Raw genomic sequence first — 288,358 nt, forward strand, 5'->3', positions numbered from 1 at the left:
AAGAGCCTGATGCTTAACCAATTGAGCCACTCAGGTGCTCCTATTCTGTACTTTTAAATCACTAAAACAAGACTCGCTGTTATTTTTTTTTTTTAATTTTTTTAATGTTTATTTTTTTGAGAGAGAGAGAGACAGAGTACAAATAAGGGAAGGACAGAGAGAGAGGGAGACACAGAATCTGAAGCAGACTCCAGGCTCCAAGCTGTCAGCATGGAACCCACCACGGGGCTGGAACTCACGAACCACAAGATCATGACCTGAGCTGAAGTCGGACGCTTAACTGACCGAGCCACCCAGGCGCCCCAAGACTTGCTGTTCTTATAGATGCCTGGAAGACTTTAAAAAAAATCTAACAGTGGCAGTTCCTCAAAAATTTGAACATAGAGTTACCATATAACCCAGTAATTTTGCTCCTAGCTATGTGTGTACACAAAAGAATTGAAAACAGGTGTCCACACAAAAAACTGTCTATGAATGTTCCCAGCAGCATTATTCATAATAGCCAAGAAGTGGAAACAACCCAAACGTCTATCAACTAGTGAATGGATATGCAAATCATGGTATATCCATACAATGGAATATTATTCAGCCATAAAAGGAATGAAGTACTGAGAAAACTTGAAAATATTGTGCTAAGTGAAAAAAAGCCAAACACAAAGGTCACATATTGTATAATTCCATTTATATGAGACGTCCAATAGAGCACAGAGACAATTGATGAGTGGTTGCCAGGGATTGGGGGCATTGGCAAGTAACTGGGGAGTGACTTCTAATGAGTGTGGATTTTCTTTCTGAGATGATGAAAATGTTTTGGGGTTAGATAGTGGTGATTGTTGCTAAAACTCGTGAATATACCAAAAACCACTGAATCACACACCTTAAAAGCGTGAGTTTTGTGGTATTTGAATTATATCTCAATAAAAATTTTAATCTAATACCAGTGAGAAAGTTATTAATCCTGCCTGAGATTTCACCTGGAGCTGGGGCAAGAACTAGTGCACGGTCATACCTGAAGGGACAATGGGAGAAAGAGCTGTTTTTTAATTGTACTCATGACAGCCCAGTCCCTTCTATGTAATGGTTAACATTTGTGAGAGCTTATCTAGGATCCTTTACATGAAAAACATGTGATCAGAGTGGTAGAAAGGATTAGGGGACTTCAGGTTCAGCTCCCACATGTAAAGAGCTTGGAGTCTGTCATTCCCATTCTTACATTAAGCAAAAACTGAGTCACCTGAAAATCTACTTTTTTTTTGAACCCAGCAGAGAACGAAGTCTGCAGGCAGACCGCTGTAACAAAGATGGTCGTAAACACCAGAAATTTATTTCTCGCAGTGCTGGAGGCTGAAAGTCTGAGATCAGTGCCAGTGTGGGCAGGTTCTGGTGAGAGCCCTCTTCCAGGTGGCAGACTGCCACTTCTCACTGGGTCCTCACATGGGGTGGAAAGAGGGCAAGTGAGCTGTCTGAGTCCCTTCTATAAGGGCGCTAATCTCATTCACGAAAGTTCCACCTTCACAACCTAATAGACTCCCAAAGGCCTACCTCCTAACATCAGCACATTGGATGTTAGTTTTAACATATAATTGGGGGGGGGGGAGGGGGAGATCAATGCAAATATTCAGTCTATAACAGCAGAGCAAACTGCCACCTTGAAATCTAGAGAAACAGGAAAATCCGGAGACACATCTAAGATCTGCTTACCTGGAGCAGAAGCTGCTGGAGCCATAAACCAATAGGAAAATTTAAAGGTAATTTTGATGAATTTCTAGAGAGTGAGTGTAGACTAGCCTGAAAGTGAGAAACTTTGGGGGCCTTCAGTTTTAGGGGGGCTTCACACTTTTGTGGGCTTTACCTTCCATAACCCCATCAGGTTATCAGATGAAGATGTTATAAAAATCTCCTAATGACTCTGGCAGGGGCAGGGGAAGAGTAACCATTGTTACTCAACCCAGAGCGTTGCCCATAACAAAGACTATGCTCCAGGGAGAAAACCTACATCAGAGCCTCATCCCACCTGGGGGAAAGGCATTGCTCCCTCTTCAGCCCCCTCTAACCTCCAGTCTCACTTAGGGAGGAAAATCTATGCCAGTAGAGAATCACTTCTGAAGGTCATAGGCCAGAGGCATAACTCACATGAATGCTGAGCTCTCAATGAGGTCACAGAATGTTCTTCCCTCACACTTTACCACCTCTCCAACAGGGCTCCAGTAGAGTAACTGGAATTATTAGAAAGAGCTGCAAGATACATACCAACTTTCACTTCACAGATGAGGAGTACTTAGGGAAGCCCAAAGTCAAGAGAGAAGATAAATGGCACCTGTAGCTACAGGAAACATTAAACAGAGTCCACCTCCTAGCCAGAAATACATAATCCTCACACTAAAGGCTCAGTCCCTGTTACTCAATACAATATGTCTGGATTTCAACCAAAAATTCCAAGGCACACCAAAGGCAAGAAAAAAGTCTGAAGAGATCAAGCATCAGAACCAGACTCTGATATGACACAGATGTTGGAATTATCAGGCAGAGATTTTAAGATAACCATGATTCATGTTAAAAGCTCTAATGGAAGGGCTGCCTGGGTGACTCAGTCAGTTAAGCTTCTGACTCTTGATTTAGGCTCAGGTCATGATCTTACAGTTTGTGAGTTCGAGCCCTGAATCCGGCTCTGTGCTGATGGCGCAGAGCCTGCTTGGGATTCTCTCTCTCTCTCTCTCTCTCTCTCTCTCTCTCTCTCTCTCTCTCTCTCCCCCCCTCCATCTCTCTCTCCCTCTCTCTCTGTCTCCCTCCCCTACTTGCTCTCTCTCTCTCAAAATAAATAACAACTCAACTTAAAAATAAAAGAGGCTCTAATGGGAAAAGTAGGCAACATGCAAGAAGAGATGGCAAATATAAGAGAGATAGAAATTCTAAGAAAGAATCAGGAAGAAATGCTAGAGATAAAAAACACTCTAACATCAATTAAGATTGCTTTTGATGGGCTTATAAGTGGATGCAACATGGCCAAGGAAAGAATCAGTAAGCTTGAAAATGGGTCAATAGAAACTTCCCAAATAGAAATGCAAAGACAAAACAAAGAACCAGAACAGAACATCTAAGAACCATGAAACAATCTCACAATTTTGAAATGTGTACCAGACATGTAATTGGAATATCAGAAGAAGAAAGAACAGAGCTAAAGAAATATTTGAAATAATGCCAAGAACTTTCCAAAATTAATGACAGACACCAAACCACAGATCCAAAAATCTTGGGGAACAAGCAGAATGAATACCAAAAAAATGGCACCTGTGCCTATCATACTCAAATTACAGAAAACTAAAGAGTGAATCTGGAAAAAGTCCAGAATGGAAAAAAAGACCTTACTCATAGAGGATAAGAACTATAGTCAACTTCTCACCAGAAACCAAGCAAGCAGGAGGAAAGCAGAATGAAATATCAAAGATGTTGAAAGAGAAAAGCCACCAACCTAGAATTCTATATTCTGCAAAATTATCCCTCAATAGTGAAGAAGAAATAGGCTTTCTCAAACAAATAAAAATTGAGGGAATATGTGGCTTGCCAGACCAGCCCTATATGAAATATTAAACTATTTTCTTCCAGCAGTACCTGGGTGGCTCAGTCAGTTGAACATCTGACTTCAGCTCAGGTCATGATCTCACAGTTTGTGAGTTTGAGCCCCACACCAGGCTCTCTGCTATCATCATGGAGCCCACTTCAGATCCTCTGTCTCTCTCTATATATATATCTCCCCAACTCGTGCTTTCTCTCTCAAAAGAAAAAATAAATATTTAAAAAATATGTTCTTCCAGCAGAAGAAAATTGTACAGGACAGAAACTTGCATCCATACAAAGAAGGAAGAATAAATGAAGGTAAAAGAAAATCTCCTATTTTTATTTTTCTTCATCTTAAGAATTACTGTTTAAATTAATAATAATGATATATTGGGTGGTTATAACATATGAATGAGTGAAGTAAATGGCAGCAGTATCCTTGGGGTGAGTGAGATGAATTCAGAGTACTCTGTTAGAATGTGCTTTCTCTGTACAGGAGCTACACAGTGTGACTTGAATGTGGACTGCACTTAGTTAAAATGTGTTTTGGAAACACTAGGGCAACTGTAAAAAGTTTAAAAAGAAATATAATTAATATTATAATAGAGGAGATAAAATGAAACCTTATAAAATGCTCAGTTAAAACCAGATAAGGCAGAAGAAAAAGAAACAGAACAAATGCAATGAACAGACTACAGTTGTAAATGTGTTATTAATCTAGCTCTGCCAATAATCATTTTTAATATGAATTGTCTATACCAATTAAGAGAGAAATTGTCAGAGTAGATTAAAAAAAAAAAAAAAAAAGACCCAACTGTATGTTGTAAGAAACTTGCCTTAAATGTAAAGATTCAGAGAGATTAAAAATAAATGATCTGGTCCTGATATTGTCACTATCTAGCTCTGTGTTCTTAAATATACCTAGTATTTTTTTTAATGTTTTTTAATGTTATTTATTTATTTATTTATTTAATGTTAATTCATTTTTGAGAGACAGAGTATGAGCAGGGAAGGGGCACAAAGAGAGGGAGACACAGAATCTGAAGCAGGCTCCAGGCTCTGAGCTGTCAGCACAGAGCCCGCCTAGGGGCTCAAACCCACAAACCATGAGATCATGACCTGAGCTGAAGTCGGACGCTCAACCAACTGAGCCACCCAGGTGCCCCATAATGTTTTTTATTTTTGAGAGAGACAGAGACAGAATGTGAGTGGGTTAGGGGCAGAGAGAGAGGGAGACACAGAATCCGAAGCAGGCTCCAGGCTCTGAGCTGTCAGCACAGAGCCCAACATGGGGCTCGAACTCACAAACTGTGAGATCATGACCTGAGCCAAAGTTGGACGCTCAACCGACTGAGCCACCCAGGCTCCCTAAATATACCTAATATCTTTAAAATAAGTTTCCTATTTTTTTCTTAAGCTATCTTGCAAACCACTACTTTACAGAAGAATGCAATCTGCAAAGACAAGAAAATGTTTACACACATCATAAAGACAAAAACAATGAAACACTGTATGTTAATTATACTTGAAGAAAGAAAGGGAGGGAGGAAGGAAGGAAGGAAGGAAGGAGGAAGGAAACGAAGGAGGAAATGAGAGAAAGAAGGAAGGAAGGAAATTGTCTCTGCAAAGAGCATTGAGTCAGCTTGTGAGTACATATACCTTCCTATAAAAATTGTATATCCTATGAAGTATAACATGACTAGCTAAAAAAAAAAAGAATGCATAGTATGGAAGGTTTCATCTGATTATTTGGAGCACCTGAGAAATAGGACAGAAGGAAGCATAAAGGTTGCCATGTTTTTAGCATAGCTACCAGGGAGGGAAAAATAATGGGATGGAAAAGATATACTATTCTAACAGTATCCAAAAGAAAGATGTAGGCGCCTGGGTGGCTCAGTCCATTGAGCTTCTGACTCTTGATTTTGGCTTAGGTCATGATCCCAGGGTCATGGAATGGAGCCTGCTCAAGATTCTCTCCCTCTACCTCTCTCCCCCACTTGTGTGCTCTCTCTGTCTCAAAAAGAAAGAAAAGAAAGATATAGTAGCTATATTAATTTCAAACAAAACAGGTTTCAGGACAAGGAAAATTATCAGGAAAAATATGAGACATATAATAATACAGGAGTCTGTTGTCTAAGAATACAAAACAATCCTTAATGTGAAGGCACCTAACAAGAAAGCATCAAAATACATAAATCAAAAACTGATAGGACTGAGTGGGAAATAGACAAATTCACTGTTACAGTTTGTTTGATCAGTACCCCTGTTTCCAGTAACTGATAAATAAAGCAGACAGAAAATCATAAGGACATGTGGCTTGAACAGCATTATCAATCACCTCAATCTATTTGACATTTCTAGAGTACTCCATCCAACAAGAGCGGAATATGCATTCTTCTCAAACTTATGTGGAACATTCACCCAAGACCACATTCTGGACCATAACACCTAACTTAACAAAATAGGTTTGGTATCTTCATGAAGAAACTGCAATACTCTGATAAAAGAAGGCAAAGAAGATCTAGATAAATGAAGAGATATTCCATGCTCATGGATTAGAAACTCAGTATTGTTAAGATGTCCATTTTCCCAGCTTAATTTATAGATGCAATGCAATCCTAATCCAAATCCTAGGAAGTTATTTTGTAGATATAACCAAAATTCATTCTAACATTTATAGTGGAAAGGCAAAACATCTAGAGTAGCCAAAACAATCTTAAAAAAGAAGAACAAAATTGGGGAACTCACCTACCCAATTTCAAGACATACTATAAATCTCAGTAATCAAGATAGTGTGGTATTGGTGAAAGAATAGACATGTTAATTCATGGAACAAATTAGGAAACCCAGAAATAGGCTTACACAGGTAGAGTCAACTTATCTTTGACAAAAAAGGAAAGGAGATCCAGTAGAGCAAAAACAATCTTTTTAACAAATGGCGCTGGGACAACAGGATGTCCACATGCAAACAAAAATGAACCTAGACCCAGATTTACACTTTTCACAAAATGTAACTCAAACTGAATTACAGACCTAAATGTAAAATTCAAAACCAAAAACATCTAGAAGAAAACAGGAGAAAATCTAGGTTTGGCAATGAGTTTCCAGACACAACACTAAACTCGTGAGCCATGAAAGAAAATTTATTAAAATTGAAAAATCTGCTTTGTGAAAGACAACCAGAAACTGGAAGAAAATATTTGCAAAACACACATCCGATAAAAGGCTTGTGTTCAGCATATGCAAGGAATTCATAAGCTCCATCATAAGAAAACAAACAACTCAGTTTAAAATGGGCAGAAGATCTGAGCAGACACCTCAACAAAGACACATAGATGTCAAATAAGCATATGAAAAGATGCTCAACATCATTTGTCATTAGTAAGTTGCAAAATAAAACAACAATGAGATGCTAGTACATACCTTTAGAATGGCAAGACTCCTAGCTGACAATATAAATCACTGGTGAGGGTATGAAGCAAAGGGACTTCTCATTCATTGCTAGTGGAAATGCAAAATGGTACAGCTACTTTGGAAGACAGTCTGGCAGTTTCTTACAAAATTAAGCATAGTCCTACCATTCTATCCAGCAACTGTGCTGCTAGAGATTCATCCACTGTATTCGAAAACTTGTGCACACACAAAAATCTGCATAGGAATGTTTATAGCACCTTTATTCAGAATTACCAGAAAAGGGAAGCCACCACAATGTCCTTCAATAGGTGAATGGATAATCAAACCATGGCACATACATACAGTGGGACATTATTCAGCAATCAAAAGAAATGAACAATCCAAGCCATAAAAGACATGGATGAATCTTAATTATATATTACTAAGTGGAAGAGTCTACAAAAGGCAAAACACTTTGATCAAAAAGAGGTGGTAAAGACATTGGTGGTTGTGAGAGGTTTGGGGGAAATGGAGGAAGTGACACTGGAGACTTTTTTAGGGTGAAGAAATTATTGTATATGATACTGTAATAGTGAATGAATGATACCATGCAATTGTCAAAACCCACAGAACTTTATAGCACAAAGAGTGAGCTTTAATGTATGTAAAATTTTTAAAAAATCATTTAAGGGGGATCCCAGGATAGAATGTAGAATGTGACAAAAGAAGCCTAACTGTTTTACACATGTATGAAGCAACTTCATTGAAGGGGGTGGAAGGAAAAGGTGCTGACCTAAGTAACTTTGGAAATTAGTAGTTTTATGATTATAGGCACAAGAAAGTGTACATAAGCCCTGTACTCTAGTTGATAAAGTTGTTCCCTCTGGGGGTATGGGATAACAATTCTGGTGCCACTATACATATACACTGGATTTGAACAATAAGTAAATGGTAGTTTATGGTGGGGGCCAGGATCCTCACTATTTGAGTGGGAAGGGCAAGAGGGAGGGCCAAGAGAACCCTAAAGAGACAGGACTACTAAATGTAATATGTATCTTGAATGGGATTCTGAAATCAGAAAAGGACATTAGGTCAACGCTAAGGAAATCTGGATGAAGTACCAACTTTAGTTAATCATGAATCAATTTTGGTCGGTTAACTGAGTATACTATATTAGTGTTAGCTGTTAATAATAAGGAGATGTGGAGTGTATGTGAACTCTCTGTATGATCTTTGCAATAGTTCTGTAAATTTAAGTTGTCCTAAAATAAAAGTTTACATTTAAAAAAAATTGTAGAGAGTTCCTTTGAACTGTAATTAGAATGATTTAAGTTTATATTTCATCTATGTATTCTGGTAAAATAATAAGTGAAACAATAATAGTGAATGCTAAAATTTTGAAGAAAGGATTGGGGAAAATTATAATGAGATACCACTGCACCCATTAGGATGACTAACATTTCTTAATTTGACATGAGAGATGATGTTGGTGATGATGTGGAGACACTGGAACTCTCATACAGTGCTGATGAAAATGTAAAAATGATACCTCTTTGGAAAACTGTTTGACAGTTTTTTTGTAAGTTAAACATGATCCAACAGTTTAACTTCTAGGTGTTTCCACAAGAAATATGAAAGCCTACATACACACAAAGACTTGTTCATGAATGCTCATACAAGTTTTACTCATAATAGCCCCAGGCTTGTAACCGCCCAGTTAGGTGGATGACTAAACACATTGTGGTTGGTGTTTTTATACACTGGAATACTACTCAGGATTAAAAGGGAACAACCTACTGACACATGCAACAAAGTAGATCAATATCAAAAATATTTTACTGAGTGGAAGAAGCCAGCCAGAAAAGTACATACTATGTGATTCCATTTTTATGAAACTCAAGGAAAGACAAATCTAATCTATGGTGATAGAAAGCAGAGCAATGGTTACTTGGGGCTGAAGATGGGAGGTGGAAATTGAGATGGGGCAAAAGGGGACTTGTTAGAATAATGAAAATATTCCATATTGACTGTTGTGGTTATACAGGTGTACATGTTTTTGACACTCATCCAACTGTAAACTTAAAATGTAACCTTTTATTGTATATAAATTATTTTGTAATGGAGTTGATTTTTAAAAAAGGAGTAGATGACAAGTTGGAAGATGATGGAATTAAGCTTATACAAAACTGGCATCCCAAGAAGAAGACCAAAGAAATTGAGAGAAAAAAAAAACTTTAAAAATACAATTCCAGAAGTCCTTTTTAAAAAAACTAAAAGCCTCAAACCACAGCCTGACAGACCCTTCATATCCCAGGAATATTTGATGTGGAAGAATCAACACTGAAATTAGAAGGTCTACTGAGCACCAAAGAGAAATAAGAAATATTTGAGGCCTTCCGTGTAAAAAAAAAAAAAAAAATCACCATGATGGGAGAAATTAGGGCTGGCCACATGGTTCTCCACTGCAGCACCAACCTGGGTAACAGCTGGGCAATGCCTACAAATTCCTCAGTGAAGTAAAAAATCTGTACCCTTCCAATTCTTCTTTCAAAAATAAAAGCAAACAAATAATTTTGAACATACAGGGAACATAAGGCCCAGAAGTCTTATTAAAGAAGCTGTAGGCAATCCCAGCCAAATGCAAGATGAACAGGAAAAAAAGACTAGGGGTGAGGACTGAATTTTTTTTCAGGTAGACTCACTCCTGTAACAACTTTAGAAATCATGTACATTTTATTAGCCATGATAACTTAGAAATAATGTAACTCATAAGTGCCTGGAGGAGAAGAGGACAGAAGGCATGGACTAGTTTTGCTGTACTGAGTAGCTCGTCTTTTATAACCTGAGTTCAAACGGTATTAAAACTGAGAAGTCAACTAACAGATGTAAACGGGTTTTAAGGGTATAAAGTTATATAAGGACAGGTAAAGGATATTTAAAGGATATTTAGACATACATGCTAGAAGAGCTAACAACCACAGTACAATACAATTAACGAAAAATTGGTGATAGAAGGGAGAAACTTGATAGGCAAGCTGGGAAGAGGTAGACACATACTAACTTTTTGATTGTACATAATCAAGAATTGATCATTGCTATCTGAAGAAAAAGAAGATTATTTATATAAAATTAAACCACTATGACTTTGAAAACACTAGTCATTAAAATAACTAAAAGTCAACTAAAAAACCTTTCAAATCATCAGGAGATGTGTGACAAAATGAAATACAGAAAACACAAATCACATAATAATAAGATTTTTAAAGGAATGAACAACATATTGTAGTATAAAAGGCTATTAAAAACATCAAGTGAATCAGTTGTTTTGAATAAATTTCAATGGATAAACTTATTAAAATGAAAATACTCAGACAAGATCACAAAGCAAAACTCAGCCATTTGCAGGAATGAGCAGACACAAAACGTGATAACCAAGGAAGTTTAAAATCGAGATATGGGGTAAAATTCTGGGCTATATAAATAAAAAGAAAGAAAAAATTATCACTTAATAGAATTCAGGGCAAAAAACACATTAAATGGGGGCAAATAAAGGCAATTTATAGTAAGGAGAAAACTATCCAAGGAAAGCCTTATATATATTTATATACCAATTACAATACCATTCAAATTCACAAAGCAAAAAATACAAAGAAATAAAAGAGGTAGAAATAGGAGACTTTATCTCAACCTATGACAGATAAAGTTCATAAAATAATAAATAAGCTGAGAGAAGACCTACATAAAATATTTAAGACACATTTCATGCATTGAGCTCACAGAACGGATAGTCAGTATCTTCTCAAGAACCCCACAAGATATAACATTCTCCAGTAGCAGTACATGGAAACTAACAATAAATGACAAAACTAGAAAGCAAAGGAAAACAAGCAACCATCACAACTGTTAAATCAAACAGGAAATCGAAACAAAAATCATAGAATATATAGAAAATAACCATAATGAAACACTTCATATTCAGACTTACGAGATATGAATAAAATAGTGTAGAGAGAAAAATTCATAGCTAAAGACATGAATATTTATAAATACTAGGGGCACCTTGACTGGCTTTTGATCTCAGGTTTGTAAGTTTAAGCCCTACGTTGGGTGTAGAGATTACTTAAAAATATAAATACTAAAAAATGAAAATTAATCTAATTCAAGAAATTAGAAAATAATAGAATAGGGGTGCCTGGGTGGCTCATTCAGTTGGGCGTCTGACATTAGCTCAGGTCATGATCTCACACTCTGTGAGTTCGAGCCCCACGTCGGGCTCTGTGCTGACAGCTCAGAGCCTGGAGCCTGCTTCAGATTCTGTGTCTCCCTCTGTCTCTGCCCCTCCCCTGCTCATGCTCTGTCTCTCTCTGTCTCAAAAATAAATAAAAACATTAAAATTTTTTTTAAAAATAAAATAATAGAATAAACACAAGGAGGGCAGAAAGAAAAACTAATATAGATTTTGATGTATCAGAAAGGAAAAAATTATAAGACGTAAGCAGGGTTGTTTAGGATGAAAAACAACCTAATCAAGAAAAAAAAATGAGAAAGCATAAAAAAGACAAAGAGGAGTGATGAGAATAATCTCAGACTTAGAGAAAACTAAAATAATTATATGTCGTATTTGTTCAGTTTCAAAATGACATAAGATGACTTTCCAGGAAAACATGAATGTCTAATACTAACCTTAGAAAAGAGAGAAATATCTAAACAGAACATTAGTTAGAAAACATTAAGTTTTAAAGATTTAGTCAGCTGTCTTCCACCAAAAAGGCTGACATGTTTTCCCAGGTAGAATTGAACCAAAATGTTAAGGAACTCTAATGCTTTACATTTTTTTTCTGGAAAATTAAAGAATATGGTTCTGAAAGTTCACTCATTGAGGTTCTCCCTTTTTTTCAAGCAGCAATAATGGACAAAATCCACGAACGGAAAGTTTAACAAGCATGGCCAATTTCAAAAACAAATTAAATATCTCCATGCAGTGGGAACACAAGGTGTAAACCTCAGCTACAGAAGCTGGCAAACTGGGCTCGGGGCCTGCCAGGGCAGCTGGGATTTTCTCTTTTGTAGGGTCACCGAGTCTAAGCAGGACCCTATGCAGCCAGGGTCATCACCGGAAAACAGAGGCTGCACCAGGGCTCCTACATCTGTGACAGGAAGGCTGAAAAACCATTGCCAACTGAGCCTGGTACAAGGCTTGCATGAAGCTGTGGTCCTAGGGAGGCAAAGAACACAGCATGGTTCATGACCAGGAATTAAATCAAGCTATCCACTGACAGCCTGACAGCATATTTGCCATTGCTTCAATATCACCATGGGGCAGGAACTGCCAGATAAGACCTGTTGAGGACTAAGAGAGCTGGGTGGATCCACTGGGCTGGCTGGTAGGAGAGTGAAGAAAGGGGGGCAGGGAGGGGAGTGATGACAAAATCGTTTCTATGACACCAAGACTAAAAGAGATTATTATACATTAAATGTGTTCTTTAGCAAGAAAAATGAGGAAAGCTGTGGGGTTCAAGACACGATAAAACCGTTAACTTTTTATGTACAAAAAAAGTGAAACAAATTATAGGAATCAGTATTAGGTGGGCTTTATGTTAATTGGGCAGTTAAATCATGTTAAGATTCTTGTTTTGTGACTAGGCTTTCTATAAGATTAATTATTTCTGCTAAAACTTGAAGGCCAACCATTAGAAAAACAGAAATACAATCAGCACAAAAGGAAGTAAAAGAATGCAGAAAACCTTATCAATCCAACAGAAAGCAGGAAAGAAAATGAAGCAGAAAAAAAGACGGTAAACAAAACACAAAACAATGTTAAATATAAATCCAACTGTCCTATTTATCACAATATATGTAAATAGGTTATATTGGTTTTCCAGGTCTGCTATAACAAATTACCACAAACTTGGTAGCCTAAAACAACTAAAATTTACTCTTTCAGTGTGCTGGAAGCCAGAAGTCCAAAATCAAGGTCTCAGCAAGGTCATGCTCCCTGAAGGCTCTAAGAGAGAACCCTTCCTTTGCAGCTTCCACCTTTGACTTGTGGGTACATAATTCTTCTTCTTTTTTTTCATATTTATTTTATTCATTTTGAGAGAAAGAGAGAGTGCACAAGCAAACAGGGAAGGGGCAGAGAGAGAGGACTACAAGCAGGCTCTGCGCTGCCAGTGCAGAGCCCAACGTGAGGCTTGAACTCACAAACCGTGAGATCGTGACCTGACCCAAAATCAAGAGTCAGATATTCAATGGACTGAGCCACCCAGGCACCCTGTGGCTACATAATTCTAATCCTGCCTCCTTCTCATGGCCTTCTTTCTTTGTCTGTCCCTTGTGTGTCTCTTATAAGGACACGTGTCATTGGGTTTAGGGTCCATCTGGATAATCCAGGATGATCTCATCTCAAAACCCTTAGCTTACATCCACAAAGATCCTTTTTCCAAATGTGGTCACATTCACAGGCTCTGAGGTCAGGAAATGGACATCTCTTTTTAGGGGTCACCATTCAGCCCACTACACAGGTTAATTTACCAACTATACAAAAAGAGACTATCAAATTGGATTTTTAAAATCCAGCTACACACCAATCACAAATGATATACCTAAAGATAAATAAATCACCTATAATGACTGAAAAGGAAGGGAATATATATATATATATGTACATATATATATATATACACATATATGTATATATATATGTGTATATATACGTATATATACATATATGTATATATATACATATATATATACATATATATATATATACATACATACACACACACACACACACACACACACACGCTGAGGAAATGCTAATAAAAAAGTTGATATAGCAATATCAATACAGACAACTTATAACTTGCATTTTCACTTTTTTCTCCAGTGTCTTTGATGAACAGTTCTTAATTTTATAGAAGTAAATGTATCAATATTTTCTTTCTAGTTAACACTTTTTGTTTAAGATATTCTTTTATCTCCCAAAATCAGAATAATATTTACTATATTTTATATCAAAACTTATAAAGTTTTTCTCTTGACCTGTAAGTCTGGGATCCATCTGGGTTAATTATCTGTGGTGTGAGGTAGGGATGAGTTCCATTTTTTTTCCCAATATGAACATTTTTTTTTTTTTCAGATCCATTTGTGGAATAATCCTTCTTTTCACCACTGATCTGCCATGACAGATAAGTGAATCTGTTTCTGGAATCTCTATTCTATCCAGTGTTCAAATTTTTTATCCCTGCCCCTATACCATGTTATCTTGATAACTATAGCTGCATAATAAGTCCCAATTGCTGATAGGACAAGTCTCTCCTCCGTACTTTGTGTCTCTAGAAGATATTGACTTATTTGGGCTTATCACTCTTCTATATAAATTAAGAGACAATAAAGATCTAAATAAAGAAATCTATTATTTTTATGAATAGGATAATAACATAAAGATGCCAGTTCTCCCCAAAATGATTTATAGATTCAATAAAATTATAATCACAATCCCAGCAAGGTGTTCATGGAACTTGGTAAGCTGATTCTAAAATACATGTTCTCTTTGATCCAGCAATTCTGTTTCCAGTAAAATATATTCTACATATACTTGCACATGTAGGCAAAGTGAATGTACAAAGAAATTCACTGTAGCATTGTTTATACCAGAAAAAAAAAAGATTGGAAACAACTTAATATCAACAAAGATGGAACTGATTAAATAAATTATGGAACATCCATACAAAGAAATACCATAAAAACATTTTTAAAGACCAAGCCAGCTCCATATACATATATATTATGAGCTCCCACATACATTGTTAAGTGAAAAAGAGCAGAATATACAGCCGCTCTGGAAAACAGTGTGGAGGCTCCTCAAAAAATTAAAAATAGATCTACCCCGTGACCCAGCAATAGCACTGCTAGGAATTTACCCAAGGGATGCAGGAGTACTGATGCATAGGGGCACTTGTATCCCAATGTTTATAGCAGTGCTTTCAACAATAGCCAAATTATGGAAAGAGCCTAAATGTCCATCAACTGACAAATGGATAAAGAAGATGTGGTTTATATATACAGTGGAATACTACTTGGCAATGAGAAAGAATGGAATCCTGCCATTTGCAGCAACATGGATGGAACTGGAGGGTATTATGCTGAGTGAAATAAGTCAGGCAGAGAAAGACAGATACCATATGTTTTCACTCATATGTGGATCCTGAGAAGCTTAACAGAAGACCATGGGGGAGGGGAAGGGGAAAAAAAAAGTTGCAGAGAGGGAGGGAGGCAAACCATAAGAGACTCTTAAATACAGAATACAACTGAGGGTTGATGGGGGCTGGGGGAGAGGGGAAAGTGGGTGATGGGCATTGAGGAGGGCACCTGTTGGGATGAGCACTGGGTGTAGTATGAAAACCAATTTGACAATAAATTATATTTAATATAAAAATAAAATAAAAAGAATAATTTATTTTTTTAATTTTTTTAATTTTAGAGAGAGAGTACAAAGGGAGAAGGGCAGAGAGAGAGAGAAGCATGAAGCCCTATGCGAGCTTGATCCCATGACCCTGGGATCATGACCTGAGCCAAAACCAAGAGTCAGATGCTCAACCAACTGAGCAACCCAGGTGCCCCACGAGAACAATAATTTAAATTATGCTTTTAAATTATTACTTTTAGTTATTATCATTAATATCACTAGTATTTATGGAACATTTATTATGAGACAGACGCTTTTCTATGTGGCAGAACGTGGATGAGATAGTTTTACCCCAATGGAATGTTGATAAGTGGCATAGCATTCATCTACCACCACCAGGGGGAGGTCAGTGCGATGGAGGCAGTACACACTTATATTTACCTTGGAGAATTCAGCCCTGTGTTCAGGAAGAGGGAGGCAAGCAGGAAGAGGGAAGGCAAGCAGTAAATAGTGTGGAAAGTCCTATTCACCATTCCACTCAATGAACACATGGTCAAAAGGAGATGGATCCATGAAAGAGATCAACACTGAAATAGTAATTAAAAGACATTGACAAGGGGTCTCAAAGGAGAAGAACAGGTATGATAAAAGTCTCTGACAAAAGGGATTATTTATTGGGACACTTGTTTGCAAGTAGCAAAAACAAAACCCAAACTGCCTTAAACAAAAAGGCCAATTCATCGGCTCACACATGAAAAGTCTGTACTTCAGGCATGGTTGGATCCAGTCATTGGGCCTGCCCCTCCGTGTTTTGGTTCTGCTTCCATCCTAACAGGACTCAACCTCAAGCAAGCTCTCCTCTTCAGCTGCCTCCAGCAGATCCAGCAATTTATCCTTCCTGTTCAAACCCTCATTTGCAAGAATTCTGATAGGAGCCCAGGCTATGTTTGGGTCACATGCCCACCCCCTGGAATGGGAATGCAGTTAATTCCATATAGTTCAGCCACATAGACTGAAGTAGATGGAAGAAAAACAGACCTGTTTTTAATAGAATGAGTGTGAAGAGATAGATGCTGAGCACACAAATCCTACAGATGTCTACAATTGGAGCTTAACCTAGCCTGGAAACCCAGGAGTGGCTACTTTGCAAAGTGGAATTTAATATGAAGATTTAGAAAATTCTACCAAATATGCAAAGATTTACCACTCTTCTGAACAAAGATTCTTGGTGCCTTTTATTACTTCTGTCTTTCTGTGACATTAGTGAAGGGTCTCCTATATTGGGAAGTGGCAGAGGAAGAGGCACAAAGCCTTGTCTTTTATTTTTGCCTTTGCCTTACATCTATCCCCAAGTATGGGAACAATGTCTTATTATTATTATATTCCTAGGACTTAGCCCAGGGCCTGGTCTGTAGAGGGGAATTGATAAGTGTTTGACAATCGATGGTAAACTGATGAATAAAATGTAATTTCTAAGAGTATGTTTTGTCATCAGATTGCTAAACTGCATTCTCACAATGAGCTATTTTGTCTTTCCATTACGCTTGCCATTCTTTTTGCTGGTCTCTGGCTCTTCTGCCCCTCAGTTTTGTATCCTGGTTCCCCGTAACCACTTCAGGCTATTTATGTTTTGATGACTCATTTCAACTCTCTGTTAGAGATTCCTCATTCTTCCATTGAGGTTGAACCCTCAGTTTTGATCCAGGTACATGGATGTCAGCTTAAAAAGTAGATTTTCCAACCTCCTTTGTAGCTAATTATGGTCATATAACTTCAGCTTAGTTCTGGATGACAGGAGGTGAGCAGAGGTGTCCCATGACAACTTCCAGGAAATGTCTATGGTTGCTAGCCTCCAAAGATATCTTGCAACGATTCCTCCCCTCCGGGATGTGCATGCCAATCTTCACATCAAGAAGTAGAGTCTGTCCACCACCACCCCTTCCTTGGGCTGGTCCTGGGACTGCTTTGACCAATAGAATGCAGCAGGAGAGACATTCAAGGACTTCCAAACTCAGGCCTTAAGAGGATTAGAGCTTTCAGGAGATTGGCTGCTTTCCAACTATGTTCACGAAGGACTCAGTACTTCCTATTCTTTTTGATGATCATGAAACAAGTGTTCCAGTTTTGGGAATCTTAACATACTATATTAGGAAAATACTCAATGAGAAATAAAATTGGGTCCTAGTCTTGGCTTTTCACCTCCAATTATGTGAATTGATTCAAGACATGTAACCGTTTTGAGTCATCCTTAGTAAAACAATGAGGTTGTACATGTAGATGACTGTTAAGTATCCTTCCTGTGTGAATGTTCAATAACTTAGGACTATAAAGTGAAAAAGTGCATATAAATAAACTCTGCAGTTATAAAACACAGCACAGATGTTATGTTTACCATTTATGATGTGAACTATTTGATGTACAGAAATCAAGTTGGCACTTAAGTTTTCAGGAATATATTCATTACAATGTACAATGTACAATATAATGATCAGAATGGGGTGATTTAAAATGCATTGTTGTATCTTGGATTGGACCCAGAACCAGGAAAAAAAATGACATTTGTGAAAAACTGGTGAAATCGAAATAAAAGTCTGTAGTTATGTAATAGTACTGTACCAATATTAATTTCTTTGTTTTGATAAATGTACCATGGTTATATAAGATGTTATCATTGGGGGAAGCTGAGTAAAGTGTATACAAAAATTCTCTATCTTACCTTTGCAAGTTTTCTAATTTCTAAATTTCTAAACTTATGCCAAAATAAAGATTTTAAAATTAAAAAAAAAAAAAAGAGGATTAGAGCTTTAATTTCCTTCCTCTTGGGACTCTCATGCTTGGAATGATCCTTTTTAAAAAGTTTTTTTAATGTTTATTTTTGAGAGAGAGAGAGAGAGACAGAGTGCGAGCAGGGAATAGGCAGAGAGAGAGGGAGACACAGAATCTGAAGTAGACTTTAGGCTCCGAGCTGTTAACACAGAGCCCAGTGTGGGGCTCAAACCCATGAAATGTGAGATCATTACCTGAGCCAAAGTCCAACACTCAACTGACTGAGCCACCCAGGCGCCCCTGGAATGATCCTTTTCTGAATGCAGATTCCATGTTGTGAGGGAGCTCAAGCAGCTGTGAAGAAGAATGCTCATGAAGGAGAACTGAGGCTTCAGGCAATGGCCCCATCTAAGCTCCTAGCTAATAACCAGTGCCAACTTGCCAACCATGTGGTTGAGATCATTTTGGACCTATCAACTGTCCCAGAATGCTGGTCAACACCATGTAATCAGAACTATGCATTCTGCTCACAGGATCATGATTTATAATAAATCACTGTTGTGTTAAGCCACTTAGTTTTGGGGTGGTTTGTTATACTGAACTAGAAAACAGAAACACATTCCTTAAAATATAGTTATCCTGTGCTCTTTGGTCTTCTTTCCCCCTTTTTCCTTCCTGTTGGCTGGAATGTATACATAATACATAGAGTCAAACAACCATCTTAGACTATGAGTTAATCCTAAGAATGTAGGTCATGCAAGAGAAAAAACTACTTTATATATATAAAAACATATATACATATGCATACATATACACACACATACCCATACCTAAAAGAAAGAAATTTTGATCTTGAATAAGCCACTGTTGTTTTGGGTCTCTTACTCAAGTTGAACCTATACTGACTCACAGGCACCACTCAAATGGTAAGTTTTGCACATTCTCTGTTTCTTCAGTTTCTTGTTCTTCTTTTGATTTTAAAATTATTTTTTGTTTTATCAAAGAGATATGTATATACAGTTTTGAAATCTAAATAATTTGTGAGTTCCAGTTTCTGATAAGATGAGGGATCAGCTTAGCCTCCCTGATTCCTTCCTTCAAGCCCCACCTCATAAATGCCACAAAATCCAGAAGAAAGTTGTGTGAAACTAGCGTAAATATGAGAAGAGTCTCTGGAGCAACAGGAGGTGTTTAGGTCCTGGTGTGAGGGAGAAGTGGAAGCTCACAGCCACACATGACTGAAGGATGGATGGATGGATGGATGGATGGAGATCATGGATGGATAGTCTCCAGGATGGAGACCAGGGGCACTTGGGTTGCAGAGACTTTGAGATGCACCTTGTGCTCTTTAACATTGTCCTGGGCAGATTTTGCCTAGTCTAGTACCACAGTGAAGCAGAAAAGACAGTGGCCATCCCTGTATTGTCAGGACTGCCAGTGTAACATCAGAGTGGGCACTCTAGCCAAGCTGGGCGGTTAAGAACCAGTTAACAGTGTGTGCAGGCTGACTGGCCATCCCCATAGTATTCCCTGCTGGCCCTACTCTGCTTTATGGTGACTCCTGCTTCATGGGCAATTCTTGAAAAAGAGCGGATCCAGGATGGAAGTCTGAATCATAATATCCTGAGATGTGTTCTCACTCTCCCTGCAAAACCCATGTCAAACTTATCAGGACAGACAGAAGCTATGGTTTATGCTTTGGGCCTTCTCATCAGCTCAGGCATCTAATACTTCTAGGATAGGATTTCTCAACCTTGGCTGTAGTGAGGTTTTGGGAAGATAAATTATTGTTGTGAGAGGATTTCTAGTACATTGTCAGGTTTTTAAGAGATCCCTGGCTGTTACCCACTAGAAGCCAGTAGCAGTGCTCTAATACTGCTTCCCTTTTCCTGCAGCCCAGATTGTAGCAACCCAAAATGTCTCTGGAAATTTCTAAATGTCTCCTGTTGTGGCAAAATCACCTCTGGTTGAGAATCTCTATTCTGTAAGAATGGGTATAAGTCCCCTGTGTTGTAGTGTAACTCATAGGAAAAATAATAATTAGCTTATTGAGAGGGCCACTGGGATATGAAAAAAAAAAACCTGGAAAAAATGCAGATGAAGTAAATTTAACAGACCAAAGACAACAAGAAATAAAAATCAGTATATTAAATAAAAAAGAAACGGTGTTGTAAAGGCAAAGGCATAAAGAAGCTCTGAGAGGAATTTCTGAGTATGAAAAAGAAAATGGAAACAAAAGACTTAGTAGGTTGAATAGCAGAGTAAATATAGAATAAATCAAAGAAGTGGAGGATTGGTTCCAGAAAGTATCAGGATGGGTCATACAGCTGAAATATAAAAAAGAAAAGTTAAGAGACATGGAAAATAGAAATGGAAGCAACAACATTCAAATAATGGAAATCTCAGAAGAAGAGGGAAAATATAGAGTGGAATATTTAAGTAATTAGTTACAGAGGAATTCTCAGATTAAAGAAAGTTTTAAAACCTCAAAGTACAAATGCAAGTACTTAAAGAAATTTAAATGAGGAAAAACATACCTAGGTACAGTTTTGTATCATTTAATAGCATCAAGGACAGAGAAAAATTTAAACTCTTCTAGATGCAAAGCAAATTGTCTACGAAGGAAAAAGAATTAGACCAATCTTATTTCTCAACAGCAACATTTGCAGGGAGACTAAATAGCAATATTTTCAGTAAAAACAACAACAACAACAACAACAACACCAAAAACCTTGGGGCTTAAAATTCTATATGCAGCTAAACTCTCATTTAAATGTGATGTCAACATAATTACTGTTTACCATACAAAGACCCTCTTTTAAAACCTCCTTAGAAGTAGTAAGAAGAAAAAAACACCAGGAAGTTGTGACTAAAAATGGAGGTATAAAAAAATAACTCAGTAAGTGTCACTGTGGTAAAACTTATGACAAAATAAGCAAACAAAATTTTACATACACAGCAATCAGTAACTATAATTGATCAGATAAATTGAAATTTCTTTTGCTTGAAATTTTACATTCAGTTTTATTCTCCTGGTAGTTGCTCCTAACTACTAAACCCAAACTTGATGTTTAATTTTCCCCTTGTAATGGCGAGTAACAAGGAAGAAAAGAAAAAAAGGAACCAGAAAAAAAGTGTGATGAATAGAATACATGAAAAAAATGCTGATATGATTTTTTTTAAGAATTTAAATATAAGAATAATGGGAATAAGTAGAAATAGATCTAACTCAGTACAAAAATATAAAGGCTCAGGATTAATGTGTAATATTATCTATAAGAGAAAGTCTTAAAGCAAAAGATTATAAAAAGATTAAAAATATACAGATGGAGAAAGACAAACCAGAGAAATATGAAATTTTTAAGACTATAGCAATGTTATTATCAGAACAAATAGATACAACAAAAAGGATGCTATACTTTTATAAAAACATAATTCTATATGAGCACCTGAGTAGCTCAGTCAGTAAGCGTCCGACTTTGGCTCAGGTCATGATCTCACCATTCCTGAGTTCAAGTGCTGCCTCTGGCTCTGTGCTGACAGCTCGGAGCCTGGAGCCTGCTTCCGATTCTGTGTCTCCCTCTCTCACCCTGCCCCTCCCCCACTCATGCTCTGTCTCTGTCTCAAGAATAAATAAACATTAAGAAAACTTAAAAAAAAACATATTTCAATGGATAAAGAGATCGTATACATATAATCGCCTAAGGATTCTCTGAAATATATATAATATATATTTTTTAATGACCATTGAAAGAAAGAATTAAGTCAGCAAGTATAGTTGGTAGAATAAGATATACAGGTGTAAGCATTTGTCATACTCATGAAACAGTAAGCAAGATCTGTGCATTTTATCGTATGTAACTTATTCCTTGTTTCAGTACACGTCTTCCAAGAAGCAGGAGCCAAACCAAGATGAGACATGTGAGAAATGTATTGAGGAGAAATGCTCATAAAGAGTAATTACTAGGGAATAGAACAGAAAAAGATGGGGAGAATCTTCCCGGCAGTGCATGTTTGATTCCTGTGAAAGGAAAGGAGGAAGGCAGATTGGGTAGGAATTTCTCTCAGATGTCCCCGTGGTTCTAAGAATGTTTCCGTTAGGCAAAGAGGGAGACCTCAAGCCAAAGTCTGCATCCCGTAAGAGTGAACGAGCCCCGTCACCCTGCTGTGCCCAGTCAGTGAAGTGTGGCCTCAGGAGGCAAGAATGTGATGGTGGATTCAGAGTGGTAGCAGCAGGGAATGCCAGTCAACCGTGCTGCCTGCAGCAGGTTCTCTCGAAGGAGACCCGAGTGGCACCTCTCCATGACTGGCACATGCCTAAATAAAATTACAAGAAAATAATGCAACAATGTTCCTCTACACCAGCAATAAGTACATATAAAATATAGCAAACAAGATATCATACACAGCAGCAACCCAACCATAAAGCCTTCTGGAAGAAATCAAACCAAAGCAAAGACTTTTCCTTTTCAAATGTTTATTTATTTTTGAGAGAGAAAGAGAGCATGTGAAAGCCGTGTAGGGGCATAGAGAGAGGGAGACAGAGGATCTGAAGCAGGCTCTGCGCTGACAGCAGAGAGCTGGATGCAGGGCTCAAACTCACGAGCTGTGAGATCATGACCTGAGCTGAAGTCAGACGCCTAACCGACTGAGCCATCAGGTGCCCCGAAGCAAAGACTTTTTAACAAGAAAGTCAATTAAAGAGCACAATTTTTCCAGTGTGACAATTTTGCAGTGTGAGATTATGCTATGTTCATATATGGAATGAATAACATGTAAACCTGCTGGTTCAACTTAAAGCAACTTTAATTTTAATTCGGATCTCGTTAAAATATCTCAAGAATTTTTAGTAAATCTGACAAATTTATTCTAAAATATATATGAGAAAAAACTAGTTCCATGAATAGCTAAATCGATTTGGAAAAGAATGGAAGGGAGACCTTGCTTACCAGATGCAAAGAAGTGTGGCAGGGGCATAGTGATAAAAATCGAGTGGCAACAGGCACTCGATCCAGTGCCTGGATCCAGGCATGAGGAAAAGGCAAACAGATGAAAGAAAAAGACTAGAAGGTATCGGTTAAGGGATGGATAGGGAAATTAATTGTCCAATGGGACAAGAGAAAAAAATCCAAGTGGCTTCAGAGAAGCCTTAAGAAAGGAAGGAAAAGGGACATAATCTCTTTTCTTTTTCCAGTCTTTGAGAAGTGTGTGAGGGAGGCTGTGGTACTTTAGCAATTAAAGCCACCTTGTGATCATGAAGAATGAATGAACTTGTGATCGTGTCCTAATAGCAGAAGACAAGAAGAGCAGGACACTGAGTGTAAGTGGAAAGAACCTAGAGCGTGTTAACACCTGAACCCCTCATCTTCTTAACAACCCAGAGGGACACCATGTGAATCCCTATGTGATACAATAGGAAGTACACATTCATCACCTGTGTGCTATTTTTTGCCATAAACTTGATCTGAACTTGATCAATTCTCTAGACCCAACTAACAATTTACAGGAACTATAGGGGATGGAAGAGCATGTTAAATGACACAGCAGGGATGCAATGAACATATTGCAGAATGCTGGGCACGCAACAGGACAGACAACTTGGCTTTTGTCAACAAATAAAATTAGGAGGAATAAAATAGGGAGGGAAAATCTCCAGACTTAAAGAGACTTAAGAGACATAGCAGTCAAATGCATCGTGTGGATCTGGCTTGATTCAAGCAAACCCACTTTTGCCTGAAAAATTTCAGGCAATCAGGCAAATTTGAACAGTGAATTAAAAAAATTTTTTTTACATTTATTTATTTTTGAGAGACAGAGCACAAGCAGGGGAGGGGCCGAGAGAGAAGCAGTCTCCAGGCTCAGAGCAAGCGTTCAGCGTAGAGCCCAATGTAGGGCTCGAACCCACGAACCATGAGATCATGAGCTGAAGTCAGACACTTTAACTGACTGAACCATCCAGGTGCCCCTGAACCATGAGTTTTTGATGGTTATGGAATTATTGTTGATATTTTAGGTGTGACAACAGTAATATGATAGTGATTTTGTAAAATCTTCTATTTTAGAGGTACATGTTAAGAGTATTTATGGGTGAAAGTATATGATGTCTGGAATTTGCATCAAAATTAACCTATTCGTGGGTGTGGGTGGGAGGGCCATTGGATGAATTACAGATGAAACAGCAGTGACCACATTTGGATTATAATTGAAGTTACCTTATCATTTTGGAGGTTCATGGTACTATTCCCTCTTCTTTTACATTTGTTTGAAATTTTGTAATAATAATAAAAATATTTTAAGTACATGTTACTGAGCCCACTGCAGACCTTTGGAATCAGAATCCCTGAGGACAGGGCTCACCAGTGTGTATTGTTAACAAGTTCTCCAGCTGATTCTGCTGCACACCAACATTTAAGAAACAGTGTTCAATGACTCAGAAGGCAAGAAACCCAACTGCCAACCTTTTCAAAGTCTGCATATATCCATTTGCATTTTCTGACTATAAAAGACAGTTGTGGGCAGAAATTAATTTAGCCTTCAGGTGCTTCTAGAGTGACCTGGGGTGGGGGGCGTCCCTTCCTCCCATAGCAGCCCCAGGCACCTCTCTTGTAGAGCACTTATCCAGCTGTTTTATAGTTCTCAACTTTCTCCTTCACCGAACCAAGACAACTTACCACAAACACCGTCATACCAAACTATTTATCCCCACACCTCGCAGAGGTACATAGAAGGTGCTCAGGCAATGTTTATTGAAATTATTATTTACCTGATTAGCAAATGAATCATTAACAAACATAAGGTTGGGGCTCATGTCTTTACTGTAATAATATAATCTTTACTATATAAGATCCACGAAGGTAGGAATATTGTTTGTCTTAGTTTCTTTGTTTATTGTGTCTCTCAATAGAATGTAAACTCCAGGCGGTGGAGGGGAGAGGAGGACACTTGTCTACCTTGTTCACCTCTGAGCCTTTCAGTACCATGCAAAGTGTAAATCTCACGTCTGGTGGCTTCAGTGCTCAAGAAACCCACCATCCTGTGCTCTTGCGGATCTGTGTCACCTGCTTCCAGTCAAGCCAATGGATGGGCTGTTTGTGGTGGTCAATAAATGCTGTCCGGAGACAGAGGTGACAGCAGCGAGCAAGAAGGACAAGCACCCAGCCCTCCTGAGGCTTGCATTCTGATGTGGAGAGGCATACAATGAACAAGGAAACAAACAATTTTAGACAGTGGTGAGCTGGGTAGAGAAAATAAAACACCAGGCAAGCAATTACAATAAAATGTTAGGCTCGGGAAGGACAGGGCACACGGAGGCTGCAACAGTGGAGGCAGAGGGCATGCCAGGTGATCTGAAAGTGATAAGCCCTGCACTGTCCCCTTCTGGGCTGCTCACGCATCCACTCCGAGGGCTCTAGCAGCCTCCCAGGTCTGTACAAGCAGCGCCAACTCCACGCCTTTGTGGGAACGCCTGCTAGAGGGCTACTCGGGAAGCGTTATGAGCATAAGTCACCTCTGTCTTACTGCCAAATCCCTAATCCTGCCCCTCCCATCACCCCCTCCTCACTGGATGATTTCTGCGAATGGCATAAATAAGCCAAGTCAGAAAACTGGATATCACCCTTCTGTGCCCCTCACTGGCCACATCCAGTCACCACTAAGGGTGGTGGATGAGTCACCTCTCCCTGCCCCCACTACGAAGTCTCTATTTCAGACCATTGTGATCCCTTTCCCAATGACCTCTGCCTCTAGTAACAACCTGCGGGCACCACTTGACCACAAATCAAGTCCTGTATGCTCAGAACCCTTCTGGGATAAATTTCTTAGCATGACCCTCCCAATCTGATCCTCACCTACCTCCCCAAGAAATTGCCCAATACCTCTCATTCCCGTGGGCATGTGTGGCCATGCCAGGCTCCAGTCCTCAAACATACGGCATATGCCCTCTTTCGTGTCCTTACTGCTGTCTGTAACACCCCTTAACCCCCTCACCTGCCTTAGGAATTCGGCTCTTGGCTTAATCATCACTTCCTCTGGGGGAACCAGCCTCCTAGGCTGAGTTTCCTATCTCCTCTCTTGGTCCCCGCCATACCCACACTCTCCCCCACGGCAGGCAGGCCTTGCTATGTTTGCTTTAGATTTTGAGCTCTGGAGAATAAAAACTGCATCATTCACTATTGTGTCCAGGGGCAAGAGAGCTGCACTGAACCCCAGTGGTCCTCCTCTGAAAAGTGCGGACAACAATCTTATGTCAGTTGTATTGTGTGGATTAAATGAGATAGTGCATGGAAATGCCTATCACAGTGGAGGCACAGTCCATACATAAATGGTAGCTATTACTATTGCGATGTTCGCACTGAATCTGAACAAGCATTTTATTGAAGTTCGAAATACATTCAGAAAAATGCATAAAATCCTAAGTGTACGTAGCTCAGTGAATTTCCATAAATGAACACGTTCTTGTTACCAGCCCCTAGACAGCACTGTTTGTAAACCCAAGTGTGTTACCACCTCACAGAGGTCCTCCCCGGTCCCCCCTGCTACATAGCCCTCATCGCTGGACAACCTATAGAATCTAGTTACATATTTTATCTATCGTCTATCTCCCTTCATTCCAGTATAAGTTCCAGGAAGGTAGGGATTTTTTAAAAGTCTACTTTGTTCACAGCTGTGTCCCCAACTCCTAGACTAGTGCTGGGCACATAGTAGGTGCACAGTAAAAATTTGCCAAGGAATGAATGAATACCCGCTTATTTTCATTTCTTTAAGCTCCCAGGTGCTGCAGCACTGTCAGGGTGGACAGCTAGTGTCATCCCAGGTTAGACAGCACAGGGCGGGGATGGCATGCACCAGCCCCCACTGCCCACCTGCCAGTTCTTTCTCCTCACTTTCCTCGCCAGCCCACCCCACCTGACCCCACCTGCATTTTTCATGTATAATTAAAATAAGAATAATAACAACGGCTGCAATAACAGACCGCCTTGGTCCCCCAGCATCCCCCAAGAACTCCCAGGGACACCCAACCCTCCAGGTGGCGGCACCTGCAGGCACTGGTCAAGCTCCCGCTTTTATCTCCCAGGGAGAAATCGAGGGTGCGAGAGAATCCTCCTGTCTTCACCGCCATGCACACCACGATAACGTGTGGTGATCGCCACTGTCGCCTTCGGTCACCACAGGTTTTCATCGCCCGCTTTCCCGTCACCAGCCGTCGCAGCTGGAATGAATGCCAGGCTCTGTTCTGGGCTCCGGGGCTTGTGGCAGTGAATACGGTTCCTGCAGAAACAAACGGGTAATGAATGGGGCAGCGGCCGGAGCAAGAAGGGACCCGCACAGAGTGCTCAGGCACAGCCACTCAGAGGAGGCAACGCTTAGCCGAGACCAGGGTGAGACCAGGGTGGTGGGAAGGAGCTGGCCGCGCGGCGACGTGCTGGGAGGGGTAGATGGTAAAGAGAGCTGCAAGCAGAGGGAACAGCGAGTGTTGGACTCCTTCCACACCCACTGCGTCGTTTACTCTTCCCCCTAACTTTGGGGGGGGGGCATCTTTGCCCCGTTTTACAGACAAGGAAGCCGAGGCCCAGAAGGATTAAGGAATTTACCGAGGCAGAATTGGAACCCAGGACTCTGAAATATGCCCAACCCGGGCTCTGTCCAGCCCGCATCTTGCGCCGCCTCCTTCCTCCCGCGCCGTGACCTTAACTCGGCACGTGCTGGCCCCTTGTGGCCCCCCCTCCCGCATTGTCCCACTTAGTCCTTCTTGGGGAGGGCAGACTGGGGGCCTTTGCAAGGGACCGCGGGTACCTCACCCAGCTTGGGGGCCTGGGTTAGAGACCCCCCCCCCCCTTGCCCTGCGTTAGGGACCCCGCCCGGCCGCCCCGCCCCTTCCGCGGCCGGGCCGGCGCTGCCTCTGTCCATGGTCAAAGCACCCGGGGTAATCCGCCTTTCTCTTCCGCCTGCCGAGCCCCATTCATATTCTAATCACAGCGCTGCCGGCCCGCGAACGGCCACTTTATCGGGGCCCGCGGAGACGCAGCCTGCCCCCCCACTTCCACTTCCAGCCCCCCAGCTCCTCGCCCCCCTCTTTCTGCACTTTAAACTCAGCCGGGGAGGGGGTCCCTGGGAAAACCGCGTCCCCACTTGGACGCCGGTCTTCTCACAAACTTCGCGGCCGGCTGGGGGGCGGAGGCGAGGGCGGGAGGAGGGAGGGAGGCGGGGAGGGAGGGTCTGGGACACAGACAGACTGACAGAGTTACGGGAAGAGGCGGGGAGGGGGGGTGTCAGAGAGACCAAGGGGGATAGAGACAGAGGGGCAGAGTCCTAGGGAGAGACAAAGAGACGTGGGGGCAGGGGCTGGACAGAAAGATAGGCAGCCAAAACAGGAGAAATAGAGGGACACAGAGGCCGGGAGAAGGACAGAGTGAGAGACAGAGACGGGGAGAGAAGCAGAGAAGGAGAGAGATGCAGGGAAAGGGGAGAGACCCAGTGAAGGAGATGGATAAATCCAGAGCAAGACAGAAAGTTCTGGAGGAGACGAGTCAGCCCCTCACATCCTCCCTGCCTGGCGGCCTCCTCACCAGGGGCTGGGGTCTTAGGTCTCCCCCCCCCACACACACCTTTCACCCTCAGCTCGCTCCACTCCCCCACGCGTGTCCGCGGATCCGCGTGGAAGGAAGTCGAGGCATACCTCCTCCCGCATTCCCAGGGCCCCCATCTGACCCGGGACCGAACCGGGAGGGGGGGCACAAGAGGAGAGGAAAAGGAGTGGGGCCCACTCGTGGCCGCTTAGGCGACTCCCCAGGCTCCCCGAAGTCCCCTGCCGCCCCCCCCCCACCGCCCCGCCCGGCCCGATGGGGGAGGGGTGGGGAGGGAGGAGGGGGCCACATCTAAGCCAATTTTGATTTCGCCTATAATGAGTGCCGGGCGAAGGCTGGAGAAGGCCTCTGGAACTTTAAATAAGAAAAACGTTGCTAATGCTATAATAGAAGGGGGAAGTCGGAGGGCTGGGATTGCGTCGCTCTGAGCCCCCCTTTTCGGAGGCGGCTTTTCTTATTCAAAACAGGCCCACAATGGGCTTCACAGTGCGCCTCGCCACGGCCCCATCTGACGAGCGGCCATTCATCAGGCCGGCTGGCCTATCAATGACATTGCTCCCATCGGGGCTCCTATAAAATGATGCTTTTTCCCATGAAACATCCGCAAACATTTTGACGGGTTTGGCTTTGCCCGGCTGGATTACTGAGTGTCCCCTCACTCGCTCGCTCTTTCTCTCTCCCCCTTGTCTGCGCTCTCTCCCTTCTCTCCCTCTCTCTCTCTCCTCTTTCTTCTCTTTTCTTTCTTCTTTCTCTTCCTTTTCCTTTCCTCCTCTATCCTTTCGCCCTTGCACTCTCTCTCTACGTCTCTTTCTCTCCTCACTCCCTTCCTCCCTGGGCATCTCTAGCACAGGGGATCCCCAAACCTCAGGACTTTTGGGGGGCGCCCGTGCTGTCCATGGGAAGAGCATGCATTGTGGGTTACTGGAGGAACCCGACATGGATTCCACAGGTCAGTCCTACTGGTGGGGGTTGGGGGGAGACATGGGGGGGGGGGAAGAAAAGGGAGAAGGGGAACTTCAGAAAGAGTTGCAAAAACTTCAGAAGGGTCAACTTGACAGTGGAACCCCAGGAAATAACGGAGAGCGTGCACAAGTTTTCAATCCGTCGCGATGTGCGATGTAAGTGGCTACGTGGAAGTGTGTGTGTGTGTAAGCGTGTGATTGTGTAAACGTGTGAGTGTGTGTGCGCGCGCGCGCTGAGGAGCGCGCTTTTGCTTGCCCTGAACACAAAGTTACGTAAAGATTCTCTGGCTCGCGGCGAGCTCGAGGTGCCGCTCGCAGAAACTTTGCGGGCCGACCGCCCCCTCCCGGGCCCGGCTCCTCCCCCGGGTTTGGGGGCCCCGGAATAGCGGTGCGCTCTGAGGCTGGTGGCTAGGGCCAGGAAGCCGAGCGGAACTCCCCAGAGGCGGGGGAGGGCGAAGGCTTCGCACAGCGCCTGGGAGGTGGGGACGGAGGCTCCGACTGGTGGAGACGCGCCGCTGGAGGGAGTGGCGGCGGCGAACACGGTGGTCCTAGGGAATCCGCGCGGGGTCGGGAGGTGGGAGCCCCGGGCCGTCCGAGGCGGGGTGTAACCTCCTCGCCCGGAAGGGGCATCCGACCACGCGCTCCGCTGCGCGGCTGTAACTCTGCTGCAAGGGGGGCAGGACGCAGTGCGGCCGGCGAGGCCTGGCGTCCGGGTCTGCAAACCTCTAGGTACTTTGGGGGCTGTGGGCGTCAGGTTTTGGGGTCGCGGCAATCCGTAACAACTGAGAAGGGAAACCAAGGAGTCTCTTACAACGAAAAAGCCCAGCGTCTCCGTTCTCCAGTAGAACTTTCTCCACCTTCCACTTCTAGCACCTTGGACGAGCCGCCAAACTTGTAGATCCAAGCAATGCTCCCTACGCCCCTTCCAGGTGGAAGAAGTTCTCTGGAAGCCCCCCCCCCCCCCCCCCCGAATTCCCAACTGCAGTCCCCAACCAGTCCACACCAGCCGGATGCAGCCTTGGGGATTCTGGGGGGAGGTAAGCCTGGGGAGAGGCAGAAGCAGGGCGGTGAGCGCAGCCTGGGCCGAGGCGGCAGCTTAACGAGATGCTGGGGACCGTGCCTAGGAGCATCTGTGGCTGGGCTTTGCAGCGCGGAGCAACAAGTGCCTTCCAGCCTCTGCATCCCTTAACACACACGCGTCCCTTCCCTGGAGCAAATAAACACCACCAGAATGTTTCCCCACCTCCCTCCGAAGCAGGCTGGAAATGCATGTTGGGTGGGGGTAGGGGTCATCCGGGCCTCGACCCAGATGGTCTTCCTTCGGTCCACGCAGCGATTTCCAGCCCCTCCAGGCTTCTGCCAGAGGCCCTGCTGGCCAGGATACCCACCCCCTCGGGTCAGGGGGATCTTCGGTTTTTCCAGGGCTTATCTTTGATCCCAAGAGCCAAGTCCCTCTCTCGCTGAGTGGGTGTGGGCCCCCTGGGAGTGGGGAAAGGCTGAGCCCCGCGGTCTTCCCTCCTACAGAAGATAACCTAGGCAAGGAGAGGCGTCTCCTGCCGCACGAGCCGGCTGCGGGTAGTGGCGGGCCCTGCCTGCGTACTCTCTGCTGTCGGTAAAGAAGGCACCACAGAAGGAAAAGAGCCCCTCCCTCTATATTTTTATGTCAAGGGTTTGCGCCACTACTCACCTCCCGGCCACCCCAAATTTAGAGGCGAACATCTTTGAACAAAATTAAACCTATGTCTGCATTGTTTGTGGTCAAATATTCACAAGGGGCTCACGTAGGGACTTGGGGTCTCCCGGCACCCCACACCCGCCAAGACCCAGTTGGGGGGCTTTAACTGCCCTGTCCACACGACTGGAACTTCTTGTGCGTTCTGGGGTAGAGCTGTGGGGTTGTGGAAACGTTCTGTTTTCTGTCTTCGATGTAGCTGGTGGTCGCGGAGGCACCTGGTCACTTTTACTCCAACTGCAGACACCCCAAACTGGTTCTGAAACAGCAATCTTTTCCACATCCGCTCCCCTCCCTGTTTTCGAAAATCGGAGACCTCCCCAGATCGCCATCCTGAAATCAAAATAAAAAGTTCTGGGAGCTGGCAGCGTGAAGGAAATGACACGCGGCGCACCAGGTGACATTTCACTCGGAGTTGCAAAACCGACGACGAGGGAAATGCAGCGTCGCGCGGTCCGGTCCAGGAGCCTCCCCTCACCTCCCTTCCAGAGAACTTAATCCAATTAGCTTTTCTTCAGCGTTTCCCTTGTTATGTAAAGGTCCTTTCTCCCCGCTGGCGGAGCCTAGCGCTCCCGGGAGCAGTTCGATTCTGCTCCCTTTCCAGCAGATTGCGTGCGACTGGAACCACGGGTGTTATTACTTAATATTTCATTCTGAAAGGGCTCCAGCAACCGATTCGCAGCAAGTGCTGGGGCGAAGTCGGGAGCGTCCAGATCAGTGAGGCCGGGGAGCCAGGCCTCCGTCCCCTACTCTTAAAAGGAAAATCCCCGCAAAGTGCCTTCGGCCCGGGAGAACAGTTTTGCAGGGGCCGGGGCTCTAGTGGTCTGCCTCGGGGCCACTTCAGCGTGACCTGCGGAAACGCGCCCCTTTGTTCCGCGCACCGAGTCGGTAATATATTCCTCCAGTTTTCCCCAAATACTCCTCAAGTGCGGGGCTAAGACAATGGCCCCGTCGGGGGAGGCCGGCGCGCCGGCGCGCGCCTCCTGGGCCTTCCGCGCGCTCGCGGCGGAGCGCGACAAAGCGGAGCCCCTCTCCCGGGAGACTGGCGGCGCAGCCGGGCTCGGGCGGACGGCGAAGGCCGCAGGCGCGCGCGTGAGGCCGTCGACGCGCCGTCCGGCCCGTGCGCGGCTTGCGGTTGGGGCGGGCGCACGCCCCTCCCGGCCGCCGCCGCCGCCGCACGCCGCGCACCAGCGAGCACCCAGCGCGGGGCCCACCCTCTCCTCGTGAGACAAGCGCGGCCGCCACGCGTGCCCGGCCCGGTGGGTCCGGACCCGGCTGCCCTGCCCAGGCGAGCGTTGCTCGGTTCCTCAAGGTACCCGGGAATTCGAGAACGAGGGAGAAAAGTAGGTAGAATTTTAGGCCACCGAGAACTTGTGCCAGGTGGCCCGGGGCGGGGTCGGTCGGCTACGCAACAGAAGGGTTGTTTCTTGTTAAACGGGATGGCGCCTTAGAGAGGGCACCGCCCAGCCCGAATTAGAAACTTCCGTCTCTGCCACTTTCTGCCCCGAAATCCAGTATCCAGAGTTGGGGCGGCCGAAGTACCCCTGGAGTCGGATTTGAGCACCACGGGCCACAACGGCGGGAAGGCACGCTCGTCTACGGGCCCCGGCTCAGCACAAGGCCCCGACCTGGCTCCTTGGCCCCCAGGTGGGGACGCTCAGTTGCTCTGGCTTGGGGCCCCTGGGGCAGAGAGCGCCCTGGTCGGAACAGAACCCGGGCCTCCTCCTTCCGCTCCCAGCTGCGGCGCTCGGTTAGGAGCTACCTTCTCCCGCCCGGGGACCACGTCTGCGGGCTCGAGGGAGCAAAGGGTCGGGGGTCCGCCCTTTGCTCTTGGACCCAAATCAGACGGTCTCTCCCTCCCCGGGCGTGTGTATGTTCGTGTGTGTGTGTGTGTGTGTGTGTGGCCGGCGAGGGGCATGCGCGTCCCCACTCTCGCCACCTGCCAGAGCGCCGGCGTCCGTGAGTTTGGAAGTAGGATCAAGTGAGAGCTGCGTGGTCTTGGGGTCTCCAGGCCGGTGGCTGCAGCCCTCGCCCGCGCGGACGAGGCGCTCAGGCCGGGTCCGGGGAGCTCCGCAAGCGACTCCGCCCGGCGGCCGTGACAGCGCGCTTTCCCACCCGGCCTGCAGGACCCAGAGACCTGGAAAAGTTGGTAGGGGCCGCCGGGCGGCTAGGCCGGAGGATTTCCTTAGCCGCGCCCGCCCCCCCTCCCCGGCGCGTCGCCATGGTGACCGCTGGAAGTTGGTGGTGGAAAACAGACCCGGCGCAAAGCAAAATATTATGAGTGCAGTTGGGGTGACTTCATGGGGGGGCGGGGGACCGGAGGGCATGAGCGGGAGCCAGAGGCACAGACCGACAACAAAGGACCTGGTGCGAGTTGGAGAGAGTTTGCTCGGGCCTCCCTGCCGCTCTGTGAGCGCTAGACTGACCTGCTCCCCAGAGGCACTGAGGTCTCTAATTTCTCTCCAGCAGCTACACCTTGTCTTGGCTCACCTGTGTGCCCTTCTTCCCACTCCTCCTCACCTGGTTGTCCTGCAGCCTGACTCCCCATCCCGAGGGTTAGGCGCCAGCTGGGCAGAGCGCCCACCTCCCCCCATGAGCCACACTCTCACCAACGTGAAAGGTCCTGGCTTTTCTTCCTCACGACACGTGGGTCACCCGGGATGCATTTCTCATCCTTCCTTCTCAAATCGAATCTTAAAAGGTTGAGGGGATAGGATTAGGCCGGAAAGAGAAGAGAAGGAGTTGCCTGCTCAGAAATCTGAGGACAGAGGAGCAGGGAGTTCCTATCCATTTTTCCCCTCCTTTGTACAGTGGGAAAAAGCTCTGAGTTACAATTCTGACTGAGCCGCTTTTAATGTTACTTTAGGTGAATCTTATAGCTTCTCTTAGATTAATTTTCATTGTCTGTAAAATGAAGGCTTAGGCAGCTTACAGTCTGGGATTTTCTGATAATTACTCGTAAACCTCTTTACGATAGAATCCAGGAAGCATATGTGAGCTGGTTACCACTATCTGAACTGTGACCCACTGTACAATTAGTGCATCTCTCCCCACACTAATAATAACCTAAAATATTTTGATGAATCATCTATTAGGATTTTGAGAGTCAAGAAGAACCTTGGATAACCACTTTTTAAAGGCCTATAATTTCCTATCTTAATTACACCTAAGGTGCATTCCTTAAGACACTGAATTGGGGGGACTGTACCCAGCGTCCGTTTAGGAAGCACTGAAATGCCTCTAGATGATGAGACCAGCATCACAGACCTTCACATACCTGGGAGAGGTATGCACGCTGGCCAGCGTAGAGAAATGTTGCCATCAAAGGAAAACCAGACTCTATCCTCCCTTGCTCAAGCTTTTAGAAAGAAGTGAGGGTCTTCTCACGCCTAGCCATCCCTCCTGGTGGTAATTTGAGCAGAGGAGCCCTTCTCTGATACTCCGTTGCCTCATCTATAGTTGAATGAATTGGATGTAAAGATTGCTATGATCTACCTAAACTTTTTCCATACAATTACATGCCTGTACTGCGTCTGTGGAATCGGAGTACAAAGCCAGGTACTTTGTAAAGTAGTTTTACGGGCACTGGTCCTCACAAGCACTCCATGAGAGAGGTGTAAATGTGACCCGCATCAGACACAGGGTTTCTTTTCCATTTCTAGCAGTGTAAGGTGGTGATTCTAAGTCAGGTTGGTGTGTTTGTTAGCCTTGGTGTCTGCGTGAAAAAGACCGAGAAGGCATAGAATGGTGACATCTATGGATGTGCCAGACAGGTCTCCACTTGCACAGGCCCCTGAGAGCCCACCCTAGGTGTTCTGCAGGTCATTTGGGACACTCTTCAGGCTGCCCCTCCAGAGCTCCGCAGAATGGAAGGGTTGCAGGAAATGTCTGATGTTTTTGCCCCTTCTATTCTATTTGAGATATCTTTGCAATTTTATGAAGGTTAGGGGAGAGAGAATGAACTCAGAGACAGGTGATTTGGAAGTGTCAGGTAAAAGTAAAAGAAAATAGTTTGTGTGAATTTATCGGGGGATTTTTATTCAGTCTCATTCACTGAGCACCTGCTGGGTGGCAGAATGGATAAGGACACACAGTCTCTGCCTTCAAGGACTTTGCAATGTGTTTGACAAGGGAAGGCATGGGCAGGTTGAGAGTGGTCAGGGTGCTAAGGGACACAGAAATAGATTCCTCTTGGAGCCTGAAGGAAAGGATGGGCTCCCTTGTCAATACCTACCATGAGTCAGCCCAGCACTTTTTCACACACTAGCCATTTAAGTCTTAGCGTAATTCTCTGTTGTCCCTTTGTAGTGTGAAAGAGGGTCTGGAACTTGTGTGGGGCTACAGCTTGTATGACACCAGACTGGGAAAGCCTGTTCCCTCGCCCCATGCAGCCCACTTCTTGTGGACCCTGATTGAATACTAGCCTGGCAGGGCTTGGTTTCGCCTCTGGCCTTGAGATGGATTTGAATCTCACTTGGTGAGAAGGGAAACGTATGGACGGAAGTGGAGAGTCATGGAAAGTTTCAGTCTTGGACCCCAGAGGAAACCTCTCTGAAGGAGTCGTGTGATTCTGCATTTGGAGAGGGTTTTCACTGATGGCAGTGATGGGAGGCAGTGTATCATAGTGGTTGAATGATGATTTTGGACACATTTTAGCTTGTTTCCTTCATTCAAGAAAACTACATGCCTCCTTTGTGCCAGACACTCTGCTGGATGCTGGGTTTAACAAAAGCACCAGCAGTGCTCCTATGGAGTATAAATTATAGACAAACAAGTAAACACACAAAAAATAGTTAATTTCAGTGAGTGATAAGCACAATGAAGAAGAAAGCATTATTGGGGGGAAGAAGGTAGAGCATGGTGATAGGAAGGTTGCTGCCTTCTGGATGCCCCATAAAGCTGGATGCCCTTGATCTGGAAGCTTACTATTGCTGAGCCCCAGTTTTCTTAGGGAACTGATCTAAGCATCTGAGAGGGCTCTTGTATGAAATGTGAAGATGGCCATAGGTAACATATAGTCAATACATGTCTCCACTTTGCCACTAAGCATTTTTATTTAAGTGCATTGTCTACGTAATGCTCACAACAACCCTATAAAGAAGGAATGGTTATTATTCACATTTTAAGTGGGGAAACCAATAGGCTAAAGACAAAAATTAAAGCTAGAAGCTAGAGTGTTCAGTGAGTTTCTGAGCTTTAGAAGCTGGGCAGCATGGAGAGCATTATCGATCTTCACTGTGAGCACCTGACTTCCCTGGTGCAGAATCCCAGTGCTAAATCTAGCTTTTTATTTATGTTTTTAAAAGTTTATTAAGTGCCTTTCACATGCCAGGTATGAGCTAAGTGCTTTAAATGCATTATTAGTTGTATTTTAAAACATGTTATGGGTGGGTACTGTTATGATCTACCCCATTATGTGCAGTGGAAGGATACCCATGAAGGGAGCAGGCGGCCTCATCTACGAGTGTCCACACTCTTAGTTGCAAGGCTATACTGATGAATTCTCCTCCTACTCCTCCTCTTTCTCCTTCCCCTCTTCCCCCTCCTCCCCCCTCCTCTTCCTCCCCCTTCTCCTCCTACTCCTTATTCCACTTTTTCTTCTCTTTATCCTTCTTCTCTTTCTCCTTCATCTTTAGTGAAGGAGAAAGTTGTGTTGGAAAGGATGTCCAATAAAGCCTGTATCATTTTATTTTATTTTTAAAGTTTATATCTTTTGAGAGGAGGGGGAAAGAAAGAGAGAGAGGGAGAGAGAATCCCAGTCAGGCTCCCTGCTGTCAGCGCAGAGCCCAGTGAGGGGCTCAATCCCATGAACCATGAGCTCATGACCTGGGCAGAAATCAGGGCAAGGGATGGATGCCTAACTGACTGAGTGACCCAGGCGTCACAAGCATATATGATTTTAGTGAAAGCAAAGGACTTGCTATTTTCTCCACAAATGAGAGTGGCAGGATAGTCCATTAAACTGTGGAGACAAAATTTTTAACTGTTGGCAAAAATCAGGAGATAAAGCATTCACATCTTTACTACAGGTGTGAAATGTATTTTAGTTTTCTTTGGGATTCATTTGGGACATTTGCTTTGTCCCTAAGAATATCAAAGCTTGCTTCATTGCACACAGACATACCTCTGCAAGGTTAAACTAATAAGATAGAAGCCATTAGGTCATGGGTGAGTATACATAGCCTTTAGGTGACTGAACAAACAGTATATTGCAGGTAGAAGTCATCCACAGACATGTGTTAACATGTGACTGGAGGTGAATGTGGTCTGACTTAATGAAAAGAACATGAGGTTTGCTGTCAGTATAGACCAAAGTTTAAGTCCCAGCTCAGCTGCTTGCTAGCTGTGTGACCCAGGGCAAATGACCCAACTTCCCCACGCTCTCAGTTTTTTTCTTTGTGAAAGCGTCTACGCAGTACTTTCCAGGGTTACGAGAATAGAATGAGATCATGCACATGAAGAATGCATGCTCAGTAACAGCACATTTTATTATTAAAAATAATTACCTAGTCTTCCTATGCCTAGTTCTGTGTGTCTAGTTGGGAAAGGGGGAGAAGAATCCTGAAACAAATGTAAACCGTTTCGGCATGCCTAGATGTTGTCTGTACTGTGTAGACAGCCTCAGTGCCAGTGCTAATGTCAAGGTAAATCTTTTTTCTTTTTTTCTGAAGTTTAGACCGAAGAATTAAGTTCATTCTCATTCCCTGACATTTCCCATGAAGAAGGCATCTCATGTGCCCTTATGATGCTTTCATCCTTGTGTCATCCAGTTTGTTAAAGGGAGTAGAAAATGTGTCTTTGTAGAGGCAAAACCTGGTAGCTGGAACTTGAATCCTGGAAGGAGCACTCAGAGAAGACCTATGTTCTACACCCTTGACTGAGGCCCCTCCACAGGTCCTGACACCCTTTGGTTCTGGAATATGAAGGCCTATGTTCTCCGTTCCTGCCCCCCCCCCCCCCCCCCGCCACCTTCTGCTTCTAGGCATTGCTGTTTTAAAGACAACCATTTTGCACTTGATTTTCAGGAATTGGAAAACTCTGTTTCAGATGAACCACTCTCTGAAACTCGGTTGAGCGAGATGCACAGAAAGACTTTAGTTCTTTTGCCTTCCTTGCCTATTTTTTAATGCAAGGAGGAAAAAAAATGTTCATTTGTTCTCTTCCTGTCTTTATAATGTGATCTTTACCTACGTTGTGATTTTTAAATTAAAATTTTTGAAATTTTAAGCCACTTTCTTTGAGAGAAAGAGAGGGGTATTATAAAAAGCAGAAAAGAATGAAATGAAATTGAGCCATCATGTTTTCAGCTAAATATGGTCCAAATATAGGCGACTAGACTGGATTGACCTGTACCAGTAGATTATCTGGGTTTTGTTGTGTTAGATCTCATCCTCAGAGCAGAATTACTTCAAAATATGTATGTAGTTTCCACTTTTGTGGTTGGTTAATCCCCCATAAAACATAAAATTATGCGTAATCTGCTTCTGAGCAATCAATAATTATTAGTAAACAGGTGAGCTTGGACATGATGAATTTGGATTGTCGTGATTGTCTTGTTTTAATTTAAAGGGATAATAAGAAAGCCTTTGAAAAGGCTGTAGCCCAGTGAAGGTTAGTTAGCACTTTGTGTCCTGTGTGTTTTCTGACTATCCAATTGTGCTAAAGGTCAGTGTTGTTTAGACGCAGCCTAAATGAGATTGATGAGTATGGCAGATTTTTATTTAATCGGAATGGAGAATTACCACTTCATAAGCATTGATCCCCTGAATCTATCTTGTTGGAGAAAATGCACTCAGTCAACACAAGCGAACTTACTCTTGAACTAGATTTTGAACTGCCATTTGAATAATCTGAAGAGTGATTAGTGATTGCTAATTACACTAGCAGCAGCTAAATTTTGGGGCATAGCTGCATTTCGTGAAGGAAATTATGGCAACATGTTTGTTTTGAATCTTGTGATTGCTGTGAGCTCATTTCAAGCTAATACTAGACTTTAGAAGACAGAGGTGTTTCTTTGAATGTTACAGTTAATGAAATTATCATTTAAAAAACATGAGCATGAGTGGTTTTTTGAGTCCCACATCATCTTCTTCAGAATGATCAGTCTATATGTAGGATGTTCACATGGGGCATAATGTATTTCTAAATTGAGTACTGATTCTAAATGCTCATGGGTAGGCCCAGGTTCTTACTGAAATGATTATGATTTTATAGAGTTCCAGAATTGGGCCCATGGGCATACACTCAAACTTATTTATGAGGTCGTATTGATTACATTTTGCCAAATTTTCTTTGTGGGGTTCAGTTCCACCTCTGATAATAAATCTGGAGTGGGAGGGGGATTAGGATGCCTCTACAATAGTTTTTTGTTCCACCCAAAAGAAAACTAACTAGTTCTGTGTCATCCTTATATAGCTACTAAAAAGGCTATATTATCTCTGTTTCTAGGAGCTTAATTTCTTCTACTTGACGACTCCTTTTACAAAAGTGATGTAGATTCTCTATAAAAACTTTGACGTCATAGAAAATAAAATAACGTTAGCCTGGGAGTTTACATGGAAGGAAGATTCCAGAGGGCTGGAGACCCTCAGTTAAAACGTTGAAACTCCCAAGCATTGGAAAGATTTCTAAAGTGTTGAGCGGTTGTTATGCGAGGGCCTTTGGTCTCTATGAACTTTTATTTTCAACTCAGTGGGCAGGGTCTTTAGGTTGCTGTGCTTGGGGTAGGGGACCTTTTCAGAAATGCCAGGCTTTTAGAAAAAAACAAAACAAAAACGCAGCTTTTCTTCTAATCAAGGCCCTGTTTTAAAGTTTGAAAACTTTGCTGTGATTAGAAGAATGAATTATTTCTCTGCTTCTTTGGAGTTTCTTCTGGGTGCCTGGGCTTTGGGGCATTCTCTGCCTGAACTACCTCAGGGTTCACAGCTGAAGAGGTGTGTTGGGAGCGGGGAGACCTACTTGGCAGGAAGGCACCGGGCACCAGGGAGCCTCATCCAGAGCAGAGCTGGGAAAGTGCATGCGGGGGTGGGGGTGGGGGAGGTTCTGGAGGGATGCAGAGGGATCCCAGAGATGAGGAGCCTAAAAAAACGGGATTCCCTATGGGTCTGTGTTTTGTTCAGAGGTTTTCGTGGTATTGAGAGACTAAAACGCAAACAAATAAAAAGCTCCAGCAAAGCTGTATGGTTGTAGATAGTACCTGGTGACTATATATTGATACATAGATCACTTTTGAGAAGGGAAGAATGAAGGAAACACAGGGGTGGGAGCGGGAGAGAGGAAGGCAGGAAGAGATGGAGGGAAGATGGGCGGGAAGGAAGAAACTACATTGAAATCATTTTGGTGATTGATGTCAGGCTCACTTAATGAGTTATTTTCAAAATTGTTAGTTATGTTTTGTTTTTTTTTTTTACTAAAGGGACTCCCTTTTGTAGCAATTTTTTTTAATGTTTATTTATTTTTGAGAGAGAGTGAGAACGAGTGGGAGAGGGGCAGAGAGAGAGGGAGACACAGAATCAGAAGCAGACTCCGGGCTCTGAGCTGTCAGCACAGAGCAGAGCCCGACATGGGGCTTGAACTCACGAGCCGTGAGATCATGACCTGAGCTGTAGTCAGACACTTAACCCACTAAGCCATCCAGGCGCCCCAAGGGACCCCCTTTTTGAAACTGGGTAGCAGATTAACAAAAATTTGTAATGTTTTCCAGGCACAGTGCTAAATGCTCATGCTTGTTACTTCATTTAATTCTTATATCGACCCTTTGATATTGTTATCCCCATTTTACGGGTGAGGAAACTGAGACTCAGCCTAGTTAACATGTCCAGGCCAAACAGCTAGTGTCAAGCCAGGTTTTGAACACAGATTATTCTGATTTTGAAGCCAGGCTGCCTCCTCGCCTCCCAACACCTGGAGTTAGAAGGAAAACCTTAGAGATGTCCATGCTAACTCAACTCCTCTTCTACATAAAGAAGTTCAGGAGGTCCAGTCATCCCTGATCCTGGCCAGGGGGTGGGGTGGGGGGGGGGACAGCAGTTCACACTGCAGTTCTTTGGAGCACACTGTCACGGGGTGGCAGTGGGTGTCTGGATGCTCTGGGGACCTCAATGTGACTTTGGCAGCAGGCTGCTGACTGAGGACGCCCACGGGTGCTCCTTCCTGTGGGAGCACCTGGTGCAACGTGTGCCTTTCATCTCAAATCATTTTCCAAGCTTCTAAATTCATCCTGGCACCACCACTGGGTAGGTATCCCCTGCCTGCCAGTTACTTTGACACATTTGACATCTTAGGCACATCATCGGTGCTTAGTGTCTATTTACTTACAGACATGACTTTCTCATAATAGGTTCAGCATAAAAACCGTGTTGTTAAAATAACAGCACCTTGCATTCGCATAGCATGTTACAATTTACAATCACTGATACAATCATTAATGGCTCTGGAATCCCAAAGGCTTGGTGAGAATTTGCTTTGCCATAAGCTGGATGTACAGACTCAACAAGGGAGGTGACCTCTCCGAGTCTCAGTTTGTTTGCCAGCAAAGTGGGGCCATGGCATTGTGAGGATTAAATTTTTTTTTAATGTTTGTTTATTTTTGACAGAGAGAGAGAGAGAGAGAGATGGAGCATGAGCGGGGGAGGGGCAGAGAGAGAGGGAGACACAGAATCTGAAACAGGCTCCAGGCTCTGAGCTGTCAGCACAGAGCCCGATGCAGGGCTCGAACTCACAGACTGTGAGATCATGACCTGAGCCAAAGTTGGACGCTCAGCTGACTGAGCCACCCAGGCACCCCGGCATTGTGAGGATTGAACGAAGTAACGCATGTAAAAGGTTAGGCACAGGGCCTTGGCATGGCATAAAAGCTCAATAAACAAGAGGTGCTTTGAGCGCCACACGCTTCTTAAGATGCTCTAGTAGCTTCCAAGATCCGCCTTCTCCCCCGATACAAGGCCCATACGGGGGGAGAAAACAAAATTTTATGCACACTGCACTGTGTTCAGTTTTTTTCAGTACATGATCCCGTAAACCTGTGAGCTAGGTGGGATCTTTCCCAGTTCATTCTTAGCGAAACTGCCCCTCCGGGGGCTCAGTCACATGCATTGGCTCCTATCGTGAGAGAGTTTCCTCACTGAGGTCAGTTATGTCTTTAAACCAGCCTGTCTCCAAACTAGTTAAAAACATAGGGCTGTAATGAAGGGGCTGGTGGTTCCCCCCCCATGCCCCCCTGCATAGAGCTGTCTTAACTTTGCTTCATTGTGCACTCACCTACCGCACGTGTCTAAAGTGCACGTATTTTCCATCCTCATTTTACGTGTTTGACACTTCTTCGTTTCTCACGATTTTCCCATCTTGTCATTATCTGCTCTTAGCACAGTGCAAAGCATTCACTAGGATGTCTTGCACAAGTCAGTGCTCAATAAATGTGTACTTAAGATATTATAGTGTGAAGAACGCTGCCTCTTTTTGCTTGCTTTCTAGGAAACTTGGCTCATGGCTCCATGCAAACAAGTCCTTGATTAACTACAGATGAGGTGACCCTCTTCTGAGCCCCTACTAGGTGCCAGGCATGGTGCTGGTGTTATTAATTCCTTCCCTTCCGCCCTCTCCTCATAGATCTGCAGTTCTGTGCCAGGTTCTAATTGCAGGGAACAGTGGGGTGAATAAGGTACAGTCAGCTCTTAAGGAGCTTATATTATTTGTCCTAATCCTCATAGTAGCTTCAGGGGGGTAGTTTTTTGTTTGTTTGTTTGTTTGTTTATATATATATACACATATATATATATATATATATATATACGTATATATATACACATATATATATACGTATATATATATATATATACACGTATATATATGTGTATATATATATATATATATATATATATATATATGAAGGAAATTGAGGATCATGAGGTTAAGTAATTTGTCTGGGGTTGCAGAGCTTGGTCACTTGTAAGGGGAGCAGCAGAATTAGTGTCCGTCTGGCTTCCAAGGCTTTTCACTGTACCAAAACATCTAAGAGTCAAACCGAAGGAATGATAACAGAAGAGACTAGAGTGTCAGGCTTTGGGGGTGGGCATGATGTAAAAATTATAATAGCTAAGATTTGCATAGTGCTTATCATGCAAACACTCTCTGTGCCTTGTTCACTTAAACCTCATGCAAACTGCGTGAGGTGCTGTTATTCGCACCCCCACTTTGCAGGTTAAAAAAAAAAAACAATCCTGAGGCTCAAAGAGGTTGAGTCACTCACCCAAGGTCACACAGCAAGGAAATCAGGCTTGAACCTGGCAGTTGAGCTCCACTGTCTGTGTGCTTAACACCTACACTGTCATTAAGACACACGAAGTGCCTCTGACACAGACAGGTACTTGGGAATCACAATGGTTCCGGAACTCACCCTGTGCTGGGCGCTATGCTAAATGCTTTCCACATCTCGCACCATTAAGATGGGGTGGGCAGATTATCATTCTCCACATTTTACACAAGGGGACATGGAGGTTTAGAGACTTTGCCTAAAGCCATTCAACTAGTAAGTGCTAAGGCTGGAATTCAGGCCATTCTCATGTAGCTAGTTACTAAGCCCACATGCTTGCTTTTCCTTCTCCTAGTGACTCGCCAGAAATGATTTGAAAGAGAGAAAAAATATGTACCAAATTGTTCATCAAGACGCTATAAAAATAGGAATATTAGCTCAGGGGAACACTGGGCATCTATCAATGATAGGTATGAGGGCTGTAGCAAAATGAGACAACTCTGCATGATAGAATGTTAAGGGAAAAATGAGGAAGGGTGTGTTCATTCACTGGGGATATAGTTCATACATATGCACATGTGGACATGAGACCAGGCAGCAACACAGATAAAGGACAGATAGTTCACATGTGAGAGGGGTGGGATTGTGGATGAGTATGTCTTTCCTTTCAACACTTAAAAATACAACTTCTACAATAGATGAACACAGGAAAGAAAAAAGCATTTTGCCTAAGAGAAGGATGTTTTGGTGATTCATCTCAAAAGTTCGGGCTAGTTTGAAGTCTCTTTGGGTCCTGCGGTCAGGAGTGCCTGGCTCCTGAGGTTTTGGGGGAAACCTACATCCCCAACAGAGTGTGTGAAAAGAAATGCAGAAGAGGCAAAATACACAAAGAAACTAGAAAAGGCAGTGATGTCAGGGATCAAATACCATCAGATGCTGTGCACAGGGAGCAGCCTTGGCCCCAATAACCTTTTTTTAACAGGCTTTTACACGTTTTAATAAAATTGTAATGATAGAAATAGAAACAAAGTGGAGGCCTGCCGACATTAGGTAGTAGTCGGTATGGTCCCCCATAAACATTGAGGGGAGGTGAAATTTTTACAGCCTGCTTATGCAGTTACACGCATGAATTCTGGCGTTCCCAAGGATGTTTTTAGAGCAGAGATCTGCTTTTACGTGGAACCTATCTTCGACAGGAGGTGGCACTGAACACCTTAGCTTTCACTTTTTCTAGGCTCCGGGACTGTTTGTGAGTTGATGATCTGTTGAGCTAACGGCACTGGTATACCTTCGGGGTGTCCTCATTAATTTTCATATATTGCAAATAATGATCCTTTCATGAATCTCTTTGACCGCTTCAGAGTTTTATGTTTTTGGTTTTCCTAAAGTGAGAAAAGGCAGTAACGTTACCTAGTACCTGTTGTGTATTTGGTATTATGTTAGACGCAGCTCAGTACTCACAGTGAGACTTCAAGGCATATATAACTATGAGTATTATAATATAAGTTAATGGTTAGGTGTAACCGCTGACTTGTTTTTAGTCGAATTGTCATACTTTAAGTATATTCTTTCACCTGGGGGCGCTTTTAAGTTCTATTTTTGTTGTTTGCGTGTGAATCGCGACTTCATGTTTTTTGTTTACTGTTGTATCTTCAGAGCCCAGAATAGTGTCTGATAGTTGCCCAGTAAATGATTTCTGACTTAGGAAAGAATAAGTTCATGGTTAGGTTAGAGTCAGGTTCAGATCCCGGCTCAGCTGCTACGATGTTCATGAAGGTGGTGGTGCTCACACTGGCGGCCACATTCCAGGAGACGACAGGTGGACTCACCTGCATTACACCGTGGTTGAGACCCCAGCTGATGAGGAAGACACACGGGGACAGTGGCCACATGGCCCGGCTGGGAGAGTGAATCTAGTTAGCCAAACGGTAAGCAGAGTGCTTATCTTTTCTCATCCAGGCCTTTCTCTCTGGGCCTTACTTCCCCCATCTACAAAATGAGATAATGATTCCTGTATATGAAGAGGTAAGTGAACAGTTTAGCACAGTGGTACAAAATGGGAACTTAGACAGTGGCGGTTATTGTAACCCTAACAGAGAAACTGGGGCTCAAAAGGTGAAAGTACTTGGTCAGGTTCATAAACTAGTGAGACAGCGAGGCTTAGCAGTCAGGCCTTCTCATCCTTTGCTCTGTACTGGGTTCCCCCGGCCCACAGGAAGGGGCTTCCTCACTGTGGCGATGAGCTCGTTGGTTCAGGCACGGACACTTGCTGGTTTCCAGACCTGCGGGAGAGATTCCCCAGGGTACGAAGCAGGAGCTGGCACAGGCAGCAGGCGCACCTCAGGAGTCTGGAGAGGCAGCTAGAAACAAAAAGAGTGAGTAGTTTGGGCAGATGAGAGAGCACTGAGGCTGTAGGGTGTTAAGGAAGAGTGGTGGTGAATGTAGGAGAAGTAAGATCGCCTTGTGTCACGGTAGCACGTTAGCCTCTGAGACTTCTTCGTACATCACCATCACCACCTGAGGCTGAATCTTCTGAAGCAGGATTTCGTATGGGAGTGATGTGGAAACTGAGGCATACATACGGTGGGAGTTTGGGGAGGATTATTTTTTAAAGGAATATATATTAGAATTGGGAAAGGGATGAAAATACTGCTCAGATTTTTAAGGAAAAGAAGAAAAGTAAAAAGGCAAACTGGTGAGGGTGGTTTTTAGCAAGTACCGTGAGGAGTCAGTGGGGTTATGGGTTGGAATCTCGTCGCTGAGGGTCAAGTGTTCAATTGAAAGAGAAAGCGAATCCTGTCCCGATCTTTGCAAAGAGACAGGCCCAGGCCATACGACGTTGAGCAGACAATAAGTAGGCTGATGTTTCTGTGTCCATAGCATCTGAACATCCTGGCCTCTGTATGCAGTGGGCACCAATCAGCTACAGGGACAAAGACAACCCAGAAGGTACATCCTTAGGCCTGGGGTGGGGGGTTAACTGTGCACAAAGCCATTCACACTCATCTTTGTCCTGGCCACACATCTGTGTAAAGCATACCTTCCCCATCTGTATTGCTGTAATTAAATGAGATAATCCATGTAAATAACTATTGCTGGAGTGTAGTGCTGATGCTCAAAGACTGGGCTCTGACGATGATGTGGATGAAGACAGTAGGAAGTGTCATGACCGTCACCTCCGACTCAACTCCTCTTTCTTGCTGTGACTGAGGCCCCAGCAGATGAGGAAGAGATGTGGGGACCTGGGGACACTGGGTACATGGATTGGCTAGAGTTGTGAGTACAGTTAAGTAGAAAGAAGGCAGAGTTCCTATCTTTTGTCATCTCACCGCCTCTGTCCTAAGCCTCTCAGACTAAATTACACTCTTGCAGTGGCCTCCACCCAGGGGTGCTGTAAAGTCCGGGTTTGCCTGGGACAGTCCTGGTGTATGCTTGTGGTCCTGGCAGAATTATTAATAATGCGGCTTTTCAGTCTCAGAAGTTTGGATGATATGTGATGTGGTTTCCCACTTCCCTTTCTCTCCCCTCTGAGCTTGTGTTTAGCAATGCCAGATGGAGCTGCCCATGGAACGGTTTTGCTTATGTCACACTCCACACAGAAACTTTCAGTAAAGAGTTTCCCAGCCACCTGTTGAATAAAATCCAGACTCCTTAACTCAGTCTAAGTACAGAGGGGGTGGGGCTTTTACGTGCACACGCGCAGTAGCACCTTGCGGAGTGCTAGTCAAACAGGATAGTCTCGACAAATACACGTTGGCTTAATCCCTGAATGAGCGTGGGCATTCAGGCTCAGGTTGCTTGTCAGTTTCTTTTCTCTCTTTTTTTAATGTTTCATTTTTCTAAAGTTTATTTTTATTTTTTTTAACGTTTATTTATTTTTGAGACAGGGAGAGACAGAGCATGAACGGGGGAGGATCAGAGGGAGAGGGAGACACAGAATCCGAAACAGGCTCCAGGCTCTGAGCCGTCAGCACAAAGCCCAACGCGGGGCTTGAACTCACGGAGTGTGAGATCATGGCCTGAGCCGAAGTCGGACGCTTAACTGACCGAGCCACCCAGGCGCCCCTCTAAAGTTTATTTTTATTTGAGAGAGAGGGAGAGAGAGAGAGCAAGAGGGGGAGGGACAGAGAGAAAGGGAGACAGAATCCCAAGGCAGGCTCCGTACCAGCCAGCAGCACAGAGGCTGACGCAGGGCTCAAACTCAGGGACTGTGACATGACCTGAGCTGAAATCAAGAGTTGATGCTTAATTGACTGAGCCACCCAGGCGCCCCTGCTTGTCAATTTTTTGAACACATAATTCTTCAGCCAGCTTTAGGGCCTTTGCACCGTGATGTTCCTTCTGCCAGGAATACTCCTCCCTCTCTGTTTACCTGGGGGAGTAACATGATGCCTTCTTAATCTTTAGCTGTCAGTTTAATCCTACTTCCTCTGAGAAGCTTCCCTGACTCAAGGATTAGACCAGACTCTCCCTTCTCTCTCTCTCTCCCTCCCTCTCCCTCTCCCTCTCCCTCTCCCTCTCCCTCTCCCTCTCCCTCTCCCTCTCCCTCTCCCTCTCCCTCTCCCTCTCCCTCTCCCTCTCCCTCTCCCTCTCCCCCCCCCCCCCCCCAGTCCCTTGGCTCTCTTGGGAATTACATGTCTATTATTTAACAGCTGACTCTCACACTAAACTCTAACCTTCCCTGTGACAGACGCTGTCTGGTTTGCTGCTATGCCCCTGTTGTGTAGCACAGTGCCTGGCGCATGGTACTCCACAAATAGTCGAGAAAGCGGTAGTGAGTGGGATGAATGAATGTGCATCCCCTAGTAGGCTGCGCTTTCCGAGCCAGTGCGGTTCAGGCCACTTGCTTCTTAGCACATTTGGGGTAAGTGTGCAGTTCTTACTATGTCCGGCAAGTGCCTACACACTTTTGGCCCTTCCTACCTCTGCCTCCCATTTCCTGCTGCTCTCACTCATCCTCACGCTCTCCCACATACTGGTTTTCAAGCCCCTTCCTTCTCAGACCTCTGCCCTTGCTCCAACATCACCTCCTCCAGCAGGCCCTCAGCGTCCCGCTACCTAAGACAGCACCCCCATCTCCCATTCAGTAGCTTCATTTTCCTCCTGACACTCATGGTGCCCTGGAGGCACCTTATTTGTTTTTGTCCCATCTCCACCACAGAATACAAGCTCCCTGAGAGCAGGGACCTTGTCTGCGATGTCTGTCACTAGAACCTCAGAGCCTGGCAAATGGTTGGTGCTAAAGCAGTATTTGGTGAACGAGGGAAGGAAGGAATGAAGGGGCAGGGTGGGATGGCCCCCTGGAGGCAGGGCAGGGGCCCCTTCCTGGAACCCAGTGGCCCCTGGGGCAGGGCCTGTGGTGTTGCCATGGCAACCCACTGACCTGAGGCCCACCCCCCACCCCCTGGAGAGGCCACACAGCTGCCCACTTCCTGGGCCCAGACTTTCCACGTGTTCCTGTGTGTCACCACTGTGGGGAGCCCAGGACAGAGGGAAAACGGGGCTGAGAGACAGAGAATGATGAAGAGGAAATCACACCCTGGTGCCTGGGGAGACAGGAGCGGGCCTTGTTGGCATGGTTCCACTGGTAATGGCCAGGGCCCCGGGGCGGGGGGGGGGGGGGGGGAAGGCAGGGGAAGGGAGGGGGGACTAGGGGGCGTGCTGGTACCTCTAGGACCTGGGGCCTGGTCCTCCCTTGGCAGCTGCTAGTGAGTGTGACGTGTCAACTTTTTGATGTAGCATTTCTAAAGCTGTGAGTTCCTAAAATAGGCCCCAGCACAGTGCCCTGAAAGACTGTTGATACAAAGAATATGAATAACGCCTTCTATTAAAACCTGGTGACACTTTCTAAGTCAGGCGGCATTTTCTTCAGGTATTGCATAAGTCAAGAACTCCCTGTTCCCATCTAGTTCCTCAGAAACAAAGCTCGTCGTGTTCACTCCCCCACTGCTTCAAAATGACGGCTGGCTCCCAGCTGCCTGCTGGCTTCTTGGCCTGGTGGGCAAGGCCTTGGCAGTCTGCTCCTCACAGACTCTCCCACCTGCCCCCTGCCCCTCCTCCTCCGGTCACCAGTCAGTGGACTCGTCCCCTGTCCCAGAACCCACTTTGGGCTTTTGACCATGACGTGGCCCTCCTGCCCTCTTTGGTCTGGCAGGTGCCTAATCCTTTAAGGACCAGCTGAAATGCCACCTCCTACGTGAAGGCCAAGATGGAAGCTCCCTTCTCTGTGATTCCGTTGCACCTTATTAGAGTAAGAGACCTGCCCCTGGTTACTGCTGGCTCCTCGAGGCAGTGTGTCCCAGTGAGAGCAAACCAGCCTCAGAGGCAGACAGACCTGACCCAGCTCGGCCACCACCTCACTGGCTGGCTTTACCCAGCTTCTCTGAGTCTCTGTTTCCTCCTCAGGGATCGGAATTTGTCCAGTCTCTGCTTCAGGGTTGCCGTGAGGAGTAGAGAGGAGGCATGTGAAGCAGGGGGACTGATGTGGGAGAAATGCCCGACATAAATGCTGGACATTGCATTACTGTCTGTCCTCATCACTCGGTGTGAGCTCCTGGTGGACGGAGACCATGCTTTCCTCACCTTTCCGTGGCCCACAAAGCCAACCATGTGAAGTGCTTCACCTGTAGTATTTCAGTTAATCTTTGGAAACTTGGAAGGTAGGGCTTTTTGGAAAGCTCAGGAATCATTCCGATGTTACATAGCTAGGAAGCGGCAAGGCTGGGATTTGAAATCCAGTTGTCGTAACTGTGAACTCCACACTCTTCCCAGCCTGCTTCTGTCCTCTCTTTCATCTGGTACTGTTTCCCCCTTGGTCACTCCATCAACCACAGGCCTTCTTGCCGTCCCTTGTCCCATGATTGTGGGTCACCCATGATCTCCCCTCAGGGACTCGGCCTCTGTGGTCCCCTCCCTGTGAGCCTCCCTCACTGTACTCAGTCTGTGCTCAAATGCTGCTGCTTCTCAGAGGCCTTCCTGGGATGAGGGTGCTTTCCTTCCTCCTGTTCTCTCATCCTACTTTACTTCGTCACAACCCATCACCACCAGCTGTGAGCCTGACACTGTGCCAGGCTCTGGGGGACTAAGCATGGAAAAGATAGACATGGTTGTTAGAACTTATATTTTTAAGGTAGGGAAAATAAAGAATAAAACAAGAATACATAAACAAGATATTCTCAGGTCCAGAGACCTTGGTCCACCAGCAATATCTTGCTGTGATATATTGGCTCCCTGTTAAAATGTATTTGTCATCTTCTGTTACAACTTTACATGAAGGCACTTGATAATTATTTGCAAAATGAATGAATGGGTGGATGGATAGCCTAAGCTAGAGTGACTTGTCTGTGTCCAGTATGAATTAGCAAGTCGAATAAGCATAGGCCTTGAGATTGAAGACCTGGGTTTGAATTCTGACTTTGATCCCTCTGACTGTGTGTGACCTCAGCCAAACCACTGTCCTGGTCTGGACTCCAGTTTCCTGATGTGTAAGGTGGGGTGAATTTCTGTCTCATGAGGTGGACTGTGAAGTTCAGATCGGTTTCTCATGTCCGTGCACTCTGTAAACTTCAAAGATTACCTGGCTTTGGACTACCATCTTGCTCAGTTTCTCCTGCCAGACCAATGTTGCTCTGAGCCTGGGGCGTGCTGGGTCCCTGATGCAGATACTTCGTAGTTGTTCTTTGCCACTGCAAAGGGAACCAAACCTTCTATGAAATCCAATTTAAAGTGGGGAGTCATGAAGATCTGCCTTTAAGGAGTGCGGGGTAAACTCCTTGGAAAGTGAAAATCCACAAGTCCTGATTGGCATCCTCCTTCCTGCCCGTGATCCCAGATGAGTCAGATGTAGTGATGCTTCTCAGCCCAGGATCCGACACTCACAGCCGTCAGTACATCCTGTTGGGAACTTAGAACAAGTTTGGTTCTTACTAAAACATCAGATGATTTTTGTGGATCAAGAAAGAGGCAGTTGGGAGCAGGGAGATTAGCCAAGTGTGAACGGAGCTCTCCTCCTGTGTCCCAGGACCCAGTGCCCGTACAGCAGTGTGATCACAGTCTGCCTTGGGTTAGCACCTCTGCTTCAAGCCTCAGTTTTCATGTCTATAAACAGAGATATTAATACATACCACATACTGTTGTTCTGAGATCCCTTTAATTTCAACCACGTATGTGAAAATGCCTTGCAGAAGACCTGGCATACAGTAGGAACTTAATGTTATTTTTCAAAAAAAAAAAGCAAGGCGTCCAATGACACATATTATTGGGCAGTATCTACAGGGACAGTCACAGTGCCAGCCTCTGGGTACAAGGTGGGCAGAAAGGCCAGGGTCCTTGAACTCATGAGTTTGGGGAGTAGCACCCGCCTCGCTTTCTAGATGGCAGCTGCAGGGCAGAAGCCAGTCTTCATGTCTGTTTCACTCACAGCTTTTTATTGTAGCTTTTTCTATCTAGAAGGCACAACACAGACATTGGTTGAAAATTGCTTTCTGTATTTGGAAGATCACCTTTGATGTGTTGTACTATTTCATGCCTTATGTGGTAGGAAAAAAAATTAGGAAATTCTATAGATATGTGGATGTGTCTGCTTATAAGCTGTGCATTCTTTGATGTCATGTGTGTCAATAATGTAACATTTATTGAGACCATCCTATAGGAAAAACTTCATACCAGGTGAAGTGAGAGTCAAAAGCAATAGAGTAACATGGACTTCATTCTTAAGATATTTAGGACCTAAACAGAAGGGCCTGTTATGTATAACAAAGGCTGGCAAAGAAATCTGTGAATGAATTTAGCAAAAATTGTAATATGTAAGTAGGACGTTAGCAGAAGTTCGAACGCAAGGCAGACTGTGATCAGTGATACAGTATTGGCACCGGGTGCTAGAGCCCGTGTGGAATGTAGGAGCGGGGAGCTCAGCCCACACTGGGAGAGAGCATACTGGTTATGGACTAAGTCTGAATGCCGATCTGCCTCTTACTAGCTGGGTGACTTTGGACAAGTCACCTAATGTCACTGAACCTTAATTTTCTTAATACCACCTACCTCAAGGTTGTTATGAGGATTAAGTATGATGGTATACATGCATAATGCTTAGCCCATAAAGACCCAAGGTATGGCAGCCTTTATTATTATTTTTAAATCACATAATCTACAAATAAATTAGTTAGATGAACAATGCACCTTATTAAAAATTCAATATACCTGTCATTCTGGTTGAGTAACTCTTGATCTTTGCAAGACCAAAATACACTGTTAGTAGTTTTAAAGTATATACATTTTACTTCGTATTACTTCTTTTTACCTAAAAAGAAGCCTTCCAGTCATATGGAGCAGCCTGACTTAGGGGACATGAGTTAGAGATGCTGCTGCTGAGAGCCCCATTTGGGAAGAGGACAAAGGTCAAAGAGCACCTGTGGATCCAAGGCCTGTGGCCTGTTTAGACGTCTCACTTTCATGTGTGCAGTCTGGAATGTAAGACCTTTGAATGCTCTGAAAACTCCACATGTCCAGAGCAGCAGAGGTGATGGTTCTGCCATATTATCTTTGGCACTGCTCAGACCATGGTCTGGACCCTCAGAGTTCATCCTGGATGGCACATGTTCAAATAGATATTGATTAACTAGAAGACAGCCAGATGCAGGTGAACTGGATGGCAAAGATGTGGGAACAATTCCTTCTGAGCAAGAGCCAAAACAAGTGAGGTACTTTGACCAGAAAAATGGAGCCATGGTGGCTATCTGCTCACATCTGCCATGTGCAGGACAGACCACACTTACTCTGTGTTGCCCCGGGGAGAAGGACAGGGTAGCAGAGTGGCTACAGGCACAAGTGACGATGTCAGACCTGAGAAGGAGCAGGGGGTGGAGGAAAGGGTTATTTGGTGACATTTATTCTGTTTCTTTCCTGGTGCTTCCGGCACTCTCTCTCTTCTCATAACCCTGCTCTCATCTCTCTCCAGTGTTGGGCAACATGGGGGAGAGGCACATCATCTGGAAAGTTCTTCCTCGACTTGGGCTCTTGTGGGCTGGTGTTGCACTGTCTTGGCCCTTGGTGTTCAGAGCCAGCTCCCCTCCGGAATGTTACCATGAGTTCTTCAGAGACTGTCACACCAACCACTGGGGGTTCTCACCTGCAGGAATAGGCCCTTCCGAGGACTCCAAATTGAACAGGCCTCATCTGGTGCAGGCAAATGGGTGAGAGGGAGAGTGTTTCTCTTAGTTCCCTGTGTCTGCTGAAAAGAGTGTGTGTGTGTATTTGTGTGTGCATGTGTGCATGTGCGAGCGTGTGCATGCCCACACGCATATGAGAGTAACTAGATGTGAATATCTCACTAGGAAGACCAGGGCTGGTCCAGAACAATAGCAATTGCTTTTGGTGGTGTGGTTTGGCGGAGGAAGGGGCTGCAGATTTCAGTAGCTGCCATCCAAAAGCAGCCATGGCTGTTGCCAAGGAAATTGTGCCAGAACTCCAAGGGATTAGAAGATCCGAGTGGAGATATTCTGGAGACTCCTGTAAAGAATTCTGGAGATTTGTATCCAGATGCATCTTTGGAGGCGACGTGATGACGAACACCCCACCTTGCGCCGTCCCGGCTTTGAAAACATCACAAGCCATTTGTTTCTACGTTGCGCGGCTGATGTCTGGAAGGGGCGGTGTTTTCATGTTTTGAATTTCTCTGTTGCTCAGTGTTTCCTCAGAAATACCAGATTTCCATTTCCTCTGAACAAGCTGGCTCCTGTTCCTCCCCTTGGATATTTCCCCTTACTTATTTACCATTTAGGGAGCAGCTTTTAAAAGAGCAGTTTGTTGGGATATAAAACAAAAAACCCAACATGTCTCCCTGCGTCCCCCCCCACCCCCACCCCATAGCTCACTCGTCAGCATCAGCATGGCTTCTTTTGAGAATATGTTTCCCAAGGTGTTAACTAATGATCTTGGCCTTGGCCTTTTGAGCTACGTGGAGTCACATTACTTAATCTAAACTTCAGTTGCTTTCTAGGAAAAAAATGGGAGTGAAAATCTTTTCTTCTGGAAGTTGTTGCCCGACTTCAACAGGATAACATATGTAAAGGGCCTGGCATATTAGAACAGGTGTTCAGTAAATGCCAGCTCCTATATTATAAAGCCGGCAATGGGAGACTGCACTGTTCAGAAGCACATGGCCATAGGTCTAGTCAGCTCTGCTCTAACACCGCATATGCATTCCTAAAGCTCCTAACTGAGCTTGGTGCCCTGCAAAACTGCACAATAAAAACCACAGGGTTGATTAGAAAAATAAACTAGGGGCATAAGACTCAAAACCTTTGTGAGTGACACATTTAAAAAATTGGAATGTAATGAAGACGATAGCACAGTTTTGCACATGTTAATGGTTAAGAGGTACACAAATACAATGAATATGACACTTCACCTTGGAAAAGCCCTGAAAGCCTTGAAAGCCCCCAAAGCCCTGCTTTTGGAAGCAGATGTCAGAAAGGCTGCAGCTTGTGAGTTACTATGAAGTGATAAAACATGGGTTATCCAGGCAGGTGTGGCTCATAACACGTGTGGTGACCTAAAGTAACTGGTAGATGGCCGAGGTGTGAGCACGTGTGGATTCTGCATATTCCTGTGGGCTTCAGTGCAGCTATGTGTGGTTTTCTGCATTCCCCTGATGCTTCTTAGGCAAGAAATTGAGCATAAGCAAACGCGACGTTTGCTCTCTGCTCAAATCATTTCCCAATGTATTACTTGCACTGGAACACATTCTTATTTTCAAAACAAGCATTCTAGCAGAACTGACTGTACTTAGCTGATGTTGAATGCATGCATGCATGCATGCATGTAGCTGGTCCAGACAATGGAATAAGCATTACGCCACAGTGTGGAAAGTACTTTTGTAGACTTTGGAATTGGATTAAAAGAACATAGTCTTTTGAATTTTAAAAGTCCTACGTATCTATTGTAGAGTTTTTAATATGTCCTCCCGCAGTGGCTTTTCGGCCTGTGCTTGGAAGTGCCCCTTCGGGGGTCCCCGGGCAAAGGGTAGTGAGCTATAAGGTTCCCTGCCCTCTTTCTCCACTTTAACCAGAGCCCTCAGGGTTTTATCTGCTTTCCTTTTTGTTTTTGTTTAAATAAAGGGTTCTGCTGCTAACTTACCATCTGCAAACCACCACCAGTGATTTAGTTGACCAAACTTTGTTTTACAAACAACTTCTCAGGAACGTATCTTCTTTGCAAAGACAGATAATTCTCAGTTGGTACTGTTGGGCTGTGAATACTCCAGAAGTAGTAGAATCTGACCAGGAGATACTCAAGTGAGCTTCAATCACCATTTTGTCTCCAACTACTCAGCAAAGGCTCATCAGCAATGGTGGCTGCTGTGGGGCTTCATTGAAAGTCAAATTCCAGTCGGGGCCAGTCTCAGATGAAGGCTGATGGGCAATTGAATCTAATGTGTTTATGATGTTCTTGTCTCTTCACAAACACCAACGGCATTTCTGCAATTCTGTGATTTTCTTTCCTCTTTCTCTCTTTCTTTCTGTTTTTGTTTCTTTTTTTGTTTTTTGTTTTTTTTTTTTTAGAGAGCTGGATTGAAAGATGTCTCAATGAAAGTGAAAACAAACGTTATTCCAGCCACACATCTCTGGGGAATGTTTCTAATGATGAAAGTAAGTGCTTGAAACTCATTCTTCCACAATGTCCTAGACATGGCCAGTGTCCTCGTGGGAGGGATAGTGCTTCTTAAAATGCTAGGCTGGGGCATGTCACCTGGAACAAGAGACTCTGAAGCCATTTATGGAATACGTTAGGCCCTCCCTGGTATGTTCTGTGGTGGGGAGTGTAATGGAGTCAGGTAGCCACAGAAATGGGGACACAGCAGACACTTGCTGTTTACATGTTCATATTGTCTAAGTCCTCAGAGAGACCCGATTACAGTGATGCCCCATTTGGGCAAACGTGGACCCTGGATGGGAAATGGGAAAGGCCATTCTCGGTGTCAGTGTAGATGTGGTATTAAAGTAGGGTGTCATGGCACCGTTGTTTCAGAGTCATGAATGTCCTTGCTCTTTGAAAGTACAGATTTTTCCGGGGTCTTGGACTAGAGAATTGGAGTTAATGGGCAGATATAAACTGCTGTGTTTACACCTTTCCTTGGGTTATGTTAGATTGGGTCTTCTGGGTGCCTCCTATTAAGAGAGAAGACTAAGTGGGACTTGTATTTGCTCCCTAAACACTAAAAAAGGGGACAGCTCATTGTAAATGTAATTCCCAGAAGGGACAGGTGTCCTTCTCCCTTGGCTGGTAACGTGCATCTCCTTAGTGCAGGTTTCTCAAAGCATGGCCAGGGACCACCTGCTCCATAAGCCCCAATGGTGCTTGCTAGATACTCTGAACAGCCTTCTTCTGGAGTCCCTTCCGATATTAGCATTCTGTCATCACGATTTTGCTTCATTTTATAAAGCTGAGATAAATTGAACATAAAATACATAAATCTTATGCGAATGGTCTGATGAATATCCTTTTGCCCCCATTTTGTCTCTACCTATGTAACCATCAGCCAGAAAAGAGATAGAACATTTATAGCACCCTGGGAAGTTCCTTCATGTTTCATTCCTATGAATAAGTACTGTCCTGAATTTTATCACTATGGTTTGCTTTTGCCTGTTTCTGAAACATTATATAAATGGACTTACAGAGTCTGCATTCTTTTGTCTGTGGCTCTTTTCACTCAATGTCTGTGTCATGTAGCCATGCTGGTGTATGTAGTACTTTTTCATTGTCATATAGTATTCCATTGTATGCATATACCACGGTTTACACATCCATTTAAATGTTGATGGTATTTAAATTGTCTCTTTTTTTTATTCTTAACATCTCTGAGCATTCTTTGTTTTACTGTGCTAATATATGTGTAACGTAAAATTGACCATTTTAACCATTTTAAATGTACACTCGGTGGCATTAAGTACATTCACCTTGTGCAGCCATTGCTGCCATCCATCTCCAAAACCTTTTTCATCTTCCCAAACTGAAGCTTTAACAATAACTCCCCATTCCTTCTCCCTCTAGTCCCTGGCAATTACTATTCTACTTTCTGACTCTATGAATTTGACTATATAAAATAGAGGGACGCCTGGGTGGCTCAGTCAGGTAAGCGTCCAACTTTGGCTCATGATCTCACTGTTCCTGAGTTTGAGTCCCGCGTTAGGCTCTGTGCTCACAGCTCAGAGCCTGGAACCTGCTTCAGATTCTGTCTCCCTCTCTTTCTGCCCCTACCTTGCCTGCAGTCTCTCTATCTCTCAAAAAGAAATAAACATTTAAAAAAATTAAAAAATAGAATCACATAGTATTTGTTTTTATGTAACTGGCTTATTTCACTTATTTCAGGCTTCATCCATACTGCAGCATGTATCAGGAATTTCCTTCCTTTTAAAGGCTGGATAACATTCCATTTTATGTATATTCCCCGTTTGGTTTATCCATTCATCCATTGATAGACATTTGGGTTGTTTCCACTTTTTGGCTATTGCAAATGATACTGCTATGAACATGGATGTACAAATGTCTGTTCAAGTTCCTGCTTTCTGTCTTTTGAGTATATACCCAGGAGTGGAATTGCTGGACATATGGTAATTCTATTTTTAATATCTTGAGTTATCACCATACTGCTTTCCCCAGCAGCTGCACCATTTTGTATTACCGTTAGAAATGCATAAACATTCCAGTGTTTCCACATTCTTGCCAATACTTGTGATTTTCTGTGTTTTTTTTAAATAATCATCCTAATGCGTGCAAAATGGCATCTCATGATTTTGATTTGTATTTTATTTCCCTAGTGATTAGTGATGTTGAGCATCTTTTCATTTACTTATTAATCATTTATATATTGTCTTTGGAGAAATGTCTGTTCAGTCTTTTATCCATTTTTTATTTGAATTGTTTTTTTCTTGTTACTGAATTGTTGGAGTTCTTTATATATTTTTCATATTAACCCCTTATCAGATATGTGATTTACAAATATTTTCTTCCATTCCATGGGTTGCCTTTTACTCTGTTACCTGTATAACATTGATGCACAAAAGTTTTTAATTTTGATGTAGCCTAGCTTATCCAGTTTTCTTTTGTTGTCTGTACTGTTGGTGTCAGACCCAAGAAATCATTGCCAAATCCAACACCAGGAAGGTTTTCCTGTATGAGAGTTGTATAGTTTTATCTCTTATGTTTAGGTCTTTGATCTTCTTTGAGTTAATTTTTTATATGGCATAAGGTAAGAGTCCAAATTCTTTTTTTTTTTTTTTTTTTGCATGTGGATATCTAGTTTTCCCACCACCATTTGTTGAAAACTGTTCTTCATTAAGTGGTCTTGACATCTTTGCTAAAAATCATTTAACCATGCATGTGAGGGTCTATTCCTAGTCTCTCTATTCTATTCTATTCTATTCTATTCTATTCTATTCTATTCGTCTGTATGCCTATCTTTATGCCAACACCACACTATTTTGAAACTGTAGCTTTGTATTAAGTTGCGTGTGTGTGTGTGTGTGTGTATGTGTGTGTATGTGTGTGTGATCTTCTTGCCTAATTGCTCTGACTAGGTCTTCCAGGACTGTGTTAAATAAAAGTGGCAAAAGTGAGCATCTTTGTTTGTTCCTGATCCTTAGAGGAAAAGTTTTCAGGCTTTCACCATTGAGTATGATGTTTACCATGAATTAATTGTTCATATAGGCTTTTAGTGTGTTGAAATAGCTTTCTTCTATTCCTATTATTGTTGAGTGTTTTTATCACGATAGGGTGTTAAATTCTGCCAAATGCTTGTTTTGCATCCATTGAGATGATCGTGTGGCTATCCTGTTAGTACAGTGTACTCGACTGATTGATTTTTCTATGTTGAACCATCCTTGCATTCTAGGAAGAAAAAACTGCAGCTCGTCATGGTGTACAATGCTTTAACACACTGTCGAATTCTGTTTGCTAGTATTTTGTTGAGGGTTTTTGCATTAATATTCATGAGGGCTGTGGATCCAAAGTTTTCTTTTCTTGTAGTGTCTTTGCCTGGCCTTGGTATGAGGGTAATGCAGGCCTCATAGAATGAGTTTGGAAGTGTTCCCTCCTCTTCCATTTTTTGGGAGAGCTTGAGAAGGACTGATAAACATTCTTGCAGATATCCTCTTTTGTGATCTGCCTGTTCACATCGTTTGCCTGTTGGTTTCTTTTTAAGTTGTGCTGTTTGTCTTTTCCTTAATGATTTGTAAGAGTTGTTTTTATATTCTTAGTAGGAGATGTTTGTCAAAAGTATTGCAAACATCTCTCAGTTTGTAGTCTGCCTTTCTTTCTCTTAGTGGTATCTTTTGGTGAACAGAAGTTCTTTGTTCGAATAACATCCAGTTTGTCAGTGTCTTTCTTTCGTTGTTAGTGCTTTTTGTTTTGTGTTAAGAAATCTTTGCCTACCTCTGGGTCATTAAGATATTTTTCATGTTATCAATTTTTAATAAAATTGATCTTTTCAAAGATCCAACTTTTAGCCTTGTTGTTTTTCTCAACTGACATCTTTTTTCTATTTCTTTTATTTCTGCTTCTCTCCTGTATATTGTTTTTCTTCCTTCTATTTTCTTTGAGTTTAATGTTTTGTCTTTTTCTAGCTTTTGAGACAGACTCTTAGATCATTGATTTCAACCTTTTCTGAGATAGGCACTTAAAGTTACAAATTTTCCTCTAAGCACTGCTTAAGTGCATCCCATAATTTTTCATACTTCCATTATCATTCATTTAAACTCATGTTCTCATATTTATTGTGATTTCTTCTTTTTACTCTTGGTTTATTTAGAAATCTATTGCTTAATTTTCCAAACATTGGCTGTTTCCTAGTTATCTTTCTGTTATTGGTTTCTGTTGTAATTCCACTGTGGTCAGAGAACATATTCTGCCCAATTTCAATATTTGAAATTGTCAAGACTTGCTTTTTGTCCTGACAGATGGTTTATTTTGGCAAATGTCCATGTATACTCATAAAGAATGTGTATTCAAGATATGGATGAAGTCAGATCAAGTTGTTAATGGTATATCTTTTTTTAATCTTCCTATTTCCAACCTTTATGAATTCAATATTAAGGTTTTTAATATGTGTTTTAAAAAATCCCATATGATAATCTATATCTAAATTGGAATATTTAGATCATTTAATGTAACGCACTTAAGTTAAATTACACTTTTGGGCTTAAATCAACAAACGTAGTATTTAATTTTGACTTGTCCCATCTGTCTTTATTTTTTTGTGCCTTTTTTGAGAGGGATGGTGCAGTTTAAAATTTTTTCTTTGATGTTTTCCTCTGCTGACTTTCCGATGACATAGTCTTTACTAGTGGCTATCTTTGGGGTTACGACATGCACCCCTCCTCTCACGTCTGCCTCACGTCACTCCTTCTCCAGTTTCAAGCCCAGTGCACAAACACACACACACTTGAACCCCATTTACCTCTCTCCCGCCCTCTGTACTGTTGCCTTAATGTATTTTACTTCTACGTTTTAAGCCCCATAAGACATTGCTATTGTTGTTTTAAATAGTCAATATTTATTTTTATTTATTCACATATTGACCCTTTCCAGGGCTCTCGATTCCTATCAGAAAGTCTGTGCTTCCACCGGGGATCATTTTTACTTCAAGCCAAAAAAACTCCTTTCATATTTTGGGTAGTGCAGTATAGTGTAGTATAGAGCATGAAAAATATCTTTATTTCACCTGTGTTTTTAAACATTTTTTTAAAATGTTTATTCATTTTTGAGAGACAGAGAGAGACAGAGTGTGAGTGGGAGAGGGGCAAAGAGAGGGGCAGACACAGAATGTGAAGCAGGCTTCAGGTTCTGAGCTGTCAGCTCAGAGCCCAATGCAGGGCTCAAACCCACGAACCATGAGATCAGGACCTGAGCCAAAGTCAGACGCTTAATTGACTGAGCCACCCAGGCACCCCTTCACCTGTGTTTTGTTAAGTTTATGTATTTATTTTGAGAGAGAGCAAGCAAGAGAGAGCAGGGGAGGGGCAGAGAGAGAGGGAGAAAGAGAATCCCAAGCAGAATCTCCACTGTGTGTGGAGCCTAACATTGGGCTCAGGCCTACAACAGTGAGATCATGACCTGAGCCAAAACCATTAACTTACTCAGCCACCCAGCTGCCCCTCACCTGTATTTTTAAAGGACATTTTTGCTGGATATAGAATTCTAGGTTGGGAAGTGGGTTTTTTGTTGTTGTTTTTTTAACCCCCTTTCACTACTTTAAAGTTGTCATTTGATGGTCTTCTGGCTTCCAAAAATTAGTCATCAGACTTATTTTTACCCCTTTAAATACAATATGTCTTTTTGTCTCTGGCTGCCTTTAAGATTTTTTTTTTTTTTTTTTTTTTTTTTTTTTTTGCTCTTTAGTTTCCAGCACTTTGACTACAAGGTGCAGATACGGTTTTCTTATATTTTTTCTTCTTGGGGTTCACTGAACTTCTTGAACCTGTGAATTGTTGTTCGTAAAATTGGTAAAATTCTTGGCTGCTGTCTGTTCAAATATTTTTTCTGCCCCATTCTCTCTTACCTTCTTCTGGGACTCCAGTTAGATGAATACTAAACCTTTTGGCAGTACCTCATACATTTCTTATGCTCTGCTCTGATTTGTCCATTTTTAACTCTTTGTACCTCGGTTTGGTATTTGCTGTTGAGTTCCCTTTCAGTTCTCAAATCTCATTTTCTGTTCTGTCCCACCTGGTGGTAAGCCTATCCAAGTGACCTTAATTTAAGATAGTGTATTCTTTTTTTCTATGGTAGATGTCCTTTTGATTCTTTTTCTTTTTTTTTCCCCAAATCTCAGTTGATATTTTCCTTTTTTTATCTGTTGTATCCATCATTTCTTCTATCGTGACCATTTTTTCCTCTCTCCTTAGCCATATTAACCATTGTTATTTTAAAGTTTCTGTCTGATAACTCTGATTTTTGAGTCATCTCTGTATTAACTTCTATGATTGGGATTTTTCTATGGATTTCAAGTTTTTGGTCCTGTTTTTCAGGATGCCTTATAGTTTTTGATTTGATGTTGGACATCATGGATGCAAAGATGGAGAGGCTTTGGGTGAATTACATTAACTTACCCCGAAGGGTGTTAAATTTTGTTGTACCAGGCAGGTAGAACACCAGCAGGTCTCCTCAATCCTGTCAAGCTTTGGTTAAGTCTGGTATGTTTTAGTCTTGTCTGTGCTACTAAGATGTGGTCTCTACTCCTAGCTCAGAGCCTTTCTGGGTCATAGCTAAAATCTCTGGGTGTTTACCAAGTTACTTCTACCTGACCTAGCTTGAATTTCAATCTCTGACTCTCCCGCTAATCAGTGATCAGTTCTTCAGTCTCTAAGCTGATGTCTTCTCAGTTTTTTGGTTTCTCACTGTATGAGTGAGTGGGCTAAAAATTTGAGGGGAATTTGAATGCAAGTGTGTGTGTTTCCTCCTCTGTGCGTCTTCTCTCTGGAACATTGTTGCTTAGATCTGAGCCTTTGTCATCCCCAGCTCTGACTCGAGCCTAACAGACCACACTCCTTGCTTGGGTTCTGTTTCCTGGTGCAGCAGTTGAGAAGCATCCCCAGGGAAACCCAGTGTGAATGTGGAGGGCACATCCTGTGTTTCCTTTCTCTCAAAGCCTATGGCTCCTCTAGTCCTGTCTGCATTGATTGCTCTCCAATGTCTTCAAACACTTGTTCTAGCTTTTACAGTTGTTTCAGTCAATGAGTGAGCTGTCTCATCATGGAGAGATTGGAAGTCTGGTTATCGTCTACTTTAGATAGGGAAATTGAGACTTAAATTGGTGAAGTGACTTTCTAAGATTACACAGCAAGTCCATGCCAGGGCTCAGTCTAGAATAGGGGCCACTTGACTCTACCTGGATAAAAGAACAAAAAAGTTACAGTTCACATGTTTTTATTTTCAAAATACAAAAATTACATTAAAAGATAGATCCCCTGGCTTTGAGGCATGTGTGTATATATTTGGAAAGTCTGAGAAAAAATATATGAGGAAGAAAAATAACCGCCTCTAATCTCACTGCCCAGAGGCAACCACTCCTGATATCTTTCTAGTCTTTCTTCCCAAGCATATATTGTTAAGCACACGTCTCTATATGTATATGCTCATAGTTTCAGGGATATATGCCTGTCATCCACTGAGCAATGACAAGTGCTCTAATTCCATTACCTCATTCACATCTCACAACAGTCTTAGGAGGTAGCTTATAATGAGCTTCATCTTGCACATTTGAAAACTAAGGCTCGAAGGAGTTAAGTAATTCGCTCCACATTACATAGCTGGTGAGTGGTAGAGCTAGGATTTGAACCCAACTCTGTACGTCTGCCTTTGAACGTTGGCCATTTTGTCTAGCACCCTTCTGCATCTCAGAAGGCAGTGCTTTGAAGACTTGGCATCAAGGATTTCATAACTTGTCCACAGGAATACCAGGACCAGAGCTAAGAGTGCTCTCAGTGGCTGATGGGTATGTCGGTACTTGTCTGTGTCTTGTCACGTCTTCTACTAGACTGGAGGCTCCTGAGAGCAGTTGTGGGGTTCACTGTTGTATCCCCAGGGCCTGGTACATAGAGGATGGCTTAGGAGGTGGTTGAAGTTATAAAAAAAAATCCACTCTGATTTACTATTTTAAGAATGCTCTGGATTGTGAGAAATCTGACCGTGGTTTAAACAATGTAGGTATTTATTATCTTCTTTAACTAAAAGATGGGAGGTAGGAGGTTTCACGGTTTATTTAATAGCTCAATATCATCCCGGACCCAGACTCTGTGTGTCTTACTATAAAATCCTCCTGAATTGTTGGCTTTTGTCCTCCTGTTAATATCTCATGGTCACCAGCTGCTTAAAAAAGAATTTTCTAAATGTTTATTTAGTTTTGAGAGAGAGAGACAGAGCAGAGCAGGGGAGGGGCAGAGAGAGAGGGAGACACAGAATCCAAAGCAGGCTCCAGGCTTCGAGCTATTAGCACAGAGCCCAATGCAGGGCTCGAGCTCAAAAACCATGAGATCATGGCCTGAGCCAAAGTTGGACACACCAAATGAGCCACCCAGATGCCCTGAGCTATTTTAGATAATAGGCAGCCAGTCCACATTCAAGACAGGTAGATGGAGAAAGAGGAGACACCAGTGAGTTTTCCTTTCATATGTCTCACTCTTGTTAGAACACAGCAGTATCTTTCCCAAGAGCCCCCAGTAGACTTTCCTTATGTCATTTATGTTAAGAATTCTACCGTCTGTAGCTGAAAGGGAAGATAGGCAAGTGAATATTTGTCAGAAGAATAGAAAAAAATATAATTACTCTTCATGGTTGGACAACCCCAGGCCAAGCTCAGCTTGGCTCCTGTTTTTATACAGCCCAGGGTCTAAGATGTTTTTATTTTTGTTTTTAATTTTAAAGAGTGGGGAAAAATGAAGAAGAATATGTGACAAACATCATCTACGGCCTCCAAAAGCCTAAAATGTTTACTGTCTAGCTCTTTATAGAAAAAGTTTGCCATCCCCTGGCTTAGACAAATTAGGATTTTCCTCTGGGCTGTCACATCACTGCCCTGAATAAACCAGGGTTTTTATTAGCAAGCAGGGGAAAAAATGAAAGATTGGCTATTGAGTGGCTAGCTAAAGGGTCTGCCATAGAGTTTGCCTGTGAACCAGTCCAAGTAGGTAAAAATGCCTTCCCAGGGTCATGTGAGGAGAAGTTAACATTCCACCTGCTGACGAAAGATTGTTTTCCTCTGGCCTGAGTGAGAGCTGGGCATTAGTACTGGGAGTCCTGGTTAAAATGAAATGGAGTGGGAGAATAATCAATTTATTAGCCTAGAATAAAAAAGCTAAGCCTCAGAAAAGCGAAGTTATTTGCTCAGAATCATACTTGGGTAGTGTTAGAATCAGAACTACTGTGCACATCTTCTGATTTGTATGCAGTGCTCTTTCTATTACACCCCTTTTATCAGCTCAGAAGACAGGGATTTAATTGATTAACAAGAGGTTCTATGAGCATGAGGAGATGGGACATGAGACATTTTGATGGAATGCAGTTGGGAAGAAAACCCTGGATCAGTGAGGTCAAGCCTTAAATGTCTGATGAGTGAGAGTCTGAACGGGAGTGGGTGGGTTATTTACCATAATTCAGGTTTCATAAATTCTCATTTCCAACCAGAAAAAAATTGCATTTTCTCTCAGGCAGATGTCAGTAGATTTTCATGTTTCTAATGGCATAGTCACCAGCCAAAAGGAAGACTTTGAATGTAAAGCATTATCAAGTCAGAACTTGTTGGCACATCATGTCCAGGGAGGAGAGCCCAGCGGTGTGGATTGAGCGGAATTGTACAAGTAGAATAGAAATTCCTTCAGAAGATTCCCTGAGCACCTACTACATACAGGACTGTATAGAAAACTCAAAGTTATATGAGGAAGGAAAGAGCAGAGAACTGGGCATTAAAATATGAAATATATGAAATATTATTTAGTATTTCCTAATATATTGAATATTATCATATTATATTCAATACCAAGTATATTTAGCATCAGGCAGTGTGCTAGGCATAATCACAGCCACAGTTTTCTTTAATTTCCTGGGAGGGAGGTATTTTTTTAATCCCCATTTTACAGATGAGGAAACTGAGATTTAGAGGTTGTGGGACTTATTCACTTGTCATGGCAAATAAGTGGCAGAGTTAAGACTTGAACTTAGTGCTGTCTGATTTTACAGCTGTCTCTCTTCCTATCACATGAGCATCCTTCTGTGGCTCTGTGCTCTTGTGGAATTTTTAATCTAGAATGGGAGCTCAGGCCCTGAAGAATAATACGAGGTCGTATGTGATCCATGCCATTTGAATGATGCAGGGTCCCTTGCCATACCGGGTGTGCTCCTGGGCTCCGGCACAACCTCATTGGAAGCTTGTTAGAAATGCAGAGTCTCAGGCCTCCTCCAGACCCACTGAAGCATGCTCTGCATCTAAACACAACCCCCAGGCAATTAGAATGCATGCTACCGTTTGGGAGAGGTCACAGGCTGGAAGGTGACTAGGGAAGGAATCTTAGAGGAGGCGGCCTCTGTGCTGAAACCTCCATGTGGGTCCTTTAAGTGGTGATGGTAGAGGGTTGGGGGACAGAAAGCCACAAGGAAGGTTTTGAGCTTGGAGAGTTTTCCAGATTGGCTTAAGCAGAAGTTGAAGGATCATGGGCTGGGAAGGTGAGTTTGGTCCGTATCACTGAGCAACTTGAATTCCAGACAAGGGGTTTGGAGTGTGATAGCTAAGGTGCCTCTGAAGGAGCTGGGTGGAGGAGTGACAAATCAAAGCGGCATTTTCAGAAGATTAATGTGGAGAGTCTGTGCAGGTGCCTTCGAGCGTGGAGGACACTTTGGGGGTTTCCACCTAGTCCAGGTTTGAGGGAATGAGGCTGCAGTCTAGGGCAGTGTTAGTGGGATGGAGAGAGTTGGGGAGATGAGGGCCGTAGGATGGGTCCACACAGTAGGAACCCAGTGAGATTCCTTGGGATTCCTGTTGCCCTCCTTGGGAAAGAGTATAAGTTCAATGTGACCCAGATGTGCCCAAGTCCTCTAGCCTTCAGGGCACATCTAAGTCAGTGACTCCAGCCTCCATCCTATATCTCAGGTGGGAGTCCAGAGTCTGCCCTATATCTCCAAGGGTTACCAGATTGTGTGTGCTGGGAGGGGGGGCGGGTTGGAAATATGGGAAGGGCTGCTGTTTCTCCTGAGACAGTCCACATTGTGTCCCTACCCTCTCTTGGCCATTGCTACCAGTGGCCGCTCTGTCATTTTTGCCTCTCTCTGAATTCAGCCCTTCTTCTGTTACCCTCCCCGACACCTCCCCGACTTGTCATGGTTGTTCCCCACTGTTGGGTGGTGACAGAGAATTTTTACAGCACAAGGAAGAGGAAAGTCGGAGTTCAGTGGCATGATGGCATAGAACTGGGGTCTCAGTGGGTCCCAGCTTCATGTGACGCATCATTATCATTTTAAGATCTCATTGCATCTCAGGGCTGTGTGTGTGAAAGCCACATATCTCCCTCAGCCTAATCCACTCACTGGGCAGGTGTCTCCAGTTTGGGATCTTGTGATCTTCTACCGTGGGTTCCAGAGAAAAGGAAATGTAGCTAAACTTTTTCTCACGTACCGAGTGGTGGACGAAAGCCTCCTGCTGATAGCAGGAAGGTGTTCGACAGCTCCCAGAGCAAGGGCAAGGACTTGGAGTGGGAAGTTCCCAGAGTCTTCGCATGATGGCTTGTAACAGTCGGACTGCCCGTGTGGGGCAGTTTAGTCGTAGCTGGGAACCACAGCGCAAGACCGCTGGCTGGCTGATGAGGCCATGGTTAAAGACAGCCCCCCAGACTGCTCCCCTTCCTCACCCACCCACTCTTCCATCTCAGGCTGCCCTTCTTGTGTCCCTCTGAGTGTCTGTCTGTCCTCTCCTCTTGTGGAGAAGGCGCTAGTCTGTCCTCTGTGCTTGGAGCTCACTGCCAGGGCCCCTCGACACCTCCACTCAGTCCCTCCGTGGGCCATAACTCCCTGAGGGGAAGAGAGAATGTCTTCTGATTGTGTGTCATTTAATTTGATAGGGCCTGGTGCCTAGTAGGTGCACAGTATGTGTTTATTAGGTAAATGGATATTAGGAAAGCAAAACACTGTAAAGCCGTCAGGTTATCAGTATTGGTAATTTGCTTTCGGTTTTTGGCATTCCAGTATCACTTAACCAAGTATAAATAGATTCTTCCTTCAGTTGCTCCCTCCCGAACAGAGGAGTTTTTAATTTGTTCAAACTCAGAGTATTTTGGAATAGATAATGTGTTCGTATGGTCCAAAAATCAGAATGCCTTAAAGGTACTCATTAAGAAGTCTCAGTCCCACCTCAACTCCCTAGTGACGTGCATTTATTTGTTTATTGTGTATTTTTCCAGTATTTCTGGTGCTTTTTGTGCATTCTGCCAGTATTTTATTTCTTTATGCAAATAAAAATTCAAGTATATGTTCTTTTTTGCCACTTCTTTTTTTGAAGATTTTATCTTTAAGTGATCTCTACACCCAACATGGGGCTCGAACCCACAACCCAAGACCAGGAGTCGCGTGCTCCACCAACTGAGCCACCCAGGCACCCCCTTTTATGCCACTTTCTAAGACAAAAAGGCAGCAGCCTCAGTGCATTTTGTTGTGACTTGCTTTTTTCACTTAATACTAAACCCCAGAATGCTCCCTGTCAGTAAGAACAGAGAACGTCCTCATTCTTTTCTTGTTTTCAATCTTTTTTTTTTTTTTTTTCCACAGTTGTGTGGCATTCTGTGAGGATGTAGCATAGTTTAGCTACACAGGTGAGCGCTGAGCTGTTTCTGAACGTTTACCATTCCAGACAAGTTGCGATGCATATGGTCACCTCCCGTGTGTCCCACCCATAGCTGTAGGATCTGTTCCCAGACATGGGACCGCTGGCTAAAGAGCATGTGGGATTTCAGTACATTGGGCCAGATGACCTTCCACATGCGGAGGCACCCTGTCATGCTACCCCCGCAAGGTGGGAGGGCACCTCTTTCCCACAACCTCACGCACAGTTGTGTGGTCGCAGTTTGGATTTTTGCCAATCTGATTGAGAAATGGTACTTCAGTGTAGTTTTCCTTCTCACTAATTGAAATTAATCATCTCTTCACATTTCAAGAACATTTGTATTTTTTCCATCAACTGTGTGTCATGTGCCTTGCTTGGTTTTGTTTTGTTTTGTTTTTTGTTTTGTCTTTTTTTTCCTCTTGGTTCTTAGTCCTTTTCCTTTCAGTTTTATTGGCACTCTGTCTGTGGTGGGGAGATGAGATTGTTGTCTGCGGTATGACTGAAGTTTTCCCAAGCACGGTATTATCTTTCTACTTAAGGTGTGGTTCCCCCACACCCCCACGTAGAAGCTTTGGATTTCTTATGTAGGAAATTTATCAACATTTCCTTTTATGGCTTTTGGGTTTTGTATGAAAATTAGAAAGGCCTTTTCTAACTCCAAGGTTAGGAAGGAATTCACCCAGAGGAGGTAAAAGGAGGCAGGTGTGGGGCCCCCTCAGAGCAATGCCTGCCAACATCACAGTTTTGTTTGGGGCTCAGCCCTGTTCCCACGGGGAGAAGGGTTTGCTGCCAGGGGCTGTTGCCCACTGCCAAAGGCTTAGGTCCAGGCACCCTGATCATCTGCTGGCGTCCTTTGCAGTGGCTGGGAAGAGGTTGGATAAGGGGAAATGAAATGTTTGGCCGGCGCATGTTCCCAACAGGTGAGGTCTGGCCAGGTGCAGCCAGGTTAACATAATGAAAGGAAATAGAATTAGGACTTTGAAGTGAAACTCGAGACTTGCATAAACTTGAACCTTTCCTGGGATCTGAAAAGAAGTAATTAATTTAGAAACGTTCTCCCTTAATATTAAACTCTGCCACACCGGCTCCAGGCAGGAAATATTCTAAAATAGGTTCCCAAATATTGTGAATTCAATCAGCAGCTATTAGGCAGAGACTATGTTCTCTACCATATTTAGTGCAGTACTAGAGGTTGCAAGAGAGACTGAGGCTCAAAATGTTTGGGCTCGGGAAGTTTTCATGTCAACTACAGTGGGTCCTCTCCTGGCTCCCCCACTAGCTGTGTGACCTCAGACAGCTTGCTTCCCACTTCTCTGAGCCTCATTGTCTTTCTCTGTAAAGGGGGATAATACTAGTAATTAGACCTAAAATTGATTAAGCACTAAGTATACATTAAGCACTATATTTGGTGTTTCACATATTTTAAATCATTCACTGTCTTGGGCAGCTGTGAAAAGTAAATGCAGTGAAAAGTGCCTGGCACATTATAAGTCCCCAGTAAAGGTTCTCTGATAGAATTATTATTTGTATGTTTATGAAGATGGGTAGTCTCAGAATTTAATTGTGGTATTATCTTAGCCATTCATCCATTCATTCCACAAATACTTCTTTCTAAAAAAAAATTATTAGAGCAGGGAAGAGGGGCAGAGGGAGAGAGAGAGAGAATCTTAAGCAGGCTCTAAGCCTGACATGGGGCTCGATCCCATGACCCTGGGATCATGACCTGAACTGAAATCAAGAGTCAGATGCTCAACCTACTGAGCCACCCAGGCGCCCCTCCACAAATACTTCTTGAGCCCCTACTCTGTGTGGGTACTGGAGCCACAGTGGTGAGGCAGTCTGTGCCCTACAAAGCTTACAGACTAGCAAGGCAGACACACTGGTGGGCAAGCAGTGACCATACCCTGTGATGAGGTCTTTGCTAGGGGCTAGTTGGGGTGCTGCAGGAGCACAGGGGAGGAGCAAATAGCCGTGTCCCAGGGGCTGGGCTTGCCAAACGCAGCCCCAGGGACAGGATGGGGATCCAGGTGCATGGCCCCTGCAGAAGAGTGACAACTATTATAGTAACAGCGAATACATAGGTAGCATGTATCTTGTGCCAGGAGTGGTTAACTAATCCTTACAGTATGTGCTTGATGCTATTGTTACCCCTGTTTTTCAGGTAAGGAAACTAAGGCACCAAAAGGTTGTTCAAAGTCGCACAGCTGGCAGGTGGTGGAGCCAGTGTTTGAGCCTGGAAATTTGGCCTCAGACTTTCTATCAGGACGTAGATCCAGAGAGGGGAGCAGAGAGTTTCCACTGGGAAATTGACTGAGATTCCCTGGAGCGTGTTTGGAGACATGACTGCAAAGTGAGAGCAGGACAGAGTGGCTGGAAGGCCAGGCAGTGGGCTGCATCTCGCTGGGAGGTTTTAAGCAAACGGCCGCTCTCTGGCTTTGGTAGGATGAGCAGGGTGGGCCTTGAGAATGGGTGGCCCAGCGTGTGCTGTGAGTGCCTCCAGGAGCCTTGCTGGCTGGAAATTCTGCCTTATGGCATGAATCTCATTTCGTTTGTGGCATTTTTGCCTGTTAAAAAGAAAAGGCATTTGGCAGAGTAAAGTTTCTATCAACTGTGGCTATTTCCTTGTACCTAGAATGTGCTCTCCTGTGCTCGTCACCCAGGTGGCTCCTTCTCCTCCTTCAGATACCAAGACGCAGCTCACACCCCACATTTGGTGCTGCTGTAACATCCTGGACTTGCCCTTACATTTTATTTGCTGATAATTTGACTCTGATCTTAAAAGAGCAGAGACGGGGCGCCTGGGTGACCCAGTCAGTTAAACATTCAACTTCAGCTCAGGTCATGATCTTGCAGCTCATGAGTTCGAGCCCCACATCGGGCTCTGTGCTGACAGCTCAGAGCCTGGAGCCTGCTTCCGATTCTGTGTCTCCCTGTCTCTCTGCCCCTTCCCTACTCCTCTCTGTCAAAAATAGAGAAATATTAAAAAAAAAAAAAATTTTTTTTTAAAGAGCAGAGACAATGTCTGTCTGGTCTCACCCTTTAGCCCCTGGCCTAGGGCTGGAACCTAGCAGACGATCGATCGGTATTTGATGAATGAGTAAGTGAGTAACCAGCACTTCTGGCGAATCAGGCTTGACAGCCATCAAATAGGAGGGGCCTGGCTGTGACACACACACCCCTTTTTGGGAGAGAGAGAGGCTGGGCACAGAGTCACTAGGGGTCTAGAAAGGGGCCTGCAGGGGTGGAAGGCACCTCTTTGGTGACCAAGCTGGAGAGTCTGCACTGGTTCCAGCATCGACCAGTTCTTGTCCAAGTACGGTCAGTAGCCACCGTGTGCTGAGCACAGAGTGAAGTCCAGTCTCCATTCGTTGGCTGCAGGGCCTGGTGCAAGTGATTCAGACTCTCCAAAGTTCGATCTCCTTCTTTATGAAATCAGATATAAAACTTCTTCATGGCACCCTTGGGAGGAATACAGTGAGAGAGTGCACGAAAACCTAGGCATGCACGATGCCTGGCTTAAGTACTTGGCCAATAAATGCTATTACTGTTGTGATGGTATTCTTTTTTAAGGTGTCTGGTTCTGAACACACTTAATTTTCAAACTGTGCTTGTGGTATGAGTTATGATTCTTATGTTTTAGGTAAAGGATCCCTGGGCCTTTAGTGGAGTAGCTGCCCAGGGTTCCAACCAGAGTCGAGGGCAAAGCTGGGATTCGCACCCAGGCCTGCCTTGCCCTCAAAGCCAGGTCTCTCTGCATTCGCTGGTACCAGAAACGGGCCATCGCAGAGCTTCACTGGGGAGAGACATCTGACACAGTAGAGACAGGTGTGACCTGAGGCGGGGAGGGCACTGAGACGGAGTCCCAGAATAAGGGACTTTTGTGGCCCCAGCCAAGTGGAAGGTGTGCGTTCTCCCTTGGGCCGCGGCTTTTGTCCTCCAAGACTTTTCGCGTGCTGCTTCCTCCCCTGGAACACCCCCTCCCTCAGCGTCCTCCTCTCAAAGTCTGACCTGTCCTTGTAAAGGCGAAGGGGACAGGCGACAAGCCAGGGTGACTGTGTGGCCCCCACTTGTTTTAAGTTCGGGGTGTGCGTGTCCTTGGGTGTGAAAGAGAACACTGAAAGCAGACTGGAGGTAAATAAGATGAAAACAATAGTTCTCTGTGTTGAGAGGGGCTTAGATTTCCAGAGATTTCTATTTTCTGTCTATTTTCCCAAAGTCAAAAAATGGACATGGATTACTTTTGCGAACAGAAAACAAAGTTATTTTAAAAACCCTGACTGTCTCTTCAGGGCGCAGCTCAAATGCCACCTCCTGTTTGGAGCTGTGATGTCGCCCAGTGTGTGTTTGCCTGGCGGGGTCTCCATCCACGCATTTGTCTTTGTCCCTGGAAGTCTTTCCGAGCAGAAGCGAGCAGAAGCGCGGCCTCCCTGGCCTGCTTCCCACAGCAGCCACGGCTGAGCAGAAGTGCTCCGGGGGCTCCTGGCCGCCAGAGCAGCCGAGGGCGGTCTTTGCCACGCAGCCCTGAAAATGAGATTTGGGAGCTCTTAGCCTGTGTTGAGTTCATTCCACTAATTCCGCCGGCAGCCTTTCAAGGCAGGCGTGCTTATTATCCTCAGTTTAAGCAACTGTCTTGAAGCTTAAACAGAGTTATTACGTTGTCAGAAGAGCCCCTCTCCAGCTCCCTGCACCACGCCCAACCCGCGTTGTAGCCATCTTCCTCCTGGGAGGGGGTCATGAGCTTCTGGGTCCCCTGTCTCGGTCTGTTCCTCACCTTCTCCACCTTCTTTTCCCCTGACTTGGTCCCCCCTTCCTTGCCATCTGGTTCCCATCTCTGGCACACTCAGAGACTTAGCTCACTTATCACTGCTTCTTCCAGTAAGCCTTCCGCGATGGGCTCTGCTTTTTCACCCAGTCTGTGTCAGCAGGCTCCTCCTTGCCTACCCGTGTCATAGCGTTTATCACTTCTCACTGAACTTGGCCTTTCTCTCTGTTGTTTGTCTTTCTCGCTCTCCAACCAGACAGAAGGACAGGAGTTTAATTTCTTTATCCTCGGTGTCTAGCTGGCATAAACCAGCTATTCAGTGAATATTTTTTGAATTAATTAATATAATCCTTTCACTGGCCCTATAAAATGACCATTTACAAATGAAGGAACATGAAGCTCAAAGGTTGAGGGGTTTGCTCAGTCATGGCCAGTAAGTTTTGGCATTGATTCTAGAACACAGGTCTTTTGATATCTAGTCCAGCTTGGCCGAAATGCTAAAATGTAAAGAAGCAGGGGGTGGGGGAGATAGTCTGCCAGTTCTAGTGGGAATGGAAATGTTAATCATGTTCCAGCACACGCCAGGAGGTATATTTAGGTCATTTATGTACTTTTCCTTGTTTGAGAAGAAAATCAGTCATGTGTTTCTTAACATAGTCTTTTATTTATTTTGGATTATTTGCTTAGTATCATTTCTAGGAGTTGGGTTGTGAGGTCAAGTGACTGGACATTTTAGATGGCTGTCACTATTACGGCCAGTTTGTTTGCCAGAACTTTGCATGAGTTAACACTACCTTCAGAAAAATATGTGACTGTCAGTTTTACCATTTACACCCCAGCATTAGGGATTATCATTATTTAAAACTCTCAGTGTTACTCTCAGAGATGTAAAATTGTGCCTCCTTATTATTTCCTATTTGTTTCTTTGTGAACAACTGAGGTTAGTATTTTTTGTGTGCGTCTATATTGTTGTGAGACCCACGTGTTCATGCTCCTTATTGTGCTTTTTATTTCTTTTAAGATTGTTGAAGACGTTTGTGGAAGGCAGACTCAACTGTTAAGTGCCAGGTGGGAGGCACTAGCAAGAGGAAACACAAAAATTACTAAGATATCATCCCTTTCTGAAGTAGGAGTTTCTTAAGTAGGATACTGAAGTTGGAGAGATGGATGTGGCTGTGTACAGAAATAATGATCCAGGTGGCTAAACTGTCCAACCAAGAGACAAGTTATAATCGGTTGTAGAAGAAGAGTTAAGATCAATGACGCCTGACTTGGAGAGTATCAGGGAAGGCTTCAAGGCAGTGGTGTCATTTATTCTAGTTGGAAAGGATGAGAAGCATTTAGAAGGAGCTCTAGGTTGACAAAGCACCGTGAGCAGGTGTCGAGCCCATGATGGACTGGGACACTTTGTCCCTGAGAACATTTCGTGTGAGTGTTTGTATTGGTTAGGATGGTTTTGGTGGTAGGGAAGAGAATACCCAATGAAAAGAGGTTTTATTGACTAAGAAAATTTTATCATCTGACCAAAGAAGCAGCTGTTTGGGGGGTCGGCTGATGAGGCACAACATGACATTTGGAACCCCCAGTCTTTCCACCTTTCCTCTCTGCTGCCTCAGTGTGGACTTCATCCCCAGGCTGCTCTTTTCCCAGTTGAAAGCTTGCTGCCTCACTCTCGTGTCCGCTCAGCCATGTTCAAAACCAGCACAGGCCAGACTCTCTCACCTATTTGTTTGCTTGCTTGCTTGCTTTTGCATAAAACAATAGATACTTGTGTTTTCACAGTTTTGGAGGGCGGAAGTTCAAAATCAAGCCCTTCCATCTCTTCTTATCAGGGGAAAAATATCTTTCCAAGAGGCCCCCAGAGAGCTTCTCTGTAAGTCCTAAAGGCCAGCATCGTGTCACCAGCCCCCCATCATGTCACACCTACCCCATCAGTGGCTTGATGGTAGATAAAACTACTGTGTTAGATTTAAATTAATCAACATTCACCTCTCTAGGGTTTGAGAGGGAATCACCCTCCCTGGACACATGGTCCCCTCTAAATTGTAGTTCTGTTTAGTAAGGAAGAAGCTGAATATGTACACTTGTTGTATAAGCAACAGGAGTGTCTTATGGTGTTTATGAATACACATTTTAATCAGAATCATACCAGTCTTTATACATTTCCATCAAGAAAATGTTTTCTGAACTCAACTTTATTAAGCTAATTTATTTCTTTATTTATTTTAACATTTATTTTGAGAGAGTGGGAGAGCATGAGTGGGGGAGGGGCAAAAGAGAGGGAGATAGAGAACATGAAGCAGGCTCCACACTGTCAGTGCAGAGCCTGATGCAGGGCTCGAACCCACAACCTGTGAGATCATGACCTGAGCTGAAATCAAGAGTCAGATGCTCAACCAACTGAGCCAACCATGTGCCCCTAAGCTAATTTATTTATTTTTAATGTTTTTCCCTATACCATATTTCATTTTCTTCCACTTTCATTTTTGTTTTACTTAAAATATTTTTTGTGGATATACAAATTCTTTTCCATATAAATTTTACACCACAGACTTATTTCTTTGACCATTTTACATGTTCTTAGTAAATTTTGTTGATTATATTTATAGGTTTTGATGTTATTAATTTTCTCTTGAGATTGTTACTCATACTGGTCTTCTTGGGTCAAATTTTGTGGATCAAGAAATTTTATGTTGACTGTTTCTATTAATAATCTTTATTAGGAATTGGATGAGGCTAATTACTATGTATTGTTTAGTTAATCCACGATGAAATTGTGAGTAGTTCTTCATAGACACAAAGATTGATCTATTGTTCAGATTGCTGTGTTGTAGCAATCAGCAAACCAGGACCTCACAGTCCAAATCTTGCCTGATGCCTGTTTTCATAGGGCTGTAAATTAAGAATGGTTTTTACAGGTGAATATTTATAATCTGTTCAATGGTAGAGATGTGAACTTTGAATTCCGGTTAAGAAAAATGTTGCCTCTTCCCCCCAAACAGTTCCATTATTCTTATTAATAGACCTATGTTACAAAAACCGTACTCAATTACTATTATTACATTTTGAATATTGTCAATTAAAGTTTTGTGGAAATTTGTTTTTTCTTTTGTTATATAAATACTATATAATAGTTTTGATTTTGCCTCTTGGCCCCCAGTCCCTAAAATATTTGCTCTCTGGCCCCTTACAGAAAAAGAATTGCCAATCTCTGCTCTGTTGTACTGCTATCCTAATTCTCCCGAACCCTTACACTCTTCTTCCCTTACCTGACACCGCTGTCTATTCCATGGGCGTTACCAGGAGCAAACGGTCAGTGAGGTCTAGAAGTTCTTAGGTCAGAATCTAGAGTCAGGTGTCCAGCTGCAGGTGGGAAAATAGCAAGTCGGGTGAACGCAGTCATGCTGCTCAGTGATAAAGAGAGACAGTTCCTCAACTCTTCACGGGTTAGTTGCATCAGATCAAAATGCAAAGTGATGTAAAAGAGTTTTCTGTGTAAGTCAGTTTCCCCTTTTTTTCTCACTCGAGAAGAAGTCTAACATGTCGGAAAAGCCAAAGTACGGTTGCTTTCAAATCATCAATATTTGAGGGAACTTTGGGAGAGCTGAGAAGCCTTTTACTTTTCCTACTGAAGGTAGCTCCTTTTTCTTTCCTTTAACAGATGAGGAAAAAGAAAACAATAGAGCATCCAAGCCCCACTCCACTCCTGCTACTCTGCAATGGTAAGTTCATTTTCAGCAAGTTCTCTCTTGATGTGGTGCTCGTGTAACTTCAGCTTCCTGCTGATACAATAGGGTATCGCCGAAAAGTTTGACATCAGCATGAGAACTTGACATCCAGGAGCCTAACATGCAGTCAATTTAATTTGCAGCTCTGTGTAAACTACTCAACTTAGGTCCAGCCTGGAGATTGGGATTTTCGTATTTATTTTATTTGGGTGTAGATTTTGTTTTCCATCACCAAGACCCTGGCAAGGACTGGCTGCCATGTGGGTGTTGTTAACTGATTTAATGGAATCCATTGTTGTAGTTAATAAGGATGCAACAAATTATAGTAATGGTGGTCTGTTCACCCCTACCAATGATCCCTTAATGAATTAATCCTTAATTGCAACTATACTACAATTATTTTAACATTAGTAATATTAACAAGCATTATCTCCTTTAGTGGCTTTACTTTTAATATTTGGAATTCCTGGACTTGGTGAAATATTTAATGGATCTTGTTTTAAGTGGTTGCTTTCATGTTTGAGGTTTATAGGTACATTCTCCTCTAAGAGCTTTACTTAGAAGTTTTTTTGTACCTTTGAGAACAAGAGCTGTCTACACCTGAGATTTATTCCTCAAAACTCCATGTCAGTTAGGGCTATGATTCCCCTGGCAGCACAGCCCAGCTAACCTGAGGGGATTAAGGAAGGAAGGGGAGGGAGGAAGGAGAAGTGGGGAGGTGTAGGCACTAAGAGCTATTATGTGCCAGCCTCCTCCATGCCAGGCACTTCCTATAAGTGCCCTGAATTCTCACAATTCTCTGAAGTTGGTATCATTTATGCCCATTTCACAGATGAGGAAAATAAAGCTTAGACAGTTAAATCATTTGCCTGAATATACACAGGGCCACGAAGGGGCACAGGCTGGGTCTCTTTAACTGCAAAGCCCCTGCTTTGGAAGAAAGGAAGAGAAGACTCAGGATGGATGGAGAAGAGAGGACAAATGAGAAAAGAGAGCAGATAGGCTTTAAGGAGCAAATCACATTAGATTCTCCTGACTAATCCATGCACAGGTGAGAGGAAGACTGCATCGGGAGAAAGCATTCAGGAGCGTAACTCAATCTTCTCTAACAAGAGTCTCCACAGTCAGCTTGCTTGGCTGCAAGGACAGCAAAGGTTGTTTTCAAGAGCTTGATTTCCAGACTTTGGCTTGTTTCCATCATTTTGTCCCTGTCTTCTTTTTCTCATTGCATTTGCTGCTTTTCATTTTCTTGAAAATTGTACCCTATTTCCATGGTCAAACCTGTGCCTGCACCCTTCCTCTCCCAAATCATGGCCACACAAATTCCCATAATGCCAGGACATCTAATGAGGTATCAATATAAAGGACTTTGGGCATGAGAATTTCTAGAAATGCAAGGAATCGGCAGACACGCTGACTTTAAAAACCTGAGCACGTTGCACATTTCAGAATAAAAAATTTGAGAGTGAGTAGAAGAAAATCACCTTGTTCGTTCCTAATTTTCTGTGATTCTCTGATATCTGCCTGGCAACAGTGAGTCTGCGGATAGTGCAGCGTCTTAAATCAGACTGCCAGAAATTAACTCCCAGCTGTGTAGCCTTGGGTGCGGTCCTTAACCTCTCTGTGCCTCAGTCTCCTCACCTGTAAAATGGGAATAGCAGTGGTATCAAACTCCTAGGGGTAGTCGTCAAGAGGAAACTGAGTTAGTACAAAGAAAGCGCTTGAAGCATGTGACGTAGAGCCAGCGGTCAGCACACGCTCCCTTCTGAGTCCCCCAGGGCATCCTGGAGCAGGCCTTCCCTCCTTCCTGATGTTTGCAGTCAGTTCACCCCTACTGTACCTAAGTCTGTACAGAATGTCCTTTTCTACGTAAAGCGTCACGTAGATCATTCCAAAAGACATTTCATTTTCCAATTCACAAAGTCAGGCAGGGGATTTTTTTTTTTTTTTTAATTTTTTTTTTTTCAACGTTTATTGATTTTTGGGACAGAGAGAGACAGAGCATGAACGGGGGAGGGACAGAGAGAGAGGGAGACACAGAATCGGAAACAGGCTCCAGGCTCTGAGCCATCAGCCCAGAGCCTGACGCGGGGCTCAAACTCACGGGCCGTGAGATCGTGACCTGGCTGAAGTCGGACGCTTAACCGACTGCGCCACCCAGGCGCCCCAAGGGGATTTTTTTTTTTTAAATAAATTTGCTTTCAAGGCCAAATCAGATTCAAGAATTTTTAAATTTTTGTTGTATTATTATCAAAAGACATCAAGTTGTTCAAAGAACATCAGATTGTCCTCCAATTCCCTTTATATGTATGAGATAGAATTTCAGTCACTAATTGAAGAAATGTTGGCTGTGCACCTACTATTGCTACACCCTGTTCTAGGCTCTGAGAGTGCAACGGTGAGTAATATAGACCAGGAATGATGAGGGGGGAAGTTTTATGATATAAAAGTATCATATGAATGATAAATAAATAAACAAGGAATGCATTAGATACTGACAAGTGCTGTGCCTAGAGTTAGAACTGGCTGACAGGGTAGTGTCTGAGAGGGTTTTTTAGGTTGAGTGGTGTGGGAAAGCTTCCTGGAGGAGGTGACATTTAAGTACGCATTTGTATGACGAGAAGTCCACAACATGACAATGTGAAAATCAGGGGCAGGGAACATTCTAGGCAGAGGGAACAGTTTCTTAAAAGGCTGTACTAATGTAGGTTGGGCTTTCCCAGAGGCAGACTGAGCAGAGATGGGTGTGCAGGTGGTTTATTCGGGCATGCATCCAATATTGACACATGGGGGTGTGAGGGACACTGGGAGAGGCAGAGGGGGTGTCAGGCTGACAGGAGGCTGCAATAGAGTCCTCAGCAATCCTGTGGGGAGTTCTGAGGCTGGGCTGGCCCTTCAGAGAGACCAGAGTCCAGGCATTGGGTCCAGGCCTTTATCCCCCACCTTGCCCATCATGGAATATCGGCTACCCCCTGAAGGGGGGTGAAGCTTTGGGCAAGGCCGTTCCCTTCACATTCTGCTGAGGACAACTCCTCAGCAAGGATTTGACCTCAGCAAGCAGCCCCCCCGGCAGAGGAGAAGGACACCTCGGTCCTCAGGGGTAACTTGGGCACATCCCACAGCATCCGCTGCTCCCTCCAGGGTGGGAGACAGGCTGAGCTTGTTGGAGGAACTACAGAAGGTGGCCAGTGTGGGGCACAGCGAGTGAGAGGAGAAGGATACCGATGAGGTGGGAGAGGGAGGCAGGGGAGAGGGTCTGTAAACAGGGAAGAAGGAGGACATTTCTCTTAAGTAAAACAGTCACGCTTAAAACCATGGTGGAGCACATGTGACCTCCTATATTAACTTCCACATGAGTAGAGTTTTTAGAATGTAGTTTCAGTGTAAATACTTTGTCTCTCAAAAGGAACACGGCCCCCCACGCCCCCCCCCAACCATCTTGCAAGGGAAAGTGAGGTCAGTTATACCATGTTCCCCCTGTGCTCTGGTCGCCAGTGAGTTCGGATGTATATGCACTTTTCCATCTCTTTTGTTTGAATGTCTTCTTTTTCCTTTATTAGCTTTTTAGAAAAAGGCAAGATATGAATACATTCAATAAGCCCTTACTTTGTTTTTATTTTATTTTATTAATACAAGTGATAGGTTTCCTCACTTGAAAACTGAAACATCCTAGATAAGGCTATCGTCCGTTCTTTGTTGTTGTTCGGGGCTCATCCAGAGCGACCCTCTGGCCAGTGGGAAGTGTGTATGTGTGTGTGTGTGTGTGTGTGTGTGTGTGTGTGTGTGTGTGTGTGTTTACAGTGTCTTGCCTATGCTTTTACAAGCATGTGTGCAACAGAAGTTTCTGACTTGTGGATTTTTTAATTTCGGTTTTTTTCCTTTCCAAGAGGAATGCAGACATATCACACTAAGGATACTGTCCTACAACCTCCTGCACTGCGTTGACCCACAACTTGACCTTTCCTCACTGGAATGTCCTGAAGCCATACCCGCGTTAGTCCATAGAGCACAGCCTCATTTTAGCTGCTGCGCATGATTCCACATATGACAGCGGCAGATCGATTTCACCACTTTCCTCCTGCTGGCCGTTTACGTCGTGTCCAAATCTCATCTCCGCCCTTACAGACAGGGCTGCAGAGAGCATCTTCATATGTCCCCTTGCACACCTGTTGGAGTGTTCTCTGTGTTGGTGTCGAGAAGGAGAGCCGGGTACCCGGAAAATATTAATGGGACTAATATTTGCCCCCTCAAATGGCTTTGCCATTTTGTATCTTCACCCACAGTATAAGATACTTAAAAAAAAAAAAAAAAAAAAAAGGAACCTAGCTCCACACCATGGCATCTCATTCTCTGAGACATGTGCATCCTTCGTGCTGTCCGCTCTCTGCAACGGCAGCGTGTAGGCCCTCAGGACCGAGATGTGTAGGCCCAGGAAAGGACATTGGTCTCCCGACAATGCCGAGCTCTCCTGGGACACTTGGTTTGTTTTGGGAATTGGGTTGGGGGCTATTTGCTCCTCCACCTGCTCCCTCCTTGCCACGAGCACCCTCCCCATCGCCCCGGAGACCATCTCCACTCCAAGAACAAACAATACAGTGCCCAAGCAGCCTAAAATAATTGGGGCCACGTGATCTGGAGGCAGTTCCCAGCAGAAAACAGGCAAATATTGTCAAATGCCTTCTGCCAAACACTTTCCAGCATCCTCGGTCACGAGGGTTAGTAAAGCCCAAGCCGCTGGGGACGGGGAGCGCTGCTGGAATCCTGGCCACACAATAACCTCTATTCACGCAGAGGATTTTGGAATGGTAAGCGGCCTGTTCCACCATCCTGGCCTGCTTGCTGCCAGCCCATGTCCCCCTCCACAGCCCTACCCTCTCACACACCTCCCTTGTCGCCTGTGTCACTTCTGGCTCCCTGCGCCAGTCAGGGCAGAGGCATCTCCCCTTTCAGCAGTTTATGGGGTGCAGGGGGAGGCCCTTCCCCAAAGGAAGAGGGTAGAAGACCAAATCATCTCTTTCTTGGGGGGGGGGTATTTTTTTTCTTTCTTTCAAAACAATTAAAAGGAGGTCTTGGGTGATTGATGGCCTTTCAATCCTTCAAATTAATATAAAACAAAAGAAATTTCACGTTTCTCTTTAAAATGTTCTTGGAGGCCGCAGGTAGAAAGCTGGACTGGGTACTGTTCCAAAGAAGTTTGTTGAAGTTTCGGACCAGGTCACAGCTCCTAGACCAGAGTCACAGAGTAACCGGTACCCGACGTTCGGTACCCATCTCTGACTTGATCCTTTATTCAACAGTGACAGAACATTATTCGCTTCCATAATATTAGTTAGGCCACCTTGTTCCAGAAAGGGAGGCTGAACATTTTTAGCACTGAAAACAGCCAGAGATGTCCGATAATGCCTGTAGGTGTGACCGGTGCCCTGCTAGAAACCCTCTACCACAGAGGCAGAAAGGTAACTAAGCAGGACAGTGTGAAGGGCATGTCTCAGACAAGGAGATGCTAGGGTGTGGAGCTATGATCCTTTTTTTTTTTTTTTAAAGTATCTTGTGCTGTGGTTAAGGTGTAATTCTAAGGTCTAAGGGTAAAGCCACTTGAGTGGGCAATTTTGTAGTCCCACTAACATTTCGCCGTGAACACCCAGAACTTCTTCACACCAATATGGAGAACACTCCCACAGGTGTGCAAGGGGGGCTTATGAAGATGTTCTTTGCAGCCTTGTTTGTAATGGTGAAGTAGAACTGAGTAGAGACGGGGAAGGGATGGAAAGAGAATGTTGAGGGGGATGGTTTATGATAAAGAATGGTACCCAGATCACCTCGGCTGTGGCCACCGGAGCTCTGGGCTGCCTACCCCTGGCCCAGCCCTGACAGAAAGAAGCATTGGCAACAGTTGAACTTGTGACACTGTGCTATTATATAGTGCCTAGTTTTTGTCAAAAAAAAAAAAAGCGGGGGGGGGGGTGACTTTAACCAAACACTGAGCATAGGGATTCTTGAACCTGGCTAATTCCAGGCCTTTCTGGAATACCAACCCAGTAGCTCGTGGGCTAAACACAGGATATGGATTAGCAGACTCCAGGTTCTGGTCCGATTCCATCATCACAGTGGCAGCACAAAATCCCCGATTCAGCCCATCACTCTGCATCAGCCAAACCTACAGGTTAAGCAGATGCCAGTGGCAAACCAGGCTTGTGCCTGGCTGGAGACATCACCAGCCAAGCTCTTCTGCTGCTCCCTGTCGAGTTGGCAGGACTGTTACCCCTATTTAAAGAAGAAGAAACCAAGGCAGGCAACTGAACACAACAGAGGGTCACAGTCTCACTCCACCCGAGGGGAGGATTGCCTGATTCCCAAGAAGGCCCTCAAAGGGGAGGGAGAGCCAGCCGAGGCCCTGGGAGAAATACCAGATCCATCTGAACACGTGTTTCTGGTTGGTTGGTCTACATAGCAGCAAGTCGTAGGCTTAAGTGCTGTTTAAAGAAAAATGGATCGGTTTTGTTTCTTTGCTTGTTTTGGCTTTTTATAGATTCAGCCTCAGACCTAGCCAGAGCCAATGCCCACCATTTTGTTCGTGTTTCTTGTCCAGTGAAGTCCTCTCCTTGGTTCCCATTTTCTTCTGATCAATTGTCAGCTTCCTAAAGGCAATGGCAGGGATTACGTGTTGTTGCTCACTGCTGTATTCTACAGTGCCTGGCACACAGTAGGAGCTCAGTAAATGTGTGCCGGCTCATTGACCAAAGGAATGTCAGTCCATAGCACACAGTGAGAGCTTTAGGAGCCTCGTACCTGAGTTCATACTCCAAACCTGGCTTTTCCCAGGAGAGTGGCTTTGGGCAGTCACTTTGCCTGGCCCTCCCTTTCTTCCTCCCTGTCATGGAGATGATGTTACCCATCTTGTGTGAGGAGTGATAGCAAATGTGAATATCCCTGGCACAGAAAATATAAAGCAAATATGTTCATATTAATTGGGGGTTTTTCCTTAATCACCCAGGTCTTAAGGTTAAAAAAAAAAAAAAGTGCTTTTCTGATCTGTGCAAAAGTCTGTGCAAAAGTCCGCTTTCCTTCCTTCCCACCTCCTTCTCTCTTCCTTCTGCAGGGTTGACTGACTGTGTTCAGGGCACAGTAGTAGCAACTGTGCTAACATAAATAGGGATGCTGTTTGGTCCCTGCCTTCAAAGGACTCTCAGTCTAAGATGTAAAGTGTTACCAGAATATTCCACAGTAACCTAGAATAATACTGACAGGTGCCCCTTATCCAGCGTCCCCCTCTGCCACCTAGAGGGCTGTGGGTTGTGCGTGGATTCTTGTTGATCCCCTCAGCAGCCTTGGGAGATGGGTATTAGTATCCTTTGCATCATGTTACTGATGAAAGAGACAAGAATCTGAGGGTTCAAGCAACACACCCGAGCCTGTGGTGCCTTGCAAGTGGTGTGGGCAGGATTTAACCTCAGCGTCCCCTGCCTCTGAACCCAGTGCTGCTTCTCAGTGAGGGCAGTTGGAGCCGCAGACAGATATGAAGGGCTGTGGAAACTCCCAGGAAGTGATGAGAGCTTTGGGGGCAGAGGCTGCGCTTCCTGTCAAGACTTTCTCCTCCACAGATGCAACTCCGTGCCTGGCGGGTGCCCATCACAACACTCGGCATGTTATCGGGTGAATGAATCCATGAATCTGGCAAGGATGAGGAACCAACTAAGAGGCCATGAGCAGATGGGGCTGGGTGGGAATTAAACATAGTGTCAGGGAGAGAAATTTGAGCTGAGCCTAGAGGGGCTCACCTCTTGTGGTGGAATGCCCTAGAACATATGGGGTGGGGAGCATGTGCAAGATCAACAGTCCTTTGGCTGGGGAGAAGTGTATGTGCAGAGCAATGGGTCGAGAGGAGCCTGGAGAAGTAGTCAGGGGTCATATGGTGGGGGCCTTACATGCCAAGGGAGGGAATTAGAACTTCTCCACAGAGGCAGAGGGGAGTAACTGATGGGTTTAGATTACTGTCTGGCCTCTGCTTAGCAAGTTTGTTTTCATGTATTTTTCAGTCTCTGGGTCAACCTGAGTAATAAGTTACTATGTCCTGCAAGGCTTTTAAAAGTCCTGCTGTCTGATCTTCTGGTAAAATAGAAGAGAAAGTTTCTGTTGTAGACATGTCCGCAAAGACCCGGGTAGTGGAGACTCTGAACTGAAATCTCACACGTACAGAGAAGAGAACAGGTTTCAAAGGAGAGCAGCAGGAACAATTATGCTGGGTGCTGAAACATTTGGTCTTCATTGTCAAGTGCTGATACGGAGCTTCCTCCCCTGCCCTGGGTTGCTGCGGCCAAAGCCTCATGAGGAGATCTTTTTCAAAATGTATACCGCAGATAATGACTCCTGTTGGCTAGTAGACTGAGTTCATTATCTCCCCATAATAGGATAGGTTCAATTCAAATATGATCAAGTTATTAAATAGAAGATCAGAAAAGTGGAAGAAGTGGGGAATTTTTTGGTGATCATTAAAAATATCCAGGTATAATGGAGTATTGTTCACCATGTCAGACTAATGATGTCCTCTACAAGTGAGGAGAAGGGGAAATTTCATCAGATATGAAGAGAAATAATTAACTGCCTTTCTTTCTGCCATGCCTTGGTCAGCGAAGCAGACATTCCAATTAGCAACTTCAGTACACGCACGGACCCTCTGGATTTTGTAAGGAGGTTTGGGGAAAGGTATCATGACGCTATTTCTGCGGAAACTCATCGAGCGTCAAAGTTGCCCTTAATGCCAGTTACATCTATTCATTTGTAGAGCTTATTAAAATGCTTCATAGTCATAAGCCACCTAGATACCTTGAGGCGAAGAAGCTCTGGGAAGAGGAACAAAATGTGGGTAGCATTGTAGTTATTTAGAAGGCTCTGGCCTTTGGCAGGTAACCGCTTAATTAATTCAGCCTGTGTGAACCGGGACTTACACTCATCTGGATTCAGATAGTTTGTTGCTGCTATGGGTTCATTTAATGGGATGTATTTTAACCCTGCTCTTCTATTTTAATGCTGATCCCTTGGCCGTACTCAGTGAGCTAGCGAGCCACAAGAATATCAAATATAAACTCAGGCACGGGGGGTGGGGGGCTTAAGCAAAATAGCTAATGGTAAGGGGGAGCCAGGAATCCACCTGGGAGACTGTGCTCTCTAACACCACATGATCACCGCCCTCCATTACTCCCTTGCGGTTCTTAACCATGAGGAATGGCGCCTCCAGTCATCCTCCAGTCCAGTTAGGAACCTGAGAGCTTGCCTTGGTTGGTGCCATCCATCTCACATCTATCTGGCAGCATAAGAACCACACGCACTGAGTGTTATCCCTGCCCCCCACGGCCACTCCTCCAATTTATACCCCATCACTTTTTGCCTGAAGTCTTGTAGTAGCCCCTAACTGGTCTCGTTTGTTCATTTATTTGTTCAACAGATTACGAGTCAGTCGCCGTGTGCCAGGCCTTACTAGTCAGCCTTGTCCTCCTACAGTAGAGGTGCCAGAATGACCTGCCAAAGAGTGAATCTGATCATGCTGCAACCATGCCTAAGAAAACTTAACTGGCCCCCTAGGGGTGCCTGAGTGGCTCAGTCGGTTAAGTGTCCCACTCTTGGTTTCGGTTCAGGTCGTGGTCTCATGGTTCATGGGTTCAAGCCCCATGCTGACAGTGAGGAGCCTGCTTGGGATTCTCTCTCTCCCTCTCTCTCTGCCCTTCCCCCACTCTCTGTCTCTGTCTGTCTCTCAAAATACAGAAATAAACTCAAAAAAAAAAAAGAAAAAGAAAAATGGCCCTCTATCATTTTAAAGGGTCATATGCCTTTTGTAAGATGAACTCTGAATGGCTTGAAATGCATGTATATTGAATGTACCTATGGATTTTTCTGGCCAAAGTTAATTTTAGGAAATGATTAGCAAGGATAAGCAAAAAGGGATACTTTCTCCTCCCCACAGCTTGTCCTGCACAAAATTGCAGCCATCCAGGATGTGTGTGTGTGTGTGTTAGACTGGAAAATGTTCTACCATAGTCTACAGAGTTGAAATCAAAGCTTTGAAAAGAAATTGCTTTTTTTTTTTAAGTTTATTTATTCATTTATTGGAGCAGGGAGGGGCGGAGAAAGGAAGACAGAGAATCCCAAGCAGGCTCCACACTGTCAGCGTGGAGCCCAGTGTGGGGCTCGAACCCACGAACTGTGAGATCATGACCTGAGTGGAAGTCAGGAGTCGGATGCTTAACCGACTGAGCCACCCAGGTGCCCCTGAGAGGAAATTGCTTAATGGGACTCTCAGTAGTCTAAGATGAAACCAAGGAAACTTGGATGTTTTTTGCTTTTATTGTTATATTCGTTTACAATCAATCCGTTGTTGGCTAATAGAACATAGTAAGCTTTAAATTCATATTAGTGACTGTTGTTATTGATGACATTATTTCTACAGCATCCCAGAAACGCTCTGGTCTTCCTGCCTCTGAGTCTTTATTTTTTCAGTTCACTGAGTACTGCTCCATCGCCTCCTGCAAATGACATTTCTGCAGTAATTCTTGAACTCCGAGGGTTGCCAAACTTCTATTCCAGGCCATATTCTCTTGGGGGCATTGGAAGATTCTCCATACCCCCTCCCCCTTTGTTTTTTTTTAAAGGCTCCTTTGCAAGCCCTTTCTCCACTCGGACCATTGTCTCCATCATCCAAAGCACATTGTCTCTCCCCCTTGCTGTTCTCCTTTGCCTAGAATCCCCTCCATCTACCACAGCAGGACACTGTAGTGGGTTAGAGGAAGACTCTCCCATTTACTGCCTGCGCGACCATGGGCACATGAGTTCCACTCTCTGAGCCATATAAACCTACCACATAAGGTAGGCTTTATACCCATGTATCCAGTTTCCTCATTGGACACATGGGTATAAAACCTACCTTATATGGTTATTGTGAGGATGGAAAGAGATACCAGATACCCAGTGCCTGGCACCTGGGAAAAGAGCAGCAACTGATGCTAGCTGTCACAAAATTCGAATCCCACTTCATCCATGAAACCTTAATTACCTCTTCTCATCTACACAGGAATCTCTCTGTTCTCCCACCTTTGACTGCTCTTATAGTAGTTAATTTTTCATATTTTGATGCATTATTCTTCCCAGATAGACTGCAAAGTGAACCAGGACATAGGTCATGCCTTATGTCAACACAAGAGGCTACAGGAGCCAGACAAGGAACAGAAAACAGATTGGTGTCAGAAAAGTAGGGAGGAGTGAGGACTCTGGCCAACTCGAGGGCACACCTACCTCTGGCCAATTATTGTCATGCGGGAATATGGGCCCAGCATTGCCAGATCTCAGCCTTTTCACAAGAAGCCAGATTCTTAGGGGAAATGTCCTGAATTTTAAAAGCCAGGCCAACAATATTGAGGCCAAGCAAAGCATGTCTGTGAGACCCCACTTTGTGAAAGCTGCCGTATTTGGATGGTCCATACAAGTTTGTATGTAAACTGGTCATGTGGACCTCTGAACTCACTTTTACAGAGAAACAGTGCTGTGAATGGCAGTTAGGGGTCCAGGCTAAGCTAGAAGGCTGATTCCCATTCATACCAGACCTGAAGCTTAGGACAGTCCCAAGAAATCTCATCTCTATGTGAAAGCATTTTCCCACGGCGAGCCACGTCCAGTGTTTGTTCTAATTTCCGATGTCAGGGACATGTATACTAGAATGTAAGCCCTTTCAGGCCAGGGCCTTTGTTTTGCTCTCTGCTATTTCCTTAGTGTCGAGAGCAGTGCCTGGAACTCAATAAATATTTGTTGAATTTTAAAGATTACCTGTATCTCTATCCATCTGCCCACCATTTAATCTATTCCCTACGTGCAAACAAGGACTATCTTGCGCACCAAGTGCTCCCCAGCACTTGGCAGGTGGTAGGAGATCAATAAGTATTTGTTGAATGAATATATAACTGCAACGATCCATCCACCAGACACTTAATTGAGCATCTGCTGTGTACCAAGGAATATGTTGGCCTTCAAGGATGCAGGAGTGACTCAGACACCATGCCAACCTCAAGGAATTAGGTCACCCAGAAAGGATTGCATAAACAGTTTCCCGGAACACTTCTAAAAAATGATCAGGAGTTACTCAGTGCTCCCCTTCCCAGAAGAAGGGGGACTAGGTGAGGTGATGAGACCACTCAGCACCAGGCTTCTTCATTTATCTGGGCGTGCCTAGGGTTATATTCATTGGTAAGGTTTGGATGTGAAATGATTCAATTGATTTTCTTTTAACCACATGCTGGAATGAGCACAGTGAGCACTGCCCTTTCAAGTGGCCACCTCAGGAGGCCGTGTCCTCATTCTGCTTCACAGTCACGGCAGGACTGGACCACTTCTTTGGCAAGTGCCCCTGAGAAGTTAGAAGCCATCTGAGGATATTTATTTCACTGCTCTAGAATCTTGCCTTATTTTTGTCTCTGCCCCCACTCCCCACCCCACAACAAATGTTTGAGATGAAAGGGCTATTCCAGTCACTTTATTCCTCAAACTTGGTTCCAAATGACTTTGGGTCGTTTCCAAAAATCCAGTTTGTGATCCAGAAAGAAATATCTTCTGTTCGTGAGTTAATTGAACAGTGTGTGCCCCAGGCTCTGAAAGCAGCAGGCCCAAAGAGACGTCCCCAAGTTGTCATGTGCCCTGGCAGTTCTGCTGGAAGAAGTGTTCTTAAACCTTTCAATGTGTCTATGAAAAAGGGGGCAGGATTCTTTTTGATGCCTACACTCTGGTGTTTAGGTGAAAGAGGGGAAAATAGGATAAACTGTATCTAGTTTATTTTTATATCCCAAGATCTAGGACCCATTCAGGACATATGGGCACCCAAAGATGTTTTAAGGAGAGGATAGTTGTATGATGGTGAGGTCCAACACCTACTAAGTGTTTATCGTGTTCCAGGCACCATGCCTGCACATGTCACACGTTCGACTGTCACAACAGCTTATGAGGTGATCACAGCCAGCACCTCCAAAAGGAAACCCTACCTAAGGGTAAATAACTTGCTCAAGGTCACCAAGCCAGCAAGTGACAACAATGGGGTTTGAATCCCCATGGAAAGTCCCTACCCTAAACCCTTAACCTAGGGTCATTACGAAGGTGATGGGTATAGAATCGTAATTCCAGCACAGCAGAGGAGATCCTGAAGAAACCAGAGGGTTCGGCTCCCACTGGGATCCTAAAACCTTCCTTCAGTCAGTGGATTACTGGCTGTCCCACTGTCTGGTTTCTCCTTGGGTGTTTGTTTTCCCACGGCTATCCCACCGCACTGCTCTTGTTAGCAAAGACGCTCCAACACTGGGACACCTGTTAGAAATGGCTACATGAGTGAGTGTGTGGTTCGAAGCTCGGCTGACTGGGGCACCTACGGGATCCTGTGTATCACTTTGGGAGTTTGGGGGAACCTGATCCACCCAGAATGTGGCCAGACCAATGGCAGCATGGAAGAGAGGGACTGGGAATTTGAGCTGAAAGTGATCCGAGGTCACACAGCCACGGGGGCTAGAAGTCCGATCCTGCCGACCTACCAACTTCACGCGTGACCATGTGGCTTTGTCCTCCTGGGCTTCAGTTTCCCCATCTGTAGGAAGACTTCTCTTCAAGTCCTCCTCTGGAGGAGAGCTAGAAAGACCATGCCCTTCTTGCTTGAGGCTTGCTCATTGGGCATTCATTCCACAGGCTGGAGGAGAACTATGAGATCGCAGAGGGGGTCTGCATCCCTCGCAGCGCCCTCTACATGCATTACCTGGACTTCTGCGAGAAGAATGACACCCAGCCTGTCAACGCGGCCAGTTTTGGAAAGGTGAGTCCAGCCTCCCCAGGCTTATTCCTATCCTTCCCCACTTCCCAGTAATTTATGCACAGTTCTTAATCATTTTGAACATCTTAATTGCTTTTTTTTTTAATTTTTTTTAACGTTTTTATTTATTTTTGAGACAGAGAGAGACAGAGCATGAATGGGGGAGGGGCAGAGAGAGAGGGAGACACAGAATCGGAAGCAGGCTCCAGGCTCTGAGCCATCAGCCCAGAGCCCGACGCGGGGCTCGAACTCACAGACTGTGAGATCGTGACCTGAGCCGAAGTCGGACGCTCAACCGACTGAGCCACCCAGGCGCCCCTTAATTGCTTTTTTTTAAAGTTGCTTTGGTAACTTAAATACTTTGGTAACTTTGCTATAATACTTTGCTGTAAAAAGTCCAAAGGCTTATTCGCAAGGTAATACCAAGCCCAATACCAAAACAAAGTAATACCGAAGTATGAAAACTTCCACACGATTCAGACAGGTCATAGAGTAAAAAGGGAACACCTAAGTGGACTTTCCTCAGTACTCAATTTGCAGGAAGTGACTTCTTTCCTTCCGAGGGACAAATATTAGACTCCCAAGTGTGTTCCGTGTCTGTCAGTGAGTCTGGGGCAGGCAAACTGCTTGCGTCTGTAATGTGAAAGCCTTGGAGAAGCTGGAAGATGGCCTTATATCATTAGCTTAGAGATCTGAGAATCCTCTACTGGGAGTGGTCTTATTTGCAATATTACCGCAGGCTTGGCTGCTGTCTGTCTCATGACAAAAACATTTTCCACACTTAGGACTATGTCCACAAAAACTCATTGTCACTGATCATTCACATTTAACAGGCCAAGGAGGGATGTTGGAGCACTCTTTCTTTTTTTTAATGTTTATTTTTGAGAGAGAGAGAGAGAGCAGGGGAGGGGCAGAGAGAGGGATACATAGAATCTGAAGGAGGCTCCAGGCTCTGAGCTGTCACACAGAGCCCGATGCGGGGTTTGAACTCACAAACCGTGAGATCGTGACCAAGCCAAAGTCGGACGCTTAACCAAGTGAGCCACCCAGGTGCCCCAGAGTACTTTTAAAGACTGATCATTTGTCTATTTGATAGATAAAAATATGGATTTTTACACCTGCAAAATACCCAATTTAATTTGAGACAATACATCCGAACTGTTTCTCCTTAGCTTCTTTTTCCTATGTATAGTTTTTTACTGCATCCACTAACAAAAAGATAGGCAGGCTGATTTGGCACCACTGTTCCTCACCAGTTTTCTGAGTGTGGGCATAACACGACTGAACCGGCAAAAACAAGTCACTGTTTAAGTTTCGGGAATTCCCTTTTCCCAACAGATAAAATCATCAGCAGGAAAAAGAGAAAAGAGAGTAGTGTCAGCTCTGAGCCCACCCCCCTGGAGGGTTTAAAACTGAGTGGCTGGAAATTGGCTCCACTCAATAAATGGGAAGATGCTCCGTGGTGACTTAGGGAAGGGCATATGTTTTTGTGATGCATTAACCCTGTTTTTCATACGTGATAATAATTTTTTTTTTTACGTCAGTGGAGACACCACCTTTGCTGTTTCTTCCGTTTGTGTCTTCAGTCCATCAGTGTTGGCTGAGATGGGCTGCGTGGGCGGCACTGTGTTCTGGGGAAAATGAGAAGGGAATCCAGTATGGGTCCCGCTTGTGGAGAGGCTCACGGTCTAGGGAGGGAGTCGGTGAGCTCCTCAGCAGGTGGGAGACAGAAGAGCACACCCGGAATCCAGGGGATCCTGGAGCTTTGTCACACGTCTGGGGTCCTGGGACATTCACTCGCATCCACACTTCCTCATGGCGGCCACAGTGGAGAGTCCAGGATAGGGCCTCAGATGGAGGGACAGGTGGGGTGAACCAAGAGATCAAGAATCTAACTCTCCTGGACTAACCGCTTAACTTCTCTGAGCCTCAGCCCTCTCTGCTGTGAACTGGGAATCAACCCCTCCCTTCCTCATGGGGATGCTGTAGGATTCAAGGGAGATGATTGTCAGTGGATGATGTGTGGTATATGTATGTCCCTGTCCGGGGCAGGCAAGTGGCTTGGCTTGTAATGCAAAAGCCTTGGAGAAACCAGGAAATGAATCTTCAGGTACTATTCCCTCAGTCATCTGATCAGGTCAGGTACAGTGACACCCACACGTGCCATTGCAGTTGTTGTTACGAATTTCCCCATGAGCTGTTTGTGCACAGATTCTGGGGTGGGGGAAAGACCATAAAAACACAAATCCTCGCCATATCTAGAAACTCCATTTTGCCCAAATAAGGACCTTTTCTTTCCTTTTTCTCACTTCTGTAACACTATTGTCAGCTCAGGGTTTCCTTGACTTTGTGATCTAGGTAAAATCGATTTAACTCAGCCCCTCCTCTCCACTCCCTGGGTGTTAGCTTTCTCAGACCCACCTTGACCTGAGACTCTTTTTTCTGTCTACACCACTTCTCTCTACCTGTGCTGTTCAAGACGGTAGCTGTGAGCCACATATGGTTGTTCAACTTAAACAGAATTAAAAATTCAGTTCCTCAGTCACATGAGCCATGTTTCAGATGCTCACTGGCCACATGTCACTAGAGGCTGTCGTATTGGACAGTGCACATAGAACATTTCCATCATCACAGAAAGTATTCTTGGACGGCCCTGTTCTGAACCACCATGAGCCAAGGATGAAACTCAGAGTCCTCTTTGATTTGCACAAGACAGCCCGCAGAAAGCATTTGTGACCCCAGTAGACTGAAGTTTGAAGGAGGGATTTACATCCCGGACAGCATCTAATGGAACAGACATCCCCATTCCAGAATGCTCTCCCACCTCCATACCACACTAGAGGCTCCCTGGGCCTCCCCCTGCCAGTTCCCCACAGCCAGTCCCAGCCCCCTCTGCTCTGCCACCCCCCCCTTTCCCCTTCTGCCACCTCCCACTGCTCAGCCCCCCTTCCTCCTCGGGACAACCTCCACCAGATCTCCTCTGTTCTCTAATCCTTGGTCCTACTGACATCTATGTCCACAGGTCTTACTTTCAAAATATTGTTTTCAAATAATAACTTTTCTCTCTAAGAATTACAGTGCCAGCTGCTTCCAAAATAGTCATTAAAAAAAGACATCCAAACTCAGTCCAAAAGCAATGACATACTCTAATGGTATTAAAAGCACAAATGCAAAAGTGCTTTGCAGGTACCTTGCCATTGATTTCAAATGCACTGGAAATTCGGGCTGTCCTTCCAGCCACAGAGGACAGAAGGAGCCCGCTGAGGGTTTCTACACTGAGCTTGTTGAACTGAAATCCCGGCCATGCTCGCCCTTCCTAAGGGCTCCCAGCTGCAGCTGCCATCCCCCCGGAGAGAAAGGGACTGGTTGTTCTGTAAAGCCTGGGGTGTAATTGTGGGCAGCCTTCCTTTGAGCAGATCCATCCAAACTTGCTGCTATTCATCTATGAACTTTTAACTCTGCGTAGGCAAGGTTCAATATTTCAGCTTCATTTTTAGAGAAAAATTTGGTGATAGTCTTCCACCACCCGCCTCCCCCGCCCCCGCCATCCCGGCAACCCCCCACTCTCCTCCCCAGCTTGCAAATGGGCTGAGGTGAAACAGCATCAGCGGTGAGGCTCTCCGTCCCCCCTCCCGTGTGGCCTGGTGGGGATACTGTCCTTGATAAAGCGAGTGGACGGCAGCAATGGTTTTGCTGCAGGGAAGAACTGAAAGAGATCCTCTTTCCAGCACTGTGGCCAAGCCCCATAAGCACTGGCTTCCAGTAAGCCCGTATTGACTTTGGGTCCCAGAATTGATTGAGGCATCACAGAGAATGCTGAAGCTTCAAGCTGTACTGGGCTTGTGCCTGCCTTTCTGTTGGCTAGGGTAACGAAAGGTCACCCGGCTTGGAGTCACTTCACTTTCCTGAGCTCCCATTTCCTTACCTCTAGACGGGAATAATCCCTCACAAATGACTCTAGGGATAAAATGAGACGCTGCTTAGGAGAGCATTTTTAACATTGTAAGGCATTCTACCAATGGAAGAAGCCACCGTTATCTAAAACTGGCCTCACTCCATCCTGTTTCTTCTGTTTCCTACCATGCTTTTTCTTTATAGCACTTATAACAGTCTGAACTGTTACATATGTGATATAACTAATATATTACATGTTATATGTATAATTATCTGTATGGCATCATTGCCTGTTATTCTACCTCAATATATTACAGATAATATTCATATGACATAATATGTATGTACATATATATGTTAATCATATATATATGTGTGTGTGTGTATATATATATATATATATATATATATATATATATATATCTGTTAGTTGCTTGTGTTTTATTTGCCTCCTTCTCTAGAATGGAAGCTCCATGAGGCCTTTTTTTTGTTCACTATGCATCCCTAACTCCCAGAATAGCGCCCGGCACATAATAGACCCTCAGATATTTATTGAAGATTGAATGACTTGTGTTATTGCTATTTGCCAAGGACGCTGAAATCATTTGATACACGTGAATGTGTTTTAGCCTGTATGATGCCCATATGAAACAGGCATTGTATCAATTTTCCATTACCCATTTGCTGGGCACGGATGAACTTGTCCAGGTACCAATGGAAACTGGTTGTATTTTCACTTACTTTGAAGGGCTACCTTCAAAGTCCTCTGCTCAGCTGTCCTGCTCTGTCCTCCGATGACATCACAGGGAAACCCCACAGCATCCCAACCATGTTCAGCCATCGTATTGGTGTTGGTTAGAAGATTAACTCATTTTCAGCTATGAAAAAGTCCCACTCGGTCCAGTTTAAAACGTCCATCTCCCATGCAAGGCAGAGCCTCTCCCTTCCTGGGGCTCAGAATTTGCTCTGTCAAAGAGGGGCAGGGTGGGTGCTTCCTTCCTCTCTCTGTCTTCTGCCTTCTCCAGGGCTGGAGCAGAGGGGCATCAGAGGAGGGTGAAAGAAGGAAAGTCAGCGGGACTCATTTTGAGGGCTCTTCCCGCCAGCGCCCTCTGCTGGAATGGCCATCCATCCGGCTGCAGGAATGAGTCCAGTCATGGATTGGGGGGAACCCCGTGGATCTCCATCCACAATGGCTGAAGGGATGTGCTCTCCAGCTGACTTTCCACCACCCACCCCCAGGCTGCTCTTGCTCCTCCGCTGAGGATCCCCCATCCGGCTCCGTTCTAGTGTTGGAGGGTTTTAACCAGCTCACTGCATACCTGCTCTTACACCCTGATTCTTAGAGATGCCCAGATGAGCCCCCACAGATGTAACCGGTGTGTGGAACGGGACAGACTCAGCAGTGTACACACATAAAGTGATTTGGCTCACACTATGGCCCAGCCTCCTTCCCTGACCCCCCGTGGCTTCATGGCAGGCTTAATTGCTGTTTGATTCTTGATTATAAAAACAAGCCTCTTTTCAATAATGTAGGCTCTCTGTTAGACATTGAAGTCTGGTCCAGGGCTCCAATCAAAACCTGCAGCCTCACATCCACTTGGAAACTCCTCCCAGACTCGCAACTCAGCCCTGACCACGTGTGGCCTGAGGACCTGCAGAGGGGAAGCGGGGCATGTGGTCTGACCTCCTGCTCTTCCCTGACCTTTTTCTCCTGCTGCTGGTGCTTACAGGCTTGCCAGGTTGAGAAAAAAAAAATACTTCCAAAATGGTAACCCCATTTCTCTAGTAAAAAGCAGTAAATTTTTAGAGAACAGTGAGTGGAACTGTAAATTGAAACAAAATCATGGGGATCAGAATTGGCCTACACGTGACATCATACCCAGCTAAATTGTCCAAGCTTTTTTTTTTTAATGTTTATTTATTTTTGAGAGAGAGAGGGAGACAGAATCTGAAGCAGGCTCCAGGCTCTGAGCTGTCAGCACAGAGTGGGGCTTGAACTCACGAACTGCGAGATAATGACCTGACACTTAACTGCCTGAACCACCCAGGGACCCCTAGATTGCCCAAGCTTATTAATAGACCATTCTTTTTAACAGATGTTAGAGAGCTTTTTATAAAATTAATAAAAATAGCAAATACCTAGGGCTTTCTATGACCTGGCACTCTTCTAAGCATTTTACATATATCTGCCTCCTCCAAACTACTCTATGAGGTAGGAACTTTTGTTATCCCCATTGTGTAGATGGGTGAACTGAGTCCCAGAGAGATAAGGTAATTTGCCCAAGGCCACACAGACAGTAAATGGATGTGAACCTGGAAAGTCTGGCTCTAAGAGTGCATGCACTTCAACTTATCTCAGTTGCCCCAGGGCAAGTTATTTTGGGGGTAGGGTATGTATGTGGGGGGGGGGCTGGAGGTAGGTGTATGTGGAGAACAAAATACTGGGCCTTTTGACCTTGGTGCAGTCGTTAGCAACCACCTGGCACCTGTTAGATGATGGAATTTGGGACTGAAATCTCGGCCTGTCTCTCAGAGGCATGAGTGCTGGTATCACAGTTGAGAAATGCCCCCTCAAATCTTTCCCCACCCAGGTGTTCTGGGCACTGTGAACCCTGCAGCCAGTATTTCCCATGCTGGTTCCCCCTCGACACTTGTGTTCCCCCACTTATTAGATACTCATTTAGCTCGATCCCTTGTGGCCCCAGCTCTGTGCTGGCAGATGGGAAGTAGGGTGAAGAAGATAGTCTGTCCTCGAGGGGAGTGGGCTGCAGAAGGGACACGTGCCCATGAGAAACCGCAGAACAAGATGGCAGATGTACCCCTGAGCTGGAACACCCATGACTGGGGGGGACAAAGGGAGGAGACTTCTGCCTCCTTAAGGGTGGGGGGTGACTGGTGGCCTGAGAATGAGGTCAATCTGGGAAGAGCCCCAGGGATGCACTACTGCCCTCTCCCGACCTGCAGCCTTGTGGGATCCACGGAAGCTGAGGAAGGTGTTTTGATTTCACCAAATACTTCTCTCTCCTGCATCTCCCCTTGGTTTTTTTGGGGGATCTCTAAGCAAAAGCTCTGCCTTCACAAAGGTGGAGCATCTCTATGTTTAGCAGCAAGCTAAGCTTTTTCAGAAAGAAAAACCGGGCCTCAGATTTCTGAGCCAAGAGCACATCTCTGACTTATAAGCAGATTGCTTTCCACTTATCTGTCACATGCATTGCAGAGAGGTTGTGAGGCAAAAACTTGTCTCCCTCAGCAGACCTTTACTGAGGCCCCACCATGGGCATTGGCCAGGAGTTTCCAATAATGCCAGGTTTTGAGTCCTCAACTTGAGGATCCGTTGCCCTTACTCTCTCTGTGACCATGGACAGGTCCCTTTCCCTCTCTGAACCTCAGTCCCTCCATCTATCAAATGGGGAAGTCAGTCTACAAACATACGGGGATCTTTACTGCATTAGTTGGAAATACTTCTCAGTTAGAAACTGGGATGGGCAGTGACGCCGATTCTGTGCCAAGCCCTCTGCACACACTATCTCGTGCAGTCCTCACCCAGCCCTGTGAACTGGATGCTCGTTTTGTTCCCTTTGAACAAAGATGGCATGGCTGACTCCACGGCTACTGGAACCTTCCCTGGGAAGTTAATTCTGGGTGGAAATCAGAAGGTGGATCAGTTAGGAATTGTATTGTGGGGCTGTGGGTGAAAAATGCCCCTCTCCATCCCCAAACAGTGACTTAAATAAATGAGTGGTTTTCCTTTTCTTCACATTAAATATAAAAGATGATAACCCAACACCAGCATAACAGCCCTTTAAGAGGATCGGGAACCTGGGCTCCTCCTCTTTCTATGCCCTGACATTTGTAGCGGATGGCTTCCAACTTCTGTATCACCTCATGGTCCAAAGTGGCTGCTGGACAACAAAGGCTTATATTCCAGGCCAGAAGGGGGAAAAGGCGGTAAGAAGAGACAGGTCAAAACTCCAGCCAAATCGGCTATCTTCAAGAGCCTTCCCGGAGCCCTGCCCAGTGATCTCCCCTATATCTCACTGGCTGCCCTTGGTTGTCAGGGAAGCAGGAAAATGTAGACCATCGCCTCCTGGAATAAAAAATTAGAGTTTGGTTAGCAAGGAGAAAGGGGTAAACAATGAACCATTTTATCCACATATGAGCATTTTAGAAATACGTGTATTCATTTTTTTTTAAACATTGAGCTATAATTAACATATAACATTGCATTAGTTCTAGGTGTAGGGCATAATGGTATGATATATGTGTATAATGTGCAACAATCACCAGATAAGTTCAGTGAACATCTGCCACTACCCAGAGTTATAATTTTTTCTTTCTTGTGATGAGAACTTTTAAGATCTACTCTCTCAGCAGCTTTCTTTCTTTTTTTTTTTTTTAAATGTTTATTTATTTTTGAGACAGAGAGAGACAGAGCATGAACGGGGGAGGGTCAGAGAGAGAGGGAGACACAGAATCAGAAGCAGGCTCCAGGCTCCGAGCTGTCAGCACAGAGCCCGACGTGGGGCTCGAACTCACAGACCGTGAGATCATGACCTGAGCCGAAGTCGGAAGCTCATCCGACTGAGCCAGCCAGGCGCCCCTCTCAGCAGCTTTCAAATGTACAGCACAGTATGAACTACGGTCACCATGCTGACAGGTGATGTCCTCAGGACATTTTTTTATCTCACAACTGGAAGTTTGGACCTTTTGACCCATTTCCCCCACATTGTCCCTGTGTGTCCTTTTATAAGTGTCACAACAATGAAATGATGGAACCCAGGATTCTGAAAACATGTATGGAATACTGTCAGGTTAGGAGCCCAGGAGAAGGACACAGGTGGCACAGAGTGATCACTTAAAGACAGTGGGCAGGTAACGTGATTTATAGTCAGCTCGTCAGCAAGAGGCTCTCGTGGATGGGCACTAGACAGTCTAGCTAGGAGATAGTGCCATTTGAATACGTGGAGAGGCCATTTAGCCTCGAAACTGTGTGTCCCCTGAAGGTTTTGTTGATTTCCGGAACCCTCCGTTCCTTTGATTAAGTCCGTAAAAATGCAATTAGAACAGAGCGGGATGAGTCATTAATATATATCGGTTACTGACATACCAATATAAAGGAGTTTAATCTATTTCAGGGACTTGGAGATTGGTTGGTGAGACCCCATCATTTTTTAGCTGAGGGAATTGAGAGGAATTGAGTGGTTTTCCCCAGGTCACACATGGAGTGGCAGGGCTGGATCTAAGGGGTGGGGGAACACGGGATGCCCGCTGTGGGGCAGGGAGACCAGGAAGCAGCAGGGAGACCAGAGAAGGGGAAGCTGGGGCGACAGATGTATGAATTGAATGTATTTATATGCTGCCTTTTCCTCGTGAAGACTTGTAATTGGCAGTTGGGACTGTGGGTGGCTCCTCCTTGAATGCTTGGCTCCTTCCTCACTGCCGGCCATGCTCAAGCGATGCCAGAAAATGCCAAGTGTGTTCTGGGGACCGGTGCTTGGGGCAGCTGCGTATACCTGGGGTAGGAGCCAAAGATCCTTCTTGCTTGACGTGCCTGCCCTCTTCCTCAAGAGTCCTTCCATTCCCCTCACTGACCCCAAGTCACGTGCAGGGCCCTGCGAGGGCGCAGGAAGATGAAGGTGCTCTTGAGGCATCAGGATCCTTCAAGAATGCTCTGTTTCCAGTTTTCAAAGGAAAACGCTAATTCCATTGATGGAGTTCCCTGCAACTTTAAATTCCTGCGTGTGTTTTTCTTCACCTTGAGTATCTGCTGTGGGGTGTCCACGTCAGAAGGTCTGCTTTCGTACCCGACCCCACAGTGTGTGATTTCAGGTGTCTGTCTCTACGTGTCACGCAGTGCCCAAGCTCAGAAGTCAGACTGTCTGGGCTCGAGTCCCATCCCCACCAGTTACCAGCTGGGTGAGCTCAGACGATTTCCAAACCACTCTGGGCCTCTCTCAGTTTCTTCATCCAGAAAATGGGAACATGGCAGGAACCGCGTGGAGAGTTGTTGTCATAATGGCTATTGGGGGAGGGGGCTTCCTCAGCTCAGTGCCTGGTAAATGTAAACACTCCGTGCATGTCAGCTATGATTATGATTTCAGTTCACCATGGCAGCACTCCATGACTTTGATACATCGTGTTTTTAATATATCACCGCTAACATCGATGTTTTGGCTCTTCCCGCTGCTCTTCCTTCTGAACAATTTTGAGAACAATTGTTCTAAAAATGTCCTGCCTGGTGCGCATGCTGCCATTACCACCCTCACCCGCTCCTGTTGTCGCTTTCGGAGTTATTCCGGTCTTGACTTAACCTGTAGCTTATGTAACTCACCTCATTCTAGCTAAGCCCCTGTGTGAGGACTGTTTCTTCTTGTACTTAAACACGTGACACACCATCCAGGCAGCCTCAGGATGAGACTGGGCTCACATATGGGTTGGGGGCTTCTCAGAATTGTCATCCACGGTACCTACCTCTCAAGGGACAACACGTTAGCTGTTATGCTTGCAGCTCCGGGAGTTTTCACAGAATCCTTCATCAACCCATGCACGGGATTTGAAATTCCATTTCTGTCTCATCGCACTGGATAGGAGTTTCTCGTAAATATGTGAAATTTCTCTCGGGGGAATTTCCTGCAGCCACCCCCCACCCCCTCCCAGCACCTGGCACCTAGTAGGTGTTCCCAGAAAACTCTTGAATGGCCAGAGGTGCATCAAGATAGTGTAATCGCTTTGGCAAACACCCATTTCAAAGTGAAAGCATAGAGGCAGGCTGTTTCAAAATCCTTATTGATACCACTAACTTAATTATATTTTCTTCTCTGCTAAAGGGGTGAGGTCTCTCGTCAACAAAGAAAGTGAGTAGTACGTTTCTCACTTTCACACTTGAAGTTGTGACAATTAGAATCCCTTGGAACAACCTCTTTTCTTAATCATCTCTTTCTCGTGTTCAAAACAATTGTGCGTGTGTATTTTTAAGAGAAGGCACAGGACTTTTGCAATACATAGTTACAAAACAACTTGCCCTTATACTGAATTTCTCACCTCTTGCTATTTGAAAAGCCCCTCTACTTTTCCCACACCCAAAAAACCTCTCAACTCAGACCCACAGCTCTTATTTTTGAACTGTTCTGAGCGTACTTGACTCCTTATACACATGAGTTTGTCTCTTTCAAAGTGTGGGAGGATGTGCACTTATCCCATTACCTTGGAACTCCTTTTGGATCAGTCCTTGTTGGTGGCAAATCGTTGCCTCCTGAGGGTGGATTGAATTTTTGGAAACAACCACAGCCTTTTTTCAAAGCCTGTCCCTGATGACTTAAGTTTGGAGATCAAGCTAGATCAAGATCATACACTTTGAGATCAAAATCAAACAAAGCCTGTCTGTAAGAGTAACAAGACAGAGTGGCTTTCTGGAGTGGCTGTAAAGGTGTCCCGAGGCGGCATCTAGACAGGACATCAGGGTTTTCACACACAGTTAGTGGACCCCTTGCTGGCTCCCATGGGTACCAGACATATTGAAGAAGAGGAGAGACAGTCGAACTAGAGTCTGTGAATCTGAGGAGGCTTGAACAGACGTAGATCCTTGTATCTCATCTGTGAAATGGGGATCACCATATTTTTCCCTCCAGCATCGTCTTTAGGATGAAATCAACGTTGCATGTCAAACACCTCATCCAGTGCCTGGTTCTTGCTGATGCTCAGGGTGGAGGCTGCTCTTCTTTCCCTCCTTCCCTTCCTTCTCTTAAAGGCGGTGGGGGGGGGGGGGCGTGGTTTGAATATGTCATTTCAGAAACACGTGCCTAAAACTCACATTTCTTGAAAGGCTGTGCCCACAAAATCATGTCAGGAGAGCCCACGTGTGGAATTGCCTTCAGCCTACAGCCACACGTGGTTGACCGGGGAGAAGAGTGGACAGGAGAGATGGATAGCCTGGCCACCACCACCTAGAAGAAATCTGGCAGCTCCAGGGAGGGGAGTTCTGCAGGGCTGCTCTGCTTCCCACCCCTAGCCCCATGGAGCCCCCGGCCCTGGCTGCCTCGGCTCAAAGGGAGAAGGGTGGGATTCCCGAGTAATTAAAGGGAATTTGGAAGGCTGGGATGTTGCGGAATGTTAGATCAGTAGCTAGAACAGCATGTGGTGTTCTTTAGGCAGGCTTCATTGAATCCATACAAAAAGAGAAAGAGGGGCTGCCTGCCGCCTGCTCATTTATCAAACAGCGAAACTCAGCTTTCACAGCTCCACAAAAGTGTTTGACTGTTTGCTGAGTCTTGCTGCAGAAATTAAAAGCTGAACAGCCTTAGTGGGGCTGAACCGACCCTGCATTTTGAGACTCAAACTAAATTGTGCTGGGCTTTCAGATTCTGGGACCAGCTGATTATTTGGTGACAAGAGAAGAGAATAATTTGTAATTTGCAGCCCGTAAGAAACACTTTAAAAAAAAAAAAAAGGCAGCAAACCCCCTTCCCACAGGTTTTTGTTGCGGCTGGAAGGAGGGGTGCAATCTGTAACAGCCCTTTCTTTGCTCAGAGTGGGAAAAGTCTTGACCTCCGTTTGGGAAGAACGTGATGCTGTACGGCGTCCCCCACCCCCCACCCCCTACTCAGCAAACGTCCCTTCCTCTTAGTTCCCTGTTTGAAATCATCTTTCTTTTCGAGAAGGAGGAGGAGAGGATTTGTCTTCCAGGATTTCTAGATAAAATGTGTTGTCACAAAAAGAACTAAATATTCTAACCGCACGAGTAATATTGCTTGGGAGACCAGGATATACCACAGAAGTCTGAAAAAAAAAAAAGGAGTTCAATGAGGATCCTCCGAAAATCCGTCAAAGGATCTTACTAGAGGGTGCCAATGAAGAGAACGGGCTAGAAGAGGATGAGGACCATGGAGACAGAGCGGGGTGTTAACACACGTGGACCCCTCTGCTTCAGCGCCCTGCCTGGAAGCAGGTCACTGTCCTGTGCAGTTTTGAAAGCGCGCGGAGGCAGAGCTCTTACCCTCCTTCCTGCTCCCATCCCAGGCTGATGCGGCCCAGGAGGCAGGGCTGGGCATCCATTCCCTAACTCCTTTGGTACCCCCGCAAGCCTGTGAGATTAGCTGAGCCAGTGTTTTATCTCTGTTTGATAGACAAGAAACCTGATGCTCAAATGGAAGGTCTCTTTTGGCCCTTCAATTTAGCACATTTTTTAAAGTGATAATAGCCTTCTGCACTTCATAGAAAGCAACTGACGGTACCTCTCACAAACCTTGAAATATTTCTCCCCTTTAATCAGGCAGCTCCATATTTGAGAAACTATTATAAAGGGGGAAAAAAACCAAAATACTGGCCAATAAAAATAAAAATCGGGGCACGTAGGTGGCTCAGTCAGTTAAGCGTCCGACTCTTGGTTTTGACTCAGGTCATGATCTCACGGGTCGTGAGACCAAGCCCTGTGTCAGGCTGTGTGCTGACAGTGCAGAGCCTGCTTGGGATTCTCTCTCTTTCCCTCTCTCTGCCTGTCCTCTGCACGCGCTCTCTCTCTCTCTCTCTCTCTCTCTCAAAATAAATAAATTAAATAAAAAGAAAAATCATTATCCAAAAGGTACTGCTTATAGCATTATTTACGTTAATACAATATTAGAAACAACTTCCGTGGCCAGCCAAAGAGAGGGGCTTCATTTATTCTTTGATTTATTGAATCAATGGATTAAGGTACTGAGCCATAATGTCTCCTGCCTGGACTACACAGTGGCCTTTTCGTGGTCTCCCTGTTTCTACCCTTGCCCCCTGACGTCACTTTTCCATCCAGCAGCCAGGGCTGTCCTTTGGAAAGGTAAGTCAGACTTATTCCCCACTTTCCTGCTTGGAGCTCCCTAAGGTTTCCCCATCTCATTGTGGGTAAAAGCAGAAGTGCTCATAAAGACCTACAAGGCCCCACATGAACCATGCTCCACCAGCCACTCCCGACCTCCTGTTCTCCTGCTCTCCTGAGCACTTACTGTGCTCCAGCCACTTGGCCTCCTTGCTCTTCTGACACACATCAAACAAGCTCCTACCCCAGGGTCTTTGCACTGGCTGTTCTCTGGGCTTGAAACCCCCCCCTCCCCTCCACCACCACCACCATATCCATGAGGCTCATTCTCGCATTTCCTTCAGGTCGCCACTCTAATGCCACATTACCACTTAGCCCTTATCACCGTAAAAAAACAACAAAAAAAACCTCTCCCCCCACCCCTACCTTCTCCATTCCACTCACGCTGTTCCTTTTGTTCCTCTCTGTAGCACTTAACCTGATACAAGATATATTGACATTTTAATTAATTTATTTTTGGTCTTCTCCCACTAGATGTAAGCTTCCTCACCAAAGGCTGTTTCTGTTCAGCTCAGTGTTGTGTCCCTCAGTGCCTAGCAAAGTGTCTGGCATATAGGAGGAGCTTAGTAAATAGTTATTGTTGAGTGAATCCAAACTATGTACCGTCAGGCAACCTATTGTGGCTCTTGGGGCCGCAGCTCAGTGTAGGCAGTGAGCAGGCACCTAGTGTTTCCAATGAGGAAGTGAAATGGTCATGTTCAGGGCAGCCAAGTTAGGAGGGTGTGTCTGTGGTCCGGGTGAGGCCAGGGTGGGCTAGGGGCGCCGCGCGGGGACAGAGAGAAGTGGCCGGGCTCAGCAGGCGTCTTCGTCAGAATCAGTGCGACATGGGGTTGTGCAGGGTCCGGAAGAGAGAGCACAGTCTCTCCTCTTCTGTCTTGGGCGACTCAGTGGAGTGTGGTGCTGGCCACAAGATAGTAAAACTGCGCATATAGATCCACACATTATTCAAAAGGAGTAAGTAAAACCCTTGAGCTATGGAGGAAATCCTAGGATGAATGGATCTGTGCATTTGAAGGCCCTATTCCACAACTTGATAATTCCTCAAGATCATAGCACAGAGAATTGCAAACACACTGATTGTATGTTTTATTGCCTCTTTGAGGTAGAACAGACAGCTTCTGAAGGCTTTGTTTCCCCGGGGGCTTTTTAGAACATCTCTAGACCAGAGTCTGTGGCCCTAGTGCCTAGTACCTAGCCTGGGGCCAGGATATTATGTAGGATGCCATTTGGATAAATACTTAGATTCAGAATTTTATACTCATTCTCTTAAATCACATAATGATAAAGCTTAGCATCCCCCCCCCCCAAATGCTGCTTTTAAAAATTATCTACATATTGTTTGCAGGGAATAGGGAATGATTTATTTATATTTTTAAAGAAAAGAAAAAGAAAAACAGCCACTATAACATTCTGTAAGATTTTTGGTGCTTCCTTCAAGGTTATCGTGAATGTCTTTTGTGAGTTAGAAATACTTCTTTTTTTTTTTTAATGTTTATTTTTGAGAGAGACAGAGACAGAGTGTGAGCGGGGGAGGGGCAGAGAGAAAAGGAGACAGAATCCGGAGCAGCCTTCAGGCTCTGAGCAAGCTGTCAGCACAGAGCCTGACGCGGGGCTTGAACTTACAAACTGTGAGATCATGACCTGAGCTGAAGTTGGACACTTAGCCAACTGAGCCACCCAGGTGCCCCTAGAAATATTTGTAATGAGAAAATCCTTTTCTATCTGGAAAAAATGTTGATCTTGTATACAAATGCTATACAAAAATCTTTTTGTTCTCATAACAATCCTACCACCTTAATAGATATCCATTTTTACTTTTCCATGTTCCTTTTCCATTTCCTATATTTGTAAAAACAAACTATAAGCATAGTATAAATGTAGTTTTGAGGTATACTGTTTTATTTAACATCATGTCATACATAAGTTTTCTGTGCCGTGACATAATTTTTGTTACCGTCATTTTTAACACCTGCATAACGGTCTATTGAATGTATATATGATCATTTATTTAGCCAGCTCCCTGTCATTGGACCCTTAATGCTGCTTCCAATTTGTCTCTCTTATTAGTAACCCTGCACGTAGCTTCTTCATGTTTCAGATTATTTCCTTGGAATTCATAGATCAAAAAGTATGAATATTTTGTGGTTCGTGAGATGTATCGTAATAATGTTTGGGGAGTGGTAGTACGATAATAAATAATGTCATGAGCAATCTTTAAGAGTTTCAGTTTTGCCACACCTTTGACTGCACTCAGTAGTATCATTTTCCAAATGCCTGCTAATATCAGAACATTAAACATGGTACCTCACTGTCGTGCCTGCAGTATGGGGGAAATGTCCTAGACCAACATGCAAAAAAGATCCCTGCTCTTCCTAGGCAGCTAGTGTGTGTGTATCTGATGGGTACTGGGACTCCCATGACTTTACTGTATTGGTCAGGTAGCAAACTCTGAACCCAAATCATAACCCACTTTTAACCCGGACCTCATCTTCATGCTTTGTGTTATTTTCCCTCGACCTGTATCGGAATATCTGTAGCCGTTCAGGTTTGTACCGTTGTGAACAGCTCCTTCATATCTTGGCTCTGAAATCGGTTCTGTGATGAAAGTCTGGAGGGTGTACTTGGCCGGAGGTGGTGAGGCCACTAAAACCGTGGTGCGCACCTTGGGGCAGAGTCCTGTCGCTGAGACCCCACCCCGAATACTGCATTTCCCTCAGGTCACAGCATTTTGAGAGGGACGTAGTCCAAGTGAGGACCCATATCCTCAGCTTATGGGAGTGAGGGTGAGAGAAACCAGGGCTGTCTCTGTCAATACAGAAAGATTTCAGAGAATTCTGAAACCGTATCATCGCTGTGAGCGAACATTTTAGAAGGGCTTTTTGATTTCCCAAAGTAGTATCGTCATGTTATCTTATTAGATTTTCTAACCATCCTTTTAAGGAATGCATCTTTTACACCCATTTTCAGATGAGGAAATGCTGCCCCATTATTCACACCGGAGGTAGCTTCCCAATGTACAGAAATGGTCGATCCTTACTTCACCCATTCCAGATTCTCTGTCCACTTCCTTCCATCCCACTGATGCCAGTTTAGTTGAGGCCACCAGCACCTATCCCTCTGATCTGGGGATGAGTATGTAATTTTTAAAAACTGTTTATTCATTTTTTGAGAGAGAGAGAGAGTGAGAGAGAGAGAGAGAGAGAGAGAGAGAGAGAGGGGCAGAGAGAGAGAAGGAGACACAGGATCCAAAGCAGGCTCCAGGCTCCAACTGTCAGCACAGAGCCCAACACAGGGCTTGAATTCACAAACTGTGAGATCATGACCTGAGCCGAAATCAGACGTATAACCTACTGAGCTACCCGGGTGCCCCTGGGGATGAATATATAAACCCCTGAGTCCCCAGACATCAGAGAGGTTAAACAGCACCTCCATGTTCGAATAACTAACAAGGTCACAGTAAATGTCAGTTGAATGACTGAGCAGGTCAGTCACTGAGAATAGCAGTGTGGATGGGAGAGGGTGTGCTGGGTCAGGAGAGACTCATCTCTGTCTCTGAGAAGGCACTGTATGTTCATGCCTCACCAGGGAAGTCGGCAGGCGTGTCTCAACTCACGAAGGGCAGCTTGCGCGTGGGGTCTCCCTGACCGTGCCTGCCCGCGTGGTGCTGTTCTAAAAGGGGAGGGAAGCTGGAAGAATTTTCTGGGACTTCAGAAGTGGTCCGTGGAAGTAAAAAGGAATGAATGATCAGGACAGTCAGTGGTAATAATGGGTAACGTTTATTGAGGCCTTACTAAGTGCAAGGCATTGTTGCAAATTACCCACATATGTTTACTTACAGATTTTACAAGAATTCTCTAAGGTAGGGCTTATCGTACCTATTTTACAAATGAAGAAACTGAGCCATTTGAATGCCTAAATAAGGGTCCCCAGCTAACAAATGGCTAAGTTGGGATCTGTCTAATCCAGGGAGCCGAGTTCCAAAGCCCTCACACGGAACCCCTGCATTATCCTGCCTATCCACAAACATCATCTCTGCAAACACCAAGGATGAGGCCTGTTGGTTGTGTCTTTATTTGGCAGATGGCCTCTCCTCCCAGGTTGCTTGCAAATCCATATGAATATCCTGGGCAACACTGCAGAAGAGTCAAGGATATACCCTTGGGGCAGAGGTCGGGCTTCATTCCTCCACTCAGCAGCATGGTTTGAGCTCCTCACCTGGGCCAAGCCCTGGGCCAGGTGCCTGTTCCCAAGGAGCTTATGCTGAGGTGGGGGAGACATCAAATAGGCACGCAGAGAGTAAGTGAACAAGGTAATTTCAGAGAGTGCGGAGTGAGAAGAAGACCATGCAAAGCAGGGCCACGGGATGATAAAAGATTGCTTGTGTTACTCCTGCTGGCTCGTTAGAGGAGGCCTCTGGGCAGAGGCCTGGATGTTGTAAGAAAAGGAGCCTGTCCTGTGAGGATGTGATGAAGTTGCACTCCTGGCAGAGGGAGCTGCCCTACAAAGGCCCCAGTGGGTAGTGAGTCTCGTGTGTCTCAGGAATAGTAAAAAAGAAAAAGAAAAAAAAAAGCCAGCGTGGCTGGAGTCTGGTGAGTAAGGGTGAGTCATAGGAGATGAAGGCCAGGAGGTAAGAGCAGGGACTCGTTAAAGAGACTGAGGGTGGGTCTTTGTCCCAGGCGCGATGGAGTGCATTGGAAGGCTCTAAGCAGGGCGGTGACATGTTCTGGATCAGCCAGTACTCCCCCTACATTGTGAGTGGGGGGGGGGGGGAGCACAGAGCAGCCAAGTGAGACCCTTTCAGAGTACAGGGTCTCACAGTTACTCCAGTGCTCCTCTCCCAGCTCCCCAACGCCCGTATCCTCTCCAGGGTCCCGATGGGCTCTTGATAGGTTATTGCAATCAAGGACACATGCGTTCCCCCTTAGGATTGCTGTTTGTAAAATCAGTCGCTGTGCTCCCCGCTTTCCCCACGGGTAACCGGTTCTTGTGTTGACTTACAGATCATAAGGCAGCAGTTTCCTCAGTTGACCACCAGAAGACTCGGGACCCGAGGACAGTCCAAGTAAGCACCGGCAGCCATTGTGCCTGCAGAACGCACGTCTCTGAGTCAGGCTCGGGCCCCAGGCCTTTGATCCTGAGCTCAGTTCACAGGCCCGGCAGGAAGTCTGTGCCTGGCACGAAGAGCTTTAGACAACAGGCCCCCCTCTCCCAGGACGCCCAAGAGAGGGGCTGCCCGAAACCCAGAGCCATCTGGCCCAGCTGTTTTAAGGAATCCAACTTAGTGCCACCCTGCCTTTAGATGTGTTTGTCAAATGGTCCAGGGCATCACTTAAAAGAGCACTTTGTGGCTTCTTGGACAATTTCCAGGTTACTTGAATTGTTTCACTGAACGAATTCTCTGCTCTGATAGTATCCATTCGGCAGAGAAGCAACCTGTACCAGTCCCCGCAGGGGAGATGGGACAGAGAGGTCCAGCCATGCCCTGGTACACAGGGCGCAGTGCCTCCCAGCCATCAGTTTTTGGGAACCGACCAACCCATCCTTGCTTCACATTTTGTGTGTCGGATGTGCGGCATGAGGTGTAGGTCACCTGCCCTCACGGAGCATATGCTCTGGTGGGGAAGACAGATCAAAAAGAGATAATCAGATTGTGTCAAAGAGGCTTGTTGTAGAGTAACAGGAGGGTAGCCTAGTTTAGAGAGGGTAGCCTGGGAAGTCCTTCCTGGAGGAGTCCTGAAAAGTGAGAAGGATGCGTGGACCCCTTCTCTTAGGTGTGAATTGGTGGGAAGGGAATCTCTGCCTTCGCAGCACAGGACTTATAAGACTTGCCTCAAGGGATATTTCAAAAGTTGCTGGACGTTAACAGGTGTTCCATGGAAAAGGTCTGTTGGCCACGTAAGTTTGGGAAACACTGAGTTCAACAGGTTCCTTCGTGCAGGACTTTTCAGAACCTTTATTATGTTGATTACTTGGTGACTCCACTAGAGGGTGCCTTATCATGCAGCATTTCTAAACATTTTGACCATGTTGAGTAGCAGATCGGCACATACTGACTTAAAAAAACACCGACACTTAAACAACCATATAGAACTAGTAACACTTGAAACTGAGGGTACTTCAAAAGCAGCGTGTTCCATACTGTCACCTCACTCCCCCCCTGCTCCTGCCATCTCTGGGCAGCATTCTTTTTGTTTGTTTGTTTATTTATTTATTTTGAATGGGGGGAGGGACGGACAGAGAGGGAGAGAGAGAATCCAGCTGGCTTGAGTTGTCAGCACAGAGCCTGACATAGGGCTCCATTACGAACTGTGAGATCGTGACCTGAGCTGAAATCAAGTCGGATGTTCGACTGGTAGAGCCAACCCGGTGCCCACCCTGCGCAGCATTCTTATTCTCCGAGGGTGGATTTAACTTTGGAGTCAAGTTAGGTAAAGAAAGTGGGTGATCATACTGGGAGAAACCCTTTTTGGTAAAGCTCTGAAAATAGGACTGTGTGTGTATGTGTGTGGCTCAGAAGCTCTGGGGGCAATTTTCAAAGAGATTTACAGAAAATTTTGAGCAGGGGACATTTTGGAATAAATTTCTAATAATTTTCCAAGGCGACTGACTGCTCTGAAGAATAAATCTCATCCATAAAGAAAAATTCCAGTTTCTAAAATTTAAAACTTAAAAATGAGGTGTCAGTCTTGTGAAGAGTATAGAGTACAAAACCAGATGCCCCCTTACTTATTTGCTGGTAAGCATGTGGCTGGTACGCAAGGGGCAGTTCAGTCCAGAGATTAAGTGGGTGGTTGGAAGAATGGGGCAAGTCTTTGAAGAGATACGTTGTTGCCCATCTCTAAGGAGAGTAGAAATAGACTGTAGAAATAGATACATAGTAGAGACAGTGAAGAAAGATAATAAAGATAGAAGGGCTTCCTAACCTACAGAAACTTGGAGAAAGTTTCCCTCTGTCTACATGTGAGAGCCTGTTTTTATTTATTTTTTGTTGTTTTTGTTTTTGTCTTCTTTAACCCAGAAGTTAACGAATTGGGCGGTATCTTCCTTAAAAATTTGGTGGTGTCAAATTGATAGCTCAGTAAGGAACCAGTGCAAAGGTAACAAGAAGGTTTAGTGTCCAACTTGGCCTTCTAGAGAAAATCCCTCGGCACTTTTACCTGGACAGAATCAATCAGGGTGACCGTGGAGTGTGTTGACATGTCTATAGAACTGAAATAGAAAAACCGAGAAGTGATCAGAGCAATAGCTTGGCTGCAGTTGCTGATTTCAGCAACACACGCTGGGGAAAATCAAGAAGTGGTATGATCTGAATGTGTTGTCACTACCTTGATCTTAAGAGATTATAAAGGGGGAACTTTGTTAAGGTTAGGGAGGCGTGTCCTAACTGCCCGGCCCCCTGGAGAGCCCGGAACCTTCCCCTCCCCCGCCCAGACGGTGGCTCTCTGGGAGGCAGTTATGACAGTTGGGAAGTAGAAGGTGCAGAAGACAGAGAGCAGCTCAACACAAAGAAGAACTTTCTGATCACGGTCCCGACCCAAGATGAACAGGGCTGCCTTCGGAGGGCCTGAGTTCTTCGTCCCAGGAGGCATTCAGATGGAGGCGAGATGCCCACTAAGCAGAAATATCACCGAATGGTATCAGGAGTAAGGGGGGTGGGGAGAAGGGGAGGCTATGTGTGCTCATCTCCCCTCCCCGGGAAGCCTCTTCCATAACTCAGAATGCACCAGCAACCACATCTCCACAAGCAGAAATGAGTAATTGATGTGTTGTACAGAGTTTCTGAAAGCGAGGACCATGAGTTACTTATTAGCGTTGCGGTGCAGAAATCTAGACTAGAAATCTATGTCTAGAAATCTAGACATACTAAATCAGAATCTTCGGGGGTGGAGCCCAGGAGTCTGTCTTTTAATGTTTTGTCGGTGATTCTTATTAGTAGTAAAGTTTGAGAATCACTGGCTTAGTGGTTAGCGCACTTCAGAGATTCAAATCCTGTGTCCACTCACTGCGTGATCATGGGCGTGTGACTTAAATTCCCTGGTCCTTAGTTTCCTAATCTGCAAAATGGGGATAATACTTAATTCCAGCTTTACAGGGGCTTTGTGGGATTGAATAAGGTAATATGTGTAAAGCACTTTGCACCATGTTAGTTGCTATGAAGAGCATTGATTTACAAGAGTAGAGAATGACACCGACTGGGGATCATAGAGCCACAATGTATGCAGACGCTCAGCCTAACGGGCTTGTCAATCTTAAACTGATGTGCATCTGCGTTAGCTTGTGGTGCTTGTGTTGGTGCTGATTCTTGGGCCCCACTCCCACCTTCTGAATCAGCAGGTGTAGGAAGGGGGGGCCTAGGAATCTGTATTTTTATTATGCTCCATAAGTGACTCTGACGTACCTCCCAAGTCTGTAACAGCAGTCCTGCAGTGTTTTCTGTTAGGGCAGCGGAGTGGCTTTGTGGTCAGACCCGTCTTTTTTTTTTTTTTTAATTTTTATTTGCATTTATTTATTTTTGAGAGACAGAGAGCACAAGTGGGGAGGGGCAGAGAGAGAAGGAGACAGAATCCGAAGCAGGCTCCAGGCTCTGAGCTGTCAGCACAGAGCCCAACGTGGGGCTCGAACTCACAAACCGTGAGATCATGGCCTGAGCTGAAGTTGGATGCTCAACCAGCTGAGCCACCCAGGCGCCCCAGACAGACCCGTCTTGAAGAACCTCTTCCCAACAGCTGGATGACAGAGAGCAAATTACTCTCAGGCTTTCTTGCTCTCCATTTTCTCATCTGTAGAAAGACTGTAGTAATCCCTATTGCAGAGTATTATGTTACAAATTAAAGTAGGTAAAGTAGTTTGCAAAGTGCCTAGTATGTAGCAAGTGCTCAGTAGCTTGTAGCTAGCATCCAAACAAAATGTGCCTTCCATCCCTCATTAGTCTCTATTGAAACCGTTGCTGTTATTAAGCCCATTTGAGTTAATAAAAAGTTTCAGTCTTTTACATTCAGTGCCAACTAAGATACTGAGTCTATCTTTTTAAAGAGATGGTTCTTTGAGGCTACCATTTATTGATTAAGAAAACATGGGCCAAATGAATTTTTGTTGGTGGTACAGTTAGCAGTTGCAAACACACCCTTTTTCCTGGGTCTCCACAGAAAAGGACACTCAGGTTCTGAACTTCTGGGATCACATTTGGGGCTAGATATAAGAGATTAAATATAAATGGAAATTTTTTTTCACCCCCTTTCTGCTTTGCAAAGTATTTGACTTAACATTTTCTGTAGGAGGCAATTTTGGTTATTTTTACCTGCCTGATTGATGGCTGCAACATGGAACTTTGGTTTAATTCTAGATTTCTGAGATGTCAAGTCTCACAGGAGAATTAACTCTTCTAGCCCAGGGAGGATAGGCCCAGCCATTCTGGTCTTGGGTACCCCTGCCCAGGAAACTCCACCTGATAACAGTACATGTGGGTGTCTCTCTCTCTCTCTCTCTCTCTCTCTCTCTCTGGCCCAGGTACCATTACTATGGCATCGCGGTGAAGGAAAGCTCCCAGTATTATGATGTGATGTATTCCAAGAAAGGAGCCGCTTGGGTGAGCGAGACGGGCAAGAAAGAAGTGAGCAAACAGACGGTGGCATATTCACCCCGGTCCAAACTTGGAACGTTGCTGCCAGAGTTTCCAAATGTCAAAGATCTAAATCTGCCAGCCAGTCTGCCTGAGGAGAAGGTGACCACGTCTGAGGTGTTGCTGGGAGTGGGTGGCCCCCCTTTCTCTCTTCTCTCGCACAACGCACACAACCCCTCTCCCTCTCTTTTTCTCTCTCAGTGCAAAATGGTGAGTTTAAAAATGTAAAGATAGAAATCCGAGTAAAATGTGGATTTTAGTTAACGACAAGCCGGCTCCACGCTGACACCAGTAAGCCCGATGTGGGGCTCAAACTCACAAACCGCGAGCTCATGGCCTGAGCCAAAGTCAGATGCTTAACCCATTGAGCCACCCAGGCACCCTGATTGTTATTTTATAGGATAAAGTTTATTTTCCCATGTGCTACAGAGGATGTGGTGAAACCTTAGTGCGATAGACAAAGAAATCTTTATAGGTACAGGGAATCAGATAGTTTGGGTCAAAGGGTATTTGCAGGAAATTCTGACCTACATCTCTAAGGCACCTATCTAGATGCAGCCCAGTGCAGCAGGAGGTGTTGAGCTCCCACTGTCTGCATATCACCCTGGGAGCTGGGAGCTGGGAGGCAGCGGGAACAGAGAGAGGTGTCCTGCTCCTAGCAATCTCACAGCCAAGTGGGGAGACGGATGCTTATGTCATAAGCAAACTAAGTTTACACAAAAATGAATGCATGTCTGTGTTCTGAAGCAAAAAGATTATCTGTAAATAATGCTTTAAATCTAAGAACCAGTAAATACTTTTTTTTCTCAAAGTTGCTTTCTCGCCCCCTCTCCCCCCCCGCCCCCGCCCCTGTCAACAAACTTGCTATACTATAGCTTTAAAATTCTTGGATAAATGGAGCTGGAGATGAAGTTCTTTTCCTGGACAGACTCCAGGAAATTTCTGAATGTCTTTTTGTGATTTTTGGCAAACACCTCTTCTTACAAGTACACACTGGGTTTTAACTTTTCCGTGTCTTAGCTGATGAGGAGAATTTCATTAATATGCCCCGCTGAACTCTACTATGTGCCAGGCGCTGTGCAAAGTGCTGGATACAGGAGGCTGAACAACATGCCATTTCTAATTTTCCCAGAGCCCATAGTCTCAGAGGTGAAGAATGGGGGAGAGAGAAACCTGTGCTTTCCACCATACCAAAGGGCAGGTGCTCCAATGGAGAAATGACGTGCGGGTGCCATGGGAGCACAGAGGAGGGAGCCCAGGGTCAGAGAGCACCACTGGTGACAGCGAGACTTACCTGGGTCTTCCAGGATGAGTGGGTGTGAAGTGAATTTCATCTCCTCAACAGGGAATAAGTGACTTGAAAACTGAAATTCCAAAGGCACAGTAATGTGTATTAATTATGCTTTTGTTGTTGATCCTCTCCCTCCCTCCCCCACTCCCCACAGGTTTCTACCTTTATTATGATGTACAGAACGCACTGTCAGAGAATACTGGACACTGTAATAAGAGCCAACTTCGATGAGGTAGGTCAACAAGCGTTGAGCTGTGGATACTCTGCATTAAAATATTATAGGAGCCGTAGCTCCTACTGGGTGCCAGACCTTGGGGAAAACCCCTGATGTGCGTGAGCACCCGTAATCTTTACAGTGATCCTAGGAAGCAGGCTCTGTTGTTAGCCCATTCTGCAGACCTGCTACGAGAACAGGCAGTTGTCCTTGATCGAGCCAGCGAACTGCATCCTGTCCCGCTGGCCAACGAGGAAGACAGTTTGCAGGGATAGCATACGCCTCGTGTTGGAGATTTAGAGAAACTGAGGGAAGGCTTTCCTGTATTTTGGATTTGATCTTTTCCTGAGGCCCCATTTGATTTTTATTTTAAAATATTACAGTTAAAGAACGGAGAGGGGAAACAAGAAGGGATGAAGTAGCAGTTACGTCACCAGAGAGACAGTAAAATCTTCTTGCCTAAAATGCCATCCAAAAGAGCCTTCCTGAGGGCTGGCAAGAAGCCACATGCTTCACCCCATAAACCTGAGGGCTTTCTGTTTACAGAAAATGCTTTCAGGCCAAAAAAAAACAAAAAACAAAAAAACACAAAACCACATCCTGGCATAGGTTGTGACATTGACTTTGAGAGAGGACAGTGCAGGCTACAGAGGGGCTATAAAAAACCAGCAGCTATTGGTGGAAAAGATCCCAGAGGTTCCCCAGTGTGTGTTTCGGGGGTGTGCACTGTGGGAGACGGAAGGGTAAGAAATGACGTAAGGCACAAAATGCTCTCTCCCCCATCTTCCTCTGCCTTTTCGCCTCTGTGTCTCACAGCAGCGAACGTTTATCGAGCACCCCGCTTACTTGAGTTGACTCACGGGCTGTTCCCTCAGTCACCTGGGCAGTGGTGGTCCGGTCTCCTGCGTGCCGGCACTCGGCCCCCACACAGAGCTCCAGAAGAGATAGCGGTGTGCTGGTGGAGAAGTGCCATCCTTCCTGCTCGTGGCTTTTATTCCCGAGATTGTTCAAATCTCCCAATTCCTTCAGCAACCATTTAAGTAGATTTTTTTTTTTTAGAAAGAAAGAAATATCACTGCTTTCCCTCATGTTGTGGTTTGGCTATGTCTTATAATCCCAGAGATCACTGACATGAGGCCAAATGAAGGTTCATGCTCAGTGAAGACAACGCTGGCTTCTGTAACAAATAACACCAAGTCTTAATACGTTAGAAGTTTATTTCTCGTTGATGTCACAACCCATTGTGGGTGCTCACAGCGGGGAGGCTGGTTGCTGGGGGTTGTTCAGGGACCCAGGCTCCTTCCACCTTGTGGCCATACCCTGCCCTAGAGCCTTGGTGTCCTCTTTGTTCAGCTGACGGATGGGGAAGAGGAATACCGGGAAGACTACCCCCTTCTTAACCTTGCCAGCCCAGAAATAAAACATATCACTTTGCCCATATTCCATTGGCAAGAGCTGGTCGCATGGCCCCACCTTGATGCAAGGGTATCTGCTCCCTCACCAGGTAGCAGTTTACTACCACAGAAAAGGAGCTCTGAGCTCTCGTGGCCAGCTGTCCCTCTCCACCACAAATACTAAGCACAGAACTAGTGGCAGTCCTCCCTTACATTCATACGTACTTTATCCATCTCACAACTCAATCTCATCGTCTCATTATACTTAATTCCATTCATGAATCCCAACACATCAGGTATCTAATGGTACCACCCACTGCCATAGGTCTCAAGAATGGGGTGAGAAGTAAGACACAGCCTGGGGGTGGGGGTGGTGGTGGTGGTGGTGGGAGAAATGCACACCAGGAATTAGGATGCAGAATATATGGTGAGGGCTGAGCACTCCTGTGGGGAAAGTGCCAGACTCGGAGTGCAGGCTTTGCCATCAAAGCCTATATTGTTTGTTCTAGAGATAAAGATAAAAATATCATCCCTGCCTAATTCATAGGATTATTAGGAGGAGGAGGAGATGAGACAATGCCTAGCAAAAGCCCTTTGTAAACTATAAAAGGTCCTACAAATGCTTGCTGTTATCGTGTATGTCAACCAGAGAGTTAAAAGACCTGCTCAAGGTCACACAGTTGGTTACGGCCAAAGTCATGGCTGCAACTTGTGTCACCTGACACCAGTAGTCTAATATTCTTTCCACTCCCTTGGCAGGGATATTTGGTGGCTGTTTTTAAAATGGCTAATCAAGATGCGGTTCATTCTACCCAACCACAAAAGAATGAAGGGGGATATTTTCCCTTTGAGGGGCATGGCTTTCTCTCACAGCTGAGAAAAGTCATGAGTAAATGGATGCATGGTGGGTGCATCTGGTAGACCTTGGCATTGTAGTTTGTTTCCAGTCTTCACGATCTTTAAGGGTTGAGATTGTAACTAATGCTGGTATCCCATTCTTAAATTACCTTCCTTATTTGCTGGTGCATTGTCTCCTACCATCACAGTGTAAGCCTTTGAGGGCAGGGACCTTGTCTGGCTTGTTTACTACACTATCCATGTAAGCCATACTCTTAAGGTCCCAGTAAATATTTATTGGGTGGATGAGTGTATGGAAGGTTGGGGTGGGTGGGTGGGTAGGTGGATGGGTGGATGGATGGATGGATGCATGGATGGATGGATGGATGTAAAGATATCATAGACTTGTAGCATTGTCAAGAGAGTACAGAGAGCCCCGGTCTGCGTGTAGGGGACTCCCTGCAAAGCGTTTTCCAGACTGCATTGCAAGAAGAGCTGTAAAGTCAGATAGTCTTGTGTTTGAGTCCCAAATCCACCACTTACCAGCCTGTGACCTTGAGCAAGGTACTTAACCCTTCTGAGCCTCAATTTCTTTTGCTATAAAATGGAGACAATAATTATAGCTATGTAAGAATTCATGTAAGGTTCTGATCTTAAAATCAGAGCATAATAAATAGTAGGTATTTTGGTGACTAGTGTTTTGTTGAGATCCTTTCAATGCTGTAGCAATTAAGTGCCCCTGATCGGAAGCTATCAGATGTGTTTCCACAAGCTGCCAATATATTCATAATGAAGTAAATATGGATATGGAAAAGAAATAGAAAATTTACATGGCTATTCTTAAGAATACCTTAAGGAAATCATCTCCTTATGTGTCACTGAGACAAGAGAGAAAGGGCTGAGAGTTCGGGGGGCTGAGGCAGATAATCCAGGAAACTTTAGATAATGCTATTCCATCATTTGCCTCTGATGATTTCACCACTTAGGCTTACCAGGAGTAAGAAAACCTTCTCCCTTTTGGCTGATAATGAGTTTCCATTTGTTAGATGCCTACCCACTGCCATGCATTTCTCCTCAGCGACTTTATTGCATCCTAGTACGGGGTAGACCTCATTGTCTCCGTTTCATAACAGCTGATAGCTCTCACATGTATATATTTAGGCCTGAGCTCCAGATTCAGTTGACTTGACATCCAACCTAACATGGTCAAATCAGAGCTCTAATTTTCCACCTGAGTTTGTTTTTCCCATCTCAGACTGCCACCACCACCCATCTGATTGCTCAAGTCATGAGGCTTGATGCTTCTCTTTCCCTTGCCCTTCATATCCAGTCCCTTGGGAGGTCCCACCAGCCCCACCTCCTGCTAGAACGCCATGTCTGTCCATTTCACACCCAACTACCAAGTCCCTGCTCTTGAGCTTTCCACTCTTCTCCCTCCTTCCTTTTCCTTCCCACTCCAAGGAACCAATACCTTTGGACGTTAAATAGCCTGAAATGTGGAGAGTAGAAAGGGAGGTCAAAACTGGCTAACACCCCCCGCCCCTCTCAAAAGGCTGCTCAGGAGACTGAGGACCGATCAGGGCTCCCTATGCAACTTGAGCAGGCTTGAAACAGACAGATGCCTGCTAAAGACTGATTTTCCACAGCTTTGTTTTAACCTACACAGCTGCTGATCTTTTCCAGAATTTCTGTTTGAAATTGACTGCTCACATATAAAAAAGGAGTTGGGCTGCATGCACAGAGAGCTAAGAAAGACAAATGAATTCAGAATCTACCAAATCGTAGGAATCAACTGGGCAGAGCTTCTTAGGTAGTGTTGGAAGGGCAGGCAGGAAGGTCCAGAACTCGGCCTGAGGATGATGCTCAGGGACAAGCTGGGATCAGGGAATAGTAGTCCTGGAGAGAGAAAACACCTTTTCCAAGAGGCCTGGCCACCTCCTAGCTAAGGCCAAAAGAGGAGTCAACCACCAGGTGTCCCAACGATAGATGAGCAGAGCCACAGTGGGAATCCTGGCTGGGTGACACTTAGACAAGGGGTCATAACTGCTTCAGGCAGTCCATGGATTTCTTGGGCCTGGTAGTGGTAGTGTCTCCATGATGCAATAACAACCACCACCACTACCCTTTATTAAGTATCTGCTGTGTGCCAAGCACTAAAATAAGTACTTTTGGGGGAATCTTTACCAAAACCTATGCAGTAAATACTACTTTTATTATAATTTCACAGGTAAGGAAGCTTAGCTATCTCTGAACTTGGAGATATTACTATACCGCTGGTTGGTAGTGGAGCCAGAGTTGGAACTCTGGAAGATAGTCTTCACTCATCTGGATTTTCTGTTTTGATTTTTGATCTGGCTGAATACTTTGCAGTATTTTCACTATTGCAGAATAAATGGAACTGTGACTTAGTTGCACAGTTTACAAACCTGAGGTTCATTCACCACTTTGATCATGGTTTTGATCATCAACCACCATTTGCCCCCTAGGGAGTCAGGGGGTATGCTTTTCACCCCAATTCTTATCCCCCAAGCCTCCCACCATCCAGCGCAGGCTGTGAATGTCAGGGAAGGCCTGCCCAGACGAGGTGGAGCTCAGGTCACCAGGCTGGAGTCTGAGGTCGCCTGATCAGAGGAAAGCAAGACCCCAGTCCTGAGAGGGGCCTGAAGGACACCGCAAGCCACCAGGGCCAGGGCAGGAAGCTGGGGGGTGAGCAGCAGTCCAAGGATAGAGATGGGTTTCAGGAGTGGAGAAGAAGGCCAGTAACCATGAGAGGAACAAACTAGCCACGAGACAGATTGGCGGAAAGACTGAGGCAGATGGGGGCTCCACCTCATCCATTCCCTCCCTTGCTGTCTGGATTCGGACAAATAAGTTAATATCTCTGCCAAATGGAAGTAAGGATTCTCAGCCGTGGTAGAATTACAAGTGCTAAGTGAGAGAACCAGTACAAAGTACCAGGCATATAGTAGTCACAAATAAATAAAGCCAATGCCTGGCGTAACACCACCTCCAAAGTGTTAGACTAAATTGTCTTTTGCGTTGAATCAGGGGTGGATAGGGAACCAGGAATGTGGATAAATGCTACCTGTGGGGGTTCGAGAGTCCCCATCCATGGGAGAAAGAAGGACACGTGGTCCAGGAACCAAGTCGAGCCTACGAGCATTCACAAAAATTCAGTAATTTGTCCCCTGTCTTCAAGACGAGCCGCTCCCCAGTGTTAGTTAAACTCCAGGTATTTTTAATGTTATCATATACAGCAGTTAACCATCTTTGCTGTTTTCCCTTCACTTCCCTTCTCTTGTCCCACACCTCAGGCCCCCCTGCCCTGCTCTCTCCCTGGTGTCCATCTCACATAGTAAAAGACGGACGTATACAGGCCACCGAAGAGTTCTCTGCCTTAGACATTGACTCTGCCGCTTGCTCACCCAACAGCACAGCTGCAGCTCCTGCTGTCATCAAGTTAATAATGCACTCTTGAGTGCCTACTGTATTTCCATTCTGTACTAGTGTTTGGGGTTGGGTGCCCACGTAGCTTACTGCTCACATACCACCATCTAGCATCCCATAGTGGCAGCTACCGGCCAGGGCTCTTTGGGGAAGTGGAGGAATTTGGAGAGGAAGAGGCTCCAGCATTTTATTCCATTTTTAGTGCACACATTTGAATCGGGAGTCTTGTTTGTGGCACCCATTTTCCTCCCTCCCAGATACATTCCTTTTACCAGCAATCCCACATCATCTCCTTCTTTCTGAGAACCCCCAGAGGTCACCAACTGGCCCAAAGAATAGTGAGTACAGTGCTCTGAGCTCATTAAGAACAATATCCCTTTAACTTTTCCTAGACCATGGTGAGCATGAAGGGGTTGATGGGTTATTGTACTGTTCCTCTCTCCCAGGGCAGAGTAGCCCCCAGGCTGCCAGGCCAGGTGGTTCTGCAGCAGTGGGCACGGGACACAGGGGGACTGGGCCGGGGGTGGGGGTGGGGGGAGACTCTGGACAGGGCCTCCTGTGCCACAGCAGGGGACGCAGAGGACCCCACTGCAGACTAGTGGGGTCCCAGGCCCTGTCGGGAGAACCTTCTGTAACCTCATGATTTTTTTCTGTGGACTGATACAGGTTCAAAGTTTCCTCCTGCACTTTTGGCAAGGAATGCCGCCCCACATGCTTCCCGTGCTGGGCTCCTCCACGGTGGTGAACATCGTCGGTGTGTGTGACTCCATCCTCTACAAAGCTATCTCGGGGGTGCTGATGCCCACCGTGCTGCAGGCATTACCTGACAGGTGGGCACGCTTCTTCCCGTCTCCCCTCATGACTGGTCCACAGACTCACCGTTCCTGCCTCTCTTTCACTGAACATGATCCCTCGCTGTCCGGGGGTCTCCCTTTAAAGACCATTAACACTGGGGTCTTAAGATTTCAGTTTTATTTATAATTTTTAATGCAAATAAATATTTTAATATTTTGAACCATTTGTATGGTTCAAAATTCAAAAAGCATAGTAGAGTATATAGTGAAAAGTCTCCCTCCATAGACTCCTGTTCCCCAGGACACCCCGGGCCCCTCTATATAGCATCAAATATAGTCATTTTCTTGGGGAATGGGGTCCATCCAGATCTGCTGTGCACATACAACCAATGCATCCAACATGCTCTTTTTCACTGAAACAGAAATATACTATATTACAATGCTCTGTATAATATAGAGCAATATAATAATAGTCTTGGAGTAAAATACAGAACAGTAAAAACAGTCTGGGAGCTTATACTGGGGCTTCCAGGCCCCTCCAGATCACTCCCTACTGTGCCCCATGCTGCCTCCTGCCCTGGGGCTGGACCAAATGCAGCGCCTCTGGAAGGGCTCCTTTCCTGTGGCTTCCAGCTGGGCTCAGCCAGTGGGGAGAGTAGAGGGAGGGAGACAGATTCTGTCTCCATCCCCATGAGGTCACCTCGGGCTGGCCGTGTCCATCCATAGGCCTCTGGGGCCTTCCAGCCTACCACCAGATTCAAATTCTTCCGGAGTGCCTTGTGCTTAGGTTGGAAGTTTTTCCTTTAGACATGGGGTGGGTGAGAGCTTGCTGCTGTCTCCAATGGCAACTGTCTCCCTTCTGGGCTCCTACATGCCTGTCAACACCTGCTTGACTTGTCCCTTGTAAATAAACTCTCCGATTTTGAACGGCATCTATTTCTTGTTGGGACTGTTTGAGAACATTTCCAATCAGTCTGTAAAGAGGTTTTATTCTTTTTTATGCCTGAGTACTGTTCCACTGTACTGAATTCAGTGAGTTGTCTTCATGTTTCCAGTCTTGTTTCACTACAGATTAACACCGTGATGAATGATGTTTGAAGGACATTCTTTTTCTGGGTGGAGTGCGTTAGCTTCCCGGGGCTGTGGCAGCAAAGTAGCATAAACTGGGTGGCTTAAAACAGCAGTAAGGAATTCTCTCACAGTTTTGGAGGCCAGGAGTCTGAAATCAAGGCAGGAGTGGTTCCTTCCAGGGACTGTGAGCGAAGATCTACTCCATGCCTCTCTCCTAGCCTCTAGTGGTGGCTGGAAGTCTTGAGTGTTCCTTGGCTTATAGATGCATCCCTCCATTCTCAGCCTCCGTCTTCACATTGACTCCCACTCTTGTCTGTCTCTGTGCCTCTTATAAGGATACTTGTCATCATATTTAAGGCCCACCCAGTTGATCCAGGATCTCGTCTCAAGATCCCTAATAATCACATCTGCAAAAAAATGTCATCTTCACAGGTTCCGGGTGCACATTTGGTGGGGAGGGCACCACTTATCCCAATACGTGAACTGTGTGTGAGGAATAAATTCCCACAGGGCTGAATTTCTAGCTCAAAGGGTATGTGACTTGAAACTTTTCTCAGTGAAGTTGTAATGTGTGTTTCTCTTGTTATGAGTGAAATTGAGTATCTCTTTATATTTTAAGAGCAATTTCTATTTTCTTTCCTATGAACTCTCAGTTTTTTAATTTTTATTTTTATTTTCAAGTTAGTTAGCATACAGTGTAGTCTTAGCTTCAGGAGTAGAACCCAGTGATTCATTTCTTACATATGACACCCCGTGCTCATCCCCAAAAGTGCCCTCCTTAATGCCTGTCACCCATTTAACCCACCCCCCCGCCTCCAGCAACCCTCAGTTTGTTGTCTTTATTTAAGAGTCTCTTGTGGTTTGCCTCCCTCTCTGTTTTTATCTTTTTTTTTCCTTCCTTTCCCTTATGTTCATCTGTTGAGTTTTTTAAATTCCACATATGAATGTAATCATGTGATATCTTTCTCTGGCTTATTTCACTTAGCATAATATCCTCTAGTTCCATCTACATTGTTGCAAATGGCAAGATTCCATTCTTTTTCGTTGCCAAGTAGTATTCCACATCTTTTTTGTCCTTTCTTCAGTCTATGGACACTTGGGCTCTTTCCATAATTTGGCTATTGTTGATAGCACTGCTATAAACATTGGGGTGCATATGCCCCTTCGAATCTGCATTTTTGTATCCTTTGGATAAATTCCTAGTAGTATAGTTGCTGGGTTGTAGAGTAGTTCTATTTTTAATTTTTTGAGGAACCTCCATACTGTTTTCCAGAGTGCCTGCACCAATTTGAACTCAGTTCTTATCCTTTGATTATTTTTCTATTTGGTGGTTGATGTTTTTTCTCATTGATTTTTAGGAGCTGTTTATTTATTAGATGTAGTAACCATTTCTCTGTATTAAGAATTGCAATTTTTTTCTCATTTTGTTTTCATTCTTTGGTCTTTGCCTCACAGAAATGTAGTTATATGTATCAACCCTTGTTTTTATGGCTTCTGGATTTTGTGTCATAGTTTTTAAAGTCCTCCCCACTCCAATGATTAACTAATTTTCCCGTGGTTTATCCCACTAACTTTATGGTTTAATTTTGTACTTTTGAATTTTTGTTCAATTTGGAATTCATCCTGGTCTAGGATGTAAAATGTGGCTTTATTTTCTCCTCAGCAGCTATCCTGTTCTCCCAACACCATATGTTAATTATTCCATCTTTTCTTCATAGATTTGAGATGTCTCTTTTTTTATATAATAAATTCTGTATGTATTAAGGGCTATTTCTGGACTTCCTATCCTATGCCATTGATATTTCTATACATTCATGTCCCAGGGTCACTCTGTTTTAAGTTTTGTGTTTTTATTTTATTTTTTTAATTTAAAAAAATTTTTTTTTAACATTTATTTATTTTTGAGACAGAGACAGAGCATGAGCAGGGGAGGGTCAGAGAGAGAGGGAGACACAGAATCCGAAACAGGCTCCAGGCTCTGAGCTGTCAGCCCAGAGCCCGATGCGGGGCTCGAACTCACGGACCATGAGATCATGACCTGAGCCGAAGTGGGACGCCCAACCGACTGAGCCACCCAGGCACCACTAGTTTTGTGCTTTTTAAACATATTTAATATTTAGTAGGACTAGCTCCTCATACTTACTTTCCTTTTTAAAACCATTTTCCTATTATTATCACTTATTTTCCCGTATGAACTACTTTGCCATCAGTTTGTCTATTTCAATATATAGACATATGTAGCACTTACACATGTATTCTTATTGAGATTACATTACATTTAGAAATCAATTTAGGAAAAAGTGTATATTAATGATATTGAGAATTCCTAATGGGAAACATAGTTTGCCTTGACATTTATCCTGATCTTTAATGTTGTGACTGCAGGAGTATTGCAGATGTTTTTTCATATAAATTTTACACATTTTGAAAATTTATTCTTAGATGTTTATCTTTTTGATGCTAGTGTGAACGTGTTCTTTTCCTCCATAGCTCTTGATGGGTGGTGGGTTGTGTATATGAAAGCTACTGGTATCTGTGTGTTCTATTTTGAGCTGGCCATGTCAAGCTTATCTTGTTGTATTTATTTTTTGAGGTTCTCTTAGACTTTCCATGTTTAGAATCCTATCATCTACAAATACAGATAATTTTACCACTGTTTTTCTAATTTTTATACCTCTCATTTATTTCTCTTGTCTAGTTACATTGACTTATACCTCAAGAACATGTTGAAGTTCTCAACTTTAATGAAAATGCATGTAGTTTCTTCATTAAACATCATGTGGGCTTTTGGATTAAGACTGACGTATTTTATCCTATTAAGGAATGTCTATCTTTTTAAAATTCATTAAATATTTTATCAAGAAGCATTGTTGAATATTATCCAGTGGTTTTCATCATCTATGGAAATTACTTTTTACTCATCTCCTAATATTGAACCATTCTTGCATTCCTAGAATAAACTCCACTTACTCACTGTATATATTCTTTAATATGCTACAGGATTTTATTTGCTAATGTTTTACGTAGAGTCTCTGCATCAAAATCATAAAGTGAGATTGGTCTGCAATTTTCTTTTTGTGTTTGATCTTCATTAGTTGTTGGTATCAATGTTTTTCTTGCTTTGTGAAAGAAATATGGAAGCTTCTCTCCACCCCCTTTTTTCTCTAAGCTCTGACACACTTTAAATAGCATTGAAATGATTTGCTCTTGGAGACACACATAATTAATTCCCCTTTGAAGGCATCTGGGTGTAGTGTTTTGTGGGAGTAAATCTTTGAATTTTTCTTTTTTTTTTTTCTATAGTAATTGGTTAGTTTCAATTTTCTATCTTCTCTGAGGTAAGTTTTGTTAAATTATATCTTCCTAGAAAATGTCCACTTCTAGATCTTTAAATTTATTTGCTTGGGGTTGGGCAAAGTGAGTCTATTAGACTCATTGAGTTTCCTCTGTGTCTGTGATTATTTCTGCGTTACTATGTTTTAGGTTGTAGAGGTGTGCTTTCTGCTGCTATTTTGTGATTAAGTTACCTGTTTTGTCTTATTTTTTTCAAGGAACATACCCTTGGATATATTTATTGGTGCTATTACTCTTTATTTTTTTCCAATACATCGATTTCTTTTATTTAACTCATTTCTTTTACTTTCTTAAGCTTACTCTGTTCTTCGTGTATTCAACAAATATTTTATTGAATGCCCACTACATAGTTGTTTTATCAGTGACCAAAAACAACTGACAAAAAAAATAGATGCTGATTTACTTACTTTCTTTCATTCTTGTTTAATAACATAGATATTTCAGGGTTAGGTCTTTCTTTGAGCACTGTTTTACCTGTATCCCATAGTTTTCGAGACGTAATATTTTAACGTCATTATTTTCTAGGTATTTTGCAACTTTGGATTGGAGTTCCTCTATGTCCTAAGAACTTTAAAAGAGGACTTTAAAACTTCCAATTGTTAGGAGCTATTACCTTCTACTTATGCTATTCATTTTAGCCTTTATTGAGTAGGGATTGTTTTCTGAACTGTTTCTTCTTTTGAGGTTTTATTTGTTGTCTAATATATGGTCAATTTTGTGCCACTTGGAAAGAAGAAACACTGTCTGCATTCAAAGTACAGACTTTGACATATATGTATTTGGGTCAACATTGTTGTTACTAAGTTCTCCTTTGTCTTAGTGCTGTCCACTTAGACTGTTATGGATCAAGATAGATAAATAAGTTTTAAGACTTACTGCTAATGTGTGCTAACCTATTTCACCTTGGATCTCCTATAATTTTTGTTTTTGAATATTGATGCTATGTTATATGATGCCTTGATATTTCTAGCTGCTTTATCTTCAATGTGAACAACAGCTTCATTATGAATTGTGACATCTTCATTGTAAATTGTACTCTTGGCATTATAAAGTCTAATTGAAATTTTTTTTGGCCAACAATTTAGCTTGTCTGATACTAAGATCATTACCTCTATTTTCTCTTTGTTTTCATCTGTCCCAAATGCATTTGCCCATCTTTTTATATTTAACCTTTATAACTTGCTTATATACAGAACCATTTAGAATTTGTTTTATAGTTCAGATTTTTTTCTCTTATTAAAAAGGTCTAGCCCAATTACATTTACTGATACAATAGATACTTTTGTTCTTAGTTCTGTCATTTCATTTTATATTGTTACGTATATGTTTATAGCTGTTTATTTCATTTTATTTTTGAAATTCAGGTTTATTTGGAGTATACTTTATATATAGTAACATTCACCATTTTTAGTGTATACAGCTGATCTTTGAACAACACAGGGACTAGAGGTGCCAAACCCCTGTGCAGTCAAAAATTTGCATATAACTTTTGACTCCTTCAAAGCCCAAGTACTAATAGTCTACTGTTGACCAGAAGCCTTACCAGTAATACAAACAGGCGATTAAACATATTTTTGTCTGCTCTGTGTATTACGTATGGTATTCTTACAATAGAGTAAGAGAGACGAAAATGCTGTTAAGAAAATTACAAGGAATGGGCACCTGGGTGGCTCAGTTGGCTAAGTGTCCAACTCTTGGTTTCGGCTCAGGTCGTGATCTCACAGCTTTGTGGGTTTTAGCCCTGCATTGGGCCTGTGCTGGCAGAATGGAGCCTGCTTGGGATTCTCTCTCTCTCTCTCTCTCTCTCTCTCTCTGTCTCTCTGCCCCTCCCCCCCCCACTTGTGCTATCTCTATGTCTCCCAAATAAACTTTTAAAAAAAGGAAAATCATAAGGAAGAGAAAATAAATTTACTGTATTTATTGAAAATCAATTCATATGTAAGTGTGTTCACTTAGTTCACAAGTTCAAGGGTCAACTGTACGATTGAAACATAGAACAATTTCATCACTTTAAAAACTTTTCTCATGCCCCTCTTATTCCCACTGCCATCGCCTGATAACCACTTACCACTCGGTGTTTGCATGGCATGCCTTTTCCCACCCTGTTACTCTGTGTCTTCATAGTTAGAGTAGATCTCGCGTAGCCAACGTATAGTGTGAGCTCCTGCTTCTTCACCCGGTCTGACAATTCCCAGTTTTAGTTGCTATGTCTAGGCCTTCATATTTAATGTGAATTGCATTTAATGTTATTAATGATATGGTTGATTAAAATTTTCCACCTCGCTAGTTGTTTTCTAGTAGTTCCTTCCGTTTTTATCCTTTTTTCCCGTTTTTGTGCCTAGTTTTAGGTTAATTTTTTAAAAATCGTTCGTTTTATCTCCATAATCAGACTGTTTCTTAGATCTCTTTTAAAAATTGTTTTAGTGGATGCCTCTGGGTTTGTAGATCTTCGTTATTCACAGCCTACCTTTGGGTAGTATCATACTGCGCCTCATGTACTGCGGGGACCTGACAGCAGTCTACCTCCAGTTCATGCTCTCATTTTTTATGCCGTTGCTTTCACACATTTTGGTCTTGTACATGCTCTACACTCACAGGTGTTACTGTTTTTGCTTTAGATAATTCACCTTTGGAGTGGTTAAAGATTCAGAAGACGGTCTTTTAAATTTACTGTCATCCTAGTGATTTCTGAGCCTCATTTCTTTGTATAAAATCCTGGTTTCTGTGTTTGATGAGATTATAATATCCCCCTGCCTGAAGAGTTGTCTAAAACATTTCTAGTATTGCAGGTCTGGTGCTAATGAATCATCTCAGCTTTTGTTGGTCTGAAAAAGTCATTATTTCTCTTTCATTTTTGAAAGATGCTTTCAGTGGGTATGGAGTCCTGGATTCAAAGTTTTCTGTTTGGTTTTATGTTCAGCACTTTAAAGATTTCAACCGTTCATTTTCCGGCTTGCATGTTTACCTTTGTACATCTTTTCTGCTTTGCATACAATGTGCCTTTTTCCCTCTGGCTGCCTTTGGGATTTTCTCTACCTTTGGTTTTAGCTGTTTGAATATGATGTGTCTAGTTAACCCTGCTTGAGATTTTCTGAACTTCTTGGATCTGTTTGCTTTGATGTGTTTCATTATTGTTGGAAAACTCCCTGCCATTATCTTCTGCTCTGTTTTCTCCCTTTTCTCCTTCTGTGATTAAGCTTACATGCATGTCAGACCATTTGACACTGTCCCACAACTGTCTTGGATGCTCTGTTTAACTTTTTTCACTCGTTTTGTGTTTTGGTTAGATTCATTTTTATTGGCCTATCTTCAGGCTTACTGATTTTTTTCTAGCATATGTCGACTTTGCTAATGAGATTGCTGAAGGCATTCTTCACCTCTGTTGCCATATTTTGTTTTCATTTTCTAACATTTCATTTGATGGCTTTTTATTATTTCTGTGTTTCTGCTGAAATTCCTCATCTGTTCATACTTATTGTTTATCCTTTCCATGGGAACCTTTAACATATTAATCATATTTATTTAAAAAAATTTTAGTGTTTATTTTTGAGAGAGAGAGAGAGAGAGAGAGAGCAGGGGAGGGGCAGAGAGAGGGGGCACAGTGGATCTGAAGTGGGCTCTGTGCTGACAGCAGAGAGCCTGACGTGGGGCTCAAACTCATGAACCGTGAGATCATGACCTGAGCTGAAGTCAGACCCTCAGCTCTCTGAGCCACCCAGGTGCCCCAATGATAGTTATTTTAAATTGCCTGTTTGAAGGTTGAACAAGTTAAATTCGGCAGGCTTTTTAGGATCTCAACCCTGTATCTATTTTCAGTCCTTATCTTCAAACTGAGTCTTTAGTGTGTGTAATATAACCTTATTTTACATATAATCTGAGCCAATGAAAAGCTCAGAATGGCTACTAAAATGCATCACAGACCAAAACAAGAGTCTGATCTTAGGTCAGTCCTTATTCATTTGGTAACAAAGGCGATTCCACTTACAGAAAACATACTACCACATTTCAAAGGTTTAAAGTTTCATTAGAAAAATTATACACAGAATAAAAAATATATTTTTCAAGAATAATGGTATTATTTCATTCATCAAATTCATTTAAAACATGAGTTACAGTACAGAAAGAGAAATGACAGCATAGTTGTATACAACCAACTGATCTGCAAAACCAGTCTCTTAAAAACAACACACCATATGGTTTTAATAAAAGGCAACTACAGTTCCATTAAAAAAAAATAAAATAAAAAATAAATAAATAAATTGCCTGTTCGATACTCAGGTTCTCTTCATGCCTTTATCTCTTGAGAGTGGATTCTTTTTCTTTTTAAAATTTGTATTATTTTTATCATTTATTTGTATTATTTTATTTAAAAATATGTATTACTCCAATTTATTGGATCATGGTTGACATACAATGTTATATTAGTTTCAGGCATCCGACACAGTGACTGGGCAGTTCTGTACATTATGCAGCGCTCACCCCAGTAAGTGTAGTTACCACCTGTCACTGTACAATGTTCTTAAGATATTATTGACTATATTCCCAATGCTGTACTTTTCACCCCTGTGACTTACTTGCTTTGTAACTGGAAGTTTGTACATGTTAATGCCCTTCACCTATTTTGCCTATCCTTCCCATACCCCTCCCCTCTGGTGACCACCAGTGTGTTCTCTGTATTTATGACTCTGTTTCTGGTTTTTTATTTGTCTGTTTTCTTTTTCAGATTCCACGTATAAGTGAAATCATATGGTATTTGTCTTTTACTGTCTGTCTTATTTCACTTAACATAATATTCTCTAGGGTCATGCATTTTGTTGCAAATGGCAAAATCTCACTCTTTTTTATGGCTAAGTAATACTCTGTTGTGTATATATACCACATCTTCTTTATTTGTTTATTTATTGATGGACACTTGGGTTGCGTCCATACCTTGGCTATTGTAAATATGCTGCAGTGAACACAGAGTTAGTGTTTTCATTTTGGGTAAACACCCAGCAGTGGAATTTTTTACTGAATTGTGTGGTATTTCTATTTGTAATTTTCTGTGGAATCTCCATACTGTTTTCCACAGTGGTTGCATTAATTTATACTCCCACCAACAGTGCAGAGGGTTCCCTTTGCTACATATCTTCACCAGCACTTTTTAGTTTTTGCTTTTTTGATACTAGCTATTGTGACTGGCATGAGGTAATATTTCATTGTGGTTTTGATTCGCGTTTCCTTGATGATTAGTGATGTTGAACATCTTTTCCTGTATCTGTTGCCACCTGTATATTTCCTTTGAAAAATGTCTATTCAGGTCTGCTTATTTTTAATCGGATTGTCTGATTTTTGGTGTTGAGTTGTATATGTTCTTCACATATTTTGGATATTGACCCCTTATTGGGTATGTCATTTGTAAATGTCTTCCTCCATTAAGTAAGTTGCCTTTTGTTTTGTCGATGGTTTCCTTTGCTGTGCAAAAGTTTATTTTTGCTTTTGTTTCCCTTGTCTGAGGAGACATATCCATAAATGTATTGCTAAGGTGAATGTCCAAGAGCTTACTACCTAGGTTTTCTTTTAGTAGTAATTCAGGTCTCATATTTAGGTCTTTAATCCATTTTGAGTTTATTTTTGTGTAAGTGGTAAGAAAGTAGTCCAGTGTCATTCTTTTGCATGTAGCTGTCTTGTTTCCCCAACACCATTTGTTGAAAAAACTGTCTTTTGCCCATTGTATATTCTTGCCTCCTTTGTCATAGATAAATTGACCATATGAGCGTGGGCTTATTTCTGACTCTCCCTCCTGTTGCATTGATCTATATGTCTATTTTGTGCCGGTACCTTACCGTTTTGATTATTTTAGCTTTGTGTAGTATACTTTAACATCCGGGATTGTGGTACCTCCAGCTTTGTTCTTCTTTCTCAAGATTGCTTTGGCTGTTTGGGATCTTCTGTGTTTCCACACAAATTTTAGGATTATTTGTTCAAGTTCTCTGAAAAATACTATTGGCATTTTGATAGAGATTGCATTCAATCTATAGATTGCTTTGGGTAGTATGGACATTTTAACAATATTAATTCTTCCAGCCCATGAGCATGTGTTTCTTTATATTTGTTTATATTGTGTTCTGCTTCTTCCATTATTGTTTTATAGTTTTCAAAGTACAGGTCTTTCACTTCCTTGGTCAAGTTTATTCCTAGGTATTTTATTCTGTTTTGTGCAATTGTAAATGGAATTGTTTTGTTAGTTTGTTTTTCTGCTACTTCATTATGAGTGTATAGAAATGCAACAGATTTCTGTACATTGATTTTGTGTCCTATAACTTACTGAATTCATTTATTCTAATAGTTTTATGGTGGAATCTTTAGGGTTTTCTATACATAGTATCATGTCATCTGCAAATAGGGACAGTTTAACTTCTACTTCACAATTTGGATGCCTTTTATTTCTTTCTCTCATCTGATTGCTATGGCTAGGATTTCCTGTACTTTGTTGAATAAAAGTGAGAGTGAACATCCTTGTCTTATTCTTGATCTTAGAGGAAAAGCTTTCAGTTTTTCACTATTGAGTATGATGTTAGCTGTGGATTGGTCATTTATGGCCTTTATTATGTTGATGTATGTTTCCTCCAAACCCCACTTTGTTGAGAGTTTTTTTTTTTTTTATCATGAATGGATGTTGAATTTTTCAAATGCTTTTTCTGCATCTGTTCAGGTGTTCATATCGCTTTTATCCTTCATTTTGTTAATGTGATGTGTCGCTTTGATTGGTTTGTGTATACGGAACCACCTTTGCATCTTGGCAATAAATCCCACTTGATCATGGTGAATGATTGTTAACGTATTGTTGAATGTAGTTTGCTAATATTTTGTTAAGGATTTTTGCATCTGTATTCATCGGGGATGCTGGCCTGTAGTTTTCTTTTTTGGTAGTGTCTGTCTGGTTTTGGTATCAGGGTAATGCCTTGTAGAATAAATTTGGAAGCTCTCCTTTCTTTTCTATGTTTTGGAATAGTTTGAGAATAGTAAGTATTAATTTTTCTTTAAATCGCTGGTAGAATTCACCTGTGAAGCTGTCTGACTTTGGACTTCTGTTTTATTACTGATCAACTTCATTACTAGTAATCAGTCTATTCAGATTTTCTGTTTCTTCCTGATCCAGTTTGGGACCATCATATGTTTCTAGGAATGTATCCATTTCTTCTAGGTTGTCCAGTTCGTCGTATAATTTTTTAATAGTTTCTCATAATCGTTTGTTTTTCTGTGATGTCAGTTGTTATTTTTCTTCTTTCATTTTTTAATTTTCTTGAGTCCTCTATCTTTTTTCTTGCTGACTCTGGCTAAAGGTGTCTCATTTTTGTTTACCTTTTTAAAAAAGCACCTCTTTGTTTTATTGATCTATTGTGTTGTAAGTTTCTGTTTCATTTATTTCAACTCTGATCTTTATTCCTTCCTTCCTTCTACTCACTTTGGGCTTTGTCTGTTCTTTTTCTAGTTCCTTTAGGCATAAAGTTACATTGTCTGAGATTTTTTGTTGATGTGTCTTGAGGTAGGCCTGTATCACCATAAACTTCCCTCTTAGAACTGCTTTTGCTGCATCCCACAGATTTTGGACCATTGTAATTTCAGTTTCATTTGTCTCCGTGTTTTTTTTCTAATTCCCTCTTTGATTTCTTCATTAACCTATTGGTTGTTTGGTAGGCATTTTGTTTAGCCTCCATGTGTTTGTATTCTTTCCAGTTTTTTTTCCTTGTAATTGATTTCTAGTTTCATACTTTTATGATCAGAAAATATGCTTAATATGATTTAAATATTAAATTTATTGAGACTTGTTTTGTGGCCTAACATGTGATCTGTCCTGGAGAATGTTCCATGTGCACTCGAAAAGAATGTGTGTTCTGCTGTTTTTATTTTTATTTTTTTGCATTTTTTTAATATGAAATTTATTGTTAAATTGGTTTGTTCTGTTTTTAGATGAAATGTTTTGAATATATCTGTTAAGTCCATCTTGTCTAATGTATTGTTCAAAGCCACTGTATCCTTGTTGATTTTCTGCCTGGATGATCTACCCATTGATGGGATGAAAGTGGGATGTTGAAGTCCCCTACTATTGTCAGTTTCTCCTTTTATGTCAGTTAATATTTGCTTTATGTGTTTAAGTGCTCCTGTGTTGAGTGCATAGATATTTACAATTGTTTTACCTTCTTTTTGGATTGATACCTTTATCATTATGTAATGCGCTTGTTTCCTGTCACAATCTTTATTTTAAAGTCTTTCTTTGTCTGATATAAGTATTGCTACTTTGTTTTATTTTTTCTTTTTTTTCACTCTCATTTGCATGGAATATCTTTTTGTATCCCTTCACTTTCAGTCTGTGTGTATCTTTAGGTCTGAAGTGAGTCTCTTATAGGCAGTGTATGAATGGGTCTTTTTTTTTTTTTTAAATCCATTCAGTCATAGTCGATTCTTTTTCTTAATTTTCTGTGTGTCCTATAATTTTTTATTGACTTCCAAACAGTAGTTAGAAAAGACTGAAGTAAATAGTATTTATGTCTGGAAATAGACACGCCTCTTCCTCTCCTAGCTCTTGATGTAGGGAGTTGAGTCAGCTTATTTAGGCGTTGATTGGGTTTGGGTTTTGTTGTTGCTATGGGTTACCTTCAGTAGACTACCAGATTCTTCTGCGGTACCCTGTGCTTAGGTTGAAAGTTTGTTGGTGGAGTGGGTTCTCATCCTCAGCTTTAGACCCTCCCTGTGTACCTTTCTTACACTTATTGGCCTGTTTGGGGCTGGTATGGAGGTGTGGGGGTTTCCCTGCTGTCCTGGTTTAGTCCCCAGCAGGCTCTGTGTTGCTGGCTCTCAGAGTCGGGCATTCTCCGTGATCCTATCCTGCCCCAGATATGAATCTCTAATAGTCTGAGCCCATGATGATTTCTACCAAGGTTAGAGAGCTTTTTCTTTTTACTTCCCCCACCTGCATTGGGTCTCTTTCTACGCCCACAGTCAACAGTGTTTCCTTCCTCCCGCTGGCCACTTGAGGCTTTTGTTCCATAGGGGAGAGACTGCTGGCTGGCTAGGACTTCACGCTCTCCCTGCAGCCATGGTTGCTCTCCTCCTCCAAGCAGGCATCTTGGCAATATGCTTCCTTCATTCTCCAGGATTCCTCACGAGCACCTGGTGAGGCCTGTGGGGAAGATCTTGTGAATAGGTGTAAACTTCCTTTGCATCTGTGGCTCCCAGAGTTCTTTACTGTCATGCTAGTTCACACTTGGCCCTTAGCAATTTGTCTTAAAAACTGAATTGAATTCTTTTTACCTAGAGATCCTGCTTTCCTCCCTCAGAACAGATGAACCAGTTCCTAAGTCCTTCTCTCTTTGGAGGTGCCTGTCTTTCTGTGCCTTCCAGGCTAGGTGGTTGTGACCTCAGTTGTCTGGTGGGTTCAAGAAAAGTTAGGATTTTGTGGATTATCTGGCTTTCTCTTGTTATGGTGGGAGTGTTGCTTTTTCCAATTTTCCACATTCTAGGTGGAACAGACACATACCTAGATAGGAGCAAAGATTACCTCCCAATGGGATTATAGTCAAATTTTAGTCTTGTGCTTTTCTGCATTTTTGTACTGTTTTAATTAAGACTGGATTATTTTTATAATCATGTGTATACACAGATATACACATATATATCTGAATTTAAAATATGGATAGGATTATAAAAATTATATATATATATATATATATATATATATATGGAAAGAGAGGGAGGGAGGGAGACCCCTATAAGCGTTGAGTTGTTCTTTCTTGTGCATTGTTCAAGTGAACTAGATAGTGACCAAATGTGTACCTTCGTTTTATCATGAGAAGGTACCTCCTGGGGGGGTCAGTAAAAGTATATGCACCGTTATATGAGAGCTTCACATACTTCTGGCACTGTTTAATAGGTGTTACATACATGAAGGGCATCTGTAGTTTGTTATAGAGCATTTTGTGGTGTGCTAATGAAATGCTAACCCTTGCCTCCTTCCCTGTAATTGGCTTGTTTTTATAGATGTAAAAATTGGAGCTTAAGAATTGAAATCACTTTAGTCACTTTAGTGACTGAAATGGCTTTAGTCACCTGCAAATAAATGAAACAGCCATGAGTCAACTATTCATTCTTCATTAAACAATGTCTGTTGATTACTACAACATGCTGGACACTCTGCTGAGTCCTGGAACATTGCATTAAAAGAGAGAAACAAACTCCCTGCCCTGACTGAGCTTCCAGTCTCCCACGAGAGACCAGTTTTTAAAAAAAAGACGTTGTTAACTTGCCAAAGTGACCTTTGACTTATAAATCCAGTGCCTTTCCCATTAAATCAAGAAGAAAAAACTTATTCAAAAGACCAGACTTCATCAGACAGCTGATTTTTCACAATTTTATGAATGCATTCATCCCTGAAACCTGTTTGAGTGTGTTCTATATACCCAGTCCTGTGCTTGGCCAGGGTAGAAATGAGAATTGACTCTAGAGGTTCTCACTAGCTGACGAGCTCAGACCCACCTCTTACCTTCTATCAGTAAAGCATATTGAAATTCAGGTGAACAAGTGGTAATATAGAGATAACCATGAACCATATGCTCTTTTTTTTTTTTTTTTACAGCTTTTTTAATGTATATTTATTTTTGAGAGAAAGCGCATGTGCAAGCAAGCAGGGAAGGGGCAGAGAGAGGGAGATACAGAATCAGAAGCAGGCTCCAGGCTCCAAGCTGTCGGCACAGAGCCCGATGTGGGGCTTGAACTCACGAGCTGTGAGGTCATGACCTGAGCGAAAGTTGGATGCTTGACCTGCTGAGCCACCCAGACACCCCGATATGTTCTTTATTTATAAGAAATGTAGATCATTCTCAAACTTGGACTTTTCACCTCTTGTGACCTCCTAGGTGATCTTGGCATAGTGGTTGTTGTTAATGGTTGGTTTAGCAGAAGTTAGGAAGCACACGCGTGTGTGTGCATGCGTGTGTGTGTGCGTGTGTGTGTGTGTGTGTGTGTGTGTGTGTGTGTGTGTTTAGGGGTGGTGGACCGGGCAGGGAAGATGAGATATCAGAGAAGCCGAGAGAAGACTGAGATACTAGAGCTTTGGAGCCAGACACATCTGGGCTTCAGTCTTGGATTGTCCACATACTTGGTGCATCTCCTTGGACAAATAAAATAACTTCTCTGAGCCTTGATTTCTCACCTCTCTGCTGGGACTAACAATAGTACCTGCTTCGTAGGGTGGATGTGAGGATTAAATAAGAAGTATGTGCGAAAGGTTTAGCACTTGGCACACTGCACTCATTACAAGGCAGCCGCCATTAGCACTGTTGCTGTTGTGCCAGCATCATGGCTGGAGGTCATTCAGAGAGTTACAAGTGTGGAATTAAGATGCAGGAGCAGGGCCGAAGCTGGAGTTATAGATGTGGGAGCCACCTGCACAAAAGGGAGGAGGAGAAGGTGTGACACTGGAGGAGCAGGGCGACCCTGGGAGTGCCAGCCTGGGGAGCGAGATGGAAGAAGGGGACACGGGAAGTCGGCACCGCGCAAAGGGCGGCTCCTCTTCTCCAGCGGCAGGTGATGTCTCCTGGGAAAGGTGCCGTGGGCGGGGAATGGCAAGCCGCCGTCCTTGATGGTCCGGCAGCGAAAGGATGATCACTCCAGACACTTAGCTAAAGTTTGACCTCTGTCAGGAGTGGCCAAATGTTCTGGGAAGTCTTCTCACGTAGAAGTTGGATCCAGTGTGCTCATCACTGATGGTGGTTTTGAACTTTGGCTTTATTACGTGTGCAGTACTTTTGGTTCACTCAGTATTCAGCATTTATTAAGTGCCTCCTGGGTATCAGGCACTCTGCTAGGCACAGGGGGTGCATATACCATTTTTCTTTCATGAAGACATCCTTGGCAACAGTCTTTCCTCATACACCCGCATCCACTCACCAGGGTATCCTGGTTGGCTCTGCCTTCAAAATATTTTAATCTGACTATATTGCATTATTTCCCTGGTTACCACCCCTCATCCAGGCCACTCTCTTGCCTGGATTATTGCAATAACCTTCAAGCAGATCTCCCCCTGCTCTGTCCTTGCCTATCTATACTCCATGTTCATCCCAGGAGCCAACTACTCTTATCAAAACACATGGCGGGCTCAAGAGTGTTGAAATAGTTGGTAGAGCTGGGAGTGTGGGGAGACTGGCAGTTTCAAATCCTGTGGTCAATACTGAACCAACCTGTGAAGTTGGTAGGGGAGGGAGGGAGCAGGCTGCAGTCTGGGGCAGGAGATATCCAGGTTGAGGGAACAGCAGATGCAAAGGCCCTGGTGAGGTTGTCAAGGACCTGAAGAAACAGAAAGGGCACTGGTGCTGTAGGAACTGAGTAAGCTGGTGAGGTGGGGTGGGATGGAGTGGGAGGAGCTGAAGCCAGAGAAATAAAGGTGGGGACAGTGTAGATAGGGTCCTGTGGGGAATATGTCGAAGGTCTGCCCAGCTAGGGATTGGGGGCTATTCACTCATTCATTTCATTTAACAAACATTCCTTATATGCCCACTTGGTGTCAGGTGCTATGCTAATTGCTGAACATACAGTGATAAGCAAAATAGGCACAGTCCCTGCCGTCTGTATTGGAGCATGCAGTCTAGTGGGAAAGATGGATATTAACCAGATAATCACACAAATTAGTGTATAGTTACCAAATGTCACAACTACAAGGTCCTTCAAGGGGAAAAACCAGAGATTCCAGTTTAGTCTAGGGGGCTTCAGAGAAGGTTTTCCTGTGGATGTGACACCTGAGGAGGGGTTGAGTAGGCAAGGAAGGGTTGGATGCTCTTGGATGGAAAGATGCCCAGGTCAAAGGCTCTGAGATGGGAAAGAACAGGGCGGAGGCAAGTGGGGCCGAAATGTAGGTGAAGAGAGAAAATTTAAGGTGAGGCTGGTCTTTGGGGATCATGGTGAGGATTTTGGTTTTTATCCTAAGAATAATGTGAGGGGCACCTGGGTGGCTCAATCGGTTAAGTGTCCGACTCTTGATTTCAGCTCAGGTCATGAGTTTGAGCCCCACATTGGACTCTCCACTGCTGGTGTGGACCCTGCTTGGGATTCTCTCTCTCCCTCTCTCCTCCTCTCTCTGTGCCCCTCCCCTGCTCACACTCTTTCGAAAACAAACAAACAAACAAACAAACAAACAAAGAATGTGAAAGCATTGGGGGGCAGGGGACGGGTGTTTAACCAGAAGGTGAAACAGATCAAAATTGCAAGTGTTTTAGAGAAATCCCTCTCACAATGTGGGGTTGAGGTGGGAAGGTGAGCAGAGCAGGGTAGGCTCTTGTACTTACTTGTAGAAGCTGCTGTAGTGGCCCAGGTGAGAGATGAGGATAGCTGGAAGTAGAGAGAAAAGGGGAAAACTGGATGAGGTTGAGAGGCAACTTGGAGATGAAACCTGTAGTATGTGGTGATAGGAAGAGAGACTATTTAAGTCTCAAAACTAGATACACTAAAAGAGGAACAACCAGCCATTTTAAGTCTCATGGTGTAATGCAGTGGGTGGCACAGGGCCACCTACAAAGTTTTCGTGTCTTAAAAAAAAAATGTAACTTAATTTGATCACCTCTTTAGACCTAACTGCCAGTCTATAAGAAGTATGCAGGATAGATGAACGTGTTAAATGGCACTATAAGGAAGACATGAACCAAATCAGAGTGTGGGACATGACAGGGAACAAATAGCATGATGTTGCTGACAAACCAATGCCGTGAAACAGAGTTTTTAAAAAGTCTTTGGAAATAGAACAAGGCAATGTTTTTGTGCAGTGTGTAGACCGTGTTTGGATCCTGATTCAAAGAGACTAAAAGATATCTCTGAGAGAAATAGAGGAATTTGCGTACCAACTGGGCTTTAGCTAATAGGAATTGCTGTTCATCGTGTCAGGTACACTAATGGCATGGTGGTTTTAAATGTGGCAGTGCATACATACATACATATATAAGGGCATGTTAGAAACACACACGAACTTTTTGAAATCATACATCTTGAATTTGCTCAAAGCATTCCAGACAAGCAAGCATGGCATGTGATAAATTGAACTGGAAAAACGTTGCTAGTTATGGAAGCTGGGTCACAGATTCTTGGAGGTTTATTATACTATTCTATCTTGGGGTATATTTAAAATGTTTTCATAATAAAAAGTCAAACAAAAACTTTATGAAAAGTGGAGTTCCCAATGAAATAGAGAACGTAAGAAAAGAAACCAGTCTGACAGAGAAGTGAGGAGTTCAGTTTGGACGTGTTGAGGTCGATGTGCCTTTGGGATGCTAAATGGAGGGGACCTGTGTGTGGTTGGTCTGGAATTCTGGAGACCTCTGCTCTGGAACTGCGAGAGTGAGTATAGATGGTGACTGAAGCCATGGGCTTCCTGAAGAAGGATGTGTGTGAAGTGAAGGACAGAGGGTGGTACCTTGAAGAAAGAGTGCAGAGAAATAAGAGGGTTTGTTTGTTTGTTTATAATTTACAGCCAAGTTAGTTAGCATATAGTGCAACAACGATTTCAGGAGTAGATTTCTTAATGCCCCTTACCCACTTAGCCCATTCCCCTTCCCACAACCCCTCCAGCAACCCTCAGTTTGTTTTCCATATTTATGAGTCTCTTTTTGTTTTGTCCCCCTCCCTGTTTTTATATTATTTTTGTTTCCCTTCCCTTATGTTCATCTGTTTTGTCTCTTAAAGTCCTCATATGAGTGAAGTCATATGATTTTTGTCTTTCTCTGACTAATTTCACTTAGCATAATACCCTCCAGTTCCATCCACGTAGTTGCAAATGGCAAGATTTCATTCTTTTTGATTGCCGAGTAATACTGCAGTGTATATGTATACCACTTCTTCTTTATCCATTCATCCATTGATGGACATTTGGGCCCTTTCCATACTTTGGCTATTGTCGATAGTGCTGCTATAAACATGGGGGTGCATGTGTCCCTTCGGAACAGCACCCCTGTATCCCTTGGATAAATGCCTAGTAGTGCAATTGCTGGGTTGTAGGGTAGTTCTATTTTTAGTTTTTTGAGGAACCTCCATGCTGTTTTCCAGAGTGGCTGCACCAGCTTGCATTCCCACCAACGATGCAAAAGAGATCCTCTTTCTCCTCATCCTTGTCAACATCTGTTGTTGCCTGAGTTGTTAATGTTAGCCATTCTGACAGGTGTAAGGTGGTATCTCAGTGTTTTGATTTGTATTTCCCTGATGTTTCACGTGTTGGTTGGCCATCTGGATGTCTTCTTTGGAGAAGTGTCTATTCATGTCTTTTGCCTATTTCTTCACTGGATTATTTGTTTTTTGGATGTTGAGTTTGATAAGTTCTTTGTAGATTTTGGATACTAACCCTTTATCTGATATGTAATTTGCAAATATCTTCTCCCATTCTGTCAGTTGCCTTTGAGTTTTGCTGATTGTTTCCTTCGCTATGCAGAAGCTTTTTATTTTGATGAGGTCCCAATAGTTCATTTTTGCTTTTGTCTCCCTTGCCTCCAGAGATGTGCTGAGTAAGAACTTGCTGCAGCCAAGGTCAGAGAGGTTTTTGCCTGCTTTCTCCTCAAGGATTTTGATGGCTTCTTGTCTTACATTTAGGTCTTTCATCCATTTTGAGTTTATTTTTGTGAATGGTGTAAGAAAGTGGTCCAGGTTCATTTTTCTGCATGTCGCTGTCCAGTTTTCCCAGCACCACTTGCTGAAGAGATTGTCTTAATTCCATTGCATATTCTTTCCTGCTTTGTCAAAGATTAGTTGGCCACACGTTTGTGGGTCCATTTCTGGGTTCTCTATTCTGTTCCATTGATCTGAGTGTCTGTTTTTGTACCAGTACCATACTGTCTTGATGATTACAGCTTTGCAATACAGTTTGAAGTCCGGGATGGAGATGCCTCCTGCCTTGGTTTTCTTTTTCAAGATTGCCTCGGCTATTCAGGGTCTTTTCTGGTTCCATACAAATTTTAGGATTGTTTGTTCTAGCTCTGTGAAGAATGCTGGTGTTATTTTGATAGGCATTGCATTGAATATGTAGATTGCTTTGGGTAGGATTGACATTTTAACAATATTTGTTCTTCCTATCCAGGAGCATGGAATCTTTTTCCATTTTGTGTCTTCTTCAATTTATTTCATAAGCTTTCTATAGTTTCCAGTGTATAGATTTTTCACCCCTTTGGTTAGATTTATTGCTAAGTATTTTATGGTTTTTGGTGCAATTGTAAATGTGATCAATTCCTTGATTTCTCTTTCTGTTGCTTCATTATTGGTGTATAGGAATGCAACAGATTTCTGTGCATTGATTTTATATCCTGCAACTTTGCTGAATTCATGATAAGTTTTAGCAGTTTTTTGGTGGAATCTTTTGGGTTTTCCATATAAAGTATCATGTCATCTGTAAAGAGTGGAAGTTTGACCTCCTCCTGGCCGATTTGGATGCCTTTTATTTCTTTGTGTTGTCTGATTGCAGGGGCTAAGACTTCCAATACTATGTTGAATAACAGTGGTGAGAGAGGACATCCCAGTCTTTTTCCTGACCTTAGGGGGAAAGCTCTCAGTTTTTCCCCATTGAGGATGAAATTAGTGTTGGGTGTTTCACATATGGCTTTTGTGATCTCGAGGTATGATCCTTCTATCCCTACTTTCTTGAGGGTTTTTATCAAGAAAGGATGCTGTATTTTGTCAGATGCGTTCTCTGCATCTATTGAGAGGATCGTGTGGTTCTTGTCTTTTCTTTTATTGATGTGATGAATCACATTGATTGTTTTGCAGATATTGAACCAGCCCTGTATCCCAGGGATAAATCCCACTTGGTCACGGTGAATAATTTTTTTAATGTACTGTTGGATCTGGTTGGCTAATATATTGTTGAGGATTTTTGCATCCATGTTCATCAGGGAAATTGGTCTATAGTTCTCCTCTTTAGTGGGGTCTCTGTCTGGTTTTGGGATCAAGGTAATGCTGGCTTCATAGAAAGCGTTTGGAAGTTTTCCTTCCATTTCTAAGAGGGTTTATTTTTAAGGAGGGACATGTGTGGTGAAAGGAAGAGGTGGGATATCCTGGAGAAGGGGCGGTAAGTGATGTGGGGTTCCTGAGGAGGCAGGAGGGGATGACACGGAGTTGGCCCTTGATTCTGTCAGAGTGGCCGGAGAGGAGAGCTGTGTTGTGGTGGAATCCTGGAAAGTTCTCCCTTTGCCGCTGTGTTCCCTGCAATGTGGGAGTGGTGCCCACAGCTGGTGGAGGGTGTGCAGGTGGGTGGGAGGGTCTTGGAGAAGGTTGGTGAAGAAGTGCAGAGTTAAAGAGTGAGAAGCCTGGGGGGACTGCCTTGGGAGGAAGTTGGTGATCGGGGTCTGACAGGAGAGTCCATGGGACACCGCGAGAGCAAGGTAGGCAGTGTTGCCGGGGGGGTGAGGATGGTGTGGGCGCTCAACACGGGCTCTGAGGTCCCCGTGGCGGCCATGCCAGAGGAGGACTCCATGGACAATGCGTGACCCAGCCCATTGTGTTCACAGTGAGAGCCTGAAAGTGGCGCACAAGGTCTCCCAGATTCTCATCTCGTGCTGCAACCTGCTGTCCCCTCACCCTTCACCCCCTTCCCCCAAACAGCCGTGGGCTCTCCACATCAGATATGGTTTCAAGGTCAGGGATGTTTGTCAGGGCAAAGACAGGCTGTTGCTTCCCGGTTCCTGCCGAGTGGCCAGAGGCCGGGGCAGCCAGAGCTGGGCTGGGTGGGCCAACGCTTGGGCAAGACTGTCAGCAAAACAGTGTTCCCAGGCTCATGGCCCCCTGTCTGCACCATCTTGCTCAGAGTCCAGGCACCATGTCTCCTGGTGGCCACCGTGGGCACTATGCATGCCCTGCTCAGACGCACCAGTGCTCGGTGGGGCTTGGGCCACCCGTCCTGCCCCTGAGGTTACTGCTCCCAGTGACACTGGTGCAGCCAGGACACCACCAGGGGAAACCAAACCCTGTCCGGGCCTATCGGGAGGACTAGGCAACACACAGAGGCACTTAAAATGGATCATTTCTCTTTCTAGCTTAACTCAGGTGATCCGAAAGTTTGCCAAGCAGCTGGATGAGTGGCTAAAAGTGGCTCTCCATGACCTTCCAGAAAATTTGCGAAACATTAAGTTTGAATGTAAGTACTGACTTTGGGAGCTGAGGGAAGGGAGAACAACATTTTAGTGCCAAACGTTTTACATAGGTTGTTAACAAGGTAATAACAACAACAGCTATCATTTACTGTTTACAAAGCACCAAGTACTAAGCCTAGCGCTTTTCCTGCATTAACTCACTCCATCCTCACAGGAGGTTTATTACAGGTGGCACCTTTCTCCTTTTGTGGAAAATAGAACAGGCTTAGAGAGGCGGTAAGTAGCAAAGGCAGGATTTGCTCCCGGGTCTGTCTGTTGACACCAAAGTTTCTGCTCATCACTGCCATCTCCTCTCATTAATCCTCATGCCTCCTCTGTGATGTAGGGAACAGTATCCCTATCCTGCAGATGAGGCTCCGAGAGGCAAAGAAACCTCCCCAAAGCCACACGGCCATGCAGCTGGTGAGAAGGGGCCAGGAGTCAAACTCAGGTCTGTCCGACCCCAAAATTCGGAGATTTCCCAGAATCCCCTGCCCCCAAAATGGTGGTAAGAGGGGACAGAAAACCGCTTCAGGGCTTCACATATTCAATTCTCTGCCTAATGAGAAAGCCAAATTAATATTTCTCCTACGGGGATTAGGACTGTGATTTTTTTTTTTTTCTGCTAAGCATCACCAGCCATTCTGTATCATTAGTTTTGCCTGAGAAAACTGGTCCTATTTCGCTTTCTCGATTTTTCTGTACTTGTGGGAAGACTCATGTGCTATTAAACAAAGATGATATGATTTTAAGCAAAACAAAGTTTTAAGATATGTTTCTTAAAGCACCATTTGAATACAGCTTGCCATTCTTGCCCGGAATAAGTGCCAGCAAGGAAAATGAAGGCGATCAAATTACCCTCTCTCTGCAGGCAAAGGGAGCCCTTTGAGACATGCTTTGAGGCCGCCTGCAGTGCCCATCACCTATTGATAAAGCCTGCTTTATTTCGCAGCCCTCAGTTCTTTTCTCTTCGTGAGCACTAAATTCCACATCACAAAGTTAAAGAAAAAGTAATTAAGGAGAAGGATTAACGATTGATCGGTCTGGAAAATTAGAAGTTCATCTGTGCCCCGAGCCCCCCCCCCACACTCCATTCCTCCACCCCACGCCCTATTTTTCAAACCAAGCTGGCTCTGAGTACAAATTAGAATAATCCCAGGGAAATTTCTGTTTCTTGACCAGTTCAGAAATTAATGAGAAGAATGCCCTGCACCCGTTTTAATTGTGCTGACCAAACAAACCTGTTGAAAGTTGGCAGCCTGGAGTTCTGTTGGGCCCTCCACCTGTGGGTGCCTGCAGGAACCCGCTCTGCCCAGGGAACCTCGGGTGCACTTGGACAATGTGCAAGGAGGGGAAACACACGCCATTCCAGACAGCTCTGCAGGAATGAAGACCTGGGACTGGGACGTGGCTTCCCTGCTGTCCTGAAATCTGCAGATTTAAGATCACCCCACTTGAAACCATCAGCTATATACTCTCTCTCTCTTTATCTCTCTCTATATGTATATAATATATATATATATATATATATATATATATATATATATATATATATATATATACTATATCACTATAGTAAACAGGATCATCAAAACATGCAAATAGATCATGGAGATCATTTGATAAAAATGGCTGATTATGAACGCAAAGCCACATTCAAGGTGCAGCCCAGGATTTCATCCTAAAAGCGGCCCCTAGTGCCACACACCACTGAGGCTCAATCAGGTTTCCCTATTAGATATACTAGTTTTACAGGGCCCTCTTCAAAGCTTCCTCTCGATCCCAGCAATTATTTATGGGGAGAAGTGATGGAGCTTGCAATTAGCGAAATGAAAGACAAGTAAATAATTGCTTTTACTCACGGTTGATTGACACCACTATTTCTCACACCTGCCAGTGTGGCAGGCTGGTGACTTTGAAATATGTACCCCAAATATCGCCATTTTAGGGAATAGTTGTCCGCATGGGAGAACAAAGAATCAAATGCAGGGTTTTGCCAGTGGGTGCATAAAATGGGGTTGGACCATGAGACAAATTTAGGGAAATAAGCTACTTTTTGAAACCTGTCCCTGGAAAATCCGTGGTGGGACCATACAGCATGCCAATATTTTAAGCTAATGCTTTTCTCTTGCAGTGTCGAGAAGGTTTTCCCAAATTCTGAGACGGCAGACATCACTGAATCATCTCTGCCAGGTATGTGTCCTGTGTCATGTGTTCTAATGACCACGAAGTCATTGCAAATGGGAGACAAATCATGAAAACAACTCCTGAGAGGATCTGTCAGGGTATGGCTGTTTAATAGTTTAATACAGTACAGTAGGTGCTTGATACACTCCTACTGTTACCTTTAATTTCTACTGATAAAGAATAAAAACATTAGGCAGTCACTAAATAGTTGAGACTAATACACAAAATAATTTCTGATGTCAGTTGCCCCTTAACCCTTCAGACATATTCTCTGGTGCCCAAGCTTGCGTTTCCCTTCAGTAAATCGGGATTTCTCAGCCACCGTTGACATCTGAGACTGGATAATTCTTTGCTGTGGGGAGTCGTTTTGTGCACTGGAGATAATTTAGTAGCATCCCTGGCCTCCACCCGCACCCGAGTGCCCAGATGCCAAAAGCACCACCCACCCCCAGGTACCACCCTGGTTGTGACAGTCAGGAATGTCTCCAGACACTGCATCCCCCCAGTTGTGAGCCACAGAGAGAAATGATGCAAACAGATAAAGAGCATGATTTGTTTGTTACGTATGTGTCATTCAGAAGAGTTCAAAGCCTGTACACAGTATGTTAAGTATTTGCCCACTTTTATTTATTTTTTCCAGATTTTTGTTCTTTTTAGCACAGAAGTGACATATGCTTACTATAAAAAATTCAAAAATAACAAAAATGTGTACAATGAAATGTGGAAGAGCCCACTCTTAACTCCTTAGTTGTAACTTGATGGTATAAAACCTTGCGTTTGTACCTTAAGTTTGTACCTTAAGGAGGGGAATCTTAGTCTATTAAGGCAGCCTGTAAACATTCATTAAAATATCAGTGATCTCAGGGGCACCTGGGTGGCTCAGCCAGTTAAGCTTCTGACTGGGTTCAGGTCATGATCTCACAATTCCATGGGTTCAAGCCCCGCATCCAGGCTCTCTGCTGTCAGCATGGAGCCTGCTTGGGATCCTCTGCCCACCCCCATCCCCCGACCTCACTCTGCCCCTCCCCTGCTCATGCTCGCTCGCGCTGTCTCTCTCTCTCTCTCTCTCTCTCTCTCTCTCTCTCTCTCTCTCAAAAATACACAAACATTAAATTTAAAAAGAAATATCAATGATCTTAAAGCAGAAGGGGCAAACTGGTGGCTGCAGATGGGCCCTCAGGTGGGTGGTTTGCATGTGTTCCAAACTTGTTTTTACTTCCTTATTAAAAGTTGAAACCGGGAGATGATAGCAAAACAGCCCTAGCACCACATTTCTGAGGTCAGGGATCAAGTGGATGGGCTGAGCTCCCCAGCAGGCACTGTGCTCCCTGTCAGCCCCACTTCCTCTCATACTTGGCTGGCCCACCTCACTCACACTGTCACTTGCCTGCCCTCTCTGTGTTGGGTTTGCCTCCTCTCCCTTATACTGCTTGTTCTGGGTTGGTGCCAGTTATTCAAGGTCAAGGTTGAAGGAAGGGGTTTCTGCTTAGAGTGGCCTGAAGGAAGCCTCCCGGCCAGGACCGCGAAAATACAAAACTACACCCACAAGCACTCACTCTTCCTGCCCTGCCCCTGGTGTAAAAGGCACAGTGGGTGGTTTGAAAACCAGAGGGAAACGCTTCTGTGTTTCTGCTGCCTGGGAGAGAGGCCATACCTGGGCACTGTTCAGGATGGGGCAGAGGCTGACAGATTAGTGGGATTTGGGAGAGAAAACAAATATTGGCAAAATAGAAAAACACTGCCATATGTCCAAGGGTGTGTGCCTTCTGGTTCTTTCCCCAGCTTGGAAGAGCTGGGCTTGGGATGTATCAGAGAACTAGGCATGGCTTTGGTGCCTCCCTCCTCAGCTCAGACAGTTTAGGAAAGCCTTTGACCCTTTAATGCACGCATAGGTAAAAACATCCGTATCTGTACCTACAGCCATCTGCACACACATGTGCACTCTCCCCACTTCCCACACAGACAGTGCATATTTTAATTCGTATAAATGCTACCTTTCCGTCTTCACAGGACAGCGCTCAGACACATTTCTGGATCGCCCAAAGGAACTGGGGCTGGTGATAGGAATGAAACACCATCGAACATCTTAACTAACATGCCAGCGAGCTTTCCTAAACACATACAAGTAACACTTAAACCCAGGCTCTAAATACCCAGGCCCTTTCAGATACACTAAGCAAGCAACTTGGCATTCCTAGCTCAACGGTTCATTCCACAAAGTCTTTTGAGTGCCTACTGTATGCCAGACACTGTGTTTAGTGATACTTGCCCTCAGCAGAAAAACAAAAACAAAAACATTTAAACAAAAACCAATTAAAAGTGATAAGTGTTATGAAGGAAACAAAGTGGAAATAGAGAGTAATGGAGCATGTAAGTCCAATTTAGATAGAGTGCTTAGAGAAGGCCTGTCCGTGGGTGTGACATTTCAGTTGTGACGTGATGGCAGGGTGAGAGAAGAAACCTCTAGCTGGCAGGGATGCCATGTGCCACGGCCCTGATGTGTCCCTGCCTCACCACAAAGAGAACAGATCCAAATAACAGCAGCTCCTTTATTGAGTTCTTACCCCCTAAACTGTGCCCTTTGCAAACATTATCTCAGGGAAGGTTCCCTGGTGGTCTAGTGGTTAGGATTTGATGCTCTCTCAAACGTTATCTTAAGGAGTCCTCAAACGGCAGCCCTCCTTAAGAGGCAGACACTAGGACATCTCCATTTTATAGATCAGGAAACGGAGATGAATCTGTTAGCCTGCCCCAAATCAGTCAGTTGGTTAGCAGCAAGGCCAGGATTTGAACTAAGTATATTTTAGTCCAGAATACCAGACCGTTACATTTAGTTGCTTTGATTATCATTAGAGACTAACCCAACTCATATATTCATATAGTTTAGGCCTCTGACCTTCAAAGAGTTCTGCAGTGATTTAAGCAGGAGTTTACTTGTCCTTGGACAGTTTGGGGGTAAAAGGGGTTGTCAGTATTTACCTTTGTCTGGAAATTCACAAGCATTAAGAGACTTTTAATGTCCATTGTGTATTGGAAATCTTTTGTTTTCCATTTTATAAAGACATTTTTTTTAAATATGCAGGTGAAGGAGATGATTCTGGAAATGTTTCTTTTATCAGTATTGTTCCAACTCGGTGGTTCCAAATATTGTTCCAACTTGCAAATTTAAGTTTTCCAGTCATGTGGGTTTGCTGAGGAAACCACAGGTTAAGCCTGTGCTGGAGCATGTGCATGCATGCACATGAACGTGCACACACACACACACACACACCACATACATACTAATAAGCAACTGAGTCTTAAGGTGTTGTCTCCCTTTCCTTCTCTCTCAGTTATTCATACTTGTTTTCATCACTATAGTTACCTAAAAACCAAAAAGCAAAAATAGAAAGCCAGACCATAAACTGCTTCAGAATGCATTCATATGAAAAACACACATTATAAAATTTGGGGGATTAAAGCTACCATAGGCCCACGGGTAGCAGGTCCATTCCCAGGTCTGAGCCCATTGCTTCTCAGGCACTGGAGACACATCATTAAGCACAGAGCTCCCATCCCACAGGCTTACATCAGAAGGCTGACAGATCTCTGGGCTTCATCCCATTGTTCCCCAGGGGTCAAGACCAAAGGGACTGGGAACAGCAGGGTTTGGTCTAGCCTAGGCCACCCTGGAGTAATGTTTTATAAAGAAAAGAAAAGAGAGCCACAAGGGAAAAGAGTGTATGGGTCTTCTGAGTTATGGGCTTATCTGCTGATTTCCTGAAATTGAGTTTTCCTTAGTTAATTTCAAGGTAGTTTGCAAAATACCATATTCAGATTCATTAAAAAGAAAATAACATGCAGGGGTTTTAACCTAACAACCCATGAGCTAATGAGTTGATTGGATTGGATTATAGGCATCTCGGACAGTAATCCACAGCGCAGACATCACATTCCAAATGCTAGAAGACTGGAGGAACGTGGATCTCAACAGCATCACCAAGCAAACCCTCTACACCATGGAAGACTCCCGCGACGAGCACCGGAAACTCATCATCCAATGTAAGATGTTCCACCAAGGATTGTGTCTTTTCTGGTTTTGTTTTTAAAAGAAAGAAAGAAAGAAAATGTATCTTGGTAAATATTTAAGTGAGAGTCCCACCCTGTCCTTCCCCCTAGGATCCCTTCCCTCTTATTGTTCCTGTTAAATGGGTCAGCCCAGATGGGAGGGCTAATTGATTTAAAAGGACATGTGTCAACATTGCTGGGCAAAAGGGGGCCTGGTCCAGTTGGGCAGCACACAGTGTTATGCAAAAGGCTCCGGATGTGACCCTTCGGTGCCAGAAATAGTTCCATAGGTGGCATACAAAAATGAGAACAAAAGCTTGTTGTCTGTCTGAGTGTATGTCAGCCTGGAGGCAGACGGGCTGCCTGTTTTTCAGCAGAGGGTCAGTCAGCTCACCTATTGGCAGGTGAACCTTTCAATCACAGTAAATGTTGGAGAAGGAATGGATGGTGGTTTACCTCTGTGCATATACGTTCACGTCCCTGTGGACCAAGACTGGAGGAATACCGCTCCTCGTGTTCTCTGGATAAGGTCAGGTTGGTTGTTCTTAGTAGTGGAGGACTTGAGGAGGCCAGAGACCATGACCGCAGTCAGCACATCTCTGCTGTTCCTCAAACGCCCCCACAGCCTGCTGCCCAGGGCATCCTGCACCCGGCCGCCCCAGATGGGGGTCTACTGGCAACTTCCTCAGTGCTCAGCCTTCCTTTCTCATGCCTCTGGAGGAGAGGAGTATGGAACGGTGAGTCCACACTCCTCCCACCAGCTCTCAGGAAGGTGGGTGCTGAGTATGGCTGGAGGTGGGGTGGATGTGACAGCTGGGGTGCTCTTACCTTCCGAGTGGGGTGAGGCCCCAGATCCTGACAGTACATTATTCAGGAAGCTGCACAGTGGCTGTGTCCCGAGAAGAGGGGTCTGTTCTCCCAAGAGCCCCACGCCCCTCAGATTTCCAGTATATGCCTTCTGTATGTCCTCTTGAGGGAAAGTTCTTCAGCCAGCCTAAGCATGTGGCGTTTATAAACAAGGAAGTTCCTCTTAGGGGCCTCTTTCCCACTGAGCCCTTTTCAAAAGCACCTGGAATGGCTGAAACCTGAACCCCTTGGACCTTCCCTAGGGCTTCTTCCCCAGAGCTCCATGGACACTGTCCCATCTTCCACAGCAGCCCCCAGCCTGCTTTCCCCTGGTAAGAGCTTTAGAGATGCTCCCGAAAATAATGACTGAGCTCACGGACTGCCTAGTCTGTGTCAGACCTACCACACTCGGGATCTCATTAATTCTGTACATCAGCCCATGGGGAAGATACCCACCACCCCCGTTTTACAGAGGACCAGACTCAGTCCCAGAGAGTGGTCAGCCTCACCCCAGGCCACAGGGCTGCGCTCAAACCTGCGTGTCACCACCACGTACTGGTGTTGCCCACTGGGAAGAGCAGAGGAGACAAAATGATGAGATATGGGCAAGTCCCAGAAGCTGCAGGGTCTTTCCAAGTTCTTGCGATCATGCCTCCTGTTCTGTTTGTCCCTATTGCCCGCTACAAGGCCAATGGAAAGCACTGGTGTCTGCCCCCTAACAGCACTAGCCGTACCCCTGATCGTTGTGTCCCCAGGGTCTCGTCCCAGGCCAGCCATGGACAGGTGCCAGTAATGTCTATGCAGGACCAAACAGATGAGCAGAAACCCAGAATGATACGACTCCCAACAGCATGAGACCCCGCTGTCTTCCCCACTCAGCACCTTTTGTGGAGGAAAACAAAGGGGAAATGCTTAGGGGAAAGTCACCATCACTTGCTTTGGGGACCAGGCTCTGAGCCTTTGCTGGAGCCCCTCGGATGTTACTGCAGTGTCTCCAAGAAGGAACTTTGGGGAGTTTTCTCTTCAAGTTCTCTTAGGCCCGGGATCGAACGGTACCTTTTAGACCCATGAGCATACTCTTCTTCTAATGGAAGGGGGTGACGAGGTTCAGTCCACCTAGCTGGTTCTTGCTGAATGCCTGTCCTGGGCCAGGCACTGTGTTAGAAGCTGGACAAAAAGCAGTGAATAATATGGATACTGCCCTTCCCATGTAGAGCTTAGAGCTAATGGCCAATCAGAAATCAAACAAGTAATTTACGAATGGTTGAACGTTTCCAAAGAGGACATGCCATATGATGCAGTGCCTGGAACAGGGGGGATTGAGCAAGGCCACCAGCCCTCAAGGCAGGTGGCCTGGCACACAAGCGTCATCCTGCAACTCCCACCAGACAACTGAGAAGTAAGTTCCTGAACACAGCTGTGTGCTGCACCAACGGTGTGTGTGCATCAACCTTTCCTTACAGCTAGTTGTCAAACCTACACATTCCTGCTTTAGGGGGGTTTCATCACCTCTGTGAATCAGGCCCTGCCTGGGAAGGCTCCCCTTAATTCACAAGTGCACATCAGGACTTGGGCAGACTGATGAGAATAACTGTGGTAAGAGCAGACAGTCGGGGTGCCCAGCAGACCTTGATTCAAACCCTGGCTCCAGTGTACTGTGACCCTGGCTTCCAAGTCTCTGACACGGGGACAATGTGGGGGGATTAAATGGGGCAGCATGCGCACCGTGTGGGTGCCTGGCACACAGCGTGGAGCCGGTACAGTGGCAGGGTTAGGAGGCGAGCGTCGAGTCAGGCTGTGTTTGAAACCTGCCTCTCCTATTCGCTAGCTGTGAGACCTGCAGAAAGTTACTCACCTCCGAGTGCCTCCACTTCCTCATCTGTAAAATGGGAGGTAGAAATCATACCTGCCTTCTCGGGTTGTTCATCCGTTCATTCAACAAACATTTGAGCAACTGCTGTATCACATTCTCGAGGTTGCTGTAGGTGGGGTGAGAGTGTCCGTGTCATTAGGGAAGTGCCTGGCACACAGCAAGAACCCTGTAAATGTCAGCCGCAAGCATTTGCCTCACCACCTGCGAGGTGACAGTGCTATCAGGAGAACGGGAACATCAGGGAAGTCAGAGGCATGGGCTCCAGTCCCTGCTCTGGCCCTCACTTACCCTTTGCCTTGGAGGGGTCACTTAATCTCATTGGGACATAGCTTCCTCGTCCATAAGAGGACGCAGATACCAATTCAGCGGACTTCTCATTCAGCCCCTTCTCGTTCTAAACTGTCTGGATCTCCTGGCCCCGGCAGCTGACCTCCGTGGCAGTCCTCAGCTCAGGAAAATGGAATGCATTGGCCAGGCCCACAGAATGGGACGACGGAAACTGCCCAGGCAAATTTAAAACTGTAGAAACATGTGGGTCTGAATGCATGGTTTGGTTTACTGAGCTCCACATGTAAAAACAAACAAACAAAAAACAAACAAACAAACAAAAAACCCAAACCACAGAAACGGCAATCAGAAGAGATGGTCCAAACCACAGCAGTGTTTCTGTTTTCTGCTGACTTCACCAATCACACAGCCCTTCCAGACTCAGTTACCTGACATGCAGCTGAAGACAGGTTATCAGTGGTGCAATGGTCCTCCTGTTACTAGTGCAGAAACTAAGGGCGTGGAGATTGTCTCCTTTATGCTGTGAACAATGAGTAAGCATCTGCTACATGCCAAGCTCCGAGAGGCTGGTTAGAGCTATTTGCCCAACGTAGCTGTGGTTCAGAAGCCCTACCATGAGGCAGAGAGCAAGGGAGCTGCAATGTCTGTGCCCGTTCGTGCAAGGAAGCACGTCCTGGATAACGGCTGTGTGAGGCTAGGGACGGCCTCAGCTAGGAAAGAGGTCGGACAGAGAGCTGGCATGGGAGACACCCCCGCCCTCACAACCGTAACACAGCATCAGTGATGCAGTAAAGGTGGAATACGGATAATAAAATGCTGTGGAAGCACAGAGGATGAGCGATCAGTTCTGCTGGCGAGGGGCCCGGGGAGGGGAAAAAGGATGTCACAAGAAAAAGGATGTCACAGCCATTTCGGCTGGGCTGGGCCCTGAGGAACCAGATGGTCCAAGCGAAGGGAACTGCCTGAGAAAAGCAGGGTTTGTTGGGGGGAATGCAAGCTATCTGTGGTAGCCGGGCTTTCCGGTGTTCACAGGCTGCGAAGATGAGCCTAGAAAGGTAAGTCGGGGCATGCTTTCTGAAGTCTGAGTGCTCCGTTGAGGCTGGAGTTTTGTTTTTATTCAGTTTTACTCCTTTGATCTTTTAAGCTGTGGCTCTGTGTAGACACAGCTGCAGTGACGTGTGGGGGCTCTCCTTTGTTTGACAGTGTACCAGGAGTTTGACCACCTCCTGGAGGAGCAGTCTCCCATCGAGTCCTACATCGAGTGGCTAGACACCATGGTGGACCGGTGTGTTGTGAAGGTTGGTAAGCTGGAGCGGGAGGAGCAGCCCCGGTACTGCCCCCCAACACTCACCTTCGTGGCACTTGGGAGATGCAGAGCCCCGCACTGAGCTGTCTGAGCGTTCCTCAGCAGCCACGGAGCCCTGGGGTTCTGAGCAGAGGCCTGGGCCCCCTCCGGAGGCGGGGGTTGCAGGAGGCAGGACCATGAGTCTCCTTCCCCTGATTCAGCCAGGTCAGCGTCTCTCTTTCGTCTGCGGTGTAAACTGGGTCCCAACATCAGCTTTCATTTTCTAAAGTGAATTTTTGCTGGTAGAAACAGAAAGTCAAAAAGCCATTGGTTCCATAGCATTGAACTTGGAGATCCATAAGCCTTCCTATCATCTTTCAGACAGACAGTAATAAAGGAAAGGTTGAGTTGACCCCTGTTTAAGCCGTTCACTTTCTTGTAGGTGGCTGCCAAGAGACAAGGGTCCCTGAAGAAAGTGGCCCAGCAGTTCCTCCTGATGTGGTCCTGTTTCGGCACAAGGGTGATCCGGGACATGACCTTGCATAGTGCCCCCAGCTTTGGTAAGGCCGCCCCAGCCCTCCTCATATCCAAACCCTGTTTCTCTGGGTTTCATGCGTGAAGTCCACCTCTCCAGACCCAGCCGTGATCTCACTTCCTGTCCCTGGGCCCACAAGGACATCACCCTGAAATGTGTGTGTTCTGGAAGGACACATCATCATCAGGACTTCCGGGGAGAAAGATGGCATTGCGTGCTAAAAAGCATGCAAATTGGAAAATGCAGTTTCTCACACGGAGAGTACTATCTGAGCTTAAAGAGGAGTAGATAGCACTGCTGTGCACCCCCGTTGCCGGGTGTCCCCAGTGAATCCTGCTTCCGGGGACTATTTTGCAGAATTCCACTGTGTGCACTTCCCAAGACTGGGAAGCAGAAGAAGCCTGAGTTTGAACATTTGCACATGGCTCAATTGACGCTCCAGCAGTGGGGAGAGTGGCTAAAGCTTCTTTAACAGTGTGTGCCAGTCGGATCCCTAGGAGAGGACTTTTACGTTCTTTTTCCCTTGAGTCCTCCTCACCTCCCTACCCAATACACACCTGCTGCTTCCATTGTAAACGGGCCTGGAAATCTCTGCCCAGGGGCGCTTATCATGGTCTGCAGGCAGGAACCTAACACCAACTTGGGGGGATTGCTATGCTGCATTGTGGGACGTGGTTTTCTACTTGTCACTGGAAAGAATGGATGATGCATTGGGTCCAGGTCATCATTAGCAAAGTGAAGGGAAACTTTAAGGCATCATCCAGACATGTGAAATCTCAAAGTGCTTTGGCCTCACATTTCTAGGCATTTCGGCAAAGGGCTGTTGGTACGTTTTCTGGGTAATTGCGTCTTGCTCACTATTTTACTTTGCAAGCAGAGATGTGGTTTCATTTCTCATTATCTCCAATTAAGCCAATCAGCTCCGGGTTTCACTCTGGGTTTAATTTGACACTTTTCCATCCAGCTTTTTATGGTCTTGTCACCATTTTCCAGTTGTGCTATACAACGGAGCGAGTATGTAGTGAAACAAAGGCGGCACTATTTTTTCTAAACAGTTCTGTCCATGAAAGACTGTGTTTCCCCAGTTGGAGAAGTGTTTTGTTGTAGATTTCTTTAATCTCCGCACTGGGAAGTTCTCTGCGCTGGCCTGCGCCATGGCTACAGATGGGGGTCGTCCTCTCTGAGCCGCGGATGGAAGTGCTCTGGTGGCTGCTACCTGGGCAGTGCCCTCAAGCATGGCGTTTTGATGACTTCCAGCTCGGCCTACTTAGTGTTAGCACATGTTACCTCTGGTTCTGGGAAAATCACTTGTGCGTAACTGCTTTCAGTTAGGCGAATGTTTGAAAAATATTTGAGATTTTTTTCATTGCTTCAAAATCAAAGAATCAACAGGATCGCACCTGTCGATATACATACATAACACGCATCCACAAAGCCAGCATCCCTTTTCGCTTTGTTCCTTATTCTTCAGTTTGCTGGGTCTTAAACTGATTATGTATATTACTGAGTACCCTTCATTCAACAGGGAAAGTAATTCACTTGGCAGTATTCTTTGAAATTCATTGGTTCATATTAAGTTAATGTGACAAAGGAAGTTGGGGCAGTAGAACAGTTAGGGTTCTACGAAAGGGTTGCATTTATCACTAAGAAAAACTTGAAGTGTGTTTATTTCTTTTTGAACCACCCACTATTTGGGGACACACCGGAAACTCAGACAAATGGCAGAAATGGTCACAAATCTCTTAGGAAAGAAAAGACAGAGATAGTAACCCAATTTCACTTTTACAGTATTTTCCAAGCCTAAGTGGGTTGAAATAATACCTGTTTCCAAGTCCATTTAGCAAACTGTCTGCAACGGTCCTGCTCATCCGACTCATTGTTGGGTTTTGCAGCTTGGGTGACGGACAAGTTGAAAGAATTTGCGGCAGACAAAAGCCCAGCTCCCCCTTTCTGCCTGTATATGTCAAAGACACAGTTGGTGGTTGTGTTTGGGTCATGTGTTCCCTGTATAAAAACAGCTAATTAGGAAAAAGAGCCCTCTGTTCACGGCCCCCCTCCCCCAACCACAGGGGCCAGCTCCATCTATCTTATAACTCCCACACGATCCTTGCCGCCGTGAATGGCGCGGGCTGACCACTACGTGACGGTGGGGATTGTCACCATGACCCCGGCGGGTCTCTACCACCTCTTCCCAGAACGGCCTCTTTCAAAGGTAGTTGACTCCTTTCTTCTCCTTAATTCCTTTTCACTCTTTTCTTCCTAATTCCTTCTCGCTGAAAGAGCCTATGCTGTGAACCAAAGTAGCCAGACGTTCTTTCTTTGCTGTAAGCAGCAGTTTCTAGCAAAATTAGACCGCAAAGGTAGACCGGCAGGCAATGAACTTTGAATCCTAATGGAGCTGAGGAAAATAGGGTTTCTACTTTTAAAACACACACATGCCCCGTGTTTTCCATTTGCTGCTGTGATTTCAGTTCATAGGACACCTGGACCCCAAGCCAGTGCAGGTGCCTTTACCGTCTCACTCTGGGTTTTCACCAAATGCCTCTGATTTCACTCTTAGGAACAGTAGTTCCTGGAAGGACTGGGGCATCAAACGGTTTGAAAAGCGGCCCTGTGTTTGCCAGCCAAGGGGGCGGGACTGCAGACTGCCCAAGTGTTCACCTGCTTGTGCACTTGTCTGCTGGCTTAGCGTCACAGCTCCCCCGCTTGGGGAGGTCATACAGGAGCAGCCCTGTCAGAGATTGGCTCTCACGCCAGGTGGCCACGACCGAGCCTTCCAGGCTGCTTCTCTAGGCTTAGAGGGCCGGGCCCAGCTTTCTTACCCAGAACCTGCCAAACGTTGCACATGTCAGCCAGGCCCCCACCAAGCACTAGGAGGCAGGAATTACTTTTCCTGTATTCGGGGGAAGCAGACCAGAGAGGACATGGGACTTGCCCACGCACGCACCACAGACTCTGCTGGCCACCGCCCCGCCCCGAAGCTTTTCCATGCTAGAGCTCCTGTTCTTTCTGCTAAGCCACCACCTCATCTAACTTTCTTCTGTTGAATAGTACTCATAAAAACAAGGTAACATTTATCGACGGCCTAGTATGCACCAGACATAATATTGGGCATGTTTTCATTTAATTCTTGCAACAACCTATGAGGCCTGAGGTAGAGCGTAGAGCGAAGGCAGGATAATGACGCTCGTTGAAACAGACATCTAGGAGGCACATGCCGCTGTCGGCTTCTCCCATTAACTCTGCAAGGCAGATAATAAGAGGTGGAAAGGAAGCTTGGAGAATTTTCTCGCCCGAGATCAGTATGGCAAGGGAGCAAGGGGCCAGAGCTCTGCTTCAAAATCAGATCTGCCTGGCCACAAAACCCACGCTTCTTCAGTTACCACAACTCACACAAACGCCCTGGGCTCAGACGCATTGCACCAGAAGTCTGGACAAATTTGTTTAATCCTCCCTGGTGGACTTTTAAAAATCCATATTGATAAGATTTAAAATATTTTTTGAAGCTATGAGAGAACAGAACAGTAACTAGTCTATCATGAGTAAGAAGGGACTCCAGAAATAATATCTTTCAACTGTTGAGAATAAAGAACTGTCAACCATTATTCGAGAGTGAGGGCAAAGTAAAGACCTAGTCAGTTCTACAAAGACTGAGAAAATCTGGCCCCATAGAACATCACTTTAAAAAGCACTGAAAGGATGCATTTCAGCAAGAAGAAAAATAAAGCCATAGCTAAGGTCTGGGCAACAGAAACAACCATGTTTTAGTTATTGTTGTTGTGTGACAAATTACCCCAAAGCATAGTGGCTTAAAACAGTCCTTTTGTTATGCTTACGGATTCTGGTGGGTCAGGAATTTGGACACAGCACAGCAAGGATGGCTTGTCTCTGCTTTGTGACCTCTGACCTCATCTCTACTCTGCACCTCAGATGGGAACACTCAAAGACAGTAGGGCATCAACAGCTAGAGGCTAGAATCATCTGGAGGCTTCTTCCCTCACATACATGTCTGTGCTTGGGTTTGGATGACTTCAAGATAGGACTGCGATCAGGATGCCTTTGATGGCCACTTCATGTGGCTCAGTGTCCACACCACATGGTGGCCCCTGAACAGTTAAAACTTCTCACATCGCGGCTCACTGTTCCAGGGGGGAACAACATCGCCTTTTATGACCCAGTCCCCAAAGTTAAAGTGTCCCTTCCCCCTTCCACAGTGTTGGTCAAAGGAGTCACAAACCTACCAAGATGGAAGCGGGTCACATAGACAACCCCCCTTCTCCAGGGAAGGAAGGTCAAACAATTTGGAGGCCTTATTTTAAGATGAGACAAATTCTTAAATTTGTAAGCACATTTAATTACTGATTATAATTTAAAAAATAATTTTTGTGTGTTTACAAATTGTCAAAGCAAGTTTTAGGCTACAATGTAACATGAGATGGTGAGAAGAGAATCTCCAAAGACCAGTTAAAGCATAAAGGTTTTTGTCTCGGAATATTAAATAACTTTAGACTTCGCTGAAAAAAAAGTAGTTTGGATTTTAAAAATGTATGGGATATATGTTAATAAATTAAGAATCATCACTAAGTAATTAAAATTTGCCAAGGAAAGTGGAAAATTATGAAAAGAGATGGCAAGATAAAAGAAGCATAGATAAAAGACGGTAAACAAAAACATAAAATTAGATTGCTAGAAATAAGATCAAGTAATCATCACAGTAGATGAAAAAGCCTCTTCCTTCAAAAAAACATCTGACATAAGTGTTTTTACAGGCAACTTTTACTAAACTTATAAGAAACATAAAATCCTTAGTTAATGAAAATGATTATGAAAATTGATGTTTCAGGCAATAAAAACAAAAGGAAACCTATACAACTCATGAAGCTAATCTCATCTCAATTATGAAGCTAATACAACCTCAATTTCAAAACTTTGGAAGAATGGTAGGGGAAAAACAATTCCTACCCAACCACACATAAATATAGATGAAACATTCTAAGTAAAATACTAGCAGATCAAATCCAGCAGCAAACATTTTTAAATCATGATTAATAAGGTTTATGACAAGAACTCAAGTATGATTCAAGGTCAGAAAAGAAACTAACATACAGTATTAACAGATGAAAAGAGAAAAATCATATGATCTTCTCTATAGATATAGAGGGAAAAAAGCATTTGATATAATTCAGCTCCCCAAGTATTATTAAAAAAAAAACAAAAAACAAAACTCTTAGCAAACTGGGAATACAGGGGAATTTTTTTTAAATGTTAAAGGGCAACCAAAAATCTGCAGTGAACATGACACTAACTGGTAAAACTTTAGAAGTTTTCTTTTCTAATGTTTGTTTATTTTTGAGAAGAGAGGGAGGGAGAGAGTGGGGGGGGGGGGGGAGGAGCAAAGCAGGAAGAGGACAGAAGATCCAAAGCAGGCTCCTTGCTGACTGCAGAGAGCCTGACACAGGGCTTTAACTCACAAACCATGAGATCATGACCTGAGCCGAAGTTGGACGCTTAACTAACTGAGCCACCCAAGTGCTCCAACTTTAGAAATTTTCTTACTCAAATCATGAAGACCAGAATGCCTTTAACACTGTTTCTAATAAATATTGACTGGAAGTCCTAGCCAATATAATAACTAAAGGGAATGAAATGTAAGAATTGGAAAAGAAAACACAAAATTGCCTTTAGTTACAGATGTCATGATGGTTGACAAAAGACAATCTACAAACTAATAGAACAAATAAGAATTCAACTGGATTACTCAATTCAGTTTTTTTTAAAAATCACTGGCATTCTTAGCACTACCCAGAACCCACCACTACCCAGAATTATATTAGAAAATATAATTGTGTGTGTATATAAAGTATGTGTTAAGTATATACTAATATATATTAAGTATACGCAGGCATATACCATTCAGAATAGCAACAGAAACTAAAGGATACCTATAAAATAATTCTGACAAAAATTGCCTGAAGATCTTCAAGGAGAATTTTTTAAACTATTATTGAAATATACCATGTTCGTGTTTGCAAAGAGTCAACATCAAGGAGATCTTACTAATTAATACGTAAATTCAACAGAATTCCAATCCAGTCCCTTATTCCCTTTGACAATCTGATGTAAAAATTCAAAAGGCCAAGAGTCGTAAAGACATTTTGAAGGGAAAGAAGAACGAGACATAGGGACTCACTTACCTGATATTCAGGTTTGTTATGGAGTAAGACAGCGTGGGCTTGTAACATAGTTAGACCAGTAGAGCAATGAAACAGAACAGAGGTGCCCAAGACAGATGGACACGAAACTTGCCTTCGCCTCATCAGATGCTTTTCCCCTTGTCTGTTAAACAAGAGGATTGTATATATGACAGAAATGGCATTAAAAGTCAGTGGATTAGGCAAATTTCTTCTGGACAAGCACTTTGGGGTACATAAATATTAGACCCCTCCTCTACAGCATCTGAAAAGAAACATCTAAATGGGGGAGGGGGGAAGACCTTAAACCTTTTGGACGAAAATAAGGAATGATATTTTTATGACCTTGACATAGTAATTTATTTCTTTAAAAAGGTACAAAAAAGGACCAGTTATAAAGAAAAGATTGCAAAAATGAACCACATCTGGATTTCACTTGTGATTAATAAGCACACCATTAACAAAGTTAAAAGGTAAAAGTCACAGAAAAGGAGAACATATTTTGCAGTGCATATAACAAAGGGTTACTATCCAGAATATATAATAAACCCCTCTAAATAAATTATTTAAATACCCACAAAGAAATTCACATACCCCAATATTATTCAGATATCCCACTAGAAAAATGAGCAAAGAATATGAATAGGTAATTCACAGAAGGGGAAATTCAAATGGACGATAATCCTATGAAAAGATGTACACCTTTCTAGTCATTAGAGTAATACAAACTATAAACACAATAAGATAACATTTCACACCCTTCAGACTGGCAAATACTCTATTTCATATACTACCAGTAGGAATGTAAAAAATTTTGGTGAGCTATCTGACACTGTCTCATAAGAGTGAATATGCAGGCAACTCTTGGACCCAGCAGACCCAAGAAACAGGTACAGAAAATATTCATTAGGGCCATTTTCCAATAGTGGGAAATGATAAACAACCAAAATTCCATCAACAGGAGAATGGATGAATAAATTGTGGCATATTCAAACAGTGGCCATCAAATTAGGCTATATGCATCCATGTGGATAGATTGCCCAAAGCAAGTTGTAGAATGCTCTGTAAAGCATGATACCATTTATATCAAGTTTGAAAACAGAAAACAATACCATATGTTATTTATGGATACATAAATACATATAGTAAGAGTGGAAAAATGCATGTGAACAAATAAATACCAGATTCAAGTCAGTGATTACCTCAGGGGTTGAACACAAGAAAGTAGAGAAATACAATTAAGGAAGAGAACACAGAGGCTTCATCTTTATCTTCAATTAAAAAACAAATCTGGGGCATCTGAGTGGCTCTGTCAGTTAAGTATCTGACTCTTGACCTCAGTTCAGATCTTGAGCTCATAGGCATGAGTTCAAGCCCAGCATTGGGCTCTGCCCTGGGTTTGGAGCCTACTTAAAAAAACAAACAAACAACAAAAAAAAAACACCCAAATCTGATTCAAATATAGTAAAAATATTAAGATATTGTAAAGCTAGGACTTGAATACACTGATGTTCATTTAAAAATTCTGTGTACTTTTTTGTATGTTTGAAATTTTTCATAAGAAAAGAGAAATGCTTTGGTTCTATGCAATGTGATCAACTATATTAACCTGTAGCAACAACAACAAAAGTCTCCTTTGTCTGTATCCTAATACCTTATCCATGACAGGCTTTGATGTTAACTCTGTGACTTTAGGCAAGTTGTTCAAACCCTCTGAGCCTTCATTTCCCCATGTATTAGTTGAAGACGATAGTAATACCTCCTCACAGTGTTGGAAAGGGGACTTAGTGCAGTGCGTATGGTAAACAGTGCTTGGGCATTTGACTGGTTGATCTAACCGACAGTCACTGAGCCTCTACTCTGTGCCTGGCACTGTTGTAGACGCTGGATATAGGGAACAGTGAAAACACCCAAACATCTGCATTGATGGAGCTTACGGTCTGGTGTAGGGAGGCACATGATAAAGATAAATAGGTTATATAGTATATGTAATGGTGATAAGTGCTAGGGAGAGAAATAAAGCAGGGGATGTTAGCTGCAACTGCCTCTTGCCTGTCTTCGATATTTCTCTCTTTCTCCCCTCTCCCCCCACCCCACCCTCTCTGTGTCTTTCTGTATCCCCTACTTTCTTTGCCCTCATCTTCTCCTGGCACTACTCCGGTGGCCATGACACCCCCCACCCTGTCTCCGTCCTCCTCCCTTCCCCCTCCTCCCCCCCACCAGTACTGAACTGTTTGTTTCCCAGTTGTCTTAATGATTGACTTCTGCTGCAAAGGACCCTGTAGCTTTTGTGGAGTCAGGAACTGAGCTTCAGGTTTCTTTTGTACTTGGAGCACTTAGCACAGTAGTAGGCACATAGCAGTAACTCTACAAACTCTGTGTTCAAAAGTGATTGAAAATTATCAGACCAGTTGGGTAACTGATCGGAGCCATTAAGGAAGAGAGCCTGTAGCCCGAACATTACTGGCCTCCAAGCCCCAATCTGGTGTTTCTAACAGTGTGGTTTTAGGCAAATTTCTTCACCGTATCAGATCTTTGTTTCCTTGTCTATAAAAAAGGAGGGTGTATGGATGATTTCCAAGGTGCTTGCCTGTGATACAACTAATGCCATTTTCGTTATCTAGGGTTTTCCATTTTAATTCATTGTTTCACAGCATGTTTCTATCTTTCTATCCTTATTGACCTATAGCAACATTGGAGCAAATATTTCTTCATTTTTGGAGACCCTTTCCTTTGAAGTATTTGATGTTCTCTTCTGAATTCTTTGACTATATGGACAAAGCAATCATATTATGATATGATATCCTATGAGATCTTAGGACATTAGTAGCAAAAGGGACTTTATAGATAATAATAACAAGCAGTTACCATTCATTAAACATCTAGTGTGTCCTTTTCCTCATTATGGTTAGTACTTCTATAACCAAAACAAGGGGTTTTACCGCCCCCCTTTTAGAGAGCTGTGTTGTACAATGATCAAAGAACTCCAGAATCAGACAGTCTTGGGTTCAAGTCCCAGTTCCTCCAGTTAATAATTATGTGACATTGGACACTTACTTTCCCTCTGTAAGTCTCAATGTCCTCCTTTGCAAAAGGAGAGTATCCCTTATCTCTTACAGTTGTGATGAGGGTTAAGTGTTATAATAAGTCTGCACATTTACACAGATCTACACAGATAATGAATTTGCCACAGAGCAAGGGCTCAAGAAATGGCGGATTTTGTAACATTTACTAAGGGTAACTCATCCAGGGTCTTAGTGATGCAGTGGCAGAGCTGGATCTCAACCTGGGCAGAGTGATCCAGTGCCCACACAGTTGCCCACAGTGCTACCTCCTCAGTGGTTCACAGGACCCATTTGGGGGAAGTGGATGGAAAGTGGTGTGTGCGTGTGTGTGTGTGTGTCTGTCTGTCTGTCTAAGGTACAATTAAAAGGAAAATTGATAAGTTCCACCAAGAAGATAGAATTAAAAAGAAAATTGGTAGTATATTCCACCAAGAAGGTGCTGTCCCATCACTCCCAGAAGACCCCTATCACCTTACTTCTTACAAGTATTACACACTAACCAGTTGTGTAACTGGAGCTATAGCCCCATCACCTTCTAACTGAGACTTGAAAAGGCATAGCTCCCAACTCAAAGGGCCCTGCTAGGACCAATGCCTTTTTCCCCCATCTGGGCTGTGAGCAGACTGGACTGGATGATCTGTAAGGGAACGGGAACAGATTTTGGAGCCAGATCAAACTGAGGCAAATCCCTACATACTCCTAATGGAGACACTCCTTTCCTGCTCAATAAGGGAGGACAGTACCACCTACCCCACTGTTTGTAGTAAGGAGGAGACCTGTGTTAATTGCTTAGCAGAGTTTTGGCACACAGTAAGCATTCAGCAGATAATGACGATGATGACGAGGATAATGATAATAGTGGTGGTGGTGGTGATGGAATTACAGTATAAGTAATACCAGAGAGTCTCAGAGGTCCTCTAAAAAAGCAGACTGGAGGGAAATGGGAAGAGGAGGTCAGCCTGTAGGATAGGTGGGTGAGAAGTATTCGACATTTCATGGGAAGTAGAATATCCACATGGAGATGTTCCCTTGGGAGTTGGAAACGTGAGACCAGAGATGAAGGTTTGGCCCCTCTGACCCTGGCATTCCTGAGGCTTGATTACAGCAGACATTAACTGAGCCCCTTCCATATGTGGATCATTCCACTGTCCATGGTGGCAGCATGACATGCCAGAAAAGATGGTTTTGAAATAATGTATTATAGTAAGAATGAAAGTACCTATCTTACAGAGTGGTAAGAGATTAAGTTAGAGAATATAAGACTTTGAACACAGAGACTGGCACATTGGAAAAATGTCTTAAGATGACCACATCCCTTTTTATGAAACAGTCTACTCTAAATTAAGAATGAAGAGTCTTATTTGAGAATACCATATTTCCAATCTAATACCTTTTCTAACATTCATTTTTGAGAGTGAGAGAGACAGGGCGTGAGCGGGGGAGGGGCAGAGAGAGAGGGAGACAGAATCCGAAGCAGGCTCCAGGCTCTAAGCTGTCAGCACAGGGCCTGACGCGGGGCTCGAACTCACGGACCGCAAGATCGTGACCTGAGCCAGAGTCAGACGCTCAACTGACTGAGCCACCCAGGCGCTCCAATCTAATACCTTTTCTGAGAACCGTGTGTTCAACAAAGGTCTCAGAAACATTTAAGGAAATAATTCAGCTGTTACAGGTTTCAATTTTCAATTCTGCTTCTGGAATCCTGTCAGGTAACATTGGTATAGTGAACTAGAGGGCAAAATCTCTGCCATGGACATCCTTAAAGTCCAATCAGGGAAGTAGGACATACTTGTAGAAGAGATAAAAATGAAAGACACCATGTCAACACACACTGAACACAGTAAGTGGTGCTCAAATGAGGACGAGGCCAGTGGGTATGTGAGGGCTCAGAAACATTTGGACAGATGGCTCAATGGGCACCATTTTTGATGAGCCAGTTTGAGCAAGGAAAAAGACGCACTTGCTACAAAGTGTTAGTGCCATTTACCTTATGTCGAGCACTAGGCTAGGCTGAGGACACAGCAAAGAAGAGCAACTTTTGACCATGTGGAGATGATAATGGAGTAGGGAGTGAGAGTCTTGAACAGAGCATTAGAGTACAAGCCCAACAACACGGGCTGTTAACCAGGTGGAGGGGCGTACGTGCGCTGCCATGACTTACCTTTCTGTTTGGATCTTCTCCCACCAGGGTCTTTTCACTTAATTCACTTGATGTTTGACGACTACGTGCTCTACCTATTAGAATCCCTGCACTGTCAGGAGCGGGCCAATGAGCTCATGCGAGCCATGAAGGGAGAAGGAAGCACTGGTAAGCCAGCTTTTCACTGGGAGTTGCCCTACTTGGCAGTTTGATTTGCATCCTTGCTTCTATGCTCTGTGTTTCTTTAGCTCTTTATTCCGAAGAATTTAGTTGTAGTGGGCAGGCCAAGTGGTGTGAAAGCAGTGATGTCCTTTTCTTCTTTGGAGTGGGCATGGCTGTGTATGGGAACTGCGTGCATGCCTTGATGGTGATTCGAAACCATCAAAGGGCTTTAAGCAGAGGAGTGACATGACCCACAGATCAGAAAGAATATTTCAATTTTTAAAGTCCTTTGAAGACAACTTGCCTTGACCTTTGGCTCTGAGAATCTACCCTTTCTCTACCCATAGCAGAAGTCCGAGAAGAAATTATCTTGACAGAGGCTGCCCCGCCAACCCCTTCACCAGTGCCATCGTTTTCGCCAGCCAAATCCGCCACGTCCGTCGAAGTGCCACCTCCGTCCTCCCCCGTCAGCAATCCATCCCCTGAGTACACTGGCCTCAGCACTACAGGTAATGAAAGGCCCCTAAAGGCTTTGAGTGGGGAGTTGACTTACAGCAAGAGCTTTCTGGAAAAGCATTCTAACCCAATCAATGCCAAGACCGTAGTATTTGCCTGGATTTACAGATGCCTTGCAGTTATTCATTACTCACATGTATATACTCCACATGCTTCTGTTTTCAAGTTGGCCAATTAAGTACATGATAAAATCTCCACCTTCCCCCCCCAGCTAAGACACTGAAATGATTAAAATGATATAAGACATAAATTGATACACAGCCATTCTTTCTTGAAAATGAGAAAAGGAACTCTCTGTGAACCAGAGATTGAGAGGCATCTCTGGAAAGTGGGGCATCCGGGAAGCCATTTGCTAACACATTGCGATCATATCGAGGTGGGGGTGATAAGCAAGGTAAGACTAATACTGTGGGGTCTCCAAGCAAGGGGAGACTCCCTCTGGTTGGAGGCACCAAGAAGACCTCACAAAGGAATGGGTCTGAGCTGGAACTTCATTTTAACTGAGGAAGGTGGAGCAGAAGGGACTTCTGGGAAGAGGACAGTATGAACAGATGCATAGGGGTAGGGACATGTGGGGCCTTCTCAGGCCACGTGAAACTTGGGCTAAAATTAAAATGTAGGAGGTCCATGAAGGGTCTTATGAGGCTAGACACCACAAATTGCAGTCACATCCTGGCGGATCTTGAATGCCAAGGTATGGTTTAGAAATGAAAAAGAAGAGGTAATACAAGGATAATAATAGCTAGTTGCCGATGTCCATTATCACTTCACGTAATTATCTCACAATAACGCCTCAAGGTTGTGAAGGAAAAGTAAAGGGTGAGAAAGCGTCAGTTCCTTGTTCTGGGCACCACAGTCACTCAGCCATTCAACAAATGTCCTTACTCATAAGACTTGTGAAAATGGTGAAGTGTATACAGAATATTCAGTAAGCGTTAGCTAATCTGTGATGACAGTGTGCGTGTATGTGTGTGCGCACACACCTCTAGAGCAACTCACATGGTTGCTGTGGGCATGAGATGACGTAAGAAAGGCCAAGTGCTTTGCTCATAGTGAGGTGCTATCAGATGGAAGGGGTCCCATTGATTAAGATGAGGGCTACCGCTGAATGCTATAGGGGATCAGAGGGGAAGCAATCTCCTTCCTTCCCACCTGAACTCTGGCAGGCAGGAAAGAAGCCTGCAGGAGAGGGGAGACTCAAAGGCAGCCTTAAAAGATGAGGAAGAATGCATAGGAGAGGAACCAAAGGCAGAAACAACCTTTTCCTATATGGGCCTTGGTGGGGTTGGGCCAGCTGAACAGACCAGTGTTTGTGGAGCAGAGGGCTCATGAGACAGTGATCATTAATTCATTACCTTTTTTCCAAACCTGCTTAAACTATTCTCCCAATTACCCAACTCCAAATGTGGGAGTCAACTTCATCTTTCCTCTCCCTCGGCTCCTGTATTAGTTAGAATAGGCTAGGGGCGCCTGGGTGGCTCAGTCGGTTAAGCATCCGACTTCAGCTCAGGTCACGATCTTGCAGTCCGTGAGTTCGAGCCCCGCGTCGGGCTCTGGGCTGATGGCTCAGAGCCTGGAGCCTGCTTCCGGTTCTGTGTCTCCCTCTCTCTCTGCCCCTCCCCCATTCATGCTCTGTCTCTCTCTGTCTCAAAAATAAATAAACGTTAAAAAAAAAAAAAAAAGAATAGGCTAAGCTACTGTTAACAATAGATCCAAAACGTATGGAGTTGACACAAGAGAAATCTATTCTGTGCTCGCAGACAGCCCTGGCAGGGTGCTTAGGTCTGAGAGGAGGCTCTCTTCAATGCAACCATTTGGAAACACTTGCTCTTTCCATATGAGGTTGCACCATACTCCAGGGCATTGGTTCTCAAAGTGTGGTCCATGGACCAGCAGTATCTGCACCCCCTGGGAACCTGTTAGGAATGCTCATCATCAGGTCCCATCACAGACCTACTGAATCAGAAACTCTAGTGGCAAGGCCCAGAGATTTGCTCAACAAGCCTCCCATTGATTCTGATGCACACTAGCTTCAGGACCACTGCCCTGGGCTTTGCCAAGTCTGCAACCAGCTGAGAGAAGTAGAAGGTGGGTATAGAGAGGAAAGCCCAGTCCCTCAAAGGCCCTGCCCTGAAGTAGCACATGTCACTTCCAGTTCCATTTCACCAGTGAGGGCTTAGTCCATGGCCTCATGTAACTGCATAGAGAGGCTGGGAGGTGTAGGGTAGCACGTCCCCAGATAGGGAAGGGGGCGAATAGATTTGGGGAGACAGTGTTCTCTACCATGCCTCCCAAGCCAGTCGTTCTAATCCAAATCTTGATGGGCCCATTCCTTCCCATGGCACCACTGCTATCTGTTCAGGCCTTCCCCACGTCTCGGACATCCAGCGACTCTCAAACTGGTTACCCAGCTCCAATCTGGTCTGTCCGCTTTCTTGCTGCCCACTAGGCTCATTTCCCAAGACCGAGGGGACTCTCATTCTCCAGATCGTATCTCACACTGCTCCGCCTCTGGGGTCTCCTCCTTCCACCTCCACCTGATGAAATCCTACTCATCTTCATTGCCCTCACCCTCTAGGTTAGAATCTTCCTCCAGGGGCGCCTGAGTGGGTGGCTCAGGCAGTTGAGCACCTGACTCTTGATTTTAGCTCAGGTCATGATCCCAGGGTTGTGGGATCAAGCCCTGTGTCCAGCTCCACAGTGAGCGTGTGGAGCCTGCTTCAGATTCTCTCTCCCTCTGCCCCTCTCCCGCGTGCGCTCTCTTTTTCAAAAAAAAAAAAAAAAAAGTCTTCCTCCAGACGCTCACAGCATGGTCCTACTTATATCCTAGTTCTACTTAGAATAATTTTCAGAATAGACTGGGGACTGAAATTGGATATTTTTGAAGACCAAATAAACAGGGTGAGATTACCCTATTTAGGATGTTGTCTTTTATCCATTCATTCACTCACACGTCCATCCATTTATCTATCCATTTATCCAATAAATATTTCTCGAGTGACTTCTGTGTACCAAACACTTCAGGTTCCCATCCCCTGGCAGTTTATGATTTAGAGGTTAGGGTTCTGATGGGCAAGCTGGCAGTCACAAACAATGTGATGAGTGCAGAGTTGGGCTAAGTTGGGAGAAGAGGGTAGAGGAGCACAAAAGGAGGCCATGGTTGATACCTGCAGGGTCTGGGAAGGCTGAATAATGCGAGAGAAGGTAGTCTGGCCGAGGAAGTAAGCGGTACAAAGGCCTGGAGGCAGGAGACAGCATGTCAGTTTCAGAGAACATAAAGTACGTATGCTAAGAATCTTTGGTTAATTCCTTCCCTCAAGTTTCCTTTCTCTCCAGAACTAGCACTACTCAGAGAGGAAATGAGCAGGTACTTAAGAGCCTATAAGGCCTTTCCTCTTCTGTACTTTGCCAGGGGCAGAAACTTGCCGACAGACGCAGTGGTCCTTTGTCAGGGACTGTTAAGGAGACTGGATTCTTCAGAGTATTTAAAAGTAGGGTTGTCAGTAACTGGCCCTAGACGGAGCTTTGATTTCACTTTGGGTACGCAGCTGGAAAAAGGCCTCCTCTTTTGTGGAAATTTAGATTTTGGCATCACATTTGTTTACATGGATGCACCTGAATCATGTTTTGTGTCCACTTTGAGGGGGAAGAACACCCCCTCCCTCGTCCCTCCCCTTTTCTCTCTGTACTGGGTCATTGTAGTTCCTGCTTAGGAGGCTTGAGAAGAAGAGCCACGGAGAAAAGAACAGCCTTAGTCCCTGAAAATGAAAAGGGAAGAGAACTTGAGCACTGTCCACAGCTCTCCAGCTGCTCAGCTGCTCAGGGGTCCATCCAAGGCCGGAATATGGGGCAGCAACCCCCAGTCTCCTGCCTCAGGAAGAAACCAGGGCAGTGAGAACAGGCCAGTAAGAACAGCCGGTCATCTGAACAATCCTGCCCGCCCTCACCCCCCACCCCTTACCCTTCTGGGAAGCACCCACGTGAGCCAGTTAGTGATAACATCCTTACTTCTAAAATAAACAGGGAAATTATGCAAATGAAGCAGTTCTGCATTGTGAAGCAGAAAGGGTTCAAGGGGGAGCTTTCCTGCAGTGCAGCAGCATATCCAGCGAGGAGACTCTAAGGGAATAAGGGGATAGGGAAGGTGTGAAGGCAAGATTTCTAGGATCTCTTCATAATTCTCATCCAGCTAGTGAGTCTGCCTGGCTTTTTTCACAGCACTTTGGAGGCCCCAAGGTGTGGCAGGTGTGATAGTCAAAGCCACAGGAATACCATAAATGTGTTCAGAGATTTCTGCGCAATGTGTTCACGAGTCATAAAAGTAGCTTCTTAGAAATACAAATGTAAAACAGGTTCTTTTCAGATGATCGTAACCTTTGAAGATTTTGGCACATTCCTGCTTTGTTCTCAGATATCTCCAGGGGGCATTAAAAATGTCATCCTAGATAAAACTATGTGTAATATTTTTCTCAAGTACCACTTTTGAAATACTCCCTTGTGAAATTAGACTGGATCTTGGCATGCATGTGGGTCATAGTCTTGAAGGAGACATAAACATAATTTCCTAACAACATGTATGGTTTTATAGACATTGCATTATAAAGCACATTTAGCCATGATATACATCTAGGTATTAAGAAATATAGGAGGTTTCTTAAATTTGAGGATTTGTGCAAATATTTCATTGACCAATACTGTAAATTCGAAAACAATTGTGTATCTTATAAAATGCATTTGTCATGTTTCTTTTTTTTTAAGTTAACATATGGTCTTTATGCCCAGTTAGTTTTTATTTTCATTTTTATTTATTTACTTATTTTTAACATTTATTCATTTTTGAGAGACAGAGATAGAGCGCAAATGGGGGTGGGGCAGAAAGAGAGGGAGACACAGAATCTGAAGCTGGCTCCAGGCTCCGAACTGTCAGCACAGAGCCCCCTATGCAGGGCTCGAACTCAGGGAACTGTGAGATCGTGACCTGAGCCAAAGTTGGAAGCTTAACTGACTGAGCCACCCAGGTGTCCCATTTTATTTCCATCTTTAAATTACTGGTTGATTTATATACCATTACTTTCCAAATAGTATCTGAAGTGGTTAACAATTTTTTTTAAAACAATTTTTAAAAAGGAAATCAGGAAGCAAAAATAAAGAAGAAGTGGGGAATATTAAACAAAACAAAACAACTCCTGGCTAAAACAGTTCATTAACACGTTAAATGAAATTTTATGTGACTTAATTTTGTTGGGTCTCTAGCATACTCTGAATATCATTGCTCAGATGATGTACATATCATCAAGTTTGATTTAGAGTCAAGGCCAATCAGTTGTCTGCAGCCCTTCCACATTATCAGTGTCTCACTTTTGATGGACACTTCCCCATTTTTCAGCTATGAAAAAGAGAACAGTATTATGTCTGCTTGGTGAGCACAAAGAGAAAATTAATTCATTGCACATAATCTTTTGGCATTCTTTGGTACAAGGACTCGTGGATACAAAGTGGTATATTATAGATAGTGAGTTATGACTCACTAGGGAAACAGCCACTCTGCTCATCTATCTTGTTCTGTGTCCATACTTACATGTGTTTCTAAGTATGTTTTCTTAGGACTGTTTTCATTAATTGTTTTTAAAAGCCGGGGGGGGGGGGCGGTGGAGTGGAAGAAAGTGAAAGGAAAGGAATGTCAGGCACCTAAACACTGTGATACGTGGCTGATTTTGACTGGGCATGTTCAAGTCTACGGCAAGGCCATGAAACAAGACTAGCAAAGGATTCCATTTCAACAGATTTCCACAAGGTAAAATCTAGCCCATTTATCCATTTTCTTCCCTAACTTTGTGAGCTTGCCCCCTCACTCCTGGCCCAGCAAAGTTCAGAAACTTTAATTTCCATTCAGGTAAAGTGCCTCTTTTCCTCTTTAGGAGCGTGGCAGGTGGTGCCAAACTGACGGGCCCACTTACCATGACATTGGGCTGCAATTCTTTACTGTCATTTAATGCAAACTGTAAAGCTCCCGCTCTGTCCTGGTGAGGCCTCGGAAGGGCTCTAAGACCTGGTTTATGATGTCATTTGAAGTATTCCCTCCTTTAGCAATGACAATAAAAGTTAACTATTAAACTCATGTTTTCACCTTCCCACCATGGGTTCCCTGCAACACAAAACCAGCAAATTAAATCATTGAGATGCTAGGATGCCTAAAGAAATAAAGGCAAATTCCTTATAAATGGCCCTAACTGTAGAACATCTGGCCTGCCCAGCTGCATTTTCTCTACATCACTTGAGGATGTAACAAAGATAACTGGCCCCTGCTCTTTCCAAATAACAAAAGCTCAGTTATTCTGAGGGCAGCTAAAATGAGTGGGACAGGGTGGACACAGCAGCCCTGCCCCAGAGCCCACGATGACTCATTTACAGAACCTCCTCCTCCATCCCTGCTGCTTCCTTTTCTGTAAAGGAGTGGAATTAGGAAATATAAGCTGGGATTGAAAATAGATTGCTTAATCTCTTCTTGACCTCGCATCATCAAGGTCACGGCTTGGTGTTGGGGGCCTTTGGATTTGCTCATTCATTCTTTGGTCCGCTCCATGTATTCCGTGTCTAATCTGGGGCATGTCCTGGGGGTACAGAAGTGAAAAGAACAGGCATTGTCACTGCCCCTGAATACTTATATTCTGGTGGGTAGGAGAGTCGATACAGAAGTAAACAACCAGCTAAATAAACCATTTCAGGTGGTCATAAAGAGAATAATAGTGTGCTGCGAAATGGTCAGAGAAGGCCCACCTGAGGAGGTGACATTTATCCAAGACCTGGAGTATGAGAAAGAGTCAGCGCATAAAGTTTGGGGAGAGGAAAAGAACATTTCAGGTAGTGGGGAACAGCACGTGCACATGCCTAAGGCGGAGAAGAGCCTGGCGTAGTGAGGACTGACTAACGGACACACATAAGGGGAGAGTGGCAGTGGGGGCAGTTGCAGAGGTAGGTGGCAGCCAGATCTTGAATCCCCGTCTGTCTCTGGGAACGGATCCATTTGCTGCTCCTGGTCATGGAGCTACTGATAAAGTGTAACACAAACAGATGAGGTTTTCAGCTCCAGCAAGTATTGTCCTTAAGCACTACTGCCTTAGGGATGGATGGTAGCCAATGGGATAGCCCACGGTTCAAGTAGACTTTTCTGTGATGATGGCAACTTTGTTTTTTTTTAATCTGAGCTATTCAAAATAGTAGACACTAACCACATGGGGCTACTGAGCCCTTGCAATGTAGCTAGTGCAATGAAGGAACTGAATTTTTAATTGTATTTTGTTTTAATTTTTTTAATGTTTATTTATTTTTGAGAGAGAGAGAGCGAGAGCGAGAGTGAGCAGGGGAGGGGCTGAGAGAGAGGGAGACACAGAATCTGAAGTAGGCTCCAGGCTCTGAGCTGTCAGCACAGAGCCCGATGCAGGGGTTCGAACCCACAAACCACGAGATCATGCTCTGAGACGAAGAGCTTAACCAACTGAACCACCCAGGGGCCCCTTGTTTTAATTAATTTAAATTTAAATAGCCATCTACATCTAGTGGCTACTGTATAGGCAGTTCCAGAATCCAGACATACTTAAAGGAGCGTATTTCTCAGGAAGGTACTACCAAAAGGCTTAGGTTAGATCAAAACCTGAACATCTGTGATGGTTCATAGAATCCTAGTGGAGAAAAGGATCAAGTGGTTTAGTCCAAGATCTGAAGGAAGGGTAGGGCCAGGTAGACTGGAAAGTAGCCTGAATTTTCACAAGTCTGTACTAGAACCTTACAACTTCTGATCTTTAATGGCCCTCAACATGGAGCATGCGTGACCGGAGGCAGTGGGTGGTTTATAGACCCTTGCTGCTCAAAGTGTGGTCCACAGACCAACAGCATTATCATCGTTTAGAAATTTGTTATAAATGCAGAATTGCTGGCTCAGCTCCCAACCTACTGAATCAGAATCTGCATTTTAACAAGATCTCCTATGATTCAAATGCACGTTCAAGTGTGAGAGGCGACTGTTGTTTTTGGAAAGCTCTGGAGTTGGGCACATCTGGGTTCAAATCCCAACTCTGCCACTCGCCTGAGCAAGTCTTAGGCCTCAGTTTTCTCACCTGAAAGAAAGAGGTAATACCTCCCACCTCAAGAGGTTATTGTGAAGATTCAGTGAGTCAGTGTATAAAAAGAAAATAGCATGAGGTCTGGTTTATGCTGGATGGTTTATCATTCATTCTTTCATTTATTCAACAAGTCATTACTGACTGCCTGTTATGTTTCAAGCACCCTTCCTGTCCTGAGTTGAAAACCCCCTCCAAGAAAACAACAACAACAAAAACTCAGGAATGAAAAACATTTTGTTGGGGATGGAAAGGAAAGAAAATGTTCTTCTGCAGTTTTAAGACTAGAACACAGACAACACTTACCTTTATAGGATTCTCAGATCTTTGGGGATCTTTATTGTATTCTTAGAGATCAGGGGGCTTTCTCCACTATTCTCAGACTTTGAAATAAGAGTGGGCATACAGGTCATGGAGAAAAAGAGAAAGGGGAATTAGGCAACTAGGGAAGGTTATTGTTTTACCAATAAATAAAAAGCATTAGCGTTGTCTTAAAAATTAAGCAAAACTGTGAACTGCACACATTTCCTTTTATTAGTTTCCTTAAAAAAGCAGCAGCAGCAGCAGCAGCAATTCTCACTGGAGGTCCCACTGATAGGAAAGGGAATGCAAGGGGTGTTCTTTTCTGGTCCCCAGGCAAAAAGGGTTTCTCACCCAAGCCAGTAGGTGTTAATCTGCTTAAGCCTGCCTGAGTGGGTCTGTTAGATTGCTGGCACACGGCCATTTAGGGGTTTTGTTTCCCAGACCACGGGAGCCCATTTTTCCAAGAGTTCCACTAGCTTTTTGTTTGATAACGTCTATTTCTAGCAGCCTTTAGTCCTCCAACAACAAATTCAATGAAACAAAAATTTACTGAACACCTACTTTTTGGCAGACCCTCTGTTGGGGATACAGAGATGACTAAGGAACAGTTGCTGTGCTCCAGGAGCTCATACAAAAGTAACTTCTACTCCATTCTCTCAGGTGATGGCTATTATCACTCTGTCTTCCTACTGCTTGGGGAAAAAGAGAAAATCATTTGGCTTCCTGAGCTGCCTCCTTTAAATACCCACTGACCTTGCGGTGCTCTCCTGAGGTCCCAGGGGCTTGAAGGGTTAATTACTTGCTTGCTGTGGCTGGTTCATTGTTCTCCATACTTCCCACCTCCCTCCAATTCCATCTCCAATTATCAAGCTTGTTTAATATATTTTAATAATGTTTTTCTTTTCATGGAGACAATACACATTCGTTATAGAAAAATACAGATAAGCAAAGTGAAGAAATGCTTTAAAGCCCTCCTCAACCCCACCACCTAGAGATAACCTGTTTTAATAGAAAGGGTACTTTAAAAAATTATAACAGTAATATAACTTCATATGAAGTGCAAAATATAGAGGAGTGCAGTCATGCATAATCCAATCATCTGGGGCATGATCATTTTGGAATTTTTTCTTTCCAGTCTCCTTGCAGTTACCATAAATGATGCCTCACAGCCTGCTGAAGTCATTATCTTTTTGTATATGATGTACATGTGCAAACCAGGAAAAGGGGTACTTTTAGCCATACTGATGAATAAGAACACCTATGATTTTATGGAGAAACACACTTAGAAGTTTGCTGTAATTAGCTGAATTTCTGTGGCTATTCAAGCCTTTCATCCCTGGTGACAGAATCTGACCCAAGAAACTTGTCTTTCTTCCCTGGCATCTGAAATGGGACATATAGAAATGTTTGCTCTAAGAAAGTCTCATATAAGAATACCTGAATTCACGGTGAGGAGTGCATGAATACCGTTAAGAGCCTCCCACGCCCCAGACTCATCTCACTTAACCCTCAAAACACTTCTGCAAGATACGTATTCTCATGCTTGCTTTGCAGTTGATGAGAGAAAGCCTCCTAAAGTATAAGAGGCTCAGCAGGACTCGGAGCCAGAGTGAAGCAGCAATATGGTAGAGAGAATAAAAGCATGGGGCAGAGCCCCGGAGTTCAGAGCCCCACCGGCCCCACCCACTGGGACCTCGTGCAAGTTAACATTTGAAATTCCTCTGAACTGGACTTGAGTGAGATGCCACTAGCCTGAAGTGTTGACATAAGGAAGGGTCCTGAGAATCAAGATTGGAGCCCACTGTAAGGGTGTTGCTGAGGACACTGTTAAGCAGTTCACAGTTGCCTTTTATGGGGGCATCTGAAAGAAAGTCTTGTTTGATCATAATTCCAAGGACAGTTTACTCCTGAGCAGTTTGTCTACTATCTTATGGCTCCTGACCTGTCAGGTTTCCCTTGTGGCATCGTCTCCTGGAAAGTCTCTGCGCCAAGTCTAAGGCCCGCCTCTGGGAAGAGTATGCATGTTTAGCCTCGCTCCTTGTTGCACTTTTTGCTCCAATTTTAATTTCTTCCTTGACTCCCCCATTCACATTATCTTCTTGAATCTTCTGTATTCTTATGCACTCCCTTAAGTTCTTTCAGATTTAACCTTCAGTTTCCTCACCTGTGAAGTAGGCACGATCTTTATCTCAAGGTTATCGGTAAAGCACTAAGCACAGTGCCTGGGCTTTATTAAATGCTCAATAAGTAGTGTCCCTTTTTCATGTTCTTGGAATGAACCTTTGTCACTTCGTTAAAAAAAAAAGGGCATTACTTGCATTCCAAAGGATTCTCCCAATTTACGAAAGAGTTCAATACAGAGTTCTTTTAATAATAAACAGCTGTGTTCAAAGTAGGATTGCATTTTCACACACCTTTCAGAGCATCGCTCACTGAATGTCTGCCATGTAATTGGCATAGTGCTGGTCCACCAACTCTTTCTTCCACCTGCTCCATGCCGGTGCAGCTACTCACGTGCCATCTGCAAAGTCATTGGGATGGAAGGGACTGCAGTTTTTAACAAGAACCGCTCTTCTATCTTCCCCCAGGAATGCTGAGATAGAAAAGATCTGCTGCAGAAAACACAGAAACGGAGCACCATGTTTTACTTCAGTTAAGAATGGTTTCCCTTAACCAATTCTTCAGTTTTCCTGCGTCTGCAACGGGGTGTTGAATGGTCTTCCCTCCACCTCCTAAAATAGGCTTAATTATTTCCACTATATCAACATTCTCAAAGTTATCAGAAATCAATGAGTATATCACTTAGTGATTTCTTAAATTACCATCTTTATATTCTAACCATCTCATAAAATTCTTAAGCATCTTGAGGGTTTTGCATTTTGTCAGTTTCTCTTCCCAATCCCCAGCATTTTCAAGGTATCCAATTAAAAAGTAAATTAATGGAATTAGCAATATGTATGGAATAGGTCACCGCTCAGGTCACTGTCTAATAATCTTCAAAAAGACCTGGGTAGGCAGAGCCCAGTAATCTACTTAGGGCTGCTTAGAGTGGTTTGTTGGCTCCCCGGCACCTGTTTAGTTGAGCGTTGAGAAGTTACTCGGCTGTGCCTCCCTGAGCTTTTGTCCTCTCTCCTTCCCTCCCTCTTTCTCTTTCTACCTTTCCTTTCCCTTTTCTTCCTTTTAAAGTTTTTATTGAAAAACTTTTGGTCACCAGGCTCTGCACTAGTAAGCACTGGGAATCCAATAGTGGACAAAGCAGACAAGGCACCTACCCTCATAGGGCTTCTAGTCTGGAGGAGGGAGGATGGCATTAAATCAATCACATTCATTAATGGGTGTAAGATTACAAACTGTGGTAGGCACCATGAAGGACTATAGTGCAGTAGGGGATCTGACTTAGTCTGGGATTAAGACACGGGGGGTACTAAGGGAAGAATGAGGTTTCAGACAGCAGTAACAGCATGTGCAAAGGCCCCGGGGTGCTGGGAATCGTGGTTCTCTGGAAAAAAAATGAAAGAAAGATCTTGTGTCTGGATCAGAGAACAAAGACAGAGGTGGGGGATGCTTCTTGTGAGGTCAGCAAGGACTGAGACACACGCTTTGTAAAGATTTTGACATTCAGCTTAAAGAGCGTGGGAGGCCACTAAAGTGTTGTAAGAATGGGGCATGGAAGAACTGTGTTAGTGATTTATGCATCTTAATTTGTCTCTGCAGGAGCAATGCAGTCATACACGTGGTCTCTGACCTATACGGTGACAACGGCAGCAGGGTCCCCAGCTGAAAACTCCCAGCAGCTGCCCTGCATGAGGAGTACTCATGTGCCTTCTTCCTCCGTCACACACCGGATACCAGTTTATCCGCACAGAGAGGAGCACGGGTAGGTGACCTTCCTGGAATGCATGCCACCATACTTTTACATTTGGTTTTAAACAGCAGGGTTCACTTGCAGCTGTTTTCTCAAAGGGCAGGAAGAATGGTGCCCGTCGCAAAGATGGCAGTGCGCTCGGCACTGTAGGGTACTGCAGAGAACCGTCTCTTGCGGTCCCCACAAGGCCAGAGAGGTGGGCATTAGGGAGCCCATTTTACAGATGAGGAAACTGAGACTTGTTCAAGTTCTGTTGCATAGGGTCACACAGCTGGTAAATGCAGGGCCCAGGCTGAGCATCTGTCTGACTCGAGAGCCTGTGTTCTTCCTTCTTTTCTGCTTTAGAGCCTCAGCAGAGAACTCCCTTCCAGCAGTTCCCCCGGGTGGGAAAGTTTCATGGCGGGGTCCAGGTCTCCTAGGACTGGATTAGAGGAGGACTTCCCCACCCGAGGGCTGAAGGTCCCTGGAGGTGGTGGTGTTGCTGTGAAGAATAAACTGCAAATCCATTTAAAAGTGTTACATGGGGGCGCCTGGGTGGCTCAGTCGGTTGCGCGTCCGACTTCGGCTCAGGTCATGATCTCGCGCTCTATGAGTTCGAGCCCCGCGTCGGGCTCTGGGCTGACAGCTCAGAGCCTGGAGCCTGTTTCGGATTCTGTGTCTTTCTCTCTTTCTGACCCTCCCCATTCATGCTCTGTCTCTCTCTGTCTCAAAAATAAATAAGCGTTAAAAAAAAAAAATTAAAATTGTTACCTGAATCATAGTAGCTTCTTGCCATCATGCATTGTCTTCATTAAAAGACACTAATCTCAAAATGTCTAACGTGCAGCAATCTGAAAACCACTTATGACGTTAAAAAAAGGGCCCTTATGCTGAAGAAGGTAAGACTCTGCCATGTGGGTGCTGACCAGCAGACCACAGGAAGAGGCCCTCTCAGGTTTCCTCCACACAGTGGCCCAGCATCACGCAGCCAGGTGACAACCCCGAGGCTGGACACGGGCCTGGCTGTTGGCCTGGGTTCAGGTGCCCTTGACCAGTGAATAGGGCAGCTGTTATTTTCTCAGAGTTTACTTCTCTTAGAGTATCTTCCCACACATTTAGAATAGACTTTGAAAACTGTTTCAGGAAGCTTTCTGATTCTAGAGCAATGGCAGAATAGACACCCACGCCGTCTTATGTCAGCATTTTTGCTGTAAAGATGTTATTGAGAACAGTGATAAGAATATCCCATGTTTTACAGGAATTTCTGTTGTATAGATTGTCTTCACGTACGTGAACCCCCAGAATAACGAGGGGCAGCGTTTTTACAAATGTGAGAAGGCTGTGGGTAGCCCATGTTCCTACAGCTGGAAAGTGATGGAGCCAGGCTCAGCACGGGAGTCTTTGAGAGCTGGCTGACCGTGCCGCGGTGTTTCCCCGCTGGAGAGAGCTCCTCATAACACACGACATCCTTCCCCCTCACAGGCAAGCAAAGGCCTGAACAATACAAAACATAAATCCCAAAGTAATGTCTTCTTTCTTATCTGTTTGACTTCGGGCTTTGCCACAGAGCAGGAGTAGAGGTTTCCATCGCTAATTGTGTTTTGCTCAGAGCTGGCTTTTCATTCCCTAAGTGCTCTCTGGGTGGTAAGGGAGGTGTGCTGGGAGGGAGAGAAGGAAAATCAACTTGGGAGTTTAAACTCACCACAGCAGGGTTGGAGATGGTAAGAACCAAAAAGGAGGAGTAAAATGGAAAATGAGAAAGAAGAACTAAAAGAGAAAGAAAAGATGAGGTTGATTTTTAAAGGTGTCAAAGTGACTTGCTGTCCCTTCCGTGACTCACAATATTCAATGTGCTTTCACTGCGGTTTAGGTACACGGGGAGCTATAACTATGGGAGCTATGGCAACCAGCATCCTCCCCCAATGCAGAGCCAGTACCCGGCCCTCCCCCACGACACAGCCATCTCTGGACCGCTGCACTACTCCCCTTACCACAGGAGCTCTGCACAGGTGAGTGGGCGGCCTGCTTCTTTGTCCAGGCCTTGGTATGCTCGGTGGCCGGTCTAGTCAACTTAACATAGTTAATTAGTACCTTCTGGATACTGTGTGCAGCCTGGGTGTCACCAAGGAGAGGATGGTCTTCTCCTAAGGGGCACCCCCATCCTTCAGCAACTGCCCACAGTGGGTGCTCAGCCAGCAGTCATCTCCACTCTCTCTCACGCACGTGGGTGCACACCAGTGGCCTTTGGTTCCACCCTCACTTTGGCCTCTCTAATCCCAGAATCCGGTCAGCCGCGATGTCTGCTGCCCTTTCTCAGGCAGCCCCCCTCACATGGGATCTTTTGTCTCCCATCCTCCCGGTGCTGGCCCTCATCGAGTCCTGTCAGGACTATTACCTCAGTGTCATTGTAACTAGTCCCCGGGTCTCACGTCTGTTCCTTTCCAGTCTAGTCCACACGTACAACCTCACCAGAAGAATCCTCCTAAAATGGGCCCTTTATCAGATTGTTCTCAGGCCACACATTTCCTTTGGCTCTTCCCTTGTCTAACAAATCGTATCAACTCCCTGCAGCCTGTGGTGAATGGAAATTGTGGTTGTACCTATAATGTCAGCGTTGGGTCCTCTACTTGTCTCGGGCACTTCCTGTTGCTCTGGCCTCAAAGGCAGCCGGTCACCAGTTCTATTCAATTCTACATCCCCAAGGTCTCTGAATGCCCCACTGTCCTTGCCTTAGCTCAGGTCTAACCTAGACTGTGGCAAAATTCTTCCCATCGGTTTCTGTATCACTAAACTTGCACCATTTCTGGTCCATCCTCTATGCTGTAGCTGGAGGAGTCTTTTGGAAAAAAAACTTGACTGGCCATTAACACTCTCCTTCTTTTCATGTCATCGCATTCAGAGTCAAGTTCAATTCCTTGGCATGCCTCCTATGACTTGTAACCATCTGGCTTCTGCCTGCCTCTGTGGCCTGCCAACCACCCCACCACCATTTGCTCCAGCCTTGCCAACCCATGTGCAATTCGCAGATATTGTTCTCTCAGGCTGGGACTTTCTTCTCCAACCTTCTGCTTGTTGTTCAGGACACCAACCCTTCCTTCTTCCAGGACCTCATGACATACCACTGCTCTAGACTCGCACAGCGCCTCTGTTGGTCACCCTCCTCACACCCCAGGCTCTGTGCTGAGCACTCTACACATCGTCACGGTAATCCTTGCAGAAAGGAAGTGAGTGTCACCTGCCTGAGTATTTGAACCCAGGCAGTGTGACCCCTGTGCGTCCCAGCTCTTGCACATGGCTCTCTGCCTCGTCTCCTGTGTCGGCATTCACTAAGGGTGTCTTGAGCAGATGAGGAGACAGGAAGTGAGGCAACACAAACAAAGGAGTGCAGAGGACATTCACTCCATCCCGCTGGTGGGGTGGGAGCCCGGGAGGTAAGCCGAGAGCTCTGCTTGAGGAGGGCACTCAGGATAAACTGGAAAGGTGCCCAATGGAGGCAGGGAGCTCTGCTGCAAAGTACTTGCAGACGTCTAGGATAGAGATAGCAGGACTTGAGAGAGGGTGGAGGCCACGATTGCATCAGCTGTCAGCACACGGATGGGCCTCTCAGGGAAGGCACTGAGGAGAGCGTATCCACAATACATGGCACTCGGGGCAAACAAGCGTCTGTTTTGATTTCCATCTGCAGTACCAAGGGGAGCCCCGGTATAATCCCCAAACAAGCCGAGAAGTTGATTCCACTAAACCATCACCTGGGGCATTCATTACAGGTCTCCAACTGCGTCACACAGAGAAGCCAGATCCTTAGGTACTGCTTCCCTCGGGAGCAGAGTCTGTGCTCCTCACTGTGATCTGCAAAATGACTCAGAGCTGCTGCCAGAGCCTGGGTCACACCTAACAGCAGTGTAAGCAGATCATGCATGCATTCATACGTTCACTCATTCATTCATTTACTCTTGAATGATGCTTGGGTGCTGACTGCGTGGCAAGCACACTCTAGCCTCTGATAATAGTGGAGAAGGGGACAGAGGTGGGCCTGCTCTTGGAGAACTTACGTTCCAGTAGGAGACAGTCATCTAAGCAGCAGTGGCGAGATCAAGCTGAAGTTCCAAGCCACAGGCATTGTGTTCCCTCTTTCTTCCCTCCCTTGTCCATCCTCATGAAATTTCTGGGGTGATATTTTTATTTTTATTTGTTTTAATGTTTATCTATTTCGAAAGGGAGAGTATGTGAGCAGGGGAGGGACAGAGAAAGGGAGGAAGAGAGAGAGAGAGAGAGACAGAGAGACAGAGAGAGAGAGAGAGAATGAATCCCAAGCAGGCTCTGTGCTGTCAGTGCAGAGCCCAATGTGGGGCTCAATCTCATGAATCACGAGATCATGACCTGGGCCAAAATCAAGAGTCAGACGTTTAACTGACTGAGCTACCCAGGTGTCCCTGAGGTGCTATTTTTAAAGACATGGTCTCCTAAAGGCCCATGTGGTCCCTGGTGATCAAAGACAGGTCTTGCAGCCTCCGCTCTGGAAGCCACAACAGTCCCCGAATGGAGCACTATCATTTGATAGCAATTCTTAATCGAAGGGCCAAGGACTAATTGAAAGTCCATGGAGGAAGAGGTGACAGTCAGCCTTTTCAGCGCCCCCCCCCCCCCCCACACACACAGTGGCCTTTCAACAAGGTCTTTTGACAACTGCTGACCCCACCATGCATTCACACTCTATGCTTAAAGGGTTATGCCTTGGCCTCCATTTATACAGCAGGGTGAGAAGTTATTTACATCACCTCTCTACCCAGGTTGATGGGGGTGGGGGATAGTGCTCCTGGAGAAGGTAGGGTGTCTAAAGACAAAGAATCCTTTGCTTTGTTTTTCACTAACATTTAGGCATCAAGCTCTGTTTTAGGCACTTTCAAATACACGGACTCAATTCTCATAGCAACCTCAGGAAAAAGGCATTTTTCCTCCAGTTTTTAAAAAGGAGGAAACAGTTTCATAATGTAATTTGCCCCAGCCTATGTATCCAGTAAGTAGCAAAGCAGACTCCCATGCAAATTCTCCAGCTTTGAACCCCAAGCCCAGGGCAATGAACACTGCACCCAGTATGGTTTGGGGGGTAGGACGCAAATTCAAGAAGTTACTCTAACTGTTCTCAGTCAGTTTCAAGTTACCCAAAAGAAGAATCACATACCCTAGACTCACTTTCTCTCCTCTTGTGGTACTTTGGTTTAATGTTGAACAGAGAGGGGAAAAATCCACTGCAGGGCTAATTCGTTTTTTTAGCTTTCCAGAGCAGAGTTCAAGCTGTTCCAGTCCTGAGTAGTGAATATCACACTTCATTGTGTCAGACTCACTGGGGAAAAAGATGAGTCTGAATTGAAGGAAAACCACAGTTCTAGAATATTGGTTAAGGAATCCCAAGCGGTCATCAGCACAAGAGTAACTGAAGCTAACTTCTGCGAATAAATACCTGTCTTAAAAGACGGATACAACACATCTGTGAAGGGCAGTGATTCCATGCGCCCCAGCATTTATAAGCTCAAAATAATCTGAAGTCCTTTGGTTGTTGAAACAGAGTATGTGTGTGCTCTTATTTATACTATTGATTTGCACAACACATGCTTTCCTCTTGGGTAACAACAAAGGTAAACCTCCAGTCCTGCTTGAATTCTAGTAATTTCTGCATTAGTGAGTCCAGGTGAAGGAGGTGTAAGGCTTGAATTACTTCAGAAAAACACCCTTCTTGCAACGCCGCTACACTTGCTCACATCAAACTAAGTGAACAAGGAAGGGATGGTCTCAGCTGCCCCTTCCCAGGTGCCCCTTCTTATGCTCGACCAAAAAGAGAAAACAAGCCAGACCAAATACGCGGCTACAAAAGATTTCTGAGCCTCATTCAACATGCGTTTGTGCAACTTCTACCCTGTCAGCAGCCGTGAATGTGAATTGGGTCCCTGAGCTCAAAAGCCATTTCATCGACGATGGCTAGAAACCCATGTACAGTAGACTAGAAAGCTTTTCTTTGTTCCTCATCTGTATGGCCAAGGCCCGACCTTGCCAGCCAGTCATGTAACTCTCACCGAATCTCTGGTGGCCCAGCACAGCCCAGGGCCAGTTTGCTTAGGGTGTTCCACTTTGGGATAGCATCTTGAGCCAAAGGGGACAAAAATCAATCAACCGTAGTGGTGTAAGATCTGTGACTACAGAGCCAAGCTTCCTGGGTTCAAATCCCCGCTTTGCCTCTAATTAGCTCTGTGCTTCAATTTCCTTATCTAAAAAATGGGGAGAATTATAGTACATATTTCTTAGGGTTGTGAGGGTTAAGTAAGTTGATAAAGGTTAGAAGAGGGCCTGGCTCATAGTCAACACTATTTGTGTTTATTATTATTATTATTATCTTTCATAACACCACAGTTGTTATGTTTTGCATGGTATCTATGTCTCTTGCTATACTAGCTAGTAGGTACTCAGTTAAATACTTGTTAATGAAATGAATGAATGAATGGATCCTTGCTCTGGTACTAAGCTGCTGTGTGCCCTCAAGCAGATCATTTCCCCCTCTCTTGACTTCAGTTTCCTCATCTGTGAAATGAGAGGTAGGACGAGATGGTCGGTCTCTAAGGCTCTTCCTATTATTAATGGACCATGATCCTATGAAGCAAAGAAGAAGAATATTAGTAATAGCTAACACATTTTGAAAACTTACTGTATGTGGGAATTCTAAGAGTTTCATGTGCATTAACTCAGTCCAACCCCTAAAAGCTCAATGGATGTGAACTGTCCGGCGAATATTTGGGGGGAGCTATATCCTCTTACAGAAGAGGCTAAGAGGAAGCCTGCCTGGGGGCAGGCCCACTGGCAGAACTTTGGTGCGGTGTGAGAGCCGCCTTTCATAGGAAAACAGTTTGCGCTCCTGACTGGGCCACCTTTCACCCCTTGCTCAAGTAGCAGTCCGTTTGGTGAGGGTCAGGGACAAAGGGCTTATTCTTCCCCTCTCCAAGTGCAGGAGAGTCAGCCTTGGTGTGGGGAGTCGTTTCTCAAAATAGAACTTCCTCATGATTCTAGAGAGGCCCAGAGTCCATCACAGCTGAGATGGCCGTCTGACAGAACCTTTGACTACTCATGCGCACGCGCACACACACAGACACACACACACACGTGTGCCCACAAGTACCCCCTCACACACCTCTTTGAAGGGTGGGAACTGGGGACTTATCTCCAGTTTAACATCAGTAGCAACAGCATGTGATTTAACCCAGAAAATGGTAACTTCCTGTTATGGGCCCTCAACAAAAAGCGCCTTTATTCTGCGCAGAGCTCCCTGGACCCCAGAGTTTGTGCCCAGCATGCTTAAGCACCCTGCATGAAACCGGATGTAAAGTGTGAAAGGTGAGGCTGGTGCCACAGGCCAGCCTCAGCTGCTCCCACCATGCTAAATAGAAGCTTCATTGGTGGCGTTAATCACTAGGCTGAGGCAGCGGGCACTTCAGCCTCACGTCTTTCAATGGTCTCTTCACCACAGGGAAAACGAGTCACTGACTCATTTGCAATTAGCTGACCTAACGGGACAGATTTTTCCATGCTGGATTCTGTGGTAACAGGATTTTATTGTCCCATTAGGGATATTTTGAGCCAGTCTCATTTCCAGGCAATTACTCTTTTGAGTCTGTGACACAACCCCTGGGCACAGCTGCATCTAGGGTCCTCGATTAGGCACAAAAGCCACACTCTCTGGGGTTCTATGAGAAAGAGGCTCCAAGTCCCTACTGTGACATTTTTACCTACACTGGCCAAGGCAAGTGAGGCTCTGTCCACACCAGCGAGATGAGGCCTGGTCAGGGCCTGTAAGACCCTGTGCTGTGTAGGGGAGGAGGGAGCTTAAAGAAAGAGAAACAAAGACATTAAAGTATAATAGGGTGTCTTCCTCTCTTGTGTGATTCCGCCGTGGCAGGTTATGCCCAGTTTGCACCAGAGCGATGTGGGGGAAAATGCTACCCCAGCACTGGGTTTTATGCCAGCCTTTGTGCTAGCCTGCAGTGACTGTGGGCAGGGAGGATGCTTCACCTCACGAGTCCTGGTTTTCTCATGTAGATTCACAAGGTTGAATTATATGATCGCTAAGCTTCTGTCTAGGGGTGACACCCTGGTGTTCAGTCACCAGAGAGTGACTGGCATGCCAGGCATCATTCCAGATATCGGGGAATATGGTAGTGAACATGACACAGCCATGCCAGGAGCTTATGAATAGAAGCCAGTGGAAACTGACAGCTAACAAGCAGGATGGTGAGCTCCTGACCGGAGAGGCAGAGGGTGGAGCATTTAGCTTTTTGAGATAGGATGTCCAGAAAAGTCTCTGAGGAGGTGACATTTGAGCGGAGACCTGAAGAAGGATGAAAAGGCAGGCGTGCAAGGAGCGTGGGGGGGTAGGGGTGGGAAACAAGTGTTCTAGGCAGAGGGAACAGGTAGGACAAAGTCTCTGAGAGGGGCACCATCTTGGCCTGCCATAGGATGGGAGAGGAGGTCTCTGTGCCAGGGAGAGCACTATGAGGTGAGGGGACGTGTGCAGGGAGCTTACTTGAGAGTATATCAGGAGGGGGAGCAATCTTTTGGAAAAACATTAGAGACTGTCTTATAATAACATTTCTCAATGTTAGCTGTTTGATACCTGGGATCTTGTTTTCTTGGACAGGGCCAGATCCTACGATGGTCTCAGGCCTGAGGGTTCACCATGGCTGCCATACGAACAGCATTCTGTAGATTCCCATAATGGGCACATGGATGCACTTAAGCATCTTTGATCGGATTTGGGGATATGAAAGCCTTGGTATGCTGTCCACAGTCTCCTTGGCAACCACCCTGGGTACCTTCTCCCTTGAGTTCCCAGACACCACCTGCATGCTTCCCTCCCTCCTTCCTACCTGTTCGTTTCACTGTGAAGTGGCTGCCGTTTCTGTGTAAGGCATGCCGTCCCGTGTAAGAGAGTCCTGGCTACTAGAAGTTGGAGCCCTCTTTCTTGACCTATGAATACCTGTTTCTCTTTGCCTGCTTTGGGCCTAACAGCCTTCCCCTGCTTCCTTCGGGCGCCTAGTCAAAGGCAGAATGGTTCCCTTTGGCCCCCTCGACTATGGGGAACAGCCATTGTTGTCATCACCCCTTCTCTCAGCTGTCTAGGCTTCAGCCTGTCTGTCTCCCTCACAGGAGGCAGCCTCCCACCTAATCCCTCGGGGCTCCACTCTCCAACTGTCAGGGAAGACAGATGGGGAGCAGAAGAATTCATACATTCACACACACTCTCTCCCCTACTCGCTGCCCTTGCCATCCTTGTTGACTGGCTCCTGTCCTGGTTGGGGTGGCCCTAACGTAGCCCAGCGAGGAAATCTTTGTGTCGACTGGCCTGGCCGGCAAACCGGGAGCTCTCAAAGGGAGCCCGGAGCTCCTCCCCTTCCTCCCCTGTGATTGCACTAAAAGGGGCTTATTTGCATAGCTGTCTTGGAAACAGAGAAGAATGTAGAAGAAGCAGCACTTCAGAGGCACTTCTCTTATTCCTAATTCTTTCTAGAACTGCTTCCCCTCCTCTGTCCTATACAAAAGCACCCCTCCCATCCCTTCTCCGTTGGCTTATCTGGACTCCTTCCTCCACATTCACACCAAGCCCAACAATTTATCATTTCCTACTTGTGCATCTTTCAGAACTTCAGTGAATGTGAACCCAAAAGAGAGATGTTCTCTAAATGATAGGCACTAATAATAACCTTTGAAGCTGTTGGCTTGCTTCCTCTTCAAATGCCTGCTTTTAGGCTGCAGTTCATAATTGAATTCAACTGTAAAATGCTATTTTTAATAATGTCACTGTGGTTTACTTGGTAGTGTTGTTCTCTTGGGTTGATGGGAGTGGGACCTAGCACATCTCCATAACTAATGGTAAAATTCACAACCATACATCCATATATCCATATCTATTTGGACATGCTGTTACTTGTTTCTCTCTCTCTCTCTCTCTCTCTCTCTCTCTCTCTCTCCCTCTCCCTCTCCCTCTCCCTCTCCCTCCCTCTCTCCCCCTCTCCCTCTCTCCCCTTCCTCCCTCCCTCTCCCCCCCCCCCCATATTCCCAGTGGGGCTGTTCCTTCTTTTGGATTTGACTTCCCCAAATATTCCACATTAAGAGCACGAAATCAATATTACTACTTGAGGGAACACCAGCCCTACTCTCGATTTGAAGTCCTTTGCCTTTTTCCTGTTGGTTAACTTCCTAGACCAAGGTTCCATCTTTCAGGAGTTCACTGATTACTTCCTATCAACTTCCATTAATAGCATCTTAAGAAATTTAACTTAACTTGTAAATATGACCCATATTGTGTATATGCAACTTCCAAGCTAATTTTAACTTTGTGGAATTTCTTTCCCCTCAACAAGTACCCTTTCAATAGCCCCACTTCCCGGATGGAACCCTGTTTGATGAGCAGTACTCCCAGACTGCATCCTACCCCAGTCACCCCCCGATGGCCAGAGGTGCCCACAGCCAACACGTGCTACACAAGCCCGTCTGTGCATTCCACAAGGTACGGAAACTCTAGTGACATGTATACACCCCTGACCACGCGCAGGAATTCTGAGTACGAGCACATGCAACACTTTCCTGGCTTTGCTTACATCAACGGAGAGGCCTCCACAGGATGGGCTAAATGACTGCTATCACAGGAATCCATATTTAATATTAATAATAATTATTAATAATAAACCCAACAACCCACCCCCAGAAGACTTTATCTCTACACATCGTAACTCGTGGACTATTCCTAAGTGTCCATTTTCCTAATGAATGTGAGTCTGGGATTCAGTGTGGGATGAATCAACTTTAGTTCAGAAACAGGACTCACTAAAAGTCAGTGAGATTGGGTTCCTGTAGCCAAGCCAGACTTGACTGTTTCTATAGAGCACTATTTTGGGCAGGCCAATCTGTGCCTTTTCCCTCTGTTCCACGACTTTGCTTTGTGTTGGCAAACACTCCCTGTAAGCTACTTATTTTCCTGTTGACAAAAGCTCATTAGTCTTGATGGATACTAGAGACAGAGTCTGGTTTGTGTTCTTGGATGGGCACATAATTTACCAAGAGCATTCACCTTGCCATCTGTCATCTTACTATACAACGAACAGCCCTCAGGTATGTTCTACGCATCCCTTCTTCCTGGTGGTGCCGTCACTGCTTCCTGGAACACCGGGGCTAAATGCTGGTGTCTGGAAGACTCTAGATCCCCTGTTATTACACTCATGTTACTCACAGTACCTGCATTGTCTTGGAATGTAAGCACTGTCTAGAGGGAAGGAAGAGGCCTGTTCTGTATGCCTTAAGTTGATTGAGGTTTGTAGGGGACCGGTTCTTCTACATACAAGTATTTGTCCTAAGTTTGCACAATGGCTAGTGTCAGCAAAAGGCAGGAGAGGGGCTTTTAAAATTCTGTGAGAATGTGGATGTATGGTATTGAGTATCACACTCAGCTCTGCTGTATTAACTCTGTGAAACCAGATGGACCAAACATTAACTTACCAAGCACCAAGCGTGAAAATGACTTTCGTGGTTCCTTCATAAGACCGTAATAATTTCCGACACTTTGATAGAAAAAAATTTTTTTCAAAGCTGTGCCTTTGAGCCTATACTATACTGTGTATGTGTGGAAATAAAAATGTATTGTACTTTCGGAAACTTTTTTTGTAGGCATTTTTCTGTCAGATTGGTAGCAATTTGTGAGGTTTGTTAGAGATTAACATAGGTTTTCTTTCTGTATTATAAAATGCACCAAGCAATTATGGTGGACCTATTACCCTATGGGTAAGAAATAAATGGAGATATGACATCGGATGTTTCAGCAGTTGTTCTGTAAATAAAATCTTTGATCACACCACTCAGTGTGATAATCATGTCTACAGCTAAAATGGAAATAGTTTTTTCTGTACAGTTGTGCAAGATATGAATGGTTTCACACTCAAATAAAAAGTATTGAAATGACCTGCTTTCTTCATTTTCATTCTGCATTTGACATGACTTCTGTGTGTGTGTGTGTGTGTGTGTGTGTGTGTGTGTGTGTGTGTGAGAGAGAGAGAGAGAGAGAGAGACAGAGAGAGAGAGACAGAGATAAATAGCATTCTGAATACTCAGGGTGTAAATAGGCAAAACAAAACTAAGTGGTCTTATCTGGTTGTTCTTATCCACTTCTCCCATCGTCTTGTCATAAAGCAATCATTAAAATTTGGATAGGCCACACATCCAGTCCTTGAATGATTTAGTATCTACAGCCTAGTTGAGGTCTGTAAGGGACCAGTTCTACATACAAGGATTTGTCCTAAGTTTGCACAATGGCTAGCGTCAGCAAAGGACAGGAACCTTTCAGCTCTTACAGGGAATATTATTCTTCAATACCAGCATCATTAAGAGGTCCCCTGGTCCTTAGTTCATTATGTTTTAATGATCTGTGGGTGTAAAGATACTTCAAGTGCAGTGCTTTAAATACTAATAAACTTCTGGAACAGAACAGTAACATTACTGAATATTAAGTATCAAAAAGTCCTTCTCCAGCACTGCATCTTGATTCTAGGATTGAGGAGCGAGGATATAGAGGCAAGATGACTGTTTTGTCCAAACGTTAAAGAGTAGGATCTATGAGAAATTCAGAGCCACAGATTTCCAGAAATGGCAGCAGTGACTATTTTAACTAAAAGGCAAGAGAATTTGACAACTCGATTTGCATGTTGAAAGATTTATTTTTAAAGCCAAGCTCTTACTTGCTATTACATAACATATTTATACCTAAGAATGATGTTAGGATTAAAATGATGTATTTTACACAGCATCCCCTTAAAAATATTTCACTATGTTGGGGCACCTGAGCGGCTCAGTTGGTTAGGCATGCAACTTCGGCTCAGGTCATGATCTCGCGGTCCATGGGTTCAAGCCCCACATCGGGCTCTGTGCTGATAGCTCAGACCTGGAGCCTGCTGCAGATTCTGTATCCCTCTCTCTCTAACCCTCCCCTCTCGGGCACACTCTCTCTCACTCAAAAATAAAATAAAACATTAAAAAAATTTTTAAAAATTTCACTGTGTTGTTCAACAAAAAGAAAGTAGATGTTGGATTTCACTCCCGGAAGATAAATTAGTTTGATCTCTTGGCCACAGTGCATTAGTTGGCCCTGAATGAGGAAAGTGGGAGGGGGGGGGGTGCGGGGGGAGGGGGGCAGAAGGAAGAAGAAGAAAATGTCAGATTCAGTCACTGCATAACATGAACCATACCTGTTGCTCTCATACAGTTCAAAGCCAGTGCTTCATAAAGGAAAGGATGTAAGTCTGACTTTTGACTTACCAAACACACAAAAGAAGAAGCAATTGCCCAATTGTCTAGCCAGGTAGCAGCAGCACATAATACTCCTGCGCAAATAACAGCCACAAGGTCATTAAATGTACAGATCTTTAGGCAAAAATAGTCACAGTCAACAAGGGCTGAGTCCCAGAGAATAGAGTGGACATTCCAACAACTTTGCAGGGGAGAGAATGTGTGCCTCCTGCTCGCAGCACAGCAGAGAACTGGGGGTCAGCACTGTAGGAAGAGGGAAGCTTTTGATGAGGACGAGTGGTCCCCGGGCGCACTCTCCAGAACACAAGGTGCCCATGTCTTGGGAATTGAGTGTGTTACTTGTGTTCCCAATTGTTCTAAACCTTCCATTTCAGAATGGAGAAGGATCTGATTAGGAAAAGACAACAGCTGCTGTGAACTCAGGACTCAAATGCACCTTCTCTGCCTCTGATGGTTCCTTGCCAGTCACCAGAATGGGAATGGGCAAGGTTGGCAGCTGGGAGTAGGGCCAGTCACTTGTCAGAGGAAGAACAGAGGAGTCTTGGCAATAAAGGGACACTCCCCTCCTTAGGACTCTTTCTGAAAAGGACTCTGCCAGCTTGAAACTGGCTGAAGTTGTGAACAGCAGCCAGGATGGCTCACCCACGTTGCAAGCCTGTGGCGTCCTAGGCATCCATCCTGCTGTGTCCTTTTGTCAGGCCACCAGTACACCCCAGGTCTGGGAAGAAAGGGAATCTGTGGCCCCTCTGAGACTGCAGCCCAGTCAGAGAACAATCAAACGTGTGGCATTAGGTAAGCCCAACCCAGATGGGGAGAGGGACTGAAATCGTGGAAAGAGAACCGAGAGGGAGTCTTGGCTTCACCACCATGTGACCTTGGAGGAGTCCAGAGTGAGGACCTCAGGCGGCGATGTTCTAGAACTATGACATCCCAAATCGTGGCCTGTGTGCTGCTCCTGGAGCGGGGCCGGCAGATCTGGGTGAGGAGGGCGGACAGCTTAGGGGAAACAAAGAATGGACTGGCAGCTGGGCAGTGATTCAGAGGCAGCCACAGGAGAGAGGACGACGGCTCCACCAGCTGGTGCTCAAAAACAGCCCGAGGTTTGTGCCCACGAGTGCGGCCCGTATACCTGCCCCCCGCCACCGAGCAAGCCGTACCCCCTTCCTCAGAGCCAGCCCCACTCTCTCACATGATAGTGGTCTTCTGCTATTTTCCTTGCCTCCAGCTTTGTCCTTCACGTTTGCTTTAAAGTGACATCAATCACAATGTCCGAAGTGACTCGGGCCATGGAAAGAGCAAAAACAAGCAGGCTGTTTGTCCCAACTACCTACATCTCTTAAAGGCCGAATCACAAGATTTAAAAAAATTAAATGCTGGGAAGGAATGGTACAAATACTCCCTTTTTATACAGGGAAAAGAAAGAGTGTGGGGAGTGGGTTGATGTAGGTTTCCTGAGGCACAGAGTTCAGACTTAGACAAGGGCCAAAAGCATGCAAATCATCACCACTGGGGAGCTTAAGAGAAAAAGATGGAGATACTCATTGGCTTCAAAGTGAGGTAGCACTGGGATTAAATCTTGGTTCCACCAAAGATGTTGTGGAAGGGACATTCCTGCTCTCAGTAGGATTGGATTTCAGTGGTTCTCAACTCTGGCTGCCCATGAGTGTTACCCTGTCAACTTGAAAAAAAAATACTGATGCACGGGTCCCACCACAGTACACAACGGGCCTGGCATGTGACCTGCTTCCAGCATCAGTAGCTTTCAAGCTCCCCAGGTGATTCTAATATGTAGCCAAGGTTGAGAAACACAACCCCTTACACCTTGAAGCTCTAAGATCCAGGGGCTGTGTTCCCTGAGTAGCTTTTGCCCAGGGTTCCAGTCTGTCCAGAGTGGAGAAGAGTGCCACTCCCCCCTCCCCACCCCAGTCTACACTGTTTGGTTTCCCCCTCCACCGCAGCTGACAAAGCTTTCCCTAAGGGCACTGTTTTGTTTGCCCTTCAGCCCAGCCCACCTCCCTACCACTCTGCCGCCTGCCCTCCTAACCTGGACCTTCTCTGCTTCAGTTCCTTGGCAGCCTCCCAAGCTGAGCCAGCTTGGACACAGCCCCTGTGGTTTCCTCTTCTTCCAAGGAGGTCAGAACCTTTTGTGCTTCGTCAGCCTCCTCCCTGAAGCTCTTCCCCCCATCCCTCCCTCTGCACCTCACCCCCCCCCCAGCCTTCTCACCCCCATATTTTGCTGCTGCTAGTGTAGGTGAGACGGAAGACGTGGGCCCCAAGAGTTGAGAAAGGAGCTGTTGCTAGGAAAGGAGTGTGGGTGAAGAGAGGTGGTGGGTGGGAGAAATAGGGCTCCCCGGTTGTATTCTACTCTCTGCCATCATACATGCCTCAAGAGCTAAAACCAGTTGTTTGGGAACTATGATGAAAAATAATGAGGTCTGACCATGACAGCAGGGTGAGGGGACCAACCTCAGGAACAGCTGCAGTGCTGCCGCTTGGTATTTATAATAGTCTCCTGAGAGGAGGGGAGAGCTGCGGAGAAGAGTTGAGAAGGCGTGAATTCTCCGGGAAGTGCCAAACTGTGACCCCACCAGGGCTGGTATCCACCATGTTCTGGCCTGCGCTCCACCTCTCAGACGTGATCAGCTGCAGGAACCGACATGTAGTCAAGGCAGAGTGACCGTCTAAATGAGGGGCCTGCGGCACGCTGGGCGGCACATTTCTGAAATGGCTCTGCCTTCATTCATGGAACTTCCCATTTCTTGGGGTCTGCTCTGTGCCAGGCACAGCAGAGGCCTCCTCTCCGTTCCTCACAACCTCCTGGCAGTGTCAGTGGTACAGCCATTTCTCTTTAGAGGTGAAGAAACGGAGGCGCTGAGCCTCGCCCCAAGTCACACACAGTAAGTGGCAGGGCTGGGATTTGAGGACAGAACTGCCCTGCTCCCCAGTCTGTGTTCTTCCTACAATACACTGCCTTCTTCCTCCTTCCTCCTTTTGTCTCCACTCCACCCCACCCCCATGCCTCTCTCCTAAGCGCCTTTGGCCGGTGCAGATTTTAAATCAACCTTGACCATGGTAATAGAACCTACTGGGGTTGAAAAGAGTTTCAGAAGTTCTGGGAAATTCTTGTGTGTGCTAAATGAAGGCAGTTTCTAGGCCGGGCACCAGATCTTCCCCCACACTCGAAGTGGCATTCCACTCACTCTAAGTTAACAGCAGACTAGCTTTCCCTCTTGTCCTTTCCCAGGGCACATACAAACCAATACATTATCAGGGACCAAGATTTGGTCATTCTATACAGAAACAGGAACAAAAGAAAATCAGTAATAATGTAAAACAAAAAAAAAATACCAGGTCACGGGAGGATTTTTATTACCAGGTTGAAAAAAGGCTCTGCAGGGGAGGCGCAATGAGCCAAGTATTCACCAGAATGAAGTCATTTGAAGGGGGGAGGCGAGGTGAGGGGGGACTGGCTACCTCTTGCTGTTCAGGTCACTACCCTTTGACAGCGGTGGCCTCTGACCTCAACAACCCTACAATTCTGTTTTGACTGACCCTGAAACCCATGAAATTCAGATGTAGGCACTGCCCAAAAGTTGAGATAAAGCTGACTAATATGGGAAAAGCTCCCGGTATGTGCCCCCAGCTGAAAGGAGCTGGCAGTTCTTTGGCGGTAGATGCAATTTATTCTGTCCTCCTCCTTTCAGGGAAATGCTAATCCTTCATAGGCAACTGGAGGGGAAGACTAAAATGTGTTGATGATGAATGACAATAATCCTTTGTCCACTTCTGCCTCCTCCTAGGGTTGAACCTTAAGAGTTTAATCAAATGTTGGTAAGTAAATTAATGCTTTACTGCATAGAGTTAAAAAGGAAGTGGTGGGAAGAAGGGCTGTGAGAATATATTTTTTCTGACATGTGAATCTCAAATACTTAATTGCAAAGGCACTGATATGGGGCATGTGTGTGTGTGTGTGTGTGTGTGTGTGTGTGTGTGTGTGTTTTGGGTGTTTTAGTCCCCTTATTTACACATGCACACATAAGACAGTATTCGCAAACTGTCTTATATTAAAGTGTATCAGTGTAAAGACATTAACTTCAAGGTTTAAAAACCAAAGCAGTGTGCTGGAAATGCTTTTCTGTTGTTAAACATCAGCGACATCAAAACTCATGTGTTTGTGCATCAATAGGAATAACATGACCTTTATCCCCAAATCTTCACATCATTGTGCAGGAGGCTGCATTTCTCATTCCGGTTCAGCTAACAATTGAGTGGCTACTCCACACCAGGTGTGCTGTGCTGGCCACTTTGACAGCCATCTCTTTTAACCCTTACAGCCTCCTCCAAAGTAAGTGGTATAATGCTTATCACAGTTGAGGAAATCAATGTTCAAAGAGGAAGAGTGACTTATCCCTGAACACCCAGGGACAGAGGTAAAATTCAAACTAGTCTTTTGGCCTTCAAGTTTTCCTATTGGATACAAAAACCTGGTTTCCAGAGGATTTTAATGAATTTGACAAATGATAGGCTTCTGAGAGGCACACAGAGAGTCGGGACTCAAACCCAGGTTTTCCAATCACCAGCCCTGGGTCTTTTGCCACATTACAGCATTGCCACCCAAAGCGCTGGGTTTTCCCAAGAGGTGTTTGGATGGGATTCCAAGCCAGCAAGATGCAAATAGGTCTGACCTACATTCCAGCTCTTGGATAAATAAAAACTCCTAAAGGGCAGAGCCCATTTTGTGTGCTTAATTTGAGAGTCCCACTGTGGACAGTCAATATTAAACAAGAATAGGTACATTTGCCAAGGACTAACAGCATGGGTTCAATTTTAGCAATTAAAATACTGGGAATATGACTGAGGATCCTAATAAAGGTGCTGGAAGGCTGGATCGAGTAATCATAGATTTATAGGAGTTAAAAAAAACAACTTTGAAGTCACCCAGTCCAACTCTAATTTTATAAATGAGACCCTGAGAAATTAAAATAATGTGCACAAGGATCTGACACTGGCTGGCAACTGACCCTCTCCTGTCTCCCAGTGCTATTTAACTTTTTGGCATATGGCATAGTAAGAGAATGTTTTCAGGAATGTAACATGCCATAAACTGAAGTTGGATTGGCTGCCTATGGAGTCATCATTGATTATGAAATGTCCTTCATATTTAACTTTTACTTATCCCACTGACCAATTGACCTCTAAGAAATCCCCATTGATGGCTTTCAAGTTCAACCAAGTCAATATTTCTCAATAAGTGTCTCATTAATTTTGTCCTCCTGAACTTCTTTCATGGCATTCCCCCCTACCTGCTGGCCCTCCAAACTGCCTCCACCATTCTTTCTTTATAATTTGCCTTCCCCGAGAAGGCTTCTCTGCTTCCTTGTCTTCCCATCAATGTTCATCTTGCAATTTCCACAGTACTTATGTTCAATTCCTTTCTTCCTATTAAAAAACATTCACTTATTGCCTGGGTGTTTCCTATATCCCCAAAGGACAGGATCAATTGTTTCTACTTTTTTTTTTTTTTTTTTATGGTGCCTAAGACAATGCTGTGCTCCAAAAAACCACCAAATAGTTGTTTAGGGAACAAATCATGTTGATTGACTTTGCTATAAAAGGGAGACCCTGTTATTGGTAGAAAATGAAATTAAAATCACTTTCTTCTGCTAGGTTATTCTGAATTCTCAAAGACTAACAAGTCACATGTACATGAATTTGATAGTCTATCAAAAAACTAGGTCAGGGGCGCCTGGGTGGCTCAGTAGGTTAAGCGTCTGACTCCTGATTTCAGCTCAGGTCATGATCTTGTAGTTTGTGGGATCGAGCCCTGAGGGCACAGAGCCTGCTTGGGATTCTCTCTCCCTCTCTCTCTCTCTCTCTCTGCCCCTCCCCTGCTAGCATTCTCTCTCTCTCTCTCTCAAAATAAATAAACTAAAAAAAAAAAAACCAAACAACTAGTTTGGTGGTTGATAGTGTATCAAAATATTAGTCCAGTGGTTCTGAACCCTGGCTGCTCATTCAAATCAACTTGGAAGCTTTTAAAACTACCACTACCCAGGCCTCACCACAGATCAACTGAATCAGAATCTTTGCAGGTATGCCCAAGCAATGATTTGCATATGCCATACTGGTATTTGATTTGCACATATTGATTTATACAACCTCACTCTTATGAATAGATTTTTCTAAAGAATGAGCATGATCAGATATGGTTTTCTTGTTGTTCTTAGAATCACAAAATTTTAGAACTGAGAAAGAACTAAGATAATATCTGGACCAACCCCTTTATTTTACAGCTGAAGACTCTGTGGCTTAAGAGAGTTTGAGTAGCCTGATACAGTGGCGAGATGATTGCTGAGTGACCAGTCATATCCTGAATTAGTGGAATTCTCTGAACTCCACACAAAAAACATTGTGTGTATGTGCGTGCGTGTAAGATTTGGATTTTAAAAGCTGTTAGCACCAGGTACTACTTAAAGACCAATTTGGCACATTCCATCTAGCCCGTTGTCATGGCAGAGGAAATGTCACAGTGGGATATATCAAAGTCCAAAATAAATGACTAGTATATATTTGCAGGCTTTTTCATTGGCCCCAATCCATAACATTTTATGCTATCAGAGCCCAGAGCACTTCTAGCCCTGAACTATACCACTTATTAGCAGATTTACTGCTTATGAGCAAGCTAATCAACACCCTGAACTTCCCTTTTCTCTATAAAAAGGAAGACCGTGCCTGTCCTATTGACCTTTCATTTTTCAGCTATTATAAGGATTAAATCAGATGATCTACGTATGGATGTCTTGAGAATAGTAAGGCACTGTGTATATATATGTATAGAATTACTATGTTGCTATCTTTCAGAGCAATGACTTGTGAATAAATGTGTTACTTTGATTACCCAGGCTCTAAACCCTAATTCCTTGGTACCATGCCACCCAAGAATCAACAGGAACTGGAGTTAGTGCTGGACTAGAGACTCTAGTCACTGAAAGTACCCCGTAACTAAATATTCAGGGAGGTAAAGTGATGTAGTGACCCAGGATTTAGCTAGTCTAGGCTCTAGTCCCAGAGTCTGCTTTTAACTATTGACTTTGGACAAATCACTTAATTTTTCTGGGACCAGAGTCTCGTCAGTGGTCAAAAGATGACTTGAATTAGAGTCAAAGATCCTTTTGATTTATAAAATCAGAATATTAGTGCCTAATTAAAATTACTAAAGTGCAATTTCCCAAGCCGTTAATTGATGTGGTTTCACATTTTTTAAATCTCTTTTTAGAAGTTCAGGGTTGGAGCCTAAAAACATAAGCCTATTTCTGGTAAATAGACATTTTGAACACATGTGTAAGACCCTTGTTAAAAGCAACATCTCTACTCAGATGCTTTATGCTTGTTAGTGTCCTGTCCTGATGCCCTTGCTCCACAAATAAATATATGGTTACCCAAAAGGCATGTAATACACTACTGGACACAGAGTAGGTATCCAAATACTGTTACTTTACAGCTTGCAGTAGGAGTCCTAGCTCTTATTACTTAACTTGTCTGAGCCTGTTTTTGTATTTATAAATGGGAAAACAGTACCTTCTTCAATGATCCACTGAGATAGTGTATATTAAAATGTAGAAAAAAGCGGGGTGCCTAAGTGGCTCAGTTGATTCAGCATCCAGCTCTTGATTTTGGCTCAGGTCATGATCCCAGGGTCATGGGATTGAGCCCCGTGTGGGGCTCTGCACTGAGCGTGGAGCCTGTTTGGGATTCTCTCTCTCCCTCTTTCCTTCTGCCCCTCTCCTCCACTCATGCTCTAAAAAATTAAAAAAAAATGTTTTATAAACTGTTAAAAACAATTGCAAGGTATTACGATTACCTAAGGAATGCAGACTGCTCTCAGTGTATTTTTTTAAGAGACAGATTAAAATCTTTCTGCATTAGTTTATCATGGACACAGCACCTACTCCAGTGCCTGGCTCAACAGATATGCTCAATGAGTGTCTGCTGCGTGAAAAGTATAATCCGCAGAAAAATCAAAAGCTCCATGAGCTTAGATTCCATATTTCTTTTTCTCTGCAAATTCCCAGAGCTAACACAGCATCTGACACATAGAAGAAGACAATAATTATCAGATGAAAAATTGTTACCCCTCTAGTTCCTCTTCAACACAGCTCAAGAGGTAGACGTGGGCAGAAGAGGCACCAAAGACGACTTCTGATACAGGCTGCTTGGAGTGGGACTGGAAGTTATTTGGAAAATTCACCCACTCTCTAATAGCTTGGGAAAGCAAAAAAGCATAGACTCTTGAGTTCCACCAAGTTCAGTTTCCAAATTGTGCAATCTGGGTAAATTAATCTATTAACCCCACCGAGACTGTTTGCTCCTCTTAACCTGAGAATAGTACCCACCTCATAGAGTTAAGCACTAGAATGGGAGCTCCCTAAGGGCAAGGACTTTGAGGCCCACTGCATCTACACTGGACAGTACTGAACTATATTGAACAGTGCCAGACACAGCAGAGGTTCTCAAATACTTGTTGCCTGACGTTGTGAGAAACTGACGGAGAGGACACAGGCACAGTATGTAACAAAATGTTTGCACGTAGTAAACACTCAGCAAACGTGAACCTCTTCCATCTTCACTATCCCCATCACTACCATTACTAGCACATCGGTAGTATGTGACTGGCAGTCGGAGAGCAGTCACCTTTGGAGAAAGACCCGGATTCAAATCTAATCTAATTCCCCATTTCCCAGTTTTGTGACACAGGACATATCACTTAACCTATGCTGGTTCCTTTGGTTCCAGAAAAATCTCCACGTCGTGAGAATCAGAAGCTATATGGCAACGACCTAACGCTGAATCTGGAGCCCTCGCGGCACGCGATACGTGGCAGCAACTATTACTAAGGAAAAAAAAAAAAAAAATCCCCTTTTCTCCAGATAACTGCCTGCAATTTCCCACATTACTGTAGCTGAATACGTAACATGACCGCAAACAAGGGGAGGAAGGAAAGAATTTCAAAGAGACCGAAACCGCTAATCAAGAAAAAGAGGGAATTAAACCGGTGTTTGACAGTTCCCACCAAGGGGTGCTAGTTTCCCCGACTGTCAACCTGTCCGACCGGCCAAGGCTCGAGCAGGACAACCAGCTCTGATAGGAACAAAAAGGAGGCAGAGCAGACGCTTACACCCTCCCCCTAACGGTCTCTTGGTCGCTAGCCGCTGGCCTCTGGCTGCCGCGGGACTCCCGTTTCCGGCCCTGACCGGACCACAGCTCCCAGCATGCCTTTGGCGGGAAGTCTTTTCCCGCTGGATGACTACTAATCCCGGCATGCCATTCGGTACTCCAGTAAATTAGATGGAAGAGTGGAATGACCCCAATGAGCGCAGGGAATTGTAGTCCGTTTAGCTGCTGGCTTTTAGAGGGGCGGGGAAGAGCCGGGTCGCTCTCGTCAGCTGAGGAGAATGATTCATAGAGGAGGGTCAGGAGAGAACAGTTCTGGCTGCGAAAGCCCACTTAAAAGGCTGGACTCTTCCGCGAGGGAGGGAGAGGCAGGAGAGTAAGCGAGGCCTCGGGCCTGACCTCGCCTCAGGCCGCTCGTCAGGCCTCCATCGAGTCCTGGGCCTTGTCGGGGGCGGCCGCGAGGCGCCGGTTGCTGGGGGACCGGTGACGTCGCGGGGTGAAAGTTGAGGGGCGGTGACGTCGGCCCTGCCCGGGCGGAGGCTGGCGGGTTGGAGGCAGGAGGGAGGGAGGGAAGGAGGGAAGGAAGGAAGCTGGGAACGAGCGAGCGAGCGGGGGCGCGAGGCGTTTACCTGGAGGCAGCGGCTTGGGCGCGCTGAGCGGCCGCGGCTCCCCCGCACCTGCGGCCATGGATGAGGAGCGCGCCCTCTACATCGTCCGGGCCGGCGAGGCGGGGGCTATCGAGCGGGTCCTGAGGGATTACAGCGATAAGGTAAAGCGCCCTGGCCCCGGGCGTGCGGTAGAGCACCCCCGGGCCGCCCTCGGGGCTTGCACATCGCATCCCTCCCAACCCCCCTCATTCCGGGGATGCGCGCTGCTCCCCCCCAGAAAACGTTTCCGGCTTGGGCATGCGTGTTTGTGCCCCCAGCCTTTCCCGTGCGTGCATCCTGCATCCCCCTGCCCCCACTCTGGCGCCCACTCCTCTGATTCCGGCCCAGCCGACTGTCCCACGGTTCTCCCCCCCCCAAGCATGCAAGTCACACCCCCAGAATCCGTAGATGTGCGTCTGTGCCCTGTGTCCCACTCTTGGATGCATGAATGCACGCGAGGCTTCCTCACCTGTATGGCATGAAAATCTGTGTTTCCGTGCTTAAACACGGCTCTTGATTAAGCATAAAACGCATCAGCCACGGTGGCAGTTCTTTCTATACCTATAGCAGTATATAGTTTTCAAAGCTTGAGGTCTCATATATGGTCTAACTTGATTCTCAGAGTGTTTACGGGGTAGAGGGTGTCATCCTCCCCATTTTGTAGATGAGAAAACCGAGGTGCTAAGAACTGAAATCACGCCAAGGTCATGGGCATACTATGTTGTAAGTAGGGGGAGATTCAGACTCCTAGCAATAGCTATTCTTTGTATCGCGGTAACAGCTTTCCCATCCAGTATCTCATTTAATCTTGACAGCAGTCCTGTGAGGTTTCATCTCCTTTTGCAATTGAGATTCTGTATCAGTTAAGTAACTTGCCCAAGGTCATACTTGGGAGCTGGGACTCCAGCCTAGGTCTTCAAACCATTCATTGTTCTTTCCACTTTACAGCTCTGCAGTAAAAAGTATCTTGTTGTAAATCCCAGCCACTTCTCTGAATGTTTCTCCAGGAACCGTTAGCTCTCCATTACTTTTTCTTGCAGGAATTTTACGTGGTCACTTCAAAAGGTAGCACAGCACACCTTTATTCTTCCATTTAGAAGACTACTTTATAGGGATGACTGACCACTCACTTCTGTGAAAACACACTCAACCCCAAGTCTTACCCGAGAGACAGCACCTTCCTTCCTTTGACTGACTTGTACTCCTAATTTCCGCTTCTGTGTTTGCTGCGTGCCCACCACTGCGCTTTATTACACTTTGTACGATTGACCTGCCAGGGTGCCAGTTCTGCTCTGGGTGGAGAAGGTCCCAAAATAAGATACCTTCATTCCCATTGAACCTTCCCCAACAACCCTGTGAGGAACTGGTGGTATTCCCCATTTCACAAATGACATTTAGGATAATGTTGCCGTTGAGAGATGGGGCTACGATTCGAATCTCGGTTTTCTAATTGCTCTTTCTACAGTACTGTGCTACTTTGTTTCGGAGGATGGATGGATGGATTCAGTTCTGTTCGTATCTTAGCTCCTTCACTTTCTTTTTTTTTTTTTATTTAAAAAAATTTTTTTAATGTTTATTTTTGAGAGAGAAAAAAATTTTTTTAATGTTTATTTTTGAGAGAGAGAGAGACAGAGCATGAATGGGGGAGGGTCAGAGAGAGGGAGACACAGAATCTGAAATGGGCTCCAGGCTCTGAGCTGTCAGCACAGAGCCCGACGCGGGGCTCGAACTCACAGACCGCGAGATCATGACCTGAGCCGAAGTCAGACGCTTAACCGACTGAGCCACCCAGGCGCCCCATCTCCTTCACTTTCTAATATGCTTTATTGTTGCATATCTGCCTAATTTGAGAGAAATTCACTTGATACATGGGTGTTCATATTACGGAGATGATATTCATTTAACTTGATTTAAAAAAAGATCGGAGGCAGCTACAAACTAATGCTCAAAAGAAAGAAATAGTGTTGAATCAACTAGTATTTATTTTGCAGTTACTATATGCCAGATATCTAGCAATCAGTAGGAACTTTCTTCTTTAGGGACGGGAGGAGGAAAAACCTCTAACTGGATCTTACCACCTTCTTCAATATTTCTCCTTCCCTCCAAGACTAAACTGATTAGAACTCCAGATTTGCTTCCTTGAGTCTACCTCTTCCCCTCCTTGATCTCCCTCCAGGTTGCTTTCTGTACACCGCTCCTGGCCAACTGCTATCAGAGCTTAAGTTCTGGACCTCTCCAGCTCCCCTTTCACACTGGGAATGTTTTTAGAGTTGTAATGCCCAGTGTATATTATTTAAGATGCTATTCCTGAAGTACTTTTTGGGCCAAGCCTCAGAATGCTCTGACTTGATGCGAACCGGGTCAGTCAGCTCCTTCAGGAAAGAGCTCTCCTGTTTAATGCTGATTATGGTAGGGCTAGCATACCAAGAAAATCGCTGAGGTTCATGTTGTTGGTGGGGCTTTGCTCCTCAAGGCGAGAGAGACCTTGGAGGCAGATGAATAGGAAGGGAAAGTATGATTGCGGTGGTCTGGCAGTAAGAATGGGGAGGTGGAATTAAATTGCCCAGCTCTATGGGATATGGAGTCTGAGATGCTGAAAAAGTAGCTGAACACTGTGCGCTTCATTTTTCTTACCTGGAAAAAACGGATTTGAGAAATGTTTAGAATGAGAGGTGATTGTGGGGCATCGAGGAGTCCAACCAAGAACAGAAATGAATCATGTACAGAGAAAGTGATTGGGTCATTGTTTAGGGGAGGAGGTTCTTTATGCTACTTTATTTCTCTAATAAAGCCGGAATTTGAGACAGTTCTAGAAATATGGTATACACATTTGAATAGGATATGTCAATATCTTGGACCATGTAAGAGGACTTTTTGCTTTCCACTTGGAGGTTGAGTTCTGACTCTTTGAGTTCGTTCCACAGATTTTTGCAGAGGAGCATGTTTAATGGCTCAAGATAGTGGAAAGAAGGTAGAATTTAGAGTCAGATAAATCTTGGTTCAAATCTGCCTTTTATTGGCTTTATGACTATGGATTTGTTATTTTAAGCCTGGGTCATGGCTTTCTTATCTGTAAAATAGGGATAATATTACCTAACTTATTATGCACCTTTAATTAACTGAAGTTTAATGCTGCACACTGAGCACAGGGCACCTAGGAGGCGTTTACTCAGTGAGTTATAGTTCTAATAGATCAAGGTACTCAAGACGTCTTGTGGCCATAGCACAGGCTCTGGAGCCAGACTGCCTGACTCTGATCTTCAACTTAACCATCCATGTAGCCTCAGACAAGTTAACTTAACTTTGCTGTGCCTCAATTTCCTTACCTGTCAAACAGGGACAATAATAGTACCTACATCATAGATTTGTTGTCAGGATTAAATGAGTTATATGTCTAAAGCCCTTGAAACAGTGCCTGGCACTGAAGAAGAACCCCTAACTTTAGAACAACAAAGGCAGGAATTAAACATGTAGCACTGAGTTGATTTAGCCTGATAAAAATAATTGGGGAGTATACTCCATAACTTCTCATTTTCCTTGACCCTTACATTTTCTAATGGGTAGCAAAATACCTTGTACCATGTTTAGAGCCACAGTTACCTATCTGGCTCCAGGTAACAACATCTGATTTCTGTGTTTAAAGAGACTGTAATTTTCGAGCCTTCTTGCTTCATTCACTGACTCTTGTTATCCTGGGGAGAGGGAAGATCTACTATCCCAGGAAAAATTAAACTTGTCTGTTTCTCGAGGGCATAATACAAGTTGACCCAACATAGGGAAGTATTAAAAAACAAATAGGAAGAGTGGTTGATCTTTTCCATTTGTCTCAATTCACCTGTTAACCTTTATTGAGTGCTTGCTATGTACTATGTATTATCTGTCCTAAGCACTTGCACATATCATCACATCTAATCCTCTTATATTAAAACTTACGAGGGAGATAGAAGTATTCTCTTTTGCAAGGGGAATAGGAAATTGAGGTTCATAAAGACAAGGTGACTATGAGCTCAAGGGCACATAGCTAGAAGTGGGTTTATGTTGCCTTTACCCTGTCTATTCTGTGTTTTTGAGCACAGAAGAGCAAAAGGTGTTCAGGACCAGTACATTACTTTCTTTGGTTACTGTTGGGTCCTAATCACTTCCATTCTAGTTATAGAATGAGCTGTTAATTATGGGAGGTATGTATTGTTCTAGTCTAGGCTGTCCAAGCTCCTCCTCCTCCTTCAGGGCCTGCTCTGATACAGATTTAATAGAGAGATTGGTTACCCTCATTATGATTATCACAACAAACAGTGATCAAGGGCTCTGAGGTGTACAATATCTTAGTTCCTTGAATCACAAGTTATTTAGACTAGAAGGACTCTCAAAGGTAATTGGATCTATCCCCTTCAGTTAATAGGTGAAGAAACTGAGGCCTAGAGTCATCAACTATAATGATAGCCAGAGAGGTGGCTTGATAGCCATAAAAGCCACCTGGGCATATAATTACCTTATAACAAGCTCCAACAGGATTTCGTTTTGGAAATGTGGCAAATTTATGGCCAAATTAAAGGGAAAAGTTATTTCAGATACAATCAGGTAGATCTCCAAGAGTAGTCCTCATAAGAGAGGAAGATAACACTGATAGCAGTGAGGTCTTCATTTATGTGCTAGAAGAACCTGATTGATCGGGACCTAATATTGAGACAGTTCTAGAAATACAGTCTACACATTTGAATAGGGTATGTAAATATACTGGACCATGTAAGAAGACTTTTTGCTTTCCACTTTGAGGTTGAGTTCCAACTCTGAGCTCATTCCACACATTTTTGCAGAGGAGCATGTTTAGTGAGTTGTTCCTTTGTTATACCTTGTTCTTGTTTCCAGATTGAAATTCTGTAACCTCAGTTACTGGTGTTTAGTTCTAGAAGTAACCTCTATTTGTGAAATACAGCACAACATGTACACACACACCACCCCAGTTAGGCTAATTCCCTTGTATCAGTACTTTTGAGTGTATCTTCTGAAATATGAAATAACTCCTAGTTCTCTAATAGGTATTTGGCCAGATGCCACATCATAGGCCATGCTATAATAACAATAGTGGCCACTTACTGAACACCTGCTATGTGCAAGGTGCCATACATAAAAGATAAGGAAACTCTGACAGGTAGTAAAGCTGAATAACTTGACCAAGGTCACACTTTTAGTAAGCAGCTGGACTGGACTCAAACCCATTGCTGTCTGCCTCCTGAGCCTGAGCTTTTTAGAGCCTACTCATAGGATATAAAAACCTATGGGGAGGAGTCCTTGTGAGTCTGGTGTGTCACTGAGCTGTTCCTAGTTTACTTGGTCTCTAAATTGAACAATGGTTTTACTCTTTAGTTTATATTTGACTTGTTGCTCCTGTTCATCTGGAAATTAAGCACATAAAGAAGGTGAGGTGGTTGACTGTTGGCTAGCAGTTCTATAAAGGTATTTATAGCCAGAAATGCTAGTTCCCCTTCCCTTCTCTTTCAGCCTTAGAAAGGAGAGAGAGTAAGGGTTAGAAGTACTGAATAGGTTAGGTATGATCTAAGTTGTATAAAAGAAACCAGCCTTAGAGAAGCCAACATCTTTGGATCCAAACAATCTTGGGGGGTTGAGCTTCTGAATAGATTGGCACATTCAAAATTCAATTTGTATTGCCTCACATGCCAGTATATTTTCTAATTAAATTAAGCCCTCATGCTAGTTAGGGCTTTTGAAAGCTTTTCTTTCTTTCTTTCTTTCTTTCTTTCTTTCTTTCTTTCTTTCTTTCTTTCTTTCTTTCTTTTTTTGTAACGTTGTGGTTTTATGAGAGGATCAGCCTTGCATTTAAAAGCAACAGAAAATTTAGTCCTTGGTACTATTCAAAATTTTCACCATGAAAGATTAATTCTACGTAGAAACTGTTTAAAAGATATTTTTATAACTTAATGAAGATCTTTCCAAAAGATGATTTATTTCTCTATGCCTTTATCATAGATGCCAGAAAAAGTTGAGGAGAACCACTGTATTGGCGACTAGGTTCATTTATGGCAGATAATTTATGGAATTAATATTTCACATATAATGGCAAAAAAGCCATAGGTTTTTTGGTTTCTAAGTGCAATTTATTTTCATTTGTATTGGACTTTTACTAAGCTTCAGTTTACAACCTTAGCCTGATGTCTGTTGTTTCTTTATCTTTTATCTAGAGTTAGTTTTTACTAAACCCCAGGTCTATAAATTCCCCAGTTATAGCCTTCAGATTTACAACTTGTTCTTCCTTTTTTCTTTCTTTCTTTCCTTGTTCATTCATTGGTTTATCTTTTATTTTTAATATTTCCCTTTTAATTATAAAAATACTGCACCAACAATGATTTTGTCAAAAAAAAATCACCAGATATTCCACTGTACGGTTGCTTTTATTATTTTTTTTAAGGTTTATTTATTTTGAGAGAGAGAGCACGCATGCGTGTGCATGAGCAGGGGAGAGACAGAGAGAGAAGGAGAGAGGGAATCTGAAGCAGGCTGCGTGCTGTCAGCGAGGAGCCCAATGTAGGACTTGATCTCACTGTGAGATCATGACCTGAGCTGAAATCCAGAGTCAGACGCTTCACTGACTGAGCCACTCAAGTGCCCCCAGTTGCTTTTATTTTTGCATTTCAACACTCAAGCCTTTAATGCATCCGTATACATATGTAGGTACTGTCATTGTAGACATCTAGCTTGGTGTTTTACTATTTTTCCACTGATGCCATTATAAGTAATTTTCCATGTTGTTAACAGAGGTTTTTAGCCATCTTTTTTTTATTGCAATATAATATTTTATCAGGTGGATGCACAGCAGTTTATTTCATCAGTCTCCTGTTGTTAGATATTCAGTTGTCTCTTTCTTCCATAATATTAGATAACACTGCAGTGAATATGCTTACATATATGACTTTACTCTCCTTCTGGATGATTTCATTAAGATAAATTCCTACAAGTAGAAGTTCTGAGTGAAAGGATGTGAATATCTTCATGTTTTCTTGTATGTGTTGCCAAATTACTTTCCCTTTTAAAGTTTATGTCAATTTATACTGCTGCCAGCAGTTTTGCACCTGGATTATTGATGCCCATTTCTTAGAAGGCTTTATGTCCTCAGTCTTGCTCTCTCCTTTGATCTGGCCTGAAATTCTCCCAGAATGCTGTACTGTTCACACCTACCTCTGTCTTCCTTGGTTGCCTATCACCTATCTGCCAGTTTAGGTATAAATTTTTAAATCCAAGCCATCTAACCACCTAACATCATCTATTTTAATTGTTTTGCAAACCATATGTGAAGCAGCCTCTCTTCAGTTTCTTCAAACAACCCTTCTTTCTTACCTCAGTCTTCCCTCTGACCATTTCTTACATTCAGAACCACTTCTCTGTCAGCATTTCTCCATCTCACTTAATTTCAAAAATTGCTTCTTCTGCAAAGCTGACGACACAGAACCACCTGTAATGATGATATCTTTAGTACTTTGTGTACTTAACTCCTGATGAGTTGCTAATAAATGTCAGTGTGACCAATGAGGAAAATACAAAAACAAAAAACAGACAAAACAAAGATGTTCAGTGGAGATTGCTTTTAAAGGAAAACTCAAGATTCATAAGAGCACTAGGTTCCTCTGAATAAAACTTGAGAAAAGAATGAGAAATTTTGTGCTCAATTTTTGGGTCCTATCACTGTTTCTGTGGCTGTGGGCAAGTCAACTTACTCCATCCTCTGTTTAAGCTACAGAGTGGAAAATATAGTGTTGCCAGTCATCTCAGGAGAGTCATGACACTTTCTTCGCTTCTGGTTATTTTTTTCCTCAATATCATTGGAGTCATAATCATTATAATCCTAATATTTACTGAGTGTTTACTATGTGCCAGGCACTGAGATGGTATATATATATATGCCTTTGCTGTTTTAACCCTAACAGCAGCTCAGAGAACTAGGTATCCCCTCTATTCACATGAGAAATCCATTGATAGAGATTTTGTTACTTGCTCTGCTAGTTAGTGGTAGAGCCATAATTTAAACCTTAATTCTTACAGAATTACTTTTCTGAAATACCAGTCTATCAAATCTCTTCCCTGTCTACAATTCCCTGATCATTTCTTAGTGCATATGAAAAAGAAAGTACAAACTCAGCAACATTGGAAGACCCTTCCAAATTTCTGTCCAGTTTACTTTTCCATTCTCTTCTTTCTCTACTCTCCCATCCCCTCACATGTCCTATATTTCACTCTGGCAGAGCTGTTTATTTCACAAATATATCATACCATTTCACACATCTGAGTCTTTGTTTCTGTCTCTAGAGTGCTTTCCATTTGCCTCCTGGAAAACTCCTATTCATCCCCCAAGGTCCAGTTCAGATGCTCTGTACTCTATGCAAAGCATTCCAGATTTTCCTGGGTAGGGTTAGTGGCTTGGTACTCTATGTTCTTTTGTCTGTTTTTCTGCTGTAGTCTTTCACACTGCTTTATAATTATTTGCTTACATGCCCATCTCTCTTGCTTCAATACGAGTGTTGAAATACGATATGGAAAGGCAAGATTTTTACAAAGATACCTTTTAAATATAGCTGCAATTAAAACTCTGTGTATTTAAAATGACATTGTTTCCCTTTTTTCCCCCCCTCAGCATAGGGCTACTTTCAAATTTGAATCAACAGATGAAGATAAAAGAAAGGTAAGCCTTGGTGTTACCGTGTGTGTGTGTGGGGAGAGGGTATGTGTGTGTTTCATTCATGGACTTTCTAAACAGTGAACTTGTTTTTATCTGATGATTGTTTAGTTTTTGGTTTCCTTTCAGTTTGTTTTTAGGAACTGAGAAAAAGACAAGTACCAAGGTTAGTATGGATTACACACAACTTTCTCCTGTTCCATCTCCACAGGGCCATTACGCTTGCGTAAATCAGGGGAATGGGAACAGTTCAAAGGGGACTCTCTCCATATCTTCTCTCCTCCAGAGCTTGACTTTATTTGGTAATAGACCTATAGATTGCCCAAAACGTGTTGTTGATGTTGTGAAACTTGGCTTTGGCTTAAGTTTTGGGAAAGCAGCTGTTGATGCTGCTGCCCCTCAACTACACGTTGTTCCTGTACTGGCAGTTATTTGTGTTGTCAGCAATTGTCTCGGTCACTGACTTAACAGGCATAGAGAAAAATGGGAGTCAAGAGACTTGCCAGTAGATGAGTTATTACAAGAAAGGGTGCATCTGAGATATGGTCATATAATGTTATGTTTGCCGGTTGGGGTTGCCTGTGGTTGCTTTACTTAGCTGATTAGAGCATGATGCTAAAGGAGAAGGCTACCAATTCCCCACGAGCATTTTGCTCAGCCCCATACATCTATCCCTGACCTTACAAATGTCAAGACCCAAGTGAGAGGGCATGATTGAGTGTAAACCTATCACTGCTGCTGAAAAAATAGCTTAAATCCAGTACTTTGTTGGAAGTGGTTTGATAATACCTTGAAATCATCCCTTTATTTACCTCCACCCCTACCTAATGTCTGCATTTTGCACATTTTACCTCTTAAGATTCCTTTAGTACTCTCTCCCCTTAATCCCCGCCCTAATGCAAGCCTTCGTCTGAGTTCTGTACCAGTTTCCTAATCGTTCTTTTTCCAGTTATATGCCCTTTCAGTCCATTGTCCATAATTCTAAAACAATATGATCTTGTCACTTCCATCCTTAAAACTCTTGAGTGACTTCCTTTGCCTAGAGAATAAGGTCAAGTATCTTAACATGGTATACTACATGTGCAGTGATCTGATCTCTGCCCACTTTTGCAGCCTATTGCTTACTATTCTGTTGTATTTTGTGCTTTAGCAATATGCTTCAGCTGTATATACATACACATCCCTTCTGTTTCTTACTTCCTAACTTTGTATATTTTGTTTTCTACCTAGAATGCCCTCTCTTTCTTGTATACCTCTTCCTCTTTTTACCTGGTTAATTCTTACTCAGCTCTAGGAGCACCTCCTTCAGGAAGCCTCCTCTAGCATTCTGTCAGGGCGAAGTACCTCTCCAGTGTTCCCATAAAATTCTATGTATATCTCTAACACTATACTTATATGTTGTCTCTTAATTATATATTGACATTTCTCATTGTTACACCCTGCAAACTCTAATGATAGATACTGTTATATATCTTTATATCCTTGACATCTAGAGTGCCCAGCACATAATAGGTACTCAAAAAGTATTTATTGAATGAGTGACATGGGGTATAAACTTTGGAGGTTAAACATTTTCTTTTGGATTTGAACAATGTAAACAAGACTAGAGTACATTGTAGAATGGATTCTCAACTAGAGATACGCTGTTTGGAGAGCGTTTTCAAGATAGGCCTACTCAGGCCTGACTCCTTATCTCCTAAGTCAGAATTTGGGAGGTGGAATCCAGGCATGTATATTTTTATAAATGATCTTCAGGAAATAAGTACTCACATTTGGTGGCAGTGCAAAATGGCCACAATTCCTATGGAACAGAAACTGGCACTATCTACCAAAATTATAGATGCATTTTGCCCTTTGACCAAGCAATGTCACTTTTAGAAATCTATTTTGTGGATAGGTAGAACCAGGTAAGCAAAGCTTCATTGAAGCACTATACATAATAGCAAATGATTAGAAGCAAACAAGTCTCCAGAAATCAGGGAGTATTTGAAGAACTAGGGTGCATCTGCATAATGGAATATTATGATGTAGGAAAGAGAGGAAGAAGGGGAGGGGGAGAAGGAGAGAGACAGGTATGTGTTAATGGGACAGAGAGTTAAGTGGGAAAAAAGCAAGGTGTTAACCTATTTTTTTACACACTCATGATAGGTATTCAGGTGAGGGAGGCAGCTACTATTTTGATTTTATTTGAGAGAATCCATACTATATCTGTTGATTCATTGTGTCTTGGGGCTCTGACACTAGAATCTTTGATAGTACTTTTACTGGTCTAAATAAGTACATTAGGTGGTGCTTGGGTGGCTCAGTCATTAAGCATCCGACTCTTGATTTCAGCTCAGGTTACGATCTCAGGGTCTGTGAGATTGAGCCCCTAGTCAGGCTCTGTGCTGACAGTGTGGAGCCTGCTTGGGATTCTCTCTCTCCCTGTCTCTCAGCCCCTCCCCTTCCTGTGCACATCAAGGGGAGGGGTGTGGGGAACTCTCTCAAAATAAATAAACTTTAAAAATAAGTAAGTAAGTACATTAAGACAGGGATTCCCCCCATTTCATATAAGTTTCAGTTGAGGGAGAATAATTTCCCACTCAGTTGTTAATAAAGCATGTGTATTTTCTGTAAGATAGTAGCAACACCTAACATTTCAAAGTATTGTCTTTTACTGCCTGCTAGGTCTTTGGAGACAGTAACTCCTATACTCCTGTTATTTGCAGTGATAGTGTGTAGATTTCTGCTTCCTGGGAGGTCTGATAATAAACAAATCCAGGGGCCCCCCCGGGTGGCTCAGTCGGTTGGGCATCCGCCTTCAGTTTGGGTCATGATTTTGCAGTGGCAAGATGGATCCCTGTTTAGGCCTCTGTGCTGACAGCTCAGAGCCTGGAGCCTGCTTCAGATTCTGTGTCTCCCTCTCTCTCTCTCTGCCCCTCCCCCACACATGTGCTCGCTCGCTCTTTCTCTCTCAAAAATAAATAAGCATTAAAAAAAAATTTTTTTTAATCCAATTAGGGACCTAGCTAGCTATGGCAGAGCGTAGGTAAAGAAAATCATTTTAGTCTCCAAGCGTTAAAATCATTAGTGACTTTTTCATGTCTAAGGCCCTAAAAACTTGAAATGCTCTAAAGGATCCACATCCTAACAGCTTTTTAGGTTCTCAGTGTAGAGAGACATAGACTAGTAGGCATGCCTCCACATTAACCCTGGAGGAACTCAAGTTACTGTCCAGTTTGTTTTGCTGCCCTAGTTCTCTTTTCCTCTTTCCTAAGCATGTCTCTGGAGCCTTCTGCCAACAGCTTTTTGGTAATAGCAGCATGCCTTTCGATAAACTACAGGTGCTGTCTTCCTGAAAAACGCAATACCTTTCGTCTGAAAACTTTTATGACAACTTAGAAGTAAATGTAAGGGAACAGACAGAGCCTCTCAAAAAATAAAACTTGGTTATAATGACCTTTTTAAGAAATGGTTATATATTAATGATCCTTAGACCTAATTGCTAACACTTATGTAGTGTTTGCATTTTTACAAAGATTTGCTTTGCAACAGTAATGCACTAATGCTGTAAGTATGGTGTGAATATCACCATCCCTATTTTATGGATAAGAAAACTGGGGCTTACATTAATGATACCTTGCTAACACTCCCGTGACTAGTAAGTAGTGGATCCTCAAATAGAGAATAGATTTTCTGACTGTATATTTCAGAAGGTTTGAAATTATGACTCAATACCTTGTTTTATCTCTTATTTAATTCTTTGAGACACCATTTAGGCAACTAGACTTAAATTGGAAAGTAGCAAAGAAAATTAGCAAAAAAGGAGTGCTTAAGATTTTCCAGAGAAGTAAAGTCAGATACAACTGTTATATTTTACATATAATGTAAATAGTTCCAGGTGCATGTGGATCATTGTATATTTGGTTATAAGCATCTGTACTTATTGAAGTATTTGCATTCCTTCCTCTACCTCTAGGCTGTGGTTGTTTATTTGCACATAAACAAATATATCAATCATGCAAATAGGTAGGATGGGGGGAAGTATGATGAATAATCTGAAATTTACATCAGAGGAAATGAAAGCTCTTATACTGGCTTCTAAAACACAACTGATCTCAAGTCCAATAGAGTGCTAATTGCAATAAATGTTGAAAAATACATGTCATAAAATGAGTAAAAGAATTGCAGCTCTTTTACCTGAAAGATAAGAATACAGCTGTATCAAATGTGGAAAACCTCAGTTGTTGTTTGAGATAAATCTTTGTGTATATAGTGATTTTCCTTAAAAGAGTGAAGTTGAAAATAGCCAGATTTCAAGCATTTATGTCATTAGCTTTAAATTCACACAGATAAGCCCATTTTCTATAATGGCAGAGGATAATTGCTGAGTTGAGAACTCTTTGAGAACAAGAACTCTGGCTTAGTTTTGTTTATATTTTCAGCCCCCAACACTGCATGTGGCATAAAATAGGCACCTGTAGTAAACACCTGTTAAATAAATGGAGGGAACTTGGAGATTGAGTAGAGGCCAGAATTCCTGTTACTTGTACAATATTGTTTGACTTTGAATTTGATATTCTCCTAATTATACAGCAGAATCTCAATGTAATGTTTAACGTGAAAAAAAATGGATATAAAAGTATTTATACAGGATGATCACAGTCATGCAAAAGTAATAAAAACTGTTCAAAGAAAAATGACTATAAAGAAATTTGCTAAATGGTGGCTATCTGATTTTTCTTTCCCTGTTCTGTATTTTAAACTTTTTTCTTGTTTATTGTAGATGACATTTTTCTTTCCCTATTCTGTATTTTAAACTTTTCTATTATAGATTATAATGATTTAATAACATGATAATTATAGGAGCGCCTGAGTGGCTCAGTTGGTTAAGTGTCTGACTTCGTTTCTTGTCATGATCTTGCAGTCTGTGGGTTCAAGCCCTGTGTCAGACTCTTTGCTGACAGCTCAGAGCCTGGAGCCTGCTTCAGATTCTGTGTCTCCCTCTCTCTCTGCCCCTCACCTGCTCACACCCTGTCTCTCTCTCAAAAATAAACAAACATTTAAAAAAATAGATGTTATTAAATATAAATAAAAAATAAAATATAAAATATGTTATAATTATATAACATATGTTATATATCCTTCTATAGTAATGTGATTAGTGGCATAAGCAAAGACCAATAGATACTTTTTTTGAAATCATTTATTTTCTATAAAATTGAGCATTCTTGATTATCTTATATATTCCTTTGGAGGGGAACATAAAAAAATGTTACTGGTTTGGAAATAATATTGCTTGTGGAGCCAGTTTATGGTATGAAATAAATTTATATGAACATGAAAGTTCATTCCATCATTTGAGATTTTCTTCTTTTTACTTCACCCACCCCAGACTTGGATGTACTTGGCATATTAGTAGAGATCTCTGTAGTCTACAAATAATTTTTCAGTAATTCCTGTGTGCCAAGTCCTGTGTTAGACTTTGGTTGCTAAATTGGCTATTTGCCTATGGTGTGTGGTTTGGCACTTTCTCAGCTACAGATGCATAGATTGCCATTGTAGACTCTAGAAAATGAGCAGGTAAATTTCCATATTAGAGTCCCCTAAGGAAAATGTACCAAGATAGAACCAGCAGTTCTATACTGTGAATCCCTGCTTAGGAATAGCTCAAGGTATGGATGCTTGTTCTGAAAGTCCTTTACACTTATTTTAGTTACTTGAAATTGTTAAACTCCCCAGTTTTCACTAAAGCAGAATGAGCTTTGTATGCCCTGTAAATTTGACTCAAATTTTGATGTCTCACCTTAGGGAATACTTTGATACATGATGCAAGCACAGTTCTTATTTAGAAGACAGTAACTTTAAAGATAATCATTTTCAACATCTTGATTTCTTTAAAACTCTCTCACACACACAACCAAAAGCATCCTAAACCTTTTACTTTTCAAAGTTCCTGTCCAGCTGGAATCTGGCATAAAACTTTACTAGAAGGGCTGAATTGTATCATAGACCAGGGTGAATGCCTCATAGTAGTTCAAAATAATTTAAACTTCTTTTCAGACTCCTTTTTTTATTTTAGATGTTTGCCAAGGCATTGAAAGACTAAATGTAGGGAGAAAGAACAAAACAGCTCTTCTGACTTAGCAAGCCATAGATGTGGCAGCCCATACATGATCTTTGGATCATTTTTTGAGATTTATTTCTCAGAATAATAATAATATCTCCAATTTGGACTTAAGAGTTTCAGATTCATTTTCTCTTACCAGAAAAACTCATCCAGAAGTTCCACTTCCAGTGATGACAGTGTGAGGAGTTCTACAGACCTGTTTCCCACTAAAATGGGTGACTATTATTTTTTAAAAAACAACCATTTAAAGTCCCTGGAAATAGTCCACAGAGCATACAGTCATTGAAGAAATATTCAAGAAAATTTACTAAAACTTAGTAAGAAAAGTGAAAGTCTGTGGTATTTAAACTGAGACCTGCTCCCTCCCTACCTCCTATTAGCTGAGCAAGATGGAAACTGTCCTCTAAACTGATGCATTCAAGAATATAGAGCTCCCTCTTTCCTCTTTTTTCAGGTAGAAGGCTGTCTTCCCAGTAGAGATGTACGATTAACATTTCTCATCCTGCCCTTGCTACCTGTTGCTGAGACTAAATTCTAGGTGAGGGCAGCTGAGAGGTAGGGTCCCCCCTCCTTTAACCCGGCCCACACTCACAGGACAGAGTCTATACAATGGATATGGCACCACTGAAAATAGAGGCGCCCCATTTGCCCTTGGCCTTGGCTTGTGGGATGTAGATTCTACTCTGGGAGAGGCAAGCTGAGGATAACTGGGGTTGCTGCTCCCCTATCCCCTCAAATCAGCTCCCAAGGAGGTGTCACCCAGGGAAAAGCATGACATTGTCTTTGTCCCGGCATCAGAACCAGGACTCCAAAATTTTACCCAGAGGAACAAGCAGATCTTACAACAGAGATCTCTGAATCTCTCCCCAAAGGAACCAACATCATTTGCAACAGAGTGTGAAGTTCATGCCTAAGGGTGCGGGTTGTGGAGAAAGGAGGAATTGGAGGGAGATTGATAGATTCATTGGACATATAGGCTAGCCAGAAGATGGGCTAGTTTTCTAGAGAGAAAAGGAGAAAGAAACAGCTGGGAGGAACCCTCCTGTGGTTAGAACAAACCTTAAATACTGACCTCAGAGACTGTCCCTTCAAAGGACCCCTAATAGATTGGTTCAGTTTGTGGAACAATTTATGCCCAGGGCATTGTTGAAGACAGTAGGTCAATCAGCTGGTAGTTAGTGGAACTTAGCCAGCTGGGTGTGGTCAGGAAAAAGAAGGTCAAAGAGAGGCCAGCCAAAGCCACTGTCATTTTAGGATGACTGTGGCATAACCAAGGGTGAGCCCCCTGAAGAGGAACATCTGTAGAGAAGGAGGGGAAGAATATACTGAACTAAAGTAATTCATCTAGTCATGGAGTAAATAAGCAAATAGCAATAGCAAGTTTTGGAGGGTATGGGCAGTATCCAGGGTTGCTACTATATATTATATAAAATGTCATTTCCAAGAAAAATATGAGACGTGAAGAAACAGGAAAGAATGACCTACACACTGGGGGAAAAAGCAGGTGACAGAAACTGTGAGAATGACCAGTTGAGTTTAATAGACAAAGACTTAAAAGTAGCCATTATATTCAGAGAACTAAAGGAAGCCATGATTTAACAATAATGCAAGGGTTGATAACAATGTCCCATCAAATGAAGAATATGAGTAGAAAGATAGAAATTGTTAAAAGGAAAAAGAAGAACCAAATGGATATTTTGGAGTTGAAAGGTACAATAAAATACAATAACTGCAATAAAAATTCACTAATGGGGCTCTACATTTGAGTGAGACTGTCAGAAGAAAGAATAATTTGGTGATTATATCAATAGAGAGTACACAAGGTAAAGAACAGAGAAAAAAATAGTAAGGAAAAGTAAAGCAAGATTCAGAGAAATATGGGACACCATGAATGTACCAACAGATATATGATGGAAGTACCAGGAGAGGAGAGGAGAGAAGAGAATGAAGAAAAAATGTTAAAAGAAATGATGGCTGAAAACTTCGCAAATTTATTGGAAAACAACCTACACATCCAGGAAGCTTAATAATTCTGAGCAGGATAAAGTTAAAGAGATCCACAAACAGGTACATCATACTAAAAATGCTAAAAGCCAAAGACAAGGAGAAAATCTTGCAAGCAACAAGAGAAAAAGGACTCATCATTTACAAGGGAACCTCTACAAAACATACAGCTGACTTCCCAAAAACCTGTAGGCCAGAGGCAGTGGGATAACTTATTCAAATAGCTCAAATTAGAAACTCAACCAAGAATTCTATTACCAACAGAGCTTTCTTTTAATAATGCAAGGGAGATAAAGACATTTCCAGATAAATGAAAAACTGAAAGAATTTGTTCCAGACCTACCTTACAAGAATACCAAAAGTGCTTTAGATTGAAAACAGGTGATCCCAAACTGCAATTTGAATTTACAAAAAGCACTGGTAAAGGTAATTATGTAATTGTAAAAGACAATATAAGTGCATATATTTCTCCTTTCTTAACTGATTTTAAAAGCATTTATATAAAAAATATGTGTGTGTATGTATATATGTGTATATATACACATATGATGTATTGTTGAGCCAATAACATACAGAAATGTAACACATTTGCCAAAAAAGCACAAAGGTGGATGAGAACAAAGCTGTATTAGACTAAGGAAATGACTCTAGATAGTAATTCAGATCCTTAAGAACAAATCAAGAGAAGCAGAAATTATAAGTAATAAAGCTAATGTAACAAAAGCTATAAGTATATGCTCGTTTTCCTTTCTCCCCAGAGTGTTTAAGAGACAAGATTATATAAAGTAGTAATAGTTATCTTAACGTATTCTTGGGTTTGCAACATTCATACATATATATATAACAATAATGCCACAAAAAGGGGAAAGGAATAGCATCATATAGAAATAATGTTTCTGTATCTCATTGGAATTAAGTTAATCCGGAGCTGATTCTGATAAGATGTGTATGCTAACTAAGCCCTTGAGAACAACTAAGGAAATTCTGACTCAACTCAGTTTTTAGGAAAACCACAAAGGATTGTTTAAAGAAGTTGAATAGAATCTAAATAAATGAGAAGACATCTCATGCCCACGGATTGGAAGACTGACTTTTGCTAAAATGGCAGTACTTCCCATATTGATCTACAGATTTAATGCATTACCTTTAGAATCCCAGGTAGCTTCTTTGTAGAAATTGACAAGCCAATTCTAAAATTCATATGGAATTGAAAGGGATTCAGAATAGCCAGAATAATCTTGAACAAACTTGGCTTACAATTCCCGATTTCAAAATATACTACCAAGCAACAGTATTCAAGACACTGTAGTACTGGCATGAGGATAGATTAAATATAAATATATGTATATAGAGGTGTATTTTTGACAATGGTGCCAAGATCCTTGTCAAAAAGGGTCTAATTTTTGACAAAGGTGCCAAGACCATTCAGTGAGGAAAGAACAGTCATTTAACAAATGATGCTGTGACAGCTAGTTAGTCCCATATAAAAGAATGTAGTTAAACCTTTGCCTCACACTGTATACAAAAGTTAACTCACTAGAGGTGCCTGGGTGACTCAATTGGTTGAGCCTCCAACTCTTGATTTCTGTTCAGGTCATGATCTCATAGTTGTGAGATTGAGCTCTATGTCGGTCCCAGCACTGGGCGTGGAGCCTGCTTGGGATTCTCTCTCCTCCCCTCTCTCTGTCCCTCCCCTGCTTGCACTTTTTCTCTCTCAAAATAAATACATAAATGTTAAAAAAAGAAAAAAAAAAAGAAAGTGAAAAGACAACCTACAGGATGGGAGATAATATTTTCAAATCATATTTCCGGTACAAGACTTCTATCTAGACTATATAAAGAACTCAATAATAAAAAGACAACCCAATTCATAATGGGCAAAGGATCTAAATACACGTTTTCCCAAAGATATGCAATTGCCAGTAAACACATGAAGTAACTTGACATCATTAATCATTAGGGAAATGCAAATTAAAGCCACAGTGAGATTAAAGTTCACACTCACTGGTATGGCTAGAATAAAAAAAAAAAAACAGATAATAACAAGTATTGGCAAGGATGTGGAGAAATCAGAATGCTCATACCTTACTGGTGGGAATGTAAAATTGTGCAGCCATTTTGGAAAACAGTCTGGCAGTTCCTCAAAAGGTTGAACTCAGCAATTGTACTCCTAGGTATCTACACTAAAGAAATGAAGATATATGTCTACACAAAAACTCGTATGTGAATGTTTATGGTAGCATTATTCATAATAGCCAAAAGGTATAAACAACTCAAATATTTATCGATTTATGAATGAATAAACAAAACGTGTTAACTATACAATGAAATATTATTCTGCCGAAAATTAAAGAATAAAGAAATTGATAAGTGCTACAACATGGATAAACCTTGAACCCATTACGCTAAGTGAAAGAAGCCAGACACAAAGGCCACATAATATATGATTCCATTTATATGAAATGTCTAAAATAGATCTGAAGAAACAGAGAGTAGATTAGTTGTTACCTAGGGGCTAGTGGGAGAGGGGAATGGGGAGTTGCTACTAATGAGTATTGGATTTTTTGGGGGTGGGTAATGAGAATGTTCTAAAATTACACAGTGTGACTATACTAAAAACCAATGAGTATATGCTTTTAACAGGGTGAACTTTATGATACATGAGTTATATCTCAGTAAAGCTTGTTAGTAAATACAATAGGTAACATACACTACGTGTCCGTCATCATTCCAAGCAGTGTATGAAATATTAACACGTTTAATCCTCACAACAAGTCTATATAGTAGGTACTGTGGTTTTGCTTTACAGATGAGGAAACTAAGTCATACAGGAAATAACTTGCCTAAACTAGTGAAGTCTAAGGCTATGATTCAAGCCCATGCAGTCTGGCTCCAAACTCCTGTTCACCGTACTGCCATTTATTAATAATTGAATCAACCTGTTGTACAGCTTATGAATTGATTGTATTCAGTTTATAATTTTAGGCATCTAAAGTTTGAGATTTGATGCAGAGCATAAACAAAGCTTTGACACTGAGCTAATTATCAGCATGGACAGTAAACAGAAGAGCATGCTTTGCAGTGTGACTACATAGGATAGCCAGTGAGGATATGTAGTGTCAGCTCTCCATAAGCAGTGCAGTACTTGACCATAGGAGTTAGTTAGGCATGTTGCAGATTTTTTTTTTTTTTGGATTCCTATGATTATTATGATTATTTATTTTTTGCCAAAAATGTACGGTTTCTTTTTCTCAGCATTTAGCTCTTCCTTACAAAGTTTGATCATGTACTAAGGAAAAGGGAGAACATGTATGTATATCTTTGACTAATTAAACTCTTATCTTAGGGACATGGAAGAGTTACTGACTGTACAGACATCTCTAATGTTCCCAACTTCCCCATTTATAGATGAAAAACTGAGAAGTTGACTTGCCCAAAGTCACAATTAATGAATGGAAGAGCTAGGACTCAACCCAGGGCCTCCGTCTCTTTCTCTGCCTTCAGGGATCATATTTGCAGGAAATTCACAGGGAACTCACAGTGTAGTAAAGGGCACCAAGTATCTTCCAGTATAGTGATTCCTTCTAACATATCTTGCACAAAGGGACATCACACTCTGAAATACTTTCAGTAATGGGAAGCTCACAGCAGCCACTCTGTTGTCAGATAGCTTTAATTAGAAAGCTTTTACGTGTATGAACTCCTTTAAGTCGGCTTTGGTTGATCCTCTTACCTTACCCATATCCCTCTCTGTCTCTACCTTTGTCCACTGTTTTGCTTGTCTTCCTACTTCCTTTCTGCCACTCCATCTCTATCATTTCCTATTGCCTAACACTCATATTTATCAAAAAGCTTTCTCTGGCTGAATTCTCTGTAGTTTATTTCTTCAGTCTCTTAATATAACTTTAAATTGCTATACATTGAAATACACTTACATTCCTTATTCATTCATTTTACATGTTCAGTCTTCCTAATATTATAAATAACTTGAGTCATGTGCTTTTTAACTCCCCAACCCAAAATAGACTTCTTGTCACTTAGAATTTATTTCTCTTGAATAATTTGCATGTACTTGAATTTTAAGTTGGGAACATTTTGAGTTGTGTGCCTGTATGGGGGCTGAGCACACAAGTGCTAAGTAATGGGTACTATAGATTCCAAGTGAACATCATAGAATTGATAAAATTAATACATAATTGCAATGATATTTTTATAGCATCAGCATTTTCCTTTTTCAAGTGGCTTTGCCATTAAAACACATACAAATAAAAATTTCCTAGCCGTATTGTGCCTATGTAGAGTATGCCTGTTAATGTTTCTTGATCTGTTTGTCCATCTGGCCATCTTTATGATGTAAGATGCATTAGCCTCTACTCTATCCCAAGCTAAAGATTTTTAAATATATAATCTCACTTAATATTTATAAGCCCTAAATGTTATTCCTATTTTTAGAGATGAGGAAATGAGACACAAGTGATTTCAAGAAATTTGCCCAAGATCACATAACCACAAGGGGCAAAGCTAGTGCTTAAAGCCAGGTGCTTTTCTCACTTCAATTGTACAGTCCTCAATAAGTAACATATAAAGTGAATTACATCTTACAATATGTTTTTTTCAGATGCTCTCTATATTAAATAATTAAAATAGCCCTGTGACACAGGTATATTTTTATCTTACATATGAGGAAATTTAGCCTCAGATAGATTAAGAAAATTGCTCCAGATCCAAATTCAGAAAATAGTAGAGCTAGGGACTAGAGGGAATCTAAATAGTCTGTTCTGTGCTTTTCTTGCTGTATCGCTAGTGTCTTCTTGTGCCTTTGAGGATCCCTAAAATCTCACAACTGTCTCATTGGGACAACTTAACTTCCCTCTTGTCCCTGTTCTCAGCTATATTATTCTGCTCTGGCTGCTGTTAACAGAATGCCATAGACTGGTGGCTTAATCAGCAAAATTTATTTCTCACGGTTTTAGAGGCTAAGAAGTCCAAGATCAGGATGCCAGCAGATTTCATCCTGAGGCCTTTTCTCTTGCTTGTAAATGGCTGTCATCTCACTGTGTGCTCACATGATCTCTTTGTGCCGAGAGGGGTAGAGGGAAAGTGTGAGTGAGCTAGCTCTCCAGGGTCTCTTCTTTCAAAGGCACTAATCCCATTGGACTAGCGCCCCTCCCTAATGACCTCATCTAACCCTAATTACCTCCCCAAAGGCCCATTTCCAAATACCAACATATTGGTGGTTAGAGCTTCAACATCTGAATTTAACGGGGACACAAACATCATGGTAAACATCAGCTTACCATCAGAGCCCCTGACTATCTTCTGTCACCTGGGACATTAGAGCTGGGAACTAGATTCAGAGATAGAGTAACTAGTACAGACTGAATAGTTGAGTGTTGTGGGGTAGATGGCATTGGAGACAAAGCAGGGAAATCCTAAAGAGACTATATAGGAAAGACTTGGATAAACTTTTAGGCAAAAAGGCAAAGGAGCTATAGAGATCTGTAGGACCTTGATCTGTATTAGCCACTAAGATACCAGGTATGTGTTGTAATAGTGTCCATCTTCCAGCCTTGTTAGTATACTGCGTGATCAAACTATAGCTTATGTTAAGAATTCACTAAAGATTAATGAGATAATGAGCCCTTCTTTGGTAAATTATAATAAACAACAAATGATACTTCTGTATTTGCTGATATATTAACTTAAAATACTAAACTATATTTTAATAGGAGAAAAAGGCTTTCTGAAAAAAAAAGACTCTTAAATAGTAAGAGAAGCAGAGTTGGCTGGTACTGTATTTGAAGAGAAATAAAAAGTTTTGACATGCCCATTTCTGCCCTCAGTTGAGAAAGGATGGGCAGCGGATTTTGTGAGTTTTCATTTGCACCTAAGCAGTCTTTGCTATCCCTTAATGAACTCCTGATGATGCAACATGTCTTTCTCAGGACTGCTAATTAGCAAACAAACTTGAGCCAAACTTACATAATTGTTGTTCGTCTGCACTTTCTCTTCAATATTTTTGGCAAGATTACCATGGTATAGAACATAGCCAGAAGGATTGTCTTACTGAAAAATGTACATGTGGAGTAAGGTAAACTAGAGGTGAAATTTAGGAAGTGAGATAAACCTTATTCACAAGGACAGTATCCATTACATAAAAAGTGAGAACTACCATCACTTCCCATACTACAAGCAGGGAAAAGAAACCCACAAGTGTATAGAAATAATAGTAAGTTAAATATCATATAGACCCAGCTGCATGAGTATTCATTTAGAAAATTTAATCTTTATCTTTTTATAAAGAAATTCTAAATTTGACCTTCAGAATCCTTTCTCCAACCTTTACTAAAAACCCAGGTTAGAATTCTGGCAGTGAGTCAGTGATTGTTTAACATTTTTGTAAAATACAAATTTTTAATAGGTCTATCTTGTAGAACTGACAACATTGTTCTGTTAATTATAGTAAGCTTATTTTAGAATTTAATACCTCTCTGTCTTTCTCTGTCTTGCATGCGCGCGCGCACACACACACACACACACACACACACACACACACACGCTGTACAGAGAGGGCAAAAGTTTAGAACTATCAGATTTAGGTGGCTGACCTTCAAGTCCAGTTATGAACTAAAATTAGATCCCTGTGGAATATATATCTAGTGACATCCATCAGAGGAGAGAGTAGGCACAACCTTGAGAGGCCAGGGAAGTATCATTCAATGGATCCTGCCTTAGCTACAATATTCCTCTTATATCTTATTTTTTAATCTCAAAAATTCATGTGACTTTTTGTATTGTGAGTTTTAATGTATTTACTTTCATGTAGAAATTCTTCCCCACCCTGCCCCCACTAAATCTTTTAGTAACCAGTGGTTAAAGAGGATGTACTAGGATTGCCCTGTGACTTTAAGTATCCCTGGCACTGTGCCACATCTCCCAGATGAATGTGCATAGTCTATTTTAAGAGCAGGGTCCTATCCCATCACTATAGGAGCACTGGTTGGAGCAAGAGCATAAATCAAACATGTGGCTAATGTTGTGGACATAATGGACAAAAAGTGTGGTGGGCAGGAGTCCATTCTTATTAAAGAGAGAGTAGTAGACTCTGAGAATAGGTATTCAGTTCCGTGAAAATAGAAGAACAGAAACATTAAATAATAATAAAAAAGTGATAATAAGTAGAACCATGTTTAAGGACTTAAGTCTGTTCATTTAAGGAGAAAAAAAAATCAGTCCTCAGTAATTCCTTTCACAGGCCTAGCTTAACCCTGAATTGCTTTCAAAGTTGGAACACCCATTTTTGCTTTATTTCTTACACATCACCAGATGCCAGTAGAATGAAAAGATAGCACAGAATGCTAGAACGGGAAACTCAGATTCTTACCTGAGGGTAAGAATCTGAGTTTCCCGTTCTAGCATTCTGTGCTATCTTAGGCAAATAGTTTAGCCTCCCTGGGAGTCAGTTTTCATGTCTGTAAAATAAAAGAAATACTCCCAAGTCCTGAGTATATTATTAGGTTTGGGGTTTTTAAAAATTTTTTTTTAATCTTTATTTATTTTTGAGACAGAAACAGAGTGTGAGCAGGGGAGGAACAGAGAGAGAGGGAGATACAAAATCCAAAGCAGGCTCCAGGCCCTGAACTGTCAGCACAGAGCCAGATGTGGGGCTCGAACTCATGAACTGTGAGATCATGACCCAAACTGAGGTCGGACGCTTGCTTAACTGACTGAGCCACCCAGGTGCCCCTATTAGGTATTATTTTTTAAAAGGATTCTGTGGTCAAACAAATAAAGGAAATAGCAGTTTTAAAAAATTAAACAGGTTTATTTTCCATAGTACATCTGAGAATCTTTAATACTTTAATAAGCTTTATAAGTTTCTCAGACTTACTCTCCCCAATATCTACTTTTTTATAGCACCTTTTGCAACTGCTAGTACTTGTTATTATTAAATAGTCACTATAGCCCTTTCTAACTCTTAATATTCTGATTCTGTAAATTACACTCATTTTGTTTGGCTCTTCAGCTGTTTTCTGGCCTGTAGTTATCATTGGGTTACTGCCACGTTGAACTCTGTGCCTGTGCTGTGTGTGTACCCTGCCCCTCTCCAGCTCAAACTGGAAAGTTATTGCATTTTCCTGTTTCTTATAAATAAAACAGACATTCGTGCATGTCTTTGGCAATGTTCACTTTCTCTGTTCACTATTGTTTCATTTTGATTTAATTATTCAATTATCGCCCCATTTTTATTCTAAATTAATATATAAATCTTTACTTGAATTTCCCAAATAATAGTAAAGACTTTTAAAAGTCTCAGCTCATTACATCCTTTTGATAAACCCTGATGTTGAAGAGAAAACTAGATGTCAAACCTACATATAGGCATATTATTTTAATCATAAAAACAAGCCTCCTTCAAGATAGTACTGTTGGCTGAGATCTTTAATTATAGGTCTTGTTCTTGGAAGTGTACAATTTTAGGTCTTACTATGTACCAACATCTTATTTACTAAAACAACACCATAATACGTATTATCCCCATTTTAAACATAATGAAACTAAAGCTCAGAAAAATCAAGTAACTTCCTAGATCTCGCAGGTAAAAAATACAGCAAAGTGAAGACTGACTCTGGAAGTCATATTCTTTATTATAGCATGTAGCCTTTTACTAAAGTATATGGTAATGCATTGTAGTTATGATGTTAAATAACATTTATTGGGTATTTATTTTATCTGAGAACAGCACATGCACACTGTCTCATTTAATTCCCCCAACAACCCTATGAGTAGGTACCATCATACCCATGTTACAGATAAGGAAATTTAAAAACATGACCAATTTATTAAAAATCACACAAATAAGTGGCACCTAGGAATTAAGCCCAGAACTTTAATGGCCTATGTGGACATAAAACTCTGTGTTTAGCATATAGTGCTTTGAAGATGTTGCACTTCGTATATATGTTTGTAAGTACATATTCAACATATTTGACAGCATCTTTGTACCTGTGGAAGAAAAAGAAATATATCAGACAAATCCTGCCCGCCCAAAACTGATGAAAGAGATAAGAACTCTCCATAAATATAATTCAAGGTCAGAGGTGTTAAGTGCTATAAAAGTGGTAGAGATAGAAGAGGTTATTTCTAAGCTTACAAAGATGACATTTGCCTTGAAGAAACAAATTATTTCGGAAGGTCAGGGTTTAAGAAGACATGCTATGTACAGGAAGTAACATGAGAAAAGGCACATATGTTCACATAGATAGTAGAGAGTAGGTTTCTCAGCCCAGATCAAGGATAATGTGACAGTAAATTGAGTGTGAGTTTTAGAAAGGTGGATATATGTTGGAGGAGGATCTGACCCCTTCCTAGATAATGAGTTTAGATGTATTTTATTTGAGGTGTCCACTGTGGGGCGATTAAAGAGAAAGGTCTACCAAGCAGTATCATTTTCTTTTTGCTGCCAGCTTTAGAAAATGGGTTCCCTATCTCCTGAATGATTAAGACCTCTGTCAACCAAGTTGTCCAAGTTAGAAATCTGAGACATTCCTTGTCTCCTCTTTCTTCTCCACCCTGATGACCACTCCACCAATCATCCAGTCAGTTCTACTTCCTTAAAATCTCTTAGCTTTCCTTTTTTTTTTTTTTTTTAAGTCGGCTCAATGCCCAATGTGGGGCTTGAACTCATGACCCCAAGATCAGGAGTCACATGCTGTACCAACTGAGCCAGCCAGATGCCCCTCACAGTCTCTTAGCTTTCTACTTCTCTGCTTAGTTCACATAACCATCATTTCTCATCTCATTAACTTTTTCTGGTTCTGTCCCATTTCTTGTGCATTCTCCATGTTACCATCAGAATGATAATTTCTTTTTTTTAATATGAAATTTATTGTCAAATTGGTTTCCATACAGCACCCAGTGCTCATCCCAAAAGGTGCCCTCCTCAATACCCATCACCCATCCTCCCCTCCCTCCCACCCCCCATCAACCCTCAGTTTGTTCTCAGTTTTTAACAGTCTCTTATTAACCTCTTTTTTTTCTTCCCCTCCCCCATGGACTTCTGTTAAGTTTCTCAAGATCCACATAAGAGTGAAAACATATGGTATCTGTCTTTCTCTGTATGACTTATTTCACTTAGCATAACACTCTCCAGTTCCATCCACGTTGCTACAAAAGGCCATATTTCATTCTTTCTCATTGCCATGTATTCCATTGTGTGTGTAAACCACAATTTCTTTATCCATTCATCAGTTGATGGCCATTTAGGCTCTTTCCATAATTTGGCCATTGTTGAGAGTGCTGCTATAAACATTGGGGTACAAAGCTTCTGCACAGCAAAGGAAATAGTCAACAAAACTAAAAGGCAACCAATAGAATGGGAAAAGATATTTGCAAATGACATATCAGACAAAGGGCTAGTATCCAAAATCTATAAAGAGCTCACCAAACTCCACACCCGAAAAACAAATAATCCAGTGAAGAAATGGGCAGAAAACATGAATAGACACTTCTCTAAAGTAGACATCCAGATGGCCAACAGGTACATGAAAAGATGCTCAACATCACTCCTCATCAGAGAAATATAAATCAAAACCACACTCAGATATCGCCTCACCCCAGTCAGAGTGGCTAAAATGAACAAATCAGGAGACTATAGATGCTGGAGAGGATGTAGAGAAACGGGAACCCTCTTGCACTGTTGGTGGGAATGCAAACTGGTGCAGCCACTCTGGAAAACAGTGTAGAGGTTCCTCAAAAAATTAAAACTAGACCTACCCTATGACCCAGCAATAGCACTGCTAGGAATTTATCCAAAGGATACAGGAGTGCTGATGCATAGGGGCCCTTGTACCCCAATGTTTATAGCAGAATGATAATTTCAAAGCACAATCTAATGTCATCCCCCTGCTTAATACCTTGTAATAAGTTCCCCATTTCCCTCTGGATTAATTCCAACTCTTTATTCTCTTCATCATACAGACATGGACTAGTATATCCTCTCTTTAAAAAAAAAAAAAGGAAAAGAAAAATAAACGACCTCTCTTTATCTTATAGTTGCTCTTATTACCATTCAATTTCTGTTTCTTCTTTTTTTTAATATATGAAATTTATTGTCAAATTGGTTTCCATACAACACCCAGTGCTCATCCCAAAAGGTGCCCTCCTCAATACCCATCACCCACCCTCCCCTCCCTCCCACCCCCCATCAACCCTCAGTTTGTTCTCAGTTTTTAACAGTCTCTTATGCTTTGGCTCCCTCCCACTCTAACCTCTTTTTTTTTTTTTTCCTTCTCCTCCCCCATGGGTTTCTGTTAAGTTTCTCAGGATCCACATAAGAGTGAAACCATATGGTATCTGTCTTTCTCTGTATGGCTTATTTCACTTAGCATCACACTCTCCAGTTCCATCCACGTTGCTACAGAAGGCCATATTTCATTCTTTCTCATTGCCACGTAGTATTCCATTGTGTATATAAACCACAATTTCTTTATCCATTCATCAGTTGATGGACATTTAGGCTCTTTCCATAATTTGGCTATTGTTGAGAGTGCTGCTATAAACATTGGGGTACAAGTGCCCCTAGGCATCAGTACTCCTGTATCCCTTGGATAAATTCCTAGCAGTGCTATTGCTGGGTCATAGGGTAGGTCTAGTTTTAATTTTCTGAGGAATCTCCACACTGCTTTCCAGAGCGGCTGCACCAATTTGCATTCCCACCAACAGTGCAAGAGGGTTCCCGTTTCTCCACATCCTCTCCAGCATCTATAGTCTCCTGATTTGTTCATTTTGGCCACTCTGACTGGCGTGAGGTGATATCTGAGTGTGGTTTTGATTTGTATTTCCCTGATATCTCTGTTTCTTTATAGTCACATCTTGAAAGGTATGTACGTCTGTCTGCACATTCTCATTTCCCAAATACTATGTAGAAACTGCTTTTATCAAGGTCACTGGTGATCTAGCATTGCCAAATCCTTATACTACTTGATCTTTCATCAGCATTGGAAACAATTGACTACTCCCTCTATAAAATATTTTCTTTCCTGTATTGTCTTCCAGAGCACCACACTCCTAAATTTCCTCTTGCTTCCAGCTGTAACTCTTAATCTCTTTTATCAAGTTCTCCTCCTCCCAGCCTCTAAGTGGTGGCATTTTTCATGGCTCTATCATCTTCCTTCTATTTTCTATGTATTTTACCGTAGGCAATCTATTCCTGTAGCTCCAAGCACCTTTACTCATAGAGAAGATGTAGCCCTGATGGCTGCTTAGGGCTTCAGCCACATATTCAACTTTGTACTTGACATCTCTGTGGGCATTGCAAACTTAATGTGTCTATACATAATTTTCCCCAAAACCTGTTTGTCAAAAATACATATCAAATCCATCTACCTTTCTCTCTCTCTGCTGCTTCCATTCTAGTTGAAGCTGTATTTGTTCCCTTCCAATCCATTTTCCACACAGCAGCCAGTGTGGTTTTCTTTTCTTTTTTCTTCTTATGTTTATTTTTGAAAGAGAGAACGAGCTGGGGAGGGGCAGGGAGAGAGGGGGACAGAGGATCCCAAGCAGGCTCGGCGCTGACAGCAGAGAGACCTGATGTGGGGCTCGAACCCTCGACCGGTGAGATCATGACCGGAGCCAAAGTCTGACACCTAACTGACTGAGCCCCCCAGATGCCCCAGGCAGTGTGATTTTCTAAAAAGTTTTAATTGGGTTGTATGTCTCCTTTGCTTAAACTCCTTTAGTGACTTTTCATAGCATTTAAAGTCTAATCTCCTTATCATGGACTGTAAACCTCCACGTGGTCTGGTGCCAGGTTATTCTCCAGTTACATCTCAGAGCACTGCCACTAACATCACCCACCCTGGCTTTCAAGACCTTAAGCACACCAGACTCTGCCAGCAGTGCTCTTTCTTTGCACATTTAGCACCTTCTCACCATCAGAACTTGGCTTAAATACCACTTTAAAATGGATCCTTTCTCCAGTGATTTTCTATCATACCATCCTGTTCATTTCTCTTATAACACTTTAATTTTTTGTTTGTGTTCCCCATTAGACTGTCATCCCCATAACACATAATAGAATAATGTTTGTTTTGTTCACCACTGTACACCTCTCACATTACACAGTGCCTTGAATATAGTGGGCATTCAAGTACTGTTAAATGATTGAATGGAAATTGAATGTGTACATTTCACATCTCGCCTTAGATGTCACTTCCTTAAGAAATCTTTCCCTGAGTTGGTCTGTATCCCTCCCATAAGTTGGATTAGGTGCCTTAGATTTGTATTACCATAGTTTTTTACACTTAAATCAGTGATTCTCACTGGGAAGTGATTTTATTCCCCAAGAGACATTTGGCAGTTTCTGGAGACACTTTATATATGTATATATATATGTGTGTGTGTGTGTATGTGTGTGTGTATATATACATATATATATACATGTGTGTGTGTATATATATATATATATATAATTGTCAAATTGGCTTCCATACAACACCCAATGCTCATCCCAACAAGTGTCCTCCTCATTGCCCATCACCCACTTTCCCCTCTCCCCTATTCCCCATCAACCCTCAGTTTGTTCTCTGTATTTAAGAGTCTTTTATGGTTTGCCTCCCTCCCTCTCTGTTTATAACTTTTCTTTTTCTCCCTTCCCTTCCCCCATGGTCTTCTGTTAAGTTTCTCAAGATCCACATATGAGTGAAAACATATGGTATCTGTCTTTCTCTGCCTGACTTATTTCACTCAGCATAATACCCTCCAGTTCCGTCCACGTTGCTGCAAATGGCAGGATTTCATTCTTTCTCATTGCCAAGTAGTATTCCATTGTATATATAAACCACATCTTCTTTTTTTTTTTTAATTTTTTTTTAAAGTTTTTTTTTTTTTTTTAATTTATTTTTGAGACAGAGAGAGACAGAGCATGAACAGGGGAGGGTCAGAGAGAGGGAGACACAGAATCCGAACAGGCTCCAGGCTGTGAGCTGTCAGCACAGAGCCCAACGCGGGGCTCGAACTCATGGACCGCGAGATCATGACCTGAGCCGAAGTCGGCCGCTTAATCGACTGAGCCACCCAGGTGCCCCAAACCACATCTTCTTTATCCATTCATCAGTTGATGGACATTTAGGCTCTTTCCATATTTTGGCTATTGTTGAAAGCACCGCTATAAACATTGGGGTACAAGTACCCCTATGCATCAGCACTCCTGTATTCCTTGGGTAAATTTCTAGCAGTGCTATTGCTGGGTCATAGGGTAGATCTATTTTTAATTTTTTGAGGAACCTCCACACTGTTTTTCAGAGTGGCTGCACCAGTTTGCATTCCCACCAACAGTGCAAGAGGGTTCCTGTTTCTCCACATCCTTGCCAGCATCTGTAGTCATAGAGACACTTTTGATTGCTGTATTAGATAGTGGTAGTGAGGGGGTGTTACTGGTATCTAGTGGGTGGGGGCCAATGATGCTATTAAATTTCTTATACATATCCTGAGAGAATTATGTAGTCCAAAAGGTCAGTAGTGCTAAGGCTGAAAACTTCTGGCTTAGACCTATCAGAGCACTTATCACACTAATCCATGGCTTGTATTTCTTTGTAAATGCTCCCCCATTCGATTTTAATTTGCTTAGAAGCTTGCTATTGGCTACCCAGTACCAAGGATTTTACCTTGGATTTATTAGATACTTGGTGTCTTCTTGAATGAATGAATGAATGAATGAATGAATAGGTAAACAAATGAATATATAAACCAGCCATAGCACAACTAGGCTAACTTGGACTAACTTTTAGTATTAGTTATAGAGAGTAGTTGCTTCGTCATTTAGGTGAAATATAACTTTTGTTACTTATGGAATGCTGGCATAAGAGGTTCTGTATGAGATATCGATGAGACATTGTATTTCAAAGGTGCATTTTATTTAAATTTAAAGCTAACCTGATGCAACAAAGGGACCCCAAGATAGAAGTGGTTTGAGGAATATTGGTGTTTTATTACCTTTTCAAGTGATAGTTCTGAGGTGATCCGATCTGGTTAGGTAGGTGAATAACTCTGCTCTGTAAATTTATTCAGTTGCCCTGTTTTCCTTCTGAGTTTCCAAGTCATGCTTCACTATCTCAGCATTGTCCTAGCATATACTGGGCTGCCACTTCCAAGTTCTGGGCTACAGAATAGGACAAGAAAGTAGAGAAAGAATGCTCACTGTCTTAAAGACCCAAACCCAGAAATGGCTTGCAACGTGTTCACATACATTCCATTGGCAAGAGCTGAGTCATATGGTCATATGGCCTCAGAGCAGGTGAGGAATGTGTCATAGGTAGGCATTCGTGGGTCTTGCCACACTTCTGTTACTATATCTGAAGGGGAGAATGGATTTTGGTGGACACTGATAATAGTTTTTCAATATAGTGTTCAGCAATTAAACTAAATCTTAGATAAGCATGTTTATGAGACAGTCCCTCATTACCATGGGATCTGAGTTAGTTTTACTACTTTTGTTATATAGTTCAAGAAAATTTATACAGTATAAAATGCATTCTCTAGAACAGTGCTCCTTAAATTCCTTATGGTGAAGGGCCAAGGTTTTTGTTTGTTTGTTAATTTTTCCCTAATTTGCAGTAGACCAGTGCTTCCATAAAATACAATAAAAATGAAACATTAAAAGAGATAACCACATCCTTTAATAGTCACAGCAAAGTCGGATTACTATAAATGTTTCTAAATGCAAACTCAATTTTTTTATACCTATTTTCAGTTTGTGTACCTATCTCAATGCAGTCCAGTTACAGTTTGTGAACTGGCATCAATCTGTAGACACGTTTGAGTAGCACTTATATGTCGGGTTGCCAGAGTATAGGAAACTATTATGTCTGTATTTTTTTTTAAATTTTTTAAATGTTTATTTATTCTTGAGAGAGAGAGAGACAGAGTGTGAGTTGGGGAGGGGCAAAGAGAGGAGACAATCCAAAGTGGGCTCCGGGCTCTGAGCTGTCAGCACAGAGCCCAATGTGGGGCTCAAACTCACAAACTGTGAGATCATGACCTGAGCTGAAGTTGGATGCTTAACTGACTGAGCCACTCAGGTACCCCCTATTTTGTCTGTATTTTGAGCAAAGACTCTTTTTTATGTATAAAATTTGACTTTTAATTTCTTAATATTTTTAGAAATCACCTTTTAAAACAGTATATAAATCATGATAGATCATTTGAATGTTCATCTATGCTTTATAGCATGTTCTGCTTACTTCATAGCAAAAGCCAAAGCTGATCTTAGTTTTACAGATTCATAGTGAAGAGCTTATCATCCTGGAGCTGGAAGAAGGTTGCCTTAGGAACTCTTAATGCATGATATAGATGAAGAAAGAGGCCAAATAGAGTGACATACTCAAGATCATATTTTTAATAAATGAGAGAACGCTGTGGTACAATCATTGACATGAAGTGGAAATCACATTGGAGTCAGATAATCTGGATTAAGTCCTGGCCTTCTACTTCTTAGTTAAGTGTCCTTAGACAATAGTTTAGGTAAGTGTCTAGTGAGCATTTCTTACATTGAAGAACATATATAAGAAGTTTTTTGTACACTTACAAAACCACCCATTATGAAACCACTCCTTTTGATGCTAATAAGTCCACTGCTCTTTCTGGATTCTGCTATATTTCATGGTAGAGGCTTACTGAGAACAGAAGTCATTTAATATAACTGCATCTATTTAAAATTATTTATATAAGGATTCTGTAGCAATGTGGAAAAATGCTAATAATTAAATTAAAAATTAAAAAGTCAGGAAACAAAATATATACACGTTATGATTGTAATTCTGTGTTAAAGTAATATGCATATGTTACTGATAATCAAGTAGATTGACTAAGAATAAATACTTCTGTCTCCTGCATTATAAAATATACCCGCTAGGGGTGCCTGGGTGGCTCAGTCAGTTAAATGTCCAAGTCTTAATTTCAGCTCAGGTCATCATCACACAGTTGTGAGTCCTGCATCGGGCTCCATGCTGGGCATGGCCCCTACCCAGCTTGTGCTCGCTCACTTTCTCAAAAAGAAATTAAAAAATTATACACACACACATTAGCTGGTGTAATTATGACTGTTTTTCTATTTTCTTTAATAGTTTGGTGTGTTTTACATTTTCTTTTTTTTCCTTTTTTTTTTTTTAACATTTATTTATTTTTGAGAGACAGAGCATGACCAGGGGAGGAGCAGAGAGAGAGGGAGACACAGAATCCAGAGCAGGCTCCAGGCTCTGAGCTGTCAGCACAGAGCCCGATGTGGGGTTTGAACCCACGAACCATGAGATCATAATCTGAGCTGAAGTTAGACACTTAACCAACTGAGCCATCCAGGCTCCCTGGTGCATTTTACATTTTAAAGAACATATATATTTAAGTTATTTAACCTCTTCAGAAAAAAAGAACTTCATATGAAGACATCTAAGTTCTGCTCATATAAAGAGACATTTTTACCCAATGAGACAAACCATCTTACTAGTCCAATCACACGAATAGCCTTTACTACTTCTCTTTCCTTCTTAGAAAGGAGAAGTGTCCAGATAACATTAATAGACTTCTACTAATCCTTTAGATTTGAAGAACTTAATCTAATCAGTTTATATTTTGGGTGCTAACTTGTGTGCTAGTTGCTCTACTGAGGGCTACAAGGATTATGAAGAATATGAATAATAATAATCACCATTTACAGAGTACTTATTATGTCCCAGAGTCTATTTCACAATAGCCCTATGAGATATAGATGATACTATTCCCTTTTTACACATGGGACAGTGAGGCTCAAAGAAGTTAAATAGCATGTCTGAATTACACAGCAGCAAAGCCTAGTAATATACCCAACTCTAATTCAGAAACCACTGCAATTTATATTTTCTTCTGTCTTGAAAAAAAAAAAGTGTCCTTTCTGCCATCAGAGAGCTTTTAGTAGTAACAGGAAGAATGTACAGAGCACCAAATGATTGCTATAAGATATGGTTTGGGTATTCCTTGGAGAGAAAGAATGTTGGGAGCTGAAGTGGTTAGGAGAAATTTTATATCAAAAGTGAATATTAGGGGCACCTGGGTGGCTCTGTCAGTTAAGCGTGAATTCTTTATTTCTGCTTCGGTCATGATCTGACAGTTCGGTTTGTGAGATCAAGCCCCAGGGTGGGCTCTGTGCTGACAGTGTGGAGCCTGCTGCTCCGTATTCTTTCCCTCTCTCTCTCTGCCCCTCTCCCTGCTTATGTGTGTGCACGCTCTCTCTCTCTCTCTCTCTCTCACTTTCTCTCTCTCTCTCACTTTCTCTCTCTCTCTCACTCAAAATAAATATTTTTCTTAAAAGTGAATTCTGAGGTTAGCTTTGAAGAATGGTTAAAACTTGAATAGTCAAAGAGGAAGAAGAACTGATGCATGTAGAGGGGAAGCAGTAAGAAAGCAGAAGAGCTCAGTGTGAGATAATTTGGATAGGAATATAGCTAAAGAGGAGGGTTTGATAGAAGCACAGTATGAAAGAGAAGCCTGAAAAAGTAGGTTGGAGATCTTAAATGCTAAACTGAGGACTCTGAGATTTTATTTTATAATAATATATAAACCTATACTGAATACTTACACATTCTAGGCACTATTCTAAGAGCTATACATGTGGGATATCATTTAGCTCTTACAGTAAATGAGGCCCAGAGAGGCCAAGTAAGTTGCCACAGTCACACTGTTAGAAGATGGTAGAAGAGCCAAGGTTTGAATACAAGGAGTTTAAATCCAGAACCTTTGCCTTCATCACAGTACTACTGTGGTTCTAGAGTCCATGGTAAGTTGAACAAGTTTCAAGCCCAGGACCATTGACCTTAAACAAGTAATATATTTCACATGTGGAGTAGTTTTTTTTTTTTAATTTATTTATTTTATTTTATTTATTTATTTTTTCAATATATGAAGTTTATTGTCAAATTGGTTTCCATACAACATCCAGTGCTCATCCCAAAAGGTGCCCTCCTCAGTACCCATCACCCATCCTCCCCTCCCTCCCACCCCCCATCAACCCTCAGTTTGTTCTCAGTTTTTTAAGAGTAGTTTTTAATATTTAAGATAAGAAAGGTAATGTGACCAGACAGTGACACCCTATTCATCTTGAGGATAATCAAAGAGAAGTTAAGGTATTTGTATTAATGGCTTTCAACTCAGCCTACTTTTCTATGCTTATCTGGTCCATTGCTCTCACTTAACCCCAGTCCTCTAACATCCAAGTTGTGTCAGTCCATTGTTAACCATAGTTCAGTGGTTCACAGAGTGTAGCTTCTGAATTGGCAGCAGCAACTAGGAACTTGTTAAAAGTCCCAATTTTGGAACCTCACTCAAGACCAACTGAATCAGAACCTCTGAGGGTGAAGTATAACAATGTATTTTAACAATCCCTTTAGCTGATTATGATCCATGATGAAGTTTGACAACCATTGCTGTAGTAGACTTTGAGATTTCAGTTCAGGAGCAAATTACTAAAATTTTTTGGCGGTACTGATAGTAACATTGGGGAACTATTTGGGATCTTACTCTTGAGTGTCTGCTCCTGCGTCCACAGTGTAACTTTATAGAAATAGCCATGGCTTGCTAAGCTAGTAAGCATTTTAAAAGGGCTTTTTCTCAGACTCTTTGATTCTTAGTAATTATATTTTGTAAGCATACCTCAACTTTGCTTTCTGACTTTCATTCGTTACCGAGAACCCAAACTCTAAGTGAAAGTTGTTAAATCAGAAAATATTTCCATTAATTTTGATAGAAAAAAAAATTGTGTTTTGTAATTATCTAAGGTACCAAAATAATTTGAGATTGAAAAATATATATCAGTTGAACAATGAAAACAATTTTGAAAGTAAATAAAATAGTAAATAAAAATAGTCTATACCTAACCTCTAATATAATGACAGTTTATTGTACCTGCAAAAAGAGGAAGAGAAGACTTGATAGTAAGTGGTGGCTGGTGGAGGAGGAATACAAAGGAGTCATTCTTTGGAAGATGCTGGAGAGTCAGGTAGTAGTAGTTTTAAGGTTAGATATTTGTGGTTATCTTGCACTTAAAAATAGGTATAGCACACCTGATCCAGCCACAGGGCTACAGAAAACATGGCCTATTCTCTAGGAGCCTGGAGAAGGAGTGAGATGCTCCAATAACTTACTCTATACAAAAGCAAAAACTAAGATCTTGTTGGAAGCACAAATATCAAAAGAAGGAGTGACTAGGGAAGCTTATAGACCCCTCAGTCTTCAAACTAAAGCTGAGAAAAAGAGGGGGCTCCTGACTAGAGGGCATGGTAGCATGTCCTTTCATGCCACAGAAGGAACAGCAGGGAAGGAGCTCAAGACAGATGTCAAGGGACTGGGAGTCATTTTGGAGCACTTGAGAAAAAGCGGGGAGTGTCTGTGACAGAGCAGTAGGAAAAGGATCACTAGGCTCATTCCAGATATGTCCTGTGGGCATCAAGGGGCTATAGAAAGTGTTTGAAGAGAGCAGAGCATGTTTTAGGAAGCATAAAATCAACTGAAAAAAAATAGTCACAGCATAGAAAAATACTGTTCGGGCAAAATAAAGGTGAAATACAAGAGCATCTTTGAAATACAGAAGGAGTGCATGCACTCAACAGATGGAGAAAGTGTAAAGAATGCTCCCTCTTCAATTCTCTAGCTTGGTGTACATATGCAAAGAAAATTTTTTTTTCTTTTTTTTTAATGTTTATTTGTTTTGAGAGAGAGAGAGAGAGAGAGAGAGAGAGCGCGCGCATGAGTGGGGAAGGGTGGAGAGAGAGAGGGAGACACAAAATCAGAAGCAGGCTCCAGGCTCTGAGCTGTCAGCACAGAGCCCGACATGGTCTAACTCACAGGCTGAGAGATCATGACCTGAGCCAAAGTCAGATGCTTAACCAACTGAGCCATCCGTGTGCCCCCAAAGCAAAATTTTTCTGATTCATCCAAATATACCTGATTTATTAATTTGGTCTTCATAATATTCTCTGAATAGAAATGATTATATTGAGTACAGCAATAGGTGTGTTTATAAAATATCACTTTTGTTGTATTTTGGGTAGGTCTTTGATTTTATTTTTTGAATTATAGTAAAAAAAAAAAAGGCAGAGAAGAAAGAGTCATGATCCAAAAAGTGGCTTGATTTTCAAGATACATTATGATTATAATAAAAAGCCACCTAACAGTCATTACGTGAGGCATGTCTATAATGAGAAATGGCATATTTAAGAACAAATATAACCAAAAACTGTGCTTTAAAATTAGAACTCTTGTCTTTGGTTGCCAGTTGATCTCCAGGAAACCTGTAAATGAAGTCTTTTTTTTTTTTTTTTTTTTAATGTTTGTTTATTTTTGAAAGAGCATGAACAGGAGAGGAGCAAGGAGAGAGGGTGACAGAGGATTCGAAGAGGGCTCTGCTGACTGCAGAGAGCCTGATGCAGGGCTCAGATTCACAAACCATGAGATCATGAGCTGAGCTGAAGTCAGACTGACTCAGTCAGACTGACTGAGCTACTCAGGTGCCCCAGAAGTAGTTTTTAACTATAAATTTTGTAGGCTTTCTAATTTCTTTCATGTAGCCTTTTTATGTCCCAGTGTTTTAGTCCATTTGATCTATAGCTTTGTCTCTTCCTATTTGTATTCATACTTTGTTCTTTTTCTTTCTTGAGTCTGAAGGTAGAGCAAGAAAGGAATCATATTGTCTATAGATTTGGGGGGGATTTTTTTGTAGCTGTTGTTATTTTTGGTTTAGAAGGTTAGGAGGTAAAGATGTCTATTTTACTAGATATGTAGAACTCCAAATTCACATATATAATTTTTTATAATACCTTATTTATTATGTGTTTCTTAAACAGGAATGTAGATGAGTTCTCTCTTGAATAAAGTTATGTGGGTGCAAAGATTATCTGACTTCACCCCCAGAAATATACCACATAGGAAACAGTATGTTGAATTGGTTTTGTTTTGGTTTTTTTGTTTTGTTTTTTATCTTGGATATGAAAGATCAGAAATTAGAGAAAAATTGCCTTGTTTTTTGTATTTTTATAATGGGCACATTACACTTATCCCCACTGCCCAAACTTACGTTCATTTTAAAACAAAATGCTTTGGGGCGCCTGCATGTCTCAGTCCATTGGCTAAGCATCTGACTATTGGTTTCGGCTCAGATCATGATCTCATGGTTCATAAATTTGAGCCCTACATCAGGCTCTGTGCTGACAGCACAGAGCCTGCTTGGGATTCTTTCTCTCCCTCTCTCTCTGCCCCTCCCCTGCTCGCTAACTCTCTCAAAATAAATAAATAAACTTCAAAAAAAATTTTTAAGTGCTTTAATGATGATAGTAAGACATTAAATGAAAGTCCTTTCTAGTCATCAGGGATGGCAGGTAGAATTGACATTATTATCAAATTTTTTTCAGCTTGTCAAGTTAATTTCCTTCCCACCTCCATCTAGAGAAAATAGTACAGTTGACCCTTGAACAACGTGGGGGCTATGGGTGCCAACCCCCTGCACAGTCAAAAAAAATTCTGTGTATATGGGGCACCTGGGTGGCTCAGTTGGTGAAGCGTCCGAGCTCAGTTAGGGGTCATGATCTCACGGCTTGTGGGTTTGAGCCCCACATCGGACTTTGTGCTGACAGCTCAGAGCCTAGAGCCTGCTTTGGATTCTGTGTCTCCCTCTCTCTCTGCCCCTCCCTGCTTGTGTTCTGTCTCTCAAAAATAAATAAATGTTAAAAAAAAAAACTTTTTTTTTAATTCTGTGTATAATTTCTGACTCTCCAGAAATTTAACTTACTAAGAGCCTACTGTTGACCAGAAGCCTTACAAATAACCTCAACAGTCAATTAACGCATATTTTGTATGTTATATATTATTGGATTTATACTTTTACAGTAAAGTAAGCCAGAGAAAAGTGTTAAAATCACAAGGAAGAGAAAATACATTTATAGTACTATACTGTATTTATTGAAAAAGATCCATGTATAAGTGGACCTGTGCAGTTCAGATCCATGTTGTTCAAGGGTCAACTGTACATTTAAAGTTGACATTGCCATAGCTGTACTACTAGGATGTACCTGAGAAGGTACACACAGCTTGGGATTCCTGCCAAGATCATAATGCTTGACCCATGAATAGCCTCTTTTTAAAGAGTTAAAGTCTGATGCTAGGTTGATACAAACTTTGTAAAATCTTACATCAGTCCTAGTTGGTGCTGTTGTTTTTATAAAATGCAACAGGTACAGAAATGGTCAGTAGTAAAATAGTTATACCTACTTGTTCCACATATAAGACATGAGCTTGAGAGACCCAGACCTGCAGTTTATGGAGAAGAAATCTAGACATTGAATTTTGAGAGATGAACAGTGGTTCTTAAATTTAGCAATGACAGGAATAATTATTTTTCAAAAAATGCAAGATAGATAATATGTACTCTGGGTCCATCAGCTATGATTCAGACTAATTGCCTTCTATCCTGGTATTATATGTAGTCTGATGTTAAAAATCTGTTGAGAACAAAGCTATATAAAACTTGACCGATTCACTCTGGCCCTGTACAACTAATTCAGTCTCTCTAGCCTTCAATTTCCATATCTGTAAGTGAAAGAAGTGCAGCAAATATAAGGTCTCTTTTTTTTTTTAATTTTTTTTTTAATTTTTTTTTGAATGTTTATTTTTGAGAGAGGGAGAGAGAGACAGAGACAGAGGACAAGTGGGGGAGGGACAGAGAGAGAAGGAGACACAGAATCCGAAGCAGGCTCCAGGCTCTGAGCCGTCAGCACAGAGCCCGACGCGGGGCTCGAACTCACCAGCCGTTGAGATCATGACCTGAGCCGAAGCCACCCAGGCGCCCCTAAGGTCTCTTTCACTTCTAACATTCTGTGACTTAAAAAATTAAAAATCGAGGCGCCTGGTGGCTCAGTCAGTTGAGCGTCCGACTTCGGCTCAGGTCATGATCTCAACAGCTGGTGAGTTCGAGCCCCGCGTTGGGCTCTGTGCTGACGGCTCAGAGCCTGGAGCCTGCTTCGGATTCTGTGTCTCCTTCTCTCTGCCCCTCCCCCACTTGTGCTCTGTCTCTCTGTCTCTCAAAAATAAATAAATGTAAAAAAAAAAATGTTTTTTAAAGTAAAAATCTTTTCTAGCCAGAACCTGACTGCCATTACATACATTGGTAGAGAAGTATTCTGTTTTAAATCATTTAAGCCAAATAATGACTTTTCATACTCATTCCTGTTTTTCAGAAACTCTGTGAAGGTATATTTAAAGTCCTTGTAAAGGACATCCCAACAACATGTCAAGTGTCTTGCCTGGAAGTTCTCCGCATTCTCTCCAGAGACAAAAAAGTTTTAGTTCCTGTAACAACCAAGGAAAATATGCAGATACTGCTGCGACTAGCCAAGCTAAATGAGTCGGATGATTCTTTGGAGAAGGTGTCCGAGTTCCCAGTTATTGTGGAGTCATTAAAATGTCTGTGTAACATAGTGTTCAACAGTCAAATGGCACAGCAGCTCAGCCTGGAACTTAACCTTGCTGCAAAGCTCTGTAACCTCCTGAGAAAGTGCAAGGACCGAAAGTTTATCAGTGACATTAAATGCTTTGACTTGCGCTTGCTCTTCCTCCTGTCACTTTTGCACACCGACATCAGGTCACAATTGCGCTATGAGCTTCAGGGACTAGCGCTGCTAACCCAGATCTTGGAAAGTGCCTTTAGCATCAAGTGGACCGATGAGTATGAATCGGCCATAGACCGTAATGGACCTCCTCTCTCACCTCAGGAGACAGACTGTGCCATCGAGGCCCTCAAAGCTCTCTTCAATGTGACAGTAGACAGTTGGAAGGCACATAAAGAGGTAAGGTTGAGAAGAATATTCTTATCTACCTATTATTTAATTGGTCCGGGGCATCCCTAGAGCTGCCTGTAAGGTTTTAGTTGACATTTGTGTAACACTTACTAGAAAAATAGGATGAAGATGAAAAAACAAATATTTTATTTTACTTGTTTTTTATAGATTTAAAAAAATTTAATTCCAATATAGTTAATATGGATTATTATTTTGTAAGATGCCAAATATAGTTCCTTTTCTGAGTTGTACCATCACATGTCTTTTTTTTAATGCCTTTTTGAGGAATAAGGTTTAAATGATAATATTTGAAGGGAAATAAAACAATGTATTTCATAAAGTTACAGGCATTTATGATGACTGCCATCTTGAAGAAAAGATAAGATAATCAGGCCAGTTAAAACTGATCAATCAGAATTGATGTCTGCTCAGTAGAGTAAAAGATGCTGTATCACCTATCATCCCAATCTCCTAGAGTGTTATAGTATTAGATAACTATCAGAAATGTAGGACTACAACTAGATATCCAGGCTTGTACACAGTCCTAGAAAACAAATGTAATTACACTAATGTGTGAGAAAGGTTTTTTTCTAGACTAAGATCCTTTTCTGTGGCTTGGACCATACAGCAGCCCAAAAGTGAGGCAGATTTGATAGTTTATATCTAAGTACCCACAAGAACAATATGCTAAACAAGAAAGTTAATTTAAGGAAGAAGACAATTGTAAATGAAGTAGACAAACTTTTTTCCTTGCTTCTAGAATCTCAACATTTCACGTTTACCCTATTTAACCTTAAATAATGAGTGAAATTGAGCCCCTGCTTTAAAAAGAAAGAAAAGAAAAGAAGAAAGAAATGCAGTATGTTGGTGCCAGAGCAAATTATCTTTTCTGACAATTGACTTTAGGACCTAGGGCTAACATGTTGCTGTGTCCATTTGAAACATTTCTCACCATGAATACAGATCTGTTTTTGCCAGCAACCTACTTTGAGAAGATTATCTCAGTGCAGTGCTATAGTGGGAGAATGCAGGCATCTGAGTTTTCAAGTGCAAATAGGTCTATATTTTGAAACCAAATATTTGAAGATCAGTCCTAACAGCTGTTTTAGATGACTGTAGTATGGTCAGTTTTTCCTGAGACTTGGCAGGAAAACATGTGGAAAGCCCACATGCTCCATTTATGCTTTGAAACCAAATATTTGGAAGTATTTAAAATATTATGTCTCTATGCTTATTTGGTACCTTCTATGGTTATTTTTCTTACACTGTTTGTTTTGGTGTTTTTAAGTTCTCCATTTAGTTGCAAGAGCTCTTCTGAGACTGTTGGTTTTTCATTGTTGGGAGGCCCTGTTATTTAAATTGTGCCCAAAATAGTAGTTCACACTGTTCAGATTCCCAACAAAAGGGTGTACAAGTCAATGACTGCTTATCAGTATATGTATGGAATGACATGTGACATGTATCGGTAAATTGAGATTCGCCCTCATGAGTGTGCTTCAGTTAGAAGCAATAGTGGGGCTGGAAGAAGCCTTAGAAGATTTAAAGCAGCAAATACTCATTCTGTGGCATAGAAAGTTTATTTTCCGAAAGATAAATGAGAAAGGATCAGTAGTCCTGAAGCAGGCTTCTCAGCAGATGAAGGGCTTCTTGTGAGTTGTGGTTCAGTAGATGAAGCCGTTATAAAATGTGCCCAGTTAATGTTAGTCTGGGCTATTACTGAAGTTATCAGAAATTTAAACAGTAGTGAAAGTAGGATCTTGCCAACCCATTTAGGCAGGAGTGTGGGAAAGGTTATTTTTAAACCAGTTGAATCTCTGTGGGTCTCCAAATTCAAATTTTAGCAAACATTTAGTCAATCATTCAGTTAGTCAATAAATATTTATGGCCAATTACAGGGTATCATGCTGGCATGTGTAATATGTTGGCAAATAATAGACCTAGTCTCTGCCTTCAGTTTTGTTGGTGAGACAGGTAGTAAGTAAACAAATATATAATTCAAATTGTGTTAAGTGCTAGGAGAGAAACAGTGCGTTCATGATTGAAAATACTTAGCACAGAGAAGACCATGAAGGTGTCTCCTGAGATAGGAAGACTGAGAATGATAAAGCTGTTTGAAGATTGGGGAGATGGATGTTTCCCTGAAATCAGAACATAGAGCACCTTTTAGGGAGGTACCCACAACTTAGCATAAAGAAAGTCTATAATAAAGTTGCAGAGAAACTTGCCAATAAGAGTCCATTTACTTAGATTTTTTTTAAAGTTTATTTATTTATTTTGAGAGATATGTGGGGGAGGGGCAGAGAGAGAGGAAGAGAGAATCCCAAGCAGACTCTGCACTGTCAGCACAGAGCCTGACACGAGGCTTGATCTGTGAGGTCGTGACCTGAGCCAAGATCAAGAGTTGGACACTTAACCGACTGAGCAACCCAGGTGCCCCCATTTACCTGGATTTTAATAATTACTTGATTGTCAGATGCATGGCATCTTTCTCCAATTGAGCAAGCACCTAAAGAATTGTTAGTACTTTAAATACCAACTGAAATAAAGGGATAATAAAAACTTACTTTTTACAGAAGAATCCAATTTTAAAATACAATGTTAAAAATAACTAATATTATTTTCTTTTAATCAAAATGCATGCTCATTGCAGTAGATCTAGAGGAAAATTGCATATGAGCAATAAGTACAAATCACCTATAAGCTTACCACTCAAAGATAAGCACTGTTTGTGTTTTGACATGTATCTTTCTAACTATTCTTCATTGTAGAATATATAAATATAAACATGTATAATTTCTTTTTACAAAAATGCAGTAATTTTATAATCTTTTTTTCCTCAGTAAATGTTCTTGAAGAGTAGTAGTTTTCAAAATGTTCCCTGAAGCCATAAAGTTCCTAGGGGTAGCCTCTGGTGATGAGTGGACAGTGTTCCAGGTTCCCCACCCTCACTTTCAAAAGAGTATCTTTGATTGTCGCTGTTGTTTTTTTCTATTTAAATTTAGGTTGAAGGGCGCCTGGGTGGCACAATTGGTTGAGCACTCAGGTCATGATCCCAGGGTTGTGAGATCAAGCCCCACGCTCAGTGTGGAGTCTGCTTAGGATTCTCTCTCTCTCTCTTTCTCTCTTTCTCCCTCTCTCTCTCTCTCTCTCTCTCTCTCTCTCTCTCCCTCCCTCTGCTCCTCTTCCCCACTCGTGCTGTCTCTCTCTCTCTCTCTCTAAATAAAATGAAAAAAATTAAAAACAATTTTTTAAAATAAATTTAGGTTATAACTAGATATCATTTGGGGATAAAAAGAGTTCTGCAACCAAAAAATAATGTACCAGTTTATTTTCCTGTTAAAGATTGATAAATCCTTATGAAGGAATACCCTTCATAAGTAATTTTATATTTAATAGGTATATTTATACTTGAGTATTCCTTCATAAGGATTTATCAACCTTTAACAAATTCCCTATGTGTAGGCATTTAGATTGTTTGCAGTTGTTTACTATTGTAAATAGTAACACAGTGAATTTTCTTATTGTAAAATTTTGTAGATAAATTCCTAAAATTGTTGGGTCAAAGGATTTTTTTTAAAACCCTAAGGGTTGTTAATATGTATTGTCAAATTGACCTTCAGAAGATTAGTGCTAGTTAATACCTTTCCAAACCCTGGGGATTGCACCTTTAAAGATCTTTATGACCACAGCTCAACCGTTAGAGAAAATACAGATGTTTGGTTTTGGTTTTAACTGTTTTAGTAGGTATTTCTATCACTGTTCACTTACAATTCATTAAAAACAGAAAATTAATGACTAGGTTTTTCTTGAGGTTTAGCAGATTAGTGCCATTTGTTCATTTTAGGTTCATGTGTTAAATTCCTGCCTGCCTCCCTGCCTGCCGATACCATCAGGAATCTGAAGATTCCTTTCTATTCAGTAGTTGGCCTTATTTCCACACGGTATCCATCTGTCTTCCTCACTTCCTTCCTCTTTCCCTCCCTTTCTCATTCTCTCCCTTTCCTAAAGATAGTATGTTTAAGAGGTCAAAAGACTCCTTTAGCAGGACCTGAAGTCAGTTCTAGAAAAGTTAAATGAAATGGTCTTGTCTTCCTCCTGCTTTAACACTTTTGCTAAATCTCTTTGTTGGAGGAAAGCATGTTATTCTGGAAATCCCTTACTTAGCACACTTTCCCTCTGCACTGCTTCCCAGGTCATCAGTGCAATGTAATGAGAAAACATAAGGACCAACAAACATGTTAGAGCCAGACACCCAAGTGCAAGCAGGGAAGTAGTACCACTATCTGTGTAGTCAAAGGATGTATTAGAGTGACAGAAAACAGTGAATGTCCATAGAAGTTAATTGGGAATGTCACACTGTCATAGAAGAGGTTAGTTCCATGATTATTTTAGAGACTTTTAAAGGAAATATGGGAAAAGGACATAATATTAATTTAAAAAGCTTCAAGCTATGTCATGTTTGTTTGTTTGTTTGTTTGTTTGTTTGTTTTGGGGTTGTTTTTTTTGCTGAATCATTTTTGAGTAGACATTGAGTGCCCGGTATGTGCCAAATTCTATGTTGGGTATACAAAGATGCAAGATTAAGAAATCATCACTGCCTTCAAAGAACTAAAAGATTAACAGGAAAATCAGATACATAAACACAGATAAATATACGACTGTTTGTTACATTCTATTCTTCTCTATATTTTCTATATGTTTAAAAACGGGAAAGAATCACCTCAGTAATGCAGAGATGTTTCAAATGCCATATGTTCTAGATCTTTGAGGGTATGTCTGACCTCCCTGGGATAGTCTTTCTGCTAGCAACATACCCAGTACAGAGTAGACTTTCAGCAAATTTTTGTTTAATGAAAAATAAAATGTGATATACAGAAATACATAGGAGAAAAAGCCCAAAGTTAGCAGGGAGGGAGGAAAAATATATGGTACCTTTTAAATTTTCAAAGCTTTTAGAAAATTCTCTAGAAGTCTAAAACATTTAATAACATTATTTACAGTAGTAATTTCTAGCCTTTTTAGAGTTAACACTATCTATTTTATAACATTTATATCTCCCCTTGCAAATTAATTCAAAAAAGCATTGATTATTTTATGCCCATCACCATGTTAGATGCAAAAGATGCAGAGGTAAAATACATAATCTTTACCTGTAAAGAGACAGAGATTTTTAAATATACACAGTTTAGTAGGACAAATAACCATGGTAGAGGTAAGCAAAAGGAATAGGGTAAAACATAGGATAAAATGCTACCTGAGATACAGCTGTATTTCTAGGTAAGCATGCATACATTTATATGTGTGCATGTGTGTATGTGTGTGTCTGTGTCTGAGTGTCTGTTTCACTTTTTATAGGATTGAAATTAAATTTTCACAGGACAGGTTTCCTAAACCTTCTTGAAGAAAATTAGAACTATCCTGGGGTAACAATACCAGATCAGGACTGGTTGGTGAGCAGTATTCTCCCTTCAGACTTTCTCAGGCATTGTTTACATCAGTTGACACTTTGAATGAAAAGATGTGAGGAAACTGACACCTTTACCAAATAAAAGTGAGATCTTCCACAGTTTGCACAGAAGGAAAAAGCAACAGGACCATAGTAGAATCTGTAATTAAGAAGTGAAGCCTGTATAGAGATCCCAAAGAATTTTCTGAGTTTTTATCTACCTTTTAATTGAGTGTTGTTATCTCATTTTGATTTCCACTATCACAACAAGCCTATTTGCTTTCTCTCTGTTCCTCCTCCCTTTGTCCTTGGTGACTTTTTTCTTCTCAATCTTTGGAGATAATATGATTTCAGAGGAGAGAATATTGATGTCTTAAAGATACCAAAATTAAGATGAAGCAAGTAAATTATAGTTATATAAACTGTATTTGTATAATGTTTTATAAAGAACAGTTATATTTAATCTTTCCAGCATCCTTGTGATACAGCAGCATTAACTACATTTAACACATGGAGACATGAAAGATCAGAGTGTTTAAATTACTTACGGAAAGTCACATAGCAGACTAATAGTATAGTATCCATTCTAACCTTTGTTAAATAAGACTTCTTAATGATAACACTCATTTAACCAATATTTATTGAGACATAGACTAATGGAATAGAATAAAGAGTCTCGAAATAAACCTACACATATATAGTCAACTGATTTATGATACAGGTAACACTGAAGTGCAGTGGGGGGAAAGTGGGCTTTTTAATAAATTGCCCTGGATCAATTGAAAGGCTGTATGGAAGAAAAACGAATTTATTTTATTTTATTTTATTTTTAATGTTTATTTATTTTTGAGAGAGACAGAGCATGAGTGGGGGAGGGGCAGAGAGAGAGAGGGAGACAGAATCTGAAGCAGGCTCCAGACTCTGCGCTGTCAGCACAGAGCCTAATGCGGGGCTTGAACTCACAGACTGTGTGATCATGACCTGAGCTGAAGTCGGACGCTTAACCGACTGTGCCACCCAGGCATCCGGAAAAACAAATTTAAGTCCCTACCTTATACCATACATAGAACATTAATTTGAGATGGATAAGGACCTTAATATTAAAAAAGGTAAAATAATAAAGCTTTTAGAAGAAAACAGATTATATTCATGACTTTGTCCTAAACAAGTCAAACATTTCTTAAGTAGCAAAGATTTCTAAAATAGGACAAAATAAAAACCAAATCTTAAAGCCAAAGTTGACAAATTGGTCTTCATTAAAATGAACTCATCAAGAGAAGAAAGTAAAAAAAGCAGGCCACCAAATGGGAGAAGATATTTGCAACACATCTATAAATAAAGGATTGTATCCCAAATACATTAAAATCTATACAAATCCATACAAATAAAGTCAGTCAACCCAGTAGGAAAATAGTCAAAAGGCTTGAACAGGCACTTCACAAAAGAGCTATCCAAATGACCAGTAGTTACATGAAAGCTCCTTAGTTATCAGGGAAATGCATAATAAAACTATGAGACCACTGCACACCCACAAGAATGACTGAATTTTAAAAGACTGACAATACCAAGTGTTGACACAACCGTAGAACAACTAGTGAGAGTATAAATTGGTATAAACACTTTGAAACACTATTTGGCAGTATATTCTGAAGTCTGACATATGTATATGACCTGTGATGCAGCAAATGAAATGTAAGAAAGTACATTCACAGCAGTACTCTTCAATGTAGTCCCAAACTGGAAACAATCCAAGTGCCCATCAAGAGTAGGATGGATAAATAAATTGTGATATATTCATTGTATTTAGCAGTGCTTTCTTAACCAAATTGGTGAAGGATCAGATTTTTTGCCCTTGCTTTCAGAATGAAATTCTTGTATAGTGCAATATTACAATGTCAAACTGGAAAAGTTCCTAAATGCTCACACCTTCTGCACTCATGACACTGCAGATCAGTGGCAAACAGGGTGCGGACCAGCAGTGATCCACAGACTACATCTCAAATATTACTGCTCTCGAGTGATGAAAATGAACACACTGCACCTAAATACACATGACAACCTGAATGAATCTCACAACCATACACAAAGGGTCTATATTTTATGATATCATTCAAGTAAAATTCAGTGAAAACAAAAAATCACTAACCTGCAATGTTAGACATTCAGATTACCCTTGAGGATCAGGAGATTGTCATTTGAAGAGGCCAATTCTGGAGTTCTTAATCTTAGTGTTGGATCATTTTTGTGCTGGTTATATGGATGTGCTCATTTTATGAAAATTTATCTGGCTGCCCACTTATGACTGGGACTTTTTTTTTGTTTTACTTACCATTTACATTAAAAATTATTGAACATCTATTAAACACATGCACTCTAAACTTGTAAAGGTAATAGAGTACTGGAGAAAACAGTGGATATTGCCAGTATGTAAAGAAATGTGGCATTACAAATTAATGATTTTATGAAAGGAATCATAACAAGATACAGCGATAGAAAATAATGAAAGAAGAAACCTACTTAGATATGGTCTAAGTAGGTCTTTTCTAATGAAATGGTCTTTCTAATGGTCTTTTCTAATGAAATATTTTAGCTGAGACCTGGAATATGAAAAGGAATCAGTGATGCTGAGATTGGAAACAACAATCCAGGGATTTGACAGTTGTTTTGAGTAGAGAAAGGGAATTTAGTGGATTTATAGTAAAAGAGGGCATTGAGCATATAGGTACAACTTGGGAATTGGCGTTATAAAAGTTGGGACAGGAGGAAATGGGATGGAAAGAAGTAGGATTTTGGTTTACAGTTGCAAATAGAAAGACCACAATGGATAGTTTTGCAAGAGGCTTGTCAACATCAGCATGAGAAGAAATGATTGTGATATCTAGAATAAAGGAAAATCTTGTTTGAAAGGAAGTGCATTCCTAGTTAATTTTCAAAACCGAGGAAAATATGATCTTATTAAGAATTAACAAATGGAAGAATTTTACATGTGTTTCCTGTGCTTCATGTAATTTGGGGTAAGCAAAAGTGTATTTACATATTAGAGAATTTTGATCCAGGCATTTGAAAATGGACAGTGAATGGGACAGCATTCATTTCAACCCTACCAGTCCTAGTGTCTCTGGCATTCTACTGACCCCCCTCCCCTTTTCTCTATTCCTTCCCCAACACATGATTATTTTACTATCACTCATTTCAGCTCTATCAGTCATACTTACCTTTTGTTTCCTTCTTCCCTCATCCTTTCCACTCACCTTCAAATGTTTCATTCCAAGTACTAAGCACTTCCATGTGTATCATCCTCTTTAATCCTTTTATAACCCTACCAGTCTCATATTTGTGGAGATGTGTGTGGGGAAACTTTGGCTCAGAGAATCTGTATGACTTGTCTAAGGTCACAGCCTAGACTCCAGACTCCAAGTGAAGTGCTTTTTTACCATTATGCTACTGAGGCCTTCATCTCTTCCAAATGAACATATGATGGTGTTAGGCTTAAAATACTGTCATCTGCATTATGAGTAATGCAATTGTGCTCTATTGTTTGTTAGATCTTATAGGAGACATCATCTCAGAGGGCTGAGTTATATATATGAATATATGTATAATATTTGAGTATATTTCACTTTATATAGACTTGAGATTATATGTAAAACTGAAGTTTTTAGATTTAAAACATTTTTAATAAAGTTTTTAAAATTTTAAATAGTTTTTGAGGTAATCGGAGACTTCCTGAAGTATAGCATATGCAGGATCTCTATTATAATTATCATTTATTTTACATGTCTTCTTACTTACTAAAAATCTGGAAGCAGAGAGATATGACCTTGATGCAGGTAATTAAAGAAATTATAATGGCCCAAAATCTCAAGAAGAGGCCCAAAATCTCTAAAAGAAGAGGAGGTAAACTAAGTGATTATTCAAAACTTAGCTTATTTCCTACTGCTTGCCTTCTTCCCTCTGACTCTCTCTGTGTCTTTAATAACAATGAGTAAACATTGGAAAAATAGGAGATTAAACTCAGATCACTTGTTTTTCATCACTTGCTGGTAATTCTGGGGGAACTAGCAAGATTTGGGAGAACTAGGAGATTAAGAAGACTCATTAATGAAGTTGACAGATTATACCTTTTAATTTATTGCTTTTGAAATAAGAAATGAGGCAGTTAAGTATGTACAGCCCACTGTTAAAATATCTGATAGCATTACATCTGTTTGAACTTTTATAACCACTAGTAAACTCTAACAGTATACTATCAAAAGAATCTATAGACTTTCTGAAAATGGAAAAGATCCTCAGGTGAATTGAGTCTTAAGGTAAAAGAGAGTAGGAAATGCATGGCTGTTGATCATGTCTCTCTTTGCCTGACATGCCATAAAGGGAGTGGTTAGATCAGCATCTTCTGGTTTTCAGCCACTTCTGGAGATGGCTGTTCATATAAGACAGTAACTATTAACTTAGTATTGAGAATTTTGTCTACAGTGTCCTGACTTCTATTATTTATGGTATAAGAATGACTGTTTAGGGGGACAAATGGTCCAGAAGATAGCTCCCAGGGATGTAGGAATACACCAGACTCCTTCACTAAGGCATTCAATCCCCAATTTTTCCTCTTGTCTTTTTTATTTGCTGTAGAGTGATTCTCATCAGTTCCGTGTCATGGCAGCTGTCCTTCGCCATTGTTTACTAATCGTAGGTCCAACTGAAGACAAAACAGAAGAGCTGCACAGGTAGGTAACTTCTGTGTTGATATCTCAGTAGAGGACATCATCAATTCTCGATGTTTTTATGCTTCTAATTTTAGTTGTTATGAGTACAGGAAAGTGAAAATACTCTGGTAAATCAAGTAACCGGTAAGTCAGAAATCACTACCATGCCCTGATGACAAATTTTCATTCTGTCCCCTTTGGAGACAGTTTGGCATTTGTTGCATTCAACAATAAAACCCAAAACAACAGTAATAATAGCACAGTTCAATAGTTATTGAATAATGGGGCGCCTGTGTGGTTCAGTCGGTTAAGTGCCCGTCTTCAGTTCAGGTCATGATCTCACGGTTCATGAGTTCAAGCCCCATGTTGGGCTCTGTGCTGACAGCTTGGAGCCTGCTTCAGATTCTGTGTCTCCCTCCTACCTCTGCCCCTTCCTTGTTCATGCTCTGTCTCTCTCTCTCTCTCTCTCTCTCTCTCTCTCTCTCTCTCTCTCAAAAAAAATAAACATTAAAAAAAATTTTTTAAGTTATTGAATACTATATGTGACATTATGCTAAGTGCTTTATAAAGATTAACTTCTTTTAATCAGCACACCGACCTTATCAAGTGGGTACTATTTTTCCCTTTCAATAGATGATGAAATTGGGGCATAGAAAGATTAAGCAATTTCTCTGCGATCACACAGCTCTATTAAGTGACAGAGCTTGTATTTGAACCCTGCTTTTAATTACTACACTCAAACTAATGTTTCCACTAATTTCATTGTAAGAGTATTTACCAAAAAGTGTATCTTAAGCAATATGGATTAGTTAAATTTTAAAAACCTATTATAAGAATTGGGTCATAGTCTCAAGTATTAATATATAAAAAATAGTTCAAGTTTTGTGTCTTGCCTGTTGGAGCTATTAATGGACAGCTACTAAAATGTATCATTCTCTGAGAACTGAGTTAATACATTTTTCTCCTTCTTTTACTTTCTATTCTAGATCAGATTTGTATTAACAACACTTACAATTTTAACATAAGACTGCTTAGGGTGCTTTATTCTTTAAGAATATAAATGGCATTTTAAACAACTCAAATAAATTCAAATCTGCAAACAAATAACTTTGGCGTTAACTCTCTTTTACAAATAAACTTAAAATTGGGTTCTTCATAGCTTTTGAGCATTTACAGTATTCTTTTTTTCCAAAATATGACTTAAGTAAAACTTAATAGAAACACAACCAGAGTGTAAAAATGAAACGTAACCTTGTTATTTTTTAATCAAATTCATATTATTTTCGTTATGATCAGCAATTTATTATTTGATATTATGCTGAGTTTGTTGGTAGGTTATCTTTATGTACCCCACCCTGCAAACCTCAAAAGATTATTTTCTTCACAGTTAAAAAGTGTGATTTTTTTCCTTCAGCTAGAGATCAAAAGTTCCTTTAATTTTTTTGAGTCAGTGCCTTTAAAAAATAATCAGATTAGGGCACCTGGGTGGCTCAGTCGGTTGAGCGTCCAACTTCGGCTTAGGTCATGATCTCACGGTTTGTGGGTTCAAGTCCCACGTCAGGCTGTGTGCTGACAGCTTGGAGCCTGGAGCCTGCTTTGGATTCTGTGTCTCCCTCTCTTTCTGCCCCTCCCCCACTCACACTTTGTCTCTCTCTCTCTCTCTCTCTCTCTCTCTCTCAAAAATAAAATAAAAACATTTAAAAAAATAATCAGATTAAGTGCAAAAATCATAACCACTAAAAAGATTTTATTAAGCGTTTTTGACTTACTATAATTTTTTTCATAATCAAGAGACACTGTAGATACTAAAACTTAAAAAAAAATGGATTTATGGAAAGCCCAGGAGTAAATTGGTGGCTTTTTTTTTTTTGAAATCAGATATTATAAGTTAAATGGTATTCATACAAGAATGTGAAGAGAGGGGTGCCTGGGTGGCACAGTCAGTTTAGTGGCTGACTCTGATTTCAGCTGAGGTCATGATCTCACATTTCATAAGAATGAGCCCTGCTTAGGGCTCTGTGGTGACAGCAAGGGGCCTGCTTAGGATTCTCTCTCTCCCTCTCTCTCTCTGCCCCTTCCTCTCTGTCTCACTCTCAAAATAAATAAAGGGAAAAGAATGTGAGGAGAAAGTGGGGAATTGTCACACTAGTTACAAAAACATTGCCAAAGATTTCTCTGATAAATTTAATATATTTTTTTAAATGTTTATTTATTTGTTTTTAGATGTGAGAGCACACATGTGCGTAAGTGGGGGAGGGGCAGAGAAAGAGGAGGAGAGAGAGAATCCCAAGCAGGCTCCACGCTGGCGACACAGAGACTAACTCGGGGCTCCATCCCATGACCATGTGATCAAGAGTTGGACGTTTAACTGACTGAGCCACCCAACTGCCCCTGATAAATTTAATATTTTAACACAGCACCCAGTATTTGTCAAAAGAGAGCAAGAAGAGAAGTTTTAAAAATCAGATTTTTTAAAAAGTAATTAGATTTCTTTATTTTCCTAATGATATTATTTGCTTTAAATATTTATTCTTAAATAAATTTTAAAGATATTTTTCTTTAAATTTGATTTTATCTTAAAAGTTCCTTTGATAAATTTCTATTAGGTACACTGTAAATAAGAAGGGATATCCCTAGAGCCACAAACAGGATATAGGAGTTTCTCAGAGGCTTTCCCAGGAGATTGAGGTTGTGGCTGACTTGACAGTTTATCTGGAAAGGCCCTGCATGTCCCTTTAATCAGAATTAAAGTGATTAGTATCATTGGAGAATGATGACTCTAGGCTAAGCCATTTAAATACAGAGAAAATTGCTTTAACCTCAAAGAGCTATTTTAGGAAACTTACTAGAATTGTAATACCTACTAAATTCTGCTTATTTGTAGTGGCCATGAAAACTGTGTGTGTGTTTAAGGCAAAGTTAAAACAAAAAAATCAGAATGTTTTTCAAAGTAATATTTTGTTTCAGTTTTTAAGTTATTTTCTAAGTTTGTTTTTTTCTTTTTCTTTTTGACACTTGGATTTAAGGACAAATATGATGAAATAGGTAAACCTGAATAGTATGTGATTATGCATTATCATCAAACTCAAAGAGTTGTAGTAATGATTCAATAAGAAATTAATAAAGAGCTATTGTCCCTGGCACTGAGGAAGCACTTGGCAGGTGGGAAGGCTGCCACTGCCACTTCTGTAACTATTACTGTAATAAGCATACTGGCTTTTAGAACCAATATTTAGTTCCAGATCTCTTCCAACTTTTAAAAGTTGGTTTTTGATTTTGATATTTTGTTTAGGAACTTATTTCTGTGTATATCCTGTGATCATGTAGAGAAATCTATTTTCCAATCATCTAAGCTTTTCTGTCTATCATACATACGTGTCATGAGCCTACTAGGCTCCTCCAGGAAACGAGTGAGTAAAAAAATACCTTGGCAACAGCTTTTTCTGATGTGCTGTCTCTGTAAGACAGTGCCCTTTTTTTTCCCCACCCCCAGAGCAATGAAGAGGACAGGGACATTGAGATAAAATGAGTTAGCTCACACGGACAGCTGACCTTAACCTTTATTTCCACTAATAAGCGTGTGAGATAGCTTTAAAAATCTATTTATTCTATTTCATTTTCTCTTGTCTATACTTAAAGTAACAAGTAAATTGTTGGTTTGAGCCATCTTTTTTGCTACTCTAAAGAACACATCCTAATTCTGTTCTTCTCTGCTATCTTCCTGAACGTATTTTCAGCCCTCTTGTCCATAATCAGCAAGCTTATACATAAACAGCCAAAAACAGTTGCATGTGGATGTGGTTGTGGTTTCATTTTATTTTAGAAGGGGGAAGATGGGGCTGGCCTAAATGCTGGATAGTTGAGGAGAGGGGAGGGAAGGACCAGATCTGATTTAATTTCTTTTAACCTCTCCATCTAATTTCTTTCAGTTAGCACGCTGGCATCTACAAAATGCTTTCTCTCTCTCTCTTTTTTTTTTGAACCCAAAGAGCTGGTGTGTTTTTTATTTTCATTTTTTTCAATTTATTGTTATGTTATTTTATTGGTGTGAAATATACTATCAGTTCTACTTGTACATTTCAAACAAGCAATTAAACTTTGATCTGTTATTTGTTTTGGTTTTTTTTATAAATATGAAATTTATTGTCAAACTGGTTTCCATACAACACCCAGTGCTCATCCCAAAAGGTGCCCTCCTCAATACCCATCACCCACCCACCCACCCCTCCCTCCCACCCCCCATCAACCCTTAGTTTGTTATCAGTTTTTAAGAGTCTCTTATGCTTTGGCTCCCTCCCTCTCTAATCTCTTTTTTTTTTTTTTTCTTCCCCTCCCCCATGAACTTCTGTTAAGTTTCTCAGGATCCACATAAGAGTGAAAACATATGGTATCTGTCTTTCTCTGTATGACTTATTTCACTTAGCATAACACTCTCCAGTTCCATCCACGTTGCTACAAAAGGCCATATTCCATTCTTTCTCATTGCCATGTAGTATTCCATGGTGTGTCTTTTAAAAGTAGTGATTACCTCCCTGCCTTTTTTGTTTCTTTGTTTATTTTAAAGTTTATTTATTTATTATGAGAGAGAATGAGCATGAGTGAGGGAGGGGCGGAGAGAGGGAGAGAGAGAATCTCAAGCAGGCTGCACACTGTCAGCACAGAGCCCAACGTGGGACTTGATCTCATGAACAATGAGATGATGACCTGAGTTGAAATCAAGTTGGACGCTTAACTGACAGAGCCACTCAGGTGCCCCATGTTGTTGTTTCTTTGTTTAGACCAATTTATTTTATCTCACATATTGAAGTACCTAATGATATCTTATTACAATGCTAAGCATATGCCTTTTTTTCCAGCTTTATTGAGCTATAATTGACATATAACATTGTTGAAGGTGCACAGTGGTGTTGCTTTGATACACTTATATTACAAAATGATTACCACCACAGCATTAGCTAGGCATAATGCCTTACCCGTGGCTGACTTGCAATAAACGTTTGAAAACTGAGGGGAGAGAAGATGGGGGAATGGGTAAAATAGGTGAAGGAGATTAAGAGCTACAGACTTCCGGTTATAAAATAAATAAGTCACAGTGATGAAAAGTACAACATAGGGAATATAGTCAATAATATTGTAATAATGTTGTTTAGTGACAGGTGCTAACTACACTTATCCTGGTGAGCACTGAGTAACAGAATTGTTGAATCACTGTTGTATACCTGAAACTAATGTAACATTGTGTTTCAATTATACTTCAATAAAGATTGTTTTTAGAAGTTTGAAAATTGGATTTCATTTTGGCTTATATTTTTTAACTGAGCTCTTACTATATGATAGGCACTATGTTGAACTCCTGGACAACAAAGATGAATACAGTACAATCTGTGTTCTCCAGGGCCTAACCAACTAGGGGTAAAACAGACATGTAAGTAAATAAGTGCAGTTATTTTGATGAGTGCCGCATCAGACACGAGCAAGCTTATGTAGGAATGCAGAAAACAAGAGAGTTTACTTTGGAGAGATCAGGGAAAGGGGGTCTTATTTTATTTTATTTTTTGTTATTAAACCACCTAGCTCTTTAACTTCTTACTGTGAATAACACTTATGTAGGTGAACAGATATTTTCTGAACTATCACTGAGCACCATGCTAGGTGCTTGAAGGTCTCCATAGTGCATACTCTGGAGGAACATAGAGTCTAAATGAGGTGACAAGACATAAATATTAGGAAAAGTTAAATAACAATTCAAGACCATAATAGAAGAGCTATCACAAGATTTTGAGTAGTATTCCAGTGAATTAATTATCCAAGTAATAACTGCTAATAGAGTTTAAAGACAAGCTCACTGTGGTCTAGCATGATGAAGAAAGTCTTTCTTACTTATACTGTACCTATTCTCCATCCTCATCCAGACCTCTGGTCTCCTGGTTATTCCTTTTTCTTCTACCTATAAGCCCCCAGAGGCTTACTTTCTTCTCTCTCTATTCTGAAGCATTGGTTCATCATTTCAACCTGTCTGTACACCTTCATTTTCATGTCCTGCCAGTCTTGAAGCACCCAACCCCAGATCTGTCAGACCACCCACCTTCTCCACTTCTAAACTCAGGCTGCTCAGTCTTGTGGGACAGTTTTACTAACCCAGCAGATTGGTCCGTCCTATCTACTGCATGCAAGAGTTGTTTCTTGAAAAGCAAATCTCTGTTTAGAATCCCCTCAGGGTTCCCCTCTGTCTTTATGTTTCAGAGCAAACTTCTATTGTTATTTTGCATTTATTAATGATCTGTAGCCTTATCAGGGAAATCTGTTTCCCTGGCTTCTGCACCTTCCTCTTTGCCAGAATAACTCCAGTTTAAGGTCACCAGTAACCCATCTGGCCATAACATGCATCTCATGGCAATCCCCTTTATGACACTCCTACCCCACTCCATGCACACATACATGTACTTTTCTGGTTTCATCGCCTATTAGGTCCCCTCCTTTAGAGGCATTATCCTTTGCTTTATACTGTATACTTAGCACCTAGCATAGTAGGCATAGTAAATATTTGTTGAGAATGAAGGGAAGTTTGAGCTAGTCTTAAAGAATGAGAACATTCTAGGCAAGAGAAAACATGGTCAAATACAGAAATGAGTATGTCTCTATGGCACATTTAGAGAACAGTGACTAGGTTGCTGTGTGTTAAAAAGATATGCTTTGGGGCGCCTGGGTGGCTCAGTCGGTTAAGTGTCCTACTTCAGCTCAGGTCACGATCTCGCGGTCCGTGAGTTCGAGCCCCGCGTCGGGCTCTGGGCTGATGGCTCAGAGCCTGGAGCCTGCTTCCGATTCTGTGTCTCCCTCTCTCTGCCCCTCCCCCCGTTCATGCTCTGTCTCTCTCTGTCTCAAAAATAAATAAACGTTAAAAAAAAAAAATTAAAAAAAAAAAAGATATGCTTTGCAGAGAGCAGCATACAGGGGTCTTTCCATCCATATCTTATCCAATGTTTTCTTGATACTTCTCACCCGCTGCTACTCCAGTCTTCTCTTGCTCTTTACAGCAAAACTCCTCCAGTCGTGGACTCTCTGGTTCCTCTACTGTTCTTTCTTGAATTTGGTCAACTCATGCTTTAGTTCCACTGCTCAACTGGAATGGCTCTTAGTGACTTCTGTGGTGCTAATCCAATGGACATTTGTCATTTGTCATCTTGCTTGTTTGTCCACATCATTTGACAGGGTGGTTGCTCCATTCTTGCTTATATACTTTCTTCCAGGACACCAAACTATCTTGGTTTTCCTCCTACCTCACTAATTGTAATTTCCTAAACTCAGCCTCAGACAACAGAGTGGCCCAGGTTCAGCCCTCAAAGTCTTTCAGTCCACACTCATTCCCTCACTGATCTGATCCCATCTTTTATCTTTAAACATCATCCACATGCTAAAACTCCTCACTTTCTATCTCTAATCCAGATCTCCCTCCATGGACTCCAGACTCTTATAGCTAACTTCCTATCAACATCTCCACTTGGAAGTCTAATAGATAAACCAAACTTAACATATCCAAAATTAAACTCTTAATGTTCCCCTAAAAAGCTGCTTCTCCTGCAGCACTTCCCATTTCAGTTTATGGCAACTCTAGCTTTCCACTTGCTAAAGCTAGAACCTTGAATTCTTACCGTTCACAATTCACAAGAAATGCCCTTTAAAATGTATCCAGATGTAGCCACTTCATTGTTATCATCATGTTCAGTCATCTAAATTATTATAGTAACATCCCGATTCTTCTCACCTTTGATGTCCTACCATCTGTTCTCAATGCAATAGTCAGAGTGACCCTTTTAAGGTAAATTAGAGTATATCACCATGCAAAACCCTATAGTGGTTCCTTTTTCACTCCAGAATAAAATTAAGTTATAACAGCCTGCAAGACCTATCTGGCCTCCTATACCTATCTGATCTCCTGTCCTACTCCTTTTCTCCTTTATATAGTAGTTCAGCGAAACCATCCTTCTTACAGTTCTTCAGTCATGCTGCTGCATGACTTGGGGCGTTTGCTCTTGCTTTTCTTTCTGAAATGCTCTTTCCCCACATAGTTACGTGGCTCACTTCCTCACTTCCTTTAAGTCTTTGCTTAAATGACACCATTTTAGTGAGGACTACCCTAACCACTCTATTCAAAATTATAACCTACATTTGTCTATCTTACCCTCCTGGTCCCCCACCCCCACCCCAGGCCACTTATGAGCTTCTATGTGCCTTCTATTCGTTCATGTTATTTGTTTTGTTTACTTTTTACTGACCGTTTTCTCCATGCTGGAAAATAAGCTCCATTAAGACATGGATTTGTCTTTTTCTTCATAAAACAATGCCTGACACAAGTAATTAATAATTACTGAATTGAGCTAGAGTAAAGGTAGGAATTTACATCTGAAAGTCTTTTGGAGATCTTAAGTTTCATTTAAGTAAATTCTGTAGCCATGAAGAAAAGATATGTGAGCCCCAAGTATAAAGAAGATAGGTTTGAACCAGGAAAGATTTGTTAATGGTTGTAGGTCTGCATGTACCGTTATCATGCTTCTTGTTGTCATTTGGTATTAAATTATGTTTAGTCCAGTGATTGATACAGGACTGGATTTTAGATTGCCTTCCCACTCTCACAACTAACAAGGCTTTAATCAGGGCATTAAGGAGCTCTAAATAGGCTTTGCTTTTGAATCTGCATATCAGGAGGGGGCTGGGAGCATGAGTGGGAGGATGTCATGTCCCAGTGATTAATGATCTCTAGGAAGCTGAAAAGGGGAGAGTAATATACACAGTATTTCTACCCCCTGGAGTAGGAATGCAAACACCATTGTGCAGATCTGTGCATAGTCACTGACTTCCTGGTAGCTGGAGAATTTCATACACTCTTCTACCACAAATAAAACTGTCAGAGAAGTGACAGAGCTCAAAAAGCTGGCCTTCCTTACTTAAAAAGAATAGCTCAAACACAGTGAGCCAGAAAATTAATTTTGTAGTTGTTTGGAAACCCAGTTGTTTAATAAGAAATGAGAAAATGAGAACTTTTCTTGAAAAGCCTAAAAGCTCCAAATATTTGTTGAATCAAACTCAGCATTTGGTTTCTTAAATTTACTGGATTCCTGGAAACTACTTATTTTAAATGAATTTAAAGGAAAACATTCCTTTGTAATGAAATGCACTGTCTTAAACTTTTCAGTGTGTTCTCTATGGTAGATTTAGAAAATCATCCTATCAATGGACTCCTGTGCCTGTTGCCCTATGTGTCGAAAAAAAATCCTAACATTTCACAATACTTATATGGTTTTAAGAAAGGAATTCTATGGTAGAGTTCTTTTGTTTGTTTTCATCCCCAGTGAATCTATGATATTTAATAACAGTTTCCAAATGCTTAAGTCAGAAGGGAAACATTTTTAACTCAAGATAAGGAACTACAGATGTTTGCAAAAATTTTTAAATGAAAGTTTGTGGGAAAAGCATTGTATTTCAACCAATTGTGATCATTTACAAATAATCAAAATGAGGGCCTTTATTTAACAGTAGCAGTAGTAATCACAGAAGCAGTGACAGATTTTTAGTGGGGGCTTCCAAGTAACTTGTATTTTACCAAGAACCATTCATTGATAGGACTTGTTATTTTTGTTCTTGGTTCAGATTTTTTTGATACCGTTTACATCACTACTCATTGTTCTGCATTGTCTAATTTTTAAACTTTGATTTTTTAAATATTTTTTCCGTAATATAAAAAAAAAAAAGGAAGGAAATACTCATTCTTGGGGAAATGAGAGCCACACTTCAGAGTAAGGAAAGAAAAAATTTTATATTTTATTTCTGTTTTGTTGGTGTTTACTTTGTTTATTTTTGAGGGTGTCACTATAATCTGAATTAAAATGAACTACTGTGGTCTAAATTAAGGCAGCATCAGATAGAATCAGCCCTGAGTTTGGTTTCCAAGTGGTTAGACTTTTCAATTGCATTTGCAAGAGTTTATTTTTAGTCAGGATGTGGTTATTTTTAGATCTGCTTCTCTGTCACTAGGAAATGTAATGCCTGTCTTTCCATTGTTGTTTATCAGGAAGTTCTAAGGCACAGGCTTATAATATCCAGTTAGCAGAGAACACCGCCTCTCCTTTTAGATGAAAGAATATATGAAATAATCCTTGAAGAAAAATCTGTTAATTGAGAACATGTCTAATTTTTTAAATTATTAGTGTCACTTTAATCTCTTACACGCTGAGCAACAGAACAAGATTTTTAGGGAACATCAAAAACACAAGGTTTGGGTTCCCCCTACTGGTATGCATCCCAGGTGCATGTGTTCCTTAGTGAAAAGGCCTAGGGGATTAGAGATTTGAAATGGCTATGTGGACCTCTTTTAAAGAGATCTGGTGATGAGAAAAGGAGAAAAAAAACACCGTTACCTATTTTCTGATAATGTCTTTTAAAAAAATTAGATGATATATATGCTAACTAAGTTGGATGTAAATTTAAAAAAAATAAAATAAATAAACTGAAAAAAATTACAAATAAAAAATAAATAGTGAAAACCTCTAAAACTATTTTAAAAATTAGATGATCCAAAAATTGTATTTTTTACATCTAGAAAGAGCAAAACTTAATGCCATAATATTTGGTTTTTTAATGTTGTTGCCTCTGTGATAAGCTGCTTATATACAGCTTCTCAAATGCTTTATGTTGTAATCTAAGGAATAATAAAACACCAGTGGCTCCACAAAAGGATTTAAAACCCCAAGGAAAAAAAAAGCTAGCATTGTGTCATAATAAAATTAAAGAGATGGTGTTAAAGCTCACTAATTCCTATTTTAGCATTTCAGAAAGTAACAGGACATCATGTGATTGTGTGTGTCCATTTAACATCTGTTCTTTCTAATTTCTCATATGTGTATTTAAAACTGTTCTCTTTATTTTGTGTCTCTTAGTCAGTAAATGCCAAGTAATATTAAAGGCTTGTTTTGAAATAGAAAAATTTTAATTGACTCCTAAAAGTCATTTCTGAACTTCTTATTATGTTTGCATCTTAAAGGACTATTCAATGAAATTAAAATATTGTATTTTTAAATTGCTTTTCAGCAATGCAGTCAACCTTTTAAGCAATGTTCCGGTCTCTTGTTTGGATGTTCTCATTTGTCCATTAACCCATGAAGAAACAGCCCAAGAGGCAACGACTCTAGATGAACTGCCCAATGATAAAACAGCTGAGAAAGAAACTGTTTTGAAAAACAATACCATGGTATACAATGGTATGAATATGGAAGCCATTCATGTTTTACTCAATTTTATGGAGAAGAGAATAGACAAGGTAAGGCTGATAAAATGGAGGCCTTGGGAAGATGTTTCTAAAGAATGTAAATGTGCCATATATACAGACGTCACAGGACATGATTTTTAAATTTAATCTTTTTTTTTTTATAGCTGACATACTGCATAATTATGCTCTGGAAATCATTTTATTACAATATATGATTAATTGCTAAAACAAGTCAATTTATTTGTTTAAAGACAAAAAATTTGTTAATGTAACACCAAAACTGTGACTAGTGCCTGCAAGTGAAGGAAAAATTAATGACTTTTCCATGTAGGTATTTTTTAAGACCTAGAAGTAAAAATTATCTGCCCACAAAACCTGAAGATAAATACTTTCCATAATACCTAAAAGCTATCTTTAAAAAAAATCAAGTTTTCATTAGTTGTGAGCTGCTTATTTTCTTTTGTCTGGTAGCTATATTAAAAGGCAGCAGGGTAGTATGGGTAGGTTGTCAAAACCTTTGCCTTATTTAAGCCCATTGGTTGAGCCAGTGAGGACCCCACAAAATGTAGGAAAATCCAGGGAGCATAAAAATGAGCATTAATAAAAATGAAGATAACTGGTAGAATGAAAACATGGTTAGGAAAATAATTTCTTAAATAGTTTGTAAAGCTTTGGTAACATAAAATGTCTCCCCCACCAAAAAAGGAGTATTAATATACTCAGTTATATAGAGGAAAGTAACACTGTTAGAAACTAATGTAGTATGTCTGGTTTTCTTTATAGGGAAGCAGCTATAGAGAAGGTCTAACTCCGGTTCTCAGCTTATTAACAGAATGTTCCCGAGCCCATCGAAACATCAGAAAATTTCTCAAAGATCAGGTAACTGCTTAATGCATATTACATCTCATGGTTAATCTTCTTATATGCAGTTTCTAAAAATAGAATTAATGAGTTGCATTCTTTCATAATGGTTTACTTTCATAAAATCAGAAACTCAGAAAAGTTAGTTTCAATCTTTGAAATCTTCCTAATCCAGGAAAAAAGTGATCGTGTGTATTTTTCTGAGTCATTGATTCATTTATTCAACTAATAGTGGAGATCTACTTTGTGCTGTGTTCTAAGCATTGTTCTAATCACTGAAAGATAGATGAAGTCTTTGCCTTGTGGAGTTTACCTTATAGTCGGAGAACAAAAAGTAAATGAATATGTTATAATGGCAAGTTGTGATGTGTTCTGAAGAAAGACAGCAGGGGAAGGGGAGATTTAGGAGAATCAGCAGGGCCTCTCTGAGAAAATAACATTTGAGCGGAAACTTGGATAAATAAGAAAAGGATCTCTGAGAATATCTGGAAGGGGACTATAGAGAGAACATGTTCAGAGTTCCTCAGGTGAGAGGATGCCTTGGTGTGCTTATGGCAGAGCAAGGAGGTTAGACCAAGTTGACAAGGAGAGTGGTAGATGAAGTAAAAAAAGGTAAGCAAGAACCACATAGCCTGAGGTTGTATAGGACTTTTGGTTCTCTTTTAAGTGAGATGGGCAAGCATTGGACCATTTTGAGAAGGGGAGTTGAATGAAGGGTACTTGTTTATATTTTGAAATACTCTGGCTACTATATGTAGGATAGACTAGGGGAATGTGAGTAGATGCAAGGAGGCCAGCTGGAAAGAGAGCTGATGGTGAATGTTTGGAGTAGGATGATAGTAGAGTTGATGATAAGGATTCTTTGTACCACTGTGTTTTCTGTTCATCTGCTTGTGTCATATAACCTTTGTCTCCCCTTCTATCATGAGTGAATTGTCCCTGCTTTCTTCTGTGGACAGCCTCTTCGCTTGTGTCCTAGATCCCTTTCCTTCTCACCTTCTCAAGAACTTTGCTTTTGCATTTATTTCCTCTCTTCTTATGTTAATCCTTTTTTTTTTTTTTTTTTTTAATGTACTGGGTCATTTCTATCTTCATCCAAACACATCTTTCATCTTAAAAATAAAAAAACCTTCTCTTAATTCCACTTCTCAAGCTGCCTCCCCATTACTCTGTTCTTAATGCAGTTTTCCTCAAAACACTTTTCTGTACTCACCTTCTCTATTCTTTTTACTCTTTAATTCTCTCCTGCACCCGCTGTAATTAGGCTTTCCACCCCACTGCAGAGGCACTCATCAAAAATCATCAACCCAGTAATGCCAAATCTAATAGTTCTCAAACCTTTTTTCTTTAATTCCCCAGTGCATTTTGATGTAATGGGGTATTCTCTCCTTCTTGAAATACTTTCTTCACTTGGTTTCTAGGACACAATAGGGAACCTTTTTGCAATGTTTGAGTGCCCCGAGGCAATATTGCCTTGGTCTCCATTTCCACTCCCTTGGTGATCTCATTCAGCAGTCATGGTTTTGAAAATCATCTGTACGCTGATGACTCCCAAATTTATGTCTCTGGCCCTGACTTGTCCCCTCCGCTCCAGATTGATATAACAGGCTGCCTACTCATCTCCTCCCCTTAGATGTATAGTAGGTATCTTAAGTTTTAACACATACCCGACTAAGCTCTTGATTCCCATCCCTTCACCCTGTTTCTTTCCTTCTTTCCACATTTCGGTGCATGGTACAACCATTCACTCCACTGCTCATTTTTTGCCATACAGAATTTCCCTTGTTAAATGAACCAGCTTCATTTCCCCCCCTTTATGTTTATGATCAAGATTTAGTAAGCACCTTACCATACGTGAAGTACATTAATAGATACTGCTGCTAAGGAGAAATTAGAAAGTAGAGCCTATCTTTGAGGAATTTACAGTCTATTGGAAGAAGAGAGTAGTACCCTGAAAGCATGAATAATCATTTAAGCCAAGTAAACTAGTTGATTAATGAATTGAAGTCATTTTCCAAGTTGATTATTTTAAGACATTCTACTGTGACTAGGAGGAGTTGGTGAATAATAAATGAAAAATATTTTAAGTTTTCTATATTTTAGCTTTTTCACATAGGAGATCCAGGTTCAACTGAACTATTTAGAGTTTAGATCTCTGGCCAGAAGAGCCAAAAAAAACCTGTTTGTTAAACAACTTCTCTATGTGAAGCTCTTGAGCCACATATTATGTAGAAACAAAGATTATGAGATCCTCTTTTTGTCCTTAAAGAGGTACTACAGTATAAAGAGATGAGACATGACAAGTAAAGATAACTAAAGATACAAGACACACACAAAAATCCACTTTCTTCCTGAGAAAGATGCACTCTCAACTATGATGATTAAGAAAGGCAGAACATAAAGTAACAGGTGGTTACTTTTGGTGATAGTGTAAATGGAATGATGGCTAATTAATTATTATGCCCTATTTCATTATTACCTGATTGAACCCAACACATGCCTACCCAAAGGAAATTGGTCTTAAGTATTGAGGCAGGTAGAAAGAGAACAGATGGTAGAAAGTACCAACCCAGGTTGGGTTAGTCTGTGGAGAGGTTTACAGAAGAGATGAGGAATCTGTGGATTTGAGAGAAGAGATGGACAAGATTTGTCAAAATAAAAAATTTGTTGGAGGGTAGTATTTGGGAGGAAATAGAATGAGTCTATACAAATGCAGTTTGGGAGTGGTATGTAACAATGAAAGCAACAAACTTACGTTTAAAAAATTGTGTTTTAAGAAACCTAAAACATTGGTAACAAAATTTTGGGGTGATAACCTTTGTTAATAGATTCTTTACTCTGGAACAGTAGGCACATACTACATGAAATCACTTGTTAGATGTCTCATTCTTCTCTACATTCAGTGTATAGAGACCATATAGAACTCAATATGGTTAGCTGAATCAAATAAGGATTTATTGTGCAGTGACTTTGTGCCTATAGAGCACAGAAATCATCGTGCTCTACCCTATCAGAAATACTGAATATGGGTTCTGTAAACACTTTGGTAGATTATTCAATTTTCTGGGATTTAGTTTCTGTTTGTGTTCACAGCTGTATCTCCAGTGTCTCCAATACCTCCTGATTCAGGATAGGCATTCAGTGTAGAAGGAGAGAAAAGAAGAAAGTCAGTTGAATGGATTAAATAAAATAATATACACATGAAGGGTCCAGCACAGTAAATTATTATTTGACTTTGTTTTTATTGTCATTTACTACCTTAGTGCCTAGCTTATGGAAGGCACTTTTAAAAAGATATTTGAGGAGTGTCTGGCTCAGTCAGTAGAACATGCAACTCTTTTGTAAATTCGAGCCCCATGTTGGGTGTAGAGATTATTTAAAAATAAAATCTTTAAAAAGAAGATCTTTGAATTCATTCATTCTTCCTTCAATCAGCAAATACTTATGGAACATTGTAATATGCCATGCACTGAGAGCAGTAAACAAAACAGAAAGAAGTCCCTGCCCCCATGGCACTGACTCTTGTGGAAGAAAGCCAACAGTAAAGAAAAATATACACTGTATCAGGTGGTGATGAGTGCTGTGAGGAAGATTAAAGCGGGGGCGGGGGTGGGGGTGCACAGAAAAGAATGCTCAAGGTTAGTCATATAGGGTGGTCAGGAAATGCCTTCCTGTAAGCAACATTTTAACATAGACCTAAAGTGAAGGGAATGAGCCACACAATTTTCTAGAGAAAGTGTTTCTGGGCAGAGGGAGCAGCAAATGCAAAGACCATGGTGTGTTTTAAGAAGTTCCATGGAGGCCTGTGCAGCTGTAGCAGCATAGGTCAGAAGTGTAGTCAAATTGGAGTTAGAAAAATAGCAGGAAGCTGGATTATGTGAAACCTAAGGGAGTTGTAAGGACATTGTTTTCGCTAGGAGTAAGATGAGAAGCCCTGGAAGCTGGAGGACTGAGACCAGGAATGACATGATCTGACTTTCAAAGGATCCCTAGCTGCTTTGTAGAGAATAAATCATAGAAGGGCGAGGTTTGAAGCAGAGACCACTAGGAGGTTGTGGTAATAACCAGTTCAGGCAAGACATATCAGTAACTTGGATTTGGTAATACTAGAGGGAGTAGTGAGAATTGGTTGAATTATGGATATATTTCAGAAGTAGAAACAATATAATTTGCTGGTGGATTGGATGAGAAGAGGCTGTTTCTAAGGTGTTTGTACTAAACAGTTGGAAGAATAGATTTACCATTTAATGAGATGGAAAACTAAGAAGGAACAGCTTTGGTGGGAGCATCAAGACTTCTGTTTAGGACATGCTAAATTTGAGAAAGCTTTAAAAGTCTGGAAGTCAGTAAAGAAATTAAGATGGAAATATAATTCAGGGAGTTATCACTATGTAGAGACTATATAAAGCCATAAAAACTGGTTTAGATCACCAATAGATTAAGTGAAGAATGTCATCCAAGAACACAACCCTTGAATTTTCCAACACTTAGAAAACAAGAGGAGAAAAGAGAATTGGCAGAAGAGGCTGAGATGAAGCAGCCAGTGAGATAGGAGAACCTGAAGAGGGAGGGGGCTGGGTGGATGGATGGGTGAAGTGAGTGAGCAAGCAAACAAACCAAGCAGGCCATCTGCAGGTCAATTGATAAAATAGGGTGATGGTGATGTTACTGCCTCCTTTGCAAGGTTACTGTAGAGATCAAGTATAGAGAATATATATGTATATCCTCTCTTATAGGAACTAGCACCTTTAAAGTATTCAATAATTAGTAGCCATTTTTATTATAAAACAACAAGAAAACATAAGTACAGATTTTTTTAGTAAATACGAAAATGCTGCAGGAATTACAAAAAGGGAAAAATCAATAGGAATGAGAGTATTAAGAAAGGCCCCATGGACGATAGAGAAGATAGATTGACCCTCGCTTTAAAATGGATTTTGATGGAAGCAGGCAAAGGCATTCCAGATGCTAAAATAAATAAAAACCCAGCAATGAATTTGAGTATATCATGGTGGTACAATGAAGAGATGTTTCTCTTCAAATGAAATTTAATTACAAACTTGAAATCATTTGAGGTGGGATTTTTGTTGTTGTTGTTGTTTAGTTTTATTTGAAAGCAAACCTATTTATTTTTAAAAAGCTTTTTCCACTCATAGAAAACTGAGCTCATAGACATTCTAAGACTGACAGTTGCATGGTGCCGTCCTCGCTTACTCTAGTACCCACAACTGATGATGGTTTTGCATTTCTGCCATTAGGTTTTACCACCATTGAGGGATGTGACAAATCGTCCTGAAGTTGGCTCAACTGTGAGAAATAAGCTGGTGCGCCTCATGACACATGTTGACCTTGGAGTCAAGCAGATTGCTGCTGAATTCCTTTTTGTCCTTTGCAAAGAGAGAGGTAGGTTAAACTCTCTTTGCTCTCTACATTTTTATTTTTCCGAGGGAACTTAAGAAATCTTTCTGTTAGTAGTGGCCGTCTCATTCCACTCTTTTTAGAGCTTACTCCTGTCTGTTCTATTAGAGGGCCTGAGGAGATATTAAAAATTAATAATTTAAAAAATTTTCTGTATGCTTCTGAAGTCATTAAGATGTACAAACACACTCATATTAAACTTTGCCTTCTGTATTCTTAACCCAGACTTCTTAATCTTGATGAGAGAGGACCTGGAGCCATTATGGAAAATCTGCTTAAGTAATTCAGGTGCTACTATTTTGGGTTTTTTTTTTTTAGATTTTATTTTTTTAAGTAATATCCTCACCCAACATGGGGCTTGAACTCACAACCCTGAGAGACCAAGAGTTGCATGCTCTACCAACTGAGCCAGGGTGCTACTGTTTGGATAACCAGGCAAAGCCCTGGGTTAGTTCCCTTTTGTAATTCCTCTTGGAATTAAAACTGTTGGAGTCTTGGTTTCTTCCCTAGGTTATTTAATAAATAATTATTCAATGTGAGGTACATATACTATGGAAATATAAAATGGAAGATGGAAAGTACAAAAATGCCTAAGATATACCCTTTACCCTTGAGATAAGGATAAGATAGAGGTAGAGAGAAATTTTAATTTTTTTAATTTTAATTTTTTTATTTTTTAAGTGAGCGAGCAGGAGGAAGGGGGAGAGGAATGGAGAGAATCCCAAGCAGGCTCCAAGCTTAGCATGTAGCCCAACGCAGGGCTTGATCCCACGACACAGGGATCATGACCTGAGCCGAAATCAAGAGTCACTCAACGGACTGAGCCAGCCAGGTGCCCCAGTAGAGAGAAACTTGAAAGTAACTATACTACAATGTAATAAACACCATTTTATAAGCATATATAAAGTGATTGTCTTCATCTAACAATTTTAAATATTTCCTAAAATTATATGGGTTATTTGCCCTGCAAAATCAAGTTCTTCAAACAAGGAACTTTAAGTTATCCAGATATTTTTACCTATTTCTTTCTTCAGCTCCTAGTTTTATATGTATATTGGGGCACCTGGCTGGCTCAGTAGGTGTAGCATGAGACTCTTGATCTTAGGATCATGAGTTCAAGCCCCACATTGGGTGTGCAGCCTACTTAAAATAAGAATTTCAAAAAAAATTTTTTTAATTAAAATTTAAAAATGTAGTAGTATAAAAATTCTATCTAAGCAGATTTTATATTCCACTTTTTTAAAGTACCTCAGTTTTGTGAAACATAATTTGGAGGTAGAAAACTTCACTCACTTCTCCCAAAATATTAAGTTCAATTCTCTTTTGTTTTTTTCCCAGCTATATTGAGGTATAATTAACAAGTGAAAGTGTATATATTTAAAGTATATTATACACCATGATTTGGGGTGTGTGTGTGTGTGTGTGTGTGTGTGTATTGTGATGTGATTAACAATTAATTACTTATGTATGTCTGCTGCCTGCATGGTTCCTTTGTGTGTGTGTGGTGAGAATGTTTAAGACTTATTCTTTTAGCAAATTTCAAGTGTACAACACAATACTATTAACTATAGTTAATTTCATTTCCCCTGTCCCTAACCACCATTCTACTCCTTCTAGGAGTTTTATTTTTTTTTCTTTTTTTAAGATTCTACATGTAAGTGAAATCATACGGTATTTGTCTTTCTCTGGCTTATTCACTTAGCATAATGTTCTCTAGGTTCATCCTTGTTGTCACAAATAGCAGGATTTTATTCTTTGTCATGGCTGAAATATATATATTTACATATTTACGTGTGTGTGTGTGTGTGTGTGTGTGTGTGTGTGTGTGTGTGTGTATACCACCTCTCCCTTATCCATTCATCTGTCATTGGACATTTGGCTTGTTTTTGTATCTTGGCTATTGTGAATAATGCTGCAGTGAACATGGGAGTGTAGACAGCTCTTGGGGATAGTAATTTTGTTTGCTTCTGATATATACCGAAGAGTCGGACTGCTGGATCATAAAAACTGCTGTTTTTAATTTTTTGAGTAAACTCCATACTGTTTTCCTTAGTAGCTGCACCAATTTATATTCCCGCCAATGGTGTGCAAGGGTTCCCTTTTTGCCACATCCTTGCCAACATTTATCATCTCTTTTTTTTTTCATCTCTTATCCTTTTGATAAAAGTCATCCTAATAGGTGTGCGGTGATCTCTCGTGGTTTTGATTTGCATTTTCCTAATGATTAGTTAAGTTGAGCATCTTTTCACAAAAAGACCTGTTGGCCATTCATATGACATTTTTCAGGTTTTTTGCCCATTTTTGTTTAAGCAGGATTTATTTTTAAGTTTATTTTTATTATGAAAGAGATAGAGACAGGGTGCAAGTGGGAGAAGGACAGAGCAAGGGAGAGAGAGAATGCCAAGCAGGCCCCATGCTGTTGGCACAGAGCCCAATACAGGGCTTGATCCCACAGACCATGAGATCATGACCTGAGCCAAAACCAAGAATCAGATGCTTAACTGACTGAGCCACCCAGGGCCCCTTTCCCCATTTTTTAAATAAAATTATTTAGAGATTTTGCTACTGAGTTGTACCCACTGAATTCTTAAACTTTATTTCTAACTGATTCAGCCACTTCAGTTCCTGTTAAGATGGCATATTAGCAACATAATTTTATCAATGTAACAATAATAATAAACAGCTATTATATATTGGGGTATCATGTTCCAAACATCCTAGGCCATAATCTCATTTAATTCTCATAAGGACCCTATAATTTAAATATTATTATTCCAGTATCATAAATGAATTAACCTGGAACTTGAGAGTGTTTCAGTAATTTACTCAAGGTTGTACAGTTGCTAAGGGCTAAAGCCCAAATTTGAGTCCTCTCTTGCCATTCTGCCACATTTCTTTACTTAGAGTAATCATCTTCAGCTGTTATCACAAATGCTCTTTTAAATAATTCAGTTCTTTCATGACTTTGAGAAAAGATTGATACAGCATTTTAGGATTAAGTGACTCATATAGTGCCTTGCACATGTAAGCTGAATTGAATCAATTTTTCCAAGATAAGAAATGAGCTGTTTTTGTAAAGTATAATTATGTATGTATACATAAATCTAAATCATACCTATGTATCTATCCATCAAAAGAGGTTTATCAAAATACGTACTAACATCTTATCCATTGTTACCTTTGAGTAGTAGGATGGCTGGTGACTTTTTTTAGTTCTGTGTATTTTGTAATTTTTCTACAGTGAGCATGCATTTCTTGTATTTTTTAAAAAAATTTAGGGTGCCTGGGTGGCTCAGTCAGTTAGGCCTCCGACTTCAGCTCAGGTCATGATCTCGCCATCCATGAGTTCAGGCCCCACGTCAGGCTCTGTGCTGACAGCTTGGAGCCTGGAGCCTATTTCAGATTTTGTGTCTCCCTCTCTCTCTGCCCCTCCCCATCTCATGCTCTGTCTCTCTCTCTCTCTCTCTCTCTCTCTCTCTCTCTCTCTCTCTCTCACTCTCTGAAAAATGAATAAACCTTAAAAATTTTTTTTTTAATTTTAAAGAGGAAAACTAAAGCTTATTTCTTCTGTAATTACAGATCTTCATAAATTATATTACATATCTAAATATAATCACCTTACTAAGAGTTAGTGTCATAGCAAATATGACATATTCATTTATATATGAATTTGTTCAGTGTTTTTCATTTGAAAGTATTAGCTTTGTTCCCTCTTGAACCCTACATTTGAGGTTTTATAGTCCTAACTTTGAGCCCAAAGCCAACCCATATTAGCAAAAGTATATCAGTTTCACTTGACCTTTAGCAATTCTATGTATGCTCATCTGCTTTTCCTTCCAATCTGATTTTAAGTTTAGTAGATACATTCTTTTGGAATACAACTTTACCCATTTAACCATTTACTCATAATTTTTGAGCTATAGCCAGGGAATGCAGAAGTATAAAGATAAACAAGGTTTCTGTTCTCATATCACTTACTTTCTTATCAAGGGTTACAAACTCACATGCCTTCAAGTGCCAGGCTGGTAATAAAAATGGACTGGACATAAGGTGAATGAAAACTGACACTTAACTCATTGGTGGGAAGATGGTGGGTTGGGAGTAGGGGAACAAAAAAATTGTGCGAGATTGGAGAGAAGATATTGCTGCTACTTAGCTCCAACTGGTTGTTATCATGAAGGAACATATGGCAATGTTACCCAGTCTTCTAGATTTTTCAGGAGAAGCCAGGATTCTGGATTTTTACATAAAATCTCCCAGTTTTTAAATGCTATCAACTAATTATAATTTAAAACCATCTAGGGGCTCCTGGGTGGCTCAGTCGGTTAAGCGTCTGACTTCGGCTCAGGTCATGATCTCACAGTTCATGAGCTTGAGCCCCACATCGGGCTCTATGCTGACAGCTCGGAGCCTGGACCCTGCTTTGGATTCTGTGTCTCCCTCTCTCTCTGCCCTTCCCCCACTCATGCTCTGTCTCTATCTCAAAAATAATTACTATAAATGTTTAAAAAAAATTTTTTTAAACTATCTAGCCAAAAGAAAAAGTTTGTAGTCCACATCCAACTTGTAAGTCATCAGATTTTGGAGTTTGGATTGGGTTTGGATGCAAACTATACTAAAATGAGATAAATTTCAGATAATTCATCAATGTTGAACTTTCCTCTGAAGGACATTCAGCTAAGTTTGAAGTGAAGGTATCATGATGAAGTCTTAAAAGTCAGACCACTAAGTGGAAACAGCAGGCAGCAAATTGGGTTAGGAACACAGAAACTAAATTAAGAAGGAAGATTGAAATGGGACAAGATACAAAGGGCAAAATTTCATGGCAGCCTTGGCACAGAAAGAGTCATCCAAGGGTCATCAATACCCATCTGTGCCAGGCTAAACTATATCCCCAACTGACAGTGGCCCACAGGTTAACTTGTGCTCGTGCCCACCAACTTGTTGAGCCAAATCTAAACTTACGTTACCAGCTCTGGCAATTGTGTACTTTGTCCAGGGGGCCTAAAGAGAGGCCTTATGTGTTTTAATTAAAGAAAACAATTTGTAATACAATCCTCCCCCTGTTAACACATTCATTAATTACCAGTGTGTGCTAGGCACTGTGGTAGCAGCTGAATTACAAAGATAAATAAGGCTTAAACACCCTCAGCACATAGCCTCACAACTGGAAACTTTCGTCTCCTTTATTTGAGTCTCTGAGGAATAGGTAGGTGTCTGTTTAGCTGGTAGCTGAAGTCTCCCTTTTCTGATCTTTTCTCTTCCTGTCTTGTTGTTGCTGTTGTTGCTGTTGTTGTTGTTGTTGTTGTTGTTTTTAACTGTCTCTATGTGTTTTCCTCAACCTGTACACATCTCGACATCACGGTCCTTTATATCTTAGCCTCTTGAATGACTAATCTGGTTTTCCTCTTAGTATCCTAACTACCACTCAGGCTTCAACTTGCTGCAAATTAGGCTTTCCACTGCCTTTCCCTACCTTCCAGATTCCTCTGAAAGTGCTCTTAGTAAGCTCACAAGGTAACTAATTTTCAAAAGTAGTGGATATTTTTTAGCCTTCATTTTACTGCATCTATCATTGTAATTGACACTATTGGCCACTCTATCTCTGTGCTACCATACATTCCTAGATTTCCTCTGACCTTTATTTTCAATCACAGTTAACAACTGTCTTTGCCCACATTGAACTGCCAGTGTTCCCTAGAGTTCTCTCCTGGCCCTGTTCTCATTTTACATTGTCCCCTGAGTGATCTTATCCTCTACTTGGCTTCTGCTTCAGCCAATTTGCTGGGGATTCCCAATTCAGTGTATCTCTTAATATAAACTATTAATAAGTCATATCCCTCCTTTCTGGTCAGGTTTTCTTCAGTCTGTCTTCCATGTAGTTAGCAAAAAGATTCTTCTAAAATACAAATATAATCTCATCACTACCACCTTGTAAAACTTTCAGTGACTCCCTGTCACCTGGTAAAATCCAAATTTTCTTAGATGCCTCCATGGCCTGCCTTTTGTGCTTCTAAGTTCTAAATTTACTACTAATTATAAATTTACTACTACTTTATACTTTTTGCTTACTCATGCTATATTTTTTGTTCTCGCCTGATCATACTGTACCATTTCTTGGCATTATCTCCATGACTTGGCAAATGCTGTTCCTTTTACATGCAATGTCTTCATTTGCATGGCAAGCTTTATTTATCCTTGAAGATCAGCTTAAGTATCATCTCTGTGAAGACTTGTCTGATCATGGAGGCAGAGTTAATCATTGTCTTCCTTGTACCATTTTTACTTACACCCATTTTTAGTACTTTTGACATCTGCTATATTCTAACTCTTAATTTGTTGAAATTGCATTCTAGCCATTGAGTTTCTTTAGGTCAGAGATCATGTTGTCTTCATTTTTGGATCTCCAGTTTTAACAAAGTACCTTAGAGATAATAATAAAAGAGCAAACATTTCTGCTATCTGAATGTAGTGTAGTGAATATACAATCTTATGGATTTCTTCATGTAAAGGAATAATTTCAGTATACTATAAGAGAGGAATGTGCCCGGTACTGTGGCAGCCTGAAAAAGGGAATGATTGGTTATGTGGAGATGGTCAGAGAAAGTCTTTGCAGAGAAATGGGAAACAGCCTTGGTATGTATAGGAAAGAGACTAGTTCAAGATGTGAAGAATCCATGATGTGCAGGAATAATAGGAGATGAGTTTGGGAAAAGAAGGCAGGGGCCAGAAAATGAAGCAGATCTTAGAGGTTTTATACAGGAAGGTGATAACAAATTTTTGCTTTACACAGATCTATGAGGCAGCTGTATGGAACAAGGAATTAGAGGGACATGAGATTGAAAATAGGGAGACTAGTTAGAGGAAGCTATTAGTATAAGATTTCTAAAAGTTGCAGAATTTGGAAGGAAAAGGATTATAAAGCCTTCTCTATATAACAGAGAAAGGGGATTGGTCTCTAGGTAGAATCTGGCTCTGCCATTCTTTCTCCTTGGTAAAGAGCAAAACCTTTTTGTTTTCATGACAGAGTGTGATAAAACCCACATTTGCGTAAGCTGCAATACCATTACCACCAGTGCAGTTCTGACTGCAGTATGCTACTGTGGTTGCTTTCCTCTGTTCATAGTACCTCTAGCATCTTGATAAAATAGTGGTGAAATATTTTTTGCAACTTTCTGACTGTTGATTTGTCCCATTTCTGCAGCAGTTTTACCTAACTGCATGGTTGATTACTAGGACAAAAAAAAACAAGTATTTTTTTTAATGTTTATTTTTTTTTAATTTTTTTTTTTTTTAACATTTATTGATCTTTGAGAGACAGAGCATGAGCGGAGAAGGGGTAGAGAGAGGGAGACACAGAATCCAAAGCAGGCTCCAGGCTCTGAGCTGTCAGCACAGAGCCCAACGCAGGGCTTGAACTCACGAACTGCGAGATCATGACCTAAGCCGAAGTCAGACGCTCAACCGACTGAGCCACCCAGGTGCACCGTTTGTTTGTTTATTTTGAGAGAGAGAGAGAGACAGACAAGGTACGAGTGGGGCAGGGGCAGAGAGAGAGGCAGAGAGAGAATCCCAAGCAGGCTCCACACTGTCAGCACAGAGCCCAACTCAGGGATTAAATTTATGAACCATGAGATCATGACCTGAGCTGAAATCAAGAGTCAGACGCTCAACCGACAAAGCCACCCAGGTACCCCTAAATAAATTTTTATGTTGTTTCTTTCTTTTTTTTTTTTTTTATTTAAGGCCCACCCAGAAAACCTTTTCTTTGCCTTAGCAGCTCACTTTATTTTTTAAAATGTTTATTTTTGAGAGCCAGAGTGCAAGCAGGGAAGGGACAGAGAGAGAGGGAGACATAGGACGTGAAGCTGGCTCTGCTCTGATAGCAGAGAGTCCAATGCAGGGCTCGAACTCATGAACTGAACTGTGAAATCAGATTGACCTGAGCCAAAGTCAAGAACCAGTTGCTTAACCAACTGAGCCACCCAGGTGCTCCACAGCTCACTTTAACATCCAAGTTCAGTCTGTTTTCTTTTTACTACTTTCCCAGTATTGAATAGGATATTTTACAGTGTTATTTGAAAATAGCTAAAAAGTAGTTATAAAACATTCCATGAAATGATGTCAATCAGAACTTCACAAAGAAAATATTTCTGTGAAAATTTTGTAGTCCATTTGTCATCTCCCTTCCCCAACCCCTATTTTTTAAATATTTTATCCTATTAACAAAAGTTCATTTGATTCTGAAACTATTGGCTATAGCCTTATCTGTTTTAAAGGCAAAGCAAGTCTTTAAATAGCCTTTGTAACCCAAACTGTCACAGAGTTGATACATGTTTGTTCCAGTGAATGAATAGTAAGCATTATTTTCATAAAAGTGCTAGGGATTTCTTACTATTAACTAACTTCCAGGAAGATTTTCTGCTTAAGATAGCAGATTATTTAGTGTTCAGGTTACTTTTTAACCTATTTTGGCTTTTCATAAACTCTGCATTCTTAAACTATTTTAATGTTTAGCCATTGTAGGTGGTTACCTACATTTTATGTCTTTTTTATTGTTATTTTTTTAATTATATTCATTTCTCAATTTAGACTTCCACAATTTCAGTCAGTATTTTTTCTGGAACTACCAAACACCTTTATTGGTTAAAAAGTAAGGCTTATCAAAAACACAATGAGAGTATCAGTGCCATGTGGATTCAGATATATGATTCTTCGCCTCTCTGACTTTGTGTCTGACCCTGTCATTAATGTCTGACCTCTGTGAATATTAAGAACACCTGTATACATCCCTAAAAGTCCATTAAGAATTCATTAATTTATCCAAACCATTCCAGTCTTGCAGAGGCCCTGTCAGCAAAGGGAGCATATTCAGATTTATTCCAAGGGCTTTCAAATTAAACCACCGTGATCCCTCACTGAACTCCAATATGATTCTACCTAGCACCCGTTGAGAATTATTACCAAGGAGACAATAGTTACCAATAGGTTTTAAGGTAGAAAATGGTTGAAAGAGAATCATGCAAACTTTAATCTACTTATATTATTAATCCATGTCTCCTTTCACACAAATTTCACCAGTTTGCTATATCCTTTGAATGTAGGACTTCCTTTTATTTGTCCCCAGACTGCCTATTTTCAGTGTCAAGAAAGGTACCCTCTAGTTCAAGTATTTGAAAAGTTAATGAACAACTCTACCCTGGATTATTCATCCTATCCATGCCTTTAATGATTTCATCTCTGATCATATATGTCCCCTTTCCTTACCCACCTTTTTGCCTATCCACTGCCCCTTTCAGGTCCCAAAGTCATTTTAATTGCCCTCTGAATCTTCTCAGCTTTATTTTGTCTTTTTTGAGTAAGTGGTCTGAATTATAATAGTATTTCAGATGTAGGTTTCACTAAAGCCTTATACATGAATAAGATAGTGTTTGGTTTGTTTCCTACAGTTGTCTTTAGAATGACATTTTATTGAGAGCCTTAAATAAAATTTTTATTTTTAGACTGATAGATTGAATATTTTGGTGCTCACCTTGAAACTATACCTGATGAAAGGAAAGTACTCTTCAATAAAGCTGCTAATGATTGCTTAGTTTCCAAGAAAAAAAAAAAAAATCCTACAGTTCAGGGTTCCCCTGCAAAAGTTTTATGTGTCTGCTTGTCTTAGAGATATCACCTTGCACTGATAACAGGGTAATACTGCCCTGCATCAGATGGTTCACTGAGCTGTTGCTGCTGTTGTTGACTACGATAAGTCTAAAATTCTCGTTTTACCTAATATTCCCAGGGAAAAAGAAAGAGCATTTACTTTGTGCCAGATACTTTTCTAAGCACTTTGCATGTATTAACCTGAAGTAGATATTATTCCAATTCTTGAGATTAGAAGAAGTGGGATACAGAGCTGTAAAATAACTTACCCAAGTCAACCAACTAGTAAGTGGTAGAGCCATTACTAAAATCCAGCCAGTCTAACTCCTGGGCCTACCTTCTTGGTGGGTCTCATGTGCTTATGTATTATTGCTGACTTTTTTGAAAAAGCAGTAACTTAGCCTATCCTGTTTGCAAATATCCCTAAGTTTCGTTATTGCCGACAATTCCTATAAAGGGTATAAGAAAGATTTTAGATAATGACTGAATTGGTAAAATTCCAATCTGGGTTTCATTAACTCCAGTTTCTAGTCATCGTTTCTCCAAAACCGGATAAAAAAAAAAAAAGATGTAAGATTTGTGACCAGAAAATTAAAACACCACTCTTGCCAATGGCCCTGTGGTCACAGAGGCCCCACTCCTGCCGCAAAGTATACTCCAAACAGCTCCACTTGAATTTCTGATACCTGAAAAAAGACTTTTGGTCCTCAGAGCATGCAAGAGAATTTATGGGTAGTTTAGTATAACCACTAACACACTTTGAAAATCTCTCAATTTTAAGATTTACTGCCGTATAGATCTCCGACTTCCTTGTACTGGTAAATAGTCAGTAATGACAGTGAGCACCCAAGACCCAAGGATTCCTGTCTAAAAACCTGTTCTGTTTTTGCAGTGGATAGCCTGCTGAAATACACTGGCTATGGGAATGCTGCAGGACTGTTGGCGGCCAGGGGCCTCTTGGCTGGAGGAAGAGGAGATAATTGGTACTCAGAGGACGAGGACACAGACACTGAAGAATACAAAAATGCAAAACCAAAGTATAGTATCAAGTTTCTTTTCACCTATGCCTGTGCCTTTGATTTGGTTATTTACCTTTCACTTCCTTTGTCTTTCATTTTCCAAGTGTTTCCTTTCTTTTGTGGATTTGGAAGCTTTCCATTTAATAGTGTTTTTAGGGACAATTTCATAGCTAGTAGCTTAGAGAGTGACTTCAAATGATTAAGGAAAGATAATATTGCAAGAAATGTTCTGCTGCATGCTCATTGTCCTCTCCTAAGAATTTGGAGAGATGGCATTTTTAGACATTTACCATCATATACTTAAAAAGTATTATTGGCTACTTTTTGCTTTCCTTTCCGTAGGTTGAGATTGTATAAGGTACAACCAAGACCAAGGATTTAAGCTGGTTATTTGATGGTTCAGTCTTTCTCAGAAATCTAAACATAGGTTTCATAAATTCTGATCTTCCCTCTTGCAAAAAAGCCATTATGAATCAATAAAATGGTACATTACTAACAAAAGGAAGGAAGTATAGCTCCACAGTAAAGTTTTATCAAACATTTAATCATCTTTTAACAGATGTATTATTGCTTTGAATAGGCAAACCAGAGACTATCATGTCTTTCCTGAATCAGTGCTTAGAAATCAAAGACACTAATTCTCTTATCCCAAAACAAACCACCTCTACTTCCTTCTGTTTCCTCCGCATCCTTTTTTTCCCCCATTTAACCCCATCCCAGGTAAATTTCTTAGTTCCACTTATTAGGACTTACTTGAGCTCAATTTTCTGGTTTCCATTAATGAATATTAAAAGGGTATATCCATCCCTTTTGGCATTATCGATGATGTTGACATGTTAGGTTTCCTACTGATGGTTTCTAGAGTGTAATGGGGATCATGTGGTAGTTGATAAAGGATAGAAAATCATTACCTGCAAAATTAGGCTTTTTTTTTTTTTTTAAAGGATAGACTGTGCCCTGTTAACATGAAAGTAGCAGGTTATCAGAAGGTAACGGCAAAGATCATTTCCTAATCAGACAAGACATATATGGCCTATATTCCTTGGCAAATCAGGCCTGAGTAGGAAGCATTATTACTTTTAATATTTCTAGTGCTTTCAGTCTCAGCAGCAGGATCTTGTAGAGTATATCCTAGAAAGAAAAGGCTTCAGGGAAAATAAAACTAGCAGTGACTCTAACCAATACATTCTTAAGACTGCTACCATTTAGATGCTATAAATTGGGCATCTCTATCAAGTAACTGAAGCTTAGATAGAGGAATTCTACTTTAATCTTTTCCTAATCACAGAAGTCATCATTCTAAATTAGTCTTGCTAGCTAGCTCTTGATTTTTCCATTCCATAAACTATACTTCCATATCAGTTTTTTTCTCTCTCTTCATTTGAGACATTAAATATACCACTTAAGTCTCATATTTTTAAACAAAGGTAGAAATTACATTAGGCATTCATTGTGTCCCAAGTTATGCAGACAAGTCAACTAAGATAGAAACTCTTGGAATACTCATGGATGAATGATGTCATTATATCAATGTGTATTGTTGATTTTGTTTGGTGAATGACTCTATTATAGTAATGATCACATATCTCACAAGCACCAGAACACTACTATAACAAGAAATTGGAAGAAACACAAGAACACTGGGTCTAATAGCATGGGAAATAGAAATGTGTTAGATTGTGAAAGTGATGTTAGATTTCAGGAGAGCACCTTTTGTTTAAATCAAAGACCATGATGTTTGGTATTGTTACTGTTTTGGCTTGGAAGAGTCCATACTTAGGCCTGCATACTTAGTTAGAATCTTCTTCAGCCTTTGGACCTGGCCTGTAGGGTTCATAGGAATGGTGTGTTAGTGTGGTCAGAATAGTCACCATTGTGAAATCTTGTTGTGTTTCTTAAACATTGGTCATTACAAGTATATATTTCTAGCAAGCATTACATCTTTCCCCTTCAGATAGATTTGCATCTGTTTTTTTCTTACATCTTCCCTCTTTCAGATAAAACACTATAGTGGGATGTTTGTTAGTTAATTTAAAATATTTATTCAAATGGTCCTTGTGGAAGCGGTGGTGAACAAAATACTTTGCAAGCAAGACAACTCCTTGTGCTCTGGGGAGTGATCTACAGAACTGAAAGAACTTTTTCCCCAAAAATCATGAAAACTTTTTACCAATCTAGTCAGGCTTATGAAGTCTGCACCTGAAAGGATTGCTTTCCCTGCTACCATCTGATTACCCTTCACCAAGATCACAGTATGCTTTTCTTATGATGCATTTATTCACAACAGTTGCTAGTTTGGGCAGAAGCAGAGAAATTACCCTTTATCCACTTGGCCTAGTCCCGTTGTCAAAAATGTAAGTGGATTCTGATTGATGCACCAAGGTAACCTGTAATCCTTTAGTGGAATCTGAAACCAATAATTGTGTGGAGCTTACATTTAGGCTATAGGAGACAGTTAATTTCACAACAGTCTTTTTTGTGTCAAAATAAGTGTATTTAATGGACTGGAAATGGCTTTCTGCAATTAGCAGAAATATAGTCAGAGAATCAAGTTACATGCCACACACACTGTGTTGTAAGTCTAGCCATGTTTGTTAAAAGTTTTCAGATAAACTTTGGTCCTGAATCAAAGAGAAAAATTTCCAAATTCTAACTTATATACCTACCTGTTTCTTTTATGCCTCAGAGCATGGAGGCCCCTTGACCATACAGGTGGTATAAGTGACTAATGTGGTTTGTACATCATTCCAGACATCAATTGAAAGATGTGTACCTGATGACATTTGGCTCACTTTAGACCAGTGGCCTTCAAGATGGGTATATAGGAGCCTAGGGGTCCAAAGAAGTATCTTTAAAGGGCTGCTAGATGGAGGGCAAAAGGAGGGGGTGACCAAAGTGGGCAGAACTCTAGGATAACTCCTTATACTCTTAATACCCTACACTAGTTCATAATCACACCCAGAAGCTTAAAATCATTGTACTAAGCAACTCAGGGGTGTTTCCTTCTTGACTATATTTCTCTCAGCAGTAGCTGTGGCAGCAGCTGTGTAATTTCTTCAGAATGAGACAAGAGACTTTTATTCTTTGTCAAGATTTTGTTTTGTTGCTTTAAGTCCCATTGTAATTGTCACCATATATTGAGACTATACAGAAGACTATTGTTTTGCGGGGGCAGGTACTCTGGGGAGTTTTTCCTGGAAAGATATTTCTAGCCTTATTTGCACTTAACCTCTTCTTTCCTGCTCTGAGCTCACAAAAGCCTTTCCCTATTAACCCTTATCCCTTTCCTGGAGGTTGCAAATTGTCCACTCATAGACTAGATTCAGCCCACAAGTAAGTTCTGCTTGGCTTACCTGATGTTGCATTCATTGGTTTAGTTTTGTGTTTTCATTTTCTGTTTTACATAATATTTTGCCGACATTTAGAATTCAGATATTTCAGATGGAAATTTGGATTTTGAACTTTTTTTTAATAAGTTCTAATAACATTAAGCCTGCATTTTCACGTGGCAACTGGCTGATGGAGTGGAGGGTCTGTGGTGCCCACCATACCAGGCATGAGCTCCTCTGGTTTAACAATATATCCTTGTCATTTACCTTACCTGCCTAGCCCCTGTAGGAATTTGCCTTTATAGCCCCTTCTTTAACCAGAATGCTTTGAGTGAAATTTAATCTACACTTCTTAGGAGATTGAAGTTAATTTTCATATAGCTCATGGAAATTTTAATGGCTCTTTTTTATAAAGTGACCTAGTACTGTTGATGTTGACCCAATGTAGCAACAACTCGAAAAGCAAAAGTTTTGAAATATATTTCAGCTTTTATGTATATATTCATTTGCTCATACCTTTTTATGTCTTAATCCCTTCATCTCGAGGCCCATAACTGCAGTCAGTTCATAGATAGTAGCCTTATATAATACGAAATGCTCGATGATGCTTTATATAGGTATTTAAATAATTCTTGTCACCTAACTGAAAGACATATACAATCATAGAATTGGAGGGCTGGGAAGATGGGGAAGGGGAACGAAGGCAAGGTGGGACAACATCGTACCATAAAATTACCCAATACAATATCTACCACAATTAGTGTACTTAAAGCATCTTAAGATTCAGTCTTAGAACAAGAGAAAACTACCCTCAGAATTTCAGTGTTAAGATCCTAAAACCTAGAAAGTTAAGTCTTAGACTATACTATTTGAGGTTGTAGTGATTGTTCAACTGAAAATAATCCACTTTATGAAATCTCACATCATTGTTGTTATGGTGACTGTTTTCCTCTCTTGGTAAGGAAACCACAGGAGGCTGGTTTGATGTGGGGAGCAGGAGGGGCGGCAGTGTCCCCGGCACATTGGCATTTTTCCCGTAAAACAGTGGCACAGTTCAGTGCCCCAACTTGTGTTTGCTGTGGCACCGGGTACATTCTTCTACATATTGGGGGTGGGGTATTACATGAGTAAAAGATGATAAATCCTTACTCTGTAAGTGAATCTCTGGCTACTGCTTTTATACTCAGTGAGCAAAGATTTTGTGACGTTAGTAGCTAATTTCAGAGCAAGCTATTAAATCATTTTAGCAGCAAAGGGCT

The 288,358-nt window shown here is 42.4% G+C and overlaps 2 protein-coding genes and 2 long non-coding RNA genes across 18 annotated transcripts in view; 3 read left to right on the forward strand and 1 right to left on the reverse strand.

Moving 5' to 3' along the window:
- LOC122240449 overlaps nucleotides 1-14,255 on the forward strand; it is a 20,475-nt gene extending 6,220 nt beyond the window's left edge. For 5 of the 6 annotated variants that reach the window (XR_006220198.1, XR_006220197.1, XR_006220201.1 and 2 more), the window contains exons 4-6: nucleotides 3,813-3,873; nucleotides 12,893-12,993; nucleotides 14,087-14,255. This is a non-coding gene — a long non-coding RNA (uncharacterized LOC122240449). Of the gene's footprint in view, nucleotides 1-3,812; nucleotides 3,874-12,892; nucleotides 12,998-14,086 lie in introns of all 6 variants that reach the window. The other variant, XR_006220202.1, reaches the window with a different exon arrangement.
- Nucleotides 14,256-31,397: 17,142 nt separating this feature from the next.
- LOC122240450 lies at nucleotides 31,398-32,602 on the reverse strand. Its single transcript, XR_006220203.1, has 2 exons — nucleotides 31,877-32,602; nucleotides 31,398-31,731 (listed from the first exon to the last, which is right to left on the reverse strand). It is a non-coding gene; the product is annotated as an uncharacterized LOC122240450 (long non-coding RNA).
- A 16,548-nt stretch (nucleotides 32,603-49,150) lies between these two features.
- On the forward strand, nucleotides 49,151-192,609 carry RFX4 (regulatory factor X4). Of its 6 annotated transcripts, none has more exons than XM_042993088.1 (18): nucleotides 49,151-49,235; nucleotides 56,209-56,295; nucleotides 77,429-77,489; nucleotides 91,203-91,326; nucleotides 110,065-110,126; nucleotides 114,572-114,785; nucleotides 116,129-116,206; nucleotides 122,533-122,696; nucleotides 145,121-145,221; nucleotides 147,351-147,409; nucleotides 151,300-151,444; nucleotides 155,661-155,755; nucleotides 156,185-156,302; nucleotides 167,722-167,841; nucleotides 168,183-168,344; nucleotides 180,486-180,648; nucleotides 182,486-182,624; nucleotides 191,019-192,609. In XM_042993088.1, exons 1-18 carry the CDS (start codon nucleotides 49,166-49,168, stop codon nucleotides 191,289-191,291), a joined length of 2,235 nt encoding a protein of 744 aa, XP_042849022.1. In that variant the 5' UTR covers nucleotides 49,151-49,165; the 3' UTR covers nucleotides 191,292-192,609. The 6 variants fall into 6 exon arrangements, with proteins under 6 accessions (XP_042849022.1, XP_042849023.1, XP_042849025.1 ...); XM_042993089.1 differs by having other exon boundaries at nucleotides 168,186-168,344; XM_042993091.1 differs by lacking the exon at nucleotides 191,019-192,609 and adding an exon at nucleotides 185,890-186,142.
- Nucleotides 192,610-203,201: 10,592 nt separating this feature from the next.
- The window catches only part of RIC8B (RIC8 guanine nucleotide exchange factor B), a 103,403-nt gene continuing 18,246 nt past the window's right edge, over nucleotides 203,202-288,358 (forward strand). For all 5 annotated transcript variants that reach the window (XR_006220204.1, XR_006220205.1, XR_006220206.1 and 2 more), the window contains exons 1-8: nucleotides 203,202-203,890; nucleotides 212,410-212,457; nucleotides 244,816-245,424; nucleotides 255,491-255,585; nucleotides 266,647-266,875; nucleotides 267,608-267,703; nucleotides 272,944-273,088; nucleotides 283,644-283,788. Coding sequence is in view for 2 of the 5 variants with exons in the window: in XM_042993095.1 (XP_042849029.1) it covers nucleotides 203,807-203,890; nucleotides 212,410-212,457; nucleotides 244,816-245,424; nucleotides 255,491-255,585; nucleotides 266,647-266,875; nucleotides 267,608-267,703; nucleotides 272,944-273,088; nucleotides 283,644-283,788 (1,451 nt within the window). In the remaining 3 variants the exon portion in view is untranslated. The remainder of the gene's footprint in view (nucleotides 203,891-212,409; nucleotides 212,458-244,815; nucleotides 245,425-255,490; nucleotides 255,586-266,646; nucleotides 266,876-267,607; nucleotides 267,704-272,943; nucleotides 273,089-283,643; nucleotides 283,789-288,358) is intronic.

Source organism: Panthera tigris, chromosome B4 (assembly GCF_018350195.1).
Source record: "Panthera tigris isolate Pti1 chromosome B4, P.tigris_Pti1_mat1.1, whole genome shotgun sequence".
Lineage (NCBI taxonomy): Eukaryota > Metazoa > Chordata > Mammalia > Carnivora > Felidae > Panthera > Panthera tigris.

What these genes read in the sequence shown, in the direction of transcription:
- RFX4 (XM_042993088.1), top strand. Translation starts at nt 49,166, where the DNA reads ATGATGAAGAGGAAATCACACCCTGGTGCCTGGGGAGACAGGAGCGGG. An exon ending in GGGACCCGAGGACAGTCCAA is followed by an intron (nt 110,127 to 114,571) that starts GTAAGCACCGGC and finishes TCTCTGGCCCAG; the next exon opens with GTACCATTACTATGGCATCG. An exon ending in ACCACAGGAGCTCTGCACAG is followed by an intron (nt 182,625 to 191,018) that starts GTGAGTGGGCGG and finishes CCCCTCAACAAG; the next exon opens with TACCCTTTCAATAGCCCCAC.